This window comes from Microtus pennsylvanicus, chromosome 7 (assembly GCF_037038515.1).
Source record: "Microtus pennsylvanicus isolate mMicPen1 chromosome 7, mMicPen1.hap1, whole genome shotgun sequence".
In the NCBI taxonomy this organism is placed as follows: Eukaryota; Metazoa; Chordata; class Mammalia; order Rodentia; family Cricetidae; genus Microtus; species Microtus pennsylvanicus.
Window position 1 is genome coordinate 29,568,152 of NC_134585.1, and position 269,454 is coordinate 29,837,605.

The 269,454-nt window shown below is 43.5% G+C and overlaps 3 protein-coding genes across 3 annotated transcripts; 1 reads left to right on the forward strand and 2 right to left on the reverse strand.

Moving 5' to 3' along the window:
- Positions 1 to 42,537: 42,537 nt before the first annotated feature.
- Tmem182 (transmembrane protein 182) lies at positions 42,538 to 81,783 on the reverse strand. Its single transcript, XM_075980283.1, has 5 exons — positions 81,488 to 81,783; positions 81,185 to 81,284; positions 79,659 to 79,757; positions 56,272 to 56,409; positions 42,538 to 44,627 (listed from the first exon to the last, which is right to left on the reverse strand). The coding sequence occupies exons 1-5, from the start codon at positions 81,617 to 81,619 to the stop codon at positions 44,407 to 44,409; spliced, it is 690 nt and encodes a 229-aa protein (XP_075836398.1). The 5' UTR covers positions 81,620 to 81,783; the 3' UTR covers positions 42,538 to 44,406.
- Positions 81,784 to 93,890: 12,107 nt separating this feature from the next.
- On the forward strand, positions 93,891 to 113,393 carry Slc67a2 (solute carrier family 67 member 2). Its single transcript, XM_075980284.1, has 6 exons — positions 93,891 to 94,077; positions 98,236 to 98,323; positions 99,533 to 99,576; positions 103,144 to 103,273; positions 106,282 to 106,491; positions 110,401 to 113,393. The coding sequence occupies exons 1-6, from the start codon at positions 93,940 to 93,942 to the stop codon at positions 111,192 to 111,194; spliced, it is 1,404 nt and encodes a 467-aa protein (XP_075836399.1). The 5' UTR covers positions 93,891 to 93,939; the 3' UTR covers positions 111,195 to 113,393.
- Positions 113,394 to 119,268: 5,875 nt separating this feature from the next.
- On the reverse strand, positions 119,269 to 200,783 carry Slc9a2 (solute carrier family 9 member A2). The gene is made up of 12 exons (XM_075980286.1): positions 200,198 to 200,783; positions 167,441 to 167,904; positions 158,186 to 158,436; positions 142,388 to 142,605; positions 141,733 to 141,935; positions 131,241 to 131,330; positions 130,551 to 130,621; positions 125,852 to 126,013; positions 124,684 to 124,780; positions 122,655 to 122,786; positions 120,864 to 120,957; positions 119,269 to 119,986 (listed from the first exon to the last, which is right to left on the reverse strand). The coding sequence occupies exons 1-12, from the start codon at positions 200,490 to 200,492 to the stop codon at positions 119,613 to 119,615; spliced, it is 2,451 nt and encodes an 816-aa protein (XP_075836401.1). The 5' UTR covers positions 200,493 to 200,783; the 3' UTR covers positions 119,269 to 119,612.
- Positions 200,784 to 269,454: the final 68,671 nt, after the last annotated feature.

Genomic DNA, 269,454 nt, shown 5'->3' on the forward strand with positions numbered 1-269,454 from the left:
TAAGCTATAAAACACAAGCCTCCTGTCGTATGCATTGTCCAGATATGTGGTGTTAGGTGAATCAAAGATTTCTTGAAACAAAAAGCCCTGGAAAGAAAGAGGTTGGGAAAGGTCACAACATGCAGTCCCAGAAAGAGAGAGACTTCAGGAAAAGGGCTAGAGCCAAGGAGAAGAAACTGCAAATGCGTGGCAGCTGAGGTTTGGTAAAGACAGTGAGCGCCTAGAGCCAGTCCTCCATCAGAAGAAACCTGGCTGTGGCAGAAGTTCATCCACTTTGCCGGGTCATGAGCAAAGGCAGCCTGTGGAAGCAGATCGTGGCAGCTATGCAGTGATAGACAGCTGGTCCCAGAGCTGAGGTCAAGTGAGCTCCTTGTACTGAGTGCACTGTCGTAGTCCATGAAATCTGAGCACCGGCTTCTGGCCCTGTTCTCAACAAATAAGCAGCTGTGCTTTGAGCTCCTCTTCTAAAGGCTCATGTTGCAAACATCACTTCTCTCCTTGGTATCCGGGCATGCCCATATCCATTTGGAGCTCCCCTGTACCCAAGCAATGCCCCCCTTTGTTCACAAAAAAAGTTGGAAACATCCTCTGGCCTTAGATTAGTTCCCCAAAGTCTTATCATTGGCTTTGTGATTTAAAAAAAAAATAGGATCTTACTACATAATCTTGGCTGCCTTAATCCTCACTCTGTACACCATAGATCATAGAGAGCCACCTGCCTCTGCCTCCCAACTGAGTACTGAGATGAAAGGCATGCACTACCATGCCCAGTTGTGGCTTTTCAGTAAAAATTATTCTATGACAGTCTAAAATGTTAAATCAGGCTAGCTTTGAACTCAGAATCCTCCCATGTAAAATTCAAAATGCTGAGATTACAGATGTGATCAACCAAGCGTGGCCTTAGTTTTCTACAGAAGCTTTCAGGTGCTTGAGTGAGCCTCGAAAACTCCCTGGAGGTCAACCAGATTTGCTCTTGTCTACCAATGGAAGGAAGTGTTAATATCTCCAAAAATGCAAAGCAGGAGAAAATAAAACCAGGATCCCTCACAGAAATACCAGTATGAAGAATACATTTTTGGCTCAGCATCTGGGTACCATTGCCCAGCTACATTGGCACACCCATGAGCCATGCAGCATTTGAACACACATGCAGCATTAGAAGCAAGGCAGCTGAAAACACAAAGCAGTAGCCTCCTGGCCAAATCCTAAAATTCAATGAAAGGAAAGATCTAAGACCTCTGGCTGCTTTTCCAGAGGACCTGCTCCATTCCTAGTACCCATTTTGTATGGCTCACACTGCCTATAACTCTAGTTCCAGGAGATCAGACGCTTTCTTCTGGCCTTTAAAGATACAAGTACACTTCTATCAAACACACACGTGAGAGTATAAATAAAAAATAAAAGTAAGTTTTTTTTAAGAAAATCCCCACAAAATACATTCTTTTTTAATGTAAGAAAAGCACTTCAACTTTCCTCAAGTTAGGTCAAATGAATAATGGCAAGAGAAAAAAAATATTTTTATAATATATTAAATGAAGCTTACATGAGATGTTGCAAAAGTTTGTGATAATGCTTTATTGTCATTGTTAAGTTGTGTGAGCTGTGGGCCCAGCTGATGAGTTTGCCACAGACTGCTGTCTGCGAGAAAATACAACCTGTCCTGACAGGGGACACTGTTGAGGCAACCTGTACCCAGTACTGTAAAGCCTCTTTCAATTCTCTCTCCCTTCCTCCTTCCTTTCTCTCTCCCTCCCTCCCTTCCTTTCTCTCTCCGTGAGTGTGTGTATGTCTTCTCTCTGTGTCTCTGTTTCACTGTCTCTGTCCTCTCCTCTCTGACCCACACTCACACACACACAAACACTACCAGGTCTGTCCCTCTGGATAACTCCAGATCGTACAGATGGAGGAGAGCTTATAGCATATATGGGCCCAGTAGTCAACATGCCTCTTTTCCAAAGGTGTGCCGCTGGTCCTTCGACACGTTAATTAATTTACTCCCATTAGACATACTTCACAATGAACCAATCCACAGCTCCAGGAGGGCGCAAAGAACTCAGGAAGCACATTTTTGCCCACCACTGAGACGTTTTAAGAGTGTCAGCAGCTCACCAAGCCATCACATCTCTTGTTTCTTTATAGTCAGATTGCTCTGTGTCCTTCACCCTAAAACTCTAACTCACTCACACGATCGCCAATGTAGGCAACCAGGTGAGCTGTTACTATAAAAGGGGTAGGTAGGGCACATTCTCAAGCTGGTAGGATAAAAGGAGTGCAAGTTGGTTAACTGGCCACCTGATTCCAAACTCCAGAAGCCAGCTTCAAGCTAGAGATGCTGTTTGTTTGTTCGATGGCACAGAATATTCAAGCAAGTTCCTAACTCAACCACCAGCGGGTGCAGCCAAATACATGCATGCATTCATAAAATTATTAAAGATTTGTTTGCGTGGGACCTGATGTTTGCCATGAAAATTCCTACAATTAAAATTTGATTAAAAATTAGAAATATTTCCCCCCTTTCAAAGTCAGTTTCAAGAAACCCTTGATAGGATCGGCTCATTAATTCCTGGCCCCTTTCACTAATACCTCGTCTGAAGTCATGTGTTATAAATCAGTTTCAGTTGAGATATTAAAATCAGATTATAAGAGAAAAGCCTGGTAAATATTTGCCTCCAAATGAGTTTAAGGATAAATATATATTCAGTAATCCATCCATATTTAGCAGATATTAATAAGACAAAGCATAGCTTTAGGTTCACTTTATCATTTAATACAAAGGAGAAAAGAGGAGACGGGGCCTGATTAGCTTGTTTGTTCTTGGGCTTGGTAATACCTAATTAAAATTTGAACTTCAAAATTGATATCATCAGTCAAATGTCAGCAGAAGTATTTATTCTACAAATGAAGCTTTAGTTAATAGAACATTAATGTGAAGTATTTTACATGCTCTCCCAACAAGGAGAAGAAAGGGTGCAGGATCCAATGATAGCAATGGAAATTGACTCCTGGGCCTAGAGCGGCCTTCCAGGTGTGTGTCAGCAGCCTTCCAGTGAAGACAAGGGGGTCAGCCTTTCAGAGATCTGGGGTTAGAAAGCAGTTTTAACGCCATTATTTTATGTCAGCTTTGAGCGAAAGAGATTTGCTGGAGTCTCAGAAGGTGGCTGTCCCACGGTTATGTGATATAGGACCAAACTCACAGCCTGTTGCTGATAATGCACAGGAGCAGGATTGCTTTGGCCACCAGGATCCAGAGACACTAAATGCAAACTTCCACAGTTAGGGATAATTTAGATCGTGTTGGAAGGGGCGGGGGCAACAAGAATAACTGGAGACTTGGACATGCATAAGCCTCGGGAAGGACACTGGAATGAAAAAAGCTGAGAAATAAACAAATGAATCAGGAACCCACGTTAGAGATTCACTAGGGCTCTTCTTGAGGTCTTCTCTGGTGAGTCCGAGGGCTTCGACCTTTAATTCCCTGACTTGCAAGTCCCAGAAAAAAATTTCATGGAGCTATTTCCTCTGATTTCTAACTAGCGTGGGTCTCTATACAGCTGACAGCACTCAAAACCATTCAAGTGCCACCCACGTGACCTGGAGACAGGACTTGCTGTCATGATGCACAGGAAGGAGAAAGTTCCCTTGGAGACTAGCCAGTGAGCTGGGAGACCAGGCCCTCCTTTGATGTGTCACGGGTCATTAACTATCTCCAATAGAGGCATCGGCAGAGTCGAAGAAATGACTGAGTCGCAGGCTTCAGCAACACAGAACCTATCTGAACACTGCCCTGGCCTTAGTTAGGCATTTTCCCTCAAGATACAGACTTCCTTTATTCAACAGCTACACTACATACTCATCAAAGAAGTGTGCCACCGTCAGTGTTTGGTTAGGTGCACTGATATGAAGCAAATGATGCTGTTTCAGGAAGACGGTGCCAAGCTCAGGGATGGAACACAACATCCTATGACGAGGTATGGAAGCGCTCACACTTGACACTTCCACTATCACTGCCTCTCCACTGAGCTCTGAGGAAAAAAAAAATCCAGCCACACTTCTTCCCTATCCCAGTCCTTTTCAACTGTGATGTTTCTGTGTGGGATTCTACTGCTTTTTAACAGTTTTCCGAGTCCCACAGAACACAAGGGTAGAAAAAAAAAATATTTAGCAACATGTCCGCTAGATGAGAGCTGAGCCCTAGGACTAAGCAAATTCCTGCCCGCTCATGCTTAGGGAAGATGCCTGGCGTCTGCTGCCTGGTGCCTCTTCTGTGAGATGGAGATGGTAGAATTTACCTTCCGTACTTTGTAGGAAGGCTGCAGCGCACAAATTTCATCCAGAGGGATTATGGGGAACTGACACACTGTCTGTGAAATAGCCATCCGACTTTTCTCACAAGGCTCCTTAGAAAACGATGGCTCGCTCATGCCACAGTTTCCAAACTGCTTCCCCAGAAGGTCACTCCCTAGCATCTCTCTGCCACTGCCATAGTCACAAAATCCGGTTCTGACTAACAGAGAGAGTGAGGAAGTTTCACAGTTTGGATTCTACAAAAGCCTTTGCAGCTGTCACATATCTTTGGCCAACCTTTTCCCTTCTTGGCCTGACACACTAGCAAATGTGCAAAAAGCACAAGCCAGTAGCAGTTGGGGGGAAGAGGACTGTGTGATGCAGACAATGGAGGAGGAAGCTAAGGATCACTTGGATCTCCAATGGCTTAAAAAGCCTCCACGCCATCCCTGTTCTGTCTAGCCTCAGACCTCGCAATATTTGCAGAAAGCAGAACAGCTTCTTTAAGCTATGAGAGGCTTTTTTTCCTCAAACAATAATATAATGCAAAAGTCATAAAAATGCTATTATTTGACCTTTATACATGATAAGTTTCTCTTCATGCATATGTGTGTACCTTTGTATGCAGATGCCTTTGGAGGTCAGAAGAGAGAGTTCAGGTGCTAGTGAGCCACCTGATATGGGTGCTGGGGACCAAACTCTGGTTCTCTGAAAGAGCTGCAAATACTCTTACCCCTGAGCCAGCTCTTCAGCCCCCATTGTAAGTTTCTTGAGGGTAAAGGCCACGTGCCATTTCTCCAGGACTGCTACAGAAACATAATTCTACAGCCATGCCAGATGCATCAATTAATATGTGCAATTAATAGTGCAAAATGATAGCTGGAAGAAACAAGTCCATGTCTTATTTCTTAAGGATGAGACTTGAGAGAGGTGGAAATTTAACATGCCTTGCGCCCGTGAGATAAGCACTCTAGCATTGAGCTGTGTTCCCAACCCCAAATCCATGTCCACTTCTAATTGGAACAGCTGTTTCTGCTAAAGTCAGGTAGACCACAGCAGGTTATATTTACTGTCTACTGCTACATATCAAACTATGCATACTTCAGTGGCGGGAAATAATACATTTACTGTTCCTCATGTCCCATGAGTCAAAATTCAGGACAGTCTTCAGTAGAGACCTGGTTAAGCAGCGGCGGAGGTACTTCCTAGACAGACATCGCCAAACTTCTAGAATCACCCTCTCTGCTCTGGAGATACTGCCCGTGAGTCTCCGACCAGGCTTTCCTATAACAAAGCAACTGGCTTCCCTGCAGCAAGTGATAGGATTGAGGGATAAATAAAGAGTTGGTGGGGAGATTGCAAAGGTGGCTCGGAGTGGCTAAAGTGTCTGTTACGCAGTCATGAAATCTGAGTTCAAATCCCTGGTGCTCAAACAGGGATCTGGCCTGGTGACATTCATCTGTAATCCCAGCACTGAGGGTTATAGGCAGACAGACTTTTGAGTTTCTAGACCAGCTGGCAGAGTTGATTGGAAAGACGGAGACTCTAAATTAATTAATTAGTTAACTAATTAGATGGACAGTCATTGAGAAAGACAACTGACATTGACCTCTGCATCAACATCTATGTAAACATCCCCACACACTCACATGTAAACACAAACATACATGCATTACACACACACACACACACACACACACACAAGAAGGCTATTGATCCAAGACAGAAACCATTGTGGTTTGATCGTACAATCTCAGAAATAGCCTCCCACCATGTCAATGTCCTTCAGAAATGAGCCTGTAAGATCAGTACCCACAATCAAACTCAGAAGATACAGAAGGAGAAGGTAATGTATAAAGAACTCCCTGAAACTGGAATATGTAATCCACATATTTCCCATCATGGTGTTACTCCAGGGAGTACTACTGTCATCTTAGATAATACCAGGGTATAATATCAAACTCTAAGATGGAGAATTCTTCCTGGCTATTACAGCTCAGGTATGAAGTGTTTCTCCAAAAGTCTCAGACATGGCCAGCTAACTTGGCAAGGCAGCAGTGCTCATGCGTGGGGCTCTGGGAAGGGACTGGACTGAGAGCTCTAACTTCATCAATGGATTAAAGCATTCGTATAATTCACAGTTGACACCATTGTTAGGAAATCACAACAGAAGTTGTGAGGCAGGAGATCAGTGTGGGGGGGGGACATCTACCACACAAATTTTTCACAATCTTCCCCCAATAAGGGCTACAGCAATGACTCAGCAGTTAATAGTCGTTGTGCTCTTACAGAGGACTCTGGTTCAGTTCCCAGCTGTCACAGTTTACAATCAACTGTAACTCTAGTTCCCGGGGAACTGACGCCCTCTGCTGGCCTCCTCGGTGGTCTGCACACATGTAGTATAGATAAACTTAGGCAAGCAACAGATAGATATATGGATAAATTGTCTAGTCATTTTTTAAAACACCTAAGAAGTCCCCCTGGTCTTCTATAGAAGCGTGCAGATTTCCATCATTAAACCTCGATCTGAATCTGCTCTCACAGCTCCTAGGTCTTTTCTCTCCTCCACGAAGAACGCACGAGAGGTGATTAAAAAGCCCTGACACTGGAATATTTATTCCATATATTTACCACCATGTTGTTATTCAGGGAATTGTAATGTCATTCTTGGATAAATCCAAGGTACACCGTCAAAGGCTAAAGGACAGGATTATGAGAACTCTAACTTGGTCAGTGCATTGATACACTGATAAACTCAAAATTGACACTATTGTTTTAGAAGCTTTAAAAAGTACAGCCGGTTGGAGGAACTATTATTTCTTATCATTATTGGGGCATGCCTTTGAGGACCATGTCTTACCCTGGCCCTTTTCCTCTCCCGGTCTTTCTGCTTCTCGTCTGTCTATCATGAAGTAAGCAGCCACACACAGTCCCACATCCATGACATTCGGTAGAGTTCTGGGGACAAAAAATAAAAAATAAAAAAAATAAAACAGTGAACAAATACAAACTGTAGAATCTGTTCTTGCTACTGTGCTCAGACCTCTTTCGACTCTTCAGGCACAATTCATCCCCTTCGGAAGAAACACCCTTGAGCAGAGCATTGTGCCCACATCCTTGCAGCTTCCCTGTTGCTTCCTGCACCAGGCACCTCACTCTACACTTGAACTCCGGGGGAACCTAAAGGCACCTCCACACTAGACTTCCTCAGCTCCCCTTTCTGGAAATGGTTCCCAGGAGAGACAGCGTGTCTCCCTTTTGGCAGCTGCTATCAGCATTCATTTGCATCAGGCAGACGGAGGACCAGTGCCCCGCATCCTGCAGCCTCTGTCATTTCTTATCACATTAGTGTGACATCACATTAGTCTATTAGAGTGCCGTGACAAAAAGGTGTGAGAGCACACCGCACCTGTCACACTAGTGATTTGAAAGACTGGGTTTAACCAGCTTCAGGTGGCATTAGTGCCAGTAACTCATCCTTGCAGACTAAGTTCATTTATTTGTACTACATAAACGAAGGTGTCACCGACAGGCTATCATTAAAGACAACTTTCTCCTAACAGAGTTGTTGGGGTAAGAAATGTCTCGTATTAGAGACCCTGCTCGGGTGTTCCTCTGCTGGGAGAGCTCACGGCTCCCTCCTCACCAGCCACCTTCCCATCATCACTTTCTGCATGTCTCTATCGGCATGGGTGAAGATAGGCTGTCGCTACTTGCAAACAGGGATGTGAAGGTTTTCCTGTAATCTAGCCGCATCTGAACTTGATTCCTGGTCATGACTAGGGATCCCTTGACAGAGCGGTGGGGGGAGTCTCTTCTTCCCTCTCCATCACATCTTCTGCATTGCCCACTATGCTCTTGCCTTATGATTTAGAAGTCTCTATTCTAACAAATGAGCAGATCAGTCAGCATAAAAGGTGTCGGCAGGAGAAGGGACTGGACGCGTCACTCATCCTAAAGCACACAGGTGCTTATTTCAGTGAAGTATGAAGTATGAGCAAGTATGAAGAACGGAAGTTAAGAACTAGGAGTAGGCCTTTAAATCTAAAAATAGGAGTAACAATAGAAAGCTACAACTCTGGATTTTGAAGAGTTTGGTTTGTAATCAATATTATTGCTAGATCTCTCACCTATTGAAATCCGTGTTTATTTCTATACTGCATGCAAAAAATGGTGATATACTTAGAAGTACCAGGTCCTTGAAACCGACTGGCTAGTTAGCAAACAAGGCCATTGATAATGATGGTAACCAAGCTGGGTTGATGGTAGACACTCAAGACATAAGCGGGTAAAACAGAAACACAAGGTACAGTCACAATTGAGTATAGCCATGCAGAAGATCCAACACTTGCCATACTTGGCTTTCATTTTCCCATTCTGTGAGGTTGTAATGTTTAGAAGGAACGAGAAGTTTTTTCCCAGCTCTTAATTTCAGAAAACTAATATTCTAGATCAGTTTGGGGAAAAAAAAAGTGTCCTCCTAACCAAAGTCCGTCTACCCCTTTATTCACTCTAATCTTCCTTAGATGCATTGTATACAATTTTATATTTAGATTGTTGGGAAAATTCTTGTTTGGTGAATTTCTAGGTGTTATTGTCATAAACGTGGTAGTGGCATGAGTCTACATGTGATAAAATTCATTTTAATGTTCTCATGAAAGGTTGTTGGTAAGATGTTTCTTTGTTTGTAAGTAAGATGTTTGCTTATAAATGTAGTATATACCATAAGTAGAGTTTTCATAGTCGTATGGCTATATATTTATAAGAACTAAATGATCCAACGTCCACATATTGAGCCCCAATAACCAATGTGGGTTTCTGAGACACAATCTCTGGAAATTAACATCTTTTGACTTGGAGGAAGAAAGACACCCACCCACCCCAAAATGTCAGGGTGCTAAGTGAAAAGACAGTTGTCAGGTCAAGAAGCTAAGTCAGCGCTCACCAAGAATCATGTCTACCGGTACTTCAATCTTGGACGCCCAGGCTCTGGAGCTGGGTAAATGTTTCTCAAGCCCCCAGTCTGTGGCGTCCTGTTGTAGCAGCCAAAACTGACGCGGGCATATGCTACCCAATGCCGAGCGTATTTGTCGATCTCATTAATTTCTCCACAGATTCTCCTAGCAGTCCTCGCGTGTGATCCTGTGACTCTGCAGCAGTTTTGGGGATCCTTTCTTATGCATCCTATAGCTCTTATTTACTGTCCATCCCCCCACTCCGCTACGCAATTACAGCCAGCACAATACTGAATCATAACGGAGTCAGTAAAACTCTTGTCATTTTCTGGTCTCCGGGGAAAGCTTTTTACACTTGACTCCTAAATATAGTACTTGCCATGGGCTTTTTATAGATCTTCTTCAAGTTAAGGAAGCTTTTCTATTCCAAGTTTGTTGAGTTTTTCTAAAATTATAAGCGCATATTGATATGATTTTAAAATGCCTCCATCTACGCAGATGATTTTGTGATTTTTTCCCCTTCTATTCTATTAATATAATAAATTACATGGCTTGATTTCTCCAATCTTAAGTCAATTTTACATTCCTGGAAAACACCCAACCTGCTGTACTGGAGTCTCTCTTTGGTAATTTGTAAGGCTGGATTATGCATTGGGTATTTTGGTTAAATTTCAGTACTGTTTGTATGGCTGGAGAATGAATGACCTGTGCATCAGCTTCTTCATGGTGAGTTTAGTGTGCTGTCGTAGGTATCTGCAGGTAGCCCTGTTTCTCTCCTCTTTCCCTGTTATTTTGTTGCTGTTGTTTGATGGAGGGAGGATCTTTTGTATGCTAAGCAAGTGTTCCACCCTTGAAGTATACCCTAAACATTGATTATTTCACTGCCCAGCCAGCCCACTCTCAGACATCTGATCCGGAGTTTTATTTGGAGGAGGTTTACAATTACTCTTCACCTTCTCTTAAACATGACAGGTTAGTAAGATTTTATACATCTGCTTTAGTCAGTTTGATTCCTTGCCTTTTCCCCACAATTCGATCATTTCACAATGCAATCCAAATAAATTGAGGGAAACTTGTCTGTGGTAGCTTGGTAGCTACAGGCTAGCACTGTGGACTCTTTTGGTGTAGCTATTACTGCTACCTGTGCCCCCCACTTCTTCTCTAGTTCCATCCCAACAAGGGTGGATGTTAATTAAGGCCCCTTTCATAAGGAATATTCAACATTAGCTAAATTATATCAGTCAATTACTAACCTCTTTTAATTTCTTTCTTTAGGGTGGCAGGGTCTCCCTCTAGCTAGCCCTGGGTAATGGGCATTTGCTATAAACTGGGCTAGCCTGGAACTTGCCTCTTCTCCCCAAGTCCTGAGATAAAACACATGCACCACCACTCCCGGCCTATTTTTTAAATTTTTAAAATGTCTCCAGCTCTATGTTCTCTGCTTCTCCATCCAAAACTACTTGGGTGTAAACTGTTATCCAATTCTGAGTGTTCGGCTGAAATGTCTAGTTTGTAGTTTTTTTGGAAACCTGCTTCACAGGGGCTTAATGCTATAAATTTCTAAGTGTGGCTTTAGTTGCATCCCATATATAAATGTACTTATTTATTTTCTAATTTTGGAATCCTTTTTCTCTGATATATGAGTTATCCATAAGTACATTTTTTTCTAAACTTCCAGACATATGGGAACTTTGCATTATATTTTGGCATTGCCTTCTAGCTTAATTGTATCATAGTAAATATAATTTATATGTATAAATTATATATATAAATTAAATATATAAATTATATATATATGCATACACATATATCAAGACATCTGTCTTAAACTCTCCATGGCTTGCTGGGGAATTAATGTTCAAACATGTCCCACTCTTTGTACTTCCGTCTGCAGTAGAATTTAGTACAATTGCATTTTCTGCCCCGCTGATGTCATTTTGAAATCATGACGTCTGATTTATCCAATGAATTGCAAATGGAGAGAGTTCAGAACTCTTGCTGTCCACCCTTATCCCAGACAGAGGAAGCTCCATCAGTCTGTGTCATGGAATAATAAAGATGTACAGAAGAGATCTCAGTGACCCCTGGGCTCATGTCCCCAGAGTACACTTCAGTGTGCCTGAGGTGGGTGCTGGGAACCGAACTCAGAGCCACTGAAAGAGCAACAAGCACTCTTAACCACTGATTCCTCTCTTTAGTCTCTTGGATGATTTTTTTTTATCGGTGTAAAACTGTTATGTACAAAATAGCCCAAGATACCTAAGGTGAAACATTGTTGCTAACTAAGGTGAAACATTGTTGCTAACTAAGGTAAAACATTGTTGCTAACTAAGGTGAACCATTGTCGCTAACTAAGGAGAAACATTGTTGCTAACTAAAGTGAAACATTGTCTCTAACTAAGGTGAAACATTGTTGCTAGCTAAGTTGAAACATTGTCTCTAACTAAGGTGAAACATTGTCGCTAACTAAGGTGAAACATTATTGCACTCAACTTTTTCTTTTTAACTTTGGGTAGGAGAATGTTGATGAAAAATAAAAAAACTTCACAAAAAAAAAAAGAGCCCAATTTGTTTCTCTTCCATTTCTTCTTCCCTTTCTTGTCAAGTTCCAGTTCCAAATCCCAAACTTCATGGTAAAAGTGCTACTTCATAATCTTCCTTATCGTTTATCTTTCCATGCTGTTCTTTCCATCTGGAATTAATTATTTTTATTGCTTGTTGGCTCTAGTCTGTTCTCAAAACCACCACCTCGAAAGTCTAACATTTTATTTATTACAAGTTCCCTATCATGACAACCCCAACATGTAGAACCCCTAAATAGTCTCATGTGTTTCTTTGGCTTTCACGCTCAGGAGACACAATATACTGTGTGTCTCAACCAGATAGATTAAGCCTGTTTGTATTGTTTTTACAAAATTGCATGCAGAAATACATCAAGGTCCTCATGGAGCATGTTTGCTATTTGGCTTCCTGAAGTACCCAGAGAGGGACCTTGGGGTCTAATCTTATTCCAGCAACGAGTGTCACCTTCACAAGGGCCTTCTTTTCAATTCTAGCCCTATGGGGTCTTCACGCAGATCTCACGTTGCTCCTAGCACACTTCTTCATTTATCAGAACCTGTATGATAGTCTATTCTGCCCGAATGCCAAGTTTCTCAAGAACAACACCAAGGGTCTTCCTGTTCTCATCTGAAAAAAATAATGGCTGAGCCAATGGGTTCATGAAAATGCCTGAGACAGCAACTTAAAAGGAGCATTTATTTGCAGTCTCATCTCACTCCATTCCACATTACTTAGTCCTGTTTTAAGCCCAATGGTGAGGCAGAGCAGAATGGCCGAAAGAGTGGTGGACAATGCTTCTCACTCAGGTGGCCAGAAGCAGAGAGAAGGGGATGGAATCCAATAGGCCCTTCAAGGCCAACAATCCAGTGAAGCAGCCCTTCACTAAGCCCCTCATGAAGTTCCCGCTTCCTCCTCAAATACCGTAGAGTAGGAACTAATCCTTTAGTGCAGCTGTCTTTGTGGGGAACAGAGTCCAAACTATAGCTAAGGATGTCAACTTTTTGGATTCTTTTCTTCCCCTTATCATCACAAGTCACAATGCAACTTTTTCTCGTTGTTGTGACAAAATCCCCTCACAAAGGCAATTTAAAAGAGAAAGGGCTTATTTGGACACGTAGTTCCAGAGGGATCTGGTCCACCTTTGAGGGGAAGACATAGCAGCAGGCAGAGAAGTGTGGTATGGTAGCTGGAGAAGGAGACTGGAAGCTCACCTTACATCCAGAGTCAAGTAAATAGGATATGGGACCCAACTATGAAACCTCAAGTCCCTCCCACAGTGGCACATGCATACCCCACCCCTGGCATGTTTCACCTTCGAAAGTTCCGCAGCTTCCCAAATAGTGCCATTGGCTGTGACCAAGTGATCAAGCCCGTAAACCTACAGAGAACATTGCTCCTTCAGACCACAGCAGTATCTCATCACTGAAGGATGAGTAATAGATAGTATAGAAGGACAGAAGCTATGTGTGATCAACTAAGAGATGCCATATGTTTATTCTGTGATATGTTCTATGGTCATGTCATTTAGAGGAGCTTTGCAAGCTAGTTCTTTTACCCTGGGTTTTAAACATGAAAAACCCGAGATTTCCAGAGAATAAGGTCATGTCTGATATGATGTAGCAGAAGCAGAATTGTTGACAGAGGTTTCTGTCCCACCTGGTCTCACAGCCATTCAGTCCCAAAGAAACACACAGAGGTCTACATTAATCATATACTGGTTGGCCTACTAGCTCAGGCTTCTTATTAACTCTTAAATCCTACATTAGCCCATAATTCTTGTCCGTGTTAGCCATGTGCCTTGGTACCTTTTATCAGCAAGGCATTTTCACCTTGCTTCCTCTGTGTCTGGGTCATGACTGCAAATTAAGTCTTTCCTCTTCTCAGAATTCTCTTGTTCTCATTGCCCTAACTATACTTCCTGCCTGGTCGCCCTGCCTATCCTTTCTGCCTGACTACTGGTCAATCAGTGTTTTATTAAAGCAATACAACTGACAAATCTTTACAGAGTACAAGACCATTGCCCCACAGCACAGAATTAGTAGCACATGGTTACAAACATAGTTCTTTACTCTCTATGTTGACCTTCCATGGGCTTTGCTTCAATTAACATTCAGAAAGAGGAAAAACCTTGCAGTTGTGATGAGCAAATAAGAAAGTAACACTCCCATGTCTTAAAGTTCCCATTTTTGGAAACTATCTGCTACATATCTCTTTTGATGAGTCCTTTTGAGTTGCTGAACCTTTAACTAACTGATATTTGATGTGGGATGCCCCTCTGTGAATATGTTTTATTAACATTGATTAATAAAATTGCTTTGGCCTATGACAGGGCAGAATATAGCTAGGTAGGAAAGCCAAACTGAATAGAAGGAAAAAGAAGATGGAGTCAGGGAAGACCCCAGCAGTTGCCAGAGAAGCAAACTGTGAGGTAACAAGCCATGAGCCTCATGGTAAAATATAGAATAATAGAAAAGGGTGAGTTGATTTAAGTTGTAAGAGCTAGTTAATAATAAGCCTGCTCTAATCGGCCAAAGAGTTTGTAATTAATATAAGTTCTGTGTGATTACTCAGGGCTGGGCAGATAGGAAAGAACCTTTCAGTTTACAGGTATTCCATTTTATATAACATTATCTTTATATTTTTATGATAAAGGAAAAGGCAGAGTGACAAGCATAAAATGCAATCAAGTATAATCTATACTTGGGCTACCCAATGAGTGGTCCACCAACAATCTGGTCATGTGATCTGCTGATGGTAAGAAGGAGAGGAGAGAAAGGGAAACTCGGAAAAAGTCTCCAGAGACTTTTGTGGCACTTTGACGTGCCTGGCATCCAGGTCTGTGGCTCTTGATCCTCCACTTCAACATTAATAGACTTATCCATGTGTTTCTTTGAGCAACATATGACAGACTGGTGTGGGATGTTCCTCTCTATGCTGTGAATATGTTTTATTGGTTAATAAAGAAGTTGTGCTAGCCTATGGCAGGGCAGAATATAGCAAGGAGGGAAATCCAAGCAGGGATAGAGGAGGAAAGAAGGTGAAGTCAGGGAGACACCGTGTAGTTACTGAAGGAAAAAGATGCCAGAACCTTACCAGTAAGCCACAACCTCATGGTGATATACAGATTAATAGAAGTGGGTTGATTTAAGATGTAAGAGTTATCTAGGAATATGCCTGAGTTGTTAGCAAAACAGTGTTGTAACCAGTGTAGTTTCTGTTGATTATTTGAGTCCAGGCGGCTGGGAAGCAAAAGTGCAGTTTCCATCAACAGCAGACCTCACGCCAGTCAAGCACAACAGGAAAAGGGGAATAGAGAAAACATAGGACATTTTTAGCACCTGCCATTCACAGCAAATAATTTGGAATGCAATGATCACACAGTAAGAGAGGGGAGGTATTGATCTGCTTTGGGGCCCTCACTTTCCTTTCTCGCTAGACTCCTCTGGGCAATGGTTGGTTCTTTACAGAACCCTGGACAGTCTTTCTGCCACCTAGCTGGTGCATTATGCCCACATCTGCCTGTGAGCAGGATTCTGTTCATGGGGACTGACCTCCATGCATAAAAGTCCAAGTGAAAAAGAGCTAGTTAGAAACAAGCCTAAGCTGAGGCCGAGCTTTCATAATTAATAAGAAGTCTCTGTGTCATGATTTGGGCTGACAGACCAAGAAATCATGCTACACTCTTGTATGTCAGCTCTTCTAAACTCTGGGATTGGGACTCAACAGTTTGGGTCCCAATAAATATCTTGGTGGTTCTTTGCAGGTTTGCAAGTTCAAAAGCTACTGTTTGACAACATCTATGAAAACTTGTAAAAAAATGTGTTTGGGATTCTTTTTTAAATTGCACGTTGAACCTCTGACCTTCACAGGTGCTGCACAAGATTCCTCCACTGAGCTAGCCCCCACCATCCCACCTTCTGTGTCTTTACTTGGTGACAGGTATCCCTAGACTACAAAGGCTGGCCTTGAGTTTACTCTCTAACCAGAAGACCTTGAATTTGCCATCCTTCTGCGCCCACCTCCCAAGTACCTGGCATTGTAGACCTGTATTGCCAGGCTCTGCCGCAACATCTGGAGTGATGATAGGGTAAGCAGTGGTCCAGCTCCTCAGCAATATTCTCAGTGTTGATTGGACAGCATGGTAAAGGCGTGTCCTGTTGCTAAGACAGCATTCTTCTCATAGTGCCAGACTGACTGTAACCCAAAGATGTGTGTCGTCACACTAGTCGTGGCTTCTGCTCTCTCATTTTTCCTTTGTGTCTTTTGGCAGCCGTTCTTTCATTCCCTTTCAGTGAAATTCGATTCTTTTTCATGTAATAGACTCTGATAATGGTTTCCTTGCCCCAACTCCTGCCAGTTCCTCCCCCAACTTCCCCTCCCATCTAGATCCACAGCCTCTTTGTCTATTTTCTCAAACTATCTCTTTTTTTATGTTATTTTTGTTAATTCTTAATTAAACCCACACAGGGGACACCCAAGCCTATAGATCAAGGATCTTTTCAAATGGAACCACTTTACTACTGAACAATTAAGGATTGCTTCAATTCTCATCTCGTCCTGCCTGTTAGTTCTTACACTTCCAGGTTATTGCTTTCCGTGGAATTATTTTGTTTTTAGTAAAGCATTCTAAAATTAATTTCAGACTTCGGTCACTCAGCTGGAGAGTATAGCTCTCACCTGGGCCTCTTGAAACGATGAAGGTTTACCATGAGTACACTCTCCTGCAGACCCAAATGCAAGTTCAAATCACTAGGGGAACTTTAAGAAGTTGCCCATGCACGTAGCCCATCCTAAAGAAATTGATTTAGCCAGTGGGAAGAAGGTTTCCCAGTATTAGCTATTTCAGAATCCCTGGAGTGATATTCTAATGCGTGGCCAGGGACCACAAATGTTTTGAGGACAACTCCACTCTTCGCTGTGTCTGAGTTTGGCTCCTTGACCTCATAAGCCCCTGGGCAAGCAAGGGCTGCTTCAGAAGCCGTTGCCTTTCAAAGGCAATTTTAAAAGACAGCCACGGAGCTCACCACCTCGCAAACGATCAGAGAAAGAGAGAAAATAAAATTACATTCTGGAAGCCAAGTCAAAGGACAAATTGGAGTCTATTTAAAATACCCTCTCGAATGGCACCGGCTACAGACACGGGACTTTGGGTGACAGAGAAAATGGTTTGCAGCCTTCCTGGAGAGTTTGGATCGCTTCCTTCTTCCATGTCCCCAGCTGTAGTCAGAGCAAACTCCTGTCTCTAATCATCAGGGCCCAAAGAGAGCTGTCTAGTGCTCTCTGAGGTATGTGGCAGCGTGGGGGATTCAGAGCGCATGCTCAGAACCTGAACTATCAGGCTGGGTGCCTTCTCCGGAAACCTGAGCCAGCTCTGAGAAAGGCGCTAAGAAACGCAGGCTCCTGAGCCAGTATTGGAGGCACTGCACCCCAGCCTCCAGCTTCCTCCTGCAGTTGGCGTGTGCTGGAATCTCCGGTGTTTGAGCCTTACCTTCTAGTCCCTTAGTGAAAATCCCATTATCTCAAACAGCTGTGTGTCAGGAAAAGACATGGATTCTGTGCCACAACAAACGGCTGTGATGCCTGTTTTCCTGGGTTGCCTTAGGCAAAAACCATTTTATCTCCCTTTCTTCATTTATAATACAAAGTCTTTACTTTCTGCCGAAAGGGAAGGACGTCTACTTCAGGGTGGGGAAAGTTTGAAGACGGAGCAAATCTCCGCAGAACAGAGTGAAATTTATAATTACATAGCATATACACGTATTTAATACAGGAAATGTAAGCAACCAGAGCCCCCTAAAATAAAGTTGGGCAAAGGTGATATTCAAATATTAATTGAAATTGACCATTTTAAGATAAACGGATAAAGGGGACGAAAAAGAGGACGGTCACGTACCTACCGCGTAAACCTTGAAATTGATTGCGGAAGCATCAGAGCTCGCGCCGAAAGAGCTTCGCTGTTTAATTAGGATGGCTTGGGTCCAGGGTCTATATTTAGGATAAGCTGGAACGTACAGTGGAGAAACAAGAATCACCCAGCACAAGTCTAAATAAGGGAGAGGGGACCCAGTAGAAGAAACGACACGGCTTTCCTCAGCAAACCGGGAAATGTCTGAACTTTTGTATTTCATCAAAGACTAAAGTCTCTACCTCTTCCTCTGAGGAATGTGTCCTGACTAACATTCTCTGAGTATGAACTTTCCAATTTGCCTTCATCGGTGTTTCACACTGCTCCCCTCCATACCTGAGTTCTGCTGGAGTCTAGATGGATTTGGCACCCGACCCATAGCACATCAGAAGACTCTGAGTAAGATTCCAAATGTATAGAAACATATTTTATACCATTAATATTTTGGCTTCTTTTTGTAAGTGGTTGGCAGAAGATCCATGGCACCATGTCATTAATTTCTTAAATATTCCTGTTTTCTTCTCATCATTGATGTATCATCAAATAAATTAGTTCAGACCCAAAACGTGACAGAGAGAAACATATGATTGATTTTTTTTTGAACGATTTCATACAACTTATCCTGGCTTTCCACCCCATAATTTTATAGAGGCACATGTGGCGACCTGTGCCCAGAACCATGATTTTCAGGTCTTGAACAAGAATCTTTTCCTTTTTGCTCTTTTTTTTTTTTTTCGTCTTCTCAGTGACCTGGCTCTGAACTGAAACACGCTTGTCAGGAAGTTCACTAAACACAATTTAAACAATCTAAATAATATACTCTGAACTGTCAAGAAAACGAGGTACCAGCAATCGGGTCTTGTCAGGGAAGATGCTGCAACAGACAGTGACCATACAGTCGGGAAGACACTTGGAGGACTAGGGGCTTCCATTTTGAAATTCATTCAAATGACAACTACTTCCCTGAGCTGAAGGTCTAATCTTCAATTACAAGGAAGAAGATAAACCAAGTCCAATAGTTCTTAACCTAATTTTAACTAACATAAATGGAAGGTGCTGGACTTGGAGCTTATGGATTAATTCCTCGGTTTTTACCATAAGACAACCTTCTCTGCTGCACCCCACTGTTCTAACGTCAGGCCTCTCATTCCGTTTACAATCCAGGCTTCTAAAAGCCTCAAAGTCACATGTTCACAGATGGGAAGACCCAGTAGACTTGACTGAGTTCCTGCTGGTGTATTTACTCCAGCTGCCTAACCGCTGTATAATACGGACATTGACCAAACCATTCAGTCTTGGACACACTGCCTAGTGCTTATTGCATGTATTCCACAGTCAAATAAACTGAAGTACGGCTTGGCGACTTGGTGCCAGAGCCCCCGTGCAGATCTTCACTTCCTGTGCAAACAGGTTCCGGCACTGGCCCTCCATTGAGACCTTGTGGGGAAGGTGAAGCTGTGGTTCAGCTGCTGTCCAATAGTCACATAAGCAAAGGAGAGCTCTTCTTGGTGACTTGGAAGTACTTTAAAAGCCAAGCTCGTAGTTCATGGTTCTGTTTCATGGGCACAGCTTGTTGCTGTTATTGTGACTGTCTATCAAACTATCTGCTGTCGGAAAGCAAACTTGGTTGTTTTAGTTCAAACTGAAAATCCCAAGTCATAGACACATACACACACACACACACACACACATAAACAATAACAATAACCAGTTCTCTAGTATATTTTAGCTAATTAGTCAGGAGGGTGGGTAGTTAATTCCTTCCACAAAGAAATCGAACCAGTCTGTCGGGAGAACACCAGCTGCGGGTACGCTTCGTGCTGGTCTATATACCTAAAAGAGTAGAGGGGAGGGAGCCCTGGGGAAGAACTCTGTACCCACCGGCTGACTGGAAGCCCGTTCTTCTGCCTGTGCGGTAGCCCTGTGTTTGGCAGGAAAAAGCTGAGAGTTCCAAGTCAAAGAAAGGCAAGGTCATTGCTAACAGACTACAGAGAAGGAAATGTGCCCGGCACTGCCACCAGGTGGCCATTCCTGGAAGAAATTGCCCAAGTAAGCAGAAAACTCCTGGGGGGGAGGGGCGGCATGGGGGGGTTACTCAGATCTACTATCAGTTCACTGCTAAATGACTAGAGGAGACAATCAGCCAAACCTAGAATTTGAAAATTTCTGGAAAAATGTAGTCCATTGTCTTCAGCAAATTAATGGCAAGAAGGGGGACGCGCTAGGGAGCAGGGAGAAGGGAACATACTTCAAAAGACATTTAAGGTGTACGCCAGTAAAACACACCAACGGGGAGGTCTCATCTGTATCCTGACTCCAGCATGCAAACTGTCCAAATGGGAGTTTTCGGGGGGTCTGGGGAAATGGCTCAATCAGCAAAGTGTTTACTTCACAAACACAACCTGAGTCCAGGTCAGCAGAACCCATGTGAGAAAGCCGAGGTCTGGAACCCTGGTGCTGAGAAGGCAGGAGCAGGACAGTCCTGGAGGTCCCTGGCCAGATAGTCTGGCCTAGTTGGTGGCCTTCAGATTCCACAAGATACCTTATCTTCAAAAATCAAATGATGAAGGAAGACATCCAACATTGACCTTTGGTATGCACACATATATGCAGGTACACAATATGTACAGGTGTACAAATCAGAGGGCACGCGCACGCACACACATACACACATACACACACATACACACACATGCACACACCATATGAGCCAATCATTTGGGACAGCAAGTTGGGTCTGGATATATGAAAATAATAGCAGAATGTTAATTTAGTTGATAGTGGTGCTGGAGTTTACCTTTAAGGGAACACTTAGACTTTTAGGGGGATGCTATCCATTGATGGATAATCAAATACCAAATGTTTTAAAGTATTCCAGATGGAAAGAGCCCGGGAGACTCTCACTGTGAAAGCTGGAGGATGGGTCCATGTGGGTGGCATTTTCCTGTCCTGACTGTCTGCTCCCAAATAGTCACTCAGAGGCTTAATATAAATTATACGTGCTCAGCCAATAGACCAGGCTTGTAACTAATTCTTCCAACTTACCCCATTTCTATTGATCCACTTGATGGCGCGAGGCATGTGTTTTACCTGCATCCCATTTTGTGGGTCAGACTCATTCTCTGGCTGGCTGGTGACTCTTCTGACTCCGCCCTCCTTCTTCCCATCATTCTCAGCTTGGTTTTCCCACCTGACTTCTTGCCCGGCTACAGACCTATCACCTTTATATTAACCAATAAGAGTAAAGCATATTCACAATGTACAGAAGGACTATTCCACAGCAGGTACATGGAGGAGACCCATTATATTGTTCCTTAGACTTGTATGGTTGAAGATATCTCTAATATACATTATAAAATCTGATAACCTACAGGGGAAATTATTGGTGATTCCAAACTAAATATTATGACATATTACTATCTTTTCGCCCAGCGAGCGGACGTCTCCTGAGCGTCTCATATCACTACACACGCAGACATACATGTGCATCAGATTGGTGACCGCTATCCATGTTGCAGTTTGCAGCATTTATCGTTCCTCAAATCTTACAAAAGAATGGTGGCTTTTGGGAAATAAATCACAGCTCCATTTTAAAAGACTGATAATATTATTATTCCATTTTGCCTTCGTTGGCTAAGGGCTTCTTCTTGGGACAGTAAGAAAATCAACATGGAGGTAGCATTGATCTGCAGCATTCAGAACGAAGTTGGGAAAGTGGTCTCAGAGGCAAAACAGCTAGACTTTCATAGTTTTGTTTTGTAGGCATAAAAAGCAGTGGGATCCTTGATGGCTTGTTCCAATACGCATATCGTTGTGGTTTGCTTACATTTTCACCATCACCCCTGCCTCCCTACCCATTCTGCCAATAATCTATATCATCCCCCCAAATAATCCCCTTCTCACTTTTAGTCATTTGTACAGTTATAGATAGGAAAAAGAGGGCAAGGCCCTTCCCTAACCTACAGTGTAAGTTTTTACTCTTCTGCATCAGTTCTTTCAGCCTGTGTAACTGATCCACCTGGGAATAAGTGATCAGTAGATAATTGTGGATGGACCAAGTTAGGTTTGCAACCTGATATGATGCTGAGCTGGATCCGAAAGGTGACGGCATGGTCTGTACCATTATTTCAGAATGGCTGGCTCGAGAGAGCACTTACATAACTCTTTCCATTCCTCTCAGAGTAAAAGCTACGGGGCTTTATGTCCGTCAGCTGTGCTTTCAGTAAGGGCTGGGAGAAACCCTGTAGATGTTACACCGGTCTTCTCGGTGCGCACTAGTATACCCTGGTGGCTCCCCAGTACTAGCTAATCAGTTCTAGCACGCCACCTCTGGCTCCTAGGAACCAGGGGGAGGGGCATTGTCTGGACATTGCACGGATTGAAGTCATTTGTCCCATACATAAGCCTCCTCCCAACACTTGGCTCCAGCCATTGCTATTTTCCAAGGGACCTGAGAAAATATAAGGCAGCGTGACTTTGGGGTCTTAGAGAGGAAGAAAAGGCAGGACGTGTACAACAGAATCACAAATAATATATTTTAAGGCAAAGACGAGGCCTGTTTACCTTAGTCTGGCTACTACAAGTTAATGTGGGAAAGGGTAGGCCCTGCTCTCCAGTATTGCCCTGGGTTATCCACCAAAGCTATTCTCTGCCTGAGCCGTCAGGAGAGGCTACAGCAGAAGGCAGACAGTCACAAGGAAGGGAACACATTTGGCCCAAAGCTCTGGCCTAGGGTGACCATCCCATCCCCAGCTATGAGGGATTGGCAGGTAAATTGGGCTTCCTGCCTGGATGCAATTAGCTATCGGCAGCCTCCAGGACTCCATATGCAAAGATGGCCATAAGGTAACCTTAGTTCCTTTCGCAAAGACATTTCTTTTTTTTTTTTAAATCTCATGTGGGGATAGAAATATCTGAGACAAGGTGGCCTTAGCTGACCACTGGGTCACCATGGCAGCTCCTGGTCACAGACCACTATCCATTAATCACCCTGACAGGAGCAGTTACAAAGCAAACATTGTACACAGGGAGCACTGCACTTCCTTGCTGTAAGAGAACTGGCCAGGGGAAGGGTAATTGGAAGCATTTTGTGTGTTGGGGGGGGGGTTGTGGACTGTACTCCACTTCCCAGTTCCCTCCCCCTAGAAATACAAAGAAATATACATTTCAGACCTGGTGTGGGCCTGAAACCCTTAAACAAAAAACATTCAAGAGGAAACGGAGTCCACAAACATTCAAGCAATGAGCAATTATGAGAAAAAAAAACATTTAAAAACAAATGCAAACCTTAGCGTCTGCTTCTAAGGGGCTTGTAACCAACAAGGCAGATGCATTGTGTCCAAGGGCAAGAATAAGCAGGGCCTATCGGGCCATATTTGGGAAATGCTGGGTGTCTGATTGGTCCTTAGCGATGGGATGAGGGCTCAGGAGAATGAGACTTCATAAAAGTCTAAAGGGGAGGCTGAGATATGAGGCCTTTAAGGACCTTGGCTAACAAAGAACAAATTCCACGTAGCAAAGAGCGAACTCTATTGAGAGAGTCACTTGACATTTTAAGACAAGAAATTACAACAGAATTGTGAAAAATATGTGAATTTGGTAGACCAGAGCTATGCTGTGAGCAGGCTAAATCTTCACCCATCTGTGTATCAGGTTCTGCTCTGTGATCTGCTAACAAGAGAGAATGACTCGTGGTTTCAAGGCTTAAAGGGTGACCAGGGACTATTTTCTGCTGGTGGTGGGGTATCCTATGCACACTGGGCTTAAGATGAGGGACCCTGTGGGCATGTCTGCGAGCCTCATCTAGGAGAACTCAGAAGCACATATTCAGAACACTCATCTGAGTTATTGCTTATAACTTCTTGTGCAAGCATCTCTGCATCAAACTCTGCATTCTTTGCCCGACACCCTGTATCAAGAGTTGTAGCTCAGGGGCCATGTTCGAGCCCACGCTATGTCAGGAGAGTCCAAGGAGGAAGGACAAGGCTGTGCCAGGGCAACTCTCAATAGGTAACTCTTGTACAGAGGTTATGCCATGGACCACACAACTGTCATAAGTAAGATGCACACTGCCATTGCCATCACTGTACCTAGAATTGAATGACTTCGCCTAGCTGTGAACGAAGTCCACTGTCCAGGAAGCAGGAAACACGGGATGCATAGTAGCGAGATTACATTAGTACTATAAGGAGCGTCCCATCCATCAGGGAAGGCTACTTCAGACTTGAAGGAAGATTTGCTCTGAAGGCAGAGATACAGGCAACAATGTTTTCTAGCAGAGTCCCAAGTGTGTGTCAAAGCTTCACTCCCATGGTTTCCCTGCTCCTGCGAGGCCACGGATTGTAGTGGAGCCCGGAATAGGAATTAGGGGAAAACTTTTCAGGACACTCAGGGTGTCTGACGGAACTGCAAGGCCAGGTCAGAACTCTCTTTGATTATGGGATGTGGTGATGAAGGAGACGTTGAGGCAAGCCCAGCCTAGCCTCAGAGAAAAGCGTTAGGACCATCAGAGGGAATAAAGGAAACAGGGAGACCTGGAATATGATAGACAGTACCTTTACTTAAGTCCCAGGTCCCGTGTGGCAGAAATAGCACTGGTCGGGCGAGGCAAACCAGAGGCCAAGGAGACATGGGTCTGCAGCTGGTATTATCAACTACGTGGTACACATGACAGTCCTGGATGAAATAAAAACATTAAGATCCCGATGAAGGGGAAACAGTAATTCAAAGATATGCCTAAGTTCGGAACTCACTAACCGCACGGGCTTCTCCCATGAACATTACTGCATTTAACCTTCCCAATTATCCTGTCATGCAACTCAGTCTCGAAGCGCAGAATTATGCAAATTCTCCAGAGCAACATAGCCAGAGGGAAGGCAAAGCCAGAATCGGAGCCAATGCCTCTGGATTCCCCAATCTTACCACAACATCTCCGGATTTCTCTTAGCTGAGAAATAATCCGACAAAAATTCGAAAGAATCTTTTACATGGTCATTGCTGCCTTGAGATATAGATATCTATCTTTTTTTGTTGTCTGGGAGGGGCTAGAGAGGATGATGGAGTGATTGTGGCTGGAGTATATTGTGTACCTGTGTCAAAGTGTCTTAAATCATATAACTGTATAACTGAGGGACCCCTACAAGAAGTGTCTGATAATAATTGTTTAGCCAGTCCCTGGCTGATGTTTTCGAACAACAACAACAAAAAAAAAAAAATGGAAAGACATTTACCATTCAAATACAAGCCAGATGCAGTGTGCAAAAAGCATTGGGGCCCTGGAAGAAAGCTTTTGATCAGTTTACACTGTTTTGCTCTTCGGTTTTTGAGACAGGTTCTCGTGTAGCTTTGGGGTAACTGGAATTCACCATACAGCCCAGGCTGCCCTCATGTAATCCAGGCTGAGCTCAAACTCACAGTCGCTAGGATTCTAGGCCTCCGACATGACACCCAGCTGGGGGACGGGTTTTAAAATCTACATCTATTACTGCCACATGACCCTTGTGCAGTTTGGGTTCATACTCCTTTGTTTGGGGCCCAGCTCCCTAGAGCACCAGCCTTTCATCCCCATTTCAAAAGTTCCACAGTGCCACCTGCTGGATGAAGGCGCAGCTCTGGTCCAGGTCCCCACAGGAGCGCTCCTGTCGCTGCAAAGTGGGTGATATTCTCACCACCGTCTTTACACACTGGACAGGATATGCTGAGCTCTCACAGGATAAGCACCCAGACTCCGGGTCCTTAGGGCCTAGGATGGAGTTCTAGCCACATTGGGAGCAGGAAATCCTCAAAGGGAGGGCATCCTCAGAGAGTTAGGACTCTGCTCCAGCTCTGAGCAGTGAACTGTCTCTCCAGAACATCCCCACACCTTGTTTGTTTCTCCGTGGACCTCCAAAATTCTGGACTTACTAGCAAACTGAAACCGAGGAGTCCCCCCAGCATGACTGGGAAGGTGACGACTTCTGTACAAAGTGCCAACATGTTTGGTAAAAAACGGAGGCTTGTGGATTTCACCAGGCAGGGTATCCAGCAATTTGTGGCATGTATTTTTAATTGTGAGGATTGATGGGGAAACCACTGAAATAAAATGTGAAGACTAGTCAGTTTTGTAGCTCGTGCTGTGCAATCTTGTTTCCGAGAAAGAGTCAGAGCGTGGAGCTGTCCACGGAATGTCTCTAAAGCCCCATTCCTTTTTTATCCCCCCCCTTTATTGCTGTTGTTGTAACATTGTTTCTGTTTGTTGCTTGTTTTTGTTGTTATCATAGACTCTGATGTTGAGACAGCCTTATATTCAGGGCCTCTCCAAAACCTCTGACCTAAAAATCATTTACCAGACTCAGAAACCCCTTACTTCCCTGAGTTCCTGCCCTAATTATCCACATAAGGCTTTGGAGACCTAGAGAGACTTTACCAAGCCCGGATCTGTCCATGGGAGAGTCACATGGGAACAACTAGCCTCTAAGTTCTTCTCAGGATGTGCAGAAAAAGCTGAGGTTTTATTGCTTTTGGGGAAACAGACTCTAAAGGTCCTGTAAACACTGAGGCACACACTCTCCCGACGCCTTCCAAAGATACAAGTCTCTATTTCCTGCCACTTCTTCCTTACAGGTCCTTTCCTGTTGACCAGACCTCAATCATCCTTAGAAATGGGCTCTAAATCCTTAGAATTTTTCCTGAGTTTTCCAAAGGGAAGATTTCCTCATAGGTGCATCGCGCCCTCTTGTGGCAACTTTAAAAGTTGCAACCTGTGTTTACTGGGTTTGGTTTGGTTTGGTTTGGTTTGGTTTGGTTTGGTTTGGTTTGGTTTGGTTTGGTTTGGTCTGGGTTTGGTTCTTTTGAAGCTGTAGGTCAGAAGTTTCCTTCTAATGACTCAATAGCCAGCTGTCACTATGAATTGATGCCAATCTCAGCAGTGACTGCTTTTCCTCAAAACAAATCTTTGACTTGTTCCAGTTTACAACTCCCTAAGGATCTTTCTCTGGCCCCCGCCACCTCTCTCTCCCCCTGCTTTGTTGCAAGAAAAGCTTGCTTCACCGTTGCAGTTTCAATTCCGGCTTCAGAAGTCCCCTGCTGAAAGTGAGACTTCCACGGGCAGTCCAGGGCCACACACATCTCTCTAAACAGGGATGTGAGTCAGTGACGGCCTCTTCCTAGGACAGGGTCAGCTGGCTTACGACTAGAACTGTTCTGTGCGACATTTGACTTCCCACGGTGTTTCAGCATTCACCCCCGAGGTCCTGTGATCTCCCATGTGGGTTATGGTTGGGCGACTATTTTCTTTTTCTTTTCTTGCTTTCTTTCTTTCTTTTTTTTAAAAGTTTTGAGACAGAGTTTCTCTGTAGCTTTAGAGCCTGTCCTGGAACTAGCTCTTGTAGACCAGGCTGGCCTCAAACTCACAGAACAGAGATCTGCCTGGCTCTGCCTCCCGAGTGCTGGGATTAAAGGTGTGCGCCACCACCACCCGGCCGAAAAGAAGCATTTTGAACATTTATAACAGGTACTGAGGAGCAGTAAAAACTTTCTAGATTTTTAAAGCAGCTCAGTTTAATTATTCCATAATCCTTCTAATTGTGTCCCATACATAGACACAACCATTGCTTGTCACTTAAAGTGGGAAAAGATAAAGTCATAGAAGCCTTCAGAGTTAGTAGCATATGAAGATGCTAAAGGCGAAGAGGACAGTCTGATCCAGATGGACTGTCCAGTAGTAGCAATTGCTATGTCTTCTCGTCTTCCGTGCATTTAAGTCAACAACAGAAATCCCACGTATCTGCTTAAAAATCTTTTCCATCCTCCTCGGGATGCCGGTCAGACAGGGACGTGGCATCCGCTGCTTATGCCATGTGGCACCAACAAACTACAATGACAAAAAGAACCACGCGTGGTCAAGCACAAGGGAGAAATACAAATTATTGAAAAGTATTTGAGAATCTGTTTGTCACATCAAAGCACCAGCCTGACTCCACCAAAGACTCCATGCCCTGTGGGGCATCACAATCAAAGGCTACAGGCTACCTATGTAAACAGACACAGAATTTCCTTTACACTTACCTGGAAATACCAGCGGTTCCTTAACCAACCTCGGCCTCTCTCTCTCTCCCTCTGTTTTTCCATTTATGATGTAAATTCCAAATGCATTGCCCTCTGCTTTCTTTGGCCAGTGACTCGGTTTAGTGGCAAAGTGTTTGTGCCTGAACAGAGGTGACTGCCTAATGCTTTCGCGTTTTCTACACTTAGGTTACCCACGCCATCCTGTCAGTCTCCGTGGAGTGCCAAAACTGTCTTTCTAAAACACACCTCTTATTTGAGCCCCGCCTCACTGTCTGAATCTATTCTGCACTCGGGAAGGTTTAGCCCAATGAGCTACCCCCGCAAGGCCCACTAAATTGAACCAGTCCTGAACACAGACGCCATCAAACTCCAGTGAAGATGGGAAAAAGGACGGGATCCCATCTCCTGCAGGTCCGAGTATAAAGTGATACTGCCATTTTGCAAGACAATTTAAACAATTACTACAAAATTAAATGATGCGGGATGCCCTTCTGTATACGTGTTGCTTTTATTGGTTAATGGATAGAGCTGTTTTGGCCTATGGCTTAGCAGAATAAAGAAAACCTGACAGAGAGAGCAAGAGCAAGAACGAGACGGGGAGAGATGCCAAGTCAAATGAAATACCATGTAGCCACGTTACCAAAGGGGTAACATGCCACACTGGTGAGCCACAGCCTCGTGGCAATACACAGGGTAATAGAAATGGGTTAATTTATCAGTTAGAGCTAGCCAGTTAGAAGCCTGAGACATCAATCAGACACTTGTAAGTGATATGGAGCTCTGAATGATTATTCCATAGGCAGCTTGGGGAACAGGTGGGCGGAGAAAAACTGCTCCAAGGGGACCAGTGGGACAGAGAGTACTTCTAGCTACAATTAAACCTAGTCTCAGACTGTGATCCAGTAATCGCTATAGTTTATTGATTCCCAGGAACTGAACATGTATGTCGTCCAACACCTGACTATGATGTCTGTTAGAACGTGATTTGTGACTGCCAAATTTTAGTAATGGTCAAGGTGTCTTTCAATAGGACAATGGATAGAAAGAACTTTGGGTCATCCAGCAAACAGAATATTATTCATTGCTAATAAAAAAAAAAGTTACTCTCAGACCATGAAAAGAGTAAGAAAGAACATTTGCCTAGCATGTATGACCCCTTATTCTGACACCTACCACCACAAAACAGAACCATTTAGGCTAAATAAAACAAGAATCTTAAAAGGACATGTGCTGTACAGCATTCTGAAAGGAGAGAGGATGGTGGTGGTGGTAATGATGAGAATGATCTAGAACACTAAACCAGAGATCGCCCTGACATGAGGAGTGGAAGAATAACTGGGCAGAAGATAGGAGACTTGAGAGCAGCAAGACAATGCTGCATGGTGTTATCATGACGCGATCGTGAACGTATTCAAAATAAACTACGCAACCCACCGCGAAGCCTGGTGTCACTGTGCCTTTGGATAATGATAATTGATGATTGTGCCAAGCGTGGCCCTTGTGGGGGATGTGGGTCACGGGAGGGGTTATGTCTGTGCGGACAGAAAGAACAGGGGCGATTTCGACACCATCCACCTTCTGCTCTGTATTACCGTGAGCCTGCAACTGATGCACAGAACAGCGTCCGTCCCACACTCCAGACTGTCTTTCCATCGCAAGCCCCACCCAGCTGCGGATACTGCTCATCTACGCAGTCCACACTATTTGCAGGATTAAGTTAACATTTTCAACTGCTTGTATTATCCTGGCCTCTGGGGCTAAGTTTACAGCGATGTCACAATTCTTACTAGTATGTGAGGCATTTCCGTGAGGCTTTTTCCTCTCTGTTTTTCGCTGGCTTTTCTAGGAGTTGTTACAATTACCGAGCATTTCCCACGCCAACTTCCAATGCCGCTTTGTGTGTTTGCTGATTGCGCTCATTACCCCGAGTTTCCAAAGAAGGGGACAAGTAGAATGGTCCTCATCTGAGAAACGCTATTTGGGCATCAATAACACCTCGGGTGAAACAGGTGATGGGCAATTTTCATCTCTGCATTAAATTAGAAGTCGACCCCAGGAACGTCTTATTCCAGAGAAAACAACCACCGAGCAGCAAGCTGGAGTGATTCGCTAAGGATTCCTGGCTTTTGTAACAACCTGGTAATAAATTCCGAGTTCAAGCCACCTGCTTGCATATTGGACCATTTTCTTCCACAAGAGCCCTAGCTCCTTTTGCTGGCACGAATTGACAGCCACAGACAAGCCAGTAAACTAAACATCTAGGCTCCCGCATCCCAGTGGCTCTGCACTCTTTGCCTTGGTGAGTCTTTGAACCTTCCTAAACAATGGTTGTTTGTTTGGATTTGTTTATTTGTCCTTTCCTTTGTAGAGATTTATGTATTATTCTCCATGTGAGAGTGTTTTGCCCACGTGTGTGTAACTGCAGCACATGCAGGAAGCCAGGAGAGGACATGGGATCCATTAAACTGCAGTTACAGTCATGATCTTCCATGTGGAGGATGAGGATCAAATGCGGGTCCTCAGGAAAAGCACTATTTACCCTTAGCTGCAGAAGCATCTCTCCATCCACCCTAGGGTTTCTTGTCTTCATTTTACACCATTTGCTAGTTGAGACGGAGTCTTTCTCTGTTGTCCAGGCTGGTCTCCGTCTTCAGAGTTAAGTGATTCCCCTGTCTCATCCCTCATCCACCCAAAGAATTGGATCCAGCCTGCTTTTCTTTCTTCTCCTTTTCTTTCTTCATTTTCTTTTCTCCTTCCTTCTCTCTTCCTGGTTTTCTTCCTGCACTTTTCCTTTCTTTTCCTTTCCCTTTCCTTCCCTTCCCTTCCTTCCTTCCTTTCTCTTTCTTCTTTTTTGCCACTTATAGCGATCATAGTATCTCTAACTCAATCACCTCCCAAGATTCATCTGTGCCCACTCAAATGAGAAAGTGTAAGTGGGGTGGGCACGAGACTAGGGGTGCTAATAGTATTGCTACATCTCAGTTACATAGCACCTGTACTCCCACGCTCTAGTTCTAAACTAAAAAGCAGTCAAATCCACACATGGCAACTAAACATGTATTTCTTCCTTTCCGTAGACTACGGACATGAAACTCATTGGTGGGTCATTTTCCTCCTTTAGATGGTGTCAAGATAAAACAGGCTTGGGAAATAATCTGCTGAGTCATGTTATACCCAGACATACATGTAGACCTATTCTACATGTCTTGATAAAGCAGGAAATGGAAAATGCAAGTCTAATTAATAACTCAAAGCACTGGGTATTTGCTTAATGACTATGTCTGCCAATCAATTTATATGCCCACTAACCTAATAACAGGAGCTCCCTTCTCTGAATCTGGCCCTTTCACATAAATGGGAAAAGTTGTATGTCATCGGCTTGGCAGGTTCCCTAGTCATCTGTAGATCCATGTTGTCAAGGTTGGTAGATAATGTATTTTCGCTGGGAGCCCTCTGACGTGATTCCCTGAGATGTTTATGGTACCTCTACTGAAGCCCTTCCCTACATCCATTGCTCCAACCTCCCAAAGCATCAGAAGGCATCAAGCGGAAACAAGATATGATTGGCAATCACTTGACTAGTACTCTCAAAAACTGTCAAGGTCGCGAAAGCCAAGGGAAGATGGGTGGATTGCCGCAGATTAGAGGAGACTAAGGGGACCCTGCAACTTAGTTCACTGCGGGATTCTGAATCTGATCTTGTACAGGATGGGGGAGAAGAGACTGGGGAGAGCAAGATGAGGATGCCGTCACACAGCATTAAAGTTCATTCCGCTCCAAAGAGACTCTCTTACCTTGGCAAGGTGGACCCATGCAAAGTTGTCTGGACCCCTTGCCCCTCTCCCACCTTACCACAACTCCCTACCTAAAAACATTGAAAACACATGATGCTTGATCCGCTTCTCTATTCTCCCACACAACTGATATGGTAAGTGGCTAGAGCAGTATTGGTTATGGTAGGTAGTGAAGACAGATTAGTGAACGCTAACGTCGCTGTCTCAATATCTGGAGGTTCAAAAATAACACAGCTGTGCTTCCAACAAGAAGCATATCTGAGAGTGCTTTCTATCCGACGGTGAGGGAATGACTGGGAAACTGATGAGCCCCCCGCGAGCAGCCCTCTTCTCCCCCATCCGCCTTCCACCTTCCCCAACCCTCCATTCGCCTACAAGGGGGAGCGCCCCCTCGAAGTCCTCACATGCTCCCCACATTCTGTGTGAAAAACACTGCTCCGGCACCCACTCTTTGCTTTCCACATTGTTCCCATGAAGTGTGCTGTTAGGAGCGCAGAATAATAAAGATTGCTGTCATAATTAAACTCTGGGATGGGTTTCAAAGACTCGCAGACATTCGAGATGTGAAAGCCCAGCAGGTCATCCAAGCTTGTCTCCCTGCCAGTGCAGGAGGCTGTGTGCAATTTGTCGGATCTGTTATCAGTCTATAAAAAAATTCTAAACTATTCAAAAAATTACCACATTGTATAAATTATAATAAAAAGTTTACCTTCTTCCTGAGCCATTCTTGGAGGGGGGGTCACTGAATAGCTTTCTAAAAACAATTACTGTCCTATTTAGACTAGATTTTCCAAGGTGAAAATGTGGTTATTTTCCTTTCAATGTGACAGCCTGGGCTTATTGTTATGCAAGAGCTGCCTCCCTGCATCTGATGGTTTAAAGTTTAACACTGACCCCAGCTGTCCCTCAAATGATATCATAAACACGGCTTGCGATGCTTCCAGCTTCTTCTGGTGTTTCATAAAGGGATGGACTTGAACACAGTTGATATGGTACTGCCTTCGGCTTTGGCATCCTTGATGCAGAACCACTACCTCCTCTTCTTCCTTCTACTCATCTTTCTCCTCCTCCTCTTCCTTCTCCTCCTCCTCCTTCTCTACCACCTCCTCCTCCTCCCCTCCTCTTTCTTCTTTCATTTCTCTAATGAAGTGTCATCTTCCAAGGGCCTCCCCACAATGACAGGACACTTTGTCATCTCACCTTGTTCAGCTGGATGGGACCTTCCTTAAGCAGAATTGTCAAATCACGGGCATGTCCATGTCTACGCGTGATTTCAACAGAATAGGCCAAAGAAACCAAAATCAAGAGTCTTTTCAGGGTATAGACCTTGGGAGAACTCTGAGCAAGTCTTTGAGATTGACAGTTCTTTCTGACCTTGTGCCTCATTGCTGGCATAAGTTTGGTTTGTGGGCAATGTGGGAACAGAGCTGCAGGCACAGGCAAAAAAAAAAATGCATTGAAATGTGTGGCTGTTTCATCAGCCTAGATGTCCCTCTGTTGCCGTCACGAGGGACAGGACTATGATGACAGGAAATGTATCAAAGCACCTCAGCCATTTTCGTTACTGCGGCTTATGTATGCCTGTTTAGAGTGATGCACACTGAACCCAAGTCTGTGTACTCTACCCATGAGCCTCGCCTCATCCCTAGTACCTCTCAGCTCTGTCTAGAGCATCTTTTTGGCATACACAACTAACCTTTATAGCATACTTCGGAAAACATAGGACCAGTCCTATGGAAAAGCAGCATTGTGGCAAGGACTAGCCCCAGCTCTTCTTGGCTGAATGCATCATGTTTGAAATTGGTCACGCTGGAAACTTCTGTGGCCCAAAAGGTACCAAGAAGTACTGGGCACCCTTCATTGTTCTTTACACAGCTGCATGAAAACCGTGCATGGGTTGAACGAATCCTGTCTCTACATGGAAATTTTGTCAGCTGGATGAAGCCCAGCATATGCTTTACCCAAAGCCCCTGTGTTGTTAGCAAAGCTTACTTCCTAAGTTAGCTCACAAATCCAACATGGGCTCTGGTGCCATGGCCTTGACCACAGTCATACAGGAATGCTTACTACCCATATACAGAAAACTACCCCTGTGATTTCGCACACTTCTGAATGCTAAGGTGTGACTTCATTGAGTAAAATTGGCCCACAGCATGAAATGCTTGTCCCAAATTGATTGATTATTAAGTCTGGGGATTATGGTATTGAGAGTAATAGGTAAAGGTTTAGGTGAAACCAGCGACATGGATAAGGCATCTCCGGGACCATGACGAGGGATGAGAGAATGATTGAAGGCAAATCTGCCTCAAGACAGATAAGCCTTTAGTCAGAACAGAGCGAATCCCGAGTTTCTGGCTCACCTTGGTGATACACAGCAGCACTGCGAGCATCCGTGCTTACCTTCAGCATCTCTGCTCCTGAAGTTAACAGCCTCGGAGCTTCATCCCTCTCTGTTCTCGTCTGACTCTAGGGGCTGTCAAGAAGGGAGGTACCCTACATGCGGTTGTATGGGGACAAATGTCACGAATTAAAATTAGAGTCCCACAAAAAGACAAGAGAGAGGAAGTGACCAAGCTGCTGCTGCTGCCTGGAACCTGGAAGTGGGTCTCATAAAGACACCCACAGAACTCAGGACCGCCCCCTGGTGTTCACAGGCCTCTTCTGCGCTGTTGGTGGGTGGCTTGCTAACCCCTATGTTCTAAGCTCTGCCTGTCCAGGCACGCCCTGCATCTTTTTCTGCTTCTACCGTGGCTACTGTGGGTGTATCTTTCAGGATTCTGGAGTTATCTCTACCACCTTTGGATACGTCCCCAGTTTATACCGGTGCCAGGGAAGGAGATGAAGAAGGGGCGCTGCCAAGAGACGGAAAGAACTTGCCTGTGTAGCTCATCTTTATTCTCATTGTTCTTGGATCAGGAACCCTGGTGCAATTAGTGTACTGGCTATGCAGCCTTTGGGTGGGAGGAGGTGAAGGGCAAGGAGGGATGTGTGTTCCTCAGGAAATGTATCTACCAGCTCTGTGATGTTATCAGTACATTTCCCCAAGAAGGACATTTGAACCAAGTTCTGTGAGGAAATCAGAACTACTCCATCGGCCCTCCAGAAAGAGCGATGAGGACTGCCTGCTCAGAGCCCCAGCTGCTCCTCATCTCTGCATTCTCCTTGTGGGCGGGAGGGGATGGGGCTTGGGTGATTTGCTTGCCAGGGCCCTTAAAAGGACAGGTCAGCCAAGAGCAATGGCAAGGGCCTGTGTGGTTTGGGGGCCTTCGGGACGTCTCTGAGTTAGTACATGCCTCGCACAGATTTTTGTTGGGCCCAGGGGGGTTGTGCTAAGATGGGGGCAGACCACCAAAGTCTAATAATCTAGAAGCAAGCGTTATTCCAGAAACCAAATTCCAGGAAAAAATTTAAAAAAAAAATCTCCATGGGCACAAAAAGCTTACCAGCCCAAGACCAAGACAGCTAATAAAACCAATAAGGGGTTGGGGGAGCTTCCCAGATTCCATTCCTAGTGGAGGAGCTGCCGGTGGTGGAAGGCTGCTGAAGGAGTGACAGTCACTTTCTTTTAGGAATGTGACAAATGGGAGGCTGTCCAAGTCCCAAAGAATGACTCCTGTGCCCATGTGCATAAGAACAACACGGATTAGATTCAGTGTTTCAAAAACAAAGACTTTTGTAGCCCAGGCTGGCCTGGAAATCACTGAACCTCCGAAGAGCTGGGCTTACAGGCAAGGGCCCTCCTGTCTTTCTTAGGCATTCCGTGGCATCCCACCATAATGTGTGATAATGAAGGCGAGGTTCAAATCCATTCTCAACACTCGCTCCTACTTTCCAATCTCCCATCTGCTTCTTAAGCAGGGGCAATTGTGGTTTCTTTTCAAGAAATAATCTTCCAACATCAATGAGTCCATCGGCCTTTGGGAAGAAATGGGGGACAGGGAGAAATGCAAAGCTTGGCTTTGAGGAAGCACAGAAACTCAGCCTAAAGGGTTGGGAAGCTGGGGAAACTTTTGAAGTCATTTGAGAATGCCCTGTCTCCTCTTGGCAGGGCATTACATTCTATTTAGCATTTCTTCTCCTTCGCTGTGATTTGTAAATCCTTAAGCAAATGCAGAGGGAGGGAAAGCTAATTTCCCAATAATACATCAGAATGGCAGCCGACAGACAGACTTCCCCTGTGGTGTGAACAAGGTGCTCTTCCCAAAAGAAGTCCTGCATAAAGAAAGAAGGGGATCACAGAGACTGTGCCTTTAATTTCAGAGACCAGGACCCAGTGCGATGCTTCCTGTTGAGATACACAGGTAACTGGCACAGCCAGAGTAACCTGCACCGTGTTTTAAGTAACTGCCAAATAGCCCATGTCATGTCTGGTGACCGACTATGAGTGGCAAATAAAGGACAAACTTCAAAGTGAAGCCACATAACAGGGGGCGAGGGCTGCTGATGGATTGTAGAGTTACTTGTCATAATCCCTGTGTTTCCCCTTTATTCAAGTGGATCCCCCATTTTTAATAGCTGTGATCCCATTTGGAATTCTGTCTCACAAATCTATCCAAATACATATCTTGGGTGATTCCTCTTCTTTTGAGGTCTGTTTTTACAGGGCAGATATCATATGATTATAGTCACCCAGTCTTGAAGTTTAGTGGGTCCTCCTCTGTTTCCCAGACAATCTGAGTCAGGAGAAGCCATGGCATACACAGATGTTCCCACAATAATGGTGGGAATGAGGGACCGAGGATGTTCCGGGAAAAGATGTAGCTGAAAAGTAAGAACCAGATCTGCAGTTACAGAAACATGGTCATTTAAAGCGACACCTCACTGGAGCTTTGAGTAGCATTGCTTGGAAGACTGCGGGGCAGCTCAGTGCCTTGCTTGAGCATGGGCTGTCCCTGGGCGGTCCCAACGGAAAAGCCATTCTTCTCTTGATGCCATTGCTTCTAGCGAATATTGCTACAGGCAAGGCCTGCTTTCTAAGTAGCTGGGTTTCTATAATGTCTCACAGTAGATGTGGTTCAGGTGGCTTTAGATCCCCTCCTGTCTCATATTAATGATTCAGTTGGTCATTGGTCATGCCGCACAGATGGACTGAGATGGCTCACTACCCTGTACCACCCAGTGTTTCACATCACAATGCTGAACCGCCATGAGTCAGGGATTGAAAAGGAACTCACTTCTGTGCGACTTTGCTTTTCATTCATGCAACTAATCTAATGTAACCCCGAGAAGCCTTTATTTCACTTAGAAATGTCCAAAGCCGTCTCCTTTCGCAATTACAGAGAACACATAGAAAAAGCATGTCGCTGCAAACACCTAGAAACTTACCGCCTATCCTTCCCTCTCCCTACCCCCCCATGTGGCTTTGAGAAGTTACACACCTCCTTTTCTGTTTCCTCTCTCCAAGAAAAGTGCCAAAGTCATCAATGTCGCAGCCACCAACACACTGCTCACAATCTGATTGATGGTCGTTTTTAACCATGTTTTAGCTTTCATTCTGTGGAGATTTAGAAAGCATTTTTATGCCCACGCCTGTCTAACTCACGGTCTCCTCGGGCACAGCCCCTTGTTTCCTTTCTTTGTCGTGCACAGGGGCAGCAGCAATGTTACTGAAAACATGAGCTCTCCGAAGACAAGGCTAAACTCAGGGCAGCCAGAATGTACTCAGGAGTATGGCTTGGTCATGGTTGGAAAGCGTAAGCACTCTTTGAAATATATTTAGTGACACAAAATGTTAAAGCTAGAGTATTGAGTGAAAAGTAGAACTGGGACTGGAGATCTGGCTCAGCAGCTAAGATCACTGGCTGCTTTTCCAGAAGACCCAGGTGCTATTCCTAGCACCCAAAATGTGTCTCACAATCAACCGCAACTCCAGTCCCAGGGTATATAATGCCTTCATTTGGTTATCAGGCACACATGTGGTACACAGACAGATACATGAGAAAGATAGCCTTACATGAAAAAAAATACATAATGCATACAACATACATACGTAAAACACACAAACATGGCTGGAGAGATGACTCAGAGGTTAAGAGCCCTGGTTGCTCTTCCAGAGGTCCTGAGTTCAATTCCGAGTAACCACATGGTAGCTCACAGCCATCCAAAATGAGATCTGGTGCTCTCTTCTGACCTGCAGGCATATGTGCAGGCAGAACACTGTATATATAATAAAATAAATGAAGCTTTAAAAACCCTAAAATATTTTTTAAAAACACACATACACATAACACACATAACATAAAAGCATGCACAAAATACTTAACACACACATAAAATACATACACACACACACACACACACACACACACAAGTCTACAAAACTTACTCTGCAAAACCTCCTGGTTGCCTATTAGAACTGCTCCTGGCTCCTAGTGGCAGAGGACGGTGTCATTTGTCACTGCTTTCCTGTTCCTTTTCACTGAATATCTATGAATATGTATTACTTTTGTAAAGCAAAACAGCTTGGAGAATTAAAAGATTTGATTAACATTTTTCTCCTATGTCCTATTGTGTGGATTAGGCAGTCACCTTGGAAACTATATTTGAGAGAGCTTTAGATATTGAAATATGGGCATTAAAGTCGAATGTTTCATGATGAAAACAACACCGTAATAAAGCAATCGAGCAAACACATTCACGCAGGGTATCCAGCTACCTGTGGACTGGGAAGTGTTAGAAACTGTAACTGCTGGAGACTTGTCACTGTTAGAGACTGCAACACGACAGAGTACAGCCCCCAGTGGCCATATGGGCAGTCACAAAGAGAGCAGAAAAGCAGTCTTCCCCCTGTACTGCCTCCTAGGTATAGATGGGGTGAAGGCAAGACTTGGAGGTGTCTCCTGCATGTGTGAGGCCCTGGTTCACCCCAGCACGGCTGCAAATGAGTAAGACATGGATTAAGATATATCAGAAGTTCTGCGAATCCAACTTAAGTCCATATTTTAAATCCTTTTTCATATTTTTTTACCTTATCACCCCCTTTAAATAAGCTGTGTTTTCTCTTATGTCTCAAGTATTTTCCTAGATCACAAATGGGCCACTTGCATATCACAGAATTTCAGGCACAGGCTCTCCCTAGTACTCGCAGTGCTGGAGCAAGTCTTCCAATTGTTCTCTTGCTTTTCTTTTCATTTTTTCCTCTTCATTTTGAGAGCTTTCATTAGGAGCTCTCCAGGTGACCCAGGCTGACCTCGACCTCTCACCCCAGCCCCATGAGATTTACAGGTATGTCTTCAGATTATCCTCAGTAGGAAGCTGAGACCTCTCATAACACCAGTGGGATCCACTGTGATCTGTTTAGATGCAAGTGAAACTCCAAACTTCAGAAGTAAAGTCACAATTTCTTCTTAAACGCTTCTAGAGAAAATCAAGTCAAGGAGCATTTAACTTCCTAAGGAAGATGGAATGTTTTAGGCACTGCAGCATTTGAATACTGAGTCTTCTGTGACACTTTCTAATTACTTTTCTATAGCCCTTGTGTGAATCCTATATACTTGGGTGCTGGGGAACCTCGGCTGGACCAGGTTGGGCATGGTCTTGGGTACCAAAAAGGTATGTACTGGCTTGCTCTCTCTCTCTCTCTCTCTCTCTCTCTCTCTCTCTCTCTCTCTCTCTCTCTCTCCTTTATCTCTCTCTCTCTCTCCTTTAACTCTCTCTCTCTCCTTTAACTCTCTCTCTCTCTTTTATCTCTCTCTCTCCTTTTTCTCTCTCTCTCCTTTATCTCTCTCCCTCTCTCTCTCCCTCTCTCTCTCTCCCCTCTTGTCTTGATTCAGTTTCCGTTACCCATTTGTGCAGAGGACTGTGATCTGTGAGTCCCCCATAAAGAATCCCTTATTATACTCAACTCTGCATTAATGTGGGATTACTTTATTCACGTTCTCCCACATCTGCCGACCAATGTGGGTACTGCCTGCACCTACCCCGACTGGCTCATGGCTTCCCACTGTGCCTCCCATCTGCAGCGCTGCTGCAACCTCTCCAGCCACCAGGGATTTTTTCACACCGCAATCCCTGCAGTGTCACGTCTGCAGGCTGTGCGCAGGCCCTGCTCGTGGCTCATGACTCATGGCAAACTCTGGGTTTCTTGATATTCTGGCCACCAAAAAACTTTGTCTCTCTGTGTGTACGTTCTCCCACACTTGGGTTTATCCAAATCCACACATATTTATCCATATACATAAAGCCATACATACACACCCAAATATGAATAGGTTGCAGATATATGTATATGTGTGTATACACTCACATGCATACAAATTAACCCAACTTTATAGTTAACCCTTTCTAAGATGTTTACAAATACTTTTCCTTTAGAAAAACTTTCCTAGTCTTTTTGTAAAGTGAGACACTGTATCAATATTTTTTATTGTCCCTCTATAGGTCACACTAACATACACGGCAAGAAACACGATTCTTGGTATGTTATTCTTTTTAAGATGCTCAGTTTAAATACCTATGTGTTTAGGAAGTTTCAATGCCAAGACAACCTGAGGCATTGACGGAGTGTTTCAACATTTGCAGCCTCGGTTGAGAATTAATGGAATAAGAAATTCAAAGCGAGGGAGAAAAAAAGGAAGGGAAGGAAGGGGAGAGAGGGAGGAAGGGAGGAGCTGTCAGGTAAGGAGAGACTGTCACATGCTCACTGATTTAAGTCACAATAACTGCTGGATGCAGGGATGCAGAAGAGTAATATGGCCTCTAAGTGTCCGCTCTTCTCTTATCCTAGTGAGTCGCCCTCTGTCATGAGCAACATAATGCCGGGATCAATGCAGGCTGACGCATTCCACCTGCCTGCTCTCTGGAGCCAATTTGGTCTGCTTGTCACATGGGTGAAGCAGGAGACCAGTCATCTTCCCATTTAACCAGGAAGATGCAGCCACTCTAACCAGTGACTTATAAAGACACTTCCTAAATACATCATAGAACTATAGTTAAATTTTGCATAACTCAATTTTTCTATATAAAAACTAAATTATATAATTTACAGAAACAGATGGAAGTAGTAAATCTATTAGGTTCTATGCACAGGTGTAATGTTTTTCAAAATTCATCCCCCCCAAAGCCTTCTGAAAAATTCAAGATTAGAATTCGAGTCCCAGACACGGTTTCGTCACCTTCAGTCATGCCATCCAAAATGCAGGTGGTCAGACAATGAGTTCACAGAACCCAGCTGGCTTAGCAGAGCCACGGGAGAAAGAAACGGGAGGCCAGAGTGTTCCGCTGTGTTTTCAGAATTTCTCTAGTATTTGCCACCATGCATGCCCCAAAGGGAAAGTAATGCTGAAGAAGGAACCAGAGCTCCGGCTTCTGTCAACCAGTGCAGAAACTTCGAATCCCTTTCGGCAGTATCTAGGGATTGATCAGGATTTGAAACACTCTGGGCAAGACCTCTAGCACTAAGCTATATCCCAGCCCTCCTTTTCCTTGTTATCTAAAGCAGGATATTGCTATGGTGCCCAGACTGTTGGTGTAAGCAGGCCTTGAACACTGAGATCCACCTGCCTCTGCTCTGAGAAGCTGGGATGACAGAGGGTAACACTGCTCTTGTCTATGGATACCCTTGACTACAAGTTTTCCTCTCTATCCCCTTTCTCCTGCCAACTGGTTTAAAGGAGTCATTGCTTTAGTGTACCTGTGCATTATAATACGGAAGACACAAACCATTTCTCTGCCCTCCCTGATTTTGAACATGGAAGACAGCATCTTCCCAAGGTCTTTCAGGCATTGCCCTCCACATTTGATCATCTGTGAAGCGTCTCCACATATTTCATTCCTCCCAACAGTTAACAAGAATTCAGCTTTCTATCCAGTTCTGTTAGTGAGCCTCCCACTCCCACTGGGGCCCACCAAAAGCAAACTGGGGGGGTGACTTTGCTCTTTACTATGGCTCCCAACACTACTGGTGTTTTCTCACGATTTCCCTCACCTGCAGGCTCTGGTTCGGCTATCGATCAGCTATCTGAGTTTGCCTCTGGCTTTCTAAGTTCCTTTACAAATCAAGCTTGGTAACTTTCGTGATAATACAAACCAAAGAATGACTCGTTGGATATCATCATCACTTGAGTGATATAATAAGGTGGCATCTGGAGATGATGGCATCACTGTAACCCTGCAAAGCCAGCCCAGCTCACACACACTGACTGCACCCATCCCTATCATCACACCACTCTTTGCCTGTGTCTGAGTCTCTCCGCCTCCCCTCTTCTCTCGGTCTCTGTCTCTTTGTCTCTGTCTGCCCACTCCCTCCCCCACTCCCCCACACATACACACCTGTGCATTTTAATGGTAATTGGCAATGGCGTTATTTTCTCTGCTGGATTCTTTCACACGTGAATTGAACCTTCAAACTCAGCACGGTATTTACAGATTCGTGGGAAAAATGACCACGGAGAGCACACCAGATAGTGCGTGATTTTAGACAGCTTTACCGAAGCAGAACACCACCCTTCGGTTGCACAGGTGGCTTCAATTCACGTGTGATCTGCCACTGATGGACCTCAGCTCACTGAGAAGGTCCAACAAACAGGGCCATCATAGCTGTCAGAAACTGCAAGCCATTCCCACTGTCTTCCTGACTCTTTTCACCCAAGTCACTCAAGAGGCATCTGATTTGTTAAATGGAAAAGCCAGTACAAAAATCAACACTCTTAAGAAATTTTAACCTTTCCCTTGACTGCTTCCAAAATGAGCTAGTGTACCCCAAACAGAAACAGACACAGCATGGACAATCTGAATACAGTGCCCCCAGGAAGCAGGGAAGCTGTTACACTCGTTTCCATATCAAGCCAGCAAACACCACTCACCCGCATCCCGTCCACTTCTTACACAGTTGAAAACGGTACTCCGCATTGGGGCGAGTGTCACGATACAACTCAGAAGGACTTCTGCCGGGTGGATCTGTAGGAATTGTCAGACCCATCAGCTCTTTGGCCGATTGCCTTATGATAAACACACAGTAGCCACAGAAGTGAGTTAGGAAAGAAGGGCAACCATCTGAAGTTTATAAATATTCAAACTTTTACTAGAAACAGCTTGCATGTGAAATTTAAATGGCATACAGTCCGGAAAAAGGTTCCCTTCCAAAGTTCTACAAAAAAGAATTGTATGTTCGGATGACACAAACGAACCAGATACATCTAAGCATCGTCTGGAAAACGTAATCCCATGCCATGGCTTAATATCACGGGCAATATGCATAACAGAACTCAGAATTATTTTTCTGATAACCAAGCCAAAGAAAGCAAGGAAGTAAATGGAGCGATATCAAAAGGAAACAGAAGATGATGAAGGAAAGTAGGCACAGAAATGCACCGATGCCCTTGAAGTGACTTGCGAGACATGCTAGACCCCTGGAGCGTCTATGTCGGGCAAGTCTGGTCACTAACCGCCCTCATGGGTAAATAGATACCTCAGGCTCCCGCTACTCCTCCAGTTCTCCCTCTGTGTATAAAGCCGGCTGAGGAGAAGGTTGAGGAGGCACCACTACTGTACCTACAACAGGCCAGAAGAGCTAACCCCTCCTTCCTAGAGCACCTTCCCGGTGGTCATCCCCCTGCCTCAGTGTTGTGTTTCCTTCTTGCTACAATTGCAGAAGGCATCGCTGGGTCCCCAGCAAATTTCAGGTGCTGTGTATTTCTCTGTTCATCACTAACACCAAACCCCTCCTTGATGGAAACTTCCAGAATGCAAGTTCCAGCCGAAGGAAGCCACTCAGATGGGCTTGATTTCAATCAACAACCCTGGCAAATGAACCTCTTTGATATGCAAAATGTCTGTGCTAGTGTATAATAAAGAATCATATTTCCCCACAAAACCGTTTTCTTGCAGGAGGTTAGGGGAATCTGGGTCTGCGCGTGTTAATGCATACTCTGCAAAGGAGAAATGGAGGGACAATATGGGAACCAAATGATCAGAAGAACTGGATCCTGTAAAATGTCGGGGAAAGTTAATATGCCATGGTCTTCATAAAGTCAGGCTATTATAATCCTCACAAGGAAGTATCAGGAAGCTTTATGGCTGGGGAATATTAAGAGCACGTCCTCTCAATAAATTTAAATGTGCTGAACATCTTAGCAATTTAAGTTTTAAATGGGAATTTTAAAATATCAAATAGAATGATGTGCTCAGAGGAGGCGCGTGGCTTTTACAGATTTCAAACCATATTACAGTCCAGGGTTAGCCCCCTGTAACTTCCACACTTCCAATCTACACTGGATACACTCTGCCCCGGGGATCTGCTGCTTTCTAACAGTGTAAGCTTTCTATAGGCATGCATAATTAAAAAAGAAAACTCAGATGACGCAGGTGGTGATAAACTCGAATAAGTACATTTGGTACCACAGTTGTGGTCCATTTGAACTCAGGCTCCAATAGCAAGAACAACAGCTAGCTATTTTTAGATAATGAATCACTTGCTCACAGAAGTCAGTGGATGAGTATGTGTCTGCTCCTGGGCATGTAGGTGGAGAAGAAACGGAAGCAGTCATCTGACATTTGTGTTCCAGTCTTAATTATTCTCCTTATTAAAAAATAAAGCAGCAGACGTGAATGCCAAGGAGATGGTCAAGCTAAGCTTGGCTTGCTGTGGACGATTGCATTTGCACCCTGCCCTTACTCCACACTCTACAATGGGCCCACCCCCTACCTGTTCCCTAGGGAACTAATTCCTCACCAGCACAGACAGCTGTGGGTTCTGGAGAAGTCCAAAGACTTCCTCATGAAGGGAAATCACAAGTAAAATGATTCATCAAGAAATAAAAACTCTCTGTGTACATCAACTGATTTTATGCTGATTACCATCACCAGCACAGAAGGGGAAGAGGGAACGGGAGGTGCGGTGCTCTGAACACCGGACTGGCTCAACTTAGTGATGCAGCTGAATGTGCCGCCCGACGACGAGAAACAGTAACCCGGCTAGCAGAGAAAAGAGGATGCCGGCCGGGGCCAGGAAAAACGACCAGCCGTACAGAACCGAGGGCGTGAATTCCCAGCAGTCTTTCATTTTCATGGCTTTGTAACTTTCCATGTCAGCCACCGCCTGGACCCAGATGACATACAGCATCACCACCAGGGAGAACAGGACACCTGAGGAAGAGAGAAGACCATTCAACTTCCTGGAGGGACCACCCCCGCAAATTGCCCTAAAGTATTCACTTGTTTAAAGGTGAACGCCTCAACTCTGAGCTGAATCAGGCATCGTCTGTGCCACTCCTTATGAGCTGAAGCAGCAGCTCTCAATGGGTCCCAACCCCTTTGGGGGGCATCAGATGACCCTTTCACAGGGGTTGCCTAAGACCATTGGAAATCACAGACATTTACATTATGATTTATTGCAGTAGCAAAATTACAGTTATGAAGTAGCAATATATGGCTGCGGGTCAGCACAGCATGAGGAACTGTATAAAAGCACCACGGTGTCAGGAAGATTGAGAACCACTGAGCTAAAGAGACACACTGCAGATCTTCATATTTTAAAGTATTCTGTGGACCACCGTATTAGCATAAGAGACAACCGCCACGGTTGGTATGCATTTATTAAGTGCTTACTGTTTGCCAGGTACTATGCTGAGTCTGTGGACATTTGTATTTGACATTTAGATACTTTATAAAGTATATAAAGCTTGGAAGCAAGCACTGTAACCCATTATTACTTCTTTCGATGCATGCAGTGGGTCAGTGGGAATAGTACCAGGGCAGTAAGTGTACGGGCACAACTAATGGTGTTCAGCCCAGGCTTTTCAACTTCTTGCTACACCATGGAAACCCAGCTAACTCTATAGAGCTGCAACCAACATGGCCACAGAAACAAAAGCCATATGCGTACCATGCAAAGACAGTCACCACCGCTTGAATATGCAAAATGCACAAGGACAAATGTATGTGCAATTTTTTCAGTCTTTATGTTTATTTTATGCACATTGGTATTCTGACTGCATGTATAGCTTGAGAAGGCCAGAAGAGGGTGTTTAATCCCCTAGGACTGGAGTTACAAGTAAGTATGAGCTACCATGTGGGTTGTGAAAATCAGGAGAATAACCAGTGCTCTTAACCAGAGAGACATCTCTCCAGTATCCCCCCTGTTCCATTCATTACATACATTGATATATTATATATATTTGATTACATTGTATATCCACTAAAGACATCCTCCCTCTCTCTCTCTCTCTCTCTCTCTCTCTCTCTCTCTCTCTCTCTCACACACACACACACACACACACACACACACACAATGGACTCATTGTCTTGAAAGAACAAGGAAAGAATGTTGTTGACAAAATAGTCCAAGAAAGAGCCAGGCGGTGGTGGCCCATGCCTTTAATCTCAGATGAAGCTGTTACTATAACTAACAGGCAAAAGCACATCAATGGCTTCTGATGACATCAATAGCTTTTGATGACATCGCTGGTTTCTGATGCGCTAGCCAGTAACTTGCTCCACACAAACTGTACACCCTGAAGAATTTGGACCAATCCTAGAACTTGGGGGCATTGGCTGTTGTCCAAAAGGTCAAATCAAGCATGACAGTTACAGTTATGGTCATTGACTTAGTGGATGGAATGAACAATTAGCATTGCCTGAAGTCACTGAAACAGAAAGTGCTTAGTTTGGCTCACAGTTTCAGAGGTTTTCCCCTGTGGCATCTGTGACTTTGGGGCCTTGAACAAGGAAAAACATCACAGTGGAAGCACTTGGCTGAGGACACTGTTTATTTGAGAAGGGCGATGAAGCACAGAGAGAGGAAAAGGCCAGGGTCCCGATGTCTCTTCAACAGCATGTCACTACGACCTAGCTTTCTTCCACGAGGCCCTGTCTCCCAAAGGTCTACCACTGACAGGAGAGCAGTAGGCTGGTGGCTAACCCTTACACCACTTTATTTGGAGAAAACTCCAGATACAAATGATAATAAGTATAAGATGTTCGTAATTTGACTGCTACATATCTGAAAGCTAACTGCACTTCTACTACTAAGGGCAGAAGTAACAGCATACTGATAGAAGAGAGAAGCTTTTAAGAGCCCAGCTATACAACACACTTAGTACATTCATTGTTGGCTTACAACACTGAGGGTGATGTACCACCACCAGGCCACCATGGACAGGAAGAATCTTTAGGATTAGACACAAAAGAAAGGTTTGTAACTATGTCTAAATGCACTGGTATCCAAGCTTAGACCTTCTCATAATGACCATCCCAGTCACAGATCAATGAGAAATCAACCAATGTTTCCTCTAATAAGAGGGGATCATCACACTACGATCTATATTGTAAGAGCATACACTGGCCCACAGGTGGGGCAACTGTCAGTGAGTAATGACTGCATCAGAGAAACTGCAGAGACGTAGTTGGTGAGCAAACTCTTGACCAGGCTTTACCTGAGATGCTGACAAGAGTATGGCTGTACCATGTGCTATGCAGTGACTCTGCCTTCAAATACATTTCTACAGCAAATGTGTGCACAGTATTCTCTGTTAGTATAAGGGTTTGGGCATTTGCATAATAGCCTTTGCCTACTGAAAACAGTACAAATCTCCATGTTATTTGTTGATATGGTTTTGATCTTCCTTCTATCATGTTTTCAGATATTCTTATTAGAAAATGAAATTGCTTTTGTGAAAAAAACCAGTCACCCTATATATATCTTTCAAAGGCCGTTACTAGATTGTGAATGTTAAAAAGTGCATTGTGAGAAGTAATGTAGATGATTATTAACAAGAAATAACTTATACTTAAACAATGCTGTTATTTGAAGAGAAAATGCATCATGAAAACATTAAAAAAATTACTCATTTATTTCATTTCTTAATCTGTTCATTAATTGATGATACAGACCACTTAATTTATATGAAATCAGTTTACGCTTCTATCATACCTACGGGGCAAAATATTCCATACTCTGTACCCATTGAATTACAAATGGTAAGTGGGGATGGGAGATGAGGGCGAACCATGGGTGAAGGTATTCACACCATACCACGATGAGTTAACTGCTAATCAAGTAAGAGTTAGTCACAGGACCCTACAAGGTCTGTGCTCAAGAAGGGAGTCAGGTATATATAACTAAACTAATCAAACAAACAGATCATCGATTCTAATTGGAGCTATATGAAAAGAACAGAAAGCAAGGATGGTTCCTGTCATGTTGGAGTGAAATTGAAAGCAGAGTGAATTCACAGTCGTTAACAGGTAGATGACAGAACTGAGAAGTGCAGGTGAAACAATGTTCCCATAGCCTCATACCTTCCGCAGAATGCTCACTAGAGAGGAGCAGAGGGTAAACATTGCTAAGGAAACCTGCCTAATGCCATGCTGTTCAAAATGCTCAAAGTTTTAACATCATCAGGGCTAGCTACGTCAAGGTGACGGAGGAGGGGTCACTGAATGGACTTGGTGCTGCATCCAAATGCAGAGCCTGTTCCATCCGTGAAAGGGCAACAAATGCAACGCCATTCCAAAAACCCACAGGCCTGTGCTCTTCAAAAAAATTCCGAGGCTCTGAAAGTCAAAGAGCTAGCTCTGGTTTGATGGAGACTCGTGTGACATGAGTAAATGGGTCAGATCCCTTGTTATGAAAGAAATGAATGGGACAGCTACGAAAATGATAATGGGGGGAAGTGGGTGAAAGAACTCGCAATTGCTGTGTAACGTTGAAGATGTCAACCAAAGAAATATGAAATGCCTTGAAGGGGAAAATGGGGCAAACCTGTGGCCATGTTGCTGGGAGAAATGTGCATGGAGAAGGGGAAGCAACGTGTGGATCCATCAGAGAAGATGTCCACCCCTTTGGTAGCGCACTGTGGCTCTGTAGGAGCAATCACTCAGTGACCTGGTAGATGCTGAGAGGAATGTCTCCACAGGACAACACTACTTACATGAACCCTCTATCTGTTTACAGTCTAGGGTTTATTTATAGAACGTGAATGCCAACAGGCTCAAGTAGCAGAGGAGCCACATTTCAAACCCACTTACCATGCTGGCTTTAGTGGAATAGAAACCAGAGCTGATATCTAGCCAGTCATTTGGGTTTTTTTTAATAAAATGATTATTAAATTATTAAATTAAATGTGGTTGTATATTGCAAAAGCCCAAATTTGTTTACAATTAATTTTTATGATACCTGTTTTCTAAGTTTCAAAATCAATTAATAGCTCCCAATAGGAAAAAAAAAATCAAAGGTTGGTCTCAAAGGCCATTAGTATTTATGGTCCTGCTGAACAATGGGTACGGAACTGAGCGACCTGAAAGATTCACTGAATCCCTCATAGACAGTGTGAACAAGTGTCATTTAAACCTACACATTTTAAATGGATCCTCTCACAAGGTTATTGGTGTCTCGCTGTGGCTTCATGTAGACTTTGGAAGGCGAGTGGAACCCATCTAGAAGGATCTCACAGTCCCCTCATGTCAGCATGTTAAGTTTAACATTAGCATACTAAATATTATCATCTTAAGATGCCACAATATTGATAAGCCTGTTGTCATATGATGTAACACGTGATGTCTCAGGTACCTGGAAAATGTCAGTGCCTGAGGCATCTATGCATTTCCACAACAGGGACTCGTGCAAGCTGACCCATCTCACAGTTAGTTCTACTGCCAAGTCCAACGCATCTATTTTATACTCTGTATGTTAGAAAAAAAGGAAAGGGGAAATCTGCCAATTATCCATTTGCGAAACAGTAATACTTCTCATTATATTCTAATGCACTTTCAAAGTAATTTCATGAATATTGCATTCATTAAAACCAAGACTGTCTTTCTGGGCAAACAAGCTAAATGTCCTTTAAAATATGTTAGATTGTGTTTTGTAATGATTGGTTGTTCTTTACACTAATAGACGACTGTTTTCTTTTAGACTCAAATGATGCTCTTTTTATGCATCCTGTATCAGACGTTTAAAACAACTAATGCATTTTGTCCAGCACTCCTGAGTTTCCTCCATTCGTTTTCTTAGACTTCTCCACTGCTGCTTCTGCAGTCTGTTGAGTCCATCCTAACGGCTCTTGCAGTTACAAACAATATACCATTCTGTCTAACTGACGTTCGCCACTGCACACCCCAGCCTACCACTTTCCAAATACCTTAGCTGCCTCTTCCCTTTCCTTCTCTGGAGTCAGGACTTTATCTGGTTAGCTGATTCTACATACTACATACAGGGTTTCCCAAACACTTATCATAATTTTTAGCATTAAGCTAATTCATGTGTTCAAAACAATGAATGCCGTTGAGAAACAGGAATTCACAGGGATTAACTCAGCTGCTGGTTTCTTGGTAGCTGCAGCCTTTTTTCCCTGCAGGCTTCTTCTGCTTCTTGACATCCACAGGCTTCTTTTTCTTCTGACTTTCTGCAGGCTTCTTGTCTGCAGTCCCTTTTTCTGATTTGGCTGCCAGTGCTGCTGCTGCCACCGCTGCCTCCAGTTTCTTCACCCAGAGTTTGCGATTCCTGGCCTGGTGGAGAATGGTGTTCCTGCGCAGTCTTTGCATAAGGGTTTAGCTTCAAGATGATTCTCAGGTTCTTCAGTGGATTCTTCTTCAAGACTCTATGCTGAACCTTCTTGCGTGGTACTTGGAGGGCTCTTTGGATCTCTGGCCTTTTCAAGATTCTGCTAAGGTCTGTGTGCATCATCTTGTGTAGGGGAAGGTTATGGTTACTCTTTTGCCAAGTGCCATACAACTCATTTAACTTCCGGAAAGCACGTTCCGTCCAAATGCAGATAATCTACGGACAATGACAGTCTCACCTGAAAAGCCGAGTTTCATTCAACCCTAAGGGGGATTTTAATTCACAATCGCTGAGTTTCAGGATACGTTTGAAAGGCACGAGTCTAGATTCTGGCCAGCCTGGCTCTCATCACCATCACTGGCTGGAAAGCTTTCCCCCTCCGAGTAACCCTGAGCATGCGTCTCACTTCTCCCTCTGTTACTTCACTGGTAAAGTGGAGATCATATGAGATCACAGATAAGAGAGAGGTCATGGGGAATGAGATGAGGCCCCGAACCCAGCACTGTGCTGGGAACATGCTGTTCTTAAGAAGCATTAGCTATCATCACCATTAACATCATCATCGTCGTCTTCATCACCATCAGCAGCAGCATCAGGTTTGTCATGAGTTTCCGCTAATGGCTAGCAGATGTCGTATCTCGTGCTCTAGTATCAGAAAGTATCATGTGACCCTACTGTTTCAGAACAGATCTGGAAGCCAAAGAATCCACTCCTGGTTCCTTCCAGCTCTGAGTCAGTCTTTACCTCTAGTGTCTTTTCAGAACTGTCCAGCAGATGGCACCAGTCTCCCCAAAGCCTCCCTTTGGATTTTCGAAAACATAAACCAGTGCAGACTAGGATTCAACCGTCTGAAGGATGTTTTCCCCGCTCACATTTCCAGCTTGTTGAACCTCCCGCCCTCCCCAACAGCCCTCTCAGCGGAGGAAGGGAAATTCGCTGCAGTGCAGGCTCCTAGCACAGGTTGATATGGGTGTCCCAGCAAGTCTACACGAAAATGTGTTTCTCCCTACCTCACCCCATCTCCCGGGAGAACTTCACAAGAGGAAAAAGTACAAGAAGTTCAAAAGTTAGTGAGGAAACAAACACGATATTGCTCGACCATTAACTGATGTTGTTTCTCAGCAAAGGGACTGTTGAGGGGAAACCTGGAACGATACAGGGTATCTGCGGAGAAATGAGATCTCTGACTGTCCAGAATAGGGAGATGCAAGGGATACCCACGGCCTGGAAAGAAGAAGAAGGCATATGGAAACAAGCCTGATTCTAGACACGACACACTAGTTAAAGACCAGCAAAAGCCTTGCTATTTCACACATCTGCAGCCCCCTGAGACAAGTGATTCACTGTAGAACGCAATGCTATGCGGCTTGAAACAAGTGGGGGTGCCTGAGCTGCAGTTCTCAGAACAGTGCCACGTTTCTGAAGCTATGGGAGGCATTATTTCAACTTGAAGTTCAAGGTTTTCCATCAAGAATCCTCCCAACTTCATATTGCACTGGCCTCTTAAGGGCTAGATGTGCCAGGACAGAAACTAAGCCATGACCTCAGCTGTCCCCAACATGGACAGAGGAGAGCTCTGTGGTAGGCGGAGGTGCAGCTCCCTGAAGTACCACCTGTATTTCGCCTCTTCTCACCAAAGCATCTGGAGTCTACTTGTAACATTTAAAAATATTTTTGAAATAAAAATCTTTGCAGATTTCCACTTATAGGATTGGGCAAGCTAACACACAGCTTTTGTGCAAAAGGTCAGACCCAGGATAGCAGACAGGGCAATTTGAAAAAAGCTTCCCTGCATGGCAATAGTATCATCCTCAAAAAGCACAGCTCGGCCCGGGCCCACATAACGGAACTGAAGGCACCATAAACACATCTCTCCGTGGAGCGCAAAGGTGGCAAGGTCTTCATGGTCTCCTCGGAGCTCTGCTCTAGGAACATCCAAACTGTTGCTCTGCGGATGACCAACTAGAGGGTCACTTCTGCTCCAGGGCTGCACAGCAGATACACATGGTTTCTCCCAAGCGCACTTTCCACACCTGCCCCCAGCACAGCAGCATTTGGAGGGAAAAAGGAGCCGGGCTGTAGAAACACTCCACTCCCCCATGGAAAGTGCAGCTTCTAGCTGGTAGGAAAGACAGTCTGAAAGTGACTTTAGCAAAGCCACCATAGCCATGTCTTTGTTCCCAACTGTTCTGCTCACACAGAGTCCCCTGTGCTTGTCAGACATATGCGCTTCTCAGAGCCAGGAACTTTCATAAGACGGGCACTTGGGCAGCAGGTGCAGCTGGAGACTATGACCCTGGCCTGCCTGTCAGCCGTTCCTCCTTAATCCCTTCCTGCTCTGGGTCTCTGTCACCTCTGTCACCTCCTGCTCTGATGGGGGCCTCTCCACACACTTCTCTCCTGTTCTTTATATGGAAGAGTATGGCCGGAACAAGGTGTGCACAGCATACCCTGTGTGAATCTTATGTTCAGTCTCAGCCAGAGGGGAAAAGAAAACACACCGGCTCTGTGTGAAAACACACCGGCTTCTGCTGGCTGTTTCTCCGCGCACCCAGGAGAACGTCCCCGGGGTGAGGTTGCTGTGAATGCTCCTGTCACATGCAGAGATAAATCTGATCTCAGAGAGAGTTTGGGAAGCTCTCGCAATAACCTTGATCTGCTGGAGGAAAAAAGGCCGGAACCCTGCTGTCTTTCAAGCCAGCCTTGCTGACACTACATTTCTAGCATGATTCACATCCCAACACTTTCTCATGGCAATTCTTCCAGAGCAGGGGGGGGCCACAGCAAGCCGTTGAAGACTGGGATTCTGGCTATTTGTCCCACATGGTGGAAGATTTACATACTTCATGCCAGTTCACTCTGCACATGCCCCTGATGAGCAATACTAGCCCAGGAAATAGCTGTTCTGGAGCAAAAGAGCACTCTGAGGTCAGAATGGGGCAGAATAGGCAATTAGTACACAAAGTAAGCTCTGCCTCCATCTGCGTGCAGAAGCTAGATTCTCATAGCAGGCGCATCTCTTGCTTCCATCCGTTCAAATCGCCCGATCATCCTTTGATTAACAAGATGGTGACAACCCAAGAGGCCAGCAGGAGTTTAAGCAGAACTTAGCTTCTTGCTACTCTACCAACTTTGTCTGCTTCTACCACAAGCATGAAAACTCAGCCAGTCAGCCAAGGCGCTACTCAGGACAAGGGAGGTTACTGTACAATGGCAAGAGAGCCCGCTTATTCTGACTAGTTGGTGAAACAGTTTGTAGTTTTAACTTTAAATGTATTTGTTTTTATTTTGTATGGGTGATATTTTTCTTGCATGTACGTCTGTGTTACAGATGATTGTGAACAGCCATATGGGTGCTGGGAATCCAACCCAGGTCATCGGGAACAGCAGCTAGTGCTGTTAACCAGCTGAGCGACATCTTCAGTTCCCGTCTTCTAGTTATGATGGCTTACACCTCCTGCCTTTGCTATAGGCTGTCCAGGTCTTGTCTTTCCATGTCTTGCTCATGCATAGCAATAGCTGCTCTGGTTACAGTATGCTAGTGCTGGGGTTAGGACTACTCCTCTCTGTAATGTTCTCCATGTAACTAAATGTTTAGATCTCCGTGCATGCTCATTCTAATTTCTCCTGTTTCCCTCCATGTTGATATGCAGAGAGAGGAAGACACTCATCTTCTCTTCATCAGAGACCTTCATCAGTTTTCGAAGGGTTTCTCAAGTATGTGTATCACTGAGGCATAGACTCGGGGCTACAGCAACCTGGCCGATACTACAGAGTTTGTTCAGAGCTGCACCTCCTCAGGAAACATATCTCCTGGCCTGCCCAGGGGAGGATCTGCCCAGGGTGAGGCTCCACCTGCTCTCTGAGCCCAGCCCTGACTTGGCAGAATGTAGAGCATACCATGGACCAACCCTTTGCTCCCACTGACAGCTGCAACTTCAGTGTCCCTCTGCCAAGCACAGATGCCCCACAGGGGCTTCTGCTGATGACAAAGACCCTTTGTATGTGCACACACGGCAGAACTGCCGATTGGAATTCGTCTGTGCCCTTCCCTAAGATTTATCTGCCCAAATAAATAAAGTGTTCGATCCTGTTTGTGGCATTGGAAAACTGGCCACTGTGCACGAGGACCAAGCTGCAACTGTTCCTAAGTGCCTGGCAGAGGACAACCGTGGAGCAGAGCAAGCAGGAGAGACTCAAGGAGGCAATGGTCAGACCAGCCCTAGAAAGAACGGGAATCTGGAAGCCTCAGTCTGTAGACTGATACTTCTTCAGTATTGAAACTTATGAAATCTAACCAAATAAAGTATTAGAAGCGAGACTCAGTGGGGTTCTGGAAATTACAGCATATCTGTGCACGCAACATAGTACAAGGAAAGCTTCCCTGGCTGATGAATCTGGGGAAAGAAAAGCAGTCCGTGGCTCTCTGGAAGATGGGGTGTGGCTGCGAAAGGAAAATATTGTAAGATGGTAATGACAGACAGGGTAAGGCTTTAATGCTCCTCTGTCATAGTGTTCAAGGCTAATCCTTGAGTTGTTGACACCATGATTGCTTATAGACCTCATTTGGTGTAGAAATGTCTAGTGGAGAGTTAACGTTAGTTGTCTCTGAACACGTGACTTTGCCTGTCCCAAATGATACGATGAACTGTGACGCTCTGTTTCATGCAATGTTACTTCCTGTTCCTGCAAAATCATGCATACAGGATTTATAATTGTGCCATCAAGGAAGTTAAGAGTCTACGGATCTATTGCCGTAAACACCTACTTCAGTAGCTTCCAGGAGAGGCATGGTACCAGCTTGAAGGAAGATGGTATTTCCTCCAAAAAGCATGTGATGTCCTTTACATAAAACACCCCAAAAAGCAAATACGTAGAAACAGGTAGGAGGTTAGTAATTTCCTGTAGAGGGGAGAAAGAGGGACGATGGGTTTCCTTTGCAATATGATTGAAATATTCTGAAATCACATGGTTCTGATATTTGTACAAGTCCATGATTGTACTAAAAATTCCACTGAATTGCACAATCAAAACTGGTACAATGAGTGGTGTGTGGGTTATACCTTAGTAAAGATGGGGAAAGACTAAATGGGCATGAACTCTAGCAGATGCATCCATCTCAAGGAAGGCATCAGAACAGAACCAGTTAAACAGGCTGCTCCTCGGAGTGATGCTGCTTTAGGAGAGGAGCCATATGTGATCATTATCTTGATTAGGAAGCGCTAAGCACTGTGTTATATAAAAAGGGTATTGCTAACTGGTCACTGGTTGAAACTGGAAAGACAGCACCGTGTGCTGCCATGCAATGGTCCTAAAGACAGCAAAGTGCCCACCAGTACTTTTCCTGTAACCCTCACTATGCTCTCACCTAGAAACACTCCATTCTCAGGATGCCACAGGAGAGCACAGCATGGTGAGTTTGATAAGTCACACTCAAGTCTGTCTGTCCCATTGTATCTGTGGTGGCTGTTTTGTTTATTTTGAGTTTTGGTTTTTGTTAGCTTGACATAAGCTAGTTACCTGAGCAAAGAAAACCAGAATTGATAAGATTCCCCCATAAGATTGGCCTATATGTCAGTCTGTGAGGCATTTTCTTAACTACTGCTTGGTAGGGAGGAGGGCCCTGCCCAGCGTGAATGGTGATAACTCTTCTGGTGGTCCTGGGTGTCACAAGCAAACAGGCTGAGCAAACAGGAAGGCAGGCTATCAGCAGCTCTCGTCCATGGTCTTCACTAGTTCCTGCCTTGACTTCCTGCCCTGACCTCCTTCAGTGATGGATCTCCATGTGAAAGTGTAAGTGAAATAATTTTCTTTCCTTCCCAAGTTGCTTCTAGTCATGGTGTTTCATCCCAGCAACGAGAAACTTAACTAAGACACCACCTACCCTCTAGAAATTTGCCATTGTCATATCACCTTCCATTTGTATGTTATGGGATGGGTATAGAAGATACGTTACAGACGAAAAACTGTAGACTATATCCCTTGCAGCAGGGCAAGTCATTAGCTTTGGTGCTTACATTTGTCTACCAGGGGTTCAATAGGCAAAGGCTGCCAGCTCATGGAAATGGGAAGGCTAAAGAAAGTGGCCAGCACATAGTGAAGAATTATGGTATCTGAACATCACTGTATTACCATTCATAAAAGTCTGAACTCTGGACCTATGTCTAAAACTGACGGTGGGAATACAGGGCACATGGCTAGAACTCAGGCTTTGGGTGCTGCACCTACCTGCGGCAATGTAGGAGCCTCCTCCAGCTTTATAGAGAAAGTGGCTGGCAAAGGGGGCCGCACAGATGATGAGAAAACTCGCAGTCAAGGCGGCCACTACCCCCAGAAGCAGCAGGACGGCCCAGAAGCCGCGGTAAACTGGAAACCAAAAACAAAGGAAAACAAAGTTAGCCCTCAGTGGAGCAGGCTGTCCCACAGGGGAGTTTGATCTTCACTAGTCTAATATCAAACCGGTGTGGCTGTGCAGAGTCTCACACAGGGGACCAGGGTGACCTTGACCAGGAATCCTCAGCAGGAAACCAGGCTCTGCTGTGCCCCTCTTGACACGCGTCAGTAATGCTTCTTGTTCAGCATTTGTACGACGCAAATTCTAAATGTGCCACGGGAACTCATTTCTCTGGCCTCGTTTTCCATTTAGGAAGTAGGAATACTTAAGGCTCTGCCCGGTGTGATCACAGATCAGCGATACACACCAGCCATCCAAGGGCCACACAAAAGGGCCGTACACAACCCTGTGACGCATAAACACTGCCTCGCCTCACTAAGGTGGTATTTGTACAATGATGAGCCTCTGGTAACCCTAACCAAAAACACAAAACAAACCAAAACCTGACTTCTATTTAGACTGCGGCTCTCATGGAAACTATTCTTATGATAATAAAAGTTACACCATTAAGAAAAATTGTATCAGAAAAAAAGAAACTTCATATCAGACATGTATGGAATGTGGTTCTTAATAAATATTTGTATGACAGGGAGAAAGTGTCCATGTGAAGCTGTGTAGGAGTCTTTTCCTCAAGGACAGGCAGGGCGGAGGTACCACGTGCAGCCAGTGATTAATAGCCCGTGGGTCTGGTGATTTACAGTAATCAAATGAAAAGGCATCCTAATGATCATTTCTGAGCTGGCTAATTACCAATCTATTAAACAAATCCATCATTTCCCTAAGGCAAAAATGCTAAAGCGAGTTCTCTTCAGTGCAAATGGGGGTGATCTCAGGGAGACATATTAGTCAAATTACGATTTTCTTAAGGAAAACATAGAATCTTTATTGGGAAATAAAATGCATGTTTCTCAACCCTGCCTGCAAGGAATAAGGATGTCAATCAAGTGGAATCTGAAGAAACAAAGGGCAGGATAACAGAAAGCTGAAAAGAGAGGCCATCACAGTTTGGTTGGAGAAAAGGCTGCTGTTGGTTGGGAGTGGCTAAGCTCTGATTGCAGAGGTGAAAATGTTAGCTTTCCTCTGCCTTTTCAATGCTGACCCCTTAGCCATAGCTTTCAGGCCCGCTGTGATATATATCTTGTAAGTGGAGTCAGGATGGCAAAATGTTCAGTAGTCAAGAAACACAATTCTCCCCTTCATTCTAGAAGATCTGCATTAAAACCCATCAGTCCTGATTGAACCTAATCATGCTCTCTCTAATGTTCCTATTCGTATCTATATATTCCCTTTTGTGTGGCATCTTTAGCTTTCATTGGGAGAGCACTCTGCTGTGATTCAGAGAGCAAAAGAGTCACCATCTCATTAGAGACTGTCTAGTTTGTTAACAAGGCTGTAGGCTACTCATAATGGCTCCCTGCTGTTCATAACACATACCAGAAAGAGCATCAGCCACTGCACCCTCAAATCTCAACAAACCCCAAGTTACACACACCTTGTAGAACTAGAGACAGATTCCAAACTGTCATAAGTAGAAATCATAAGAAAATATTTATTAAGAATTTGTTAGGAAGGAATCATAAAAATTAACCCAAACAACAGGGCAGTGAAGATCACTAAACATGGACAATTGATTCTGCATAGTAGTATGTGTTCATGTGGGAGTATGTACATGTGTGTGTGTGTGCATGAGTATCTGGGTGTGTATGCTTGTGAGTGTGCATGAACTTATGGGTGTATCTGTGCAGATATGTAAGTTACCACAGCCAGGAATATAACAGTACAATTAGCATAAATTCTGAATTCCTATGTAAGGAGAAAAACAAAATTCCAGGTACTTATTTTCCACTACGAATACAATAAAAAAGGCACTAACACCTCATTAACGTAAATGATGGTTGGCAAAATCAGCCCCAAGCTTTAATTGTGAGTTGTTTTAGAGTAAATTCCATTCCAAGCATTCACACCCATCAGAAACCCCCAAGAATGGCCCCGAGGTTGCTGATAACCAGAAACCACCTGATTTAGCAATTGCATGCTGAAGGCTGCCTACAACAAAGCAAGACCCAATCCTTTCATTCACAAGTTCATGAAACCTGGGGAAGCAGACTCATGTAACACAGTGATAAGTGCTTCCACGGAGGCAGGCTTTACTGTGTACCACAGTGTCGTTTCAAAACTGGGCAACAGCAAGAGAAAACACACCGGGTTTGGCCTTAATGTTTGCCTTGCCGTTTCAGGAAGTATCATTTGGGGGCCAGGGCTCATTCTAAGTGGAGGAGGGGAGAATTCCAAAGGAGTTGTAGGAGGGATCATCTCACACAGATGCCGTTCTGGTAGAATAAAAAAATGAGGGACCAGGAAGGGTGGTAAAACGTTTATGACATTCCAAAGACTTGGGCCTATATCTTTCCAGGGCTAGAGAGTCCCTAAAAATCATTCATCAATTATCAAAGAAATTGGTACTGAAATACAAGCATCTTTGAACTAATAGGAAAAAAATGACAGAACAAGTTATTGTAGCACTACAAGCGGGGGGGGGGGGTTCATGAGGGGCGGCCCTACAGCTGAACCATGGGAGTAACAATGAATTAGACAGTGATATTACTGTGGTACTGGTAACGAGAAACCAGCAAGAAAAATGAACGTCCTCGTTATCTTTTACACATACACACACAGTTAATCCTGTCAAGTTACAAGTATCTTCTTGACATTTTATAATTTAGATAATGAAACTTCTTTCATCCAGAGGAAAGAGGGAGAAGTCAATCCAAATGACCACAATCTCAGCTCTGTAGTGTTTCATTGCACACACCTATTCAGTTAGAAATATTTTATCTGTAGCTCACAGATATCCGGTACACACTCTTCAAACCTTGCCTTATTATCTCAGAGAGACACAGGGCTAGTCCAGTGAAACCTGTTCCCCACAACTTCTGGAGCTTAAATGCTGCCACCAAAGTCAAAACAAATCCCATAGCTCCACCTCCCTCCAGCACAAACAAGTACTCAACATGTGTTGCCGCAGCCTGAGGCAAGATGCTTGTCCTGTAGGCTAGTAATCCTGTCCTTGAACAGCTTGTCTTGGCAGGGACAAACGGGACTAAAAATACAGGAGCGTCTGCCCCAAGGCGGGAGGACAGTCTGTACAACGTGTCCACATCTGTGGACTGACCCAGCTTAAGCCGCCACTCTTCACTATCAATGGACTATCCTAGGACCAAAGATGCAGCGAGAAACCTGGTGAAATTATTTACTGCCCTACCGTGAAGCTAGCCAAAGTGCCAAAGAGTGAGCACCCTGGCAGGAGGGGCAGGGCTTCCCCTTCATTCTGGCTCAGGGAAGATTGTGTTTCTTCCAGAAGGGTAGAGAGTATTCAGGTGTGAATGCATTCATTCCTATTATCCCACCAATGCCTCCTAAGGAGACTGAGGGTGGAAATGGAGCCTTCTCTGATGCTGGGACAGAGGGATTTGCAGTGCTGGAGACAGTAACAGCAGTAGCTACAATCATGGGAATGTCTGGTCCCCAACTTACAATGGTCCCACTTGAAATTTTCCTAATTTAACCAGGTGCTAAATCCTCTGCCATTAATATATACCAGAATCTGAACTGATCCTTCCCTAGGCTAGTGCTATGGATTATCTCTAGTGATTGTATGAAGCCTGAGCCAGCTACAGTTCCCTATCTGGTCTGTTGTCACAGAGAGAAATCAACCAGTAACTACATCTGGCCACATTTCTGAACTATGATGGTGAGCAGGCTAGTATATTTCAATAACTTTCAACATATGTTGGCCTCATTAGTACAGCTCCTTGTAAGTCAAGGAGCATCTGGGATACTACAGTACAGCTTGGTAGCAGCAGCATCCAGAAATCTGTCATCCAGGGCAGGGAAGAATGAGACAGTGTGTACAAAGTCCTGTGATGTCCAATCCAAGAGACCACGTGAGTGCCCTGGACTTACCCTTCCACTCAAAGGAGGGGCAGTGCTTTCATCAGGCTTCAAGGACTTTGCAAAGCTCTCTCTAGTCAACAGTCTTCCTCCTTGTGATGGACTGCACGTCTCTGTCTTTCCTGTCCCTTACCCATGTGCTGAAGAAGGTCTAAGGTCTAAGCCCAGATCCAGGGAGAGATCATTGGAAGATAAGGGGCCTTCGGAAAGGAAATGGGTTTGGATGCAATCATAAGGTTGAGGTCTTCTAATGGAGTCAGTGGCTTTATAGAATGAGGAAAATATAGCTGGTCCCTCTCTGTCAAGCAAGGACAGTATAAGAAGACAGCCAACCATAAGAGCTCTCTCTGGAACCCAGCCACACCTCATCCTGACTCGCTCCCTCCACAACAGCAGCAACAAACAATCCCCTGCTTCTTCAGCCACCAGGGCTATCGTGTTTGTTATGGCGGCTGACTGAAGGCACTACCTACCCCCTAGAATCTGACCACCACCCTTCTCTCTTTGAAGAGACACAGCAAGTTATGCCCTGGCCTGTTCATAAAACCAATGAGTAGGCCAAGAAGGGAAGTAGACAGATTCAACAGAAGGAATGCCCGTTCTCAGTCACAAACCTCATGACCCATGACTCAACTTCCTGGCCTCTCCTTGTCTGCTTCCTTCCTTAATGTGTGACAATAGTGTTTCCTATTTTCTGGCGCTGTAACCTGAAGCAGAACACCTGACCGAGGGCTCACTAATGTTCTTGACATATGCCAGTCTCTAGAATGAATACTCTGCCCTCCAGTATCTCTGTGAGGACACTCTCTCCCACCGCTAGACAGTGAACTCCTTCCAGAACCAACACTGGACCCTCTCATCTTTCTAGCTCAAGTGGAAGCTTTGGCTTGACATGAAATAGATGCTCAATAAAATATGAATGAGTAAGTGATCATTAGCTCTTCAGCTCGTCTTCATTGCAGTCTCAAGATTAATGGGATATGCAGTGCTCATGGAATAGAGTGAAGTTAATTAGTTCAAAGGGAAATAAATCTACTGTCTAGACCTCTTTGTCACGGTGACTGAATTTGCACTGGGATGAAACAGAGTCATGTAGAGGAATAGCTGAGGGGTCAAGAGAACAGATGCTAACACCTGGGTCTTAAAGCCATGGCTTCCGTCTCCACATTTCCTTGTCTCCACACACAGCAGTGCGTCACTATAAATGGAGGGCATAGAGCTTTCTAGGACCTCCTGCCATGATTCCTGCCCCACTCTGAATGCCTAAGGCAGGCCAAGTTTCCCACTTATCTGACTGATCTCCTTTTCATTCAACAAACAAAACATATCTGACTGACATTTAAGAAGACCCTGTGGCCTTAACAGCAATCCATGAAGGAAATGTTTATAAAACTACTTTACTCCACATTTTTTTTAAACACAAAATGGTAATCTCCTTGCCCCGAACTGTTGAGCAGATCCTACCAGCAGAGGATCAGTATGGAGGACTCTATTCTAAGAGTCCTGGGATCTTGGCATCCTGATTTTCCTCCTCCAGATGACTTGATTCTGCAAATCTCTAACATCCTGAAAATCACATCTTTTTAGGCTATGTCGAAGCCCTCCATTAAGGAACGCTATTATAAATAAATAATTTTCTTCTTGGTATCTGACTCAAAGGTGTTTCTACCATACACCCAAAGAGAAAATACTTTAAGAATTACACGGTGTTAAAATGCTTTGCTGTTTTCTTCTATGTGTGTCAGAAGATACACAACAAAAGGGGTAACCAGCCGCTCAATGGAATCCCATTTTTTCAGTCACCAAATTTAAATTCTATCGTATGTCAGCTGCTGTGGCAGGTAATCAATTACTGGCATTGCATTGTATCGTTGAAAATGCAGAAAATGTAGAGAAATGCTTAACAAGATGGCAGTCGGTGATCAGCTGTGCCAAGGTTAGGGGTGACAGGTTGTTGGTACATCACACAGATTATAGAAAGGGGGCCCCATCTTAGCACATTGCTCAAGGCTTCTTGGGGAAAGTGGGTTTGAGGGGAGGAGAGGGCAGAAACGGCCAGGAAGAAAGGCAGTCCTGAGACAGCAGAAACAAGGGAGATGGGAATAGAGGGGAGAATACAGCAGTGCCTGCCAGTGGCTTTGGTATAAAAGTGCGGGACACTGGCAAGTTTGAAGCTAGGGAAAGGTTTCAGTGGGAGGGGGGGAGGATGACAAGAGATACTTAATGATGCTCCTGATATCGTATATTAATTCTTATAAGTAACAGTTCTTTCTCAAGTTTTATGATTTTCCTTCCAGAAAAGATTTTTTAAAAAATAAAAATCATGAATTGACTCTCTAAATCCTATCTACAGAGCCCCTTAATGCATTGTTGTCAAAACCATCAAGGAAACAGTTTGGTTTTACATCAGAAAAATAAATAAGAAAAAGGCAAAACCTCACATCCTCTTTGCCTTTTAAAGAACTTTATTCCCTTGGAGGTTAAGAATTTTGAGATAGATAGGCACTAAAACCTGACGGTACTTCACAGAAATGAGATTGTCTCATGGAGAAAGTGACATGAGCCAAAGGCAATCCCAAGGAGCCGAAGCTGAAGAGGAAGGACCACAGATTCCCAGAAGTAAAAGCACAAGCAGGCGAGGCATTGGCTGCTGAGGTGGCCTTCTGCCAGCACCTGTGGCATGCGTCCACCAAATGATATCCCTGAAAGAGGCGGGTCACTGCAGAAACAGGAGTGGGTGGGTTTGGCTGTGAGCCATGTGTGCAAGGAGCAGATCTTAGGAAAGGTGACAGAAGACAAGTGGCCCCTAGAACAAACATGACAGTTGGGACATCTGGAACATCCGCGTCTACTCTGTGGCCAACTTTCTTACAGTGTGTACACACGGTGAACGGGTCTGGGGTGTGTCATCCTAATATATAGGGTTCTGGTAAGTTGTTCATTTTTAAAAATAAGGGACTAAGAGAGAGCAGCACCTGCCACTGTGGGGGACTATGTGATATTTCCCTGTCTGTTAAATGTGTGCAGCTCCCAAGGAGCAAAGCCATTTACTAGAATTTTCATTGCTCTGAGCTCTTACTACAAGAAGAAATCATAGATCTGGGCATGTACTTGGATAGAGTGTATTCATATACAGCAGCCCTGTATTTAGGTCCCATCAACATTTGTAATTCGGTGTCTACTATGCAGGCTCAGCCAACTTTTGTTCCCAGCTATGGGATGCTTCTCCAACCACTGGAATTGTCTAAAAACCATTTACTTCTCCTCCCCTGGAATTCACTTTGATCCCCCATTCTCTCGTCCTTTGCAGAGAAAGCATATGGAAATTTCTAAATCTTGCCGGGCTTGTGGAGAATTGCCCATTTTGCTCGCTCCCTTTTATCCATGTGCTCAATATTGATATCTTTTCTTCCACTTAATCTTTGGTCAGCCCTATCGGGAACCCACTAAGGCCAGCTGGCCTGGGTCTGAAAAAGCATGGGATAAAACCGGACTTGCTGAACATAGCGGACAATGAGGACTACTGAGAACACAAGAACAATGGCAATGGGTTTTTGATCCTACTGCACGTACTGGCTTTGGGGGAGCGTAGGCAGTTTGGATGCTCACCTTACTAGACCTGGATGGAGGGGGTGGTCCTTGGACTTCCCACAGGTCAGGGAACCCTGATTGCTCTTCGAGCTGAGAGGGAGGGGGACTTGATAGGGGAGGGAGAGAGGGGGAGGGAAATGGGAGGCGGTGGTGGGAGGAGGCAGAAATCTTTAATAAATAAATAAATTTAAAAAAAAAATCTTTGGTCAGCCCATATCAGCAAACCTTCAAGGGGCCAAAGAAACGCTTCGCTGTGACCCCTGCAGTGAACGTGCAGATTCACACTTGCCCTACTGAGTAAGAGGCATGCTCCTGGACTTCAAAGTCAGCATTTACGAACCTCAGTCAGAAGAACCTGCCAGGGCTCTATCTGCCCCCTTTGCGGTGTGGAGCCCAAGGGATGCAATGGAAATACGCAGTGGTAGCTTTGCCTCCCTCTCCTCTTTCTCACTGGCTGTCCTGACGCTACTTGTCATGCGCTCTTCAGAAGTCAGCCTCCCTGGTCTCCTGTTTCTTCTCATAAAGAGGTTGAAGCAGCACCCTCAGCGGTCACCCCCAGCTGTTCTCTATTGAGTCCCAGCAAGTTCACTGTCAACACACCCTTATGTAAAGATCTGTGTGCACAGAATCCCCAAATCTCTACTGGAAAGAAGCAGCTGTCTCCAACTGCCCATCGGTACTGAGGAAACCACTGCAAAGATCCAGCCCAGGGCTCCCCCAGCTTCTCCCTGCACTTTTGCAGGGGAGCTGGCCTAACGCGCTCAGCTGCTGCAAAAGGACACAGTCTTGGAAGGCTTCCTTCCCTAGCTGCTGGACAACAGGAGCTGTTAGAGCAAACACCCTCTGATGGTGGAACAACTGTTGCTGCTCTGGAAACAAATTAACAAGCTGACTTCCAAAAATATCCCGCAGGCCATGAACAGCACTAAAGCAAAAGACTGGATGCAGACATAGCCTTTGCCATGGACGAACTTGAAAGGCAAGGACTTGAAAAATACTTGAAACCCCACTCTAGATAAGGCAAGGCCATTATTAAACACATGTTTTTATATCTCAGCTTCATTTTCCTCTCAGCGCCCCCAAACTAACTGTGAAGACAGAGAGACACTGACTCACTACCCCAAAACTAAGAGGGAAAACTTGAGACCTTCTTGAATCTTCTAAATGAATTAGCATGTTTTGTTTGAAAGTCTACATCAGTATGAGGAACAAACCAATAGTCTTCCTTACAATGCTATAGAAAACTGAAGTTTCCTATTTTTTGAGCCACACCCACAATGAAGTTTCTAAAGATACCTCAGACTGTGGAGAGTTAGAATACCACAGATGGGTAGCCAAATCTTCCATGGACTTTCCATAGTAGCCATATATTGCCTGCCTCTGTATCTAATCTAACACTCTCTCTACTATTATGTAAAAACCATTTTTAATATATACATTTAGCAGATCATTAGTTTTCACCAATCCAAAAGTTAACAATGTCGCTATTATCTGCAACCTGAATTCTTCTATAACCTTATTATCCAATGTCCTGTTGATCTATTTGATAAGTGCCTTGATTTATTACTTTCTTTAGTTCTATAAATGTGCATGCAATCCCCTTCTAGGGTATAGCACAGTGTCCAGAACAAGCTGAATCTATGTTCTTCAGCCACTTTCATTCATTCTTGGAACAAAGTTACCTATTACCTAATCTTTTGGGAAGTAGAACTTGTTTGTGTTGGTATTGACTATGAAGCAAGTAACGGGAATGGAAGAAGTTAATAATTCAGCAACATCATTGGATGGAAAAAATTAATCCTTATTTCTTTGGTTTCCAAATGGCTGTTTCAAGTGCTACCTTGAGGCAATCAAGCCTCTTATGCAACACACAGAGGCACAGCAGGTGGGCTGGCATGAGCATTGCATGGAATGTTAGCTCCATGCTTTTTCCTTGTTCCCACTGCTCTATAGAATTATAATTGGAGCTGGGCGGTGGTGGCACACGCCTTTAATACCAGCACTCAGGAGGCAGAGGCAGTCGGATCTCTGTGAGTTCGAGGCCAGCCTGGTCTACAAGAGCTAGTTCCAGGATAGGCATCAAAGCTACAGAGAAACCCTGTCTCGAAAAACCAAAAAAAAAAAAAGAATTATAATTGGAAAGGAAACAGGGGTCTTTAATCCCACCCAGCACTTGGGAGGCAGAGGCAGACAGATCTTTGGGACTTTGAGGCCAGCTTGGTCTACAGAGTGAGTTCCAGGACAGATGGGGCTCCACAAAGAAACCCTGTCTTGAAAAACAAATTATAAAAAAAAAAAGCAAGAAAGTTTTAAAAATAAAAACTAAAAACTTGTTGTGGTGACTTTTTATACATTACCAGTGCTAACAGGCTTCTATAAGCAGATCAAATAAAGAAGAGCTTTCGGCATTTTTGCTAATTTCACAGGGTCAAGTTCCTAATGTTGGCCCTGGAATCCCAGCAGTACTCATGTTTATTATGTTTTGTGAAACTACAATAAGGACTTAGAGGCTCGAAGGCCATTCCTTATAAAAAGCACTAACTCATTGGAGCCAAGTGACCCACAGTGGGCAGCAATGCTTTTCTGTCTCCACTTTGTGTCTGTCTCTTTTGCCCCCTTAGACTCCGAGGCAGAGTCCTGTGCACCTAGGTATATAGGCATGTTAGCCACCTAAGGAGCGTGCATTAAGGATGCTAATCCTCTACCTTCAAGGCCAATACGAATAAGTTATTTCCAAAACTTGGTGGTTCATTATAATCAACAGTTTCAATTGCCAGTTTTTCTGATGTCCTGATCCAGATCATGGGGCAGTATGCAGAGCCTCCAGTGATTGCCCTGAACCTGGAGACCAGGCATCTCCATCCTGCCTGGCTGGCTGGTTCTTTTCTTTGAGTAATTCTGTCCTACAGTCACTTAAATTGATAGGTAAATATCCTGTAACAAATCAAAACTCCTCACCAGGTAGCTGTGACTTGTCTTACTGAAGCAAGCCACCCTCTGCCCCACCCTGGCATCACAATCAGGCAGACTGTTGTCTAACCAAGATGACCGGTTCTGCCAGCCCCTGACCCTCCCAACATCATCCTAGGACTTGGTTAGTCCTTCAGAAAGATGGGATTCATCATGACTCTTCTGCTTTTCTCCTACACTGAGAAACTACCTTTCTGTCTTCATCATCTTCTCCATTGGCCTTTGGGGACTCGGTGGCTGTTGATGGCTCATTAGAACCGCCAGAACTGGGTCTCTGGGCTAAGAGTCCAGTTAGAATAGTGGGCCTGACTAAGAGAAATACAAGTGGTAAGACATTTCACTAAACAGTCTTTGCTGTTGCCCACAAGATGCTAAGCTCCACGGTGCCCACTGTCAGTTCCCTGGGCTGGTCCCTGCTCCTCACTCTGATTTCATCAATGGAACATCTTGGGGTTGTCCCTGCACTAACCTATCCCTCTGTCCTCATTTTACAAAGAGCTTCCTCTTATTTTGAAGCTTTAAAGCTACCTCCATAGAGTGATTGCTAAATAGGCATTTCCTGCCTTCAACCCCAGACTCCAATCCCAAAGCTGACATAACACTCAAATGCTTGCAAAGCCTGCCCAGCCTTCCTCATCTCCAGCACTTGTATCTCCACCTTCCTAGTTGCTAAGGACAAAAAAGAGTTATCATTCAGTGTCCTTTCTGTCACACCCCACATCTAATCCATCAGTAAATCCTGCCAGCTGTCTCCGCACAATATAACCAACTAGAGAGACCTTCTGGCTCCAGGAAGATGAGTAAACACACTTGTTTCATTCTTTCTGCCAAGCACAACTAAACAGCCTGGATATCACACATAAAATGAGTGTTAGAGAGACACACAAAGTTAGACAGCAGAAAACAAGCAAGCTAGGGACCTTTGGATTCAAGGAGCAGCACATTGATGGGTCGCCAGGGCTTTCTCGTTGTCCTGTGTGTCCAAGAATTGGAATTAAGAAGGAGCACAGATAGGTGAAAACTGAAAAGACTAGACAATCAATTGTGCATCTCATCCAAAGCAGGCCTTTGACTCTGGCCAAATGCAAGAGGAAAAACAGAGAAGCTCAAGAAGCACTTCCACCAAACAGCATGGGAGAGAGGTTATCTTAGCTCATCCACTCAGTGTCCGAGAAGTCTGGGCATTTATGCCCTCCAAATGGCAGTGAGACCACCCTGCATAATAACAGTGGAGAGCATGTGGGGTGCCAGGACTTCTCACCATCAGAAGCAGAGATGAAGCAGAACCTTTCCTCCCAGGATGGAGTTAGAGGAGGCTCCTGGAGAGACAGAGCATTCACCATTCTGCTCCCACTTTTCCCAAGCCCTACCCTTGTGTGTGAAGGCTATGGATGGCATTGTAATGTGGCCTAATCCAGCCAGGACAGCATCAAGGGAAGCAAATGTGAGCCCAGACCCTCACTATCTGTCATTGGAAAAAGGCACATACACATACAGCTCTCATAGGTTATGGAGGGAGACGCTTAGAGCCAACTCCATGAGTAGTATCAAGAAAACCTGACTTAAGTTACAATTTTAAACAGGTCCATGATTATATAATAGCCCAATCACTAATTGATTCAGTTCCGACTTAAACATCTTCAGTAAAGCCACGATCAGGGAAATTGCAACATTAATGAAAAGCAGAGTCCTCAGACACCAAAGCCACAGTGCAGAGGCTTGTTATCTGATGACGGCTTTGAAGCTGTTGTTATGGAAACACTTCAGGAACAAATTTGAAAATCCCCGAAACAAATAAAAACTGGAAGGTACAATGAGCATTTTTAAATGAAAACTGAGTTATCTCAAATAACTGAAACAAGAACAATTAACAAATGTGTTAAATATCAGGAGGAAGAGAGGAAAGGAAACACACTTTGAATGCAGAAACAGAAATCCTCCTATCTGCACAAGACTGGAGATAGACTTACAAAGATGATCAGAGACTAAAAGAGCTGTAGAATTATGACAAAAAATGAAGGATGCATGTCTTCTGTGTCTCGAAGGTCAAATGAAACAAGACCAGGGTGAAAAAAATCCAAAGAATTGATTGCTGAATGTTTCGAAGTCACCAGAAGATGTAAATGTATAGATCAAAGTAGCCAGGCTAAGCCCAAGCAGCATAAAGCCAAAGAGATTCACAGAGAAACTGTAACAGCAGCAGCAAATGCATCAAACTTCTGGCGCTTGGCAGAAGGCAAAGAAAAGCATACCCAAACGGTTAAGGAGGATAGCTCCTTACACAGCCAGAAAAATGGCAGCACCGAATTTATCACAGGTAAGAGGGCCTGGAGCACTGGGCATGTACTTCAAACCCTGAAAGGTAAGAGCTGGGAACTTCAGACTTAACACCCAGAATGAGGAGAGCATTAGGCAATGAGAGAGACACCACAACACTATCAGATAACTAAAAATAGTAAAATCTGTCACCAGCAGAATTACTTAAAAACACAAAGGGAATCTTCGAAATAAAAATAAAACAACAGTGCTCTACCCAAAAAAAAAAGACCAATCATAAAAATATGAACAAGTACAATACCTATTATTTCTCCTCTTGAGTTTTGTAAGTCATGTTTGATGATAAATAATTTTTAAATTTATTTAACTTATTGCCTGTAACTCTTAGTATATGTGAAACTTGAGAGACAACTGTCATTGCCATCTATGACAACGTATTTCTTTTAGATATTGAGTAGTGACCATTAAGGTATACAAACAGGTCAATTGAAAGCCATCATGGGCCAAAACAAAGCTTAGTAGTTAGGAGTGCTTGCTGTTCCTCCTGAAAATCCAAGTTTAGTTCCCAGCCCCTTTGTTGAGTCGGTCACAACCACCTGTAAATTTAGCTCCATGGGATCCTACTTCCTTTTCTTGTCTCTTCAAGGGTGCAAACACATGTATATGTGGCATATTTACAATGCATACACATAAATAAAAAGAAAGTTTAATACTACTATAAATAAGTCTACAGTAAATGTCTGTGTTGGGGTTCTGGGATATAGGACTTTGGTACAGAGCACAAGGAGTTTACAGAACTGTAAAACAACTATGTCACACCGTAATGATGGTGTGCGTTATAGTACATTTGCTCAACCTCACAGAATACATAAACGTAAAAGGTAAACCTTAGTGAAAATTATAGGTTTTAATTACTAATGACGTAAATATTGTAAAAGGAGATACTGTGTGAATGAAAAAAGAGAAATTCTGTACTTTCGACTCATTTTTCTACAATTATGAAACCACTCTACAGCATTCCTAACAAAGAGAGCTGAAACAATTGTTTACACTCTGTCAAATAATCAGCCCACATAGCACCCAGACATCAGCTCAAAATATATTATGACTTAATTGCAAGTTTGAAAATATTCTACTATTAAAAGAAAACATGAAGTTCTTCAAGACCTAAAGACTAGGGAACAGCCCTTAAACATTGACACAAGAAGCATGGTCTTTGCAATTAAATCAATAAGATAAGCTTCATCAAAATCTATCACTTTTATAGATGTTCCTATAAATCCCATTAAAACAATGGAAAATATTTATAAAGGTCTATATAATAATTCATATTTAAGACAATAGAAATAGTTCCAACATCCAATGGCAAAAGGCAAATAATCCAGCTGGAAATGGGGAAAAACACAGAGACAGCTTACTACTGAGGACTTGTGGGCAGTGCATTCCAGAATATGGAACACTGTGCACATGACAGTTAGGGACAGAAAGGATCCTGTGGCTATTAGAATGTTCAAAGTCAAAACTAGTGACAAAGTGTTGGTGGGCATGTAGATATTCCGTTTCACCCCATATTGCTTCTGAGCTTGTGAAATGGTACAGCTGTACAGGCAAAGAGTTTGGTAGCTTCTGAGACACCTGAACACTCACCAGCTGTGGTGTGCACCTGAGATCATGGCACTGGAGAGGCTGGGACAAAATAATATTGAGTTTGAGGCCAGCCTGGACAGTATTCTGAATCTCTATAGTCAAAACAAAATTATATATATAAACTTTCACTTACTGTGTGGTCATTGTACTACTAGGTTAAAAGTGTTCATATGTGCAAAATAATACACATTCTTTTTAATCACCCAAACTCTAACTATCTCAAATGCCTTGAAGTTGGGTATTGAATAAACAAAGTACTTAGCAACCAAAAGTAGTGAACTATTGATGCATGCAATAACTGGAGGAATGTCAAGGGCATGAGCATTAAATAAATGAAGCAAGTGTAAGGTTATATACTATATCACTCCCTTTAATAATACTGAACTGATAAAACATAGTGATATAGCACATTAGCATTAGGGAAAGCTAAGGGCTGGGATGGCGAAAGATAGAAGACTGAAGGAGTTCCAGGTGAAGAAACTCATAAAGATTCCCTGATCCTGCCTGGGGATTGTGTGTGGTGATCACACCATGCACATCTACTTGTGTGATAAATATTGATAGGGACACACCAAGTCTACCTATCTATGTCAGTTTCCTGGCCTGGACTTGCACTATTCCAGCAGAAGATGCTGACGAAGAAGAAAGTCAAGTTGAAAGAAAGAGGCAGCCTCTGTGTTATCCTCACGATCACCTGTGGGAGCGTAGACTCTGTAAAATGTACACCGATATGCTTATCATAGAAAAAGACACAATGCTTAGAATTTGATCTAAAATAGTACTGTGCCCGCTTGAGTAAGAGAGGCCTCCACAGGCTCATGTTGGAATACTTGGTCCGCAGTGGGTGGAACTGTTTGGGAAGGATTAAGAGGTGTGGCCTTTGGAAGGAGGTGTGCCACTAGGGGTGGGCTTTGAGGTTTTCAAAAGACTCAGGGTCGGTCTGAGTTAAGTCTCTCTGCCTCCAATCTGCATACAAGACATTTATTAGCTTTCAGTTGTTCCTGCTGCTACACTTTTGCTCTGTCGTCATGGACTCTAACCCTGTGAAACCATAAGCCCCAAATTAAACACTTGCCTTTATAAGTAGCCTTGCTCATGGTATTTTTATCACAGCAATAGAAAAGTAACTAGGACAAGTACAGTGGATTCTTCCTAGAGAGGGAACAAATCCAATGAGTATTGAGCCTGGGCAATAGCAGCCTACATATACTATTTCTTTGTAAATATCTGAAGATATCCTATAATAAAATAGTTGCATACACCTGCAATCCCAACACTGCACAGATGGAAGGAGGGAGATGAGGAGATCAAGGTCATTCTCAGCTTCATAGGGAGTTTGAGGCCCACCTGAGCTACATGAAACTCTAAAAATAACATAATTAAATTCTAAAATATAACCAAGACCCATCATCATAGACTGATATTTTAAGCTTTTCAGACACACATAGGTTTTTGATGTTGTTCATGATGATGTTTTATTTGGCTTCGTTTTCTTCTTATGAGATGCTCATTTAACAGACGTATTTAATGTTTGTTAAATAATCAACATAGGACTCTACAAGAATTAGGCATATGTTCACATCTTAATATTCTGTCCCTAGTGTTATAAAATATAGAAAACTTCCTAACTAGAGCCCTGACTTCAGCTACGTCTTTCAACTCTTTATAGAACTGCAAAGTCCTTGTAAGTCAGATCTATGCTTTCACTCCTTCTTCTGAAGCAAGCATCCTCTCTATGCCTACTCTCCCACTCCACCCAGCATTGGTCTCTCTATGATGCCCTCACTCACTCCCATCCAGCTGGCTCTATCTTGTTCTCTGTGCATCAGGCACACTGTTCCCTGGGCCTTGTTTCTCTTTTCTGAAATGCATTTTTCTGGCTACAGGCCATTCATGGGCTTTCTTCCCATCTCTGCACAGAGATAACTTTCTCAGAAGCTTTCTCCTGACTACACCTCCCCACACTAGAATGATAAATATTTCTTTTGTTCTTGTTGCTTTGCTCCAAAACCACCAGAACCTACACAAAAAATGTCTGGCACATAATAACATGTGCTCAACAAACATTTGTTGAATGAATTTCAACCAATATTACCAGATAAAGAAAGCCAAATTTTAGCCAGGACACACGGCATGCTGTTAAAAGATGAAGCTACTAGCAGAATGGCGATCGTGATGACAAGAAAAATTTACTCTATCTGAAAACTCTACCAAATGCCTGATGTGAACACACACATGTGAGACATAGGACAGGAAACATTCCACTAGGGAGAAGCCACGATGAGTGCCTCTGGCCTGGTGGTGTCCTATTCCGGGAATTCCGAACAGGGGCAGCGTCACAGGAAGAACTGACATTTATTGAATAATGATATGGCCAACTGTTTTGCTAAGTACTTAAGCTAGCATCTCTATTCACTTTACTCACAGCTGCATGAAGTGGTTTCTATTTTTATGGCTGTTTGACAAACCAGTTTGTAAAAGAAACTGCTGTAGCTCTTAGTTCAAGCATGGGGCCAGAGACTGGGCATTGGTTAGAAGCTGGGCTTGTAACTCCCACGGAAGCTGGCCACATGCCAGTTCCTATGTGACACTCTCTCTGTACAGCCTGTATCTAGTCCCCAAAGGAGGCAATTAGGCCATGAGACATTTCAGCTGCCCAACAGAACCTATTCCAGCCGAGCCCTCCCTTTCCTATTGCTTAGAAACTGTCCACCCCAATCACCTCCACAACCGTTTACGTCCATCAGAGCTCTGTTCTGGATAATTCTACTTTGGTTTTTTGTTTCTAATTTAGCTTTGCCTTATAGATACATGTATGAGGGCAAAAATTTCAGGCTTATCCTGAAGCATTCAGAATAGTGCAAGGTATACTATAGACACTTATTAATTTAAAAAAAATGTTCCAGTTAATACTTTGATACTGGCTTCAAAGAAAAGGCTTCAAACTGGGAGCCAAAGCAATGATATTTAAAGACAAGAGGCCTAGGCAAGCTCCCTGTTCCCCTTGGGGCTGCATATTGTGATGAAGGAAGACAAAAGGGGAGTAGCCATTACCATGTGGTGGTGGGCTGGGGACTGCGTGCAACCAGGCAGCATGCAGATAGGATGCGCAAAGGATTCAACCTTGGATCAAAATATTTAGGAAAGAAGCAATAATTTTAAGGAAATATGAATAAGAACAAAATTACAAATGTCCAGTGTAGACACAAAACAGTCAAGTCATTCTTTCCAGACAACACAGCGTAGCGACTACTGATAAAGCTGTCATATCCATCAGAACTAGAAGTCACTAGGAAATCATTTAAAGAATATGGAATGATGTACTCATTTCTTTGGGGAAAAAAGACATGATTTTGTATAAAGGACATGAGTAGCCATGAATGTTGATGTTCACGGGATTGGTCCTGGAACCAATGTTCCTACTTTATTGAGGAACAAGTATGATTCCAAAAAGCTTATGTCTTGGGCTGGAAGTATTGGGAACGGATGCGTAAAAGTCCCCAGTGATCTTGTCAGGGGACGTTTTGTGTGTGTTTGCCAATCCCATCTCCATTGCCCAGGATACTTGTCAATATCTAGAGACAATTTGTAATAGTCACAAGTGAGGGGGTCCCTACTGGAATCTAGTAGGTGGAAGTCAGGCTTCCCATTATAGACCATTGAGCAAGGTGCCGGATAGTCCCCAGAGCAAAGAATCAGCCAGGCCACAATGCAAAGATGCCAAGATTGAAAAACCCAACTGTGACGCTCATCTTGAGAAGGGGATTCCACTTGTGAGTGCTGCAGCCATTGCTGCAGATACATATAGAGCCTGGAGCCTGTCCTCCCAAAAGAAAGCCACGCTACACTGCTGAATCCAGTCTTATCTCCCAAAAGCAACCTCCCAGTCCAAGGAACTCATAAATAAGCCACAGATAATACAAAATAGCTTCCTCTCAGAGAATAATTTTTAACTACAACTTTGATGCTGGGTCATGGATGTGCAGAACTGATGCTATCTTCAAGGATGGGTAGTGGAGAAGCTCAGTGTGGCGTTGTGGGGGTGGTACTCACACCAGAACCACTAGGAGCCTATGTTTGGGGCAGGGCGCGGGGCTTACACCGAAAGACCACTGTTAATCAGGTACTGCAGAAACCCTTGAAATATATGATGAATCTGTGATCATGGCTGTGTGGGGCCAGATGCTTTTATGCATAGTAGAAAATCAAGTTGACATTAACATATTTCCAAATACAATGTCTTGGCCTTATGGGAGAAACCTGACTAGATACACTTTCTATTCTATGCAGTACAGATCTTTTTCTAGTTAGCTAAGTCTGAAGTGTTTAAAATACTTAAGTTTAGGAAATTATCCATAATTGACATCTATGAACATGCAGAAAATTAATAAATAAACACTCCAGAAAGTGGACCTACAAGTGGAGGATGGGAGAGACATCCTGATGAGAGAGTTAGATCCCAAGGATTTGCCACTGTGTCTCCTAAATTACCTTATTCATATCTCGAATTCATTCCTGTGCTAGATCAAAGAGCCAAATGCCAGGATATTTATTTCTCAATAGCATTCTGTTTCGTGCTGCACAGTGAAATGAGTTTGTGTGTGTGTGTGGTTGCTTTTGTAACCTGTGCTTGTGGTGGCTATTCCAAGTCGCAGTGTTAGCTAACTGCAGCGCTCTCAACTTTCCCACTGCACATTCCCTACCAATCCCTGGGAGCCTCTGCATTCCCAGCACTCTGTGGCCCCACCCTTTTATGAGGGGCAAGGCTTCTTAAACTGTCCCTTGGGAGAAGAAAAAGGAAGGGCAAGCACGGAGTGGGACTTGGCTCTCAGGTGGATTAGGAGGTGATAAAATGTACAGGAACTGGAAAGGAGTTCCCCAGAGGGGGTGAGAAGGTCAATACCAGAAAAAGAGCCTCAAGTTCAGTCCCAGAATGGGCAACGAGCCAGCATGCACTGTAGAGCATAGGTCTGGGCATCCAGGGTGGAAGCAGCAGGGCAGGCAGGTTGAGGGAAAGAAGGGCTCAGAAACAGCAGTCTTGATGGGCATCTACAGCAGAACCCTTGGTGGAAAGGGGCTGCTATGGTCACTAGAGCAACTGCATTGTTAGCTCCTGATCCAGTTCCTTCCGGGGCCTCTTGCCCCCCTTTCATTCTGCTTTCTTCATTAAGGATCATGCCCCTTTGCTCGCCCCACTTGCTGGCCCCTCGAACGAGGCACTGCACTGACTGCAAATGTGTCTGCAATTCTGATTCCCCTCATTTTGTCTTGTTTGTCCTTTTTGCTTCTTGCCCTATGTACAACTTACACATCCTGCCTGTGATTATTTTCTGAAAGATTGCTCATAATATCAGAACTCTCTCCAGGCCTTTCTCACCACTAACTGCTGTGCTAATCAATACATTTTAGGAACGGACTCGTTATTTCGAGCTACTTACTTTCAAATGGTTCCACCACCAACTCAAATACATCTTATCTCAAACTGAGGACACCTCTTCCACTTCTAAACATGCCCCCTTTTCTCTGTCCTCATGTTCTGTCCCTATCACAGTTCCTTAATTGAAGTCATTTGGTGCTCAGTACTAGTGGGCAGGCACCTGGCCACACAACCTAACAGCAGAAACAAAGAAAATCTGTTTCCATATTTTGATCCACCACTCAAAGACCTGGAACTATAATCTGAAGAATTACTAAAATGATGATAAACTTTACATACATATAACTGTTTTTTCATCTACAGGCAGCAGCAAATGCTTACATTTTTGAGAAATCGCTAGGTAAAAATGGGCTGGAGAGATGGCTCAGCAGTTGAGAGCACTGACTGTTATTGCAGAGATCCTGTCTTCACTTGATAAGCCATGCTTTGTTGACTCTCACGGGAGGCCTTACCCCCCTCTGAAAGGAGACAGAGGACTGGATGGGAGGGGGTAGAAGGGAAATGGGGGGAGGGAACAGGAGGAGAAGAGGGAGGGGAAACTGTGGTTGATATGTAAAATAATAAATAAATAGAAACCACAGGGTATACAGATAGACAGACACAGAGAGAGAGAATAAAAACAGAGGAGAAGGAGGGAAGACAGGAAAGAAGGAAGGGACTAAAGGAGGGAGGGACAGAGAGAGATGGGACGGAAGGAGAGGAGGGAGAGATGGGAAGGAAGGAGGGAGGAAAGGAAGCCCGTGTGTAGCCCAGTGGCAGTGTGTGAGCTTAGAATGTATACAGCTCCAGCAACAATGAAAAAGAAGAAAACCAAGTCTGTTATTCAGTTTTAATTTTTTTCAGCTGAAAAGAAAGTGGTTTATTACTGAAAGTATTTGATCAATTCATCTATGATTGTACACACTAGGAATATGCTCTACCGCCGAGCCGAGCCTCCAACTTCTAAATGTGAGTTTGATATAGAGTAATAATTCTCCACAAAATTATAAGCATTTCCCAGCTATGAAGCATTGATTTCTAGAGACATCAATATGAACAAAAATGAAAATAGAAAATAAAGTAGACTAATCTGCTCTGTGCTAGTGTGGAGCTAGAAGAAGCAGAGGGAAGTGATGACACCAAGCAGAATAACAAACTCTTAGCTATGGGGAGGGGTGCCGGAGACTGCGGGGACACCAATGTAGGGAAATAACAATACAATCAGAACTGAATCATCACCAGATGATACAAATAAGTGAACCAGGATGACTGTAAGCATGAAACAGCCAGAAAACCTAAACCTTGGCAGATCTCCAACAGGCTAATTAAATGGACTTCGAAATTCACGAGCCTGTTTCGAACACTGAGAATTAAGCCAACCTCACCAAACGTGGGCAATTGTTCTGTTACATAAATTTGAGAATGAATGATTCTCAGACTATGTCTTTGAGAGCTAAAAAGTATTTAAAGGAAACACTGAATTAGAGCTAAATGTATACCCAGGTTCAGGTCAGAGGAAGAAGAAGCAAGCACACATTCTTACTGCTGCTCGTTTGATTCTCTTTTTGTCCCTCTGAGATGGGGACTGGCTGTGTCATCCAGACTAGTCTCGGGTTCCTCTGCCTCCCGAGTACAGAGGAGTGCTACCAAACGCAGTCTCATGGCTCATCACCCTAAGCAGCGAAACAGAAGTCAGAGACGTGGGGCTTGGTGTTGGTTCCGCCAACGGCCCGCTGTGCGAGCATGCGCCGCACACACAAGGCAACACTGACCAAGCGTCCTTCCAAAAGCTCGGGTGAGTGGAAACTCATATTAACAATTTTCCAGGCCATGATGTTTCAAATTTTATAAACAATATCTCCTCCAATTTACTGAAAATGACTGTAATACCTGTTAATTCTGAAGCTACATAGAGCTGCCTACAAAATAGCTATGGGGTCTGGGGAAGACAAGTCTCATCAACTAGAAAACACAAACACCAAAGTCAGGTTGGCTGCTGTTCAGGAAATCTAGGCCATTCTCTTGTTCATCATTACGAGAAGAAATGAAACGTATATCTTATTTCTGTTCTAGAACATATCGTTGTTCAACTTAGCCATTCTTACTCAGTGTTCAATAAATTTGCTTAAAGTGGATACAGAGTTACATATGGATGCCAAGCAAGAGTTTAGTGATTTTTTTAAAAGTTGGATATAATTTTGTCACTGGATCCAAATTACTGGCACAATAATTACACGTGATGCTACATAATAATTCTAAGCATAATTGCAGTGGGATTTCCATGACATGCATTTACTCTCCATCTCCAGCCTAATTATTTTGTACATATGACGATACTTTATACTTCTATTCTCCAGTATCTCCTTAAGGTTCATAAGTTTTGAATAGATGGTGTCTGTAATGCCTCTCTCACTAAAGGATCTTAACCTGTTAATGATAATGATGATACTCATAATAATGTAATGACCCTAAGTTATTTTAAGTTATATTAAGGAGATATATATATCTCCTTCCTCAAGTTGTGAGCTGTAAATACTCAGAAAAGCAATATGCCCCTACCAACCATGCCCACACATCTTATTCTTATCAGTCAATAAATGATACAGCATAGCAAGTATTTAAATAGCAGTTGAATATTTATTGGGTATTATAAAAAATATAGACATGGCCTAAAGTATAAAGACTGAAGTGACCAGGTTATAAGCAAATTATATACCACACTATATGTGAGATTTCAATACCTTAGGAATTAGATTTCTATGGGAGTTTCTGGAACCAATCCACCAAGCATACAGGAAGAGATAGATATGTAATTGGTTCTGCTCTATAGAACTGTGGTTAATATTATTTAATACAAAACATTACACAAATTAGGATTCCTTTTCAGAACAGTACATTTGACACTTCCAAGTACTGATAGTTGGTACCCATCCTTCATTTGATTATCAAAAACAATGTTTTTAATATGATTTCCAGTTAATTCTGTTGATGGTCAAACATTCCCAACAGAATTAAGTCACTTTCTATGAACAAGGTAGTATAATCACATTTCATGTGTAACAATTACAGAAGAAAATTTAAGTAGGATGCATACTACAATACCTATCTAGGAAGCAGCTCTTCCTGGTAAACATCACTGTCTTCCAGTTCAAAACCACATTTTAAATGATTAGCCTGAATCTTGAGTGAACCACAATAGCTCCAATTTTAAATCAAAGCTGTATTCTAATTAAATGTACAAATGGTGTGTTAAAATATTAGTGCTTTATATTTAGCAAGTTAATATCAGATGACGCATTATAATCACAGATGTCATATTATTTTTAATTGTTTGTAAAACTTTTGCAGCCAGGGCTCAGGGATACTTACTAATAGCAGAATCGTAGGAGGTAGAGTTGTGCTCACCCCTCATGAAGGGGTACGGAGACAGGTACGCGTGTGTGCAGTTCTTGGATGGCGGCTGATTGGCTAGGGAGAAAGGCACAGGAATGTTGTCCATTACTGAAGATTCAGAGATGACTCATGCCTAATGGAACAGGAACCCAGGAACCAGGGACACAGAAGCAAAACAAAACTGCTACCCACCGACAAGCCCAGAGAGCTGCCAGAGACGCACACTCTGCTGGAAAACATGGGGAACTTGGAAGGAGGGTTTTCAAAAACAACTAGAATTCAATGGGAGGAACACAAGTTCCCACGAGACCTAGACTACAGGCAAAGTGCTGTCCCTGTTTTCACAGATTCTTCCTACCAACACGATGCCCGGCACACAGGAGATATGCAAACACGGTTGTCTCAGGAATGTAGCAAAGTTAGGTTTGACCTTGACGAGTTCAGACGAACACTCTCCTCTACACCCCCAATGTTAGGGAAACGATACAAATGAGGGAACATTAAAATTAAGAATTCAAACAAAATATCCGCATTTGAGAGAACCACTTTTAAAGCCTATGAAAGCGTCAATTGTTCCATGTGTATTTAGATTTCAAAGTCTGAGTCTGTATCCTAACAGGGGTCAAGATGACAGACTATCTAAGAAAGGGATGAAGTCACGGGAGACCTAAACAATCTGGTGACAAGTTGCAGGACACAAAAAGAGCAAGGGGTGGGGGGGTGACAGGAGGATTGGAAAATAAGACAATAATCTCAACCCTCCCTAGGCTTTAGGCTGACGTTAGGCTGACTAGTTCTTTCATTTAGAAGATAATAAAGAGGCTGCTAGTTATAGCCAATGAATTGTTTCTCAAAGATAAATTCAGCAGAAGAAGCACAGCTCAAGGAAAGCACCATACTCTTCAAGTTCCTGGACTTCAAAGGGGAACTTTACATTTCCCTAGAAGAACACAGACATAAAAGGAAAGCATTTCTTGATATTGCCTACAAACTTGGGTGAAGCCCAACTAAGGCGGCTTTCATCTGCTACCACTGGTAATTAAGTTTCATTATAAAAAAATAGATTAAAAAAACTTGTAAGCTATGAATATAAAATAATACCTCTATTTCTGGGCTTTTGTATTTGAAATTTCAGTTTATAGCCAAATGAGTTTCCAAAACACTGATTTGAAACATACCAATAATAGACACTTGAAAAGAAACTACCATGGACAAAAATCTGCTTTTTTTTTAAATTAGAGGCAGTATATGTTAAATATGGGCAGAGAAACAGCAGGCACTCCTGTTTTATTATTATTCAGACTCTTCCTTTTATGAAGGAAGAGAAGTTATTGCTAGAGACATTTCTCCTGTAAAGGATTCTGTTCGTGACCCTTTTGGTGACATCATACTGAGACTGCACATTTAGGAATCCAATCCACTTGAATGGGACAGGTACTAAATAAGAAGTTGCTTGCTTATGTCTCAGATAAAAGGGGTAGAACAAGGCTGGCTGCACTTACTGTACCAGAACTTCCAGATGTTGGAGTTGTTCTCTTCTACGATGCCACTGAACCAGCACCTCCAGAAGAATCCTTCGTGGTGAAAAGTGATGTTCTCTATCTGCACAGAAAACAAGTGTCCTGCAGTCAACCCCAAGAGTAAAATCAAGTCTGCTATGCCTTAATACCTGAGATCTCCAATAATGATGACCACTAGATCCCTACAGAGCTCCCTGTGAAGAAATAGATACCCCACCCCCGACTTCTCTTCAAGACGGTGCCCAAGGCTGCCCTTAATGGAGAAATTTTGAAGAAGAAACGCACATTCTGTTCACCTGAACACCTGCCCACTTCAGTCGCGAGAAGCCAATAATCCGATCCAAAAGCGACCAAAAACAGCAAAACCCCCAAGGCTCCGAAGAGGGCCCCAAAGAAAATGGCAACATTTAGTCTCATTTTCCAATTGACTAGTTTCCTTTCAAATAGAAGAACAAATTGTAAACAGTCAACTTCTCAATAACAACAGCAAAGAAAGAATGCCACTCTTGAGCCGGGGAGACCTCAGGAGCAGGTCCTCGCTCGAGCTGTGGAGGCTTCTCATTTCCACCCCGTCCCTTTGCTCTCCCTGGAGGGGCTCCAACCCAGCAGCTGAGAATGGCTGGCTATTTTAAGATACTGATTGAGAAGCTTTCTTCTCCCGTGGGGATCAAAAAATAGCTGACCTTCCCCTGACTATAAAGAGACTAACCAGGCAGGAGCAGGCTGGGATTATCATCCTCGCTGTTGGGTAATCCATACAAGAGAGAACAAGGAGCCACAAGGAAGCCATTGGGTTCTGGCCTTCTCTTGAGTGTCTGAACAGGTCCCTCCTAGTCTAAAATGGGCACCATAACCTCGAGAAATGTGAGAGGCCCCTGAAAATGTTGATCACCACTCCCAGGAGCCACAAAGAGCTCTCAAAAACAATGGGATTTGTAATTAACGTCTTAATTACTTGTGGACATCCAGGGAAGAGGAAACCTAGGCTTGGTTTAGGTTCATAACTCATCCGTTCAAATGCCATCAAAAAAATCATTTATAGGCATGGCAGCAGAACTGAAAGAATAACAATTAATGATAATAAGCATCCTTTCATTATTTCTTTCACCCTTAAACCATAGTCTCTACACCTACAGTCTTGTTTTTTCTAAGCCAGTGACTTGTTCCTTTAAGCATCCTTAGATCATTACTGCTTCAAATATCTGCTTTGATTCTTTTCTACACTTTACACGCATCCAGTTGAAGTGTGACCAAGTAAACATAAACACAGACACTGCAGTTGCTGCCTGATCTGTCAGTATGCTCCCTTAGCCAGGTGGGGTCACGTGACCACAGGGATCCTTGCATGACAGGAAGGAAACTCTCTCTCTTTGCTGAAGGATTATGTATGCTGTCCCAATGGCTGAGAGCTCATATGTACAAGTGCCCCCCCCCCAGTGTGTCCACAGACACTGTCTCCTTGCATTCAGTCACTCACCACCTCCGGCTCTTACAGTCTTCCTCAATGATCCCCAAGCTTTGGGAGGAGGGGTTTGTGATACAGATATTCCCTTTAGGGTCGAACCCTGCTGTCACTCTCAGCGCTGAAACTGGTTGTGGGTCTCTGTGTTAGCGGCCATTTACTGCAAGGAGAAGCTTCCCTGATGCGGTTTGAGAGCTATATGCTCATCTATTCATATAGAAATAAGAATCGAGAGGGTAGTTCCTTGCATTTTGTAACAGCAGTATGCTCACTCTAGAGCCCATGAGCTCCCTAGCCACGGGTTCTTGGCCAGGTTTGTAACAACAGCTGGCATGGCTTCCTGCTGGCCTATGGGCCCAAGCAGAACGCAGCTATTGTTACTCCTTACTGTGAACCCTGCAAACGACAGCAATAACTAGCCTGGCAAGATATGTCAATGGGTACAGTAGTGGCACAGTTAAGGCATCTTGTGCAATATCCTCCCCCTCTCCACTGTGGTAGAATAGGCCCTGGAGTCTAAAACTGAAGTTACTATTTGATGGAAATCAGTTTGCAGAGAAAGACAGTTTGTCCCCTGGGCTTCATTTAAAGAAAGGAGTATGCATGAGAAAGCCATCAGAATACAAGGGGAAGAGGGAAGTGCCCTGGAAAGGTCCTGGAAGGACTGTATGCCTCGTGCTCCAATGTTTCTCTGGGTTCCTGTGTTCACATTCTCTGCTTCCCCTTCTCTGGCGTGCTTTTTACTTTTTAATAGACGGTGTGTATGTCTAACCATGTGTCCACAGTGAAGTCCTTCACCTGGAGTCAGGTGTCCTCTGAACTCAGTGTGAGCATCATTTCCCTTTTTCTTTCTTAATCTTTCTCAAACACCAGCTTAAGGCTTCAGACTGCTTTGGGCTTTCTTGCAATTTCTCCATGCCTATCTTAAAAGCGTTTTTCTCTACACCCTATCCCCGCTCCAGAAGATGCCGAAAACTTCAGCTTGCTTGTTTTAGTGTTTTCCTCTGAAATTTTAATTAAATTGTCCTTGACTATTTCTCTGATTAAATTTTAAAATTCTTTTATTAATGGGACTAAGTACTTGCAAGGAGACCTTGGTTTCTCCTGTTCAACCACGACCACATCATATGCATTTTATGTACTCTTCACTGATTGTTATGATAAAACAACAACAAATAAACTCTTCAGGGGCAAACCCCTGGCTCTGGTTTTGTCTTGCTGCATCTCGAACACCAGGCATGAATCTGGAAGGGATCGCTCAGCAATTCCTTAACTGTCAATCTTGCTGATTTTGACTAGCCTTGACTTGAGCACTGCCATCTGCTGGTCATCAGCGAATATCGCATCCTATTGCTTGCTGGGATCAGTGGAGATTTTTACATTCGAACACAACTCCAGCAAGGGTTCTAGACATCCACTTCAGTAATTCATACTATTCTCCGTCGAATTGAGGGTTATTCCAATAGCTCACCCATTCCTGGCACTGGATTTTTTTATTTGTTAGCCTGTTGTGTGTGGTAAGGGAACTGTTGCCCTTTTATAGGGTAATTTTATTTAAACTCTTTCTATATTTATGTATATTTTAGGAAGCTTCTAAAGTCATAATGTCTTTTTTGAAAGATCTTTGGTGTTAGTTGTCCCTCTCTCTATCCCATCCTCTACCCTGCTCTCCCATCCCCTACCCAGTTTAACACCTCCAGCTCCATTATTCCCCTTTAACTATTTATATGCTATGCACTAGCTCCCCTTCCCTGCATACATACTTGCTCCCTCCCCACTGCCTCTTATTAATTTCCTTTCCCTCCCTCTCTCTTTCTTCCTTCCTTTCTTTTTAAAATATTGCACCACTTCCCCCATTCCTCTTCTTCCCTCCAACACATTCTATGTTTCCCTATCACAGTCCCTCTCAAATTCCTGGCTGCCACTTCTTGAATAACTGCTGAATCTATTCAGTGTTGATTGCACATCCATGTACATGATTTTAGTGATGAGCACTTCATGTTAGATAACCGACTATGGGGTTCTCATCTTGGGGAGACCCTTTCTCCTGCTCTCAGCATCCCTTACTTGCCTGTAGTTCTTTGTCCAGGGCTGAGAACTCCCCATTCCATGTTAGCATATCTGTTATGATTGTCGTTATTCAGGAAGCCATATTTTTGAAGTATGATGAGGTGTCATAGGGCTTTCTTGTCAGTTCTAGGATACACAATCTCACATCAGATTCCCTGGTCCTCTGGCTCCTAAATCTTTCCACACCCTTTCTTCAGTGACCCCTCAGCAGGAGCTGGGCTATAGATAGACTATTGGGTCAGTTGTTATCTGTATTTTAGTCAGATGTGGCTTTCTTTAATGATCTTTGTTGCAAAAAGAAGCTTCTTTGGCGAGGGTTGGGAGCTTCACTTATCTGAACTTAAGGGTCAGTATTTAGAACGCACACAGGAATTATGCTGGTCTAGTAAAGAGGTGGCAGTAAGTCCTCAAGATCCCGAACCGCACTGGTCCTAGGTAGTTGACTGGGTTCAGCCTCCAGTGCTTCATCAAATCATCATGGAAGTAGTCATGCTACACAGTCACTGCAGCAGCTTCTGTACCCACAAAGCTTGGCTGCAATCCTGTCAGGCTTTCTCAAGATTTCCAGGTGGTGGATTGCCCTGTGACACACTTCTCTGATAAAGCTACGAGAAGCTGCCTATCTTCATTGTGCCTGTTTCCTCCTTTTGTTGCAGGAATGAAAATGGAACTTCCAAGCTCTTAATGTGCTAGAGCAGAGTCCAGAAGCCCTCTGGTTTTTTGTTTAATTTTGTTGTTATTGTTGTTGTTTAAATGAACGGAAGCAGAGGACATGTATTCTTTTTGATCTGGCTTCTTTACTCAGTATAACTATGTTGACACATCCATGCTGTTATAGGAATTCAGAGTTAATGATTTTTATTGTTAACAACACTCAGTTTTACAGGTCTACAACCTTTGTTCATCTATTCACTTGCTGATGGATAGTTCGGTTGCTTCCAATATAGACCTAATACAGATAAGGATTGTATGGACATGTGTTTACATGAAGCCTTGTTTATGTGCGCACTCTTGTGTGCACACCTTGATAAAGTAAACACATTAAGGTATAGTAGTATGTCATGAGGTAAGTGTAGGGAACCCTGATGTCAGTTCAAGATAGCCTACAAGCATGTTCTCAGCACAAAGATTTATTTGCTCCACAAAAGGCAGAGATAAGGGACAAAGATGGGAGACAGAGGAAGAGGGAGAAGAGGACGGGAACAAGGGAGAGGAGAGAAAAAGGGCAATGGAGAGGGATAAACGATTGTTTGTCATAGGGGGACTAGACAAAGCCTCTGGATAGAGAGGAGACAGGTGTGGCTCATAGGAAAATGGTGGTTTATAAAGGTAAAAAAGGAAACTCTTTTAAGATAAGGAGTTTAATTTTAGCTGGGCATGTTAATTAGGTGAGTCAAAGGGGGCTTCTGATTCTTGGATTTTGCATTTGATAGCTAGATCTTGATAGTCAGTCTTGGAAGGAGGAATTGGCCAAATAAGGGAGTAGCTTGGTGGCTAGCTTTAGGAGTGTAATCTAATGGTTTTCAGCAAGGCAATGGGAATGAGGAGAAGGGCAAAACCTGCCAGAGCCACGTGCTCAAGTGGCCAGTGTCCCTTCAGAGCCACATGCTCTAGTGGGCTAGTGTAACTTGAACTTCTTAAGAAATTTCAAATTTCTTCCCAAGCTGGTTTTGCCACTCTGCATACCCACCAATAGTGGCAGATCCTGCCAAATCTAGATAAAATCTTTGCAACTTTAATAAAATCAAGTGTGGATGTGGTATGCCCTAAACAATAATGGCTACTGTAGGTGTTGGAGGGACTGCTCGTCCTTTAAGAGCCTGAACTAGTTTTTGAGAGAGACCAAGTTTGTTTTCCAGTACCCTTGTCAGGAGGTTCCCAACTGCCTGAAATTCCGGCTCCAGGGAATCTGACCCCCTTCGTATGGGATCCACAGGTACTTAAACTCATGTGTTCATACACACAGAGGCAAATGATTAAAAAAAAAACTTCAAAAATTGAAGAATGGCTATTATAATGTTCAATCTTCTGTCATCATAATTCTACATACGTTATTTATTTTGGTCTTTTAAATTATTTCTTTCCAACATTTTGCAGGGCTCAGTGTGCAGGTGCCTGTAGTCTCTTTAATTTGATCATATAATTACTAAAAACTTGGTTAGAAATCCTGGTCTGGTAGTGTCTGCCTTCCTAATACCTGAGAAGTAAAAACAGGAGGATGATGAGTTAGTGGCCAGTCTGGGCTACAGGAGATCCTGCCTCAAAAAAAAAAAAAATAAAACAAAATCAATTAAAACTAGCCTGCTATAACTTCGTAGGTGGCAGCAGAAAACATGAGACCACAGGGTCAGAGATAAAAGAGGCTTCTTCACAGCGCAGCCAGAAGAATGAACGCGTCTGTTTGTACTGCATCCCTCCACATGGCTTGTCAGTGATGCAGCAGCCTCCGGTGGGTGCTATGCATGCCGTGGATGGCTCACAACTGAGCAGCTTACTGTCGTGGGGATCCAGGATCCTCTTCTAAACAGGAAGTCAGCTTTCTTCCTGGCAGGGGGAGGGACATCGCCTCATCTTTCACAGCTATCAGGTGTATAGTTGTGTTAGTCAGGGCTTCTATTGCTGTGACAAAACACCATGACTGAAAAAAAAAGGTTTGTAGGAAAAGGTTTATCAGGCTCACACTTCAGCCTTGCTGTTCATCACCGAAGGAAGCCAGGACAGGATCTCAAACAAGGCAGGATCCTGGAGGCAGGAGCTGATTCAGAAAGCCATGGAGGGGTCCTGCATAGTGGCTTGCTTCCCATGGGGCTTGCTCAGTCTGCTTTTTTTAAAAATAAAACCCAGGTCCTCCAGCCCAGGCATGGCACCACCCATAAAGGGCTGGGCCCTCCCCTATTGATCACTAATTGATAAAATGCCTTACAGCCGGATCTCAAGGAGGCATTTCCCCAGTGAGGCTCCTCCTCTCTGATGACTCCAGCTGTGTCAAGCTGACACACAAACCACCCAGTATAATAATCATCACATGAGCAGCTATGAACATCAAAACTGCCAATTTTGGAGGAGCAGCAGCAAAATTGAACATTTGCTATCTCTGATGCACTCCCATGAAGTGCCTGTTTTTGTCACTTTCTCTCGACCCAGTTGTCACTGTGGTTTTGAGCTCCGATTGCACCCACGCCTAAAGCTGCATGCAGTGCTCTGCAACTTTACCTCACTTTCTTTGTTAGTTTTAGGGCAATGCTTTTGCAGATTTCCTTGAACTTGCTACATAGACGACTATATTTTATTTCTATTTCTTCTTTCAGATTAAAACATTTATAATTTATATTCTATTTCTTCTTTCAGATTAAAACATTTATAATTTGTTTGTTTGGCATTCATTTATTCATTCATTGTCTTTCTCTTGCATATTTCACTCATCAGGAGCAGTGACAAACTCACTGGGAAGCCACCAATGGGATGCCTGTGGAAATTGCTTGGATCTACTTTCTGGGCATAATTGGAGGCTGGAGCTAACTGGGAAAATAGCTGGCATGTCAGTAAACTGTGTGGCCTGCATGGTGCTACTGAAAGCCACTGGAGACGAAGAATCACTAAAGGCTCTGCTCTCAAGGCTGCCTCACTTGGGTGAAGCAAGAGAGCTAGATGCACACCCTGGCTCAGACACTTGCTCACAGCGCCACCTGTTGGCCAAGCTCACCACCACACCATTGTACAAAGGTGAAAGGGCTGGGTACCAGCTGCAGCACCACAGGAGGGGAAAGAGGAATCTCACTGGAGCCAAGGACAACTGATAACCGCCACTGGCCATCTTTGGTCTACAAAGCTGCCAAGTGCATTATCTAGTTATGTCTTTTATTTCATGTTCTGCGCTCGTAATACAGGATTCAAATTCTTTTTAAGTATGTTTTATAGCACATGCTAAAATCTTATTTGGTCAGTTTGAATTGTCTTTCACCTCATCACCAAACTAAAGTCAAACTCCAAATACATATGTATAAAATTATGTTTTGAGGAAGACATAAGGAGAAGGTCGTTATCATCTGTAAATAAGCACGTGTGTATAATAAACAAAATGGGAAAGTTAGCAATGACTACTTCTGTAAGTAAATGTGAGGGCATATCTATCGCTCCTTTCATAGCTTGTTCTTCAGTTGACCTCAGACAAAGTTCCATATGCTTGTATGGAACTCAGTTCATTGAGTGATGCAGGCCTTTGTTCAGGAAAGGCATGATTCTCCAACACTTCTGCTTTCATTAGGTTTGTATGTCTGTGTGCATGTTCCTGGGCGTGTGTTTCACACACGTGCACATAAACATGTGAAGACCAGATGATAACCTAGGATGCTATTCCTCAGAGGCCATCCTTTCCTGTGACATAGACTCTCAGTGGCCTGGAACTCACTAAGGAGTGAGCCCAGGGAACCATCCGTCTTTGCTTCATCACCAAGAAGTTACAAACTCAGAAAGTCTGTGTTTGTGTGTGTGTGTGTGTGTGTGTGTGTGTGTGTGTGTGTGTGTGAGAGAGAGAGAGAGAGAGAGAGAGAGAGAGAGAGAGAGAGAATTCCTTGGGTTTTCAAGGCAAGTGCTTTCCCTTCCCAGCCTCCCCAAGGCCCATTCTCCAGATGTAGTCCTTTTTCCTGGTTGTATGTGAACTCAATTTCTTCTTTGTGATTAGAACCTATTACACCAGCTCGTAGAATAATCTTATCCACAATGTCAATGTCCAGATTGTGGTCTTATCCTCTAATTCAGTTCAACCTTTGCTCTGCCACCCTGGGATCTGAGATATCCAAACCAGCAGAGCTCACCACTGTTAGGGTGGAGAGTGACGGTCTGTCAATAGATTGCTTGCTATAAAGCTCGAAGGACTCACTGCACCCTTTCATGTTCAAACTCATGGATTGTGGCTATGTAGCAGACAGACTACAAATGATCTCTAATCCAAAGCACATTCTATATGCCCCACACAAGATACACTCCATTTTTTAAAGAAGGTTTTCTCCATCTGCCTCTGTTACAGAGCCTTTCATAAATGACTATTATACACAGTAAGGACAGTCTCTTCTGGATGATGGTGAGGGAACCAAAGACAATTTGATGAAAGGGTTTATTTCATCTTACATTTTCATGTTATAACCCACCATTTAGGGAAGTCAAGGCAAGAATGTGAGGCACAAACCTAGAGGCAGGAACCATACAGGAATGCTACTTGCTTTCAACTTGCTTTCTTTTACGGCCCAGGACCAGATCACCTACCCAGGGATGGCACCATCTATAGTGGAATGGGTGTTCTGGTATTCATAAAGAATCAATAATTCCCCCACAGACTGCCAATGTGATCTGGGCAACCTCCAACTGAGACTCTTTCAAATGTGTCAAGTTGACAGCTGACCCTAACTAGGACAGATTAACCTGGGTCATCCAGTGTGCCCTAAATGTGAACAAACACCACCTTAAAAGAGGGAGACAGTGGAAGATAGGGCACACACAAAAGATTAGACAATGAAAGTATAGGGTACTTCATGCAACCTTAAGTCAAGAAACTGAGTAACCCGCCAGAAGCTAGAGAAGGAATCCAAGCAATCCAGAAGAATATGGATCTACTAAAGAAAGCGCGTGTTTGCCAGGACACCTCAGAGAACTGTCCTGTGCATCGCACCCCAGGGGTTAATAAAAGAACTAAGCAGCACTGTAAAGAGTACTATTTGTTACTGAATTATGCAGCCCAGATAATATGAGTGGCTTGAATTACTGCACAGGCTTCCTCCAGGGCAGTGCTTCTCAACCGTGCTTAGGCTGCAACCCCTTAGTACATGTTGTGGTGACCACCCCCGGCCAGGAAATTATTTTGCTGCTACTTCATAACTGTAATTTTGCTACTGTTATGAATTGTAGTGTGAATCTCTGATATGCCGGATAGCTCATATGTGGCCCCCGAAGAGGTTGAGACCCACAGGTTGAGAACTGCTGCCCTATATGATGTCCTATAGACGGAAATATCCTCTCCACCCCATATATGATGTCCTATAGACGGAAATATCCTCTCCACCCCATATATGATGTCCTATAAACGGAAATATCCTCTCCACCCCATATATGATGTCCTATAAACGGAAATATCCTCTCCACCCCATATATGATGTCCTATAGACGGAAATATCCTCTCCACCCCATATATGATGTCCTATAGACGGAAATATCCTCTCCACCCCATATATGATGTCCTATAGACGGAAATATCCTCTCCACCCCATATATGATGTCCTATAGACGGAAATATCCTCTCCACCCCATATATGATGTCCTATAGACGGAAATATCCTCTCCACCACATATATGATGTCCTATAGACGGAAATATCCTCTCCACCACATATATGATGTCCTATAGACGGAAATATCCTCTCCACCACATATATGATGTCCTATAGACGGAAATATCCTCTCCACCACATATATGATGTCCTATAGACGGAAATATCCTCTCCACCACATATATGATGTCCTATAGACGGAAATATCCTCTCCACCACATATATGATGTCCTATAGACGGAAATATCCTCTCCACCACATATATGATGTCCTATAGACGGAAATATCCTCTCCACCCCATATATGATGTCCTATAGACGGAAATATCCTCTCCACCCCATATATGATGTCCTATAGACGGAAATATCCTCTCCACCACATATATGATGTCCTATAGACGGAAATATCCTCTCCACCCCATATATGATGTCCTATAGACGGAAATATCCTCTCCACCCCATATATGATGTCCTATAGACGGAAATATCCTCTCCACCACATATATGATGTCCTATAAACGGAAATATCCTCTCCACCCCATGCTTTCAGTCATGTTTGCCACAGCAAGAGAAAGAAGACTAGAGGCTTTGTATTGTTTTTACATAATGAAATTAAGCCAGAAGTCAACTACATTACGCAGTCTGTGACTTCAAGAAGACTTCTGCATCTGAGAAAATGGAACTGGGGATCTACCATGGTGGGTGGAGCCCAACAGCACCCGGAGTCCTTAGGAACGAGCGCCAACTCAAAGCCGGTGCCAAGTAATTTCCATGGAAGCAGAGCATTCTTGTTGACACACTTCCCTGCTGGTGCTGTAGTTTGCCTCCTGCACGTCCCTGGAAGGCCCCCTGTGAGACTGTGGGACCTTAGCACCCTCCTTGCTCACTTTTGCTCTATCACACTCTGCTCTGATGACCTGAGCGACAGGGTCAACAGAACTTGGACTAGAGTGTCAGGAGAACGGGAACTGAAAGAGCCGCACCAAGAGGACCAGATGAAAGGAGCCAGTTGACCAGAAAAAAAGATTGGAAAGTCTTCCCACCTTGGTTACATACAGCAAACAGCTTGAATGAGTAAAGCCCACGCCATAAAAATGTGGGTGAGGTACACACCGTGTCAACTATCGTGAGTCCACAAACCTCATGGCCCGGTGCTTCTGAGCATAGGCTTTTCTCCACATCTCTAGGCCACTCCTTTTTCCTTCCTCAATAAATGTTCTCTGTTTCTGTTTGTAATTACGTGTTCCTGTGCAAACCTTTGTCCTGGGACACAAGAACCTGGACACTTATGCCAGTGCCCTCTGAACCCAGATCCCTGCCTTTGATCACTAAAACATCCCAAACTATGAGCCTAAGGAATCGGTTCCCATTCATAGTTCTCCCAGGCACTCTGCAGTGATGGTGGAGAGGTAACTGACAAAGTCACACTAATAAGGGGCCGTGAGTTTTAAGTGAGAAGGTTTATGGTCTGGAGTCATGTGACTGCTACAAGACCCTGGCTGGTCTCTCCAACCAGAAGACTCTGTTTTGATTTGAGGTAGTTGAGTGATTCCAGGTATGATTTTTTTCAATCGTGGGGAATCAGTCGGACTTGGAACTACTAATTCTAGGTTTCTTCACTGACAAAACTTAGACATTTTCATCCCCACAGATCCCATAGCCAGTCAGCCACAGCCAAGGATTCCTGTAGGCCAAGTTTTACCTGATATTCACACACACACACATACACACACACACACACACACACACACACACACACACACACACGAAGTGGGGCTACTCATGTTCAGTTGAAATCACTGGGAGGCCTGCTCTTTCCTGAGGGAAAATGGAGAAGCAATGGATCACAGGGAGAAGGGAGGGGAGGTAGGGGACTGGAAGGAGTGGAAGGAAAAGGGGGTGCATTTGGGATGTATCATATGAGAGGAGAATGAAAGAATGAATAAATGAATAAATAAATAAGAGGTACTAAGAATGGTTAACGGTTTACTGCCTGTCACGGTACACTATTTAATACCACACAATCACTTGGTTCCTTTCATTGCTCTCAGAATGAAACCACAAAGGTCTGCTGAGGCCTCTTAGGTTCTAGGTGTGACTGAAGCCCCGACTACTTCAAATGTGTGTTCGGATATTTAAGTCACACCCACCTTGCTGCAACTCTTCTCAGCTTGGACAAATTAGCTTCTTCCAAAGAGCCTCTCTCTGGCATTCCAGACTCTACCTTGTGGGTCTGCACACCAAGACCCACCCTTCCATATGTCACGTGTCCTATAACTTCGTGCGTTTCTCTATTGCACGTTTATTATTCGTAATTCGAGCTTTTCCTGTGCCTATTGTTAATCCGTGAGGCTGTAAGCCCTACTCAGAACACTTTTTTTTGTCCCGTTTTCCTTGCAGAGTGACAAAGTGTTGTCTAATCCTGTATAGACGTCTCACGGATCTAGAAGTCGGTCTACATTACCACCAATGGTTTTTCAAGTGCACAGCAAAGCTTCCACAGCCACCTTAACTTGCTCCAAATTTGTTAAGCCAAATAGAAAGTAAGGCCCTGGGTCTTACTTCAAGCCAAAGAGGGCTACCACGGAGGAAAACTTACTACTAGCAAAAAGACACATCCCCTCCTGCCTTACACCACCAAGGATCAAGGAAAGACGGTATCATTCATTTTTCACAAACGTTTGTGAACGTTGTCCAATGAAGCTACCTGCAGTACCAAGCGCAGCAGCACAGGAGCAGCCAGCCAGCGCCACAGCTTCCTTATCTTCCTTATGCGCAGGCGCACACCGAGCGCTTCCGCCCTGGGCGTGGCCAGCCCTGAGCGTGCCCACCGCGGGGGCGTGGCCTGCAATCGGCAGGGTCGTCCACACCCCCTGCGCGCGTGAGGATGGCGCTAGGACTCCACGGTGGGCACGGGGCCTCGGGGCAGGGGCTGGCCTTGGAGACCTCAGCTACGGCAACAGCAGCTTCCGGTGCAGTGGGCTCCCGCCGCTTCCTGCTCTGTCTCTACCTGGTGGGGTTTTTGGTGAGTGCACGCACGCTCTGGGGCTGTGGAAAAGCCCTGAGTCTGTGCCAGACAAGAGATACTGGAAGGGCTGCTCTTACCTCGAGTTCCTGGTGATTTATACATCCCGGGCCAGGAACCTGAAGTGTGCTGTCAGGTGCCTCTTCTTGCCCTGACCTCAAGTGTGACTCCTTGACCCAGCCGCTTTGGAGGGTGACTGCAGGTGTTATTTGCTGAGACCTGTACAGGGCAGAGTACAGAAGCTGCTGGAGGCAGATAGGACATTAGGGGACACAGGCCTTTCCTCCACAGCAGGGGTCGGGAAGTCCCTGCTGAGGAACCCCTCTAGATAGGCAGCCTTGAAGTTTAAAATTGGAAGTTGCCTTGAATTACATACAACTGCCTTTTGGCAAAACGGCACGTAGTTTTATTTTGTTATAATTTATGTGCATGCGTATATTGGTTTGGCTCACAAGTGGTCCTTTCCCTTGTAGAATGATGTCTTAGGATTTCTATTGCTACGACAGATCACCTTGACCAAAAAGCGAGTTGGGGAGGAAAGGGTTTATTTGGCTTACACTTGAATCTTGCTGCTCATCACTGAGGGAAGTCAGGACAGGAACTCAAACAGGGCAGGATCGTGGAGGCAGGAGCTGATGCAAAGACTGTGGAGGGATGCTGCTTACTGGCTTGCTCAGCCTGCTTTCTTATAGAACCCAGGACCAGTAGCGCAGGGATGGGTCACTCACCGTGGATGAGGCCCTCCCCCATTGGTCACTAAATGAGAAAATGCCCTATAGCTAGATCTCAAGGAGGCATTTCCTGAGCTGAGGCTTCTTCCTCTCTGATGACTCTTGCTTGCGTCCACGTTGACACGGAAAAAGCAGCCAGTACAAATGAGAAGCTTAAGAAGAACTCATGCTCCAACCATCCATCCTCCTATTAATTTAATTAATATTAATGAAGTTTCTGCTATGTGGTATGTACCCTGGAGCTCTGATGTCATAGGCAGCTTCTGCTTCTAGAGAATTAATAGTCTTAGTGGTAAGGTTAAGTTGGTAGTCTTGGGCCATTTTCAGTGCAGGGACCCTTATTCACGCTCATTCCTCTTTCAAGTCTAGATTTGGTTGCTTGGTTCAGTGGACCTGGTTATAAGTCAGTGGATGGCAACAGCCGGAAGAAGCACCAGGTAGTATTTCCTCATCAGGCAAAAGAACCAATTGGTTGAAAGGTCAATGGTAGAAGGCTTTGTGGCTAGTATCTGATCAGCACTGAACCTGATAGACAGGAACTTTTCTGTGGCCCGATGGAGCCTCCTATTTCTCCCCCGACTGATGGGTCTCTAGAATTAGGAGTTAGGATGTAGAACCGTGTAGGTGAGAAACAGAGGCACAGTCTCAGTTCAGCTTGAAAAGAATCCAGCAGTTGTCAGAGGTTGTTCAATTAATATTTGCCAGAAGGAAAGCAGAATGCACCAAATGTCTGTATTCACAGAGCCAGGAGACACTGAGGACCATGCCTTAGAGAGGGCTCTGTCTACAGTGAGCTTTCAGGCTCTGAGACACAATTTCCCACTTAGGTTCCATGCCTTTAACTTAAGAGCCCAAGCTGTCCCATCAGCACCACCACCCCCACGCCCTGTGTGTGTGTGTGTGTGTGTGTGTGTCATATGTGGAATTCAAAGGTAGTGAATGTGGCTTGTTCCAAAAAAGGTTGTTGACTGCCATCCACTTGGGGTGATGTGTATCCCGAACCCACTGAGATGCCATCCACTTGGGGTGATGCGTATACCCAACCCACTGAGGTGCCATCCACTTGGGGTGATGTGTATCCCCAACTTACTGAGGTGCTACTGCAAAGGGCACCTAGGTTAATTGTGTCAGATGAAAAGGACTCAGGCCATCACTTGGGACATCCAGATTTTACCTGGAGGGTATCAGCAACTACCAGGAGCCAGCATTCTGAATAGTTTGAGGATTACAGAGAAATAAAGCAGTTCATACATCATTCATTACGTGCAGCCTTCCAACCCAGACTTGGATAGTCACAGCCTCTCCTCTGCTTGCCATATGCTGTGCACATGGTAAATCTAGTCTGATGTAAAATTTTGGGAAATGCAATAATATATTAAAGCGCATATCCTGAGAGAAATACATATGATTTCCAAATACTTTTTAAAAAGATTAAGGATTTTTTTTTGTCAGTGAAAACTGTTGTAAAGAGTTTGATCGTGTGCAACTTTATATATCTTTGAAGGAGCTAATGCTGACTTATTAAGTAACATCTAAGAGGTATTACACACAGCTTACTTGTGATTTTCATAGATTTAGCAGCCCCCATAGGCTTGGCGAACGGGTTTCTGATTGGAAGAGGAAGAGCACAAGGTTAAAGAAGTCATTTGCCAAATGTTCTAGTTTTTGCGCTTGACATTTTGAGGTTTTAATTTATTTCACGGGGAACAGTAAGGTCCTTCATTTGGCTCATTTTGGTTAGCAAGCTAAGATGATGCTGTGTTGAGGGAGAATGTTTCAAGATATCTGATTATACTTATAACGGTATGTCACTGTGATTGCTTTAATAAACAGCCAAATGGCCAATAGCTAGGCAGGAGGTATAAGCCAAACTTCTGGGAGAAAGAGGGAAAGGGGGAGAGATGAATCTCGGCCCAGGAGAGAGACTCAAGAGGTCATGGAGAGGAAACAGGAGGTGCAGGATGGAAGAGAGGTAAACAGCCATGTGGAAGAATGCAGATGAATACAGATGGGTTCATTTAAGTTCTAAGAGCTGGTTGAGACAAGCCTAAGCTAAAGGCCAAACTTATTCATAATGAATAAGAAGTTTCCATGTCATCATTTGGGGCTGGCGGTGAAAAAGAAAGTCGGTCTGCAGTGCTGAGATCTGTAACTTTGTTTCCTGTTCTCCAGACACTTGGTCAATTTCTGTTCCCTCTTCCCGGCCTGTAGCACGTGACAGTTCATTTTCATTGAGATAGCCCACCAGCAGAGAAACACTGGGTTTCATTCCCTGTAAAAGGCCCCGGAAGCCTGACCATATTCCTCGGTTTCCATTGGGAAATGCTGATGCGCAGGGAGAAGCGGCCCCATCAAGCTGGCTTCCTTAAGAATGGTTGCGATGTGTAGGAGGTAATGGAGCTCTGTAGAACGTGTGGGTCAGGAAGGAACCGCTCATTATAGTAAAGGAGAAGACATTTTAGATGAAAACTTCCTGAGATGAAGGAGTCTGCAGCCAGCGTTCCTGGTAAAAAATGATGTTATTTTAAATTCGCAAGGTACTAAAATAATATCGCCAGCTCTTGCTGATGAGCCTATATTTTCATAATTACCTTAGTCTGTATCAGTATTTTACCAGCATTCTGTCTTCCTCATGCTTTCCTGGGCTTGCCAGGTATTATTGATATGTGTCAGATTTTAAAACCTAGCGTGGTAGAGCATGCTTATATTATCAGTGCTCAGGAGACTGAAGAAAGAGGCCATCCTGGGCTATATAGTGAGAAAGACTGTCTGGGGAATTGTGGATGGAATATAAAATGATTTTTGAAAACAGACTGTCTCAAAAAGTACAGGCTTTAAAGAAAAGTCCCATTAATTTCTTTTGGTAACCGGAGGGATTTGTTTTTATTTATTTATTTTCTTTTTTGAGACAGGGTTTCTCTGTGTAGCTTTGGTGCTTTTCCAGGAACTAGCTCTGTAGACCAGGCTGGCCCCAAACTCACAGAGATCCACCTGCCTCTGTCTCCCAAGTGCTGGGATTAAAGGTGTGTGCCACCACCACTTTACTGAAGCACAAAACACTTTACCAGTGAACACAAACAGCCCCTCCATCCATATCCTCCACAGAACACAGTGGTTTCTCCGTTCTTTCTTGCTTTGTTTTAGGGGAGGGACTTCCATTGCCCATTCTCCTCAGGCCAATCACAAAGAAGCAGCAATGTTAATGAAAACTGATCCTAACTGTGTGTCCAGACAGCATGGGTTTTAGACTTACCTGGATTCTATCATACACCTGGTTGCTGTGGCCCTACTGTTGTGGTTCTTCTTTTCTGAGAAGTTTAGATGTGGGTTTGATGTTTGGAATTGACTTACAGTTTTAGAATCACCAGTTTAAGCGCGGCTAAGCTTCAGTACTAACTGGAGTCCTTTGGGTTTTGGCTTCTCACAGGATTTGTTCGGTGTCAGTATGGTTGTCCCATTGTTGAGTCTTCATGTCAAGTCCCTTGGAGTAAGTCCTATAGTTGCTGGAGTGGTGGGTAAGTGTCTAATACCGTTGATTTGCAAAGGACACACTTTCAGATCCTCTGAAATAACTCAGCCCTTGACCAGTTATCACCCAAAAGGAAACAGGAAATGAACTGACTTTGCAGAAGATCTCTGAGTACCACCGTGGAGTAAATGGGATTGATCTTTTCCCAGAAAGGCTTTGAGACTTGAGTTTTTGCCACATCCCGTCCTGATGGAAGCTCTGCTTCCTGGGCCTCTGGGAGTTTGGGCTGTGTATGTTGAAGGTGAGGCATGGCTTCCTGTCAACTAGCATAGTTCTGGAACTTAATATGATACCACAGGGGCAATGTATGGAAGTCATACCTGATGCAAAGGTTTTCAGTGACCTCCTTGGGAAACTAGTTCCAAACTTCCCATACCACTAGCACATCTCAGAAGCCCATGAAGTTTCTGCCCATGCAGCATGCGATTGCATCCCAAGTTTATTCATTTGTGAAAGAGGCAGGAGTATCCAGGGCTTAGAATTGTGCATGCTAAATACTGAAAAACCCATAATACTCACAGCCCTTGAATCCTTCACAAGTTGGAGAAGAAATCAGGCAGTTTTCTACATCACCTTGTTATAGTTTGATCCCTCTCTGTCTGTTTTTTCCCTCAAGATGCGTACATTGAATTATGCTGACCATCTGGTAGCGTATAGACCTTTAGGAGAAGCCGAATGGGTCCGTTACATAATAAAGGAAGGGAAATAACTTTGTAAAACTTTGTAAGTTTGTTATATAACTAAAGCTTCTCTTTAAATTTTGCTCATTTTTAACTCTTCTGTGTTGTTGCTGTTTCCATGTATTATTTGCGGCATTTCCATTTACGAATATAATGGACTCACTTATGTTCTAATCTTGAAAATGCTTGATGCATACACACACACACACACACACACACACACACACACACACACACACACGAATGATGAATGAGCTGGTGTTAAAAGTTCAGCGCTCAATCCTGTTTTTCCAGGATTTCGGTTTTCACTAAGACCAGCACTAGGTTCAGGGTCCCTAAGACTGGCCCTTGCTTATTCTCGTTTTTATTTTGAAGGCTTTTAAAAATTTTGCAGAGAGGTGTAGAGCAATTTAGCTCCCCTCCCCCTTAGTTTCCTGCTGATTCCTCCCTGATTGTTGCCACAGTCGTCCAGCCACACCCAGCTGCCTTCCCTAACCTTGCTGATTGTCTTGCAGGCTCCTCTTATGGCATTTTGCAGTTCTTCTCCAGCACCTTTGTGGTAAGTTAACTTCTTTAGTACGTTATCCTCCATCCAGAACCTCCGTGGTACATCATCATCCATCCAGTACCTCTGTAATATGTTATCTTCCATCCAGTACCTCTGTGGTATGTTATCTTCCATCCAGTACCTCTGTGGTATGTTATCCTCCATCCAGTACTTCCGTGGTATGTTATCCTCCATCCAGTACTTCCGTGGTATGTTATCTTCCATCCAGTACTTCCGTGGTATGTTATCTTCCATCCAGTACCTCTGTGGTACATCATCATCCATCCAGTACCTCTGTGGTACATCATCATCCATCCAGTACCTCTGTGGTACATCATCATCCATCCAGTACCTCCGTGGTACATCATCATCCATCCAGTACCTCTGTGGTACATCATCATCCATCCAGTACCTCTGTGGTACATCATCATCCATCCAGTACCTCTGTGGTACATCATCATCCATCCAGTACCTCTGTGGTACATCATCATCCATCCAGTACCTCTGTGGTACGTTATCCTCCATCCAGTACCTCTGTGGTACGTTATCCTCCATCCAGTACCTCTGTGGTACGTTATCCTCCATCCAGTACCTCCGTGGTATGTTATCCTCCATCTAGTACCTCCGTGATACATCATCATCCATCCAGTACCTCCGTGGTACGTTATCCTCCATCTAGTATCTCTGTAGTACATTATCCTCCATCAAGTTCTGCTCTATCTGGCAGTCCATCTCCAGCACATAGTCACATACCACTGGGGATCATCCACATGGTGATTATAAACTGGGAGGCTTGAGGGTTACTGAGTACTGGATGTACAGATGGTTAGAAGATAGGAGGAAGACTAGAATCCTGTCCTCTGCCCTTCTTTGTCCTATGGGAAGTTGTGTGCTTCAAAGACTCAAATGGCGTCTTCTGCAAGGCACCCTGAGCCAGTAGTACACCTTGGGGGGAAGGAGTATTACATTTATAATATGCCATCCCTGTGATCCAGGGATGAATTTTGTACTGGAGAAAAGAATGTAAACAGAATTTACCACCTACATTATTCATTTTACATAATCGACATCAGTCAAACCCACCTGCATTTCTAGCATTCTGTATGGAAGTGTGTACACTGAGCTAAGTTCCTCCTCATATATGAGAGCACTCGGCAGAAACCACTCTAATGTATTGGTTAGATCCAAAAAATGGAGTAGGGGGATTTGGTTTTCTCCCTCTTCCTGGCCATTCGGTAGTGTGCAATCCAAAGACTGTCATTGAGCATCCCTGACTGTCTCCCTAAACCAGCCCACTGGGCATGCTGGAGACCCAGGGTCCATCAGTTGGGAGTTCATAGTCATCTGCTTATTCTCACAGATTGACACCTATGGCTGATTGAAGCAGCAGGCTAGCATCTTACATTTAGTAGACTTGTGTTTTCCTTGTTGCTTCCTTGTTAAGGGCTAAGTAAATTTAAAAGAAATTGAATAGGATTCTATAATAAATTGTTAAATAGGTAAATAATTACTCCCTGGTTTATCTTTCATTTAAGTTTTAAGACCCTAAACTTGTAGGTACTGAAGAGAGGGTTCAGCAGTTGGGAGCACTTTCAGAGGACCCAGGCCTCAGCTCTTAGCATTACATGACAGACAGCTCAAAATTGTCTGGCCAGGGAATACAGTCTCTCTCTCTCTGTCTTTTTGTTTTCCTTTTGAGACAGGTAGTCTCTGTGTAACTGTTTGTGTCCTGGAAGTCCCTAGGTAGACCAGGTTGGTCTTGAACCTGCAGAGATTTGTCGGCCTCTCAAGTGCTGGGAGTAACAGCATGTGCCTCTGTGCCCAGCCCAATCCAATGCCTTTTGTCCTCCTCAGACACTGCGCCCACATGTGATACAGGCATCTATACAGGGAAAACACTCAGGCACATAAAACAAAAATAAGTGCATCTTTTAAAATGTTCAGTTTACATAACACTCAAGTTTATTCTCACTTGACTTTGTAACATTCCAGTTCCTAGCTCCCTTTTATAATTGAAGGAAGTTAAGACTCACAGGCTTTAAGTAATTTGACTCTATCATCTAATCTCAGATTCCAGAATGAAATTATGTTATTTTTTTCCCTAAAAGTCACCGGCCCTTACTTTGCTGGTGGGAGAAGGTGAATAGCAGGGCTGTGACATAGTGATGTAGTGCCTCTTAGTGTGCCAGGTGCCTTCTCGGCTCTCCTCTGCACAATCCTCTGCACAGTCAGAGAGATGCCTAGAGCCGCCCGTCAGGCACCATGTGTGTCTCACTCTCATGTGAGGAAAAGATGTAGGGAATTTTAACCAATCCTCTGCTGCTTCATTTGGAAATTCAATCCCAAAGTCTTCCTGTGTCTGGATCTCAGATCTCAGGGCAGAGATGGTGGTGCAGGCTAGTCCTCCAATGCTCCCCTCCTCCCTCCTGCTGGCCTCTGGCTTCCTAGGATGAAGATCAGGTATAGGGAGTGATAAGTGATCAGGTCTGAACCCAGACAGCTTGGCCCAGAACCCAGGGTGTAGAACTATCTGGTTATACCACTAACCCATGACACAAGGTGGTCCATGCTCGGAAGAATGTGGAGCCATCTCTGAAACCCTTTGAAGTAAAGACTGGGGAAAAGGGATTGATAGCATTTGTAGGGTGTTTGTATTGGGGCAGGATTTACCATTGGAACGTTTTACAGAGCACTGTGAAGATTTAGTAACTGTTTCTATCTTTAAATTCACATGTGGAGTTCCTAAGGTGAACAGGTGTGTTTGGCTTTTGGCAAGAAGAGAGGTGGGCTGAGGTTCCGTGGTTAACTGGAGATGGTGGGGGTGTGGCTCTTCACTAAATCTCAAGGGAAGCAGGACACAGTGCCAGTCCCCTTCCAGCAAGGGTGAAGGAAGTACTCTCTAACTCTCCTGTGGCTTACAGAGCTACTCAGGTCCCACACCTTGGTGATGTACTAACCTGGAGGAGGAGAAGGGAGAGCTGACAGGCTGACTCCACCCCAGGCAGGGATTTGGCACACTCTGACTGGTACTTCATCCTGCTGCAAGGCTGGCTATATTTTTAGCTGTGGTGTGGCTGTGAGGGAAGGGAGGAAGTATACGAACAATTAGAGAGCTGGCCTGGACCCCTGCCCACCTTGCCCTCCACCCTGGGCAGGACCACCCTCTCTGGGCCCTCTTCCTCCCACTCTGGCCTGTGCTTGCATAGATTTGGGACCATGAAGGTTGTTTTTTTTTTTCCCTATTTACTTTCTTTTTCAGTATTTTTTTAAACCACCTAGTATCTGGGGAGCGTAGCTGCATAAAACAATAAAAATGAAGACAAAAATGAGGCTTTGGAATTTAGCCTGGCATCTCGCCTTCCAGTGAATCTCTCAGCTACTAGATCATCAGGCATCTTGTTGGATGTGGCATTTTTGTGTCTCTCACCTTGTGGGATGGGCTAGAGAAAGTAGCATGTGTGGTACATGCCATGGCAGGACTGTATCCCTATCCCACTCCCTGGCATGTCCATGGCCCATATTGTACTGGTGTCTGTATGGTGGTGGTTGCTATTGGAGACCTTTGCTTGTTCCTGTCAGGGCTGCTGGAGTGATGTGGTTGGAAGACGGTCCTCCTTGCTGGCGTGCATTCTGCTCAGTGCCCTGGGTTATCTCCTACTTGGAGTGTCCACCAACGTGTTCCTGTTTACTCTGGCTAGAGTCCCTGTGGGTGAGTTCTTTCCCACCCCCTGGAAGTAAATTTCTCTATAGAAACCTGAGCCTGTTTAATAATGGCTCTTCGGTCAGAGCTTAGCTTCAGAGGCTGTAGTTGTAACAACAGTAACCATTTGAGCAGTGGCTGCTGTTTATTGAGCATTTACTATTGGCAGACCGTCTGGTAGCTTACCCAAAGCTCCCACCATAGCTCAGGTCAGAGCCTATCAGAGACTCGTTAGTGTGCATGACTCTGCCGCACCTGACCTGTCTCTTCCCCATCGCCCTCCCTCTCCACGTCTGTTCAGACAATTAAGAGCATGTGAGATGTCTTTTGGCCCGCGCTGTGATTCGCTCTGAGACAGCTCAGTGGTGCAGCCCTCTGGAAAGCAGACTGCTGCCTGAAGGAGAGTGTGCATTTCTACATGCGGAGGACCTGCAGCTGACCCCCTCCCTCCAGACTGCTCTTGACTCTTGCTGACACCGTGGAATTGCTGTCATCTTTCCCCGAGATGTTTTACCCACTCTTGGAAACCGCACTGTTAGGTGTGCGGTGTGTGGGAACCACTATGGAAACTGTATCCCTCCTTGCCTTTCTTAGCGTCCAGAGTCCTGCATCTCACCAGTTTTCTTTCCCTAGCTAGTGTAGCATGGACAGACGTCGTGACCCTAATCACCAGGCCCTCGTCAAGTCAGCTACTTGTTCCACACTAACCCCGGATAGCAGAGCGCTCCACCACTAGCAAAATCTTTGTGCCATTTCTCTGACCTGCACTCAGAACACGAAAGCTGTGGAGGCACCTCCCACATTTAAATCAGCGGTTTTGCTGTCGGCTTTACATTTACAAGTTCTTTAAGTGTGGTCCACGATCCTCACACACCCAGCACTCCATTAAAGATTATAGTTAGCGTCTGTTCACACGCATCTTTGTGTGCATTTATTATGTCATTGTTTGTGCGCAGTGGATCTCAGGACTGCACCTCACCGTACTCCACCGTTCTCTCTCACCTCCTCTTCCTAGTTCTCTACAAACTTTGTAGGAAGGCGAGTGAGAACCTAAATCTGTTTGCAAAGCAGGTAGAGATTTAAGAGGAGGGTGGGATTATTTTCCCTTAGTATGAGTGGCCCAGTCCAAACAGCCATGTTTCTAATGCATGGACATCATGGTCTTTGCAAACAGGAGTAGAACTAGATTCCTTCATGCCCCCACCTGACCCTTCCCAGTGTCTGGGGATCAGGAATGAGATGGAGTGCTGGGAACGTTGCCAGGCTTCTGGTTTTGCGGTGGGTTGTAGACTCGGATCCTGTTATCCCGATGTTGTGCCTGCATTAGACATCTGTTCTTCCGTTCCCAGCCTCTAAAGAGCTCTGCCCTCACCCAGTAGTCCTTCCGTCACAAGCTGAACCCAGCGTGGCTATGATTTCAAAGAATTGCATGAAGTCCCTTAAAGAGGTCCTGAAATTTTCCCCCCAGCCCAGCCCTTCTTCATACTTCAGAGAACAAGGCTAGAAAGATGCTAAGCAATTCTAAAAGGGATCTGTACGTTTGTTTCCAGAAGAGCTGTCCAGTGTGTCCAGTGCACATATTCTCATTCTGAGCCAGAAACTAGGAGTACACTTGGCAGCACCATGCTGGGCCAAGCAAGATCCCATAAAGAGGCCGGAGGAGGCCACTGTGTTGAGTCACAGCTTGGAATGATGGGCAGCGATCTGCAGGGAGCTTATATTAGCTTGTATTACATGCCGACCAAAGTGGCAGGTGACCCATTCCCAGGGTCTGTCAGTCTGGTCGTAAGTATTCCTCACATGTACATCAGATAATCCTCTGCAGCATACAGGCATGCTGAAGCCATTGGGTAGCCAGCAGACAAATTCACAAGTCAGAGACTAGTAGGAAGCAGTTGGCCTTGGTTAGATGAAGCCACCATCGCATGCACTGGTGTCTTACGAGCATCTGGCAGTTGGTGTTGATTAGATGGAAATGCGTCATGTGCACATGTATCCTCTCCGCTATCCCTGCCCATATTCCTCATTACCTCCTAATACATTCTCTATAGTCTACCCCAAGAAAAACCCATGTTCCACGAGGGTGGATTTAGCGATTTGTGTTTGTTTTGTTGTTGCTGTTTTGCTCCATTTGGTTAGCTCGTTGCTTTATCCACAGGTTGAGATTAGTAGTGGCATAGGGTAGGTGTGCAGTAATAGTTTGCAGCGAGGGAGGGAGAAGGCATGCTCACCAGGTAACTATGAGGAAGCCACCCCATTGTGTGGTTAAGGGTTTCATTATAGGTAAAAGAGAGAAAATATCCAGAGAAGGCAGGGAGAGACGTAGGCTGGAGGTTCCAGGAGAATGGGGGAGAAGAGCGGAGATAGTAAGATAGCAAGAGATAGTGAGTAGAGGAGAATAAAGGACAGCAAGAGATAGAGAAGAAGAGACAATACAGTCAGAAGAGTGGGGCACTGGGGAAAACCTTGCCATTCGCAGGAAAACGAGGGAAGTAGGTGCTGGCATGAACTTTGGTGTGTCTAGTAGGTGCTTACGGTACTGAGGAAACCTGGAGGCCAGCATGGGCTTGGAATATGAACCACAGGAAGCCATTTGTCCCTTCTGCCAGAAGTAAGGAAATGACTCCTTTGGCAGATGGGAACTTCTTCACAAGTCACTTTTATTTAACTGCCAGAATTCTTCCCGTAGCTCACGTTGAGCTCATGTATGGATATTTGGAATGCCGAGACCTAACAGCCACCAGGAATTTCAAATGGATAACAAGGAATGGTTGGGGTGTCATTACCAGATATAGCCAAGCTGAAGTCGAAGGCACTCAGTGCTAGAGACAAGGTGACCAACCATTATTGACTCTGGCTTTGGATTCCATTTATAATGGCATGAGTTCTACCTGCCGTAGTGGTCCAGAGAAAAAGCTAGCAAGGATTCCATTTGGGGCAGGGAGGAAGGGTAGTGCAGAGGGGTCCGCCCCTCCAGAGTGCAGACAGTTACAGAGCACATTTCTTCTCCCTTGCAGGTATTTTTAAACACACCCTCTCCATCTCCAGGGCACTGCTTTCTGACCTGGTCACAGAGAAGGAACGACCCCTGGTCCTGGGACAGTTCAACACAGCCTCAGGCGTGGGCTTCATCCTGGGCCCTGTTGTTGGCGGGTATCTGACGGAGCTGGACGGTGGGTTCTACGTGACGGCTCTCATCTGCTGCTCAGTCTTCCTCCTCAATGCTGGTGAGTTAAGCACATGCACCCAGTCTACCTACTTCTAGCTTCTTGTGATTTTTATTAATACAGAACAGGCCCATGTATGGCTAGGGGAATGGCTCAGGGATGAAGAACACTTCCTGCCCTCCCAGAGGACCAGAGTAGGATTCCCAGCAGCTGTATTGGTGGCTCACAGCTCTCTGTAACTTGAGCTCCAAGGAATGTGGTATCCCTCTTCTGACCCCGTGGGCCTCACTGTGCAAGTGCAACTCATACAGACACATACATTCACACACCCATTAATAAAATAATATTACTAATAATAGACTAGGCAGAGTCATTGTTCAAGAACGAATGTTAACTTGAAGGTGCTCTCTGCTGCTCCCAGTGACCCACCAGCACTGTGCGGGCTTCCCTTCCTTCTGCATCTCCACTCTCACTGTGTTTGTAGCTGTGATCATCCAATTAGAGGAGGAGGGAGCATCCTACTGTGGCTTTGACTTGAACGTCCGTTTGTTGATGATGTTGGGTGCCATTTTGCTGACCATTTGATGGAGAAGCATATAGTCTTTTGCTAAATCTTGTTTTATTTTGTTTTGTCTTTGTGCTGTTGAGTTGTATAGCTAGTATATTAACTTTAAAAAATACTTTATGAAAGTTTAATCACTATCATGTGAAATACTTGGGATACTAATATAAAACATAAGTAGGCCATAAGCAGCAGTGCAAAATGGCAAATTTTGATGATTTTCCCAATCTACTATATGGGAAACACTTACTCTTCAGATGAATTAGTTTTATAATTTAATTGTTTAAGAATCTCATACATTATATTTCGAGGAAATTCATCACTCCCAAGATACACTCCCCTATTCCATACTCAACCAGCTTGTGTCTTCATTGTAGTGCTGCCTGTATGTTCTTAAGTGTGTCAGTGCACTGGAGGGTGTTAGACCTACCAGGGGCCGCACCCCTAGGTTAAACTATCTCTCTCCTGGCCCGCAGCAGTCACCAGTAGCTGCTCACCTGAAGTGGGACTTTGTGCCCACCTCCCTCCTCCACACTGGGGTTTTGTCCGACTTAATATTAACTTTTTTATCACCAGATACTGGAGTTGGAAATAACAGCTATTCTTTACATTGCCCTTTGCCTTCAGAGACTGTTTCTCCTGCAGTGCGGAAGGGCTTTGGTTTGCTCTAGGTCTCCTGTCCCTTTGTGCATTGGTTGCCTGTCCTCATGGTAGCATACCCAGAAACGCCAATGCCAAGTCCAGTTCTCAGAAGCCACCTGCCCCCCGTTCCTTCCTCTTTAATCCATTTCGAACTCACTTTTGTGTGTGACATATGACAGGGACCAATTCCATTATCTTGCATGATGTGTATTATCTTAGTTATAAGTTATATAAAAACATCTCTATTTTTAATAGAGCTGTTAAATTTTTCAATAAAATATGGAAGTTTAAAACAGCAGCTATGCATTTTCCTGCCACAACCTCCTTAATGCCCCCATCTCGGCATCATGGTTTTATTTATCCTTCACAGTGATGGCAATGCCATGGTGCCTCTGCCACCTGCACCGCCACGCAGCCTTCCTGGCCTACCTCCCAAGTGCAGGCGGGTCCCACAGGAAGGCTTTGCACCGAGTTCGTCCTCTGCCAGGCACATATTATTTTCATGTTCTCTCCCAGCTCTCTTCTTCTGGTCCTTATCTTCTCAGTCATTCACCTCACTTGTCTTGGCCTGTTCATTATGAACAAAACCAGACAAGGGTCCTTCATAGCACTTCCAAAATTCCGTTACTGTTTCCGTTTCGTGCTTTTTTGAAATATTGTTTAAAAGTACATTTTAATTAAAATATAATTAGATCTCTTCCCCCTTCGCTTTCCTCCTCCCAGCCCTTCCATGTCCCCTCTGCTCACTGTCAAAATGATGGCAGCTTCTTTTTGATTGCTATTGACTGGCGTGCATGACTGCGTGTTTACGTGTGGTGAATTCTTGCACGAGGACACAGCTGACCTGGTGAAGGTGGTGGCTGTTTTGTTTGGAGAACAACGTACTATATCTTTGGAGCCCAGTAAAAGTGCTGCTTGGAATTCAGCCTCATGAACATGTAGACCGATGTGGGTCTATTAGGAATGTGGAGTTGCACACATTCCCAGCCACAGTGACTGACGTACTAGAGATCTCTTTCTTGCCACTTTAAACATCTGGGACTAGGCATGCTGAGGCAATGCAGGGTATACCAAAGACATGGGGAAACAACCAGGCTAGGCAGAGAGTCCTGGTGCCTTCACCTGGGCAGCCTCTGGTTTTCCCATTCTGGGACTGCCCTCAGACCTTCTGCTCTAACTGGTGCTTTTCCAGCTAGGAAAGCAGGCTGTGGTACCTACCAGACTCACACTCATTTCCTGCCTTGCTGTTTATTCATGCAGATGTTAGAATGTCTCTTCTGCTTTCTCACCTACTGTGCGCTAGCAGAACTCATGGCCTTGCTACAGGAACCAGGGAGACTTTGCACAGAAGCAGTTTGACCCAAGTATCATCATCATCATGATTTTGAGACAAGGTCTCTTGTAGCCCAGGTTAACCTCCAACTTGTTATGTAGCTGAAGATGACTCTGATCCTCCTGCCCCTGTCCTCTGGATGCTTGGATTCCAGGTGTGTGTCACCATCTCCACTTCATGTTGGGATAGAACCAGGGCCTTGTGCACACTAGACAAGCATTCTATTAACTAAGCTGCACCCTCAGCCCCTTATCTTATTCTTTTAATTCTACTCTTATTCTGAGACTCTCAACAATACTTTTTTTGTGTTTTTATGAGGATTCCTTGATAAAATGGTCCTTTTAAAGGTAAGAGTGGACTAAAAAAAAAAAAAAAAAAAAACCACCAGGTCTATGATTAATTGCGGTTCCTTTTTTGTCGTGAAAGTGTTCCTGACTGAAATCGTTACACAGTATTGGACAAAGCCATGTACTCATGCGGCTGTTGAAAACAACGTGAAACACCCATTGGGTCAGACTGAACTCAGAGTACAGAAAGACCATTAAAAGATATGCTTGGAAAAATGTCTTAGAATAGGGAACATGAGCTCAACTCTAAGGAATTTTCTGAGCATGGATGGCTAAGACTTCCTTAAAAGACTCAAGGCAGGAGCATGCCAGTCAAGGGATCAGTGGTTGGCTTGTCTGAATGGCGATCTTATCTGCTGCCTAAGGCTGGGTGGGTGTCATGGTCCCTGTGCATGGCACTCTGTGGTTTTGCAGGTGTGATCTGTGAAAACACCTGGTAGCCCCAGGTGGAGAAGAAGCCAGCTGGTATTTTCTGATAGTCACTGCTTTCCAGCTCTCTCCTGGCCGTTGGCCACAGCCCATCATGGCTGTTCTAGCATCCTATCCCTCTCTCAGCTTGGCCCTTACATTGTAATCCAAGTTGCCTGTTGACTTGTCTGAATCTCCATTTATGGGTTTTATGAAGGCGGGGTTTTCACAGAGCTTTGGCTGGTCTATTTGTGCATTCCTGATGTCAGTAGCACACTGTAAAAGCACTCTGTAAACTGTGTGTGCTCATACGATGGGACAGATGAGTGGACTGGGAGTTGGATAATTAGAAAGTTTGTTGAGAAAAGCATTTATATCTATACTAATGAATGTAAGAACATCGCTACGAAGTGATGGGACAGGAGAAGCCAGCACCCGAGCTGGGAAGACGGACTGTTCTGTGTGTAGTTTCAGTAGATTTTATAAAGCTCAAGAGTCCATTGCGGGGGTTCTGGTGCCACAGCAGAACTGTGGTAATGGTGGGGAAGCTGGAATCAAGAACCACGTAAATGTAGTATAAAGTACAGGTGAGTGATCTCATATATTACTCCTTTATGGAACCACCATCAGAATTCAGCACACTGGCCGCGTTAACAGGTCTCTTGCCATGTTATTAGGTCTCGTTTGGGTGTTGCCTTGGAGAGAAACAACCCTCAAGAGCGCAGAGGATGCTTGGAGCTCGGATGAGAAGCACGCTACAGTGTCCAGAGAGTCAGCAGGTACAAGGCAGGGAGCAGCCACCCCCACCAAGGCCAGGAGGAGTGAGAAGAAAGTGCAGAAGCCCTGGCTTGAAGTCATGTCGGCCTTGAAGGACATGAAGAGCCTCCTATTTTCTGCACTGTGGGACATATTTCTCGTGCGCTTGCTGATGGGGGTGGCTGTCATGCTGTACTACAGTAATTTCGTCTTGGCCCTAGACGAGCGTTTCGGGGTGCGACCGAAGAGCACCGGGTACCTCATCAGCTACACCAGTGCCCTGGGCACCCTGGCTGGCTTCGCCGTGGGGCCCATTCTCCGACTGTACAAGCACAACTCGCACACGGTCCTGCTGCACTCCAGTGCCCTCACCTGCTCGCTGCTGCTGCTCTACTCCGTGGCCGGCACCATGCATGTGGTGGTCCTTTCCTCCACGCTTCTGTCCTTCTCCACCTCCATCGGGAGGACCTGCATCACTGACCTCCAGCTGAGTGCCGGCGGGGCCCAGGCCAGCGGCACCGTCATAGGTGTGGGCCAGTCCGTGACCGCAGTGGCTCGTGTCGTTGCTCCTCTCCTCTCAGGGGTTGCCCAGGAGTTCAGCCCCTGCGGCCCCCCAAGCCTGGGTGCTGCTTTAGCCCTGGTGGCGGTTTTAATCATGTCACGAAACAAACCTCATTCCAGTGGGCATGGGAATGAGAAACTAAAACCGGAGTAGGTCGGATTGGGAGCACGTAGAGAAGCTGAGTTAGAAGCGGGCAAATCAGGGACAAAGACTGGTTGGTCAGAAGGGCGCTTCAGGGAGGGCGCCTCGTCTCAATGCAGTCGTGGCTGCGGCCAGCCCTCACCTGCACAGGGATACCAGCAGGACCGCCACAAGTCAGCCACAGACAGGAAAGTTTAGGTTGAGCACAGCTCGGCCCAGCATCCCATCAGTATTCAAAGCTTACCTGAATGGCTTCTCTTCCCACCTGGGCCAGTAGAGTAAACATTTGCTTCCTGGAAAGGCAGCAGCTGCAAAGAGGTGAAAATAGTGGTGGGAGGGGCAACTGGCTTGCTGGAGGATGGAAGAAGCAATGTCCCAGTGAAATAGAGCTGCCAAGTTCATCTCATGTTGGTCAGTTTGGTGCAATGCAGATTTTCTGTTAAACCCAGAAGCCAAAAGTTGCTTCCCTATCAAAATCCCAGAGACTGGAGGAGCCGCTTTATTTAAATCAAGCTGTTGCTTTCTCCACTGGTAAAATCTCAGATGCTGAACTCACCCCAAGACACATAGATACACAGGCCTTTCAAGGCCAGATGTGGGGTTTTAAACACTGGTGGTCATTTCTCATGGGTGCGAGGGGCAGCTGAGGGCTGACAGACTTAACTCGTTTTGATTAAAGTAAAAGCTAGGGACTGCGCTGTTTTTATAGCTAACTGAACACGCCCCCACACACACACTTATGCTTGCACTGTGGTAAACCACCTTTTCCACCCCTCATGAACCAGTCTGCGTTAGAGAGTAGCAGCTCTCCGAGTGGCATTCTCTGCTCTTTGGGACGAAATTTCTTTGGACTTTGAGAAGATCTCTGATCTGGAAGCTTGGGCTCTGAGGAATTGGGTCCTTGTGGTGTTAACATGCTAGCCGGTAGTGAAGGAAAAACAAGAGTGGTGTTGGCATAAATGTTCTACACAGAGAAAGAGTCAAGGCCATCCCAAACCAGGGAAAGACAGGCTCTCCTGGGGCTTTTGAAAGGCATTGATTTGCTTTATTTCATTTGACTCTGGTGCCTGGGAAGAGCTAGGTTGATTAATGGGAGTGTGGATGTGTCCTTCCCCGTAACTTTAAGCCACCACTGTCCCAGCACCCAAGAGACGCCCAGAAGCGTCTCTGCTTCACAGACTCACATGGGCCAGCCGGTTGACCACTGGGGTTCCATTGATAGTTTAGGAGCATTACTTAGGGGCCCGCCTTCTCACAAACACCCCAAATTCACATTCCTTTTAATCCTCCTGATTATCCCACTAGTATATTTTGCCCATTTTTACCCTCACATAGCACGTAATAGTGAGTGGCATTTTAATGCACTAATGTTTTATAACTCTAATGTTTACTATTTATAAATCAAAAGAAGGTGTTTCCGTAGTTTTAGAAGTTGTAGGTAGGATAAACTCAAATATTTATGACAGTTGAAAGTACTTTTCAGCTTTTCCTCTTTGGCTGCAGAAAAAAAAAAGTTCTGTTTAAAGTTGTTTCCACTGTGAGTTTAACACAGGAGCTAAAAACTCTTAAGAGACCAAAGCATGGTATGAATGGCCATGCTCTCGTGCAGCAACTGAGTGTCTTGCAGACTGGGCTCAGAAGGACAGTAGTGAATGGTTATTATGAGGTAATGAAGTAAGGTTTCAGAAGTGTTCTCCAAAGACTGTTTGCACTCTCAGAGACAGTGGGTTTTTTGTTTTGTTTTGTTTGTTTTACAAATGCTTATGGTAGCCATGTTTGTTTTTTAAAACCATAGCACTTTATTATTTAAGTTGAATCTGTAAAATCAACGAGGCTTTAAAATTAATAAGAGACATGGAGAGCCTGAAATCCAGAATCAGCCCAGTATCTGGAGAAACGCTGGTATCCTCTAACAGTGACTTTAGTGATTTGTTGATCTGATGGTTGTTTGTCTGATTGTTTGTTTGCTCTCCTTCGGTCAATGTGTTCTCACATTTCATCTTGTCTGCTGTCCCGTCCAGAGTGTGGTCCATGGACCACCATGCCCTGCGATATGTCCAGGATCCAGCCCCAGTACATTCCTGCCAGGGACCACTCTGAGGAGCTGGCTAGCTGATTTGTTTACACAGAAAGCCTTGGTGGCCACTGATCTGGTGAATGGCATTTATGTTTCATGGAATAAAATCTCAGGGAAATTAAATGTTATTGGTTAACCTTTGTGTTGTGTTCTTTAAAGTCTCTTGCATGGCGTTCACAATCCTTTCTAAGATTGAGCCACACAAATCTGTTTCTGTATAAGTGAAAAATACCTTCATATAGTTTAACTTGGAGCTGTGTGGAAATTTGCTTTAGAGATATGGAGTGTTTATGAAGGGAGCTACCCCTGCCCCGCATGCCAGCCACAGGTGAATGCCGTGCAACAGGGCTCCCATGAAGCCCCATGTTTCAGAAGGTATGACTTTCCCACAAAGCAGAAGGTGCCCAGCTCAGTCAGAGGGATGAGAAAAAGATGGGGACCAGGGAGACATTTTTTGAAGGCTCAGCCCTAAACTGATTGGCCTGAACTGACCTGTGCATTGTACTTTCTGGAGCCCACCAAGGGGGGGGGGACAAGATAATGCAGGTTCTCTCCCTGGCTTCATGCCTTGACCCCCCAAGGTCCAGACACTTAACACTCTTAGGATGGAGAATCACTGGGGAGAATCTGAAGAGGGCTGGGGAGCTCCCTTGCCATGCTCGGTAGAAGAGTTTTGTGGCTGATATGGACCACTGCTCCCAAACACATGATCTTAGTAAGATCACCTGGCTGGAGTAGGAGGTACGTAGATGCAGAGACAAAAGCAGTGTAGACATGATACAGCGATCCACATGAGCCAGGAGGGACAAATGGCTGTGTGGATATCAGGAGGCCAAGAGGAGAAGAAATCTGTGCTAGCCAAATTGATGTCAACTTGCCATAAGCCAAAGTCAACTGAGAAAAAGGAATTGCCTCCGTAAGATCAATTGGTAGGCAAACCTGCGGAGCGTTCTTTAATTAGTGGCTAGTGTGGGAGAGTTCAGCCCATGCGAGTGGTGCCATCTGTGGACTGGTGGTCCTAGGTGCTATAAGAAAGTAGGCCCAGCAAGCCATAAGGTCCAAGCTAGGGGGCACAAACCAGTAACAAGTGTTCCTCCATGGCCCCTGTGTTAGCTGCATCAGCTGCTTCCTCCAGGTTCCTGCACTGTTTGAGTTCCTGTCCGGACTTCCTTCAAGGATGAACAGTGATGTGGAAGTGTAAAGCAGCTCCTTTCCTCCCCGACTAGCTTTCCCGCTAGGGTGTGTCCTCACAGCAATGGAGACAGAGCAAAAGCACACAGAAAAATGGTAGGAGATAAAAATTCTAGATTGCGATGATGGAAACCTGGTGTTTTTAATCAGTCGATTTAAACTATTCTATCTTAAATAAAAATCCTTCTGCGCGTACACTGAAGGAAAATGAATGCAATTAAAATGGAAGGTGACAGTTGTGGACGCGGGCAGAGCTAACCTTTTCTTCAGGCTTGTCTCGGACTCATTACTGAATGCCCTGTGCACCCTCCAGTAACGTTCATTCTAAGACACCCCCCCCCCCAAAGGACATCCCTGGGATGAATGGCAGTGTCAAACCTCACATAGCCTGGTTTCTCCTAAACAGACACTCATTTACCTCCTCCCTCCCCCACCCCCAACTGTTATACTGTTTCCAATTTAGGCAGTAGAGCAAACGTAGCATGATCATCTTGATCCTGTTTCCCAGTTTCACCAAAGGGTTTATTCTTTCCTCCCAAGCTGAGAGCATTCCCCTTTGGGCTTGCAGCAAGCACTTTAGAGCTTCCCTTTGGCAGCTCAGCGCTGCGTCCTGAGTGCAGTGGGGCCTAGAAGAACACAAGCAGTGCAGTGCATTATCAGCACCGGTGATGTCATAACCAAGATGGCTGCTAAGTCCCTAACATCCAGGTAGGTGCACAGGGACAAAGGGCAGAGCAGCCTAGGACAAGCTATCCGTCACTCTACTCACAATGGCGCGCATGGCAAACTCACATTGATAATTTCTAGGGTTTTCATGTAATGTTTTCTGGATCTTGGCCACAAATAACTGGAACTACTTAAAGAGAGGCTTCAGTTACATAAGGAAGGGAATTCCATTCTGGATTGTTGTTTGGTGAAGTAGCTTATTGAACTAAATCTGTCCCAAACTTGCTTGTTGAAGTAAAAATGGTGTGAAATGCCCAGGATAAACCCGGTGTTGCCTAGGTCCTGTTGTGATTCTGCCGCCATCATGACCATTTATTCCTAAAGCCAGTTTGTTCCTTGAGGCAGATGTCCTGGTCTCTGCTTCAGAGCCAACATAGACAGTGCCAGTCAGTGACATCACTGGCAAGCGTGACTTCTTGAGTCACCGTGAAAGTACCTTCACTGGACCCTCTATTTGGAATGAAGTCTTGGATGTGGCACAAGTCCCTAGAGCACATATGTAAAGTGTTAAAATGAGGGACAGGACTGGTTCTGTGCATGCAGAGCTTACATATAAACAAAGTTTCAGCTGAAAATAGGAAAGGACCCGTCGAAGCTGCACTAATGTGTGTTTATCTGCTCGGCAGCTAACACGACTGTCCACATGAATGTCTCTTTTACCGACCTCTGCAGTGGCTGGCCCCTCTCCAGGCAAGTCAGTTTAGCGTGGAGTAGATGACACATATACTATCATGTTTTATTATATACATGTATAAAATCCTCAGCAAATGAAACGATGATAAAACAACAAGCAGAGAAAATAAACAAAAGCCCAGGGCACGAGTTTGGTCATAAGCGTTCCTTTTCAGCAAGGTGGGAACCGTGTGCCACCCACCTCTCCTATCGCTACGCCTGTAGTTTCTGCATCCCCGGCTCCAACCCACTTGCTGTGGAAGATGCAAAGAAAGAACAATTGACTTGTTTATTCTTTCATCTCCCCTTCAGCACTCCAGGGCACTTTTCTGAAGGAGTGTGTGCATGTTAAGTATTCTGGGTCATCTCAAGATGAGTAAGTCTACGGAGGATGTGCTTGGATTCTGTGCAAACATTGCAATATCTTATCTAAGTGACCGAAGCCTCTGCAGATTTTCATGTCCTCCAGGGGTCCCAGAATCCATGCTTTCATGGTGTTCAGGGCTCAGCAGATAGTGTCAGCAGTCACTTCATCTGGACAAAGCCATATTTTTAATCATCCTTCAGAAATAAAGCCCCATGTGCCCTTTGAAGTGGCACGAATATTCCTGTTCTTATCATTGCTGATAAAATGGCAGTTTTAACCCAACAAATGCAAAATGTGCGAAGACAACCTCTTGACCACACTTTTTATATAAATAAACACCCCCACTGCACATAAAAGAATGAATGAAATTCCATCTTAGACATTTGGAGGTATATCCACAGAACACACACTTTCTAAAGTAAAGTGTTGGATTCGGGTGCCAAGTTTTCTTCACTTGCTGGCTATCTGAAAGCTTCAAGCACTGGATTTCATGCCTAGGCAGTGCAAACATAATGTGTTACAATGATCAGGAGAACTCTCAAAATTCTCCAGGTCCTAGGAACTTAGATTGGGTCAGGTGATGTTTGGACAAAGACAGTCATTTACTAAGGATGGAGGTGCTTTCTACACTTTAGAAATTTAAATTGTTATTCCACTTGAAGAGCTACATTTATTGTTTTTTTTGTTTTGTTTTTTGTTTATTTGTTTTGAAACAGAGTTTCTCTGTATTACTGCCCTAGCTGTCCTGGAATTTTCTCCGTAGACCAGGCTAGCCTCAAACTTACAGAGATCCGCTAGTCTTTGCCTCCCAAGTGCTGAGATTAAGGTGTGCACCAACCGCCACCCAACAAATTTCATTTCTTCACTACCCTTTTTTTATGGTGCCTGGAATCAAGTAATTATCAAAATAAGAAAGTACAGAGAAAGGCTAACATCAAATTTATTTTATTGACTTTGTCATCAAACAAATTTTAAAAATTTAAACTGATAATAATTAAGATAAATTACTTAGGTATTCCTTTTCTGAAATGTATACAATGTCGCTCAGATATTTAATGTGATGTTTTCTTTAGTGAAAGCTGATTTGGGTCTGATTATTTAGCCTGAAATGTCATAACATGCTATTTCATGTTTCTTCTTTCAGAATCAGAAAGGTATTATTCTTTGTATTATTCATTCATCTAGAAAACCAGTAAAAGTGTTTGAAGGTGATTTTCAACGTCTGCCTTCCTCGCCAGAAGTCATTATTATCACTATGCACAGTGACTATGCATTTTTGAAAATAAACATTGTAACATTTTTGAGTTCTATTTCTATAGTAAAACCTAGGAAAACTTAAATTTCTTCTCAGAAGGAATACATGGTTTATAAAATATAGTCATTTAAAATAGAGATCTTTTTTTTGGCACAGAGTTCTAAGCATGTGGCTTTCCAGTTGTGTTTTACACAGCTTTCTATGGATCTGTCTGGGGTAGCTGGGGACGGATATGCTCTAACTGTGCTTTCTTCCCCTGTCACGTGATGGCCTAACCGTATCTCAAGACAGGAACTCCAGAAAAGCCACATTGATGAGGGCAGAGAGCCTGTCTGTCACACTTAGCATGTTCTTCCCCTCTGTCCTTGTTAATTTTTGTTGTCAACTTGAAATGGCGTAGAGTCACCTGGGAAGAAGGAATCTCAATGGAAGAATTGCCCTGCCTGCAGCCCACCATGTCTGAGAAGATAGTCATTACTGACGATTGCTGTGGGAGGACCTAGCCCACTGTGACCCTCACCATCTCTAAGGTGGGCCTCGCCCTGTATAAGGAGCTAAGCTAAGCAGACACCTGAAAGCCAGCCTGGAACCTTCCTCCCTAGTCTCTGCTTCAGCTCTTGCCCAGACTTCCCTGAGTGATGGACTGCGACCCAGAAGTATAAGATGAAAATAACCCCTTTTCCTCTTCTGCCTTGCTTTTTGGTCAGAGTGTTTTGCCACAGCCACAATAAAGCAGAGGAGGACTCCTTCCACGCTGCTTTGTGACCCTGGCTGTGGCCAAAGGGACTCCAGTAAAAACTATAGTAGTGGCTTCATTCAAAATGGAAACCTGGGGAAGTGTGAAAGGATAATTATCCAGAAAACAAATGACAAGTCAATAAATCTACAGCTTAAAAAAAACATTGATTTAAATATGAATCTTTAATGATTGCGTCCCACTGTTTCTCTCTCCTAGAAAATACTCCAGAGAATAGAATCTCGTGTAGAAAGACAAATCTGCGTCACTACGTCATCGGAAGGTGAAGAGGTAACCAATCACAGACTAGTGCAAAGAGTGGGATTTCTCTCCAAAGTGCTTCCTCCTCCAAAGTCAAAGCCTAAAGACTCCCCATTTCCTTCGACATTGGAAGACAAGGTTTGTGTAAGTGTTCGCCCTTCCCAGCTTGGAGCTCTGGATGCCCTACAGGACAGTTTCACTACAGCAGGTGGTCAGGGATGCTTATGAATGGAGCCACCTCCCCTTTTCTCCCAGTATCACACAATCTAACACCCACGGTCAGTAGTTGCTTCCCCGACTCCCCACTGGCCACGGGATGTCCCGACAGGCAGGAACACCCGAAGCTGCCACCAAGTCTATAAACACTCTGAAATTGATTTTGCTCACGCAAATCTTTCTTTCTGTACCTAGAAGAAGAAGGGGGGGGTGGAGACTATATGTTACTCCAAAGCCGTGGTAAACACAGGAGCAGTGTAAGCGCTGTCTGAACCTCATCGTTTCTGAGTCGTGCAGGGACTTGCAGCCTACACTCTGGAAGCTACGCCATTTCATCTGCCTACCATTCCAACCAGTGTGCCGCCGTTGCTGCACACCGAGGTCTCTGCTACGGGTACTGCTATCCTTCACTGAGCGGTCGGTCCATCAGCTTAGGACGGGAAAGGTGGGTGCTGGAGCGTAGGCCCCACCTCTAGCAGCTGACCTTCACCCCCCCCTTGGAAAGATGGTCTCACCACTTTTAGCGCCATCCCCTTAAAAAAAACGGTCACTACAGATAAACACATTTTTTTCATAAATAAAAACTGAGGCATATTTGTAATATATTAAAATTTTCACCAACAAAGGTGTGTTAAAATCTTCAAGTTCTGTCATTCAAGTTCAATAAAGGCACACATATTTTTTTTTCCTTCAGGTCTGCAAAGAATACATTTCCTAGTCATAAGTCACAAAGTCATTTAGTGGGACTTCCTTCCTTTGACGTTCCTCTTCTTGGGATAGATAAGTGCTCTTCAGTGGCTTGACTCTGCCACCCAAAAGGATGTTTCTAGAGAGAGGGCTTTACGTGGATTCCACAGTCGATCAGATTTGAGTAACAAGCCACAGCCCTGCTAGCTCAATTCATCCCAAGTCTGCTTTGGCTTTTCCCATCATGGCTTCTCACTGCCGAAGCGGCCTTTCCTGTTCCCGGGTTCTGAAGCCCTTCGCACCAGCCTCGGTGGGGGCTTGGGTGGAACATCTTCAGTCAGACTGTCTTCCCTGCCCCGGCCGTACTGTTGGTCTTTGGAGAGCAGTGGCTCTCTCAGTACCCCCGGTGTCTGGGTGCCCCCCTCTTTACTGCGGGGTGCTGGAGGGGTGCTGGCCTGCACTCGTGCAGAGCCCACGTCCACCTCGTTCTTCCACTCCATTTTGTAGGCCTGGGAGGCTTTCTTTGAGAACTGATCTGGCAAAAAGCGCCTGGAGCGAGGTTGTAAATTGAGCACGGTGGTCCCGGGATCTGTGTCCGAGTCGCTGCTGTTGCCGTCTGCCACAGAACAGAAGAGCAGTATGGGTAAACAGAGCTTAACAGAGATTGCAAGTGTCAGTGCGAAACCCCAGTGAGTCCTTTCCCCTCCTGGGGGCCCTGGGGAAAGGGAAGCCAGAAGTCTCACTCTAACTTCAGCTGAATGGCCTTGTAAACCGAAGAAGTGTGAATAGACCCTCAAGCGAGGTCTGGGTGCTAGAGATCATGGGAGGACCAAGGATGAGACCCATCCCTGTCTCCTAGCTGGCATCTCATCAGAGCTGCATGTTTCTCTGCACACTCAGTGGCGACAAGACCAACAGTCACTAAAAATCACTACCTTGGCTTCCATTTCCAATGCTTCCTGTTTCTCACTCCTCCCTATATTGCCAGAAGCAGCCTTTAGCCTGTCTCTGGCTTGATGAGTTCAATAAACAGAAAGGGAAGTTGCAAAGGGGTTTAAACTGTTGTTAGATTCCGTATTTTAATAAAACGAACCCTAATGTCATCCTGGGCTTTACAGAAAAGAGCCTAAAGATTACCATCAAACAAAGAAATAACATCTATAGTCTACGCTATGAAAATTCATTAGCATTACTGTACAAAGTGTAAATGTTTATACATCTTCGGATTTACAACCTTTTATTTGCAGTTTCATATGTGCACAGTAAAAGGATTTGCTTTTGCTATCCTTCAGGGGTCATTGTGAAAAACAAGTGATTGGAATATGAATAGAGATCCATTAAATAAGGTCACGATGCTAAGAAAAGGGAGCCCGAAGCTACTTGAGGTTCACAAGTGACTGAGCTCATCCTCAATGAAGAAAACCTGAACGTTTTATCTTATTAGCATTAGCAAACAGACAGCACAGCATTTCTGCTTCAGACAGAGTCATTACCTTCATTTGGGATCTTCTTCTTCTTCTTCTGGAGTGTCTCTGGAAGCTTTGTATTTTTAGGTAAGGATAAATACCGGGAGGTTGAAGCGGAAGCCTGTGAAAGAAATAGAAAACAGCATTCAGATGACAGAAATGTCACCTACTGTGTATTAGAAGCTAAACTTGGTGACAAAACTTGATTTTTAAAATAGGATTTTAGTCCTTCGTTCCAAAGTTACTTTTTTAGATACCATAACCATCATGCTTCAACAACGAAATGCCTTCCAAACCAACGGCCCATCAATAGAAAGGAAAGAAAATAGATGGGGCCATTAGGGAGGTGAAGGCCACTGGCTCTTAAAGAACACTGACATCCTCGTCTATAGAAGTTATTCATAAGAAAGATGTGGAATATCTGGGGGAGGGGAAATATTAACATGTGGTAATTGAAGTTTCATTTATTTCAATCAATCTTAAAATGAAGGAATAGCAAAATGTTGCAAAATCAAGTTACTAAGATTCTGAACATCTGTCTTTGGTTTCTAGAATTATTTTTTAACGGTAACTGCTGCATATCACACATAGAAAAACCTTCCCCTGTTCATATACTTCTGATGCTTCAACACAGAATTTTACTGAAAATAGGCACCTGTCATGATATATCGTCAATGACTGTGTCATTGTCCATGGTTTCTCTTATCTGCTGAGAAGTCCCTGCCCAGCTGGACTTTGGGGCAAACTGCACCGTGAATGCTCACCTCCCCTGGCACTCCCAGCTTCTTGTATCACCGAGGAAGGTGATACTTGCCTGACATCAGCAGTTTGGACCCTGGTACCTATTCTTGGATGGCTCAAATGTAATCATTGGCCGCATGATGGTCAAAGGCCAAGGGAGTGTGCAGCAGTGTGCTCGGGAGCTTGTTGCCTGGAGACAGCACAGCTCGCCTAGGCTACACACACACAATGTTCACACCTCAAAGCCACTCAGCAACATGTCCTCAGAATGGATCTCAGTGGTCTACACAAGTCACTGTATCATTATCCATACAAAATGGGTCCAGCCATTCTGATTAAAATTATGTTTTGATTATGCCTGCCAGCTTCCTTCTTTGGCTTTTAAAACATCTATTTTCTTTTCTCCAAAGCACTTACTGCATTTATGTATAAAAATATACATGAATATGTATATAACTACATATCTAACTATATATATGTATATATGTACACATATATATATATTCGATTGCTGGTGATTTACCTCTTTTCTAGAATAAGAATCTAAGAATCTTAGGCATAGGAATCTGTTTATTTTATTCTCCAATGAATTCCATGTGTCTAAGACTGGCAAGGATATAAAATAAATAGAGTGATATAGGCCTATGGACAGTGCACATCAGAGGCAGAGTCAGGAGGATCAGGAGTTCATAAAAATTTTTGGCTATATAGTGAGCTCAAGGTCAGCCTGGGTTACATAAGATTTTGAGTAAATGAGACAAAACCAAAAGAAATAATATAAAAGGAACAGACTATTATTTGCATTTTTTCTTTCTTTGAATGTACGTTTCACTCTATTGCCTAGGCTGGCCTCCAACAGCTCTCCTGCTTTAGCCTTTTAAGTAGTTGGAGCTAGAGGAGATCAGCTCTACGCATGGTAAAAACGACTTTATTATTCATCCCAGCCTAGGGTATCTGGGAATTGGCCCTCAGCAGCCATTCGACCGGCAGAGCCAACGTTCCTTCCTGTCAGCTGGTCAGTGGAACAGCTGAGGACTCTGTCCTTGGAATCTTTGTGCTTCTGAAGGCAACACTTGCCCTGCGCTCGTGGTTTAAGCTGTTGTCCTTCCTGAGGCTCTCCCGGAGGCTGTGCCGTCTGCGGATCAGGATCTCCTTGGCCTGCCTCTCACTGGTATCTGCTGTCAGGTTGTGTCTGTTGTACGATAAGGTCTGAAATGACAACGCACACAGGACATTGTTACCAAGCAATCCACCATTTCTCCCCAACTTCAAGCTTCACTCTTCTTTGGGCTTACATCACTGCAGTCAGCTTCTCTGTGGGACAAAAGCAAAATGAAAATCCAGAGTCCCAGTGCACTCAGAGTTTGAAAGAATTTATCCTCCCGGAAATCAGTATGCTTTCTTCATTGAAAAGTGTGAACTTTGTGAATCAGAAAAGTAATTTACTTCATGAATACCTTGTCTGCTTTCTATGCATCCAGCCATGATTAATAGGAAAAGAAGAATCATTTTCAAATACAATCTGTACTGAGTAGAGACAGATTGATGTTATGAGTCACACTGACACTTGGGGGCACTACATCCTCAGACTAATATCAGGGCTGTCATGAGACGTTCTGTCACCGCCAGCAACTATCACCTCTAAATGAAGGCTACCCAGCTCATACCACATGCAACAGAATTAGTACTTAAGTTCACTTCCTCATAGAATTGGCATGGATGTCTTGGAAACATTCCATGTCCCGACATATCCTAGGTCCTGCAGGCCAATGGAAAGGTGACATGGTGTCGATTCCACTTCTGTCTCAAGAAGTTTCCTATCTAGTTGGCCATCTGCATCTCATAAAACCATAAAAAACAAATGCTCAATTAGCTGCACTGCATACACCCCGTGTGTTATCTGATCTAGAATAGGACAGGGATAGTACGATGGTTCTTGATGAGAACTTAATTATGGGAAGCTCTGGGCCAGCTAACAGGAAGCAGGGGCTGGCTCTAAGTATAGAGAAACGGTCCACACTACATAGGTCATGGCCTGAGGACAGAACCCATGGTTCCGTGAAAGTCGAGAGTGAGTGGATGGATTGAATGTGGGATAGTGTTGGATGAAGTGGGGCTCGGTAGTAGGGGGTCCCAAACTATGGGGAAACAACTGTTGTTTCGTTTCGTTTTAAAGAGGAGGCTGCTGCCCTTGAAAGAGCTTTGGAGAAATGGGCAAATTAGCATGGATAAAAATAGTGGCAGCCTGAAGGAATGCCCGCTAAGTCTACAGGTCTACAGGTGTAAACTCTGAAGAAATGAGGATGATCTCTGCCAAGCTGAGTGTGCCTCAGTTTCTTCATCTGTGAAATGGAGACAACAATAGCGCCTAGCACATGAGGGATTAAAGGAGTCAAGAAAAACTGTGCTAAATGACACTTGGAAAAATGGTAAGACCCTGGGATCATTAGCATGTCATTAACATATGGTTTGACTATCATTAGAATAGGTTATTAACAATGGGAAAACAGAAAAAGAAAGGACTCTGAATATATGAAGAAGGAAATTGTAGCACTTTATGAAAACAGAGTTGTTATATTTACAGTCTAAGCTATAAAACTTTTTGAAAAATTCTGTATTTTGTTATCTATATGTTTGTGTCTGTGTGGGCATATGTGCACGTGTGCAGATGCCCCAGAGACACTGGATTCCTCTTGAGCTGGAGTTACAGGTGTTTGGGGGCTGGCAATCGAGGTCAGGTCCTTCTGGAAGAGCAGAAGAGCTGCCGAGCTACAGCCTCAGCCCTAGAAAGTACGTTCAGATCTAAAAACAATCAGATCAGAACTGGCCCGCACATCAGTCCTTATCTCTTAAACTTAAGCACCCGAGCCCCCTTTGATTCCTCAGCTGAGGTGTCTGGGAGAACTTAGCAAGTCTCCAGGATGGGACGCCCGGGAGAGGGTCTGAGAGAACAAGACAGGACACCCCATGTGGTGCTCACAGGGAGTGGGGGGCGGTGCTGTGATGGAGCAGGTGTGCTACAAAGATATCCGTTTACAGTACCCAGCTGGAAATCATATTGTCAGCCAAAATCAAGTATGTACTCTGGTGCATAACTTTTTCCTACCCGCTGGCGGATTTGATAGAGGTTCCTTGATAGAATCTCCCTGATTTCGTCCATCTCGCCTGGTGTGAGCTTCCTTATTTTCTCCTCACGGCAATCGCTGTAGAAGTTTAAGAGGGAAAGGTATTTTACCTTTAGAAGTGTTTCAGAATCATTGAATTTCTTCTTTGGTGTTAGAACATTGTGACTTTGGAGTAAGATTATAGTTTTAAAAAGGAGTGATTAGGAATTGCTCAATATTGTCAACTATTCTAAATATATTTTAAAATACTCAGTTTTAGAATAATTAAGTTTCTGAAACTTATTTCCACAGTAAAATTCATTACTGGTAAGTTTAGCTGTGCATGAGTTTCCACAGAGTTGACTATTACATCAAGTTCCCACAACCCCAGTGCTTGTGGTATAGCCTGGACTGACTTAAATCTCACCATCCTGAGACCTTGGCTCCAGTATCCTGTGACTGCAGGTGTGTGTTACCACAGCCAGCATCTCGTGTGATTCGTTTTAAGAAGAAGGACTCATGGTGTTATCAATTCGTTAGTGCTAGCCAAAAGTAATGCAGAAGCAGTCATTCCAATAGAAATTTAGTTAGCTATATTTTATTGAGCCTTGTCACCATGGATTATGAATTGAGTTCTTGTGGAGTGACACCCGGACCTCTATAGTCTTTCATACTCCTGACGTGTTTCCAGGGTGCAGCCAGAGTCCATGTCTGTTCCCCCCAAGCCTAAGTCCACTACTGTGATTAGCCAATAAGGAAACAGTTGTATGCTGTGTATACACACCGTAGCCAACCTAACATGTGTGGAAAACATTCCATGTGACCCGGCTGAGAGAACTGTAACTCAATTTCAACCAGTACTGAACTTCCAAGGCTGATATGACAAAGGCAGGGGGATGCTCAACATGACTGTAATTTTAGACTTGGCATTCTCAGTATGGCACAGCATACGGCATAATGTGACGTAAAACATGACATATGAACACCCAGAGCTGTCTTCCAACCAGAGTCTCAATCTGCTCTGGGATCTTAAGCCACCACCCGAGGACTTACGTCAGCAATACTATTATTCCCGTCCTAATAATACTGCTGCTATCACAGGTTTCAAAACCCGCACCAATGCCTACTTATTGACAAGGTATCAGCGTCACTCTGCAAAGCGATACTCACTTAAGAGATGCAAACGAGGGGACAGTGCTTATCATGCCCGTCTCCGCCATCTCGATGGCGTGTTTTATCTCAAGCTTTTTGTATAAAGACACGATGCTAGACTTGGGTTGGTTTTCCCGAATCAGGAGCTTCCGAAGGTATTTGTCATCAAATTTCTTAAACCTAGAAATAAGTAAAGTCAGAATTTGAATCAATGAATATCTCATTGAATAAGAAAACTAGTCCTGATTAAAAACATGGAGAATTGAACTGGTCATATCATATGTATATTTTTATATATGCTTTTATCTTTTCATATATGTATATATATATATATACACACACACACACATGTATATACAGTGTAACTAACAAGCATCCAAATGCCGTAAGCCATGTATTCAAACTGAACCAATCTTCCTAGCCCTCCGCCGACCTCCACCAGGTCAAACTCTTCAGCACCCTGTGTAATAGTTCTCTTCCGTATTTCATGTCACAGGCCGACATGTCCCAGCAAACGTCCTTCTGTTGAGGTCCTGATTGCTAGCGCATCCAGGACTGAGACCGTATGTGGAGACATGCTCTTCACGGATATGATCAAGTTGAGATGAAGTCATGAGAGTGGGCTCTGTTTAGTGTGACTGGCACACTGGTTAAGAAGGGTGCATTTAGTTGCAGACACGTGAAGAGACACGCGCGTCACAGAAAGCCCCTCCCTCTGCAAGCACACAACAGTAGCACCACCTTCCCTTCGAGCCCTCAAGGTGAATAAATGGAAGTTGGGAAGCCTGGATCCAGTGTGTCCATCCCATCGTAGCCACACACTGTCATATCTATGAAGTGGTAGGAACCAAGATGAACAGCTGTAAATAAGGTAGTTATTTTACCCCCACAAGCTCTGACAGGATCGACTGACTACCATCGAGCCCACAGCAGCATTAACAAGTCCAAGCCCCACCCAGATTAGCCCGGCCCAGTCCAGCCCAGCCCACTTGGAGCTTCTTGACTCACACAACTTAATAATAAATGACTGCTATTTTGATCCACTGGCTTTGAGGATGGCTTGTTATGTAACACCGCATGCCAGTATACAGGTAACAACAACATTCAATAAATAATCCTTGAGAAAGATGTATGTACCATTGATTCGCCATCGACCCAGAGAGGTTGATTGGCACACCTGTGTCATGAATGAACCCAATGTGAACCAGCTTTCTTGGCACTGGCCCTTTGTTCTAAATACCGGAGGGTTCTGAATAATTAAAAGGCTACCCTGAATACACTGTGTTAGTGACCCGCTACTATCCGAAGGCTGGGTCTACTCCTGATGTTTATTTTGAATTTTCTGTTTTAGGCTCACGAAGTCAGGATTCTCAACAATAATACAAAGTCTCCAGCACTTCTCATATGACTATTATTGTTTTAGATTTCTTCCCGGAGATAAAACAAACGGGAGAGTGAACACGGATGGGAGAGGCAGCTGTTCTCTCCTGCATGGGGCGTGCGTGTTTTCTTATTGCTTTCTTCCCCTCTCCCACGCCTCTGCCAAGCTCCACACAGGTGTTCTCTTTCGCATCATTAGAGTCCCGGTTGCGGGGCCTGAGCAAGGTCTCTACTGTGTCACCTTTCATTCTCTTCTCAAGTGATCAAGAGCCTCGAGAATTCTCCGCCAGGGCCAACGAGATTCGGTAACACTGGGGCTCTGGAGGACAGGGGAAAGACACCCAACATGCTCAAACCATGCCTTCTTCTTTTTGTACGTTTGTTTTAGAAGTGGCCATGGTGCTGTACCCACCGAAGAAATTTCACACAGAACTGTGTGGAATTGATTTTAAAATGGTTCACGTCAAAGCCCAGTCTCTCATCCCCGCTTTTCCGGTGATTGTACAGTAGACGTGACAATCAAGAAAATGCTTTGCCGTTGGTGTGGTGATCGAACATGGAAACCTAAAATGCTTATGGATTAGTTAAGGCTATTCGTTCCTGATTCAAAAAGACAAAAAAAAAAAATGGCAGCAGTTGCTTCCAAATATAAGCCAAATGTTGGCGCTGTTCTTGTTCGTGTCCACAGTCCAGCTACGGCTTCCTTGGGAAGTCTGCCTGCAAGACATCCACGGACCTCAGAGACGTGAGTTGCCTGAGACACAGCACAAGCACTCCCTCCGACCTTCACCTGAATTCCACTTCCAACTCACGTGATATCACAGCCTCACCCCTCCCCCTTCTTGGGCTGGTGAGGATTTCTCATCAGCTGGACACAAACTAGAGCTATCTAGGAAGAAGAACCCTCCACAGAGAATATGCCTTCATAAGATCGGCATTTTCTTGATTAATGATTGGCCTGGTAGAGACCCGTCACGGATGGGTTGTGCCACCCACGTGCAGGGGTTCCTGGCGGTGTAAAAAAAAAAAAAAGGAGGCAGAACTATCCGTGAAGAAGGAGGCAGAAAGCAATGTATCTCCATGGTCTCTGTTCCTGCCTGGAGTTCCTGCCTTGACATCCCCCTCATAGTCCACTGCAAGCTAAACGATGAAATAAACTCTTGCCTCCACACATTGCTTTGGGTCCCGGTCTTTAGGTCTTTATCACAGCAATAGAAAGCCAAATAGGACAGCATCTCTTTTTCCTAATAGTGCCTAGGGGTTGCTGACCTAATGTGCGCTTACACATGTGTGCACGCTCCCTACTTGGATGCAGCAGGGCCGGGGGAGGGGGGATGACATGAAACCTCAACTTGGCTTTTAAAAAGAAACACGCTAGTCTGCATCATGCCTCTCTCTAAACGCATTGAGAGGGTACCAATTGGGTCAGAAGGGAGAAGATGAAACGATGGGGAAAGAGGAGAAGAAAGTCTGTTTGGCGCATAGGAGGGCCCATCTACATGAGGAATGTCTTTGCGTGTACAGTAGGGTTGGAGAGAGAACAAGGCAGGCACAGTGGCCTGGCTTTAATCCCACAGCCAGAAAAAAAAAGAATGTTTCTCGAGAGAAATAGCCATTTGTTCCGAGTTTTACACTGCAGGTTTAGTCGGCTTTATTACCTTGTGCTCCCAGGTGGTTAACTGGGTGTCCTGCCTGTATAAAACTATCTTTCCTTGATTTATGAAAAAAGGCTAAGCTCAAGGGAGCTTCTAACATCTACAAACATGAACAGTGCTGGAAGCTTTGTAATTACTTGGGCACTAATGTCTTTGTAACTGATTGAATTAAGGATAAGGATCTCACCTCCTCCCTTTCTCCTCTCTCTCTCTCTCTCTCTCTCTCTCTCTCTCTCTCTCTCTCTCTCACACACACACACACACACACACACACACACACCTGCTTACTACATGACTGCTTTGCTGTCTCTATTATATGAGTATACAACTTTGTGACATGCACATCTTATGTTTCCCAGCACCATGCTACGTGCATGAGCAAACAGAACCATTCAAAATCTTTCCACTTTACATGCAGTGATCATCAGGTAGCCAAGGTGATATCAAGGAGTGGGTAGTGGAGTAAAATGTCTGTGAGTACGTTAGGGAAGCAAGAGGACACATCTTCATATGGTCTAGAATGTGCCCCTCTGACCTCCCCTTTCTGCCTACACTCTGCTTCCGTCAGCTGTCTGACCTAGCCAGTGATAGACGCACAAATGTTCACAGGTGCCCCCATGAGAGAAGAGAGATTCTATAATGTTCTATAAGAAAAGAGCCCAACACGTGGCTGTTTCTGACAACCATCATGGATGGCACCAAAGTGGCCAGGGAAGGGGGTACCCACCATGGGCTCCTATTAGCTGGTGAAGGGTGGATCCTAGGACCCATGGGTCGAACATAGCTGTCAGAACCCTTCACTTCTTGATCTCGTCACCCTGTCTGCTTTGTTGTTCCCAGCTCAGGGAACATGAAGACAGGCAATAAATTAAATCTCATCACTATACCTGGCCTTTATTTAAAAAAAGTAAACTTGTGTGTGTGTGTGTGTGTGTGTGTGTGTGTGTGTGTACATGAGTACTTTCCATAAACACAATCTTTCAAGTACATGAACCCCTCAGTGTAAGCTCATTGGTTTTCTTCAGGTTTACTGTTATTCCCTGGAGCTGTGAATCTCTACCTCTCTTATGCCCCTTACCCTTGTATGGCAGAATAGACAATAATGGAATCCTTAACTTTTAACTCATTGAATGGGATTCTTGGTTCTTTTGCAGTGAGGAACAACCACAAAGGTTGGCTGCAGCCTGGGGATCTGCATGGAAGAGCTGTTTGACTGCATTTGAGTACCCTGGTTAGAGGTGACAGAAGATGTCTTGTCCTTTAGTGGACTTTCTTCCATCTTGCAGCCTAAAACGGGTGACGCTGAAGGGGCGATTTTGCCCCAAGGGCCAACATGGAGGAGACTCTTGGTGAGTTACTTTACCCTTGGAAAGGTCGAGTTGAGCTCTCGTCGGCTTAGCCTGAGTCTCCTACTTCTGGCTATTTATATCTCTGCCATGGCTGAGACATTGTTGTTGTAGTTGACACAGTCTCTAAGTAGCTTAGGTTGTTGCCCTGGAACTCATGTAGCCTCCATTGTTCTGAGATCATAAGACTGAATCACTACACCTCTCTATAGCTAAGTGTCGCCTTAAAGGACACACAGTAGCACAGCATAGGATTCACAGTCTGGAAGATCTGGGATACTTTGTTTCTAAGAGTGACCCAGAACTGCTCTGATGGGGAGTCCCAAGGCCTCTTACTTGTCTCTCCAGAAGTTGTGACCCCAGTGTCCACAAACATCTTCAATTCCAGTCTTCACATGATCAAAAAACTGCAACAGAAGAAAAGACAGGCTAATTCACTCTCCTTTTCTGGAAGTTGGTCATTTTCACCCTTCTGCCATCATACCTAACTCCAATGACACTCTGTTTTGTTGAAAGCCATAAGCTGACATAAGCTGACGTTTTTTGGTTTGGGTTTTGTAGTTTGAGACAGGGTTTCTCCGTATAGCCCCGGCTGTCCTAGAACTCACTCTGTAGACTAGGCTGGCCCTGAACTCACAGAGATCCGCCTCCCTCTGCCTCTGGAGTGCTGGGATTAAAGGCATGCAGCACCATCACCCAGCTTTAAACCAATGATTTATCTTCAATTGTTTGTGTGTTAGGCACTGTTTTCATTACTTTGATCATCCTAAGTATGATCACAACTTTCAAAATTATAAGAAATAGGTAGCAGAAACATCTTTAGGTTGAAGGTTTTATTTTCCCTTAGCTGGTTCAGGTCTTTGGCAGACTTGGACTGGGTATCGTGGGGTTATGACAAGTGCACCTCCCATCACAGACCATCCAGATGCCTCCCCTGTCCCCTACCAGAAATGCACAGCAGGGCAGTACTGTTTCTGTGATCACTACACACATTCATTGTTAACTTCTTCATCACTCAGCACCTACCCGGCAGTGGATCTCTTCGCTGACAGCTTGCTGCTTCTTATTGGCTCTCTTAACATCAAGAAACTCCACCAGGGGTCTGATAGTTATCCCCTGCACAAAAAAATGGACCCCAATACATAAGTCTTCTTGTAAGAAAAAAAGTTCAACTGCAGTTGATAGTCTTCTAAGAATCGCCAACCACCAACAAAAGCTAGCTCATTGTCAAAAGTTAGATAGTAAACACAAAACTTGGTTATTCCTTTTCCTTTCCCCAGATGTCTTACTTTAGGAAGATCATTTTCAACATAAAACAGATTTGGAAAATAAATAGAATAAACTGAAAAGTAAGGAACAGTGAAGTTCCGTGGAATCAGTGGGAATACTTACTGTATTACCCAGAGAAAAGCTCTCCAGTGAGTCCTTCATTTGCTCTTTCTACTGAGACGGTTCTCACTGAACTGTTTTTGCATGCCTGTCAGGGAACTTGAACATCAGAACACAGAGATGCCAAAGGACCTTGGCTCTAGGACTTTGGGTCTAAAAGAAGGTCATCTCTATCACAACACAGTTACCTAGTAGGCGGAAGAGGAGTGACAGACGGACACAGGGAGAGAGGGCAGGGAGAAGGCCTAGGAAGCACCCAGCAGGGATCTGGAAAGGTGTGGGCATCATCTGGCAGAGACTTCAGAACAGTCAAGGAGCAGCAGCCAGAAATAGTGCAAGGGCAATCTAGGCATACCTAGGAGTTAATTTTGAAAATGGAGGAAATCACAAGCTGTTGATTAAACTGGGGGTGGGGGATAAAGGAAACCCCATATTCTGAACATGGATCTCTGCAAATTTTCATAGTCAATATCTCAGTCAACAATGAAACATTAAGAGCATCCTCCTTAGAGGCACAGAGGGCAGAAGGCACTAGGTTCTGCTGTTGGGCAAAGCTTTGCTTATTGTTCTCCAACCAGAGTCAACAGACAAAAGGCAAGGTGTGCTGGCATCAAAATGGCAAGAATTTGTTGTTAATGGATAGTTTGTATTTTTGTTCTAAACCCTGAGACGATCTCTCCCATATAAAAGAGCAAGAAAGGGACTTATAATAATAATATAATAATAATCCATATTAAAATCATATAGTATTTTAAAGAGCATAAACAATAATCACATAATAAAAATACTTATTATATTATGTAATACCTCATATTATGACTACATGATGTGTTTGAGTAACTAGTATACACTGCTATATAATATGACATATATACTAGGGGAAACTATGTACATATAAATTCATATATTAGATGTATTCCATGTGTATATATTCATGTATATATAAAGCCTTATGATACTTGCATAAAACCCATATGAAGAGAATTGTAAAACTTAACTGAAATATATTAGAAAGATTAGAAATTTTAAAATGCCATACTGATTTCCAGAGTGGTTGTACAAGTTTGTATTCCCACCAGCAATGGAGAAGGGTTCCGCTTACTACTCCATATCCTCTCCAGCATAAGTTGTCGTCAGGGATTTTGATCTTGGCCATTCTTACAGGTGTAAGATGGGATCTCGGAGTTGCTTTGATTTGCATTTCCCTGATGGCTAAGGATGTTGAACATTTCTATAAGTGTCTTTTGGCCATTTGAGATTCTTCTGTTGAGAATTCTCTGTCTAATTCTGTACCCCATTTTATAATTGGATTATTTGGAATTCTGATGTCTAACTACTTGAGTCTTTATATATTATAAAGGTCAGTCCTCTGTCTGATGTGGGCTTGGTGAATGGCTGGGGCAGACTTTGGGGCCACTGGCAGTGGCACCAGGATTTATCCCTACTGCTTGTACTGGCTTTGGGAAACCTATTCTCTTTGGATGATACCCTGCTCAGTCTAGATATAGTAGGGAGGGCCTCAAACCTTCCTGAAAGCAATGTGCCTTACCCTCTCTGGGGAGTGGGTGTGGGGGTAGGTGGAGGGAATGGGAGGAAGGGAAGGAATGGAAACTGGGATTGGAATATACAAAAAAAAGTTTCTTTTTTAAAAAAAATAAAATAAAATAAACTTAAAAGTGCATTTAAAATTTAAATAAGATACATAGATTACAATGACATTTTCTTAACTAATGTCTATACACAATATTTTAATATATTGGTTAGGATGTGAAACAGAACTTGAGCAATCTTTGATTAACCTATAACAGCAAAAGCACCCAGATTTTTTTCAAAAAGGAAAATAAAAGGGAATTTGCAGACACAACACAATCTACCAGCTCCGGCCCCAAAGAGGCAGGAAAAGTGTGTGCAGGAGGAGTGCCGGAGCTTTGACTTGGGGTCTATAGCACACATGGGAAAGCTTGTTGTTTTCTCAACAAACGGAGGGGTCGTGTTGAGGTGTATTGTCTGCCATTTGATTTCCGTTTCATCTTGCCATCTCTATGCACAAACATTTCTCTAGCACCACTTTCTTTCCTTCTTTCTCTCTTTTTTTTTTTGCTCTCTTAAGTGAAACTTGATTTTAACCAAATCTGATATGAACCATCTCTTGTGTTCTATTTGTATTTCTGTCTGCCACTTGGAAATAACACAGGCGCTAATAACAGTTTCCCAGTCAACACGTTCTGGAATTTTTAATGTATGCAAACAAAAATGAGTGCAGTTGTGATGTTCAGAGACGATCACTCCACTGAGTTCCCTGCCCCATAGAACTGCAGCTCAAAATAAAAACAAGAAAATCAGTGTAATTCTTAACATCAAAACATTAACATATTCTGGAGACAATAATTGCTAATACATGTGTCTCTTCCCCTTTCATTTCATCAGTAAATAAAAGGGAGTATCCAGAATTTGAGACCACAATGTATGAAAGCAAGGATGGACGTGGGCCTGCCCAGTCATGACATTGCTTCCTACCAGACTGACAGACTGGAAGTCAACTATCAAAATGACTAAACTGCACTGACCAGCTCTAAGAAGCAAGTGTGGATATGCCTAGAATAACTCTAGTTTATAAATGTATAACATATCTAAGTTCACAATTAATAAAAAAAATGATGCATCTAATTTAAATCACATTCCCTTTAGTACATCCTCATCCCTGGAACTGTTTGGTTGTCTTAGCACACTAAGTGGGAGCCATTTGTTAGGCACTGCTTGGTTTCTGTCCCTCTCTCCCTCAATCATATATTCTGAGGTAGAGCATGTAACGTGTACATACCATCAGGATAATTTATTACCCATCCAAAGCCCTTGGTTTGCAAGGACAGAGGAAGGATACTTCTGATGGGACACCAACTTTATCCCTTTGGAAACTTTCTAATTTGGGTTACCTAGGAAGCAAACTGATAGAACTTCCAAGAAACTTGTTACTATGCAGAGGGGGAGGGGAGGAATTAAAAATAAAAATCCTGAGTTTACCAACAGCATGCCAAAATAAATAGCTGCAAAGGGCAAGCAAATGCTCGCCTGCCATTCAAGTTTGACGCAACAAACAGGCACAGTGATGTCCTGACTCAGATTCATCTAAGAGCAAGGACATGGAGAGTCACTGGGCAGTGAGATTCCCATCTTATTTTATCTCTGCCTCGCTCCACCGCTCCACCTCTGCTTCTGCCAATGAGAGAAGAAAGAGAAAAGGCTAATCTGTTGATTGGTTAAAATAAACATCCATTCACAGGGAATAATGAATGCGTTCTTCCAAGTTGGATTAATACTGACATAATGGGGAGGTGGGTGCCTTATATTTCCTTGCTGATTTGGCAAGGATTTCCCTAGAACACTCGGAAGAAAGTTTCCATTTATTAAAAGCTATCATTGCCTGGCTGAGGAGACGGCTCAGTGGGTAGGAGTGTTCTAGCTACACCAACATAAAGACCAGAATTCAGATACCGTAGAAACAGTCAGGCGTGACCACATATGTCCATAAGCACAGTGCTCAGTGGGGAGCTGAGACAGGAGGATTGCTGGGCTTGCTGGCCACCAGCTTATGCAAAAACAAGAAAAAGTCTTGGTTCAGTAAGGGACCCTGTCACAAGGGAATAAGACAGTGTGGGATGATAGAGGGTGGTACCAGAAGTCCTCCTCTGGCCTCTGTAAGCATACCTAAAGATATACATACATGCGCACACGATACACAATATTTCACACACACACTTCACTCCCATGTATGGACAAATACACACAAACATACACCACAAAATGACACTCCTAAAATACACACATACACTCAAGCCTATCACCACAATGGCCATGTTATCTTATATTCAGCCATTCTCACATTAATACATAGATTGCCAAGATCATAAAACCAAGTTGTGGAAAAAAAATCACTTGAGATTGACACAAACAGAATGAAAGTTCTACAGTGTTCCTGGCCCTTGGCTGCCCTGGTTTCCAGCACTTACCACCTACACAGTGGTCACATGACTCTGGTAGAGCTCTGTCTTCTAATAAACAATAGCTTTCTCCGTTGTGGGCCACAAAAATCCATCCATATTATACTATCTACAAGCAAAAGTGTGGCTGAAGCTCTCATCTTAGAAAACCTGAAATATAAACCACCCATGTCAAGTGGCCTTGGCGTGTTACGCCTTCTCGAGAAGATCTCCTATCTCCAGTGCTCTCTTTCGGGTCAGTTAGTCAAAGGGTCACCCTCACCTCATCGGAGAGACCCTGTGAGGATGGCCACTCCTCGCTCATGATGCTGTTGCTTTTTCCCGAGGTTAAGGAATCCTCTCCTTGAACACCCTCATCACATGGCTTCTGCCTCTCACCTCTTTGCGTCACCATCGCCAAACATCCCATTCACTCTCCCAGGTTTATCCTGTTTCCTCAACAATTTATCAGTTCCCCAATAAGCCTGGGTTTCTAGGCTCATCATTCTGCCTATGTTTACATTTCTTTCCTCATGTATGAATAACCCTTCCCATCTCATTCTTTAAAAGTTATCTATCTAGGTTTACTCCACAGTTGGGACTCTCCCATCCATCTGGCCTTCATCAACTTCTGGATAGCTATAGAGAAATTATTTTCCACCCTACAGACTTAATAATCCCCTAGTTGTTCACCACTAAATTAACCCTGATTGCTCAGGCAAAAACACCGGGCAACACACATCCTAAAGAGTTCACCATGTAATTTTCACTCTTTAAAAAAAATGGATTATTTTACTCATTTTATTTAGGACTAGATTAAATATTTCTGTTACAGCAATTAAACATAGTGATTTATTTAACAAAAGAAAGCACATTCTAGGCTCCCCACAATGCTTGTACAATAGGGAGCACCATCAATTCAGTTTGGCAGGCAACATGAGCAAATATTTATTACTCAGGGCACCATGGGTCCCTGAGCATCCCCATGTTCTTGCTTGTATAAAGAGTCTTTTACCGGGGGCATTCCTGAGGGTGCCAGCAGTGAGAAATCTTGAAAAACAGAATAACATCACCCTCCAGAGACAGTGATAAATTCCTAATCTCTGCTGTCCTCCTGTAAAGCAGGCCATTACACATACATATGTCCTTCATGGGCCCTTTGTGTCACGTCCATGGATCCAAGGGCTAAGGAAAAATGACACACAGCCACACAATGTTCTAATTATTGCTTCTACAATGAATAATAAAGTCTCCTGCCTCCATGCCGCGAGACTGGTGTCTCTCTACCCACCTGCTTGCTTCACAGTCTGCAGAAGGATGTAAGTTACATCATCAACCTGCAATAGCGGCAGAGATGGGCTGCTGTTTTTACATTTAGTTTCTTCTCTTCCAGCTGTTGAGCAGATTTATAGAAATTCTTGGAATCTTCTGCATTTAGTTATTTAGGGATAACTAAATAATGATTACAGTACCCTATCTTTTTGTTCAAATGGAACTATACTGAAGGACATCACTTCTATTATCGTTTAGCCTAATATTTTACATGAAATCATGAGGTCAAAACTCAATGCCAGATATTGTACTGTGTGTGTACGTGTGTGTCTCTCTCTCTCTCTCTCTGTGTGTGTGTGTGTGTGTGTTGGGGGCTGCAGACCCCTGACCCCTTGACTTTCTTTGCCTGCCTCAGACCTTTGCCTGCTGGAGTGAACTGAGCAAAACAACTTGTTTACCTGTGCCTGCAGCTGCTCTGAGCATGAGACCTTGATGGCAGGAGAGTGGTTTCTGGTGAACCTGTGATTGAAAGATCCTGAGAGCTGGGGTGTGGCCAGAGCCCTATATAAGCTGCCCCTGAGCATAATAAAGTTGTCATTCTTGTATCAAGGGTGACCTGTGCCCCTGTGTCTCTGTGTGTGTATAATTTTAAATCTCCAGCCAAGTTTCCAGCTCATGAACCATCCCATAGTGCAATAGTGCAGGCCCTACTATATGTATGTGTGTGTGTGTGTGTGTGTGTGTGTGTGTGTGTGTGTGTATACATCCCTACAACACTTGAGAGAGAAGTCACTTACATGAAACAAGGTCAAGATTGACACTATTCAAGCCTGGGTTTTTCGTTCTATACCCCACAGTTGTTAATTTGTAATATAATTTTAAACCACGAGCAACAGGTCATGTTGTGCATAAGTAACATTACTAGCTTTATTGAAAGGAAATGAACTCAGATGTCTAGAAATCAAGATTGTTCATTCATTTGCTCTTCCATAAGTAATGCTACACCCAGTGGCATGATAATGTACTGCTCAAATTAGCAACATGATTTAGGCAATGTTTAAATTATTGTGACAACTTTATGATAAATAACAAATCATGTCACATGTAACCTATTTTTGAAGGCAGTCATAACTTGGTAGATCGGACTGAAGAATTTATCCTTCAAGAAATTATGTAATAAGGAGAGGGAATTCAATCTTTAAATTCAATAACGGGGGTTCCTGGGGAGATGGCTCAATGGGTAAGGGCACGGGCAGCTCTTACAGAAGACCCAGGTTTCATTCCCAGCATTCACATGGCACCTCATCACTGCATGTAACTCAAGTTCCAGGGGATTCACTGCCCTCTTCTGGCCTGTGAGAGTACCATGAATGCATATGTGTGGTACACACACACACACACACACACACACACACACACACACGCTTATACATAACTAAATTATTTTTAAAATTGAGTAACAGTTCCAGCAACAGCAAAGCTGTCATTTGGAGAATAGGTGCCTTATTTGAAAGGCACAATTCCATGCATGGACTTGTAACTAGGTACTCTATGGTGGCGCGTGTCTTTCGTTCCAGCACTCAGGAGACAGAGGCAGGCAGATCTCTGTGAGTATGAGGCCAAGTTGGTTTACAAAGTGAGTTCTAGGACAGCCAGAGCTGTTACATTTCTCAAAAACAAAAACCAAAAGATTTCTCTCTAGGTTTATTTCACTGATCTATTCTGATTAAAACCAATCTTTCTTTTTGAAGGATGTGGGTGTAAACTTGCATGCACATGCATGGGCATGTGTGTGTTTATAGTGTCTGGAGAAACAGTGATGAGCGCTGTATGGGAGGAAGAGAAGTGGGTCATAGTCAAGTGGCGTGCACACACTGGAACAGAAAGGGAACGCGAATAGGAAGTGGAGAACTACGGTCACTCCTTTCCTATGGCCATCAGAATGAACTTGACCAAGGGATCCTTTAGTTTATAATGGGAAAGCCTAGCCTTGGTGCACTAGATGGCCTAAATACTGAGCCCTAAAATGCATCTTCAATAGAGGGTTAGTTAACTCAACGTGTTCACCATACTCAAAGCAGCCAATGCAAGGCTCCTACTGTCTGTCTGTTGCCTGAGTCCCTTCTTCGCCATTAGGACCTGAACACACACCTTCACCCTCACGCACAAGCACCCACATCACTCTCCTTGCTTCTACTTCTGTCCCCCACAGTTCACTCTCACCAAAGATCCAGTGATGTCGTTTCAAAGCCATTCTCCTGCTCCAGAGCTTCTCAATCCCTTTCCATTAAAAGCAGAATCTACCTGAGCTTTCTGAACTCAGCAGTGTGTGCCTTCATCTCCCTGCTCCAGGGTGGTCATCTGGAACATCACTCCCGTTCTGAATACTTTCTGTTTTAGGATTGAGTGTCAGCTCTCCCTTCTACCTTGAATGTTATTTGACCAGATGCCAGCTGGTTTCACATCCTTCATACCTTAGATTCACCATTAGTTCCACAAAGGACTTCGCGAATCTTACATTTCTGTGGCCAAAATTATCTATCCAAGGTGCCTTAAGTTATGCTTGTTTGCTGTAGCGTCATTGATAATAGCCTAAGGCATAGAATATGAAAGCCCAGGGCAGTGCTGTTCAACGCAGCATGTTGCCCAAGGCTGTTCATGACTTATAGATGATTAGCTGCAAGTGAGCAAAGAGATAAATTTAGATTCCCACTTCCAAACTGTTGCAAGCCAAAAGAGCAAGTTTGTCTGTGATATTAAATATCAAATATTCAGCCGGGCAGTGGTGGCGCACGCCTTTGATCCCAGCACTCGGGAGGCAGAGGCAGGCGGATCTCTGTGAGTTCGAGACCAGCCTGGTCTACAAGAGCTAGTTCCAGGACAGGCTCCAAAACCACAGAGAAACCCTGTCTTGAAAAAAACTAAATAAATAAATAAATATCAAATATTCATACATATTTTACGTGTCCTTAATCCTATCACTCAGGAGGCAGAGGCAGACAGAGCTTTTGAATATGAGGTCTGCCTTGTGTACAAACTGAGTTCTCATCCAGCCAATGTTACGCAGTGAGACCTTGTCTCGACAAATAGAACAAAACAAAGTGAGTGGAAAAGCATGTAATGTAGGTAATTGATAATTTACTTTTATTTCTTGATTGAGTCTGAACCCAAAATAAGTCAAAATTATTACTCATAACTCTGTATTCATGTCTTAATATGAATCATCTATATATGCATTCTATGACTAATGGTATTTATTTTAATACTTTTTTCATATATAGCATTCTAGCTATAGATATGCATTTTTATGTTTGATAAGACTAGTGACTAAAAACTATTAAAATTGGATGGAGTGTCATTTCCTATCTTCAATTAATGTCTTTCTATGAAATAGCACCAGTTGTATTCAATAATTGCATCAAGCACATGATGCCTGGGGCAGAGAACTGACTTTGTACTATAGGCACTTGAAAACTTGTACTGGGGACTGTGGTCCTCTCCCAGTGACTTAGTTCCTCATCCCACTAGGATGATACAATTCTATTTTTGTGTCTGGTACTCTGAGATGACAGTATCTGTTCTGGGAGGAGTGGCCTCTTGGTTCTGTGCACTGTGCAGCTAAGAGGGCCTCAGGGGACAGCCAGGTAATCAGCTGGTCTTGGAAGAAGATGAAAATCCCTCCCCTTCCTGGTCTATATTCACATGCATTCTGCCCTAGGCCACGGTGGGAGGTGAAAATCCAAGATAGAATTGCTTTGTGTCACATTTTATCCCAAATGTGTGAGGAACAACTTGAATGGCTTGTTGCAAATGTTCCATAGATTCTGAAGAGAAAAGATGAAGTTAAGGGAACATTCATCCCCTCAATACACAGAGGATGTGTGGTGTCCCCCAAGTTTAAGGAGGGGATTCAAGTAGCCCACCCTCCACTCTGGCCAAGAACATTCTGTATCCAGGAAAAAAGTTCTCCCTCTGCACATGTGCTGGAATGTCCTCCATCTTGGTTAAAGCCTCCACCCCTGCAGGCCTTTGCTCAAATGTCATAGTCCCCAATTTTCCCTTCTATGAGCATCAATTGAGAGTTGTCACCTACCCACTGCCTATGACACCCTCTTCACTCCTCATCCCTGTCTTATTTATTATATAGCATCTTCCCCCTTTAAGTATATCCCATATTTTACTACCGAGTTTCTCTCCTAGCGTATACCACACTCCCCACATCACTGGCAGAAATGGGAGAACCGCAGAAGCAGGAATCTATTCTTATATTTTGCAAAGGTAAGAATTTTAAATTCAGATAGCGGTGCAGGTCACAGAGCACAAGACAAACAAATATTTGTTGAACAACTATGCACAAACTATAATCTCCCAGGAGGTGGCGTATTGACTAACTGGCAAAGTGGGACCAACCCTTCTTACTGCTTCCCCACAGCGTGCTGGATTCACCATTCCCCTGCTCCAGACAAAGTGCTGTCAAAAGCCAGCTCCTGTCAAAGAGCTGTTGGAAGGTCATGGCTCAGAACCAGCACTTAGCAAGTACATTTACCAGGTCCAGGAGCAAGGCAAATGACAAGGATTAGGGCTGGGGCATGCACCTTGTCAGTTTCCAGCAGTAAACACCAATCCCTGAGCTGAGTTTCCTTAAATAACTGTTTCCTCTCTGGGGGCCAAGTGACCAAATTGGACTCTTGTAATGTCTGACGCAATCCAACACGTGAATCCAGACAGGAAGTATCATGTTCCTTGTTTGAATGACTCCCAGAGCTTCAACACACCTATGCCACTTTGCCTCCGCCACTACAGCTGGGTGACCAGAAAGTGCTTGTCTCCTGAGGCAGGAGGGAGAGACTCTTCTAGAAGAAATAGCTGGCCACACTCACCAGGATGAAGACCGTGAAGAATATAACAACAATGGCGGCCGTGATGAAGAGCTTCTTCCGGGGAAACACGGTAGCAGGGAGGAGGAACACCAGCGCGAAGCAGATGGCACCTCGCAGCCCTCCGTAGGCAATGATGAACTGGTCCTTGAAGGTCAGAGGAATGGTCCGGAACCAGTTAATCACTTGAGTCAGCACAAAGACACCTATGGACAAAGAGAGGCCCAGAGAAAGCAGACTGTGTGAGTATGGACAGGGACAGACAGGGACAGACCAGGGAATCTGAGTCTCCGAGTCTCTATGATTCTTCAAAGTGTGCATCCCATCCTGCAAGTCCTGGGGACTCCTGGGTTCTTGGACTCTCATCATTTCAGGATAACATGCTTCTACCCATCAGAATTAGAGATATAAAGAGAGACTCATTTTATCTACAGTAAGAGCCTTGAGAGAATATATAAGCACAAGGTAAAGGGGGAAAGAGAAAATGAATTGGGGATGGGAAAAGAACAACAAGAAGAAGAAGTCAGTGGGAAAAGAACAGGAGTGGGGAGTAGATGAGGAAGAAGAAGAAATGAAAACCAAGAGGCAGCCAGAGCAGAAAGAAGTCCCCCTGGGTCATTGCCACCAACTATTCATTGAGCCAAGGACTGCTCCTTACCCAGTGCCCTCCAGATCAGACAGAAGGCCAGCGTGAAGCAGACGAAAGCCCAGTTCCACTCATGGTTCTTCCCGACAGTGGACACGCCCATGAAGATGAAGATCAAGGTCTCGCTCACGCTGCTCAGCATCTTCATGAAGTACTTGATTGTCGTGTAGGACTTCTGAGACACGTTCTCCTCCACGTACTTATTCATTGTCATAGCACATGCTGTGATTCTAGAAGGGAGATGTAGCTTAGATGTAAACACAGCCTCAACCACAGTCAGAATACCAGGGTCAGCCCCTAAGCGTAAAACAATCCCTCTGCTGGCTGCTTGCCCAGAGCCCGAAATAATCCATTGACCTTCTTCTGCTCATCTCCTGACATCCAAATTCTCTGAACAACCATCACCATCGTGGTCACCATCACCATCAGCCCTCCTTTGAGGACCCAAACTTTAAAAGTTCAAAATAATTTGAAACCCACTCATCCTATAAAAGCAACTCTCCCACTTGTATAGACTCTATTCCTACATTACATTAGAAACCTTGAACTACAGCACAAACCCCTCTGCTCTCTCAGGTTGCACTGGGCGCCTTCCCTGCCGTTCTTCCTCACTGCTGCAGCCCCTTCTCCATATAATAAATGTCATTTCAACTAGTCTGTGGTGTCTGTTTCTATGAAATTCAAAATAGGCTCCAGGAATTCCTAAGTAAAAGAAGTTTCTGTTTCTTTTCTCTAGCATCTCGCTCACAATTTGAGGGCCACTGTGCTCGTTGCTCCCTCTCTTGCGGTAGCTACTCTGACACGGCATCTTTGCATGCCTCAGGCAAAGGTCAGATCATCAGACAGATGCTGGCAAGGTGGGCACTTGCTTTCCCCCTCCACTTACATCCTCCTCTCTCTCCACTGGGCACACAGCTCATGTCCCCGTCTGCCTGTCACATGCAAAGCGTTTCATGCTCTTGACTACTGCCTGCTTCATGGGCACACAAGTTCCTATCAGTCCAGGATATCACCCCCAATCCACTCGAATGCCACCCATCGATGGAAATATAATGAGGTGCAGGTGACAAGCATATACCAAGTCCTCTATGAAGACTACGGTGCCCACACAATGCCAAAGACTTCATTGGGAGAATGAGCTGAAGGCAAAAACAGAACGGGGGACTCTGGTGAGCTACCTCAGCTCCCACTGAGTGATAGCCAAGGGATAACGCAACTTCCAGTCATGGTGGATCTGATCCGAGTCCAGAGCCACACCAACATGCATGATCCACGGCCTTCCTTAACCCAAGAGTATGACATGGGACAGTTGAATAAGGCAAAGCTCAGATGCTCTGAGATCAGAGCCAGCAGGTAGTCACAAGCCTGTGCCCTTGCAACAAAGAGATACATTCCTCACATAAACGGTTTTATGTTGTTTTTTTTTATTAAAACAAAACAGACGCTCCACCTATGCAAGGAGTCTGCATTTAGACACAATGTCACCACCACCGCTAGAACAAGGAAGTGTTTCTTTTAGATTTATATGGGTGAAGAACATATAATTCATGCGGTTTCCAAAAGAAAGGGTAAGCCTTTTAAATGAGCCAATAAAAATGAGCAGCCAGAAACATGGCAAAGCCTGTGCATAGCTGAGAGCTTATACAATACGGGCTCGTGTTTGGAGAGCCTTTCCTAGGAGCCAGGGACTGAGCAAACACTATGTAGGGGCTGGGTCAGCTAATCCTCATAACCCGTTTATGAGGCAGGTTCTATTATCGCCTCCACGTTCGTACATGGGAGAACAAAGGAGGACTCAGCATCTCACAGCCAGTAAACGATGCTGCCCAAGTGCTTAACCAGGGACGCTGATGCAAGCCAGTGCTGTTTAGACCTGACCCGCACTCCTGAGAGTTTCTTAGTGAGCCCAGTGGTCTTGTGCGAGAGAAAGATTCCACTACTCGTCAAGCACTGACTCCTCGCCTCTCAAGAATAAGGCTATCTGTATGTGTGCACTGGTTTCCTGGGTCTACTGTAAGAAATTAGGGCTTCACAGTTCATTTGATCATCTCACTTTCCATATGTCAAAATCAAAAATAATTTGAACTCAGCTAAAAAAAATAAATCATGATGTTGATTGAGCTGTGCTCCTTCTGGAAGCTTCCAAGGAGAATCTGTCCCTTTTTTTTTTTCTGCTCTACCTTCTAGAGGCTGCTTAAAATCTTTGGCTGGTGGCCACATCACTCTGCGTCTACCATTCCTGACTGTGATAATGATAACTCCCTTTCATAAGGGTTCTGTGATTCCCCTACACCCTTTGGATTGTTATTATTGCAATCTCCCCGTCTCAAGAACCTACTTAAATATCATTTGCAATCTCCTGTTTATCACACTATGTAAATTATTAGCAAGTTCTATGAATCAGGATGTAGAGGTCTTTGGGTACCTATATCGCAGAGATCCAGATATTTTCATACTTTGGCTTCATGTGGCGGGAGTAGCTGGGGATGGAATCGCAGGCTTTTGCGGTCTCACCCATGAGCTTCCTAGGTAGCACACCCTTCAGTTGTCATTCCCACACTGACAGCCTCTTAAGTCGTTTAGGTCAGCTTTGAATTTTCTGGGCATGGGCCAGCCTGGGATTTGCAATCCTCCTGCCTCAGCCTCTGGGTTGCTGGATTTATAGGTCTTCACTGACCAGGCTCAGTTTACTTAAATTTTTAAAGTCAGAGTTTCAGAAATTGAGATTCCCTCATACAAAATAATGAGGCAAAGGTGACATCCTTTTACAGGGGAGATTCAGCAACGAGAAGAGCCGAGCTTCTCTTCAAGGTCAAAAGTAGAAAATTTGGATATAATTGACAATGACCATATTAGTTCTTAAAACATTCTAATCCTATGGGCAGGATGTTTTAAGATCAAGATGTTTAAATATATAGAGAAATGTGGAGAATAATGAATAGCAAGTGCTCATTATTCAACCTCCCTCAGTGACATTTGTTTTTAAAGGGAAGCACCATCCATTATCAGATTGAAGCGCTGTGCTTCTTCAGCCCATACTCCATTCCTTCTCTTCTTGGCTTCTAAAGTTTACAGTGATCATTTGAAAAACATATTTGCAAGACTAGAATAGTGCTGTGTAAATATGTTACCCACCCCTCCCCAACCATGATCTCCTTATTACTTAAGCACATGTAGAAGGCAAACATTAATATTTAGTTCATGATGGGAAGTAATTTAACAAACACCAGTCATTCAGATATGATTGAAAATTGTAGTCTTGGTATATGAATAGCAAGTGGGTTATTTTCTGTTATGCAACATCACTCACATGACCAGGAGAGATGTCCATGCTGGCCAGACCCTGATGGTAATGGAGTGGTTTACCTCCCAGCATCACTTCAAGAGGAGAAACACACTGAGGGACTACTATAATCTTGGTACCCGGAAGCACCTTGCTTGGGTAGCACCTGTTCATCCACAGCGTTGATGCATAGAAGGCATTGGACCAAAGTTTCCAAATATTGCCATTGTGGTCTACCATGAAAACTCAATATCCATGGTCACTCAGTCAGTGGCTGGAGGGTGCTTCCCTACCACATCGACTTTGCTGTTCTGGTGTGACTGCAGATCAAACCCTGTCACAAGCAGAAACCTCACAAGGCCTCAAAGCCACAGATGAGATACTCTCTTAGGGAGGCAAAAAGAAACAGTGTCATGTGAGCAGAAAAAAATAGAATCTCCTGGGACCCTCCTGGCTGGTTACATGACAGAGAGGACAGAGATGCGAAATTATGAGCCATGGTCTATGAAGATGAAAGCAAGGAAGGCAGAGAGCCAGCCTCCGAAAGCTCCTGGTCTAAGGGAAGAAATGGTCATGAAGAGATTGTTGCTATACAACACTGTGGGAGCTAGACACAGGACCAGAAACGGTATACTGGCAGTGTCTTCTAGATCTGAGGCCATGACACTCATGAACTCATAGGAGATATAATCTCCTGCACAAGAACTGCTCAAGAGCAAGCCAATCAATAATCCAGCATGGAGTGGGAGGAGCTCATGACAAATAATGGCTTCTGGGGAACAGGGAGTCCATTTCCTTTGGAGATTTAGTCCCTGGTAGGTTGCTGTTGCCCCAGTGGGTAGCCCTACATCCATGTGTTTGGTCTAGGATGGTCTCTAAGTTATTATTTTTATTTTTAAAGAAAAAGAAGAGGACATGAAATTGGGAGAAGAAGATGATGTTGGGGGCTTCAAAAGAAGTCGGAAGAGACTTGTGAGGGTAGGTATGATTAGACCATACTGCATACATATATGAAAGTCTTCAAGGATAAATAATACTAAATCAAAAGAAAGGCTGTATAAAAAGTATGCGGAAGTAAATTGTTAGTTATTCCACAGAAAAAGGTGCAATTGTACAAATGTTTCATCAGTAAGAGGCCATTGAGAATGAAAAATAGAAAAAAAAGCAGAGCTTCCCTTCAGCACCTGCAATGGTGCAGTGTGAAGAGCCTCCGACGACGATAAAATGTGATGCTTGAGTCCCTTACATAATGACAGTATCTAAGCGCTCCACCTTGTACATTCTGAAATGTATATGGGTTATTTATAGTGTATAATACCATATAACCATTGTGGAATGACCATCATCCTCTGTATCACGCGGAGTTGTGCCAAGAAAAAGCCTGCACCCCCTCAGCATGGATGCACCTGCCTTTTACAAACATTGCCAACACACAATTGGTAGAATTTACAGAAGAAGAGCTCACAGACAGATGAGTGCAACTTAAGAAAAGCAGGTGAGTCTGCTGCCGCGCCGGTCCCCACCGGTCCCCACCACTTGGACCAAGCAATACCACTCTTGGGAATATACCCAAGAGAGGCCCTATCATACAACAAAAGTATATGCTCAACTATGTTCATAGCAGCATTGTTTGTAATAGCCAGAACCTGGAAACAACCTAGATGCCCTTCAATGGAAGAATGGATGAAGAAAGTATGGAATATATACATATTAGAGTATTACTCAGCAGTAAAAAACAAGGACTTCTTGAATTTTGCATACAAATGGATAGAAATAGAAAACACTATCCTGAGTGAGGTAAGCCAGACCCAAAAAGAGGAACATGGGATGTACTCACTCATATTTGGTTTCTAGCCATAAATAAAGGACATTGAGCTTATAATTCATGATCCTAGAGAAGCTAAATAAGAAGGTGAATCCAAAGACAAACATATAGGCATCCTCCTGAATATTAACCTTCATCAGGCGATGAAAGGAGACAGAGACAGAGACCCACATTGGAGCACCGGACAGAAATCTCAAGGTCCAAATCAGGAGCAGAAGGAGAGGGAGCACGAGCAAGGAACTCAGGACCGCGAGGGGTACACCCACACACTGAGACAATGAGGATGTTCTATCGGGAATTCACCAAGGCCAGCTGGCCTGGGTCTGAAAAAGCATGGGATAAAACCGGACTTGCTGAACATAGCGGACAATGAGGACTACTGAGAACTCAAGAACAATCACAGTGGGTTTTTGATCCTACTGCACGTACTGGCTTTGGGGGAGCGTAGGCAGTTTGGATGTTCACCTTACTAGACCTGGATGGAGGTGGGTGGTCCTTGGACTTCCCACAGGTCAGGGAACCCTGATTGCTCTTCGAGCTGATGAGGGAGAGGGACTTGATCGGGGGAGGGGGAGGGAAATGGGAGGCGGTGGTGGGGAGGAGGCAGAAATCCTTAATAAATAAATAAATTAAAAAAAAAGAAAAGCAGGTGAAACTACAAGAATATTCTGGTAGCCCGAGGAGAGTGAAACGATAGCATTAAAAGATCACTAAAGGCGGTAAGGGTCAGAAAATGATCGGTATACACAGCAATCAAGAGCTTCTGCTGGATTCTGTAGGCAGGGTGGGAGGTTGAGGTTGATCTATTTGGCTGTAACGTTATCCAGTCCCCATCATCTCGGTCCCTATCTCTATTTCCCTTAAGTCCACTAGGAACAAGAAAAGTATCCATTGATGTGTATGTCGATTATATCTTTAATGCATCTTGACTCTGATCCTATTTGAATATACTCTTGATAGGAATAGTACTTTGATATGAAAAAAAAATCATACTCTAGGAGAAAAAAAAACCTTTGGAAGGGCGTCACACATGCAGAGGACAGATTTGGAAGGGCACGAGCCAAACCAATACAGATAATTTGTTTCCTTCGATAGCTTGTCATTTCACTTTCAAAGCCCGCTCCCACACCTGGCCTATGTAACAAACCAAAACACGCACATGTTTTGACAGGTGTTAGGTTTCGCTGCGTGAGACCACATAGAGGTCAGACATACTGCTTTGTGATCATCTTGCCTCACTTTAACATAAATGTATGGTGATTATCGCCAATTTAGAGATGGAAAAGTAAAATCACTGTAATTAGTGGGTTTTGCATTCAGCAGCAATTGAGGTTTTCTTCATCCCCATATTGCTTAAAATATAGCATAGGCAAAGATCAGGCTACCTAATACTCCCTCAACAAAGTCTTCAAGGATAAGACAGAGTTTTTCCTTAAATGATCTGTCATTTGACTATCTGTGAACAGAAAATTCTTCCAATGATTCCCGTCTTCTGTAAGAGGCCTTGACTCCAGTATAGTATCCCATGAAGCTGACTTTCTGTAGACTGCATTTCCTTTTATTAGAATGTATACCTTAAGAGAGTATAGGCCCATATTATTCTCAGCATAGCGTGGTTCTGTACCTGAGTTGCTGCCACGTTCAGATTCTTTGACTAGATGACTGCAATCTTTAAAACCAAAGGGACCCAGCATTAGAATTGAAAGCAGGAGATGGAGTCAGATTTCTGGGTGTAAAGACATGTAAGTGCACACATATATACATATTATAAAAAATATATATTTTTTATTGTTTTGTACAGACATGCTTTCTGTGTATATTTATAGAGGACATACTTACGTATACGTTTATAAATATAAATACCTTTAAAATACAGTGATCAATTTTTTAAATTCAATTCTGACATTAGCATTAGGAGGCTGTCTTAGTTAGGGATTTTATTGCTAAGGGACACCATGATCACAGGAACTTTTATAAGGAAAACATTTATTTGGGGTGGGCCCCTTACAGTTTCAGAGGTTCAGTCCATCATCGTCATGATGTGGAACATGGGAGTGTGAAGGCAGACATGGTGCTAGAATTGTAGCTGAGACTCCTCCATACTACAGGCAACAGGAAGTCAACTGAGACACTGGGTGATATCCCGAGCATAAGAAACCTCAAAGCCCACCCTTACAGTGACACACTTCCTCCCACAAAGCCACACTCCTAATAGTGCCACTCCCTAATGGGGGCAAAATACATTCAAACCACCACAGAGGGTCTCCCTAGAATTGGAGCTGCGTTATAGTATACTGGCTGATAGGTCATTGCACAATTTACTTGCTCTCACGACAAATCTGTATATGCTACTAAAATGTGCAAATACAATTACAGGGACAACACAAACAAATTCTATACTTTCAACGAAAACTTTGCTAAAATGAAGGCGTACTCAGTCAGAGTCCAGTCTTGCAATGATGAAGCCCCATTCAGTAGCTCTCTCTGCATTGATTAAATCCAGGTCTTATGGTGACGCTGGGCACAGGGCATGTTCTCAGAAAAAAGAGCTCACTCGTGTGAAGTAAATTAATTATTCCAGAGCATGGATTTACTATAGAGTCATTTGTCTCTTCCAGGAAACCCAATGACCAAAAGAAAGTGGGTTTGACATATTATCAAATGCAAATGAAAACTACTTTCAGAGGAAGTCACCAGCATACAAATGGAATGACCTCTGTCAAATGCGAAGAATGAAATAAATGGTCTTAACTACTGTATATGGTGGGTTAACTCCTACCAGAACCTTGTCTGCCTCCATATCCTTCCCGCTTCAATTTTTACTTTACCTTTTATAATTTTCTAAGTTCCACCAGTGTTTGCATACCCCCCATTGGCACCTGGTGCAGATGTGGATTCACGCAGTGGGATCACACAAAGGGTCATAAGTCATTACCTCCAGTGTGATGAGCGACAAGGAATCGCAGGCCCATTGAGTCTGAAGAGCGCTGAGTAAGACTACAAAGAGCCTGAAGGATGTAGTTTGCTCTTAACAAAGAAATTAAAGTAGATTCTGCCACATGGGCATGGTGGAGAGAGACCCCATGCATCGCTGGGCATGGAACCTGACCCCATAACACCCTTGTACAGATGTACAAACCATGCTCAAGTTTGCTTGTGGGTCCTGGGAACGTGAGTTCGAATGGTGGCTTTATGAAGTTCCTTATGGTGTACGGCATGTGTATTAGAACATTCTGTCTGTGAACCACGGAATCTGTGGAAATCCTTGGAAAGATGCAAATCCCTTGCTTCATCTGAGAAAATCCAGGTGTCTACACAAAAGGGTCGTTCTGAGTAATTTCTAAACACACCAACGTTGTAAGGGAGTAAGTGGGACATAGCCTGAGGGATCACAAAGGAGAAATGCATGGGACTCGCGATGAATCATCTTACTTAAAGCTTTATTAGAGGGGAACCAGGGGCTAACACAGGATCTGAGGGCTACTGTGTTCTGATTGTGTTTTTCAGCCCCCCCACCCCCTCCGTCTCCAACCAGGCACCTTCCTGCCGCTGCCAGCCACACATCCTCTCCTGAGAAGGATTCCTTAGCCCTGGAGGCAGCTGGCCAAGTCAGGGCTGTGACCTCTGGCTTTTCTCCCACAGAACCGTTAGTTAGATTGTCGGTTGCATGCAAAACAGTGGCGTAAAAGAGATCTGAACATCTGCTGCTGTACTCATTATAACCCACTGACACAGGTGGATCAAGCCCCAGGTGAGTCCCAGACACCTGCCTGGCAAATGGGAGAGTCGGCTTTCCTCTTCTCCCCAGAATTCAGGTCCATGGAGACCCCACAATATCTCAACCTGCAGGCTTTCATTAATCTTCCCCAATCCTCTCAAAATCCTCTTTTTTTTTACCAAGAAGATCTAACTGAAAAGCATCATCATTTCTATCCTTTTTTTTTCTAAAAAAAAAAAAAAAAGAGGTGATTTCCCCTATGGATGAACACCATGATAAACACCGAGTCATGGATTGGGTTGTTGTCTCAGTCTTGGCAGACTGGCAAATCAGTGCTTCCCACCCGTACCAGGCTTTGCTTTTCATGAAACAGGGATGGTCCATAGAGCTTGATCCAATCACTCTTCCAAACTGGTGGGCCAGCCACCATCCTTCCTCTGAAACGTTTCCTGATATGAACTGGTTGGATAGATCTCCCTCGCTCTCCAGCAGCTGGGCTGCAGATACATAAAACCCAATAGCTATGTAAACCTTTCTTTGTGCCCGACCACGGCACAAAGGAAGGCCGCACTGACAAAGAGGTTTTGATGGACATGGGGAGTCCTTGCTGTCATGTCCCCAGTGATCTCTACCTGTCCTTGTCGGGAGTCTATTTATTCAGAGAACCCAGCGATCCTCCTTCGTGGGTTTGTTTCTGCTCCTCTTATTCGCACAGCTTTGTTCTCCTCTTTGAACTGAACACCTGGCTACAAGGGCACCAGATGACTCAACTTATCTCAAATAGCTAGGGATTAAGAGTGAGGTCACGTGGGAAGGCAGGCTCGGCCACTTGGCCAGACCTTTCGGGAGCACTGAAAACTCATAGCTTTCATGGAGGCAAAGGGAAAGTGGAGGAATAGAGAAAGAGGGGATAGAGGAGCACTTCAGCATACAAAGGAGCTTCACATGGCTGTTCCTCACCGTGGAACACAGCCCGTGCTCAGAGTCCCCCAGGCCATGACCTCCCTGTGCAGAGAATAAATGAAACGCAAACCGAGGCCTTGAAAATCAAGGTGAGGTAATCGCCTTCAGGTGCCCAATAGGTCACTAGAAGAGCAGTGTTAGATGTTAGACTCTGTGTTAGATGGGTGTCTATCAGCAGAAACATGGGATACACAATTTAGAAGGAAGAGATGTTGATTTGGGCCCAGGGATTTGTCCGTGTTCACCAGGCCTTCTTGCTTGGGCCTTTGGGAAAGTATGTCAGTGTGTGTCTAAGCAGCTGCCTTGTGGTGGCTGGGAAATGCCAGGAGGCATGTGTCCCAGTGTCCCCTTTAGGAGCTCCCCAACCGCCTCTCAGAATTTCCATCCATTCAGCCACGCCTACATAGGATGGTAATAAAGCCTTTAGTCTATAGGTTTTAGGGAGTCATTTGAGATTTTAACCCTAACACTCTTGCAACTCTAAGTCAGCAGTTCTCAACCTGTTGGTCGTGACCCCTTGGGGGTTAAACGACTCTTTCACAGGGGTTGCCTAAGACCATTGGAAATATCAGATATTTACATGATAATTCATAACAGTAGTAAACTACAGTTATAAAGTAGCAGCTTTATTCATTATTCATGACTATATGGTTGAGGGTTCACCACAACATGAGGACTATATTAAAGAGTAATGGCATTGGGAAGGTTGAGAATCACTGCTCTGTGTTGTTTAGGGTCTGACAACTAAATCATAAAATCCTTTGCATTTTTCTATGGTTTGAATTGTTTACTTGAAGTCAAGCAATCAATACAAGATAAAGATAAATATCATTCTAGGAAGTTCTAGTGAAAAAGTAGAACCTTCATCTGGTGATGGATAGAGATAGAGACAGAGACCCACACTGGAGCACTGGACTGAGCTCCCAAGGTCCCAATGAGGAGCAGAAGGAGGGAGAACATGAGCAAAGAAGTCGGGACCACGAAGGGTGCACCCACCCACTGAGACAGTGGAGCTGATCTACTGGGAGCTCACCAAGGCCAGCTGGACTGTGACTGAAAAAGCATGGGTTAAAACTGGACTCTCTGAACATGGCGAACAATGAGGGCTGATGAGAAGCCAAGGACAATGGCACGGGGTTTTGATCCTATGCAATGTGCTGGCTTTGTGGGAGCCTAGCCAGTTTGGATGTTCACCTTCCTAGATATGAACATAGGGGGGAGGACCTAGGATTTACCACAGGGCAGGGAACCCTGACTGCTCTTTGGACTGGAGAGGGAGGGGGAGAGGAGTGGGAGGAGGGGGAGAAGGGTGGGAGGAGGGGAGGGAAATGGGAGGCTGGGAGGAGGTGGAAACTTGTTTTTTTTCTTCCTTTTCTCAATAAAAAAATAAATAAATAAAATTAAAAAAAAAGAAAAAGTAGATGTAAGCTCCTAGATGCTACAAAGCACAAAGAAGACTGAGGAGAGAGTAGCCGCAGCCCACAGATGTTATCCTTTGCTAGAAAAGCCCAGAAAAGCTAGAAAAGACCTAATTCATCATTTAAACCAGCATTACTAGCTTACATGACCCAAAACTTCCCCAGTATCAATCTTCCCACTTTAGATCTGATGTAAACCAACAAATTACCAACACAGTTCTGACAATCATTTCCTCCTAAAATTAAAGGAGCTAAAACCCACATGACCAGGGCTTTTAGGGACCTTGATCTACTCAGTTTCACCACTTTACTGAATAAATTGTATTTATTTTTTGTCACAGCAACATTTCTCTCATTCCCCAGAACCCTTCTGAGCGACTAATGAAGGGATCCAGACCCAGTACAGTATAGCAAACAAAGATAAGCTTTCCCATTCCTCTCAAAGCGTAGAACAGATGACGTCAACCCTACAAAGGAAAATAAGAAGAAAGGACAAGTCCTCACTGCAGGAGTGACCAGCTCAGTCACAGGCTGGATCCACACCTAGACCAGACCTGAACTCATCATTCTAAAAACACCTACATTCTAGAAATTCCATCTCCTTTCTTTTTCATGTTTCTTCTCTCCTCCCCATTTTTCTTAACATGGACTGGACTGGAAAAGCTTCTAGAGAGCCAAAATACAGCTGTAACTACCTGTCTGAGTGTCAATGTACACATTCATTAAGCAAAGTTAAAAACTACCACTTCCTACGTTTTTGCAATAAGGCAGGTACAATAATTGAAACAATAAATATAAAATATTTAGGAACTAGTCTTCAGAGAAGCAACTCTATGGAATTATTAACCTATTTAAAATGAAATTAAAAACACTGATTATCAACTCCTCCAAGAAATGAAGCATTTCTGAAATCCCTGAAAGCCGGGGGGGGGGGGGGAGGCACTCTTTACCAGAGGGCTATAAGCTACAAAAGAGGTCAAACACTCCTCTGCAGGGCAATGCACATATCAGACCCAAGAGGTTTGTGTGAGGTACAAGGTGAAGCCCAGAACTTGGTATCCAAAGGGAGATCACAAACTTTCATGAAAGGAAATTATTTTTAATGGATTTAATTTTAGGAGAGCATCAAAGAATCAATCCAAGTCCTTGAGAAGAAAGGGTGAATCCCCCATTATCAGCGGGAAATCCTCAGGAGTATGTACTAAGCACAAAGTTCCAAATACTTACATGAAGTCAAGAGTTTTCTAGTTCCTAAAAGACCCATTAGTCACCTCTGCATCCCATTCAATGCTGCTTTGATACAAAGAAAAGTGTCCAGAGCTATTGATATACAACATTTTGTGTGTAGATGGTGGTATGAAAACCTTCCTGAACTTTAGGCTTAGTGCCACAAAAAAAAATGAACTCTGAACCACCTAGACATAGAAAGATGTGTCTTACACACACACACACACACACACACACACACCTAAGTCCCACTTGGAAATACAGGAGAAAGCAGGCAGAAATGATGCTTCCACATTCAATGCGGTGTTAAAGCATTTGGCAACATCAGAAAGGGAAATTCAAATCTAAATCTAAGAATGTCCAGTGAAGGGCAGAAGCCCACCATCACAGAGTAATTAATGTGGTTGCCAGTGAGGGTCCTGTCTAACTATAGCCTCATGACAGCAAACAGCAGAAGCAACAAGCTTTCTGAAGACCCAAGAACACTTGCCTGGATGACCTCACTCAAACCAAGACAGAAATTCGACTTTCCACCCTAAAAATCTGGTTTTCTTTTTAGCCTAAAGCCACGTCTTTTGCTCCTTAGAAGGAAATTTCTTCCCAGTCAGACTCTCCTGTTAACTTCCATGAGCACATTCCAGGATAGGCTGTCAGAATTCAGCTAAAGGCAAAGCTCCTGAACCAAGTCAGAGGACTACAAGGGCAATAGGAGGAGAGAGAAGGACGGAAGAAGATTAGAGAGCGCACCAGGAAGGATGGAAGGCAGGAGTGGGCTGTTTCATAACTATTACCCAGATCACTGGGATGGAGTGTAGACTCTGAGGTCACCTGACTGCCCTTCTGCCTATTTGCACCCCTGGGATGACATCCTCTCCTCCCCAGCAAACAATGAAGAGGAGTTAGCACGTTCAGTATCCCCAGAATCTTTACTTCTGTTAAATTTAAGATTGCTTTGTTTTGTTTTTAATAATAAAAAAGAGCCTAAGTAATGGGAAGGGTGAGAATCATTTAGAATCTCAATGCAATTCAAGTTCAGAAGAATTTCTTAGTTCCATGAGAAGAGTGTTGATGCAAACCTCCCATGACATGGATTTGCTGTATGCCTTGGCCAGGGTGGTGTAGGAGGTTCTGTCTATGTGTTGCTTTCATTGGTTAAATAAAGATACTGCCTTGGCTTTTTGATAGGGCAGCCCTCAGGTAGGTGGGGGAGACAGAACAGAATTCTGGGAGGAAGAAAACAGAGACAGGCAGATGCCATGCTTCTCCTGTCCAAGACAGACACTGGTTAGACTCACGCGGGTAAGCCAGAGTCAAGTGGCGATACACATTAATGGAAATGGGTTAACCAAGATGTAAGAGTTAGCCAATAAGAGGCTAGAGCTAATGAGCCAGGTAGTAATTTAATTAATGCAATTTCCGTGTGGTTATTTCGGGTATAAGCTAGCCGGGTGGCGGGATGTAGCCTGCTCCTCTCCGTACAACACCAGGGTCCCGAGGTCAGTATAGTAGCTACAGCCTGGGAGTTCACACACTGAGTGCCCACAAAGGTACCTGTGAGTGTACCCTAGAGAAGCATCACACCCACTAGTGGTTTGAGCAGTGCACTGACCACCCCACATTAAAACACAGAGCTCCACTTGTGAGAGAATTGGTGCATTGATGCAAATATGCCCATTTATCTACTGTCAAAGCACAGTGGCTGTGCAAGAATTCTGATCTCTTAGAATCTCTTACTTAGTTTCGCCCTTATTGGTCCTTATATTATTTTGGTACAATGTAGACGGGGTAGTTTGAATGAGATGTCCTCTGTAAGTTCAGGGCATTTGAATATTTGGTCTCCAGTTGGTGGAGAATTGTGGAGAATTAGGCGCAACATACTTCAAGCATCCTCGTCTTTGCTCCCACATCCATTTCTTTCCTCGTGTGACTTTTCAACCACCCAGTGCCTTCAGGGATCCCCACTCTGGAACATTGTACAAAATGACTAATTTCCTATGGCTCCTTTCAGTGTTCTAGACAAGTGACAGGCACATAGCCCACGGTCAGATTATGAAATCCAGGGTTCCTACGGACCTGTGTCTAGAACAACCCTGCTGAGAAATTAGACACCCGGTCCCGTCCGTATGCTGTTGGCGGCCCTTGTAATTAGCTGATCACACATTTTCAATGGTGCTGCTCAAAGAACAGTGGGGACATTGGAAGTCACACAGTGATATGAATAGCAACCAGGAAGGTTTCATTACTGGGTCAACTGGATTAATGCGTTGCTTTATTTAGGTTCTCTTTGAAACGGAAAAACCACCTAACCTTTAACTCGTGGCTTTTATGACGAGTTCGACTTCTCTTTACCTCCCCTTGCACCACAGACTCCATCTGCGTCTGAAATGAAAGTGTTGCTAAGAGGCATGCAGCCAGACACTCTTTAATCAAAGCACCACCTACATCAGGTCAGGGGAGAAAGCTGTAGAAAGAATGTGGCCTACATTACAGAGCAAACCCTAAAAACATTCTCCACACCCTAACACGGGCTGACTACAGCTTACAGGGTGTCATTGAATGTCAAGGCAAAAGCAAAGTAGGCGTCTGCTATTTATTCCTAAGGTCTTTTTCATAGACTATAGAGAGAATTCAATCATCATATATTGCCCTTGTTTGGGGTAAAACCCTCCGTTGACTAGTTTTCTTCAAGATAACATCTTGAAGGCCAGAGTGATCCAAATATTAGCAATCTGCAGCTCACATATACAAGCTTTTCAAAACCTCCTCCCAGGTGAGTGAATAAAACAGTAACTGTATCTTTAATAAATAAATTAGTATTATTTATTTCGAGATCATTTGAACCCAGTATCAAAATATTTAACTTCCATTTTAAAATAATCCACATTAAATTGCAGGATCTTATCCATAGCATGCTGTATTAAATGAGTTTAAACTGTTGCCAGCAAGCCTACTGTGAGTTAGGGCATTCAAATGGGCCCACAGCAACGGCTCTAGAACCCCATGGACAGTTTCAGCGATGCAACTGGCAGAAATATTTTGCAGCCTCCCACACAGAGCACAGTGAATGGGGATCAGCCTCCTAAAATGCTGATATCTGATCCAGAGCAACAATCAAGTTCATTGTTGCATTTCATAGGACACGCAAGGGTTAATTTTAGCACCTGTTCCGTGTCAGCTCCAGATTGTATTAGTGTTAAATCTGGATAGTATGAACTTTCATTTCGATGTAACAAAAGGTTTGTGGAGAATCCAATTCTAGTTGTTCTCAGGATAAGAAAACCTAGCCTTTTACATAACACTATCAACTATAATAGCCCCGAATGCACAGGTACAAGGAATTGCAAGACCCAAGGATTGTGAGTGGTGAGACACTTACGCCATGATGCCTGAGAGGTGGAACATTTCAGCGGTGATGTAGGACAAGTAGCTGTACAGGAAGACAAACAGTGGCTCAATGACCCGGATGTTGTGTGTGAAACGGGTGGTGAAGGCAGCTATAAATCCCAGGAGGATGCCGATGAGCACCCCGCCAATTCCCACGACGAAGAAGTTCGCGATGCCCGCAAACACGTCGATGGGGTGGATGGTTTTCATTTGGCAGAATGACTTGAACAGGTTGTATAGGACCTAGGGGAACAAGAAAACACACCACCGTTGGCCTCTCAGGAGCAGGAGACATGTCAGTGGAGAAGTGCTGGTCACACACAAGTGTGAGCATCATTGTTTAAATTCCCAGTACCCTTGCAAATTCAGAGTTGGCATGGAGGCCTGTTTGTAACCCCAGGCAGGGGATAGAGACAGGGGGACTCTCAGAAACCAGCTGGCCATCAAACTGGGGTGAGCTTTGAGATCTTGCCTGAGTAAACAAAGCAGAGAACAAGGGAGGAAGACTCCCAGTGTTAATCTTGGGCCTCCACACCCACATACGTTCACATGCACAGATATGCACCACGTACGTTCACATGCACAGATATGCACCACATACATGCGCACAAGCATACACATGAGAAAGAATAGAAATATGCCTCCCAGTTTGCCCTGTGATCACCCTGGGCACAGTCAAAATTTTCAAAGAAGGAGCTGTTCAGTGTCACAGGAAACTACTGACTGCGTGATTAATTTGCCATATAGAAGACAACTGTGGCTTTAAATAAACAAAATCTTTGGCAAAAATTGTCTTGGTGTCTTGTCAGATAAACTATTTTGAGAAGTAAAGAAGGGCATATTGCAAAGCTACCGCCCAAATTATCCCTAAAGCATTAATTTTTCCAGCTACCACCTGGAAGGATATTTTAAACTACTTGCTTGCCTATTTTGTTCCCATTGCCATTACTCAGAAGTCTTGCGTCATACAGAAACTTATCAGCCTGCCTGATAAGTTCTACCATAGAGCCATTACATGACATGGGCACACCCTCTGGGGCAGTTACCCCACTGAAGGAGTCCTCCTCCCAGGAGAGCCATCTTCACTTATATCCCACCTTGTTCTCCCTACGTATGTAGTGTTCCTGGTGACATGTAAAAGCACATAATACCAAGGATGTTTCTTCACATGAAGAGGCCACATATACTTGGTGTGTCTGTATGGTGTATGTGTGCTGTAACTTCACACACACACACACACACACACACACACACACACACACACATTCTTTATGCCTGAAAATGAATGACTTCACTCCTGTTTAGTTTTCAGCAGTCTTGATTTAACTAAAACTTCGACTCACTTCATGTCCACTGGACAATGCTTTTAACCATGTGTGGAAGCCCCAGTGTCACATGGGAGAGGAAGTGAAGCCTCATGGCTTTTCCCCACAGATGGAGAGTCAAGCTCAACTCAAACAAGTCTCCTGAATTGTTTTCACTGTGAACTTTACCACTGTGGGGGCATTCAGAATTTATGAAAGCCGACTTGTGAAGGCATTGGACCCAAGGACTGGAGTGTGCCTTCATCTGGCTTCTAAGAAAGCCAGGGTCAAGCAAAATTTTCTAAAGTCGAGTGACACAAAATGTCAGAAGTGATGTTAGAATACAGGTTTTCTGACCTGGATAAGGTCTTCAAGGTTTCACATGGGCACATGAGTCAGCCACCTCCTGATAAGCAGCCCATGCCCCAGCAAATGCCATACCACTCCCTCCACCTTGCTTACATGTGCTTTCCAGACACATTTTCCTCCTTTCTCCTGGACTACAAGCCCCTTGGGGTCAATGGGTACTTTATTATGATTTCTGTCCTCTGTGCTGCCTAGTAGACGCTCCAGTTCCTACTTTCAGCCATGAGTTTGCTACAGGATCCGGTACAGTAGCCGTTCTGTGTCACACTGTTGCCTGGCCGTGCTTAAGAGGTGACATACGGATCTTGCCTCCAAACTGCCCAAGACAAAGGTGGCAGCCGCCATTGTCTCAGAAGCGGCTTTCCCCAGAGTGTTCAATGATAGGCCAGTTCAGGTTTTGCCTTCCCTCCAACTCCACTTAGATCCTATAGTTAAGTCCTCAACCCTGCCAGCTCTGCTCCGCTTGTTTCCAGCCTGCACCAGTGAGCCCGTTCTCTCCGTCTATCTACCCGACTTTTTCAGATTTTCCATTTTCTATTCCCTTTTTGGTCGCCTGACTCTGAGAAGACATGATAGTCTCAATATAGGTGGATCTTGCCCTCCATCCCATCCTTCATTTCTTCTTCTTCTTCTTCTTCTTCTTCTTCTTCTTCTTCTTCTTCTTCTTCTTCTTCTTCTTCTTCTTCTTCTGCTTCTGCTTCTGCTTCTGCTTCTGCTTCTGCTTCTGCTTCTTCTTCCTCTTCATCTTCTCTCTCTCTCTCTCTCTCTCTCTCTCTCTCTCTCTCTCTCTCCTTTCTTTCCTTTCTCCCTCCCTCCCTCTCCCTTCCTTCATGATTTACTGATTTTCACAATACCCTTAAAAGTCAGGGTAAGAATTTCCCAAATATTCTATAAAACACACCACATGTCCCCATTCCTGCCTATGCTTTTCCTTCCTGTCATTTTCCTTGATGGATGCAAGTTCCTAGCCCTGGGAACTGTCTTCCAAGGTAGCGTTCCTGGAGCTGCCATTCTTCTGAAGGGCCCTTATGAATTCCTACAGCCTGTGGGTATTGTCCTTTCCTTTGACCTGCAATATACAAATGGACCCCTTTGCCATTTGCACTGGCTGCCTTCCCAGTGAGTATGATGTTTCCACTAATAGGGCAAGAAACTTCTTCCCAAATGGAGCCAGAAGGAGTCTGCTGCACCTCCATCGCCCCTCCACCTATCACACTGACGGGACCACAGTGGGAACTTGAATGTTCTTGTACATGAAATAATTGTTATCAGTGGAGCACAGCCACGGCCCTTTCTAAGTTGTTTTCCCCAGCTACTCAACACATCCAATCTATTAGAGTAATGTTCTGCTTCAAATACTGTTCTAAATACTGAAAGAGAGAAGCTGAATCACAGGTGCTTTACTCTTGGGCAATTGACAAAAGTCCAGTTTGAGCAGTTCGCTGCCAAAGATTTGGAGTTTTAATTTATACACATACACGCACATGCATGCATGCAAATGGATATGTTGTGTACATGTAGATAATGAAGTATGTGTATGCAGAAGTATCTCAGGTGTTGGCCAGAAGTTGATGTGTATTTTTAAGAAATTAAAATTTCAGTGACACCTTTTAATAAATTAATAATAGGCCAATGTGAAGGCTGAATGCTCTCAAGTCTGCCATATGACCTAAGGTCTATTTGTAATGAATATTTACATATATGCATATGTGAAAATTATGAGTTAAATGATTAAGTTTGGATTTAAAACGTGTTCTGATTCAGTGTACATGTATAAAGGAAATTATGCAAATACAGTTGTTCATCCCAGAAAAAGAGCATGCAGACCACTTTGTTATGAAACTCAAAGCATAATTATTTTATATCATGAATTTCAGATAATTCTTGGACTTGCAAGTCTAGATTGAATACACAATGTTCTGTGCTTACCTTCCTTACGTGAAATTCCACCCACAGCCCATGATAACTTGCCACCAAGTTACATCATTAGCATCTGTCTTCAAAGACGGTTGTTCTTTACCAACCTTATCTATAGGTAGCTAAGTAGGAAACACTCAAGGAAGCTCCTTGAATCTTTTGGAAACTGTGTTTAACACTCAATGGCTGCAGTAGGCTCTAGGCATGACGTTAGCCATGACATTGTGAGAAGAAGTCAATTTGTTACAGACCACTGTGGACACACTGGGACGTCTCTGATATTTAGGATCTTGGACAGTCTTTGGATTGGAAATATTTTCATAAAAATATCAAAAAGGATTAATACTAAAAATCAATTTTAATTTTTTCAACTGTGTGCCATTCCTCCCCTTGATTCTAATTTACCTTAGCCTTTGACGATAGCCTGGGGAGTTTGGTCTGTAACGTCTGGATTAGATGTTGTACATGCTTTGGGGTAGTTTTGAGCTAGGATTTCTTCCCCTTAGCCTTTCTAGTTGAGTTCATCTTGACATAGGAAGGGGTGAGTTGATGTCACATGGCCTTGCTCTGATTTACTGCTATCCCTCAATCCTCAGCTCCTGGTTGTTGTATGAGGTCGCTTGTTTGTTCCCTGACCACCTGGCAGCTCAGCTCCCAAATAACCACACACAAACTGTATTAATTAAATCACCACTTGGCCCATTAGCTCTAGCTTCTTATTGGCTCACTCTTACATCTTAATTCATGTATCACCACGTGGCTATGGCTTGCCAGGTAAAGTTCTGTCTGGGCTGTCTCTGGTAGGGCTACATGGTGTCTCCCTGACTCCACCTCTTTTCTTCCAGCATCCACTTTAGTTTTTCCCTCTTAGCTCTATTTTTTTTGCCCTATCACAGGCCAAGACAGTTTCTTTATTAACCAATGGTATTCATAGCATACAGAGGGGAATCTCACATTACCTGGTGATGCATCATGATTGCTGTTTTCATATCTTTTCCTATTCCACGAGTTCTAAAAACCTTTCCTAGTGAGAACCTTCTAGAAATTCATTGAATGGTCTCTGCTAAAATGTCCTTTGAAGGACTTTGGGTAGAAGACAAATCATAGTCTACACCATTACTCTAGTTAGTCCTAATATGAATTCAGTTTGGTGTGTGTTGTTTTGGTTTGTGTGTGTGTGTGTGGGGGGGGGTTCGAGACCAGGTTTTTCTGTAGCTTTGGAGCCTGTCCTGGAACTAACTCTTGTAGACCAGGTTGGCCCTGAACTCATAGAGATCCACCTGCCTCTACTTCCAGAGTACTGAAATTAAAGGAGTGTACCACCACTGCACGCTCAGTGTGGTATTTAGCCAATTCTGTGAGAGAGAAACCTTAGGGAGTTTATTCTTTGCCATCAGGTAAGCAAGTGTTGGGTAGGGAAAAAATTCTAATGTTCCATGAGTGTATGTTTTGAGGGAGCTTGCAAGCCAAGTCACAGTCTTCCACCAAAAACCATTAGGTTGTTCTGACTTACTGGTTATGGCTATGGGCAAGAGCTTCTTTCACTTTTTTTTTTAAATTTATAGGCTTTTTTTTTTCATTTTACATACATTCTCCCTCCCCCCTTCTCCTGTCCCTCTACCTATCCCTACGCTATCCCCCATCCACTCCTCAGAGGTAGTAAGGCCTCCTTTGAGGAGTAACAAAGTCTGGCATACCAAGGTAAGGCAGGACCCAGTCCCTCCCCTTATATCAAGGTATCCCACCATAGGGAATGGGCTCCAAAAAGCCAGTTCATGCACCCAGGTTAAGTCCTGGTCCCACTGCCAGGGTTCCCCCCAAAGAGATTAAGCCATATAACTGTCACCCACATTCAGAAAGCCTAGTTTGGTCCCATGCAGGTTTCCCAGATGTCAGTCCAGAGTCAGTGAACTCCCATTAGCTCAGCTCAGCTGACTCTGTGGTTTTCCCAATCATGATCTTGATCCCCCACTTGCTCATATAATCTCTCCTCCCTCTCTTCAACTGAACTCCAGGTTTCCAGTCCAGTGCTTGGCTGTGAATCACTGCATCGGCTTCCATCAATTACGGGATGGAGGTTCAATGATGGCAATTAGTGTAGTCACTAATCTGATTACAGGAGAAGGCCAGTTCACACACCCTCTCCACTATTGCTAGGAGTCTTAACTGAGGTCATCCTTGTGGATTCCTGGGGCTTTCCTTAGCACCAGGTTTTTTCCTAATACCATAACTCTTTTACTGCTCTCCATTTCCATCCCTCCCCCAACCTAGCCATCTTAAGCCCTCATGTTCCCATCCCCCACCCCCTCCTTTTATCCCCTTCCAGTTTACCCAAGAGATCTCAACTATTTCCCTTTCCTGGGACCCTCCATTTGTGTCTCTCTTAGGGTCCTCCTTTTTATATAGCCTCACTGGGGTTGTGGATCACAACCTGGGTTATCCTTTGCCTTATGTATAATATCCACTTATGGGTGAGTACATACTGTATTTGTCTTTCTGAGTCTGGGTTACTTCACTCAGGATGAGTTTTTTTCTTCTAGTTGCATTCACTTGCCTACAAATTTCAAGATGACATTGCTTTTTACCACTGAGTAATATCCTATTGCATAAATGTACCACATTTTCTTTATCCATTCTCTTCAGTTGAGGTGAATCTAGGTTCTGGATATTATAAATAATGTTTCTATGAGCATAGTTGAGCAAATGTCCTTGTGATATGATTGTGTTTCCTTTGGGTATGTGCCTAAAAGTAGTATTGCTGGGTCATTGATTACCAGTTTTCTGAAAGCAATATAGAACAAGCCATCAGGAAAATGCAAATCAAAATGACTCTGAGATACCCATCTTACATCTGTCAGAATGGCTAAGATCAAAAACACCAATGACAGCTTATGCTGGAGAGGATGTGGAGTAAAGGGAACACTCCTCTACTGCTGGTGGGAGTGCAAACTTACACAGCTGCTTTGGAAATTAGTATGGCAGCTTCTTCCACCTTTACACATAGCCATGTGCTTTCTGTGTCCCTTCTTTGCCTTCCCTGGGGTGGCCATCCATCTTCATCCACAGCACAGCTCCTGGCTGTGCATCCTTAGAGCAAGTGCAGGATGTGCCTCTGTATCCCCCACTGCGTTTACACACTTTGAATACTGAGTTAGCCAGATCTCTTTCTGAAATCTAACTGGATAAGGAACTTTCTGAGCAGTAGGAAGGTCATATAAACGGCACATCATTCTGAAACCAGCCTAACTTTGCTGACATCGTTAGAAGGAATCCAGCAAGTGTTCTTATTTCATTACAGGTTCACTCCAAAAATTCCACATTCATAGGCCCACAGTCTCCTCTAGCAAGGGTAAAATTTACATGTAAATGTAAGTCCCAATGGAATACCTGAAGCCTGAGGAAATAGAATGAGTGATAAATGTCTTTACTGTTACGCAGTTTCCTAGTTAAAATTTAATATTGAAAGTTAATGGCAAATCACTGTTACTAAATAATAGAATGTATGAAGTAAGTTTTGCTACTAAGTTAACTTGTCTTAAAAGTATCCTAGAAGCTATTCTAAACTGATATAACTTATTAGCAATCAAATTATTTTCTCCATAATAATAACCAACTGGAGTTAATGAACATCTTTCCAGATTACAAAAAATATTTTTTGTTTAGTTCAGGAATCTGTTTTACAATAAAATATAACTAATGGAAACCCACGCTTGTTTCCATGTTCACTGTCAAATGAGCCATGAATAACATTTGAAGGGTAAGAGCTAATGGGGAGAGTGCAGAAAGGGAGGTGAGGCCAGCACCCTTTAATCTGTTCCCCTCCATCTCACCTACAAAGCAGCAATACCTTTTCCACAGGTTGTCTAAGGATCTAGTCATGAGAGAAGCATTTGGTCAGAGCTAATGGCTGCCGTTCCTGCCGCTCGCCAAGTCTCACTGGTGCCAATTAACTGGCTCCAATTCAGGGTAACTTGACTGTAACTCTGAAGGGAGAGCAGTCTAAAGGTCTGTGGATTAGGGGGAGGATCTTCCTTGTCCACGCCATCATCCTCGTCCAAGTTGAGAAGGCAAGGTGGATATAACCGCTACTAAAGTTGAGGTCACAGGAGCTTCTGGCTCCGTATGTGGCATTTAAGAGAGAAGTAGAATAATTCTTTCTATTAAATAGTTCTTTATACAAATAAAAATATTGCTTATGGGAACAAGATGGGGAGCAGGGGTGTGCTGGGTCAGTGGGAGTAGAAAGTGTGCAGGTGAGGAAAGATTTCTCTATAAACATCAATAACAGTCACACTGTCCCCAGACAGAATGTTACCCAGTAGACGTCACTTCACAAGTATGGTATATGAACAGAGAGTAAATATGTATTTCATACATTATAAATATTAATGGCATTGCTTCATCCAGAGAGAAGGTTCCCTAGTAAACATCACTCACAAGTGTTGTAGATTAGCATATATTTTACATGTACTATATATTATATGTATATGTTATGCACATTATATACACTAATGGCATCACTTCTCACAGGGATCTGAGACCCATTGAATTATTATTAAAAACTATTATGTTTAAAATAATCACAGAGGTAACCCATCAGAGATACAATGGCCACATTCATGTTTATGCTCCCTAATCTTGTGTTTGTGCTTTGTATTTTATGATAGTGCCATCTGTACACTCTTTGTGGGGCCCAGTGCAAAATGAAAGCAAGGAGCTAATTACAACATAATAAATAAAATGTAAGTAACTAATTAAAATGTGTATTAAGAATTTCAAAGTCACAACATAAGATCATTCATCCAAATGAAGGGCTCTGATATTATGAAATATGTATTCAAATTTTCTGAACCCTCCCCAGACATACGGTTGCTAAAATCCTTAGACTCTCTTCAGTGACAGTGACAAGTGTCTTTGCAAGCTGACAACTGGTTGGTGAGTGGCAGATTCAGCAAGATGGGACCTGGTCACTGGAAAGAGCAAGGCAAAGTTCAACACTTGAGACTTTGCTTCTCATCTTCCACCCACATGTTTGGAGCATGATGACAAAGATGGAAAGTGAAATTAATAACCTACGGCCAATGACATAGTCAATCATGCCTGTGTCAAAACGCAAAGGGACAGATTCAGAAGGCTTCTGGATAGCTGGGCATGCGAGGTTTGATATGAAGCTAGTTTCATGCCCTTTTGCCCGACACACCCTCCCTCTGTATCTTTTCCAGTATCGATATAGTAAACCAATGTATATGAGCTTTGTGAGCTACTCCAGCAAGAAGGAGGTGTGGGAACTCCCATTATACAGTCCATTTGTCAAAAATCACAAATGTCAAGCAAACTGAGGGTTGCAATTATTATCTGAAGATGGGCAAGAGACAGTCTGGGGACTGTGCTCTCAGCCTGTATGCCTGATGCTTTCTCTAGATAGAGAGTATCTGAAATGATTTGACTTAGAGGGGAGTCAGCTGATATCCACTATAGAATCTACTACTCCGTGGCCATGTGGGGAAACACTTCCCTACATTTGACATGGTATCATGTTGTTAAATGCATAGCAAAAGACATTTGGTTGGTTATTCACTCTACAGTGAATAACTTGGGAAGCTTTAAAGATGTCAGTGAAGCTTGGTCCCCAGCGATGTTTTAGGTCCTCCTTTACTCACCACTGTGACAGCATCGTTGAGCAGAGACTCGCCGAAGACCAGGATGTAGAGCTGCTCATTGACGTGAATGTTCTCAAAGACAGCAAGCACGGCCACGGGATCCACGGCTGAGATCAAGCTGCCAAACAGCAGGTTCTGGAGCAGCGTGATGTCGCTGAGGCCGAATGCCTCAATCTGGCAGATGCCAAACAAAGACACCCCAATGCCGATGGAATTCCACAGCGTGCCTACCACAGCGTACCAGAAAATGGTGCCGAAGTTCTCAAAGAAGGGGCGAGTGGGCATGAAGTAGCCAGCATCCAGAACGATGGGTGGCAGGAGATACAGGAAAAACACATCCGTCTTCATGGCTGGGGGAGACTTTTCGTCAACACCAAAGATGATCCCACCGAGTAGAAGTCCGACCATTATGAGAAGGCAGCTCTCTGGCACGATCGTGGGCAATTTGTGGTAGAGATGGAAACCTGGTAGGAAGAAGCACAGAGTCTGGGTTATCCAGGAGTTGTGGAGAAGGGATATTAGTCTCCATAGAAAAAGTAAGACAAACTTCAAATACTCCCAGTTCACTGTAATTGGCTTCTAGACTGCAAAACAGCCCAGTTTAAACAGGTTACCTTTACTTATTTACGTATGTGCAGGAAATGCTATTAAGACACAAGCTGAATTTTAAGCCAGAAATCAAAGGCTAGAGATACCCATTGTTTACATGGCACAGTGTAGGGGTTTCTATACCTTTATTGCATTTTTCTTAAAAACTGGGACTATGGAAATGGAATGATAACACAATTTCACGTATGTGTTAGAGACGGTCCTGTATGTGCTGGTACACCTGGGAATGTCCACACACACGTCTGCTTGTGTTTCTGCGATCAGCAGTCCCCTCTCTTTTGTCTACCATGGGCTTCTGTTCAGGTGTTCTCTAGGTTAGAAACACACCAGGATCCTCAATGGAGAACGAGGTTGCTGTTTGCTTTCCTTCCTTCCTTTCCTAGGAGGTTCCTCTGCACACCAGGGCAAACCCTGACATGTTGTTCCTTAGGAGGGAACTGTCCACACCAGTTTTTGTGGTTGTTGCTATTGTTGTTATTGTAGTTTTGTGTGAAGAACAGAATATTTACCCAGCAATGGCTTCATCTGGCCAGGACATCCTAGACAGCCATAAGCCTCCCCAGCTCTGTGATGGCAAGCAGAGGCCAACACCCCTGGTGAATTTTCTTGAGTCCTCGTGTTTTTATATAGCAAGCACTTTCTTAAAGGACCCACCCTTTCCCAGCTCCAGACAATGCAATGGTATGCTGAAAACAATTTAATTCTGCTCAGAACATCTTCAGACGTTCATCTCATTTCATCCTACCAAATCTCTAGTATGGAGTCAACTTTGATGCCTTAAAAAAACCAAAGTGATCATCAAGACTCAAAGCCTTCCATAGTCACACCACACTGGTTGGGTCACGAGTCATCTTTGAGATTACTACTTTTTTCTCAGCTGTTGATAAAAAAATAGTAATTTCTTTATCTCTAATCTTTTCATTTTAATCCTGAATATGTTTAATTTTTGAGATGTGGGATCCTTAAGAGACAACCAGAGCAACTTATTAGGATGTGTTAAGTAACTGGTTTATAAAGGATATATACACCTGTGCTCCCCCGTCTGGAAGAGTTCCCAAACAAGAGACAAAAACGGGTGTATCTGTGAATTTCTCCAGTCCAGTACAAGGTAGGCTCAAGTCTCAACCAAGAGCCAGGTAAGTACAGAGGAGGTAGGTTTGGCTAAGGAAAGCACCCAAAAAGAGACAGGATGGTGCAGACATCAAAGACTAAACTTCTAGTCAGGGACAGAAGCCTCCCAAGAAAGGAAGGAGGAGGTTAGCTACCTCCTCCTCTGTGCAGGAGCCCAGGGTGCTTTTAACAAACAGAGAACCTGAGCAAAAGTTGGGGTAGGGAAGAGAACAAGAGCCTGTAATGGCAAGACAACAGTACATCATCCTGAGACCATTCATATATTTTAGAATCAACCCAGAATATAAAAAAAAGCTGTGCCTTGAATGAGCCTCCTCCCAATTTCAATACAACAGAGTGAAGAGGTGGGGACTCGGAGGGTGATTGTGACAGTGAAATTTAAACTGGGGACAGGACAGCCTCGACAATGATGCTGTACTGAAGTCAGCCTGGCAGCAACAGGAAATGTCAGAAGATTATGATGAAGGCAATACTGGCATAAAGATGATAGGGAAAACACCATAGTAAGGAAAACGGGTTCAGATTCTGTAGCATCCTCCTGATGATCAAGTGTGTGTGGCTCCGCCTCTGCAGCGCAAGCAGGAAGGTGGAGACCCTGCCCTTTGGCACCCCTTCCATCAGGCTCAATAGCTCTTTTCTCAATGTTCTACACCTCCTTTCTCTCCACACGCCCAGCCAGTGAGAGCCTACCTGCATCTATACAAGATGGGGCCCTTGATAGTGAGACCTGTCCAAATAGAAACACTGCTTGGTCTTTGAGACCCTCAAAACTCAACCTGAGGCTGAAGGATGGCAGACACTTCCTCCTTCAGTGTTCCAGGAAATGGATCCTGCTCCTGGGATCAACTTCCTCTTTCTTGCCCTGTGAGACCCACCAGTTCTGAGGCCAACTCTCTCTGTGAGCGTTTTCTGGGGAAAGGCCTCTTATGGTGTCTGAAAGATTCCACCCTTCTTTCCTTGTCCTTCTGCCATGTTTGAGTACAGCAGAGAGACTGTCAACTACAGGTCAAGGGTGGCACCGTGGTCTTAGACTCACAGCATTCAAAACGATGAGAAAATCGATGTCTTCCCTTTTAAGTTACTCAGTCGTATTCAACAGTACCCAGTACTATTGAAGTATCAGGGATGGTCTAAGAGAGAAAAGTGTCAAAATGATGAGACAAGGGGGAGTAGGAGAGTGACAGAATATGTTCCCAGAGACTCACAGCCACAGCTGTTTAATAAGTGAGACTCTATTACCAACAGGACTAAAACCACAGCCCGAAATACTCCGTGCTCTGAAGCAATAGCATTTGGAGGAATATAAAATACCAATTTCTACACAATAAAGTGAGCATCTGTATGCAGGGTATTCAATCATCTATTGTTTTTCGCTTTATTACTACGACTCTGTAGGCTGCAGTAATAAGTAGAATTAATGTATCCAATGGGTACAGCTGTCTGCCCATGACCTCTAGCTGATCTGCTGACCTCATTGTCAAACAGAATAAAAACTTCTCCGAAAACCCCTCTCTGTATCTCCCTGCGTGCTGCCTCCTTTTGCAGCCAGCATTTCCTGTAGGATAAGAACAGGCCAGTAATAGCCTCCTGCGGCACCTAGGATCCGAGCACAATCCATGCCTTTCTGGAACAGAGCCCTAAGCCGAAGGTTCCTTGCCCTGGGCCTCCAAAGTTGACACACTGGAAGACTGTCCCAGCCTGGAATGCTGCTCTCCCACTCTCTGTACGTGACAATGACTGGATGACTGGCTGTCGCCAGACTCCTCTTACTCAACTGAGACAGTGAAATATATACCTCCCAGGTAAACGTCTTCAATGACAACCGGATTGTTGACTACACAACGCGGCACTGTTCGCGACACATCACGGGTGCCCCATATTTTCACTGCCTCCTCTGGTTCAGAGGAAAAAAGCAAGACAAAAGCTCTTGTAATGATATGCAGACAAACATAGGGAACCCTCGAGGCAGAGTAGAACTGGAGGAGGCCTGTTTTCGGAGACGCCCACTCCTGTTCTTGATGTTTCATTTTCCTTCACTAACTCACCCTCTGGGACCTAGGGCTCTCTCTCACACGCCGCCGGAGTGCAGTCTCTCTCGTTCCAGAAAGCGTACTCTAAGGCCTATGAGTGGAGGATGGGCAACTGGGCATATGAGCTGAAGCAAAAGAGAAGAGACAGAGAGGGTATCCGTGTATGCCAGATGGCAATGCTTGCTAAGTTCATGCATTGTGCCAGGTTCTGACCAAGACCTTAGCCAATAGGAAGTGGTGATGGGGACGCAAATAGGAGACAGCAAAATAAATGCAAATGAAAGGAGCAACCAGCACCAGCACTAAGACAAGGGACCAAGGAGGAGGGACAAGGAATATGGGGGAAACTCAGTCAAAGATGAATCAGGAATGAAGAGTATCCAACATGAATACTGTGAGTCAATAGAGAATTTATATTAAAAAAAAAAACTTTTCTTCTTCGTTTCTAAACGCTTAGGTCTATCAAAATGGATCTGAGTGGCCGTTTCCTGAAATAGGACAGTGGCTACTGAATCTGCCCAGTTGTTCCATGGTCAAGAAGGGATTAAGTGAAGGGCAGTCACAGGAATCCTCAGCACAGTGCCCTCCAGGGAACATAAGCAGAGGCATCAAGGGCACTGGGTGACACTCAGCTGGCAGGCAAGGCTTGGCATTCCCATGTCTATGCTTCCGTGAGTACCTGGAATCAACTGATCAGCAAAATGGATAGCTTAAAAAAAAACAAAAACAAAAAGACCGCTTCTTAAATATTATTATTGACAGAAACATACATTGGTTTCTCCCTGAGTATTCTGTGAAGGGTGGAAATTGACTTTAATAGATTGGACTGTCTGTGCCTGAATCATCAGTCTATCTAATATCATCAAGGAAAGTATCAGCCATTGGCAAGAAAAACCAAGCCAAACTGATGATCATTTCTATGAGGCCAACACGAGCTACTGCAGAGACAAAGCCGAGTAGGTCTGAGATTGGCGGGGACTTAGAGCATGGTGCCAGACAGCAAATACTTTTAGCTTGCACACCATATTTTAGTTTGTCTTTACAGTGAAAAGGAAGCGATGGATTGTTGGTAACAGCGAAGTGAACGAACGCTCGTGGCCGTATTCCAAGGAAGCTTCATTCACACATAGTGAAACTAGAACTCCATACACTTCCACACACTCCTATGGTTTTAATCATTGGAAAATATGAAAACCATCCTCAGACCACAGGCAGCACAAAGCCAAATCGGCTGCCGTATTTGGAGTCCAGGCTGCTGTGTGCTCACTTCCCCAGCTGTAGCCTGTTTCTATTTCCTGGTACCTCCTGTTGATTGTTTGAGGGGTACTGCACTTCTTTTCTTTACTGTTTATTGCCAGCATATAAAAATCTGCAATGATAGTGCTTTAAATCTTTATTGTTTTATGTTTATTGTAACAAATCTCAGTGGGCTAGCAGGAGAAGACTCACATAAAAATATAACATAAAATGCTCCTCCCCAGGAGTGACATGAATTTCCTTTCTCTCTACACACAAGTGTGGAAATAAGCTTAGTTTAAAAGCGTAATGTCTACATAAAAGTAAAATCACTGAGAGCAATTTACTGTGTTTTCTCACTGTAGTAACAATAACCTGTTTACCCTGGGATGACAGGAAAGACAGAAAATAAATAAACAAACAAACAACTTCCAGATCCAGATCATAGAATCCACCACCAAAGAGTAACAATTTAAAAGTCAGAATCAGAGAAAAGCATAAAAACAAAAAGAAAATGAAAGCCAACCAGGCAAACCATACAGTTGCTACCAGCTCAAGGCAGATGGGGACACACACACACTACAGTTGTGATCAGATCAAGGCAGGTAGGAGATTAGCAGAAGGGAAGAGTCAAGACCTCAGAGGAAACACATTAGCATGAACTAAAGACCTATGCAAATTCTAATTTCCCTTTATTTTGTTTTACATTTTCAAGGGGTTTGAAAAAAATATATAAATAGCGTCTATTGCATCAATAAATACTTGCCAAGCTAAGGTTAAGCACTGGACAATCACACATGGCCACCAAGGAGGCATTGTGCAATGATTGTGGCTGCCTGGCCCCGCACAGGGGTCTGGGACAGGTTAGCTTCAAAATTAGTGATGTTCTAAGTAAGTCATGCCTTCCTGGCGGGCAGAAATAAAAGAACATAGAATAGATAGTATGAAAGTTTGTTTTTGGTATCAAGAGGAATAAAGAAGGCCATCTAAACCTAAAATATGTTTATTTTTAAAGCATCTCCATTTATATATCAACTAAATACATACTTCCAGATGCAGAACTGCAGTAAGCAATTAGGCAGACAGAACAAACACAATAGCAGCTTGATTTTTTTAAATCAGATATCCAACAAATTCTTATCACAATATAATTCAAGTAAAGACTGAGTAAAATATATTTCTGAGAGTAAATTATATTAACTACTAACTCAAATAATTAAGGCATTAAAAATAATATACAAAATATATAGAACTGAGTTAATAAAGCAGAATTAACAGATATATTAAAAAATTACTACAAGGAGTATACACTTGTTATAACATTTAGTCATAAGCAAAGGCTGTAAAATGAATTTAGCAACCACCCCATCAAATATAATATAACTCTATGTACAAAGGCTTTCTTCTGATTGAATGCTCCACCTCTGGGTTTACAAAACACTCCTCATAATAAAATGATTGCAAACTTTGAAAATATAAATGAAACATTGTTGATATCATTCTAGAGTAAAACTTGGATGGCAATTAAGACTTTCAGATGACTGGACCACATAGAAGAAAGTGAACACTAATGAATTCCTTTTCCAGGATGGACTTTAGAAAGGGATAAAGACCAGAGTTGGACTCTTAATCACATTTTGATTAAGCCTCTTTTGTAGATAAGGACTGGACAGGTTATATCACAAATGTTTTTTTATAATCAGGGAATATACCTGTGGTCCAACAGATAAGATGTGGCCTTAATCATTCATGGTAGAAGAAAGAGCATAATAAATGTCATCAGAGAGGAAAGAAAACAAGCACCAGAGGAGCAGGAGGAGAAAGCATCCCAGCTGAGGACCCTCAAGACAATTTCATGAATATAGATGATGTTAAGATTGATCGGTAAGGATTCTCCCACTCCTATGGTAATGAAGCAAAAAGGAAGGTTCAAGAAAAGACTAGGTCCGGAAGAATGTGTGTTGTGACTAGCTTGGGGGGAAGCAGGGCTGCAACCAAACATCAAGGGTCCATGCTGCACAGAACCTAAGAAATAACTCTTGGTCCACCTCTGTACCATGACAAGCCGAAGCCAGCGAAGAAATTTTGCCATCCCCTTGCCTTCGTGCAGGCAGAAACAGAAAGAAGTCCCTTCCAAGAAACCAGAGGTTACAAATGAGAAGTAAGAAAATGAGAACTTCCCAAGAGGTGAAACAAATGGAAACGATTAACCTTCCATGTAAAGAAAAAGAAGTTGTCTATAAAAACATGAGACTAAAATGTTTTAGCAGAATCCAGGCTCCATGCAAGACCTGTGCATAATCCCATGGAAGATGGGCTCAACACAAGGAGGAGTTAAAGAGAATGGCCACTCAGCAATAAAAAGAGCACTCTCAGATAATAAAGATCTCTCTCTTCAGATACTGTGCTCATATGATTAAAAAGTCAAGGAATTTTGCACTAAGGACATTTATTACGACATTGTGTGTGGTGGGGAAAAATGGGAGGAAGTCGAATCATTACGCCATTAAATTATTTTTGTTTCATCTAATCTATAGCTCTTGAGACCCTTTCATACATTAGTTATTATAGCTGACACTAGGGGAAAGTGGTGACCCAATGGTAAGAAACAGAAGTTAAATGGATACGCAGAAACAGTTAATTATGAGCACACAGAGGAAAGCAGAGAAGGATGAAGGAGTTCTTCTGATGAATATTTAATGTCTGTGTGGTCGGGAAATACAAAATTCCCAGTGGAGTGAAGGAGGCAAAACATAGTACACGTGCTTTTCTAAATATGAATAAAAAGCCCGAAAACAGAGATCTTGAGCTGAGAGCCTTCTGGTCAACCAGGCCAGTCTGGCAGGAGCTCAGAGATTGAAGAACACAGTAGAAAGAAAAGAACAGGAAAATGTCATAACATGGTAACTCTGGGGCCAGGAGAAGATTTTGGATCTGTTCTGAGAGTAATGAGGAGCCCTATAAGGTTCATGAGCAGAGGCAAGCATGACTGGACTCATGATTTGTAAGGGGTCATTTTGGCTGCTATCAACATGTTTTTGAGCAATTGGAAAGTGGTCCTCATTAAGGGGGTAGTATGAGAGGGGGTCAGATGAGTGTGTTTGGATACTGCTGCTCCAACCTAGTATGATACTGGCCTGGAGAGTCCTGATATGAGTATTGGTCAATAGTGAAGCCACAGTTTTAGTTCAACAAACTGAATACTGAGTTTGTTATTGTTGAAATGGAGAACAACAAGAAGAGATACAGTGAATACCCATCAGGAAGTTCTTGAACAATATCACTCTGCTTTAGCATATTGATAACATGTTTACCAAAAGAAATGGCAGCTGATATTTATAGAATACTATGGAGGAGCCTACAGCTATGATGTCAGACTAGCTTTGAATCTGCAATACACACTACCATCTCATTTTATTGTGCCTTGAATGATTCATAAGAATAAAACTATAAATCTAGATAATGGGGCATAAAGGCGTAAGAATGTCTCATAAAGAACAAGGCAGATACCAGTGAGGACAGACAGCATAGCTTGACTCTTGTTACATAATCATGAAGATAACAAGACATAACTAAAAGACACAGAGCAGTTTCTTTTATAGTTCAACTGTGAAAAGAAAATGTCTCTAGGTAGAGAGGTGGAGTGAAGTGGTACACACCTGTAATCACAGCACTTGGGAGGAGGAGGCAGGAGGATCGAGATTCCCATGTCAAACTCAACTATATAGAAAGTTCAAGGCAAACCTAGGCTACATGGGATTGATCTCAAAGTAGCAAACAACAAGACTCACAGGTAACCATCACTTTAGAGATGGAAGATTGTCACCAGTGAAGAAGGTAAAGAATATTAAAGTAGGAGATGTCTCCACCTTTGAACCAGCACAAAACACACACACACACACATAGATCAGTAGAATAGAACAGAAGACCCAGATGTAAACACACACACACACACTACAGCCACCTCATTTTTGACAAGGATGCTGACAGAATACAATGAAGAAAAATAGCATCCTGAACAAATGGTGCTGGCAAAACTAAACATCTGTACATTGATGAATGAAAATAGACCCTCATCTCTTCTCCTTTATGAACATGAACATAAAATGGATCAAAGACCTTAATGTAAGCCCTGGTCTTCTGTGACTGCTATGGAGAGGGGAGGAGAACACTTCAACACGTGGGTATGCAGGTGTTTTCTGAATGGGACTTGAGTAGCTCAAGAAATAGCTAACAGTAGACAGAATTTCATGCAGGGAAGCAATACAGCAGAGAGACAGACTCTAGCAGAGGATGCGGAACTACGGTATATAAAGAACTCAAAATAGAAACCAGCAAATAAACAAACAAAACCACCATTGATAAACAGGCTAATGAAAGGAATAGATTGTTCTCAAATGATCAAAATAAGTCCAATGGAAACTGCATTGGGATTCTACCTTACTCCAGTTCAAACGGCAGTCATCCTAAAAACAAATAATATGTGTATTTAGGCTTTATGAGGATGAGGTCTAAAGGGAACCCTTACATACTACTGGGGCAATGTAAACTAGCCCAGGCCCTCTGAAACTCAGCAAGGGGCCCCTCAAAGCACTAAACATAAACCCGTATGACCCAGCCAGGCCACTCCTGCATGTGTGCCTGAAGGACCCCAAGTCAGCACACCACAGGGGTATTCACACATAGGTGTTTCATGGAACAGGAGTCACAGTAACTGATGGGACCCAGGCAAGATGGACTCTTTGCAAGGCTCTTTCAAGATGAAGCAGGCATTGTTAGGTCTTTCCTAGACATTGGCTCCTTCAGTTTAAGTCTGCACAAATTAGAAGGAGGAAAAACAATTAAAAAACCCTCAAACAAACTTGATTGGAAAGAAACTATAAATCCAGAAAATAGTGCACGAAGGCACAAAAATATCTCATAAAGAACAAGACCATTGACAAAAGGGTAAAAGGAGAAAATATAATTTATTCACATATTAGGACCTTTTTATCCATAAAGAAGAACAAAATTATATTGTTTATGAGAAAATAGATATAATTGGAGATAATAATAGATGAACGAAAGGCCAATCTCAGAGAAATAAATGATGCAGGTTTCTTCTCTTTTGTGAGCTCTGGTCTCTATAGATACATGAAGTCAAATACTGTATATATCACAGAAAATAGAAATGAAATTGCTTCAGAAGTGTCTAACATATGTCTAGCAGCACACATGACCCTTGTAAACTTATTTGAAACATTATCAGATTTGGTTTTTGCAAACAAGTTGTGTGTTCTTAAGAATTAACATTACAGATGACAACATAGTCCCAAGAAGCAGAAAGGTTGGACACCCCTTTCAAGGGAACAGAGGGGTTTAATAGGTAAGGAGGAGGGGGAGGGGAAGACAGTGAAGTACCTAGGGAGTATGCCCAACGTAAATTATGTACTTGCATGAAAACAGTCTCACGTGACTCTAATAAAATTAAAATAAGTACAAACAAAAGCAAGATTTAAAAAAATTTTCCTAAAATGCTAAAGCTTAAATTCGTTTTACTGAAAGTCTGAAGGAAATAAAAGATAAGAAAATTCACGTTAAAAATGATGAGCAGATTTCTATCCCTGATGAGATGGCCTGCATTTCTCTGTTCTCATTTGTCACAACCCAAAAATCTCAGACATTCACCGTGAAGCAAACAGGTGGAGATAAGGGAAGACAAGAAGAACAGTGGCACCAATTTCCAGGTCTGAAGAACGACGGAGCACTGAGCTTTGTTTTGGGGCTTTTGTTTTCGAAATTATTTCATTGGTATTGATGCTTTGCCTACCTGAAAGTCGGAACACCAAATGTATGCTGTGCTCACAGAGCCCAAAAGTAGGCTTTGGATTCAGAGTTGCCAAGGTATAAGCAGTCATGCAGGAGATGCAAACCAAACCCTGGTTCTCCATAGAGCAGTCAGAGCTCTGGACCACTGAGCCAACTCTCCAGCTTCTTGTTTGTTTGTGGGTGGGTTTTTTTGGGGGGGGTATTGTTTTTCCTTCTAATATCTTCATACTTGAACTAAAGAAGCCAGAGGCAGGAAATTCCAGTGGATAGAGAGAGACCTAGCAGTGGTCTGCTTTATCTGGACAAGAGACTTAGAAAGAATTCACCTAGCAAGAGAGAGAAGTTTCAAATAATAGCAGCTCAACTCTAGCCAAAGAGCACAGAGCAAACTATGGTCTCATCCCAGGAGGTTTGAGCAGGCCTTCTAGAGGTCTTTCTCGCAAGATGGATGGAAACACCCTACCTGGAGGTTGGTGGGGCACCCGAAAGGAGGGATGTGGGATTCTCCTTTTCTCCTGCATGCCAATGAGCCCTCCCCAATCAGTGAAGTCAATTTAAAGAACATGAACTACATTAACATATTCCACTCCCAGTCCTTGCCCAAGAAAGGGAAGAAAGGTCCAAACCCCCTGTGCTGTGAAAGACAGAAGAGCTATCACTACAGACCCTGTCATCAAATTATTTCATTAGTATTAAGATGGCAAGTTTATATGGTATATTCTTCATGGAGAAAATAATTTACTTTTATTTTTATCCTTCCTTCCCATTGTTATAAAATAATGGTATAAAAGCAAAATGAAATATTGATTGAACTGCATAAACACTGTTAAACAATCAAGCAGAAAATAGGAGGATTTGCTTAAATGGATATTTGCTGATCAGCATGGGTACTGTGTGCTACACTCCAAAAATATAATATTGACTGAACTGTTGGTACAGAGTGTGAACTGAGTCTCCTCGAGGCTCTTTGGAGTCCATTTCGAAATGTGTGATGTGTGGGCTATTAAAGAAGGAAAAGAAAAAACCACAAGAATTGTTGGCAATTCAAAAGAAAACATAATTTATAAAAATCCTCAGAGCAGAATGGGAAGTAACAGGGAAATGTTTGACTATATTATAATATGCTCCCATATCTCCACCTCCCACAGCACGTGTGTTTATTCTATCCCCTCTTCTTTCAATTTATTCAAAACAGGCAATGAAAAAAGAACACAAGAATAATTAGAATATGAAAGTGGTTAAATGCATTGATCTTTATCCCTAGCTAGAGGAAGCTGCCTCTTTTTAGTGAGGGTAGGGAATGTCTCCATTTAGGCAGCTAATTATTGCCAGAGGGTTGGGATGTAGCTTCGTTTTAGAACTCTTGCTTAGCATGCACCCCCAGCCTTTGTGTGTATTTATCTTTTTAATTGCATGCTGGAAAAAGCACTAATTTTCATCAGTGTTAATTTGGCTGTCAAATAAATTCGCACTCACCTTGAGTGCAGGAACATCCCCCACGCCCTTAAATACAAGCAGGTACAAAGTCACAGAACTGACGAAGTCCCTTTGTTTGGGGTTTCTGTTTGTTTGTTTTGCACTTCATGGGGCTGTGAAAGACGACACGCTCAATGGAAACCAGACTTTGAATATTGATCATTTCTGAGCTACATGACCCAATTTTCTCTCATGATCCACCGGTATTTAGCTCCCATTCAGGAGGAACAAGACAATTGCTGTGTTCTTAAATTCTGCTGTTCCACAGATCAGGTTTAGTAATTGTGTTTTCAATTTATAATATTTTCAGCTTAACACTAGCTTATTGGGATCTGATACATTAGAAATGAACATCTGCAACAGAAACAAAATATCACATCACATGGCAAATCTTCAATTAGTTTATAACCACTCAAGTCAGCCTGGGAGCCCACAGTACTTAGTCTATGGAGTAGTCCCAAAATTGAGCTCGTCTTTGAAAATGGAGAGATTTCTTACTGAAATTTTCTTTTGTGTCTGTCTTGAAAAATCAGCAGGATTGGGCCCTTCCTCTGTCGCTCACCCCAGGCTAATTTCGGCTAAGTAGTGGTACTCCTTAGCTGGGTTAGGATTCAGCTGGTTCGACACCATCAAGTCTCATAAGGGACGATTTGCATCTAAAGTTTGAGTAAAGCCAAGCATCCGAAGCTACTTGTGGCTATGATGGGAGACTGGATCCAGGCAAATCCTCCCATTTTTCTCTCTGTTCTTTTTAGAATCCTAACTTTGCCTTTCAACCACAGCAATGGAAATGAACCTTAGACTCTGAGATTCCATGACTTATCAGACAGACTTCTACCTCCTTGAGCATTTAAATGAAGGTTATGCTACTCAGAGCCTTGAGGGACCTTTGTCCAGACTCTACCAATGGATAAGCTTGCTGCAGGTTCAGGGTACAACAGGTACAACAAAGAGTTGCTGAAGTTCACTTCCATGAGAGGAGGGGACTTATGAGGTGAACGGACCATTTGGCAGCCTCCGCTCTATGCAAGGCAGCTGAATCCTAATCTGATCACAGAACCAGGGCTGGAAACAGGGTTTGACTCACGCCCCTGTCTAATTATCTGCTGCATTCAATCCTTTCTTCAGTCAAATCATGATTTACAGTCTAGGCAATTAGAAACAATTAGATCAAATCTTAGCAGGGTATTTTAGTTTATGTGAAGTTGGGTTCATGCAGCCAAGCACTGGGCTGAACTCTTGGAGTTCACTTGAAGCCAGGGAGGAGGGATCATATGAACAAGGTGTGTCAATAGCATGATGGGAAAACCCACAGAGACAGCTGACAAGAGCTAGAGGGAGCTCACAGACAAGGCACTGACTGCTGGGGAACCTGCATGGGACCAAACTAGACCCTCTGAATGTGTGTGACTTGATCTCTTGGGGTAGGGGATTGACAGTAACACCAGGATCTATCCCAGGTGCATAAACTAGCTTTTTGGAACCCATTCCGATGGTGGGATTCCTTGCTCAGTCTTGATCTAGGGGGCAGGCTTGGTCCTGCCTCTAGTTGGTATGCCATACCTTTAGACTCCTCAAGGAAGGCCTTACCCCTTCTGAGGAGTGGATGGGAGATGAGAAGGGGGAGGTGTGGGCAGAAGAAGGTGAGAGAGGGGGAACTGGAGTTGGTATGTAAAATAAAAAGTAAATTTTTAAATAAAAAATTAATGAATAAAGAAAAAAAGATGAGTTGGGTCCGAGGAATTAAGCGTCTGGAAAATGGGACAAAATTTTTTTCAGTAGATTTTTCCAATATCACTAACTAGAAATGTCATATTTAGTATTTTAATCAGAAACATGGTAATTGTCTTCACAGACTCAAAAACTGTTGACTATGGAACATATAAAGATAAGCATGTGTACGTATACATACATACATACACAAAGGGAGGGAGGGGACGAAAGAGGGAGGGATGGACGGGGGGGGGGCTTCATACATTCAACACTGATAGAGGGTTTTCTCTCTGACCAAGAATGTGTCCCTAGGGTCAGAGACAGAGGTAGCTAAAGACATCGCTTTCAGCAATTTGATATAGACAGCAATTGAAAGCATTTGCCCTCTGATAACAGAGAACTCCTTTGTCCTCCCCCACCCACAGGGGACTTTTGGAAGCCTTGCACCTTGAGAAGTAGCAGGCAAGTCTGGGAAGAACCTCCTAAGCCTGAACACATCGGCTCATAGGGGAGTCGGCTCTGGGAGGGGACTCCCAGGTGTAATGCTCTTGTGTGCTAAGGGTGTTGAGCCTACACAATGCGCACTGTAAAAGGGACAGTTTCATTGTTGTTGTCCCTCTCCTATGACATAATGGCATGGTATAGCCCTCCAATATGTACCTAAATATATTTCAAGGAAGTAGTAACCACAGACGTCCCCAGGTGTTATCAGTGCTGACTCCCTCAGAGGTATAAAAACCCACAGTTTTTTCCAGAAATTAGAACAGTCAGGCATGCACAAAGGCAGGAATGACAGTTCATCTTTATTATGACTCCATAGTTAACTGGGTTATATTTATTTGACTGGATATAAACACAGCTAGGAGACATACTCTGGGCATGTCTGTTTGTGCTTGAGAAGTGCCGAGCTAGTCTTACTCAGGAGGCAAACTTCCATCCTGAATGGGCATGGCCCTATCTAATGGGCTGGGATCCTAGAATGATTAAAAAAGGGAGGGGGGAGAAAGCGAGTTCAGTCCCAGCATTCATCTGTCTCTGCTTCCGGTGGACATTATATGACTAGCCAGCTCACCACCATGTGTTCCCTATCCCTGCCATCCCCACAAACCATGGCTGACAATACGCCCAGTGCCATGGAATAATGGGAGTATATGATTTGTTTTCATTTTGGGGAGGCTTACTATTAAGAGATTTCTTGAGTGGCAGGCAATGTGTATAGACCCTGGGGTTTTGAACAGAGCTGTGACTTAACCGATCGTCGAGACTTTAAGAGGTCAGCTGGACACAGTTTGAATTGTGAGATAAGCGTGAGACCTTAGGGACCAGGTGTGGGTGTCTTATGGTTTGAAGTGATGCGCTTGTGTGTGAAGCTGAGAAAGGGTGGACTTTGGACCTTTAATCTTCATTGCCAGGTGGGCTAGATTTAGAATCACCTAGGAGACACTCCTCTGAGCGTGCCAGTGAGGGCATTTAGAGAAAGGTGTCAGTCCAGAGGGAAACCCCACCCTGAATGTGAATGACACCATCAAATGGGCGGGGGACGTAAAAATGGGAAAGATGGAAAGGAGTCAGCTAGCTGAGTGGCAGTGGTCATACCCCAGTCTTTCTGACAGTGGATTGAAGGTGACCAGCCGCCTCTAGCTCCCTCTCTGCCTCTGCTACCATTATAGACGATGCCCCCCTGCCCTCCCACCCCTGCCGCCAAACAAAGAGTCCAAAGAAGACTTTCCCCTGTTAATTTACATTTGTTGGAATTTTGTCACAATCTTTAAGAAAATAACTAAAAGAGCAACTAAAAACAAAACAAAACAAAAAAACTTTGTACAGGTACTGTACGATTTTGTATCTTGATCTTGTACAAAGTAAACTAATTTCTTACTTTCAACCTAATAAAGAAAGTTGAACTTACACCTGAACGACAGAGGAAGTGTAACACAGAAGCCTCCAAACAAAGGAACACTTGACTTCTCCGTCAATCACAAGACTCACTTTTGACTTAAGGTGATTAATAGTTCTGAACTTTATATGAAATGCAAAGCAATTATGTACCTGGACAGGGTGGCTACTTCCTGCTGATGGACATCATCTCAAATTGCTTTAATCTGCTCATGATCCAGGGGTGGAGAGGGCTACAAGGGCCATTCTCTGCTCTGGAGGATGGCCAGAGGTTTCCACCGGCACACTCAGATTCTCAGCGTTCAGCAGAAGAACCCTGTTTCTGCTGGCATCCCAGCAACTGTGCACGGTTCTCTTGGAGCACAGCGGAGGGAAAATGAAATACACGAAAGACACCTTTAAGAAAGTCTGGGAATTAGAACTGGCTGCATTCTGCCACACTGTAATTCTGCTCCAGGAAATAACAGCAGTGACCCTGGACCCTTTGCAAAAGTTTCTGTACCTATCCCTCTCTGGGTGTGAAATGCGTATCTCTTTAAGTAGAGAGGAGTCACCCACAGATACCAGGGGAATTTCTCATCTAGCCAGGTGGGAAATGAAATCCCTGCTGTTAAACACAAAGCGCTGCCCTTGGACGTGTTCAATATTCTGCCTTAGAAAAGTCTCAGTCTCGCGTTTTCATGGTCTCATGTTTCATGTTGAGGTCACTCAACTTGCGGGGAACCTGTTGAGACATTTTTATAACCTCTAGAGCTCTCCTTGTGTGTTAGACACCCTGCAGTGTATTTTGCCTCCCTGTTCCCCACTCCACACATGTTAGAAATACCATTTAGCAAAGTCACTAAAGAAGGGACAGTTCGATATGAAGAGATTCTTCCGAGGTGACGCTTCATTGTGTAAGCGTTAGTTAGGTGGAATTAGAGTTCAGATGTCCGTAAGTTCCAGCTACTCTTTCTGAGGCATGGTGTTGGACTGGCAGGGATAAGGGCTTGGGTGTGCTTTAACCTGCATTTCAATCCTTCCGTGCAAGCCAACAGTCCAAAGTAATTTTCGCTCTATTGCCCCAGGGTAGAGGCTAAATCCTAGGCTGTGTCTTCGTTTCAGCCCGTGTGTTAGTGAATGATTGACGCCGATTTGGTTTTCGCTGTTTGTGTCCTACTGTCCTTAAAAGTTATACGAGTTTTTCCGAGGAGGTCTCCCCACCCTTGCCACCACCTTGGGTGGGAACTTTATTTTACGGTTGAATTTTATCCCTTCAGGAGGCTGGCTGTTAAACAGAGTGACGAGTTACTTAAAATAAGCAGATGGAAGTATAGGAGAAGAATCCACAATTGCCAGTAATTGCAGTCTAATTTTACTTTTCAATTAAGTGGTTGCAAAATCTCTAAAGCAGCCACCACTGATTTACAGGACAGAGGAAATATTTGTACTCTAGGGAGTCCTGCGGAGCCTGCGGAGTAGAATCTGGTGGTCTGAATGAGAATTGCCCCCAAAGACCCACTCATATGGGAATTCTTGGTCTTTAGTTGGTAGAACTGTTTGGGATTGACTAGGAGGTGTGGTAGTCTTACGGGAGAAGGTGTGTACCTGAGGGAAGACTTTAGGGTTTAAAAAGCTTGTGTCATTCCGTTAGCTCTCTCTATCTCTGTCTCTGTCTCTCTGTCTCTGTCTCTCTCTCTCTGCTTCTTTGTCTTTATCTGTTTTTGTGTTTCTGTCTCTCTCTCTCTCTGTCTCTGTCTGTCTGTCTCTCTCTCTCTCTGCCCAGTGGGGGAAATAAAGTCCTTAATGGCCAAATCTCTAGCAAGATGATCAGCAATCATGGATAGCCTTTGAGCAGTGGTTCTCAACCCTTTATCTCTCCCCCCCCCAAATTTTTACATTATATTACAATTCATCACAGTAGCAACATTACAGTTATGAAGTAGCAATAAAGAAAATTTTATGGGTGGGGGTCACCACAATATGAGAGAACTGTGTTAAAGGGTCACAGCGTTAGGAAAGTTGAGAACCCCTGCCTTAGACTTTGTACATGAATGAGTATCAACAGGAACACAACACAAGATAAAAGATTCTCCTGAGGAACAAAGCACATTGCAGTTGTGAAATAACTGAAAAAAATGAAGGAAGTTCTGGTTTTAACTGTACACATTGTAGCGAGACCAAAACAAGAGGCCTGTGTCGTAGGGCTTGTGTGCTGAGCCTCCGTGGAGGCTGTGGATGGCAGCTCACTCACACATAAACGACCAGCCAAAGGGTGCCATAGGCTGAGAAAAACGGTCAGCCTTGACAGTATAGTACAGACACCTGCGGCCAGAGCTGTTTCACACAGACAGGAAGTTTCCTGATTTCTTCGAAAGCTGAGAGTCCCCGGAACTGCCATGGGCATTGTCTTTCCAGACTGTTTGAAACAGAGTTAGGAAAAACGGAGGCTGTTTCGCTACGGAAGTAGCCCAAGGTTGACACTAACAATGCATTCTTGCCCTCTGTGAAGACCAGGGGTGAAAATCAGAAAGCTGAATTCACTACTGCCCGTCGGCCATCTTGGAAATCAAGGCAGAGAGATCAGGAGTTCTATGACATCCCAGGATACAAGACCCTGTCTCAGAAAATCGTAAAAGCTAAACCTTTCCACCCATCTCTGAGGCCTTAGAGGCAGCTACTGGTTGTGACATGGGGGTAAGTCCTAGTGTGTAGCCACTGGTAAGTTTTACTTCCTAGGGGGAGATCCCTCCGCTAAAGCTTATCTGTGCAGCCCCGATTGTCTGCAGTGAGGCACACACCCTGGGAAGAAGGAGTTCAGCAGGCGTGTGGAAAGGATAAGAGAGGACAGTTGGAGATGTGTGTATATATATTTATATAAATAATAAATGTGTTATCATATTACAAATATAATAAATCTATACAATATATTCTATATACTTCATTATAATGCATACTTTAATATTATTTTATATGGTATATATTACATCTTACATAATAATAGGTAATGTGTTAATAGATAATATATATTTATGTATTATGTTAATATGTTCTATGTTATGAATTATATGTATGTGTGTTATATGGTGTACTTCACTGACTCTGCATAACTGACTGACTTATCCATGAATACACATGACCACCCTGGGCTGCCAGGGAAGTGTCGCAGAGACAGCTTGCTGCCACAGGGAAAGGCACACCTTGCCTGCAAGGGGCCCACATGCAGGGCCTGGTTTGGCCTCCACCTATTATGCCTGGCGGCTGAGCCTTCAGTTTCTAAGGAGGAACCAGTGATAACAATGGGTGTGCGTTGCCCTTCTTTTCCATGGCAAACTAAGCCAAAGCCGACGGATGATTTTCTTTATTTTCACTTCGGCAGCGTTGGGAGCTGAAATATGTATGTCTTGGACGGAAGCCTATTTATAACACCAACAGCAGGAGGCCAGGACATCTAAATAACCGAACAACTTGCCGCGGAGCAAATGGACCAAACAGACTTTTCCAGGGTGCTATTATGCTTTGGGAAGGGAGGTGGCTATCTGTTCTCACTGGGGCTAGCCACATTGCTGAGGTCTTTAAGGCAGCAAGTTCGGAGCATGGTAACCTTGTTACCTACCTTCGGGAGGGCTGAACGAAGAAGCTGTCATTATCAGTATCTCAGGTTGCTGGCAAAATAACAAAGGTGAGTGAGGGCAGCCACGTGACCTCAGATTCACGGCTAGTTAATGGCAGGGCTGGGATTCTGGGAACTAGAGCTTAGGTGACCACTCAAGTATGTTCAAGAATAGAATACACATTATAAGCAAGTGGAAAGGCTGAGATATTTGAGAGTGAAAGAGCAAATAAATAATATATGTGCCAGGAGAACACAGCTAAACCACAGGTGTCATACGGGGTGTTTTGTTTCCTTAATGACTGGACAACCTAAGTGCGGAGAAACAAAAAGCTTTTCTAATTATCTTTCACCTACTTAACAGTTATTTATCAAATCCTAACTATGTATCAGATACAGTTCCAGACAATGGGTCAAATAAACATAGTTCCTTAGACCACATCTTAAGGCATGTCACTTGTGTGTGGTTAGGTCCCCAAATGAGCAGGATGATCTGCCATTAAGTTTGAATGTATGCAACAACCAAAGAAGAATACTTAGAATTTTTTCTTGTCAATATCAATTAGAATTGATATTTAGTAGCCCATGTTTCTCTCGCCTATGACTCCTTAACATATTAAATATGTCCAATATCCTCCCTCTCATCCATGGGGCATATTCTAAGATCCTCAATAGATGTCTGGAACCAGAACTAGTATGAATGCCTGTATGTGTATTATATTTTGCACGGACATTCATACCGATGAGAAATTTGAGCTTGTAAGTTAGACACGGTATGAGTTTAGCAACAATTGCTACTGATAAATAAAATAGCTCCAGCAACTTAGCAGAATAGTTAGGTTGGTGCAATTATTCTCTCTTGAATGCTCTTTTATTAAGACTTATTTTTATTCTTAATTATATGTGGGGTGTGTGTGTGTGTGTGTGTGTGTGTGTGTGTGTGTGTGTGTGTTTGGATATGTGCTTGTGAGTGCCGGTACCTCAGGGAACTGGAGTTACAGGTGGTTGTAAGCCTCCTGACTTGGATGCTGAGAACAGAACCTGGGCCTATGTAAGAATAGTAAGTGTTCTTAACCACTGAACCATCTCTTCAACACTGATTATTACTCTAGGAAGAAATAAGACAATTGAAATTAATGAAATGATTCATTCCTGACCATGAGTGAGCACAGCCAAATGTGATCGTGGGATATAAATCACAGATCAGGGAGGATCACTGTATCTCAAAGCATAAACATTCTGCATCATTCCCACACGAGCACAACAACGAAACAAGGCTCCACCAAGACTCCGAAATTCTAGATCACGTTCCAGTTTTGATGCTGCTACTGGATTCTGTCTCCTTGTTCTTTCCATCCCACCCAACTTAGAGTGGTTGCTAGGAAACCGTATGACTAGTGGCTTTAGGCCGCAAGCTGCTTCTGTGAATTATTTCAGTGGCTTCTCACAATGACCCTCTGAAGGACACAGATGGAATGACCGCTATAGCCTGATTTTACCATGGTGATCGAGCCTGGACAAAAGACGAAAGAAGGGTCAAGCAGGAGACTCAAGGACACTTCTTTGTGTCCGAGGAAAGATTGAGTAGATCGGGTCCACTAGGGCACTCAGGAGACCACAGGTGGGCATGTGACACAGCTGACCTTCACAGTTTCTGGGCATTGGTTTTAGAATCCCCCTCAGGTAACAAAGTCTCTTACATACATCGGTGTCATATTTACATGGCACCTAGGCGCATGCTTCCTGCACACTCACACATGAACAATGCAAATGCCATTTAAATAGCTAGACTATAGTGTGATAACAAGAAAAAAATCCACTCCTTATCCAAGTGTTTGGTATAGACATCCAGTACATCACCAATGTTTCTGATTCATTATTGGTCGAATGCACAGAAGCAGGCCCCACCGACAAGAGGCCTACCTGTAATTCAATATGCTTTTTGCTTCCAGGAAGTGATGGGGTAACACCACACAGAGATGAAGAACTCTCTGTGGCCCCAGGTCAACCACTTGCCAGTTGGTCTGTCTGGCGCAAAGTAGTTAAGCTCCCTTGACCTCACGTTTTCTTCTGTGTTTTGAAATATGGGATGACATTCTTGTATGACTATGAGACTTAAGCAACATGGTGAGCATTTAAGGAAGCATGTAGCCAAGTAGCTGGAGGGACGATGCTGTGTCCTTCTTAGCTATTATTACCTTATGAAGGAAACTGTGAGAGTCTAACCCAGGGCTCCCCTGCGACGGGGCGAGAGGAGACAATGCTGGTCTCATTACAGCGCTCAGGTTTCCAGCCTGGGATCCTGGGAAACACGTTCAGGAGCTGGGAGGAGCAGTGACTGAGACACAGAAGTATGGAGGTAGGGCTATTTCACTGTCCCGTGGTCACCTGAGGAACTTGACATGCATAAGTAACGTTTAGCAGGGCTTGATGCTACATAGCTATAATCGCGACACTTTGGAGGCAGAGTTAGAAGAATTGGGATTTCTTTTGTCTCTATAGAAAATTCAAGGACAACCTGAGCTACGTGACACTCAAAAGGCAAAAGCAGCAGCCAAAGAAAACCTTCACACACCTCTAAAGGGCTTTTCTGCAAAGATCAAACCCAGGTCCTTATTAATGCTGGACATACATAAATAATCCCATAAATACAGAATAAGTATCTACCAACAAGCTGCACACCCCTAAGCCTTCAGGATAAGATTCTAAATGCAACTGTGTGTTTCATTACTTTTCTCTCTTTCCCATGAAAGCTTTTATACGTCAAAACGAAGAAATCATGTGGTATTTGTAGGTCAAGCATGAATCACTCACACAGAGAGCCTGACGAGAATGACCGTGTCTGTCTGCGGAATGGGTGGAAAGGTGGGAGAAGATAAAGACGTCTCCAAACAAGGAATGAACTTTATACAACCAGACCAGAAAGCCCATGAAGGGTGACGAACAATGTATGGAATTATTGCAGAAAGCACCTCGGTTATGATTCATTACTTTAAAAAGGCATAATTGCAAGCAAGTAGCCTACAATTGAACAGGCGTCCTTCACGATGACAACCCACCCATGTCCGCACAACACTTTCAGATAATAGACACACGCTCCTCCTACCCACCCATGTCCGCACAACACTTTCAGATAATAAACACACACTTCTCTTGGCTTCCGGTTTTTAATTTTGGTTTGTTTGTTTTCTTTGTTAAAAGGGAAACAGGGGCTGTCTCCCACTCTTTTCCAGCCTTTTGGGACCCTACTCCCGATACTGCATCGCCTTGCCCAGCCAAAATACATGGGGAGGTGCTTAGTCTTACTGCAACTTGATATGCCATGTTCTGTTGATACCCATGGGAGACCTGCCTTTTCCTAAGCAGAAAGGGAGGAGGAGGGGATTGGAGCGTGGGAACAGAGGCGGGTAGGGAAGGTGCTGGAAGAGAGGAGGAAGGAGAAACATAAATTTATATATACAAAATGGTGAAAGCTTTGTTGCACAGCCTTTTCTCGCATTGTCCATATAGACATACGAAGCACAAGGAACTGACATACGGCCCCACTTCGGCTAGTCCTGACTTCAAATAATCAATTGGGAAGCCCAAGGAGGTGAAGACTCAACAGAGGTCTCAGGTTATGATGGAATATAGAACTGGATCACCCTATCTCTGAGGTATTTCAGGGCTTATTTTTCTCCCATACTTCTTCAGTTCCTGCCTGAGCTAGGACTCTTCTGCACAAGCAAGAAAATAAGGATGATAAAGCAATGTCAGCATTACTATGTTTTCACAGCCCAATATTTTTTAAATGACGAAAGTACAGTTGTTTTTTTTTCTTCTTCTTGCAAGTAAGAAGCCATCACAATCTAGCTGTAAAGTTTAAGCAATGCATGAAAATCTTTCTGTGGAGGAAAATGACTCGGGCTGAAGACACTTGCAGCCCTGAGATGCAAATCTAATAGCCTGTGTTTAATACCTGGAACTCACTTAAAGGTGGACGAAGAAAAGAGACTCGCAAAGTCGGTCTCTGAACCCCAGATGTGTACCATGCACCTTGACACAACACATACAGAATACACACACACACACACACACACACAAATTAATGAATCGTTTCATTGCATTTTAAATGCATTTCTTTTAAAAGCCTCATACAAACTATCACCATAGTATTAAACAATACAGAGGTAAATATAGCCTCCTCTAAGTACAAATTATAACACTAATGCCTAGTGTCCTACATCAACATAGAAGACAATGTCTAGGAGACCAGAAATAAGGAAAGAAACTAAAGCAACAGGCTTCAGTGGGTGTTTGGGCCACAGTGAGCCAAGGGAACTCCAGACAGAGCTGGCTGCATGTCCTTTGTGCTGGGACCTGACTCTGTAACACCTTCATGAGAAGAGGCAGTAAGACTTTAGACTGGTGAAGGAAGGGCCCCTGCATAAATTCCCAACTCTAAAGAACTGCTTTGCCCTAAATAAATAAATAAATAAATAAATAAATAAATAAATAAATAGGAGGAGGGGGAAAGATGCCTCTAGCCAGAAAAAAAGGGAAGGAACCTGGACAATTCTATATGGCTCCAGGCCAGGAAGAAGCTCACCTGGAATAGAAACAGAATTCCAGGTCCTCATCACAAAATGCTCAATACATACAGAAAAGCCAAGTTGTGAAAATACTAAAACTCATTTCTTAAACAAACCACTAAGAACCATCTTATAAGAACAAGTTTATAAGTTCCACAGACTCAGCCAGATCAGTGTCCCTTAGTGAAACTAAGCTCACAGGACAAAAAAAAAAGCAGTCTACGCAAGATATTAATAGCCAAAAGGAAAAGAGTTAATGTAACAATTTACAACCCAAAGATAAAAAAAATATGAATGCTGGTGGGAACTATGAAATGACTATAGAAAGAATGAAAATTAAGTAATTGCTAAAATAAATATAATTAAGTTAAACAGTATGAATATAAGGCAGACAGACTTGAAATGGGCACAAAGAGGTTGAAATAGAATGCAATTAGGACTGAAAGTCTAATGAGCTGGCTGACTACAAATTAGAAGCGTGTTGTGTACGATAAATAGGAAAAAAAGGTTTGAGGAAAGCAAAAATAAGTAACAGAGAAAGGAAAAGAGAAATCAATTAAGAAAAAGCCATTTAACAAATACTAAGGAAGAAAAATTACATAAATGTTTCTAGACACATTGAAACAGGAGCCAAATATCAGAAATAACCAGAGACAAAAATCATCATCATCAATAACAACAACAACCAAAAAAAAAAAAACTGAAATGCAACCGGGGTTGGGTGCAGGGGAGTCAAACTAATTCCAAAGGGCTGTGGGGAGTTCACAAAATAGCCATTAGGAAAAAAGAGGGCAGGAAGCAATGACATCATATAGTCTCATTAGAATAACTCCACGCCCTATATTCAGTTTAATTTTCATTACAGAGTATAATCAATTTAAAGACATTTTCAAAGGACTGGGATAGGACTCCGTGGCAGAGCACATGTCTAGAAGGTATGAAGCCCTGAGTAAAACTCCTACCACCAAGAATAAAAAAATTGAACAAGGATAAAGACCAAGGCGGTCCCTGAAGAATCCACTGAAGAAGGCACGTGGAGAGAAGGGGAACCATCTAGAAGGAAGAGCTAGAAGTAACCGTAAAGAAAAAAATGATGAGCAGGTTTACAAATCTAAACAAACAGTATATAGAGTAAACCTTTATGAAGCAATGTAAACTTTGAAATAAGTTTTTAAAACATAGAAAGCTGAAGCATATTCAGGAACATGCTAATAACAACAATGAAAACAGCGAATGCTGTGTTTGACAGAGGGGAAGTGAAAGGGAAGGTAGAGGAGGGGAGGGAAGAGACAGGAATCAGATAAGTAAGAAAATGGCTGCAAAGTCAAAATATTGGAAGAAAAGAAAATAAAGACATCAAGTAAAAGCATAGAATAAAATGAACCCCAGCAAATCAATACAATTAATGTGATAATGTCTTTTTTTTTAAGCTGCAGAGATTTCAAATTTTAAAGACAGGAAATCCAGTTATATGTACTTTAATGAGACACATCTAAATAGAAGTGCCGTAGCTACTGTTCTACTAAGATGTAGGGAAAGATGTATCTGAGAAATACTGCAGTGCTCACACCTACGAGAGAAAAGGGATGTGCAAACCCACTTCTATTTTGAGTAACAACAATGATACAAAAACATCAAATTGGAGCCACAAGGAAAGCTGTAAAGGGAGGACCAAGATGTAACAATATCGAATCAATATACACCTAAGAACACGAGCTCCAAATAGATAAAATAAAAGTCGACAAAATGTGGCAGGTTTTTATACAGGCCAGAAACGGATAAGCCAGCCCAAACCCAGTAGTAGTACTGAAGGGTCTAATGCCATGATTAGCAACTTGATCTGTGACTGTCTGACAGTATACATACGTGCCTGTGAGTGTGGACAACACGTGACACTAAATACTTTTACCTTTTACTGTCTTTTCACATAGAAAACCCTGATATTAAAACAGCCCCACATTAGTCCACATGGAACATAACAATTAAGACTATAATTAAATCATCAGCATACTTTTCTGAACAAAATGCAATCAATACTGTGTAAATCAAAATAGATAAATATATAAAACACAGCCCCTGGGCTGGAGAGTTAGCGCAGCAGCTAGGAGCTCCTGTTGCTCTCTAAGAGGACCTGGATTTGATCCCTAGCATCCACATCGTGAGTCACAACCACCTATGCCAGCAGACCCAGTGGCCTCTTCTGACCTCCACACGCAGCAAGCACTCAGGCGGTACATATACACACAGGCAGACAAAACACTGACACATTAAATAAAACTAATAAATCTAAGAAAAACAAAATAAATCCTAAAATAAAAGTCTCAATATGTTTATCAATATGATTTTTCCTTCAATTTTTTTTGGGGGGGTGGAGACAGGGTTTCTCTGCGTAGGCTGGAACTCACTGTGTAGACCAGGTTGACCTTGAACTCACAGAGATCAGCCTGCCTCTGCCTCCCAAGTGCTGGGATTAAAGGTAAGTGCCACCACCACCTGGCTCAATATGATTTTTTGTAATACAGGAAAATGAGTGAGAGTTAAAATCTGACTATTAAACAAGGTAACAAACCTGAAATAGCATAGAAAGGCTCTTTCTCTTAGAATGCATATTGCCAAACAGCCTTTGGAGTCATGACTGCATAGTTAGAAATTCGCATTAAATAACTCTACTTTATAAGGTATTTCTTTGACTCTGGACGCTGGGCATGCTGTGATACGATCCATCAACTGAACTGGGCTTTAACGTTCTGTAGCTACTTCTCCCTTTTGAAAACCCATAATTTCTGACTTAGTAATAATAGTGATATCATGTAATTTATCTGGGCACATTATTTCATTTGCATCACTTTCCAGAATCTTTTGTCTTTACTATTTATTGCATTATTTTTATTAACAATCACTATTAATTTATACAAACTTGAAGTACTGTGGATTGGTCCTTTTTGACTTAGTTTTAAAGGCACAACATGTAATGAGTGCACTCGTAGAGAGAATGATGAAGACGAAACGGACTCTTTAAAAAGTTCCGGTAGCTGAGTAAAGATTAGAAGTTATCTTACCCATTTTATTGAGTCATTTTAGCACAAATACTTGTGAATTTGGGAGCTCAGATGGTCACAAAAGGCATGTACTTGATACGTATTTAGGACAACAGTAATTGTGTTTCCCATTCTTAGTGGTTTTGTTGCGTTAGAGTTACCCTTGTGAGGTGAAAACTGGTATACTGTTGAAAGATAAACTCTCCAGTTGGCGATCCAACCTTTCAGTTTAATAACTAAATAAATACGCCAAATAGAATGGGAGCAAGAAAGCCACAAAACTATGAGCAAAAGCTGTAAAATTCAAAACCAACAAGTAAGAATGGGTTTTTTTTTTCTTAGGGCAAGAGAAAAAATAATTAACTTTGGTCAAGATGAAGAAAGGCATGAATAAAAATATTAGAAATAAAAAGAGCACAAGAATGCAGACGGAGTACGATCTCTGAAAAAAAAATTTCTTTCAGGAAATGTAAAATGTCAAGTGACATAAAAATAAAAATGACCAAAACTGACTCAAAGAGACAGAGATAAACCAAATTGCATATTAAATTAACTGAATCATCATCTGTAGCAGAACCATCAAATTCACTTAATTTTACAGCTGAGTTGTTACAGACCAGAAAGAAAACGTGTGTGTGAGTGTGTGTGTGTGTGTGTGTGTGTGTGTGTGGTGTGTGTGTGTGTGTGTACGCATGGTTATGCTTCTTGGGGCTTCACAAGAACTAAGTGCCCCACTAATGGTAAATAAAGTTATCCTTGTTAAAGTTGAGCAAGAATAAGATTTTTCAATTGGCAAAAACAAACAAACAAGCAAAAAACTATAGTTATTTTTAAAAAAAAAAAACAGTGCGGCTATGCCATCCTGATACCATTCTTGATGGTGCCTGCATTAGTCTTCAGAAAGAAATGAAAAGGTTGCCGCATTCCCTTTTCAGACCTAAACCATATGGGCAACCTTGGCCATAGATGGTGCTTCCATGACAGAGGAGGCTGAACCCTTCTTCTGGCTTTGTTAGGTCAGAGCACCTGCCAGCAGACACACGGTATGCACAACCTGAGATGCAAAGACCACAAACTTCACCCCCAGATGGTGCGTAAGCTTCAGACAAACCAGACTAAGAATAAGGCAAGTGCAGGGAGACCTATCTTTTCAGAGATAAAAATCTCTGTAACTCAGAAAGCTACACAACTTTTGAATCTCCTTTTTTTAAACTCATGGTAGCCTGGAACCCAGAAGAGACACCTTCATTGGCCAAATGTTTTGCCTTTCCCTCAAAATAGTAATAATAATAACAACAATAGTAGTGATAATAATAATAACTCTTTTCCCCAAGTAATAGGGTGAAGAGAAGTAGAAAACACTGTCCCTAAGCCCAAGTTGTTAGGGCCAAGAAAATAAGAAAGGCAAAGATAACAAGGGATCAGGTAGGAAAAGCAAGGAGACCTGCAACCCCTGCAAGACCCCTCGGCTGTAAAGGGGCACACAGGGAATCCCAGAAAAAAAAAAAGATGTAAGGATGAGACCCGGTGCTCTGTCCCGAAACCACAAGCTTAAGTAGATCATACAGCCATGTTCACTCAAGTTAGAGCAAGCACAGCCCCCAATGGCCTAGCTCATGAGGAGAGAGAGCTAATCAGACAGCTGGAAAGCACACCAAGAAACTGTGTTTGGCTTCTTCCTCATATCGCCAGCCTAGAGCTCTAGCCCTGCCTACAAGATTCAGCAGGCACAGTGTGGGGGTTTTACTGCACAGAGAAAAAAAAAATCAATGTATTTCCAGAATGATAGGCACAGCGACGCTGATAAGAATGTGCACACTCGAGGACCTAGAGAAAAGGCAAGGAAGCACTTCATCCCTGGTTGGGCTAAACCCACTGTGCTCTTTCATTCCTTCTGTTAAGCTGTTTCGCATATACGCGGCATCATTGGATTTAGCATGAAGCTTGGTGGAAATTTTAGAACTATATCCTTAGCCAAACAGTGAGGAAGTTGATGTTTTCCCCCTAATAAGCAAACAAAGCAATGAGAAGATAAGTTGAATTACACTTTTTACAAAAAAAAAAAAAAAGCCAAAACCAACGAGAGTACTTTCTGACTTCTGAGAGTACTTGGAAATCCCGATGAGAGAGTGCAACCTGTTTATCTTTGTTTAGATTGATCACTGGTAATGGTTCTCCCTGTTCTCTGTAGCAGGTAAGTTCTGGCACACCAGGGACTTGCACTGAAATGCTTCAAACAGAAACCCCAGTTTCTGTTGGGAGCTGTGAACCCCCAGATCCTGAATTTCTTGTAAACAATGTCTTATGCTTGCAGCTGCTCTGAGCATGAGACCCTCAGGAGTTCCTGATGGAAGGAGAGTGGTTTCTGGTGGGTTTGGCTGGGGGTGTGGCTAGCAGTTAAGGATCCCTATATAAGCTGCCCCTGGACACAATAAAAAGGGCATTCCTGTTTCAAGGATGACCCGTGTCTCTGTCTGTGTGTCTTTGTGTATTTAAATCTCCAGGCCCTTGCCTGGCTCGCGAATGGTCCTGTAGTGCAGGCGCCACAATACAGGAGTAGTACCGTACTGTCATGTAGAACAGGCGGGAAGTACAAGTTTCTTATGAGTTGGCATTTGTGTTGCCTCGTACCCTCATATCCCTGTGTGCGCTGGAGTCAACATCTTTCTCAATATGAGCAACTCAGGCCATGTAAGTTATGCTCCCTCTCCCCACCACAACATGTGCGCAGACAGATGTTTTTCAAACACAAAAGCTAAAGCAGAGCCTCTTCTATTTTAAATAAACTTTATTATTTTAAAAAGAACTGCTAATAAATTAAACCATCTCATACTAACATTAACCAAACCCAAACGTAATTAATTTATATGCAGTTAGAATTGACATTTGAAACTGCGAAGCTGCGAAAAAGCCACTGTCTTTCTAGCTCTAGTTATGCAGGCATATTTTGGTTTGGAGGATAGATAAATTATGAAGTGTATTCAATACATAAGGTGTAAACATTTAAACTCCACAGTTTCTGCTTTAGAACTCCTTTTCCCAGCCTGTGAAAGTATTCTGCAGTACCAGAGCAGTCTTAAAGTCAAAGAGAGTTAAAAGTCTAGGGGAGGGATTCTGGAGAAAGACTTGGGAGTAATGGGGAGGGAGACTTGAGTTCATCTGGGTATTTGTGCATCCCTCCAGAAGCAGCCAAAGAGACAAGAGAGGGCTGGGTTATAAAATAGGAAGAACGTAGAGAATGAATCTAATCAACAGCTTTTATAACTCAAAAACCCACTTCCTGTCCTGAGTCCGATTTCCTTCGCTTTACTCCAGGGTCAGCACCTGGCTACTCGGACGTCTCTCTGGGGAGGAGACAAGAATACCTGTGTTGTCACCCACCCACTGTGTGGATGACCCCAGTGGCCAGCGAAGAACAGAGTTCAGGACAGGCAAATGGATGGGGAGAAGACAAGGGCGATATATAACGAGGGTGGTCAAAGCCAGCTCTGTGAAGGCAGGAATAGTGGCACCTGAAACAGAAGGGGAATTCCATCCGCTGAGCAAGAACATGCTTAACAGACGCATAAAGGTACCTTCGAACTTTGACTCACACAAGCGCAGATACTTTTTAACCAAATACCACACAGTTAAGATGATGATGTCCATTAAGATGAGTAGAATAGCACAGCTGGGGAGGAGAAAGCACCTACAGGCCACCCAAGAGAACACGCGTTCTGGGGTTATGACAGAAGGCCAGAAGCAGGGCGGCAGCAGAAGACAATGGAAAAGCAACTGAAGGGCCAGGAACAGCCCAGCTGCTGCCGCTTCTCTCAGGATGCCACTCACGGTCACCACCTGTATGCCCGCCTCACTGTCCCAGGAAGAATGGACCAACACCCGAGCAAGCCTCCAGGGAGGATCTGAAAATGAGACATCAGGCCCTCCTGGCTGGAACATGGTCTCTCCACCCATCAGCAAGGCTCCCTTATGGCTCCGCTCCCTTCCTCTCCAAAGCAGGGCCATCATATCTACCCAGGATGAAGGCTGCGAAAATGAGGGATAATGAACTTAAGTGCCCACTAGCGGCTGTTATTAGTGTAATTAATCTGATTAAAATAATCAGGAGTGAAGAACAGAAGAGGGTGTCAGAGGAGAAAAGCAGTAATGGAAGAGGGCACGAACGCACCCCTCCAGAGGCTCTGACTCAGGCGGAGGGAGGGGCCCGGAGGCAATCCACCTGCCTTCATGGGGTTACGTCCGACTTTGTGGTTCATAGTGTGAACTTTCCGGCTTTGGTTTCCGCCTCTCTCGGGTGAGAGTGTTCACACCCTGTACAGGGCAGGGATGCTGTGAGGGATATGTGAAGAGACCACATCTCTGGCTCTTATTAGAGGCCAGGAGCTTATGTGACTGTTTGCTTGGTAGGTGAGTCCACGTTCCTTCGACCATAGCTCAGACAGAGTTAAAACACTCAGGCAGCGAATCATGCTGGAGCCAGCAATTCCAGACTGCAACGTCATTACCTCTACTACAGGACACCTTTGCTTACCACCACAATAAGCTACTAAGGGATTTAATCTAATCTGGGAAGTCGATTCCAGGCTTAGCTTGAAAATCCCATACGGTAATCAACCATCCCCACCACCTGCTTGGACCATCCCTTCTCCCTTGACACTTTCTCTCTGGGTTGCTGTTTCTGGTGAACAGCTCCCACTGACCAGACTCTGGTCATCCTTGAAAAGACAGTCTGTATAGGTCTGGCCAGGATGTGATCCCTGCATCTGTTCATGGCCATACTGGATTTGCTATACCTCTTTGCCCATGGAGCATTTCCTGTGTTGTAACCACTGGGGCTTCTTCTCACTTATTAATGAGTTCCCTAAACTGACTGGGACCTATGAAACGCTGCATCCCGCAAGACAAATGCCTAAAACATAGGAAACACTATGCTCTTTAAACCTTATAATTTTTGAACAGGGCAGCAATGGCTAACACACTTGAACACAGAGTAAAACTGTGAGCGAGCATTGTGATGGATGAAGTGGGCAGGGGAACAGGGATGAGTAAACAGGCGATGAGGTTTTTCACTTTCAACTTAAGAACTGGGGATGGTGGGGCAAGTGGGTTAATGATTTGTGAATATCTGATCTCACTGACTTCAGTTACCTCGAAAGGAAAGGCTTTCTAGACAGTGACAGGTACAGAGAGAAGGTATTGCAGCTGTATGCACTCAGGTGCCCACCATCTCATCAGGGACATGGGGAGGGTTTGTGTCTGGTCCAGGCGCCCTCTCCCATCCAACATTTTGCCCAGTGCTAGCTCCCTCCTCTTCTCTTCTTGCAGACGATATCCGATTCACCCTGTCCACTGACTCCCTCAGCACACAGACATCCCTCACTTTGGCACTGAGCTGTCAAACATGAAGTTCCAAGCAGAAGTCAGCAGTGAGTCCCTATGCTATGGGCCTGTCTTCCCCAGGCTTTCCAAGGCCAGTGTTAAATTAAGAACAGGAGACCTTTCAACCTGCAGAAAGAACCTAATCTCTCTGTTCAAGGCTGCCTCGGTGCAGGAGGTGGCCACTATCTGAAACCAACTACTTGCCTACTTGGCTGGTTACCCACCAGGAGCCCCAGCACGATCGTCCCCGCCCCCACCCACGGGTACAGCTCGCTTACCAATCTTGGCCAAGGAAGCCAGTAGGATCCACAGAGTGATCTCAAAAGGGATTTGCACGTGGGGGTAATCCAGGGTGAACACAGGCAACCGACTTTCCTCGAACGGTGTCGTTCCCGGGGCCACCACGTTGGCTGGGCTTGGCGGGTTGGAGCTGGCACCCCTGGCCCCGGGTGCGTCCAACAGGGTCTCAGCCAGCGCTCCCGCCGGCACTGCCACCTGCAGAAAGAGTAGCAGCAGCAGCAGCAGCCGAGACGGTGGCGCCCGCACGCTGCGCACTGTGCCCGTGGGTCCCATGGGGTCGGCGACTCGGGGCGCAGCAGAGACGCTGGTATAGGGATCTGGGTGCCCTTAGCGCATCGCGCGGGGACAGCGCCACTAACTCAACGGGACAGCGAGAGAGTACCACGCCACTGCTGCCACCGGGCCGGGTCCCTGTAGCCAGCCAGCTCGTTCTTGGCTGTGAACTGCGAGCGGCCGGGAGTGGAACGCGCAGCGACAGGAGGCCACCGCGCGGTCCCTCGGCCGCGCTCAGCCACCCTCCGCCGCCGGTCGCCCTCCCATGCCCGGCAGCTGTAGGCCCTGCCCGGGGCGGCCCGCGGGCGGGCGGGGACGGGGGCGGGGCGGGCGCGGCGCCCGGGTGGCGGGGCGGGAGGACGCGGGGACCCGGTGCGACAAGCACCTGCCGCAGCCCGCGGGCGACGCTGGGACCACGGTCGCGCAGCTCTCTAGCCGACTCCACGGGCCAAGACCCGATACCACCGGGAGCCCAGGAGCTGTGGGTGCAATGGGTGCGCGGTGCGCACGGTGGCCCGAGCTGTCCCCGCCCCGGAGGCAGCGTCGGCCGTCCATCAGGGCTGGGACCGACGCGACCCACGCGTCGCGCCCTGCCCCCTCCTCCGGTAGGCTCCTGCAAGGAGACACCCCGGGGCGCTGGCACGCGAGGAGGCGCCGCAGGCTCAGGCAGGGAAGCGACGTTGGGAGCGGCGGAACTGGGGAGCCTTTGCCACTGTCAGGCGTTGCAGAGACCGACTCACATAGCCGAGCCACTCGGGTCCTCAGAAAGATGAGAAGAGCTGTGATTCGCACCCCTCGGAAGAAAAGCACATTGAGAACACAGCTTGTTCTCTGCGCATCAAAACTCCCAGATCGGAACTCAGCGTTCCCACGCTCCCCCGGAACCCTTGTCTTTCCTCTTTTCCACTCATTGTAACAGTATGGACTCCACTTTTCTTCCCTCCCCCAGCTTTGGTGGCTGGGGGGGGGGGGGGGAGGAAACAATCTCTGTTTTTAGGCTTCGAGGTGAATCTGTCCGTGGGCATCAGAAACATAACTATTTCGTGGAAAACCAGTGATTTGCCTAGCTTAAATGGACTTGTTCGGATAATTACAGGACGGACTGCGGTTTGGAAAGCCCAGGGAAGAGCGGGATTCTCCCAGAGCCAACTGGCCCTTCTCCGGATCCCAAACTTCTGCAGGGGCCTTGCCAGGTGCCCTGCCTGAGATCCCACGGTGAGAAACTGAAAGGAACCGAAAGCAAACCAGCTGCCTCCCAATTAACACACACGATTTCCCCTAAATTTGTGAAATAAAATCCTTATCTTTTCTTTATGGCTCCTGCTCCCACACACCCTTCAGTCTGACACAGACAGCATGTTTGTTTCAAAGCTCTAACAGGATCTGTGAGACTTCAGTCCACAGAGGCTATCTGGAAAGACTGACCACCTGAGCAGCAAGCAGCAAGCAGGAAACCTTTGAGCCTTAGAAAGGCTGGGGCCGGTCCAGGCCGGCCTGGAAAGACCGCAGGGTTGACACAGACGCCTTCTGTTAATGTGTTCTCAAGTATCGGTTTTTCAGACGCAAAGTTCAACTCCTTGTGAAGATGTATCTGTTTTCTTTTGAAGATTCACTGAAACATCCAGAGCTCAACCCCTTTTCCTCATTGCTGGGAGTTTGTATAGCAATGTTGTCCCCCACCTTTCAAAGAAAGGACTTGCAAAGTGGTATGCTTCCCTTCCTGAATTGTGTGCTTCTCGGGAGAAAGTGCTTTCGCTTGAACTTTTGGTTATCACACATCCCAAAGCTGGGAGGGAAGGCGAAACTGTATCTATTTTCCTGGTGAAGAATTGCCTGCAGATTGTACTAGACACTAGCTTTTCACTAAAGATCTAGAAGGAATCCACATCCAGGCCTGACCTTGCCAAAGGTGGTTCCACATCACCCTCCACCCCAATACGAGTTAACCAGCAATTATAGGTTATTTACCAGATAAAACAATAAAGGATATTTTAGGGATTGTTAAAAAAAAATAAAAAGTCTCAGTAGAATGAAGTTCTCTGGAGAGTAAGTCAAACAGTTCTGCAGTGTGGTGATGTCACAGGAGGACAAGCACACAGTCAGACAGTTATCTCTAGGTGTAGTCATGTCACAGGATGGCAGACACACAGTCAGACATTTATCTCTAGGTAGTGTGATGTCACAGGAGGGCAAGCACACAGTCAGACATTTATCTCTAGGTGTAGTCATGTCACAGAATGGCAAACACACAGTCAGACATTTATCTCTAGGTAGTGTGATGTCGCAGGGGGGTAAACACACAGTCAGACAGTTATCTCTAGGTGTAGTCATGTCACAGGATGGCAGACACACAGTCAGACATTTATCTCTAGGTAGTGTGATGTCGCAGGAGGGCAAGCACACAGTCAGACAGTTATCTCTAGGTAGTGTGATGTCACAGGAGGGCAAGCATACAGTCAGACAGTTATCTCTAGGTAGTGTGATGTCGCAGGGGGGTAAACACACAGTCAGACATTTATCTCTAGGTGTAGTCATGTCACAGGATGGCAAACACACAGTCAGACATTTATCTCTAGGTAGTGTGATGTCACAGGAGGGCAAACACACAGTCAGACATTTATCTCTAGGTAGTGTGATGTCACAGGAGGGCAAGCATACAGTCAGACAGTTATCTCTAGGTGTGGTGATATCACAGGAGGGGAAGCACACAGTCAGACAATTATTCTTAGATAATTTAGTCTAGAATGACTAAATGGGGGGGCAGATGCTGGAATCTCCATAACTCTATCAATCTTTGTACTGCCAAGACTATTCAGTTTTTCTAAAATTTGGAAAAGTCACTTTTTTTATTCAGTCTTGCGAGTGAAAGAGGAGAGTTAAAGACCAACCTTCCTGGGCTGGGGAAATGGCTCAACCGATAAAGCCCTGGCAGTAGCCACATGCAGACCTGAGTTTGAATCCCAGAACCCATGAGGATTCAGGTATAGCACCGCACATCCATGAGCTCAGGACTCCTCTGGAGAAAGTAGAGCTAAAGATAGGAGACTCCCAGGTGATCCCAGGCCTAAGAGCCTGGCATACATACCAGTGAACAAGAACAGGTCCTTTTCAAACAAAGGACATATAAGGACCAAGCAACATTTGAGATTGTCCTATGAACGTCAAGCATGCACGATGTGTGTTGTGCCCCACCACACACACATTTTACCTGAAGAAAATAAGAATTACATGGACCCTGTTACATTTACAACCTAAATCTGTCTCAAGGTTCTGTAGACTAAAGACACTCAGTGGAGTGGTAATTGATACGAGGCTGTGGACCCTAAGGAGGCACATCCTACGAGTGGGAAGTTGGGTCATTGAGGGCAGGACCTTGAAGGGCATTTTGGGAGCCTGGCACATCTTTCCATGTGGCCACCATGAGGTATGCTGTTTTCTCTGTCATATATGCCACTCACTGCCTTGCCACAGACCACAAAGCAAGGGCATCAAATAACCAGGAACCGAACCCTCTCCATTGAAAGCTAGAACAATTCTTTTATCCTTCAGCCCTTTCCTTACAATGGCGTTTACTACTGTGAGGAAAGTGAAACGCAGCCCCTATGTTATCCTTGGTTTGGCCATTTCTTCAAAGGGTCCTACGGATGAGCTCAGCCTCTGAGACCCCTACTTTCTGTTGTACCCTGAATGAATGGCTGAAAGCAACAGCCAGATACTGTCTCTAGTAATTTGAAACCTGTTAGTGGCTTCTCAGTACCTTGTTTAAAAAGATCCAGATCCTACAATGATTTACCCAGTTTGACCTCTTGTCTGTCTGACTCCTTCCCTCACACCCACCCCACAACCCTTCTCTAACCCTTATGCCCTATGAACTCTGGCCAGTGATCTTGCTCCCTCTTACCACAGGGCCTTTACTCAGCCTGCTCCTGGTACAAAGGAGTTCTCATCACTGCCCTACACTCTATTGACTTTTTTGGTTTTTTTTTTTTTTTTTTTGGAGGACTCAGTTCAGAGGTAAGTAACTCCAGGAAGACTCACCTCACACCTGCCTCAACCCCCTTCCATAGCCCTTGGAACTGCTCAGCCACCAATCATTGAACTTTTCCCACACTACACAGCTCTGTCAGTGCGCTGACAGGTGGTTGGTCTGTTTGAGTCACTGAAGAACAATGGAAATGCCGTGCTGGATCAATGCAAGAATGGTTTGGCAGGAAGTCATCCAGCCTCAGTCCTTCCTCATGGCGGGCTCAGGTGCAGGATAGACACAAGGCCTCTCTGGCTCACCATGACACATTTCTACCTAGTGCTTTCTGGTTCATGCTCGGAGCTTGACGGGTCTGTCATTCCCTATTGCAGAATATTAGTTGAAGATGTGTTACATTTGTTTATGCTGTAAAACATTTGCTTAATGATGCAAAGATGTGTTGCAATCTTTTTTTATTTTTTTAAATATTTATTTATATATTATGTACACAACATTTCTTCCATGTATGCTTGCATGCCAGGAGAGGGCACCAGACCTCATTACAGATGGTTGTGAGCCACCATGTGGCTGCTGGGAATTGAACTCAGGACCTCTGGAAGAGCAGTCAATGCTCTTAACCTGAGACATCTCTCCAGCCCCGCAATCTTTTTTGTTTAGCAAGTCTATGAATCTGTGTTATTTAAAATGCCTGATTGGTCCAATAAAGAGCTGAACGCCCGATAGCTGGGCAGGAGAGAGGACAGGCAGGGCTGGCAGGTAAAGAAAATATACAGAGGGAGAAAAGGTTCTAAAAGTGAGAAAAGAAGGGACCAGCCACCCAGCTACACAGTAAGCCTTGGAGTAAGAAGTGAAGAAAAGAACATAGAATAGAGACAAAAGCCCAGAGGCAAAAGGTAGATGGGATAATTTAAGCTGAGGAAAGCTAACTAGAAATAAGCCAAGTTAAGGCTGGGCATTTATAAGTAAGAGTCAGTGAGTATATTTATTGGGGAGCTGGGGGGGGCAAAGAGTGAAAACAGGTAAAAGAGCAAAACAACAACACTACCCTACTGAGATCCAACTGTACCAACAGAACTCTAGATATTTCCAGAAAGTCTAATTACAGATTTGAGACACCCCCCCACCCCCTTAGCAGCACCAAAGGGTTTATGATTCTTCCCAGTGAAGCTCTGCCTCCCTTAGCTCTTCCAGCATAGAGCTCCATTAGAACATCCATGCAGTTAGCAGAGGCCCATTGGCACGAATCACTCCTGGATTGAAGCCAGGGACCATCTTAAGATGAAGAATCGAAAAGCATTTAGTATCATTTCTAGGTGAAAAAAAAAAAAAGCAGCTAGGAAATGAACCCAAAATAGCATGAGAGAACACGCCGTGTAAAAATAAGAATGTTGCGATCGGAGCCAACACTGAACATTAAAAAAAAAAAAAAAAACTAATCTTAGATCCCAGCCTGTTTCAGCAACGGCTGGGGGTTGCCTAGGTTAACAGCTACACAGAGCTGGGGATTAGGGAAGTGCTGTGGAAGGTGGGTGTCCCCGGATCTTCCATGTGAAGAAACAGCCCCAGGACTCCATACCCTAAAAATGGTACAAATCATTCTTGGCAATGATTCCAGAAGGTTGAGTTTGTTATCTCTATGACTCACAAGAAGAGGAAGTGAATTGCGTGTCTATGGCAATGGCTCCCTGGTGCCACAGCAGGGCGCCAGCGCTCTCCCCAGAGGCCCAGTGCAGGCAGTTCTAGTACACCAAAGCCAGAGCACGATCAAGGGCCAGGAACCCGAGAAGACTCTGTCACTAGACAACGCTGGCTCGGGGTCTGCCGTCCACAACATCAAGGACTAGAAAGTTTGGGGTTCGGGCTTTCCCACCCCTGTATGTGAGGATATTTGCTATATGTAATGCAATATGCTATGCAGCCTATATGTAACATGTGCTATGTTATAAGCACGCGTGTGCCTTCACTATGTTCCCTAACATTAAGTCAGGTTTCCACTCGTGTTCTCTTGTTAGAGTGCAAAACCTTACGAATTTTGTAGTTTCGTGTGACGGATTTGGAAATAGGGGTTGTTCAACCTGTCCTTTCCTCTCTGCACAAGGCCTGATAATCTTGTGCTGTTAAGATGTTGCACTAGTCACGTTTGGGAAATGGTCCCACCTTAAAGCAAGCTCCCTTCTCTGAAATGTGCCTGATCTGACTATTAACCTTTAGTTGTATGATAGTTCCATTGAACATCTTTGTCTACAAACATTGTTGCCCATACAATGGCTGGTGATGATTTTATGGTCACAGTTAACACTTATTGAATTCTAAGCCAGTGAACACGTGTGTGTGTGTGTGTGTGTGTGTGTGTGTGTGTCTGGCCTGGAACACTTGCTCTTCCTCCTTCATACTCACGACTGCTGGAATAGTAGACATGTGGGACCACGCTCAGCCTTAAGATTGTTTTAAATAGACTTAGTCTTAACGATGGTGGCACACACCTATAAACCCAGCACTCAGGAAGCTGAGGCACAAGGATGGCAAGTTCAAGGCTAACTTTATACATATGATAAGACCCTGCCTCAACAAATAAATACACGCATAAAACCATAAATAAATAGACAGAGAGTGACTCAGGAGGAACTCAGGGCCTTGTCTGAAGCTCTCACACTGTGTGAACTTTTAATTGATGGGAATAACTGTATTCTCCAAGGTATTTATTTGTTTTTCTTTTTAAAAGGCTTTCTTAAAATTTGAAGGCTTGAACACAGCACATCTTTGTAAAATGGACAAACATGTCCACCATGCCTCATCTTGTCCCAGGTACCATGATGCTCTCTGTGAGAGGATGAATGCTTCCAGCTCCTTAACTCTTTCTGCACCATCTAAACTCTGAGATGTAACAGTCAAAAGGCAAAACATCAACCAGTGGGACCTTCAGAGTGCACCCCGAGATCACACTAAGTCACACCACTTATCAACTCACGAGTATCAAGCCTCTCTCTTTTTGTCTGGCTTCTGCAATTAAAATCCTCTCTGTGTCTTTGGACAATTGAGGGAGCTTCAAGGGTTCATGATGAGCTTGTTTCTAAAACAGGAGCAAAAAGTAAAGGCCATCTTTAGAGATGTTTACTCTGCCATGTGTCTAGAATTTAACCAACCGATATCAAATCAAAAGCACAACTAAATCTATTGCTATAGTTTGTGGTCCTCAGAAGCTCATGATCTGGAGATTCCACATGCAAGTTAGCAGTTAAGAGGGGTGAGACGTTGGGTAGGTGATTAGATCAGGAGAGCTCCCCTGTCACTAATAGGCAGTTCATTTATAGAAAGAGGACTCAGTGGTTTGTCTCATGAGTGGGCTTTGTGAAAGGTGCGTTCTGCCAGGCACACATGTTCTGTCTCACCATTGTTGCCCTCTGCCATGCTTTGAAGCAACAAGAATAATCTGTTCTTTGTCAATTCTAGTCTGTGGCATTGTGTTATAGCAACAAAAAGAAAAAATAACAAACAAACAACAACAAAACATTTACAACCACAATCCTCATCATAGGTAATAGAGACTATAAAATTTTAAACACATCAGTCTTTGAAGCCAGGCCTGGTATTGTAGACTGTGATTGCAGTTATGTATTGGGGGAGGCTGCTTGTTTGTTTCTCAGCTGCACAGACTCCTGAAATAATCACACAGAAATTTGTATTAATTGCAATACTGTTTGGCCAATAGCTTAAGTGTATTTCCTGCTAACTCTTATATCTTAAATTAACCCATTTCTATTAATCCATGTATCGCCAGGGGGCTGTGGCTTACCAGCAGTTTCCAGTGGGTTCCGGGGAGGCATCTATCTCCTGTGGGCGGCTACATGACTTCCCCCTGACTCCACCTACTCTCTTTATATATCTCTTTTAGTCTGCCTTTACTCTGTTAAGCCATTGGCAGAAAGCAGCTTCTTTATTAACCAATGGCAACAAAACCTATTCACAGCATACATCACCTCAGATTACAAATTGAAGGTCATCGTAGGCAACTTAGTGAGATTATGTCTGGAAACTAGACGTTAAAAGGAAATGTTGAAGTTGCCTCTCAACGTAGAGTGTTTACTTAGCACAAAAAAGGCTATAGGTTCAATCCTCAGGAATACACACACACACAAACACACACACACACACACACACACACACACACACACACACACACACACACACCAGTCTTCATTTCAACATTTCTGTCTCTTTCTGCTTGCTCTTTAACTTAAACTTGAAATGTGAGTCTTTGAGTTAACTCTCAAAAAATGTTTTTGTGAAGATTGAACTGAGTTAGGACCTCCTTGAACAGCTCAGTGATGGAGGAAGGTCATTGGCTAATAAAGGAACTGCCTTGGTCCATTTCATTGGTTAGAAGATAGGTGGCAGGAATAGACAGAACAAAACGCTGGGAGGAAGAGGAAGTGAGCTCAGACTCCACAGCTCTCCTCTCGGGAGCAGATGCCTCAGAGAGACACCATGCTCCCAGCTCCCGGGAAGATGCACGCGATGAAGCTCCGACCCAGGATGGACAAAGGCTAGAATCTTCCCGGTAAGCGCACCTAGCTGTGCTACATAGAATATTAGAAATGGCCTAGTCCAGGTGCGAGAGTTAGCCTAGAAGAGGCTAGATAGAAATGAGCCAAGCAGTGATTAAATGAATACAGTTTGTGTGTTGTTATTTCGGGCATAAGCTAGCCGAGCAGGCGGCTGGAGTGTTGGGGACGCAGCCCCGCCGCTCCTTATTACTACAAATGGCGCCCACGTGGACAACTGCTTCCACATAAAGCCTGAGACAGATTGGGAAGTAATTCTAGAACAAAATGACAGCTTTGTGCATGGTTTCTTGGTAGCAGCACTCTCTCAGGTCTACTCTGCTTGCCAGAGGTAAGCAAGCGCCTCATCTAAGAGAGGCTTCCTGACTCAGCTTTAGCTGCAAAGCCTGCAGCTCATTAAGAGGTCCTGCCACGAAACACTTAAACGGTGTTGACGAAAAGCTGAACACATGCTTTTCGGTTTTCAGCCGTAGCAGGAAAAAAGCTGCGCCGTTTAAAAATGCGGGCTTTCTGGGCTGTCCTGCCAGGGCAAACTCTGACTCTTTTACGCAGGCGGTTCATGCGGTTTGCAAGCATAGGCTGCTGAAGCTCGCTTGCTGGCAGGGACCTTGAAACGCCATGAGGCTGGAAAGCTAAGGAATGGGTTACATCTAGCCGGCAAAGCCACACCTTTAGTCCTACTGAGATTGCTTGGTAAATTAAAGACTAATGTGGTCAAAAAACAGAGAGATATACAGTAAAGAGAGATTCAAAGACAATGAAAATTTCTAAATGGTTTACAGTGTGTTGAAAATATATGCAGACTAAAAGTTCAAGTTCTTAAAGTAAAAACAAAAATAAGGAAGAAAGAGAGTAGTTGGGTGTGGTAGCACACGCCTTTAATCCAGTGCCTAAAAGGCAGAGACAAACAGATCTCTGTGAGTTCAAGGTGTAGTAGCAAACACCTTTAATCCCAATGCCTGGGAGGCAGAGACAGGCTGATCTCTGAGAGTTCAAAGACAGCCTGGTCTACAGGGTTATTCCAGGTCAAAGATATGCGCTCAAAAAGCAAAAAGTTAACCTAGGAATGTCACAGCTTAGATTCTTAAGCGCCTAGTGATTTAAAGGCGCAAATCAAAAGTGCTCCTGGATAGTAAAAAATTGCAGATTCACAATAGGACAGATTCAGACCACTAAATGAGTCACACTGTTGGATGAATGTACGTAGGCTTGAGAGAGAGAAGAAAAAAAATATAGAGAACAAAGTTAATGGTTTAAAAAAAAAAGTAAAGTCTTTAAAGAGACAGAGTACAGATAGTTAAAAGCCACGTAAAAATAGAAAATTCACAGAGAGTCTGGATTATGTACATTGTGTTTTCTTTAAAATTTTTGACTGTAAAGGAGCTAAGTACAGACAGACATTTCATTATATGGACTGCCAAATGGAACCAGAACGGATATGATAAGGGTATTATGATTTCAGAATTTGGGTCTAGGGATATGATGCTTTGGAGAGGGTCTTCTTTTGTTTTCACAGAGGACCAGACCCTGTGGATTGCATCTATCCCTATTTGGTATGATGGACCACGCCCTCCTGAAGGGTTGTTGTGAACATCTTCAGAAAATTGCTTTGCTCAACTGCCAACTGAGATAAACCTGGCACACAGTTTACACCCTAAAATCATTAACGACGCCCCCATTCAGCAGGAAGCAGTTTGGAGAGAAAAAACTGCGCCCATGTTCCCAAATATGGTTTATAAAACGTTCTTTAACATTTAAAGGGGGATATGATATAGATATGAATAATTTGCATTAGTATAGATTTTGCTTTATTGATAGAGATTTAAGGTCAATTTTGTTATATGTATAAGTGTTTCTGATTTTGATTAAGGTATTGTGATTGTGTAGTTCATTTAAATATGTACTGTATAATTAAGAAATATAGGTTGTTAATGGATAATCATCGATAATAGTAAAGCTTGTAGTCATGTTAGTTAGATTTTCTAGATATATAGAGATATATTTTAGATAGACATTCTTCATGTCTTTCAAAGATTACAGAATAGGACATTTAATGTTTTAATAACTTAGGACTTTTTATGACAATGAGACACTCTGCTCCTGGCAGCACCAATCTACTTCAAGATGAAGATGGGCATCGAAGAGGCTCGTTATGGAGTTTGATAGCCATTTGGGCAAGAAACTGCTCTTGCCTGGACTATTGCATAAACTGGACACAGAAAACCCACAGAGAGAGGACTACTGAACTTGCCTAAGGTGAGATGATCTTTCGGGGTTCCTGATTCATGAAAGAGTCTGCGAGACATTCTGCAGGACACAACAGATAGTGACTGAACTGACTTTGAATTTTCCTGCTTTATGGAAATGTCTGCTGGATACCATGGGCCTGAAGGCTGAAGATGGATGCCCCAACGGTACAGAGGAACTTTGGGTGACTGTCCAGGCAGCGAGATGTCTCTGTCATTTCTAGAGTTTTAAAAGTTGCTTTTTTCTTGTTTGCTTAGGTAGTATTGTATCTTTCTGGAGTCTTTGATGGAGTTAAAAATAGTTAGTTATAGTTTTCCTTAGTTATGATAAAGATTATTGTAACTTTTACTTGATAACTCTTTTGTTATATGTAATTTTGCTATGTTAAAGTTAAAGCCTTTTTTTTTATGTTTAAACCGAAAAAGTGGAAATGATGGAGGAAGGTCATTGGCTAATAAAGGAACTGCCTTGGCCCATTTCATTGGTTAGAAGATAGGTGGCAGGAATAGACAGAACAAAACGCTGGGAGGAAGAGGAAGTGAGCTCAGACTCCACAGCTCTCCTCTCGGGAGCAGATGCCTCAGAGAGACACCATGCTCCCAGCTCCCGGGAAGATGCACGCGATGAAGCTCCGACCCAGGATGGACAAAGGCTAGAATCTTCCCGGTAAGCGCACCTAGCTGTGCTACATAGAATATTAGAAATGGGCTAGTCCAGGTGCAAGAGTTAGCCTAGAAGAGGCTAGATAGAAATGAGCCAAGCAGTGATTAAATGAATACAGTTTGTGTGTTGTTATTTCGGGCATAAGCTAGCCGAGCAGGCGGCTGGGGTGTTGGGGACGCAGCCCCACCGCTCCTTATTACTACAGCTCAGGAGAGAGGATCTCTTATGTGTTTCTGGGGGATCTCATTGGGAAAAAAGGACCACCAGATAAAACCTGCAGCTTGCCATGTCCTACAGCCCATGACCTCACACGCTTCATATAATCGACCTTCAAACTTAAAGAACAACAGCATTGATGTATACCTTTCTACATTGTGCTTTGTTTGCCATTCACCTGTTTTTCACATGCCCATTCTTCCTATAATTTAGTCATATAACTCCAAAGATAATACCTTTAGAACTTACTGTGTGGTAAGTATCCATTCCTGTATGAGCTATAAGGATATATCAGGTAACTCTTGCTCTTGAGAACAACAACAACAACAACAACAAAAACCATAATAGAATTCTAGTAAGAGTTACCACATACTGAGTGCACAGCCTGCAGCAGGCTAATTTGTAAGTATTGTAACTACTATCCCATCAAATACTTATACCTTAAAACTTTAGAAATTAGTATACCTACTTAATATATGAGGGAACTCAAAATGATAAAAAAAAAAAAGCTGTATGAGGTCACACGGGTAGTCGAAATTTTGAGTCTATTATGTGAACCCAGAATTATTCTTTAATATTATGTTTCTCTCAAATGATAATGATGATGAAAATGGCAAATGACCTTGACTATGATGGCGGTGGTTGGTGGTGATGAGGTTGAAGACAGAGATGAAGATGACATGAATTTTGAGCTTGCTATTAGTAATTTAGATGAAGGGAAGATTTGTGTGGGCTCATGTTTTCTGAGGCTACAGTCTACTTTTTTGTGGAGTATGGCATGGCGGGAGTATATCAAAACAAATATAATCACCAGATGGAGGCTGAGAAGCATAGAAGGAAGAATGGCCCAAGCCCCATATGTTCATCAAAGATATACCTGCTATGTGCTCCCTACAATACCCCCTACACATACTCAACTCCACATCAGGAAAGGTTCCACTATCCCTAAGATCACCAGACTAGCAGCCAGCCTTTAGAATATGGCAGGACATTGAAGATCCAACTATAACACCAATGGTCTTATGTGATAAGCATTATTTCCAGAAGCTTAGGAAATAAGAAAAACGAGACTCAGAAAAGCTAAGTTACTCAACCTCTGACAAGCAGCTGGTCCCACTCTACCCTTCTAGGTGGTGCAACTAAGCCATGGCAGGACTTAGAATGTGAATGTGGTAGAAGATACACACACACACACACATACACACACACACACACACACACACACACACACAGCCCTGTTTAGAAGTCTAAAGTCTCTTCTGACACTCATGGTAATCTCTTAACTGAAATCCTCTACAAAATCAAAATAAAAAAGCAGATTGCATACTTCCAGAATATGGTGGCATTGAGTATACGTTACCATTCCCAAAAGGAGGAAACAGGGCCTTGTGGGAAAATTCTGTACCAAAGCAAGTCTGAAAATAAATAGGCCAATTCTAAAATCCCACAACTTCTTGTCTGGTGTTAAAGGGTTGATTAGGTGGCTCTTCCCTTCCACCTCTGCTGACTTCTCTCTCTTGGCCTGATTCCACATCCTTTTTGCTGTTTTCCTGGACAGGTGTCTCATGGCTCTAGCATCTTCAACATCTTGGGCTCTACAATGCAATCCAGGCTTCACCGTCACAGTTTTAGACAATGGCCTCTCAGGACCTCCTGGCAGTGACTCCCCTGCCTCACTTCTGGCTTCAGTGGATTTCCTTAACAGTGGAGGAAGATTCCACAACTCCTTTAGTCCTTTGGAGGAAGATTCCACAGCTGCTTTAGTCCTTTAAAGGTAGAACCAAGTGGTGGAAACTGCCAAGTTCTTCTGCTTGCTGGGGCAGGAAACCGGCCCCCCCTTGAATGGCATTTGCATAAACTTTCTCTTGTTTTTCCAGACCTAGTAAACCCCTCAGGCCTTTTTCTTTGTTTGACAGGTTGCAGGATTATCTGGAGGGAGTCTTGCCCTGAGGTTACTATTCTTTTTATTCTGTTTTATATCAGGCCTTTCTTTAAACTTTTTATCTCCTTGAGCACAAAACTTGACTCCAACACCACCTTTCTGGGCACTGCTTTTCTCTTAAGGCTGCACATTCTGTCCTTCATTTTTCCCTGTTTGCTCTCTTTCATGGAAGAACGCATAAAGGTTATCATTTATAACCACACAGCACACTCAATATGTGCATTGAAAAGAGAGAGCAAAAGAATACCCTCGAGAGAGAGAGCAAGAACATGACAATGACTTAGAAGACCAAGTCCCACACGAACCAAGACGTTGAGTCTACAGATTACTCACACCACAGAGTGGGAGGATGATCACAGAAGGGAGACATGAAAGGCAGGGACACTGTTACAGGATGAAGCACAGAGATGGGATGGAACTTCCGGGGGCAGCACTGTAGGGAGCAGAGATGGAAGCAGCTCCCAAGGACAATCGGCATCGTGAGAAGACTTGGAACTTGCTTGTATGTTGTGCGTGAGAGAGAGAGAGAGAGAGAGAGATCCCCAAGTACGATGTCAAAGTTCTTGTTTGGTTTTTTTGTTTTTGTTTTTTGTTTAGAGAAATCAAATACACAGACTTGCATTTAAAGAAATAAAAATTAGAAGAATGGGTGACACTGGAACTGTGAAGAGAAACTGTCCTGTTAAATTTTATTTTGTTGTGGCGAGAGCACTTGAAATACGAATATCCTCTTAGTCCTTTGATGGTGCCATTTTTCTAACTTTAGGGACTGTTGTACAACAAGTGTCTAAGCATGTTCCTTCTGTGTAATTGTGACCACACCTCACTCATGTGTCTAAAAGTTGAACCGCATTAGACGCCCCATTCAGATGGATCAAGCCCCGGCTCTTCTGTGCCTGGCTTATTTCATTCCCTGTGTCTTCAACGTTTATCCTTGTAGTTGCATATTGCACTGTTTCTTTTCTCAAGCCTAAAAGGCTAAATAGTATTTCATTATATCTTTATATGTATATAGAGAAATATATGTGTGCGTATCTGTGTTTTAAAATATACCCACCCTTCAATGGCCATGTGGGTTGTTTTATCATCATCCCGGTGATTGTGAATAGCACTGCATGTAAGAACAGTAGTAATTCAAGGCACAGAAGTGAAGAGTGTATATTGCTCCTGCAGAGAACCTGAACTCAGTTTCCCACAGTCGCATGGGACAGCTCCTAGCCACCTGTCCTTCCAGCTCCAGGGGTTTGAAGCTCTCTTTGGGCCTCTTTGGGCACCTGCACTATGACAGACTTCTGTAGTCGTCATTCAAAAATAGAAATAAATTTTTTAAAAAGTAAAAATGAAAGATGTTAATTTAAATTAAAAAAATTAAAAGATTTAAAAAATAAAAATATTTTCAGACTATGATTTCCATATCAAGGCAATAGTATAGTTTTATTTCTAATTGCTTTAAAAATATGTCATATGGTTTTCTATGGCGATTACACCGTTTTACATTTCTATTGTTTACAAAGATCACCGTTTCTCCATGTCTTTGTCAACACTTCTTTTCTTTTTGTGTTTGGCTTGGCTCTAAATGCTAATCCTAGTGAGTATAAGCTGATATCTCTTTGTGTTTTGGATTTGCACTCCTCTGGTTAACAGTGATCTTGAACACCTTCCCAGACCTAAGTGTCTTGGGAGAAATATTTACTCAAGACTTTAGGAGTCATTGCAGGTGAAGGAGGCTGGATGCCAGTGGGGAGGGGAAGACTGGATGCCAAAAGGTAAGAAAGAAATCAGGAGAGCGAGGCTCTCCCTGAGACCCAGTAGAAGGAGCTGCAAAGCTCAAGTGAAGACTGGAATACTATGCTGGAGGAATCCACACTCTCCTGTTGGGACAGACAGAAAGAAAACTACGAATCTAGAAGCAAAGAAGTGTTTAGTCTTCCGTGTAGAGGACAGTTCTTGGCTTCAGTTGCTTTTTCTTTTGAAAAAGGAAGGAGCCGTAGCATAGGAAAAAAGGTTAGAGTATATTTGAGGAAAAACAATGAAAACTGAGAGAAAAAGAAAACCCAGCTGCAGTGGTGAGGGCCCAGGAGAGCAGGGGATCTTGCATTTCTGTGTCCCAAGTCTTCACCGCTGGACTGCTGTCACAATCTGAGTCACAGGCAGGCCTGGACATTCTGCTTGAACCAAGGGAACCCCAGGAATTCTGGAAGACAAGGAAGAAGGATCTGAGAACAAGGTGCTTGGGTTGATCCAAACCAACACTCTACTCCAGAACTGAACCATTTGGGGTCTGGCTACTTTGATGCTTTTTCAACTGTCTTCAACTCTGCAGCAGATGGGAGAGAGTTTTGACTACTCAGTGTCTATTACTCATCTTTTGTTTGCTCTCAGGTACTTCAGTGGAAACACTGAATAGATGGTTTCTTTGTATTCCCTATATCCAATTACTTGGGAACACCACACACACACACACACACACACACACACACACACACACACACACACACACACAGAGTGATCTGTCCCTGTACTTTTTTTCACAAATCTTCCAAAATACATGTAAAGATCAACATTTTATGTTATTGTATCTAACTAGAAACCCACCTTTAAATGGACCATTGTCTCATTCATGACCTTTTGGGTCAAGGCTCCAGCCCAAGGCAGTAGTTTCCAACTTCCCAGAGTATGAACTCATCCCAGGAGAAAACACTCAGGTGCCTTGAAGAACAGGAGATGACATCAGATTCTCAAATTATGAGGAAGAGACTGGGAACAGTGAGTCACGGGTGATAGAAATGGATAAGAAGTAGATCTGGTACTCAGAGAAGAATGCGGGTCTGCTTAGGAGGGACTTACATAATCCTATAAAAAAGTTTATAGAAGCGGGCTTTTGTTTTCTTGTTGCAGCCTAAGAGAAGAACTGGTTCTACAGCTTTGTTTGATGTCAATGATGGAAGAAACAGGCCTTAAGAACCGGTTCTTACATGGCCAGGACCACACTGTACTACAGACACACTTTGCTAAGAGGAAGCGAGCTCGGTCCTTGAGCTGGAAATACAGTGTTTTCAAGCAAAAATATTCCGTCTATCTTGGCTGTCTTCACAGACAACGACTATGATTAAGTCAGGCAGTGAGCCACATCAGTCGTTTAAAGAGATTTCAATGTAGCCACACAATTTATTCTTGTGGATGGAGACCAACAACCCAACAACCATTGTGAAGGTAAGCAGACACCTGTTTCCATCCCTGTCAAGGTTCCTTGTCGTCCTAGACATCTAAATCTCTCTCTGCTCTCTGGGACCATAGCAACGACCTCAGTGATAGAGAGAATCTAAGAATAAGCTGAGTCTTCAGATCAGCTGAGAACAGAGTAAAACTGTCCAATCAGATTGAGTGTAGGTTACAATGAAAAGTAAGTACGCCTTCTGGTTTGGGTGAGGGAAGGTCATGGCAATGCAAATATTTATGTCAACATCAAAGACAAGTAGGCAAGGCTGGATATATTATATATATATATATATATATATATATATATATATATATATATATAAATTGGGTAGAATTATTTAACTCATTCATGGCTTCAAAGTGAACTGTGTGTGTGTGAGAGAGAGACAGAGATAGAGAGACAGAGACAGAGAGAAAACAAGCCATAAAGAGAGAAGGAAGAAGCAGGAGGACAAGAGACAAACACGAAACTTCTGAAAGCCAATGACAGTTTCCACGACTAATCAAGGGATCATCTGAATTTCCTTTCCCTCTTTTGCAAAAATGCAAATGGGAAGGGTTAGGCGCCTACCTCAGTATCTCCGTGGTACTATGCATATGGAGCCCTGTGTTCAGGTTCCCTAATGTATTTTAAACAAACAGACAAATAAATACAGAGAGAGAGAGACCTGCCAAAGAAATAAGTACATGGATTAAAAGGTGAATGTTAGGAACTTCCACCAAATCAGAGAGTCGTAGGGATGGGAGTCACACAGGAGCACACTAAATATGGGCTCTCCACCAGAGACAGCAAAGGGGAGAGAGAGAGCTGAGTTACAAGTGATTTAAGAAAGAAAGAAAAAAAGAATTTAAATAGCCATTCCATTAGGGTTACTTTATTCACGTGTCAACAGACAGGTGACTTCATTGCTTAAAGAATCGCAAGGGGCACTGTCCAGGATGAGAAAACAGGGAGGCCCATGCTTATATTGCTGTCTGGTTTCCCTGCTTCTTCACTGGCCGCTGTAGAGATTCATATCTAGGCTGACCTTTGTTGCTGGGCTTTTTCTCTGCAACTGAGCTGGGTCTCCACCCAGGCTTAGTCCTGCAACCTGCTTACCAAGGCTGCTTTCCCTAAGGGCCAGCAGGGGTGTGGGTGTCTCAGACCAAAGGGCAGCAGGTGCCCATGTCAGTAAAAGCTCTGCCTGACTGGCTGCCCAGCCGAGAATGCAGGCCTGGCCTGAGAGCAGGAGCAGTGTGTGTGTGTGTGTGTGTGTGTGTGTGTGTGTGTGTGTGTATGTCTGTTTCTATGTTCCTATATCTGTTTCTCCTTCTCTCTCTCTCTCTCTAGTCTGTCTGTCTCCCTATAGCTGTTTCTTTCTCTCTTCCTCACTCCTTCCTTGCCTCCCTTCCCCCACCCTGTGGTGTGTGTGTGTGTGTGTATGCATGCGCGTGCGTGCGCCCGTGCATGAGAGAGACAGACAGACACACACACAGATGTTTCTTGCCTAGATTTGATATCAACTTGTGTGAGTTGGTTGGAATTCATGGAAAATGGCCAATAACCTTTCACATCTCTGTTTTCAGAAAATCATTGAGAATGGACCGAGGTATTCTTATATTCTTTGGCTTCAGGGGGGAAAACATTGTTTGAGTGTTTCTGATTTCGTTTGCTACTTCCTCCTATATCTCATTTACTCTGATTAAAGTTTAACACAGGGGTCCCTTCCTACCAGAATCCACAGTGCTCAATTTATGTTTGTACATACCCTCTGCACATCATCCTGTACAGCATAAGTTTTGCCTTGATTATTTATATCACTAAATACAATGACAGGGTCATGCAAATAGCTACATTGTGTTATTTAGGGTCAGAAGCTCCATATTCAGCATGAAGCAATTATTTCAAAGGAATCTTTTCAAACTACAGATGATCAAATGTCTAGATGTTGAAGCAGAGGGGTCACTGCATTTCCTAATGGCAACTCAGCACTGGAGTTCCTGGACGCCTCGCCATATTTGTGCATATCCATAATTATGCTTTTTCCATATACTGTTCTTATTCAGATCTCACATTCAGATGAGAACCCTCTCATATAGTGCCAGATAAGGACTGGGAGATATTTCAGGTATATTAATGGGTTAAAATCATCAAAACGCCAGTGCTATTCCAGAGAAAGAGACAAGAATATGCTGGGAGCCAGGTGGTGGATTCTTTCCTTGTATTTGACATAGATCTTGGAGAAAGTCTGTGGTTTGGTACCTCATCCCCTTTCCCTGAAAATGTAGATACTGGATACTGGAATGGGAATGGTAAGGAGTATATATATATATATATATATATATATATATATATATATGTGTGTGTGTGTGTGTGTGTGTGTGTGTCTCAATATGTATGGTTTACGCAAGTGTACGTCAACCCTCTCTGAGAAAGGAAAGCCCCACCCTCTTTTCCCAAACTTATTTCCTTTTCCAGTCACATGTGTGGAGTTTGCTTTGTGTGACGGGAGTGGCTGAAGTCCCGATTCTTCAGCTTCTGTTCATCAGGACAGACATAGGTGACTGCCTTTCCCTCTTTGGTTCTACTGTGAGGAGTCTGGAGATGGCCACAGTCCCCTGAGAGTGCCACCAAAAAAAAAAAAAAAGGCTTCGGAGCCCTTTCTATTTCAGTGGTTTGTTTGGCTCCATCTCAAGCCCGGATCACCTGGCTCTCACCCCTCCCCCACGGCAGTGATGGGATGTTACCACTAAACAAAAGCATCTGGGAAAACAGTGTCCCCAGCGCGGTGTGACGTCTTCCAGGCGGCCCTTTGATAGCTCCGGTGGTGTGTTCCTAATAAAGTGTTGTTGGAAGCCCTTTCTGCTGACTCTTAACTTCAAGGACTTCACAGAATTCCTGGCACACTGAGCTGTTAACTCCTGAGCTTAGCAACTGTGCAGAAACTCTCTGGTCGCTAGATGTGCATCTGAGTAGACACGGGTTTACACTAAAACTTAAACCTAAAGTAATTTAAAACCCAAACGGATCCTAAATCTGCTCTGGTAGAACTGAAATTAAATTCGGTATGAGTGTGTGTATGTGTGTGTGTTGTGTATATGGTGTATATGTAGTATAATGTGTGTTGTGTGTGTATATATTGTATGTATATGTTGTTTCTGTGTGGGGGGCATGAATATGAATGTGCAGGTATGCCCACCCATGCGTGAATATGAAGAGATCAGAACAGAACACCTCTTTGCCTTCAGCCTTATGGCCATGAGCCAGGATCTCTCTGATAATAGGAAACTTGTCCTCTTTAGTACACTGGCAGCCAGTGAACTCTTGGAGGGGGGAAGGGTCTCTCTTAGCTTTTCAGTGCTGGGTTCGCAAGCATCTGCAGCCATGCCTGGCTTTTGACATAGGTGCTGGAATTCAAACTCAGGTCCTCATGCATTGTAAGTGTGAAGTCCTAAGTCTGCATCCCCCAAAGCATGCATCTGTAATCCCAGCATGCATGCCAGGCTAGCTGGACCACAGGCTTCTCGGGATTCTCCCGAGCCTGCTGCCCATCTCTTCATAGAAGCAGTGTGCTTACTGACTCGTGACCCTCAGGAGAGGTCCATGGATTTAAATGATAGTGTGCTTAAACATTGACCTCAGACATCTTAATACTGCATTGGAATTTTCGTTATCTTCAAATAAATAAATTTTTATCATCAATTAGCTTGACACATGTAATATTGGTGATAGCTAAGAAAATATGCTTTGCTCTTTCACACGGTCTATTTGTGATGTCTGTCAAAGAATGGGTGGAGCTTACAAGTTAATTATCTTAAATCCTTACAGCGGGGCTGGGGAGATGGCTCAGCAGTTAAGAGCATTGCCTGCTCTTCCAAAGGTCCTGAGTTCAATTTCCAGCAACCACATGGTGGCTCACAACCATTTGTAATGAGGTCTGGTGGCCTCTTTGGCCTGTAGGGATACAGGCAGGCAGAGTTCTATGTACATAATAATTAAATAAAAATTAAAAAAAATCCTTACAGCATTTTCGCTATAAAGCAAAGGAACCATTAATATAAATTCAAAAATAAATACATTCAAAAGTTAAATAGCCCATTCTTGAATCCTCATTTTTCTGTCTTCAAATCCTCATGCGGATTACTCTGGTATTCACGTCTACTGATCCTCTTTCTTCCCTATCTGGCTTGGATTTCACAGCCCACGTCTAATCCACTCTTTTCTACAAGAAATCACTTTTCTTGCTTTACTCTATATGCCTGCTGAGACCACAAAGGCCAAATCAGATCTCTGTTCACTCTGTGATTGTCCTATGTGAATGATTATAGATTCAGAAAGCACAGTTAGGCAGTCTTGGTCTTTTAACATCACAGTGATGAGTCTCAAGTGACTCTGAATTCTGTTTTGACTCAAGACTTATGTATTAGCTGGGATTCTCTAGAGTAACAGAAGTTAGGGAGAGACTGGGGGCTGGGTATTTGTTAGAATGACTTACAGGCTGCAGTCCAGATAATCCAACAATGGCTGATTGTGAACAGAAAGTCCAAGAAGCCAGTAGTAGTTCAGTCCATGAGGCTGGCCATCTCTGTTGGTCTTCTGTATACACTGGAATCCTAAAGAAGTAGGTAGGCTCTTAAGCCAGTGAAAGAATGGACTGGTAGCGAGATGAGAGTAAGCAGGCAGAGAGCAAAAGCTTCCTTCTTCCACGTGCTCATGTAGGTGTCCAGATTAGAGCCGGGTCTTCTTAGCTCAAATGATCTGGATCAAAGGTGCGTCTTCATACTTCAAGACCCGGATTAAAGGCATGCCTTCCTACCTCAGAGAGTCAAATTAGAAGCAGGTATTCCTATTTCAAATCAGGCAAAGATCCCTCACGGGTTTGCCCTCTAGTTTTGAGCTTTAGTTCATTTCAGATGTAGTCAAGTTGATAACCAGAATAGCCATCACATCTTATTTCCCAAGTCATTTCCTCTTCCATGTTCTTTGAAAAAATATCTCCCACTTTCATCTTTCTGCTCAGATCCTTAGCCTTTCTTTCCTTAGTCCCCCTCCTTCTGAAACGGAGAAGCAAGGACACAGAAACTTTGTCAAGACCTCATCATTGTACATGCCGTCACCTACTGCCAGCTGGTGTCTGTGACCTTTTCCTGTCGTTAAGTTGCTCCTAGCCAAGCCCAGTTCCTCTGCCAGCCCATTCATTGGATACCACCCTTCTCATCCAATAGAAAAGTATGGTCACAATTTTTGTGTTCCTTCTCTATGCCATTATTTCTTCCTGTTTGATTGGGTCATTTCCATCACTATGTAAGTATGTGGTTATGTCACCAGCTCCCTAAAGTTTTATCTTTCTTTGACTCATCACTTCCAACCAGCTCCTGTCTCATTTTCTTTCTCCTATATAGTGCCTTGCTGGTTCCACTAAACTACTGGTTCCTCATTTGTTCTCTTAAGATCTTTTCACCAAGAGTTTACATCTACTGCTCCATGAACCTCACACCTCTCAAAGACCTCAACCTTGCCTGCTTTTAAGTCAAAGCCTGACTATTAAGAAGGCCTAATAATCATTCCTTCTTTTGTGTATGGAGTATTCCTTTTACTTGGTATCTAAAACACAACTTCTCTGAGGTCCTTTCTGTTTGCTGTGTGTTCCTTTTCACTCTTTTATTGGTTCTTCATCAGCCGCTTGACTCCCAAGTGCTGGCATATTACATGAGCTGCCTTTGAATCTCTTTCCCCTCATCCCACAGATGCTTCATACAGACAAGGTTGCTAGGCAATTGTCAAAACTGAATATTCTCCTTCACTAATGTATAATTGTGGCATGGAAAAAAAATCTAAGCTGAAGATGGTTTTGATTGCTAGTCTAATCTTTGACAATGGGATACAAGCCAAAGAAGACATGTACTCTTGGAATTCTTTCTGCTGGTCATTTTCTCTACACCAGCCCAAGCCTCTGTGGTGGTTTGAATGGGAATGCCCATCCCGTAAGCTCATATATTTTTGGCTTAGTCCCTAGCTGATGAACTATTTAGAGAAGATTAGAAAGTGTGGGCTTGTTGAAGCAGCTGTGGCCTTGTTGAAAAAAGTGTGTCACTGTGGGTAGGCTTTAAAGTTTCAAAAACCCATCTCAGGCCCAGTATCTCTCTATTTCTGCCTGCTGCCTGTGGGTCATGGATGCAAAGCTCTCAGTTACTCCTCTAGAGCCATGCCTGTTCACTTCCTGTTATGATGTTTGTGGACTAATCTTCTAAAACTATAAGCAAGCTCTCAATTAAATATTTTTTGTTGTTTTAATAAGCTTTGCCTTGGTCACGGTGTCTCTTCACAGCAGTAGAATAGTAATGAAGACAACAGTTAGTAGTAACAGGAGCGGGGGACCGCTGTGACAGGACCGACCTCACTACTCTTTGGTAGAATGTGGACTTTGGGACCTTGGATTAGGAAATAATTTGAACACTTAATTGGCCATTCGAGTAGGAGCTTGGAAGACAGTAGTGCTGAGGGTAATATAGACTATGTACGTCCAGCTCAAGTGCTTTCGGTAGGACCCAGCCCGGACAAGCTCCACAGAGGCCTGAGTCTCAGTAGTTTACCCTAAGGCAATACCTGGTTGCAAGAAAGAGCACAAGCTGGGACAACCCAGCACCACCCAGGAACAGACCATCCAAAGGATATTCCTAACCTTCTAACCATTGTAGATAGGATCACCTGCCAGCACACACCCATCGCGTTTCACCAGGAGATCCATAGACAATGTCAGCCAATCAGGGGTCCTCAAATTTAGAAATCCCTTGCCAAACCTCTGCTATTATAAAACCCCACTCCAACTGAACTTGGGGCTCTCTGATAACGCCAATATATTGGACACATGGAGAGTCTATGAACTTGAATAAGAATATAGGCTCTTGCCGGGTGGTGGTGGCGCATGCCTTTAATCCCAGCACTTGGGAGGCAGAGGCAGGTGGATCTCTGTGAGTTCGAGGCCAGCCTGGTCTACAAAGGGAGTTCCAGGACCAGGCTCCAAAGCTACAGAGAAACCCTGTCTCGAAAAACCAAAAAAAAAAAAAAAAAAAGAAAAAAGAAAAAAAAAGAAAAGAATATAGGCTCTTTGCTTTTACATACAGGACTGACTACTTGGTCTCCTAGTTAGTTTTGGGGGGACTCCATGATCATAACACTTTCCAAAGGAAAAGAATATTATGATATATTGATGAAGAATGTGGCTGTTTTTTGCCCTTGTCCTAAGAATTTGCTGGAGGATAAATTGAAGAGTCACGAATCACTATCGTTGGCAGAGGAGATTTTAGGATAGCCCAGCATTCATTTACTCTTTTACCTCACACCTAACTGACATTTTCTCCTAAGTCTTCCCTTTTACAATGAGTCTGGTAAAATGCACCTCACTGCACTGACATTTCCTGTTCAGTTGTCTATGTCCACTTCTTTACTGTAGAAACACCGTCTCTCTTGGTCACCATTGTAACTCTATACCTTGGCATAACATCTACCATGTAGCCAACATGTAGATTTGGTTATTTCTGTTGTACTGATGAGTTCAACCCCGAGGCTTCATTCACACAAGCCAAGGCCTTTATCATGTAGTTATACTCCAAACCCCTATAAATAGAAACTAAATAAATTAATTCATTCATAAATCACTGAAGCTTTTTATAGACAAAATGGGAATCTGAAAAACTGGCTGGTGAGAGAGAGGGAAAATATATAGTCACTGTATCTGTTTCTCTCATACACTTTTGAAAATGCATTTATGAACATTACTTTTGCACACACCAAACAGATTCCATCAGTTACCTCCCTTTACTCATTCTTCACCTCCCCTTGCCGTTGATTGGTCAAGTTACTGTGCAAAAGTTCCTCACTGTGGGAGGTCATGCCTGGTAATTCTGGTTTTGACCATGAAGTCAGAATGCGCCTTTGTCCGTCTCTAGAACTTGACTGACTGCATATTTCTGACGGCTTCCTTGTGCCTCGTCCATACCATGGGAAGAACACTCCTGGGTTCACCAAATGGATCAGCTGCCCTGGCCTGTACCTTTTATCCCATGGCAATCAGTGGAGCTATTCAAAAGCAGCAAGTGAGCCCCGGCAGAAGGGTCTGAGCAAGGGATGGCTACACGGCAGCATACCACTCCGTCCTAACTGATGAGTTTTAAATTAATGTAAAAGACATATATGGGTAATGAGAATCCCAGGGACACAGCCACCTAACTCCATGTTGGAGTTTAGTTCAGCCTACCCCAGCTGACCCCAAGTAACATGAACACTTGGTTGTCAGATTGCCTTCATAAACTAGAAGTCACTGATGGTAGGTTTCACTATTGACAGGCATATCATATGGACCCTCGACTTAATTGTGTAGTGTCCATGGTTGTAGGCAAAAGGAAGACATTTACTTTTGCAAGCAGTTCTGACCGAGCACATGAGGAGTTAACTGAGGTTCAGAACATTAACTGTTCATACTTCAAAACAAGCTGCTACTGCTGTGACCCCAACCCAAGACCTCTTCATGGACCTCTCTCAAAGGCCACAGTGTACAGGAGGGGCCTAAGTGTCACAAGGTAAGCTATACCGACCTCCTCGTTTTGTCAAAGGGGGAGTGGGAACATTTGGGCTTTGCAGTTCCTGTTAGAGAAATTTGAACCATGCCTCCTTGCCCATGGCACTCAGTAGAGCCGCTCAGGAGAAACAAGTGGCCCTGGGAAGAAGGATCTGAGCACAGGATGGATGCGCCACAGCACACAACTCCTTCCTAACTCATGGGTTTCCAATTACTCTAAGACAGACATGAAATTTTTGTTTGCTTGTTTTGTCCATTAGACAGGCAGAGATTAAAATATATATAGTGAATATTGTCAGTAAGGGTACCGGAAAGTAAGTCTCTATTCTATGATTTTACCTATCAGTGGTATGATTTATTTGAGAGACTTCTGATAAATTCTGCTAAGCTTATGCTGGACTTGGAGAGGCCGAGGGAGGAGGAGGATAAATTCCAGGTCAGCTGAGGCTACATATTGAGACTGTCTCTCAACACAGTACCCACTACCCTGAAAACACTCTTTGAGCCCATAACTTACCTTCCAGCATATTCTACCTATAATGTTGCAATGATTCCTTTCCAACAGTTTCTCAGAGATGATCTAAAGAGCACTGTCTACACAAAAGAGGACAAAACCCAAGTATTTCCTGAAAGAGATCTTGTCAGATAAACTCTGGTCATGATTTATGACATGCTAAGAATTTCATGTGTGGCTTTTTGTTTTGTGAATTCTATGAACTTTTTGACCACCAAACCAGGGTAATTCTTGAAGTCTAATACATTGAAAATCAACATTATTGTCAAAGACGCAAAGCTTGGGAAAAAAATCAGGTTTCAAAATGTTATCTTGAAGAATATTTATTGAGAGCTGGGCATGTAGCTAGACTATGTGCTAATTACACATGGGAGTGTGAAATGGGCACCTGGCTCTGATCTCTAGCCCCATATAGGGAGAATGTTGAATTGAACGTGATAAAAGAGAAAATTTAGTCCCTATCTTGACTATGTGTTCGAGTAGTTAATTATCTCATACTTAATACTTGAAAACTAATCAACCTAAACACGTTATTTTTCATGTCAACATTTAACCAGATAGGAATGATTAATCTAGACAGGAAACGGAAATCAAATATCTCCAGTGAGGCATATGATTTCTGAAAAATTTGAAATCTGAGGTGAACCAAACAGCGGTGAGAAACAAGGGGGAGGGAGGTGCTGTAGCTTGAGAACGTTCTGGAAGCAGAAACAAGGGGCAGGGGGCTGCAGCTTTAGAACGTGCTGGGAGCACTAAGTAGCTGAACATGGCAGAGCTGTGTGAACTTCATTGTCACATAGTTACTAGTGTGCACATGTGCAAGCATGTTCATGTGTGTCTGTGTGTTCGTACGCGCCTGTGCACACATTTGCGAGTGTCCTTGGCCTGTGCCTGCGTGAGTGCAGGTCAGAGCTTGTCTTCCAGATATCTTCTCTACCCTCACCCCCCTTTTCTTTTTGAGGTACACTTTCTCATTGATCTTGGAGCTCTTTAGCTGGCTGGGCTAGCTACCCATCAAGCCCCTCGTATCTGTTTGTCTTCATATCAATTCTGGGATGGGGGGATGTGAACTCAGGTCCTCGGGCTTGCATAGAAAGCTCTTTACCCCCTGAGCCATGCACCAGCCCCTAGAAATCTCATTTTAATATATTTGACATTGAACATATAACAAGTGAGCAAGCCAAACCACCATTATTTCCCAACTACTGTGATCAGCAAGACCAGTCAGCACAGTCAACGGACACAGCAGCTCTAGGGTTAGACTCTCTCCTCAAACACATCCATTTTTGAGTGTGCTTCAAGTGTGTTGTTTATGCTTTTGTTTTTTTAGACTGTAAATACTGAAAATGCCAACCCGTGCCCTGGTCCACAGCTGCCCTTTCACGCTGTCCCTCGCTTGGCTCAGGCCTGGAACCCTGGGCAGTTTGGGCAGCGGGCCTTCCACGCCGCGCTTTCCTCCGGGTTGCAAGCCCCGCCAATGCAAACACGGGCGCCCAGTTACCTGAATCCCAGACAGGAACTGTCCCTTGTTGAGCTGAGATTCAATTTTAGCTGGTCGCTCGTCGGGAAGAGCAAGCGAAGGGAAATCCCTAAAAAATGTATGCTTTTATTTTACCCACAAAGTATCCAGCCTTAACTCCAGAAGTCTGTTACCATCTGTGAGACTCATTGGTCTTGTACTCGCCTGTGCAACGCTTAAACAGCTTATTTACATCTTGGTTTAAAGTCACAGGTGAGGCTCGCGAGAAGGCAAGGGCATGCAGGTTCCGCAGCTGCCAGTACTCATAGCCTCTCCTCTGCCTCTGCTTTCTTGATTTCCTTCCTCCTGGGGCTTCTGCTTTATTTTTGTTATCTTCTTTGGTTCTGTATCATTTTTAGCACTCTTTAAAAGTTTCAGGGAGAAGGTGTGTAAGAAAAATAAACAGACAAAGCCTGCAGTCTTACAAAAATAGCTTGGTAATTTTATCTGGAAGCGAGTGTTTTGAATTCCATCTACAACAGTTTGCAGCTCGAGGTCCGAGTCTTGCTGCTCTGAGGATCACAGCACAGGCTGCTGGTGTTCCCAAAGCCCCACCAAGGACAGGGAAGGGAGGGCCAGTGTGTTTTCATTCCTCACTCAGGGGAAAGCAGGTTTGAATTCAGGGCTCCCCTTAGGAATTTGAGCTTCCTAAGGCTCCCCTTTGTAGGTACTCTATTACCAACTCTCAAGTCACCCTCATTTTGTTTAGATAGCATTAGTATTAAGATGGCATCTCTATTGAAAGGAGTATCTCATCTCCTGGTTTTCTTTTCCCTTCTCTTTTAAGATTTATCATTATGCAGATAAGCAATTTTGTATTTCCTTGTGCATGGGTAAACAGGATCACAGCCCATGTGGGATGTTTTGTGTGTAGTGCAGCCTGGAAATCAAGTTAATTGTGCAGAAAGTTAAGCAGTTCAGTTGGTGCAAAGGTTGAAGGCAGAATGCTGAGTTTGAAGCATCTCAAGGCTCTCCATTCCTCAGTCATCTCTAGAATCAGGGTTTATGATGTGATGACCCCTCTTTTTACTCCCCTCATAGAATCAAGCCTTCTTACACTCATTTCTAAAATAATTATAATATTCAATCAAAGGCAGGTGCCTTCATTTCTAGCCATGTGATTATGTGGGGGAACAAAGAGAGTTGAAGATATGGGAACCCCATTAATGACTCCATCCATCAGTCTACAACTAGTAAATACCAATAATATCAATTTTACTATAATAATAATAATAATAAATAGCTTAGAATTCTAAAATATAACAGTGCCCCTTTTTGTTCACACATAGAGTATATGACTAAGGAGATGGCTCAGTTGCTAAAGGGCTTGATATGAAATTATGAATCCCTGAACTCAAACCCTCCAAGACCCCTGCAAAACTCTGGATGCATACCTGTAATCCCAGTGCTAGAGTGGTAGAGACAATTAGGATCCCTAGTGTGTAAGCTCTAGGTTCTATGAGAGACTGCCTGCAAAAGTGGAGACCCATAGAGAACACCTCATGTCAAGCTCCAGCCCCAAACACACGCACACATGCGTGCATGCACGTGCGCTGACAAACACACACATACACAAACATTCACACACACGGACTTACACACACCACACATAAGAGCACACCTGAAAATGCAGGCATGCAAAATAACTGATCAAGATATAGAGTGTGCTAACTATCGTAACTCAAATCAACATGCAAAATAACATGTTGAATTATCAAGCGAGTAAGATCATTTAAAGTCCTGAACTAATGCTTGGGCCCTGAGTATGATCACAGGAAGAAAAGAACTCAGACAGGGAAACATGCTGAGCTGCACTGTCACACAGAGAGACCGGCGGTGCTGTTTCTTCTCCTTTCCAAATGCTGACCTACCTTTTAACCAGCTTTCCTACTGAGCTCTAGGTTGGCCGGAGCTCATATTTCCATGTGAATATCACTGCCATTAAATCAGTCTGCACATTGCACTTTCTGGTTTCATCAACAGGGGTCACTGTGGCACTACTACTCCTAACAGTCTACCCAGCCAGCCAAGCAATGGAACCATGTATTCAGTCAACAACCATCTAGTGCGTCTCATGAAACACCACTACCAGGCAGTAGGGATGAGGGCGTATGTGGAGGAGGTAGTCGGAAGGATACTGAGAAGAGGAGGGAAAGGAAAAGAAGAGAGGGTTAAACATCCTAAAATGAATGTACAGGTGAGAGCATTGGCAAAAGTATCAATGTCATATTCAGACTGTGTACGCTAAATGCGGAAGAAGACATTAGCAGAGTCTATGGGAATCTCAAACAAACCTCAGAGCTGGACATGCTGGCATCTGTCATCCCTGAACTCGGGAGATTAAGGTGAATCATGGGGTAGAGGCCCACAGCCTCCAAAACTAAGAAAACGATATCTGACTGACTTGGGTCACTTGAATCCTCTCCATATCTCTAAATGTTTCACAGGGATTTTTCCAAAGAACCACGTAGAAGAATAATAACTCATCACAAATCTCATTTTTGAGAAAGGAACTACCATGTTGTTGATAATCTTTAGGAATTGATTACCTGCAGCCATCAATGGTCAAACCCTACCTGTTCTCTTCCCCAGAGCAGTAACTGTTTTCCAGCCATGTTTGGGGATGTGTTGAAAATGCCAATCGCAACCAACGCAACCCAACACCGAGGAGCGAGTGCATAGCAGTTGGCAGCACACCCTTTGATTTTCCCACAGAGTCAAATCTGCAGCCTTGATCAAGACCCATGACTCTATAATATCTTCAGCCATGATCATCGCTTGGATTTCAGCACCGAAAATGGAATTTCATGGATGGTTTTGGAAAGTACGTGTCAAGGAAATGCTTGACAAATGGAAGTATCATTTGGTTTCAAAACAAATTACATGGGCTGAATATAGAGCACATTGGTGATTCCCTTTAAGGAAATGGAGCAGTTCCAGGCTAATGCTGCCAACAGTTTATCCATGGGTCATGAGAATGAGAATGAGATTAATGTCAATAGAGCTGAAACTACATTTTCAGCGGCTGACTTCTTTTGCCTGATTAACTAAGCAAATGGAACGAAAGGGAGTTTGATTAACCTTGGGTTCCACTGAGATAAATGACCTCCCTTTCAGAGGTTTGGCCCAGAACAGAAACTGTCTCTGCCTCCCCACCCGGGTTTACAATTGATAACCAGCGCTGATTGTGACAGGGAAGTCACTACCCAGCACAGTCATGTCTCATTACGAGTGTGGGTGAACGACCTGAGCGTACAACTTCCTTCTTAAGTGAAAGGGCACCTCTTTCCACGGATGGGAGCTTACCGCTTCAGGAATCCTACCCATAGGATGAAGGCTAATGTTGCTTAGAAGATGCTTTTATTTGTTTAGTGTGCAAGAGCCTGTGATGATGGTTGCCTTTTTTAAAAAGGTTTTTAAAAAAGTGTGTGTGTGTGTGTGTGTGTGTGTGTGTGTGTGTGTGTGTGTGTGTGTGTAAGAATGCAGTATCCACAGGGGTCAGAAGAGGACATTGGATCCCAGAGCTGAAGTTAGAGCAGTGGTGAGCAGTCAGAGGCAGGGGCTGGGAACTAAACACCAGTCCTCTGGACTAGCAACAGGTACTTAGAGAAACCAACCAAGCCATCGCTCCAGCCCACTTGCGCGCTTCGGTATGGCTGAAATGGTTTCCATTATATAGACTAATTATATAAAAGGTAGTTTGACAAAAAGGAAATTAAAATGTGGTCTATGGAGAAGGGTTAGTGGGTAAAGGCTTACCATGCAGGATGCAGAACTGCATTCTGATTCACAGCACCCACCCGTGTTTATAGCTGGGCGTGGTGACACACATCAGCTACTCCAGTACCAGAGTGTAGATTCAGGCTATCTCCAGGAAGCACAGGCCAGTCTGGCTAGCTGGATCAGTAAGATCCAGGTTCACAGGCTCATTAAGAGATCCTGTCTCAAAAAAATAAGGTGGAGCAAGCAAATAATAAATAATACTAAAAATAAATAGTAAGGAGCTCCTGGCCATTCTGGTCTACATAGAGAGTTTCAGACCAGCTGAGGCAACATAGTGAGATTCTGATGTTTAAAGGAAAAAAGTCTAGAGAATGACTATGGAAGACACCCTGAAGAGACATTTAGCTTACACATATGCACACATGCCTGCATGCACATAGGCACACACAGGAACATAGGAACATGCACATACACAGATACCACACACACACACACACACACACACACACAAGAAAATAAAAAAGTGTAAGCAAGAAGCAACAGGTTCATCCTTGTTCATAGTAAATGATACAGATTTTTAAAAAACCTTTATTTTCTTCCAGTAAATTTTTTGTTTGTTTTGAGGTAACGTTCCTCTGTAGCTTTGGTCCCTGTCCTGGAACTAGCTCTTGAAGTCCAGGCTGGCCTTGAACTCCCAGAGATCCGCCTGCCTCTGCCTCCCAAGTGCTGGAATTAAAGGCGTGTGCCACCACTACCCGGCTAGTAAATTATTTTAAAGCTCAAATGACTACTGTGATGACCATGTAAGCAAAACTTCTCCCTACAGTTGAAGCTAAGGACCACAAGAATTGGCAGAACATGATTGAGAAATCAATTTAACAGTAGGTACGGCTGCTTTAAGGAATTCAAGCCATGAACAAGAGCAACCAGTATTGGGCTGTTAGTATGAAGTGCTTGTAATACCTTCTTCAACAGAATGAGAGAGAAACAATATTAAAAATTACAAAACTAAGCCAAGTGTGGTGGCTCATGCCTAAGCAGAAGGATTGCCATGAGTTCAAGGCTCGACCTGGCTGTAGAGTAGTTCTAAGCCAACCTAGGTTACAGAGGAGAACCTTGTCTCAGGCAAAATAAAACAGAATTATTTGGGATTTTAGAAGAAATCCATGAAAAATTATAATGTCCTTATAATTCAAATTAGAAAGCAGGGGAAAGAATACACACTTATTTAACCATCAACAAGATCATTCAGAATATAATTAAATCTACATTAAATAATTACACATAGTATAAATATACTTACCCATGTTAATAAGATTACATTTTTTTCATGGTAAAACCATTGTTTTAATCATTTGAAATTCTTCTCTGAAACAGCATAAAGAAATTAAAGTTCAGGGATAAAGATGAGTTACTTAAGGCCTGGTAAAGAGGAGGAAGGGCCAACAGTCTACAAACTGTTACATCACAGAGATGATGTTTACAGTCATTTAGCAAGCCAGTATCTTTCAGCTGTGACATTGAAAGCAGGCTTCCAGGTGTACACTTTTAATGTTGAGTAATGATACTGTGTTTATGGGAGCAAAACACGAACCAGAAAAGATGTAAATTGCAGATTAGTGTATGTGCTATGCAGAGAATTAACACAGAAGGACAACACCCCTAAGCATTTGTTATCAGATTTAATGACTGTGGCAAGTTTATGACGTAGAAGTTTCATGCCTGATGGAGTGACAGGTTGTGAGAGCATATCATAAAGCCAGGTGTCTTAGTTAGGGTTTCTGTTACTATGCAGAGGCAACAGGACCACAGCAACTCTTATAAAGGAAAACATTTAATTGAGGTGGCAGATTACAGTTCCGAGGTTTAGCTTGTTATCATCATGGTAGGGACATGGTAGTGTGCCGGCAGACAGGGTGCTGGAGGAGCTGCTACATGGCGAGATGCAGGAAACAGGAAGTAGACTGAGTGTTGCACTGAAGCTTGAACAAAGGAAACCTCAAAGCTCACCTCCTCAGTGGTGCACTTCCTCCAGCAAGGCCACACCTACTTCAACAAATCCTCTAGCTGAGACCAATGCACAATGACAGATGAGTATTGGGAAATGGCATGACAAGCAGGTATGACTTATTTTATGCGTGATTAGCCCTGGGTCATAGACAGCTTCAGTTATCAACTTGACACAACCTAGTATCACCTGACAAGGGATTAGAGTCTCAACTGAGGGATTTTCCAGATCACACTGACCTGTTGGAATTCATAGGGATGGGGTGGGGTGGAGCTATCTTGATGCAGAAGGGCCAGGCCCACCGTGAGAGGTGCCATCCTTGTCCTTCCTTGGACAAGTGGACATGGACTGTGTAAGAGACTAAATGAGTGAAAAATGGGGACCCAGGAAGAGACAGAGCCACAAACACTGTCCCTCCGTGGTTTCTGCCTCGGGTTCCTGCTTTGAATTCCTTTCCTGACTTTCCTTCGTCATAGATTGTGGCTTGGAAGTCTAAGCTGAAATAAACTGTTTCTTCCCCTAAATTACTTTTGGCCATGGCATGTGTCATAGCAACAGTAGGAATGAATCATACCTTATTGTTAAGAAAATATGGAGTATATCTCCACGATAGCCTTTGATCTTTCTGTTTGGCCAACCGATTCAATTGAAAGCCCTCCAAAGGAAAGCGGGCAGTCTGACAGTGTGCAGGAAAATCATAACCATAGATTTCATATTTCTTCTGACAGTGTGCAGGAAATCATAACCATAGATTTCATATTTCTTTGAATTGCACTTGCATGTTGCCTCTGGAGAGTCATCTGATGAGAGTTCCTGTTCAATTTTCACGTCACCTGCTTGGAATCAAAATGGTTGTCCCCCTTTAGTTCGAATTCAGTTAAAATGCCAGTTCCGGCCAGTCTTTGTTTTGGTTTATATCTATATACTGATCTTTGCACATTTCCCATTTTTTTTTCTTTTAGGAAGAAATCTCCTTGGGATAGCAGGAGAGTCCCTCTCACACCTAAAAGTCCTTTCGACCACTTTGGTGACTGAAAACCCTTTTCTCAAAATAAAGGTTGTTCAGATGCTAGTGCTCGAAGAAATTCTGAGGACACAAGGGCTTATTCTGACGATCCCTAGAAACATGTTCTGATAGATAAGTGGGCAAAGGTGTCTAGGGAGGGACATACAGAGGAGTAAGTAAGGCTGGATCATAGACAACATCAGCTCTTCTATGGTTTCCTTAGACCCCTCTGCTATTGACCCCAAACCCCAATAGGAGGGGAAAAGTCATCTGAAGCTGATGACTGCACACTCTGAGAAGCAAAGAATGAGGACTAAAGAAATCTCTTGTTTAACACCTGGCCCTCTAGCTGGAGCTCAGCAGGCTGATTTGTCCTTAAAGCCTTTCTTCCCAGATGACACCATACATTACACAGAGAAGAAGTCCAAGCAAGGCCTACTATTTTTGCTACTCTGTACCTCCTCCCACTCTGAGCTAATTAAGGGTCACTTCGGGATTTCCAGAGTTTTCTTTGGTGGCTTCAGAGGGGAAAGATAGGAGGTGGCTTTGAACAAACAGGAACCTCACCCATAAAGCCAATCTCCTATTTCAACCTCAGTTCTTGTGCCAGCTAAAGCACCACGTGGAACAGGAGTGGATGGCGGTGCCAGGGAATTTGCCCTCAGGGAAAGACAAAACCCCAAGAGCAAAGGCTGACAAAAGTTAATCTCAGAAACACTAGTTACATCGGCTTTTGGAGGCAAATATGCCCTGAGTCCTAATTCCATATCACGGATGATAACGAGACCAAACACTAGGCCCTGGAGCCTTCAGGTAGAAGGGTGCAGCGTGTTCTTAGATTTAGAGTCGGGTGTTCTTCAAGTTGTAGACAAGGGTCCCTTGTCACTTGAAAACTATCTGATGGCTCCCAACGGCTGCTCTGGCTCTCTCTGAGGCCACTGTCAGCACAAACCCAGCTATAAACTCTTCGTGGTCTTTAGACATCTATCACCAGTGATTCTATTCAAATTCCCACGTTGCCAGGCCCAGGCTTGAATGCTTTGTCTAGGAGAATATGAAATAGGCAAATAGAAAGTCAGATAGACAGGAACCTTAGCAGGAGATAGGTTCTGCTTAACTGTACTTTCACAAGGGGGAAAATCATGTATAGAGAAGTTTCCCATGCCTTTAACAGTCAGTGGTCCTGGCTAAACTTACACATGCTTAAAGCCTATGTTGTTTTCAGCTCTACTTTAAAAAGCACATAGTTCTGGCTTGGTGGGAGCCTAGCCAGTTTGGATGTTCACCTTCCTTGATATGGACGGATGGGGGAGGACCTAGGACTTACCACTGGGCAGGGAACCATGACTGCTCTTTGGACTGGAGAGGGAGGGGGAGAGGAGTGGGGGGAGGGGGAGAAGGGTGGGAGGAGGGGGAGAAGGGTGGGAGGAGGGGGAGAAGAGTGGGAGGAGGGGGAGGGAAATGGGAGGCTCGGAGGAGGTGGAAATTTTTTTTTATTCTCCTTTTATCAAAAAAAAGCACATAGTTCTCATATAGTTTATGAGCCATTTTTAAGATTTTGTTTTGTTTCTGATTTTCAAAACAGGGCATCTCTGTATAGCCTTGGCTGTCCTGGAACTCACTCTGTAGATCAGGCTGGAATCCAAACCACAGAGATTCACCTGCCTCTGCTTCCCAAGTGCTGGGATTCAAGGCATGTACCACCACCACCTGGCTTTAAGAATCATTTATATTTGGGTGCTCTTGTATTAGGGGCATAGATGTTCAGGATTGAGACTGAATCTTGATGAATTGTTCCTAGTATGAGCATACAGTGCCCTTCTCCATCTCTTTTGACTGATTTTAGTTTGAAATCAACTTGAGAGAAAAATGAGAAGGGGAGGATAGGGGGAACTTGGGGAAACAGGATGATTAGGATAAAGGAAGGTTGGATAGGGGAGCAGGGAAGCACAAATCTTAGTTAAGGGAGCCATCTTAGGGTTGGCAAGAGACTTGAACCTAGAGTGGCTCCCAGGAGCCCAAGGCAATGTCCCCAGTTAGTTCCTTGGGCAGCCAAGGATAGGGAACCTGAAATGACCCTATCCTGTAGCAATACTGACAAATATCTTGCATATCACCATAGAACCTTCATCTGGTGATGGATGGAGATAGAGACAGAGACCCACAATGGAGCACCAGACTGAGCTCCCAAGGTCCCAATGAGGAGCAGAAGGAGGAAGAACATGAGCAAGGAAGTCAGGACCACGAGGGGTGCACCCACCCACTGAGACAGTGAGGCTGATCTATTGGGAGCTCACCAAGACCAGCTGGACTGTGACTGAAAAAGCATGGGATAAAACCAGACTCTCTGAACATGGCAGACAATGAGGGATGATGAGAAGCCAAGGACAATGGCACGGGGTTTTGATCCTACTTCATGTTCTGGCTTTGTGGGAGCCTAGCCAGTTTGGATGTTCACCTTCCTAGACTTGGACGGAGTGGGGAGGACCTTGGACTTTCCACAGGGCAAGGAACCCTGACTGCTCTTTGGACTGGAGAGGGAGGGGGAGAGGAGTGGGGGAAGGGGGGAGAAGGGTGGGAGGAGGGGGAGGGAAATGGGAGGCTGGGAGGAGGCGGAAACTTTTTATTCGTTTTCTCAATAAAAAATTAAAAAAAAAGAAATCAACTTTGTTAGATATTAGGCTAGCTACACCTGCTTGTTTCTTAGATCCATTTGTTTGGAAAACCTTTCCCTACCCTTGACTCTGAGGTAGTGTCTGACTTTGAGGTTGAGGTGTGTTTCTTGTATACAGTAGAAGACTGGATCCTCTCTTTGTATCCATTCTCTTAGCCCGTGTCTTTTATAGGTGAATTTAATCTATTAATATTAAGCAATATTAATGACAAGTGGTTGTTAATTCCAGCTATTTTTCAGTAGTAGTGTTTGTGTGTTTCCCTTCTTTGGGCTATGCTGGTGGGGGGTTATCAGATGCCTGTGTTTTTGTGGGTGCAGTTAGCCTCCTTGGGTTGGGGTTTTCCTTATAGCAATTTCTGTAAGGCTGGGTTTATGGATACATATTGTTTAAATCTGTTTTTGTCATGGAATGTCTTGTTTTTTCCATCGATGGTGATGAAAGCTTTGCTGGGTATAATAGTCTTGGCTTGCATCCATGGTCTCTTAGTGTCTGCAGCACATCTACCCAGGCCTTCTGGCTTTTAATGGTTTCCATTGAGAAGTTAGGTATAATTCTGATAGATTTACCTTTATATGTTACTTGACCTTTTTCCTTCGCAGCTCTTAATATTCTTTCTTTATTCTGTATATTTTGTGTTTTGATTATTATATGATGAGGAGATTTTTTTTTGATCCAGTCTATTGGTGCTCTGTAAGCTTCTTGTACCTTCATAGGAATATCCTTCTTTAGGTTGGGATTTTGTTGAATATATTTTCTGTGCCTTTGAGCTGGAGTTCTTCTTCTAACCCCATTATTCTTAGGTTTGGTCTTTTCAGTTGCCAATATCATATCACATTAACGTATGTAAGCAAAGTTAACACATGTAAGCATCATAACTCAGCCTCACCTGTATTAAATGTTCCCAGAACACTTACATGAGCTAGAAAATATCATCCAGTACAAAGCCCCCCTTTACAGTGCTGAAAATCTCATGTAATATACTGAATACCTGTATCTATTACACACGGGCAGCACAGTGCATTGTGGAGGGAAAGCATTCCAGTCTCCCGTAGTTTCACACCTACATGTCAAATATTGCTATCCTTGGAAAAGACTCCAACTACACTTTTCAAGTGGTTTCATTCTACTTTATGTGAATCAATTTGTACTAGCTTCTGTAAAGGGATAAGCTAGTTAGTGGGCATGGTAGCACAGGCATGTGTGTGTCCTAGACTTGGGAGACAAAAATCACAGGGATATCAGTTTGAGGCCAGCCTGGGCTCCATAGCAAGACTCTGACTCACAAAAGGAAAACAAAGAGTTACCTTCCTAAGTAGATGAACATCAACAACTTGGGGAAAATAGCAGCTTCTTGTAACAATTTCAAACTGACTTTTAGAGATTAATAAATATGTCAAAATCTTCCTAATTAAAACATACCCTAGACTGTTTGATCTGTCAAATGTCAGTAAAACTCAACATTTATTAAAAATTCCCACTGCTACCATTAACCTACTAAGATAATCTACTTAAAAATCATGGGTCTGGAGCTGGAGAGATAGCTCAGCAGTCTGGAGTACTTTATGCTCTTCCAGAGGACAGGGGGTTGGGGTGGGGTGTTATTCCCAACATCCATATTGTGGTTCACAATCATCTGTAAGTCTGATTCCAGGAGCTTGTGGGAGGGAGGACCGTTTGTTGGTTCCCAGCCACCCTGCTAGCTTAGACCCAAAATAATCACATAGAAACTGTATTAATTAAGTCACTGCTTGGCCCTTTAGTTTTAGTTTCATATATGCTAACTCTTATGTTAATTTAACCCATCTTTATTAATCTGCATATTGCCACATGACAGTGGCTTACGGGGTAAAGTTCCCAGTATCTGTCTCTGGTGGCTCCATGGCTTCTCTCTGACTCTGCCCTTCTTTCTCCCAGCATTCAGCCTAGCTTTACCCATGTAGTTCTGTTTTTCCCTGCCATAGGCTCAAAGCAGTTCTTTATTCATTAACCAATAAAAGCAACACATAGACAGAAGGACCTCCCACACCAGGGGATCTGCTACCCTCTTCGGGTTTCCATAGAAATCATGCATGAGTCTTGTGCACATGCATACATGGATAGAAACCATCCTACACATAAAATAAAATAACCTTTAAAAACCACGAGTCTATTTCAGTTGCTTAAATGCCTACCTTGAATTAGGATTATGGGGTGATCTCTTGTCTCTGTTGAGAATGCCAAATCATTTGTATACATGAAGGAACAAACCTGGGTAGACTTCTTGTCTACCCAAAGATAACACCAATCTTTGTTCTCTCAAATATTTGTGTATTTGGTTTGAAAATTTCCAGCTACTGAAAGGTGTTCATTCATTAAAGAAATGATGATGATGTCCTGTGTATTTGGACTGACTTTTCAACGCAGTTTTATTCAGAGGATGCTATCAGGCAGTCTTGAACTCACAAGTGATTTCTCTAAGAATAATTTCATGGGAAACAGCTGAACCAGAGGATTAATTTCCTTTGTGTTTCTTTGACTCCTTTTGGAGTGAAGGAGTTTTTGAATGTTAAAGAACTTTGGGACATTTAGTGTAGGATGGCAGCTAAGAAATATGCTTAGGGGAGCATGGGAGAACAGAAGAGGCAACCCAACAAAGGAGTGGATGGAATGAGGGAGAAGGAATAGAAGAACATTGGGAATTAAGAAAGAGGTGATAGCAGGTTGGCAGAGGGATTTTCTATGAGTGTAGTTTTATTTTTGTAGGGATGAAAACTATTCTCAAATTAATTGTGATGGTGTTTGATCATCTCTGTCAAGTACACTAAAAAATCACTAAACTGAGTGTTATAAATGAATGTTATAAATTGCAGGAAATAAAAGAAAGCACATCTCAATTTAAAAAAAAGAAAGAGGTGATAGAAGAGCTGAAATACACAGAGAAATAAAAGCCAACTCAGAACAAAGTACCAGTCTGGTCTGGGCTTTCCATGGGGGAAGGCAACCCTAATCCACAACCACAGGGTCACCCAGTCAGCCTTAGTGACAGTATACCACCAGACCTCACACCAGGAAAAAGCTACAGATGCCTTCAATGCAGACCAGTATCAGAGAACATCAACAACAACAACAAAAAATCTGCTTTGTTGTTTCTTGTTTCTCAAAATGCTAGAGCCAGATGCTTTCTTTGCTCCTTCATGTATCTAAATGATTTGGCATTCTCAAAAGAGACAAGAGATCACCTCACAATCCCAATTCAAGGTAGGCATTTAAGCAATTAAAATAGACTTGTGAGTTTTAAATGTTATTTTATGTGTAGGATCGTTTCTATCCATGTATGAATGTCCCAGATGGGGATGCTTTGGAGATTGTCAAACAAGGAGCAATCACAGGTCAGCCAGCCCAGGAGCACCCTACCACAGTTTCTGTGGAGACAGCTAAACGAGCCAAACCCAGAGAAAGGAGAGGCAGATGGAGACCTGCTGAGATGTCTTGGCAGTGGGAACTGTGGAGGGGGTGGTGATGAGTAACCTCCTGCTCTGTGGAGTGGAGGGAGCTACATTGCCTGTGGCCTGCCATGGAAGCTACAGATTCTAAGGCCATGACCAGTGGCTGTCTCTGCATCCTCAGATCCTCCCTCTGCTGTATGCTTCCTAGCTGGGCTGAGTCTCAAATTGCCAAGACCGTTGGGCAGAATGCCCATCTCCTTTAGGCCTCCTCTTGCAGTGCAAAGCTGGCAGTTCTATTTGCTTCATCTGCTCTCCAATACATTTAACAGATACCTCTTAATGTAGACATTTGTTTCTCTTGGGCAATCAGGCTGTGTGCTTTTGAAGTGCGTAGCTACCTGCCCAGCTCAAGATGACAAAGCTTACAAGGCCATCAGTGGTCCTGCATGCACAGAGAAGCAAGCCTTCTATAGTAACTGTAGTACCCATTGTAACAACATAGCCTTGACTTTCTCAATGCTCAATCTCTGATAACACTGCCCAGAAGAACGGCTATAGACTTTAGCTGGAACCTGACTCCTCCACCTTGCTTTAGAGGCTCCAATGCCAGTGAAATCAGTGAAAGAAACTTTCTCTAGTTCATGGCTTTTTTAAAAAAAGCAGTTTCCTATTCTTTTTACTGTATTTTTAGCATTGTTTCTACTTCATTTTATTAAAAAAAACCTTGTTTTCATTTTCTTCTTTTATTACCATTTTTCTTTATTTTATGAGCAAGTTCTTTTTATCTTCCTGACTCTCGCACTGAACAAAACTTATCAAAATTAATCATAGATCTTAATGTAAGACGTAAAACTTTGAAACCACTAGAGGAAAGTAGAGACTCTTGAAAGCACAGGCATAGGCAATAACTTTCTGGAGTCCAATAACTCAGGGAACTCTATCAATAGCTGACAGATGGGATTACATGAAATTAAAAAGCTTCTGCACAGAAACGGAAGCTATTTCCAGAGTGAGGAGGCACTTTTGATAATGGGAGAATGACTTTGCTAGATAGTTATCCAACAGGAGATACATTCAGAATATATACAGAAATCAAACGGTAAACAGAGTGAAGAAATAATCTAATTCATAAATCGACACATGGAATGAGTAGACAGTTCTCAAAGATGAAGTATAAACACCCAATAAATTCACAGAAGAAGCATTTGACCTGGTTTCATTTCTGTTGTGATAAAATACCATGACCAAAAGCAGCTTTGGGGAGAGAGGATTAATTTGACTTATTACTCCAGATGACAGCTCACTGTTTACAGGGACTAGAGAAGGGAACCATTGCATTCACAGTCTAGAGTAAAAATAGAACAAACATGTGGATTCTTGTTTTCTTACTTTAATGCTCATGTAATTTTCTCTACTCTTATTACTGATAATGTTTTCTTGAATGATGATTCTCTTCTCAGGGCTTCTTCTGAGTACTTGAGCCCAACTTTCACAGCTATTCTGCTAATGTGGAAATTTAGTCAATGAAGGCACTGGGGCCAACCAGAGATCTATCTGGGTCTAACTCATTGGTACATACAAGCAAGATCCTTCGCTAACAGCTGAACAAGTTTCCCATGATGCACTAAACAATCATTACTCCTTCTGATCCTTGCTGTCATCTTCTGCAACACCTCCCTGTGGCCAGAAGTGAATAATAGCAAGGCCCGCATAAGAGACAGGCCAGGTATTAAGTGTCTTGTATTCTGAATGGCAAGGCAGTTGAAAGCAAGAGTCTACTGGGGGCAAAGACTTACACCATCGATGTCTATGAAAAGTAGAGTTTGGGTGATGGTCAGCAACAGGGCAGAACAAGATGTGTATATGAGTTTGTATATTAGCAGTATAATATACACAGGAACATGACCCCAGCCAACCAAGCCTGGAGCCCTAACCAAACTACCCAAGAACTCAAATGGCCTGTTTTCCTGTATTCCATTCTCAGTCTGATGCATCAGAAGTATTGGTTGAGTGAGAAATCTTCAGGTATTTGAGTGTTTGGTCCTCAGTTGGTGGTACTGCTCGTGGAGGTGGTACAGCCTTCCTGGAGGAGTACATCACTAGGGGCGGGGCTGGAGGAGTACATCACTAGTGGGGCTGGAAGAAGTACATCACAAGGGGTGGGCTCTGGAACATTTTTTCCTGAACAGATCTATGAAATTAGTGAGATACAGCTCACAAAACATAGTTAAATGCACCTTTACAAAACAGTACGCTGTACAGCACATTGTGATACAGGCTTGGAGAGTTCATAACTTCACCTTACACACAGTTCGTTCCCAGTGCTTTATATTTTCATAGGATCATGTGATCTTTCATATTTCTACTCAGACTGCCTGTCGTGGTGCCTCTCCACTATAATGCAACCTCCCTCTGCACCTATAATCCCTATAATAAACTATAATAAACTCTCCCTTCTCTAAACTGCTTTTGAGCATGGTGCCCTTGAGCAGGGAGCAACCTCCCTCGTCTCTAGTTTATTTATTTGTTAAATAATTGAAAAGGCTGAAGAGCAGGGGTCAGCAACCAGACCAGAGCCCTGACAGAGACCAGGCCTGAGTTTCACTTCACTAGAGTGGGACAGAGCTGAGCAAGCAGGTCTCACAAAAACCACAATTTACGGGTGACCATCAGCAAGCACCCCCACAAGCCCTTCTGCTGGATCAGTAGGTGCCCCAAAACCTATCTGCTAGCTCAACAGACGCCCCCAGACTTCTGCAGGGTAAAGATAGCTTTCCCCACCCTGCTGCTGGACTGTCCCTAACCACTAGGACTTTTCACCAATCAGCACCCACATTAACCTTTCCCCCACCAATCAAGCCCAGATTAATCCCTCCTCTCTGGAATTCCCCTAACTCTGCTTTAAAGGAGCTTGTGACCATTTTGGGGGGTTGTTGTAATATGGAGAGGCAGGCTGTGTCCCGCCACCTGGCTAGCTTTACCCAAAATAATTACACGGACACTGTATTCTTTTAAACACCACTTGGCCCATTATATCTAACCTTTTCTCGGCTAACTCTCGCACCTGGACTAGCCCATTTCTAATAATCTGTTTAGCCCACGATCTGGCTTACCAGGAATGATCTTAACCTGCATCTGCCTGGAGTGGGAGAATCATGGCGACTCCCTGACTCGGCTTCTTTCTTCCAGCATTCTGTTCTGTTTACTCCTCCCACCTATGTTTTAACCTATCAGGGCCAAGCAGTTTCTTTATTGTTTAACCAATGAAATCAACAGATTGATATATGACACTCCCACATCAGGGGTCACTCTTTTGCCACCCCAATGTTAGAATCAATAAAACACTCTTGTTGTTGCATATCTGGCTATCTGGTTGTCTTTGGGGGCTTTTCATCGGACCCTAACAATAGCCATTAAACTCACCACCTCCTGAACTACCTGGGATTTGTCACATAGGTAGGGAAGCAATACAGACTGGGGACTGGAGAGAAGACTGAACACTCTGAAGAGTGTCTACTGCTCCAGCAGAGGGCACAGGCTCAGTTCCCAGCGTCCACTCAGTGGGTCACTACCACTTGTGATTCCAGCTCTGAGAGGACAGATGCCCTCTGGCTTCATAAAATGCATGTAAGCACACAGACATATACATAAACAAGCAATAACTATTAAAAATGTTTCAAAATAAGGTTTATTGTTGTTATGATGATAGTAGTTATATTTTTGAATAAATTATCAATGCTATGTTAAAGAAAAACATACTTTTCTGCATTTTGTTACCAAAACCTTTCAAATTTGAAAAATTTTAAATTTCATTCTTCTAACACCATTGTCTTTGTAGTCAGAGGAAAACCATAGAGGGTCTGACTTGGTTCCCAGAAAATTATGGGAGTATAGTAGGTCATTGATAGAGTGACATAGGAACAATTAAAGCAAGAATTCTGTAGATTTTTTTTTAATTCACAAATTCCTGTTGGGGAAAGCTTGCACTTGAGTGATAACATTCAACTTTCTTCAGCTCTTATTCAAGTGGTTCAATAGGCCACAGTGAGCACACACTATGTGAGAAAAAGCAGAAAGAGAGAGAGAGAGAGAGAGAGAGAGAGAGAGAGAGAGAGAGAGAGAGAGAGAGAGAGAGAATTACTTGCTACCAAAAAGAAAAAAAGATGGAAGAAGAAGTTTGGAAAGGTTGAAAACACCATGTAGACTTTGTGTGATGTCTGAGTTTGGTTCACTTGGAGAAGTCTTTCAAAATAGCCAACTTCAGCCTAAGTACACTGTGAACTCCTGAAATCAGCATGATAGGAAATTAACCTTGCAGGGATTTCCAAAAGAGTTTGTCCTTGAATGTTTCTCACTGAAGCTTACTGTTTCACTAGAGCAAAAAATTAGAAAACTCTTCAGTTAATGGCTTCCTGCTGCCTGAATTCCTACCCTTAGCTGCTACTTGTCAAAGCTAAGCACACTCCCCAAAATGTTCTACCTTCCCGCTGCCCTGGACAACTGGCCATAAGGGACCATGGCAATGGGAGCATGGCCTTCTGGATGACGACTGGCCAGTCAGTAAGAGGTAGGCAGGAGGCGAGTAATTTTGGCATTTATCCTGCCAATTACTTTACTGATAGACTCGAGTAACTGTACAGAGGAATACAGGTGCCAGTCCAAGGTTCTGGCTGAACAGAGGCCCCTCCTGCACACCTGTGGTGAAGCTAGCTTGGACTTGTATTCACTGCAGTGTTACACTGGCCATATGCAGTTTTATAACAATTACTATTAATTACTTTAAATTTGCTAAGGGAGGCAGGTCAGTATCATTGAATTCAGGCAGGCAGAGAAAGGGAACTCAGGCCAGCAACAAGCACCCATGAGTAATAAGCCCTTGAAAAAAAGGAAGGCACAGAACGAGCAAGATGTGTACTGAGTTTATATTTAGTTTTATGAATTATGAAGTTTTGTTTTTACAAAAATAGTCTTTAAATACATTAGACATGCTAGACAGGAAGTGTTATGTAACAAAAACATCACTGAATGTCCTATTGCTATATAGAGGAGGAAATGATTCACTTTGACTACATAAAACAGAAGCCAAATTAATGAGAGAGAGAGAGAGAGAGAGAGAGAGAGAGAGAGAGAGAGAGAGAGAGAGAGAGGAAGTTCTACTGCAGTTTGAGACAGACACTGAGATTAAGCAAGTGTAATTGAGGGCAAGATTATGACCTCATCTATGGCTGCCTGGTTTATGTGAATAAATATGTGTTTGTAATATGTGTGTGTGTGTGTGTGTGTGTGTGTGTGTGCATATAACAAATATTTTATAGGGATTTGAAGACAGTATCATGCAATAACAAATCAAAGAAGGAATCAGACAGTAAAAAGTATAGTGTAGTGTAGGTAAAACTAAAACCTACACAAGTTAGATTTGTTTCAGGAACGCAAGAATAGTTGAATATTATAAATCTAGTTAATAATTTTGATGTTTACCCCATTAACAAAGAATAAAACAGATGAGATTATTTTATCTACATATTAATCAACCATTCCATACAGACAGGGTCACAATAAAAGTTCTTTTTTTTTTTTTTTTTTTTTTTTTTTAAACACACTCTCCATGTGTACTACAGCAGCCTTAAGGGCTTGGGACAGGGTACAAGACCCAGGACAGAGAATGGAATCATTTGTCAGAGTTAAACAGGGTCAGAGAGAACCCTTTAGTGACTTTTTACAAAGACTAACTAAGGCTGTACAAATAGGGATATCTGACCCAGAAGCAAGACGTATAATGATTGAATCTTGGCTTATGAAAATGCAAATGTGGAATGCAAAAAGATTTTGGGGCCTTTAGAGCTCATATCAGCGCCCTTGGAAGAATGGGTCTCACATACACTGAATGTTGACACATTTGATTATGGCACTCAAGCATGGGTAGAAGAAGCAATTTCCAATGGTAAAAGGAGACACCAGAATACCAAATGTTTTAATTGTGGCAAAATGGGTCACAAACTAGATGAGCATCATTTTAAAATTAATGTATTTAAAATAAAGTACAGAGGAAAGTATGTATATAATATATCAGGCTTTGTTTTTTTTTTTTAATTTATTTATTTATTAAAGATTTCTGTCTATTCCCCGCCACCGCCTCCCATTTCCCTCCCCCTCCCCCAATTAAGTCTCCCCCCCCAGCCCGAAAAGCAATCAGGGTTCCCTGGCCTGTGGGAAGTCCAAGGAACCCCCACCTCCATCCAGGTCTAGTAAGTTGAGCATCCAAACTGCCTAGGCTCCCACAAAGCCAGTGCGTGCAGTAGGATCAGAAACCCATTGCCATTGTTCTTGAGTTCTCAGTAGTCCTCATTGTCCGCTATGTTCAGAGAGTCCGGTTTTATCCCAGGCTTTTCCAGACCCAGGCCAGCTGGCCTTGGTGAGTTCCCAATAGAACATCCCCATTGTCTCAATGTGTGGGTGCACCCCTCGCGGTCCTGAGTTCCATGCTCGTGCTCTCTCTCTTTCTGCTCCTGATTTGGACCTTGAGATTTCAGTCCTGTGCTCCAATTTAGGTCTCTGTCTCTGTCTCCTTTCATCGCTTGCTGAAGGTTAATATTCAGGAGGATGCCTATATGTTTTTCTTTGGGTTCTCCTTATTTAGCTTCTCTAGGATCACTAATTATAAGCTCAATGTCCTTGGTTTATGGCTAGAAACCAAATATGAGTGAGTACATCCCTTGTTCCTCTTTTTGGGTCTGGCTTACCTCACTCAGGATAGTGTTTTCTATTTCCATCCATTTGTATGCAAAATTCATGAAGTCCTTGTTTTTTATTGCTGAGTAGTACTCTAATATGTATAAATTCCATACTTTCTTCATCCATTCTTCCATTGAAGGGCATCTAGGTTGTTTCCAGGTTCTGGCTATCACAAACAATGCTGCTATGAACATTGTAGAGCATATACTTTTGTTGTATGATAAGGCCTCTCTTGGGTATATTCCCAAGAGTGGTATTGCTGGGTCCAGGGGTAAGTTAATCCCGAATTTCCTGAGAAACCGCCATACTGCCTTCCAAAGTGGTTGCACAAGTTTGCATTCCCACCAGCAATGGATGAGTGTACCCCTTTCTCCACAACCTCTCCAACAAAGGCTATCATTGGTATTTTTGATTTTAGCCATTCTGACAGGTGTAAGATGGTATCTTAAAGTTGTCTTGATTTGCATTTCCCTGATCGCTAAGGAAGTTGAGCATGACCTTAAGTGTCTTTTGGCCATTTGAAGTTCTTCTGTTGAGAATTCTCTGTTCAGCTCAATGCCCCATTTTATAATTGGGTTGATTAGCCTTTTACGGTCTAGTTTCCTGAGTTCTTTATATATTTTGGAGATCAGACCTTTGTCAGTTGAGGGGTTGGTGAAGATCTTCTCCCAGTTGGTGGGTTGCCTTTGTGTCTTAGTGACAGTGTCCTTTGCTTTACAGAAGCTTCTCAATCTCAGGAGGTCCCATTTATTCAATGAGGTCCTTAATGTCTGTGCTGCTGGGGTTATACGTAAGAAGTGGTCTCCTGTGCCCATGTGTTGTAGAGTACTTCCCACTTTCTCTTCTATCAGGTTTACTGTGTTCAAACTGATATTGAGGTCTTTAATCCATTTGGACTTGAGTTTTGTGCATGGTGATAGATATGGATCTATTTTCATTCTTCTACAGGTTGACATCCAGTTTTGCCAGCACAATTTGTTGAAGATGCTCTCTTTTTTCCATTGTATACTTTTAGCTTCTTTATCGAAAATCAGGTGTTCATAGGTTTGTGGGTTAATGTCAGGGTCTTCTATTCGATTCCATTGGTCGACTTCTCTGTTTTTATGCCAATACCATGCTGTTTTCAATACTGTAGCTCTGTAGTAGAGTTTGAAGTCAGGGATGGTAATGCCTCCAGACGATCCTTTGTTGTATAAGATAGTTTTGGCTATCCTGGGTTTTTTGTTTTTCCATATAAAGTTGATTATTGTCTTCTCCAGATCTGTGAAGAATTTTGATGGGATTTTGATGGGGATTGCATTGAATCTATAGATTGCTTTTGGTAGAATTGCCATTTTTACTATGTTGATCCTCCCAATCCAGGAGCAAGGAAGATCTTTCCATTTTCTGGTGTCCTCTTCAATTTCTTTCTTCAAAGACTTAAAGTTCTTGTCAAATAGATCTTTCACATCCTTGGTCAGAGTTACCCCAAGATATTTTATGCTATTTGTGACTATCGTTAAAGGTGATGCTTCTCTAATTTCCCTCTCTGTTTCCTTATCCTTAGTGTATAGGAAGGCCATTGATTTTTTGGAGTTGATCTTGTATCCTGCCACATTACTAAAGGTGTTTTTCAGCTGTAGGAGTTCTTTGGTAGAGTTTTTGGGGTCGCTTATGTATACTATCATATCATCTGCAAATAACGAGAGCTTAACTTCTTCTTTTCCGATACGAATCCCCTTGATCCCTTTATGTTGTCTTATTGCTATTGCTAGAACTTCAAGCACTATATTGAAGAGGTATGGAGAGAGTGGACAGCCTTGTCGTGTTCCTGATTTTAGTGGGACGGCTTTGAGTTTTTCTCCATTTAATTTAATGTTAGCTGACGGCTTGCTGTAAATAGCTTTTATTATATTTAGGTATGATCCTTGTATCCCTAATCTCTCCAGGACTTTTATCATAAAGGGGTGTTGAATTTTGTCAAATGCTTTTTCAGCATCTAATGAAATGATCATATGGTTTTTTTCTTTCAGTTTATTTATATGGTGGATTACATTGATAGATTTGCGTATGTTGAACCAGCCCTGCATCTCTGGATGAAGCCTACTTGATCATAATGGATAATTTTTCTAATGTGATCTTGGATTCGGTTTGCCAGTATTTTATTGAGAATTTTTGCATCGATATTCATGAGTGAGATCGGCCTGTAATTTTCTTTCTTGGTTGGGTCTTTGTGTGGTTTTGGTATCAGGGTAACTGTAGCTTCATAAAAGGAATTTGGCAATGACTCTTCTGTTTCTATATTGTGAAATACATTAAGGAGTATAGGTATTAGCTCTTCTTGGAAGTTCTGGTAGAATTCTGCATTGAAACCATCTGGTCCTGGGCTTTTTTTGGAAGGTAGATTTTTGATAACGGTTTCTAGCTCTTCGCGACAAACAGGTCTATTTAGATCGTTCACCTGGTCTTGGTTTAGCTTTGGTATGTGGTACTTATCTAAAAAAATGTCCATTTCTTTTGTATTTTCTAGTTTTGTGGCATACAGGCTTTTGTAGTAAGATCTAATGAGTCTCTGAATTTCCTCTGTGTCTGTGGTTATGTCCCCCTTTTCATTTCTGATCTTATTTATTTGCGTGTTCTCTCTCTGTCGTTTAATTAGTTTGGATAGGGGTTTGTCGATCTTGTTGATTTTCTCCAAGAACCAACTTTTTGTTTCATTGATTCTTTGGACTGTTTTCTGCGTTTCTATTTTGTTGATTTCCGCCCTCAGTTTGATTATTTCCAGTCTTCTACTCCTCCTGGGCGCATCTGCTTCTTTTTTTTCTAAAGCTTTCAGGTGTGCTGTTAAGTCTCCGATGTATGCTTTCTCTGTTTTCTTTAAGTGGGCACTTAGTGCTATGAACTTTCCTCTGAGCACTGCTTTCATGGTGTCCCATAGGTTTGAGTATGTTGTCCCTTTATTTTCATTAAATTCAAGGAAGACTTTAATTTCTTTCTTGATTTCTTCCTTGACCCAGGTGTGGTTCAGTAGTTGACTGTTCAGTTTCCATGAGTTTGTCGGCTTTCTGGAGGTAGGATTGTTGTTGAATTCTAACTTATTCCGTGGTGATCTGATAAGACACAGGTGGACACTGATATTTTTTTGTATCTGTGGAGGTTTCCTTTGTTTCCGAGTATGTGGTCAATTTTCGAGAAGGTTCCATGGGCTGCAGAGAAGAAGGTATATTCTTTCCTATTTGGGTGGAATGTTCTATAGATGTCTGTTAAGTCCATTTGCTTCATTACCTCCAGTAGTTCTCTTACTTCTCTATTAGGTTTCTGTCTGATTGACCTGTCCATTGCTGAGAGAGGTGTATTGAAGTCTCCTACTACTAGTGTGTGTGGTTTGATGTCTGCCTTGAGTTTTAGTAATATTTCTTTTACATACGTGGGTGCTTTTATATTAGGGGCGTAAATATTCAGGATTGAGACTTCATCCTGACAAATTGTTCCTGTTATGAGTATAAAGTGTCCATCTCGATCTCTTCGGATTGATTTTAGTTTGAAGTCAGTTTTGTTAGAAATTAATATGGCCACACCTGCTTTTTTCTTAGGACCATTTGCTTGAAAGATCTTTTCCCAGCCCTTTACTCTGAGTAGATGCCTGTCTTTGTGGTTGAGATGTGTTTCTTGCAAACAGCAGAATGTTGGATCCTGTTTTCGTATCCAATCTCTTAGCCTGTGCCTTTTTATAGGTGAATTGAGACCATTAATATTAAGTGATATTAATGACCAGTGGTTGTTTACGCCAGCTATTCTTATTGTTTTTGGAAGTAGAATTTGTGTGTCTCCCTTCTTTGAGTTGTGCTAGTGAATGGTCGCTAGATGCCTGAGTTATTGTAAGCAGTGTTGGCAATGTTGGATTCCTTGGGTTGCGATTTTCCTTCTATTACTTTCTGTAGGGCTGGATTCGTGGCTACGTATTGTTTAAATTTGTTTTTATCCTGGAATGTCTTGATTTCTCCATTTATAGTGAACGAAAGCTTGGCTGGGTATAGTAGTCTGGGCTTGCATCCATGGTCTCTTAGCTTCTGCAGTACTTCTATCCAGGACCTTCTGGCTTTCATTGTTTCCATAGAGAAATCAGGTGTAAGTCTGATCGGTTTACCTTTATAAGTTACTTGGCCTTTTTCCTTTGCAGCTCTTAGTATTCTTTCTTTAACCTGTATGTTTTGTGTTTTGATTATTATATGGCGAGGGGATGTTTTCCTTTGATCCAGTCTGTTTGGTGTTCTATATGCTTCTTGAATATTCAAAGGAATATCTTTCTTTATGTTGGGAAAGTTTTCTTCCATAATTTTGTTCAAAATATTTTCTGGGCCTTTGAGCTGTGACTCTTCTCCTTCTTCTATTCCTATTATTCTTAGATTTGGTCTTTTTATTGTGTCCCATATTTCCTGAATGTTTTGTGATGAGAATTTGTTGGCTTTGCAGTTTTCTTTGATCAGAGCGTTTATTTTCTCTATGTTGTCCTCAGAATCTGAGATTCTCTCTTCTGTTTCTTGTATTCTATTGATTATGCTTGTTTCTGCAGGCTCTGCTCGTTGACCTAGATTTTCCATATCCAGCTGGTCCTCAGTTTGTGTTTTCTTCCTTGCTTCCATTTCAGTTTTCAATTCTTGAACTGTTTCCATTACCTGTTTGATCGTTCTTTCTTGGTTTCCCAGGGTATTATGTACGTATTTACTCATTTCTTCAAATTTTTGGTTATACTTCTCATCCATTTCTATAAGGGCATTTTTCACATGTTGTTTAAGGGACTCTACAGCTTTCATAAAGTCAATTTTTTCCACTTCTTCTGTGTTATGGTGTTGGAGACCTTCTGTTGTAAGATCGTTGGGTTCTGGTGTTTTCATGTTGTTTTTCAGATTATTGGGTGAATTCTTTCCTTGGCGCCTGCCCATCTCCTCCTATCGATGCTATCTAAGGGGTCTTTTAAAACTGGTTCAGGTTCCCCTGCTGGCCAGGGGCTCCTCTTACAAAATGCCCTTGCTCTGTTTCCTGGTTCCTTCCGGGGGCCAAGATCCCTCTCACCCCTCAGAAAGGTCTTCAGGAATAGGACCCGGCTCCTCCTTTGCCAGGGACCTCCCCAACCGAAGGCCTACCTCTTTGGTTTAATTGTAGTGGGGCGATCTGTTCTTGGTGTTGCGCGCGGTCCCTGCAGCCTGCTTCTGCTGCTGGGACGGTTCCCGCCGCCAGCAGCCTGTGTCACAATAAAAGTTCTTAAACTAGAAATGGACTAGTTTAAGCTGATAGCAGGGGTTTATAAAATGATCCACAGCTAATTTCATTTCTATTTATGATTGCTATCAAATTTCTTCTCCCTTTTACATCTTATCACAGCAAAAAGGAGAAAAATAACAGGAAAGATAAATAGAAAGTAAAACAGAAGGTTGGAGTAGTATGTTAATATGTACTATATGTACTGTGTTCATTTTTCATCTTTCTCTTGTAATATATCCAGAAGGTACCTGTTACTTAGTCCTCATAAATTTGACATATAATCACACCATACTCACAAGCCTACCTGAGCTTACACTCAATTATTTTAAGGTCTTGTTAATATGTATGAAAAAAGTAGTTGAGAAATTCAAAGCTGAGGAACTTAACAAATCAGTGAAGTGTTTTTCAGTCCAAAGATTTAGCATATTGAAATAAAGATGAAGGTGAAGGTTGATTCTTCCACTTCTCACCAACACAAGGCAAGGAAAGAAGCTTGGTATAGAACTTTGGGCACTTGGAGATGGTTTGCTTTGTATGTGGGTGTATAACCGTCATCTAGTTAGGAGGAGGCAACACGAAAACTTCCAGGTTTGAATGGGACTCCATAGAAAAGGATTCTACAATGGCTTCAGAAAATGTTGCTAGCACTCTTGCTGCCTGAGCCATCAGAGGCATTTTGATTCAGTATTGGATATAAGTGAAAGGAATAATACATGGAATTATTAAGAAAGTTGTGGAGAAGATACACAAATCATACCTAGAGTTCTCAGACAAGGTCGTGACAACTATAGGAGAAAGTGCTGTTTTAACAACCTGCTGTGTGCAGCTCTGATTTTGTGCCATCTGATGGCTAAACATCAAGCAGGCATGAACCCGCCTTGAACCATAAGTTTGGTGACTCAAGAACCAACAACTGAGCCCTTCAAATGGATGTGCCTGGGAAGAGATGTGAGCCATGGGAAAGAGACAGAATAAATTGTACACGTAGGCTCTGAGCTCCTTCCGAGTGCTGTTTCACCAGCACTTTTCATTGGTTTTTTTTTTTTTTGTTGATCTCAACGAAGTATTTCACTGTTCATTGTTGATATTCTAATATTGTCTTCACCCTTTCTAAGTAGAATGTTTATTTAGGGATTCTTTATTACAAATATACTGTTCTGCTTGCATGTATACTTGCAGGCCTGAAGAGGGCACCAGATCTCAGTACAGATGGTTGTGAGCCCCCATGTGGTTGCTGGGAATTGAACTCAGGACCTCTGGAAGAGCAATCAGTGCTCTTAACCTCTGAGCCATCTCTCCAGCCTATTTAGGGATTCTTAATGATCAATAATGAATGCCTCACTATTTCCTGAGAGAATGACAAGAACTACAGGAAGAAAGAACTTGCTTCAGACACGGGAAAGCCCTCTTAAAAGAGTTTTCTAGGGCAACTCTTGTTTCTGTTGAACAATGAGGGCTGATGAGAAGCCAAGGACAATGGCACTGGGTTTTGATCCTACTTCATGTTCTGGCTTTGTGGGAGCCTAGCCAGTTTGGATGTTCACCTTCCTAGACCAGGATGGAGGGGGGAGGACTTTGGACTTTCCACAGGGTAGGGAACCCGGACTGCTCTTCAGACTGGAGAGGGAGGGGGATAGGAGTGGGGGGAGGGGGAGAGGAGTGGGAGAAGGGGAAGAGGAGTGGGAGGCTGGGAGGAGGCGGAAATTTTTTTTCAATAAAAAAAAATAAAAATAAAAGATAAAAAAAAGAGTGTCAATCTTTTCTCTTACACTGTGTCAGATCAAGACTTCAATATTCCTTGCTGTTTTCTGGTTAGTGAACCCTATCAGTATGTTGGGCTTGTTAGTCTTTTGGTCCACTTGATACAAACTAGGATTGTCTGTGTCAAGAGAACCTCAATAGAGAAAATATGTCTACAAAAGTGGCCTGTATGCAAGTCTATGAGACATTTTCTTAATTGACAATTGATGTGGAAGGGGTTCAACCCATTTTGGGTGGTCCTCACCCCAGTTCTCTGGGTATATGGTCTTAGGAGGTATAAGAAAGGCAGAGAAAAGCAAGTCTGGAGAACAACAGTAAGGAGCATTCCTGAGACTTGGTTCCTTCCCTGAATTCCTTTTAGGATGGAATATCAAGTGTAAAAAAAAAGTAAACCTTTTTATGTTCAAGTTTTCATAGTCTTGGTGTTTTATCACATTAATAGAAAGAAAACTAGAATGCATATTATCAGTGTGGCCTAATGTATCTTATGGAATGGCAGAATAACCAATGTTCTTGAGCAAATATATAGAAAGTAAATGTTTTGGCCAGCCTAAAACAGAATAGGAGAAGTATGGTACTGTCCCTTCCAAGTAAAACAAAACTGACTTCAGTGTTCTCCTCTTACTGGAACAGATAAAGGAAATATTTTCTAGTTCCATAGCTACTACTAAACACCAGAGTTTATGTTTAAATATTTGAGTTAATTTATCAGCTCTGTAAAAATTTGTTCATGTTGCCCAAGGTATAATCTCTAATATGGAAGTTTGTGTGCAGAAAGTTAACTTGATAGCTTATCAAGAGCAACAATTCTGTGGAAAACAATTTTAGCCATTCAGAGAAGTTAAACTGTAACAGGCTGCCACAGAGACATAGCCACCCCCACAAAAAGTTATGAAGCAGAAGAATTCATAAATGTTTTGAACTGTGGTCGGAGATACTGTCTTTTTGGTCTTTGCCTGGATGTGTTTCTAGATCCATTCTAACACCATGAAGAAAGAGAGAGGATATTGAGAAAACCCTTCTCTTCACCTGAGGGCAATATATAGAGAAGGACCTATCTGCTAACAGGCAACACCCCTGGAAGGTGGGAGGATGGCTGCCAAGAAACTGAAGGATGTGTGGTTCTCTACAGAATCCAAGACAGCCTGACCTTCTTACTACAGCTGGGTAATAAATGGATCACATCTAGGAACCGCTCCTTTAGAATTCGAATGTAGACTGACAGAAGCAAGGTCACCTCAATCTGCAGCTGATCTGGGGACTCTAAGGCACACCTCTCATCTTCTACATCGTTTGCTCCTCCTTCCAGTTCTTACTCCTCTTTCCTGGTGAGATACCTTAGTCTCTCATCCTTGGTGCCTTTGAGTTAATACTAAACTAGACGTTTTAAGCCTGCAGTTTGCAACTGTTTACTTCCCAATCACACACATGCACACGTACATGCACACACATGCACACATGTACTGCAACACACACACATACAGAGAGAGAGAGAGAGAGAGAGAGAGAGAGAGAGAGAGAGAGAGAGAGAGAGACCAGGAAAGTATTACTTGAAGCCCCTTGAGGACAAATGTATTATTCTCTGATTCGTGTGTTAAACTACAGGTTGAACATCCCCTAACTCAAAATTCAAAGTTTGAAATGCTTCAAATCTGACTATTATTGAGCACAAAGATAATACTAAAAAAATTTGGGGGCTCTTAAAAGCATTTTTGCTTCCTGACTTTCATAATGGGAGAAAGATCAACTGGTAATGCCTATCCAAATATTAGAAATCAGAACATGTTTAAGTGCCAGAAGCTTCTGGCTCCAAGAATTTGGCTCTTGGTTGCCCTCCAGAACTGAGTGCTAAGACCTTGTTCTGTAGATACTACCACATACTTTTGCCATCGAACATGGAGCCATCAAGCTGGTACTGACTTGGAAGTTTCATCCTTACTTCCTGGCTCTCACAGTGTTGTAAACGACTGGGGGGTTGGGGGAGTCATATCTAGCTGTGAACTCTGTGAGCTACAGTAAGTTCTGGTCTGGCAAGACATGTGCACTGGAGCAATAATACTCGGGAAGCTCCCTCAGCTCATGTCCTCTTGAAATACCAATCGAAATTTAAGCTATTCATCAGCCCTCTTTCCCATGCCGTTAGTAATTCATTAAATGGCAACAAAATTAAAAGTTATGAAAGCAGAAACCTGAATTATGTGCTAATTCAGTATCGTATTTTCCTTCATGGGAAATGGCTTTTCATCAGAGATGGACATTTAACGTGGTTCTAATGCGACCAGTCTGCAGCACTCATTCCTAAGGACTGGCTAGCTCATTACTCTTAGAAGAAACAGTGATTTTCCGACCATGGAAGAAGAATTGACTCTGGCTTTTCTCCATGCGCAGTGTTCACTTTGTGTTCAAGCATCTTTTCTTGCTTAAGATAGCTCTTCTAGGTTTCTTTTTTCTTTCTTTTTTTTTTTTGGTTTTTCGAGACAGGGTTTCTCCGTAGCTTTTGGTTCCTGTCCTGGAACTAGCTCTTGTAGACCAGGCTGGCCTCGAACTCACAGAGATCTGCCTGCCTCTGCCTCCCGAGTGCTGGGATTAAAGGCATGCGCCACCACCACCCGGCTTCTAGGTTTCTTTCTTATCCTACCATTTTTTTTCTTAAGACAGTTATTATTATGTAGATCAGTCTGTCCTTAAATTTATAGTCCCCCAAACTCAACATTCTAAGTGTAGGGGTTACTGATACACAGTGCTGGGCATGGCTCATGTATCAGTTTTGAATGGTAGTTTGACATAGAACGGTCTATGCACAGCTTTCTCTTAGTACATTCATTTATCATTCAACTCCACTTTAACTCTGTGTTTTCTACAGAGAAATTGTTTGTTGATTCTAGTGAAATACCCAAATATAAAATGAATTGCCTTTCTCTTGCTGCCTTTGAAAGTCCCTCTTTGTTTTAATCAACTTGGCTGTGATGTCTCCAAATTCAGATTTTTGTAGATGTATCATGACCTTATTTGGTATAGTCGAAGATTAATGTCTTTCACTGAAGTGTGGAAATTCTAAGTAAACATTTGGTCAATCTTTGTTTTTTATTTTTGTTTATATGGTTATTAGTTTGCTTCCTTGCAAACTTCCTTGCTTCAGTTTTCTGTAGGTTCTTTATTTTACTTCATTTATTATTTTACTTAATCGGATTGTGTAGAATCTAGTAATTTATCTTCAAATTGGATGATTCTTTCTTCCAAGAACTCAAATTGCTGTTGAGGTTGACCTGGTGAATTTTTCATTTCAATTAGTACATTTTCAATTCCAGAATTTCTGTTTCACTTAGTTCTTTAGAAACAATATATTACCCTTTTTGAATATAGTTATGTGTATTAAGTATAAGCATATTAAATATATTTAAAGTCTTACCTAAGAAACCAACCATGAGAGCCCCTTCAGAGGTAGATTGCTGTAGCTCTCCCCAGGTAGGATCTATATTTTCTTATTCTTTTTATACATAATAATTTGATGAAAGCCAGTCATCCTAGGTAATATGGTGGTTATAAAAGTCATACTAATGCTTCCAAGGAATTTTTGTTGGTGTCATCTTGGTTTTTGCTTTTCTGGAATTATTTAGTAGTATCTCTATTTGCTATCATGTGTAGACACTGACACCTCACACAGACATATGTCAGTCAAAATGCTAATGCACATAAAATAAAAATAAATCATTTTTAAAAGGGAATTATCTCCATGAACAGAATTCTTCCAGGGAAATCAGGTCAAGCAATGGAATCCTCCAGGAAAGAAGCTTCGGGGAATTGGGAGTAGATCATATTAAATATTACAAAACCCATTCCAATCAACTCAGTAACTTTTCTCTGCTATGTTGTCTGTAGTCTTCATGTAAGCCTATTTCTCTAAGGTCTGAAGCTGATTTTGATGCCTCTGTGGGTGTTTTCGTTGTTCAACTGCAAAGCTGGTGGTTCTGGCTCTGCCACACTTTGGCCAATAATTCTGGACAGGGCTTGACACCTCTTCCTTCACATCCTTCTGGTAGCCACACCATTCATGGATTTGCTTGGGTTGATAGTTATGATGTTTTTAAAAATATTGCATTTTGTAGCAAAAGAAGTTAGCAGCATAGACTATAGCCAACAAGGCTTTCGACTTTACCATTTACTTTACGTCTAGAATAAAGATTACTCAACATCTGTTGCACAACCACCTTGGAGACACAGACTTGCTGACTTAGCTCATACGTAGTGTGTAGGCTTAAGCAGTCACCAACTTGTGACCCTGCTTATTGTCACCTAAATAAACAAATGAAGAGCCAAGGACAGGCACGTCATTGGCTCTTGTTTTTGCTACACTCAATGCAAATATTTTTCACCTGCCGTTATTTTCCTTACAAACACTTTTTATTCTGTTGTGATGACACTGACTACCCTTACCTGTCATTCATTTTCTTTCCATTTAAGAACAAACTAGGATCAGTAATGTTATAGGCAGAGAAAATGAACAAGAATTATATAGATGTTGAGTACCTCAGAGAGTGGCAGTGTGCAGCTTCATTCTCCACAATTTAGGGCATCTCAGCATCCCTTGAATGTTGTCATATTTGAAACAATTGTTAGGGAGGAGCTGTTGTTCCAGAAACAGCTCATTCATTATCTCTGCTGGTAAGCATCGTATCCATCCTGTGCTAACATACCAGGCCATACTTCCTTGGGCTACTCTTACCCCAAGAAGCTATTTGAAGCAGCCATTCCTGCTTCTTCTTAGGTTTTGTTAAGAAATGCTTTAGACTTGGTGATGACTTTCTCAGGGTTAGACCACCAGCTGAGGCTTTCTCTATCCACTTATCTCTTCCCTATTTCCTTTCATAGTTATAAATCCTGCAGTTTGGTCTGAATCCTTTCCCTGCTATCCCCACTACACCCCACCTATTCTCAAAGATGCTTGTCTTTACAGATTTCATGTATGTATGAGTCTATCTGCTAATATCCTCTTGAAGGCTCTGGATAGCACAGGAGAATTCTTGTGTATTACATCCCCAAATCATCAAAGCCCTGTTCTGACGATGACTACACAGGTGCATGGCCCAGCCTCTAGAAAAGAGTTGTGTCTGGATGTGAATGTCTCAGCTAGGAACATGTCAGGCAGGACTATCCATGGAGTGAACATACCAGCAGAGAGTCTGGGGTTTGACTTTTCCCAAATAAACAAGTATCTGCTTCAGAAATGACCTGGTTCATGGAGTGACTAGGAAGACCAGCAAAGTATCAAGATCTGTGTTCTCTCCTTTTACATGTGGTTGAATTACAGTGTACTTGAAAGAATGTAAATTGATATGGTGTCATATGTAAATGAGTATTTCTAGAGAAAAACTCTAAGTGTACAAAAATAAGGCGGCGCTTTAGATACTGATCTCCATGCAGAAGAGTGTGGAGCAAGGAGATGGGACTAAAACGGATGTATTACTTGATGCCAGGATTGTTTCAGTTCTCCAGAGTTTTGATCCATGTATGTTTCTTTGACTGTGGTCATAGTAAAAAAAAAAAAAAGAAAGAAAGAAAGAGAGAGAGAGAGAGAGAGAGAGAGAGAGAGAGAGAGAGAGAGAGAGAGAAAGGATTAGAGACTGTAAACCAAAAAATTTTAAAGAGGCTAAAATAAACACAGAGGTAGGTTTTTAAAATGTTTTTATTATAATTAGGAAGTACAAGCTTCTTTAGAAATTGAACACATACTATCAAGGGAAGGAGACTTGGGGTTTCAGGCAAACAATGGGTGAAGTGAGGTTCTGAACAGCTGTCGGTTGCCCTCATTCATTGCGTGACTCATTCTGAGCATTTAGTTTGCTGCTGCTGGGTCTTTCCATACATTAAGCTATGTGTGATTGTCAGTCAGGGTGACACCTGACTGAGAAGTGTCAAGGTATCAGGGTGACATCGCCAGTGAGTTGTCAACAATTGTCAGTAAAGATGCACAGCTGGGGACTTAAAAGCTGCTACAACCTATTGTGTAGTTAGTCTATTCTTTCTGATAGCATTCTTCATGTGGAAGTTGAAGTTTGGGTGACCAGAGTCTACGAAGCAAGCTGAGCCCCTGCTACCTAAGATCTCTGTTACTCACAGAGATGTTTTGCTCCTCTTTGGCCAAACTGGAATCACCCTACTTTTATATTCGTAAGCCTCCAACAAAGCAAGCATTGTCATGTTACAAATAACAGGATTGCAGCAGGGTGTGTTGGCCCTGAAATGAGATGGGCCATGAGCTAATAGCTAGTGAAACTGTCATTTGCCTGTAGACATTAATTTATAATCTTCCCAGTATGCCCATGCATATTGAATGTTTTTTCAGTTAGAAATGTTTGCTTTTCGACAGTCACAGAAGGGACTCAAATTGATGATAGAAAGTTTATATACCGGTTGAAGCCAATCAAGGCAGGGCTTGGAGCTCAAGGTTTGCTTGCTGTGCCAAGTGCTGGAGACCCAGCCGTTCTGGGTCAGTACTACAATCCTTGCCTTTGCAATGGCCACACAGCTGCTGGAAGGTCCCAAGCCTGGATGAACTTTTCCCCAGTATATTTTACATTACATACTGTGGAAGGACCTTGCTCACTACTAGGACAGGGTCAATGTCTTCTTTATAGACTGTTGAGCAGGCCTTAAAGCCTTCTATAAGCTTGCTAGAATAATATCTGGCTTTCTTCTTCCCCCAAGAACTCCAGATCAACACAAGCCTTACCACATTCCTTTGAGTGGCCCATACACACCCTTCTGTCTGTCTTAGTCATTCTTAACCACTTCCTTATTTCTTTTGCATTTTACAAACCCAGTTTACACATTGGTCTATGTCATTTAGACTTGCCAAATTCTTCTTATGTCACAAGGGTCATGCCCTACCATGGAGTTCAGCAAAGCCACTAAAGCCCCTACCACCCCAGTTTCGTATTGAATTGATCTTCCTTTAAAACCTCCTAAGTCAATGTGGGCTGTGTCATTCCTGGACAGGTTGTCCTAGGGTATATAGGAAAGCAAGCTATATGGAGCAAGCCAGTAAACATTTCTTCTGGCCTCTCCTTTAGTTCCTGCCTTAAGTTCCTGCATTGACTTTTCTTCATTATGGACAATAAGATGTAAGCTATAATAAACCCTTTCTTCTTCTTTGGCCTTGGTGTTCTATCATTGCAATAGTAAAGTAACTAAGACAAGAAGGTAATGTAGAGACTAGCAACCCTAAGTCCTCTCTCCATCGTAATTCCTCCCTTAAACAAGTAAGTGCTTCATGGATGTACCCCCATTCCTAAGTGGATAGCTCCAAACACATATATGTAAGAACAGGAGCACTAAATGGTCTCAAAAGATTGCACAAGCACACACACACACACACACACACACAGAGAGAGAGAGAGAGAGAGAGAGAGAGAGAGAGAGAGAGAGAGATTGCAGGAAAGGATAAGGGATGGTAGGCACTGGAGGGGAGAGAAAGAGAAATGAAAATCACATAAATGCGGTGTACTCATATTTAAAGTTCTCAGGGGGTGGAGAGAGCAAGTTCTTTCTGAGAAGACAATGGAGCCTTAGCTGAATGGATTGCCACCCACAGAAGCAGCTACACAGCTGACACCACAGGCTGAATATGATGGTTATGATGATACCTCAGACACGTTACCTTCACAGGTTATAGTACATGCTTCCGTTCATCGGCTCTTGTGGGGAGCATCCCCATACTTCTGAAGAGGACCCTACTCACCAAGGAAGAACGAGACCCTGTGTCAAGTGATGAAGATGGCGATTTTAGGATTCTCCTCAGTGGACGCTTCATACTTAGGCAGCTCAGCTGTGGCTGTGCACTCAGCTACCCACAATGAGGCTCAGCCACCACCACCACCACTAGGAATCATGCCATCTCATACCTCACAGGGAAAGGCAACCCTATTGTTGTCTTCCCCAACATTACACAGAACAGCCGCCGTGGCATTCATAGCGCCCACTTCAAAGGTCCTTCAGCCACTCCTCCCCAGCTCCTCTCGGTACTATTTATCCCTGCCCAGGCATTGTTTGTGTTGTGTGGCACTCTCCTTGGGGAGGCACAGCCTAAACATCTAGTCACGGCAGATAAAAAACCCACAGCACATCAAAGTCACAATACATCTAAGTCCAACTTGGTGAATGAATGAGCTTATTGGGGTTACTTACAAAAGCAGAAATGACTCAAAGATAGATGCACCGCTGCAAACTTTAACCTAACATAGTTAATGACCAGAAGCTGGAGCTCCTACATACCTTATATTCCTTATTTATTCTTATGGCTTAATAGCGTTGGAGAATGAGGGACCTTGTGAATCTGGTAAGGTTCAGGTCTGCTTGAGACTTGTGAGTTGTTTGCTTCTGAGTCTTATGAGACACTCTTTAGAACTTCCTGAATCTTAGCTCCCCTCCAGGATAGAATGCTTCAGTTGGCCCCCAACTCAGAGGGAATTGCTACACAGCAAATGGTTAGAGGAATTTGTCAACTATCTCACAGTCTGTATATTACAAGATTGTAATCTGGTACCATGCCAATTTCTTCTTCAAACCATTATTATAATACGTCAAAATAAGCAGATGACATAACGAAAAGGGAAAGTGTTAGGAGCAGTGAGCCCCCGGATCCTGAATTTCTTGTAAACAACTTGTTTTCCCCTGATCTGAGTGCCTACAGCTGCTCTGAGCACGAGACCTTAAGGAGTTCCTGATGGCAGGGGAGTGGTTTCTGGTGGGTTTGGCTGGGGCTTGGCTATCCCTGTATAAACTGCCCCTGAACACAATAAACAGGTGAATTCTTGGACATTCTGGCATCAAATATGACCTGTGTACCTGTGTCTCTGTGTGTGTGTGTCTTTGTGTGTTTCAGTCTCCAGCTACTTGCCCAAAGCTCGTGAACTGTATGGTAGCACGTGGAGCGCAGACAGGCGTTGCGTGTGCTGCAGGAAAGCTTTGTAAGTTGACTTTTAAGGTAGTCTTTCAAACACTGATTGTAGCTTTACTAGTAAAAATGACAACTCACGTCGGTGGGGGGGGGGGGGGGTGGAAACTGAGTTGTATTCCATTATTCATTGACAAAGTTAACAGTGACTGAATGGAAGGCGCTCGTGAGAACCAGCTGTGTTGGTACAAGACGAAGAGGCTTTAAGGTCGAGTCTATTGAAAACATAAGACAAAATAGATTTGAATGAGAGGCGAGTTTGAACTACAGGCAGTGTTCTGTATGTGGTCAGAGAGACCAGATTGCCAGTATGGAAGCTGTACCCATTGGTTTAGGCAGATGTACAAATTTGGTTCACATCACACTAAAAAGATTTTCACCAACTCAGTTTTCTAGATTAATTCTAAATTTCTTCAACTACAGTTGTTTTAGGATTTCACTAGTTTTGAAAAAAAAACATGTTTTCTTTCACTAATGACAACTCTATAAAATGTACAAAACTAACAGAATTACAAATAATTTTGCCTAAAGATAAGAAATGCTTTATTTCAGATAAAGAGACAACTCATTTCTTTGCTCCCCATCTAAAGACTTCTTCATCTACTTCTAAATTCATATCCAATATCCCAAGCGCCTATATACAAGATACTTTGAATTTCCATTCAAATTGTTTGAACCATAATGATAATTCCTTGATTAATTGATGGGTTAACAGTGCTTTTACAAGTGTTCATTGATAGTTGAGGTTCATGTTTTCTTTTCCCGTTTCATAGAGTATAGACATGTTTCTACTTTTATGCTTTCTTACCTTCCAAGAAACTCTAGATACTCTGATTCCACAGCCCACACATGACCAAGATTCTTTTCTTGGTCAAACATGAACTTTCCTCTAGACCAATCTGTACACATCCATGCAATCTGTGCTTTAGAAAAGAGCCTTGCTCAGTGAGTTTAGCCAGAATCCACAGCTCTGATATCTGATTAACTTTCACGTCTCATTTGGTGACCTGATCTTTCTTCAGTAAGAATCCTGTTAAGTCAGTTTAGCCCGAATCCCCTGGAGTCCCAAGGCTTCTCTTTGGTTACCTTTTCCCCACTTTACCTGCTTTATAAATTTCTACTTGTCCTTGTTATATTGACATTGCCACCCAATTTCTCCTCATAGTATCCCCACTGTGGCCTCTATATCTGTCATAATTGTCCTTAATAGTCTTTGTCATGCTTCAGTAAAGGCCATTGAATACTTTTTTCTTAAACGCACTGGCTAATTTAAAGTCAACTTATCACAAGCTGGCGTTGTCTTGGAAGAGGGAACCTTGGAGAAGATGCCCCCACCAGACTGACTTGTGGAAAAGCTTGTGGTACGTTTCCTTGACTGATGATTGATGTTAGAAGGCCTAGGTAACTGTGGGTGGTGCCAACCCTAGACTTGTGGCCATAGCTTCTATAAGAAAGCAGGCTGAGCAAATTATGGAGAGCAAGCTGGTAGGCAGCACCCATCCATGGCCTCCAGGTTCTTGCCCTGTTTGATTTCTTGTGCTTACTTCCTGTGGCGATGGTCTGTAATGTGGAAGCGTAAACAAAATAAAGCCTTTCCTCTCCAAGTTGCTTTTTGACCATGGCGTCTCGTCACAGCAGTGGAAACCCTACCTAAGACTGCACACCTCTCGAGCTATGTCTTGCCTGTGTGATACCACAGAGCAGGTCAAGTCAGGCATCTTTTATTCCCACTCTTCGTCTCAGTGACTCTTGCATTTCCGCCATTCTTTCATAGACACACAAAGGACTCACTCTAGGCTTTAGCATTTACTAAACTCTAGACCTCACTGGAATCTCAGATCTCATTCAGGAGGTCAGTGGAGGAGATGCCGACACCCCAATTTAGTGATGTGAAACTGAGTTGAGCAATTGATGGGATCTGTCATTATCACAAGGAGACTGATGAAGTCAGGACTTGGACTCACGTCTTCTGCTTCTGGTGTCTTTTCTGTAGCTGTGTTGGGGCAGGAAGGGACTATAGTGTCTAGAGCATCATCCTGTAGGTAGGATGGTACCTGCTGCTCATACCTGTTATCTGCTGCAGGGTACACTGCCTTCTCTATGATCCTGGAGAGAATTCAGAAGCCTGCAGAACTCGCCCTGTGGTGCTAAACCAGAACACCAGGCTGTACTCTAAGACTTGTCAACAACTTCTCCATTATAAAACCATCTTCCCATCCTGCGAGTTTCCTGGGCCTGCTACCCTAACGTTGTGACACTATCACAATAGGACCCATTCTCCCTCGACTCCTCCCCTAAGTCATCCTGAAACTAACCACTGCTAGGCAGCCCTCAATATCTTATTGTCTGTTCCTTCTCCCTGGGAGAATTTAATTACCTGTGGTCACCATAGATACAGTTTCTTCTTAAGTTTTCAATTTCCTTTGGGAAACAGTGTTGAGATGTGTTTGCCTGAGCCCTGCCTGAAATGCCACATGCCATGGAGAGAAACTGCAGTAATACAAGCTGCATTGTCTACACTCAGACTTAAACTTTAGCTCCAGGAACATGGGTGGGGTATGGTAAGTACTGTTTATCAAACCTCAGGCTCTCAGCCCTGACTCTGTGACTCCTCGTACCGTGGGTGTACCTTGGGATCAGCTTCTTTCTGCCCGTTTCTTCTAAGAATATTCTCTTTTTGGAGGACAGAATGTTTCTCCCCACGTCCCTCTCTTTCTGAAGGGTGGTTTCATCTGTGGCTTAAGGACTCTGGCGGCATGTTCCCTCCCCTCTCTGGGCATGCAACCCCTTTAGCGATGACACAGTTAGATACTGCTGACTCCTGAACGCCATCCAGGAGAAACACAAACTCAAAACAAGGGCTGCTTCAGCCTGAAACAGAACACCGGTGAAACCCGGAGTTGGTCTCGCCTGTTCCCGGTTTACTTGGAAAAACTCCTACAAGGAAGCAAAAATAAATGAAACTCTGCAGGCCTTTCCTTCCTTCGAGCTGCCGGAGAGGATGCTAGTAGGATCTACAGCCTCTATTTTAAATGTTTCTAATTGCTTCTGTGTCTAGTTGCCAGAAGCTCAAGAGGATGAAAACACAGAAACCGAAAACCTTATATTAAAAAAAAAAAGAATATTCTTCCTTCTATTTCCTTTGCTGGAGATGAGCTTTCTGTGAGCTTCAGTAAGCAGCAGGTCAGTGGTCGGCAGACTGATGGGAAAGAATTGTGATAGAATCTGTGTCTTGAAGCTCACTGTAGGGACTGTCTCTGTCCTGTCCTTTCTCAAAGGAATCCTAGCTTGGAGAAGGCAGGAAGTGGAAATTTTTAGCCCTAACGTGTTCCAGGATGTAAGCACTCGTGGCTTTGAAATGCATCAGAGTGCTGGGAAGAAAGTGAATTTATTAGCCCATTGATTCTCAGGTGCAAGGGACTCACAGGAGAGAGCTGCACTTAGTGGGCTTCTCATGGATTTCTTTTGGCCAATGCCCCTCTGAAAAGAAGCGGCTGTGACTGAGAGCCTGAAGAGGAGCTTTCTGTTGGTGCTGCTTGGTTTTCTTGGAGGATTAGAAATAAGATCATTGACAGAGTTTTTACAGGAAAAAAAAAAAACCTAAAACATGCAAGAAACTAGCTATTTTATTAGTGGCTAAAATATATTTTCAAAACCCTTTAGCAACACCAACATAATTGCTGGCTTCTACAGTTTTAAATTTTACTTGGCCTGATTTGGGGGCATCATAGATTATATTAGAAATTCTTTTGTTTGTGGCTTGCTAAAACATTTATTTTTCCCTCAACATTTATAAGATAGATGGTAATATTTTGGTGTTCACTGACCCTCCAGCACAACAGGCTGAAACTGGGATTGATAAACTCATTTGAAGATAGATAAAGATTAAAGTTATGTTCCAGCACAACTGTCCCGAATTTGGCTACAAATAAGCAAGTGGAAATTGTGATTTGACCGAACACTGTGACTCTGCTCCCAGGCTGTCTGGCTTTGGCTTGTGACCAGAGGGCTCTGAACGAGACATGCCAAGCAGTATGGTGACACGGGTTTTATATGTTCTCCATGTTCTCATACACCCCTCTCTAATGCCACCTAAATACTCACCCTTCCACCAGCAAGAGGACATCTTAGCAAATGTCAAGTGTCATTTATACCATTTTGGGTGATTATATCAATGAATGTCTTGTATTACAAGTCCGTGTACTTTAGCCTAAATAATAATCAACAAATTTATATATTTATTATTACAAAGACAGATAATAATCTGAAAATTGACCGGATTATCCTGTTTAATCCTCAAGACCACTTTATAAGACTACCTTTTAATCAGTTGACAAATTCCAGCTGAGGAATTCAATTAACTTACTAATGTATGACTTCGGAGTCTGAGTTCTGAATTTATTATACTCATTCAATGCCTAATTGTCAGTGTGGCAAGCTTCTGAGTTGGTAAAGAACATTCGAGGGGCTTCCTTGCTGAAGACTCAAGTTCTGTCTACACACCTATGGTCAGCAAGCATCCCTCAAGAAGGAATGACAATTCCATCGCAGGATTAGCTGGTATCTCCAGCTCTACCTCTTAAAACACATAAGTTTTGCCCAAGAAGGAAAGTGCAGAAGCAGACAGCCTCAGTTAGAGGAAGGGAACAAGGATGGGAAGATGATAACATGTCTGAAATCTCTTCCCGCACTGTGCTGGCGCAGAGTCTGTTCCACGGCCAATGCTTCTCTGGTTGTAAACAAAGACAGCACAGCGAACTATGACTTCATGTTAGATTAGAAGAGGAAAGTTAAGATTCCAAGCATAGAGAAATATCTTTCAAGTAAAAACTGTTGACTAATAAAGAAATGAAAGGAGATGACTTCACTCCCCCATGGAATCCACTGATCCCCAGTGTTCTTCATGCTAACAATATAGCTTTCAGAGAGTTACAAACAAACAAAACAAATACTCATAGGAGGAAATTAGGATTTGGGGTGTACATCTGCTTTGTTGTTGCTATTGTGTTTGTTTGTTTGTTTTGTTTCTTTATTTTCTGTTTACTTTTTTCTTTTTTTTTAGGTTGAAAATGAAAATAAAATGTTCTCTGGTGGGAAACGTTGGCAGCTTGTGGTTGAGAAGCCAAGCCTTAGATAGGAATTCTCGTTTCATTTCTCTCCCTCCCAGTGAAGAGAAGCAAAGGCCAAGGGATCGTCCACACCCAGGAGGAAACTCCCTCTGCTGTACAGCTTGGTACCTGCTGGAGAAACTCCCTAAGTGAAACCCACAACCCAGAACATTCCCAGACACTTGCTAACCCTCAACGTGTTGCAAGCACGAGCTGCCACCAAGGAGAACATGGAAAATAATGTTCCACCACTGAGGGGAACCCTACTGGATGTCCAAAGAGCTCGTTCTACAGAGAGCTTCCCAGACTGATAGAGCCACCGGTCTCAGCAGCATCACAGGGCCCTCGACCAGTTACCACTTGGTGAGCAGCTTTGGAGCCACCTCCAGTCTCTAATATCCAAAGCCAACCAAGGTGTAGAAATGCAGATGTCCTCAGAAGGATAACACCTAGTAAAATAATGTCTGCTCGTGTGTCTGTTGGCCTACAGGATTCAGTGGCCAGACGACTGGGGTGACTCCAGCCACCCCAAGCATCTTCTACTATGGATGTTCACCAGCATTCGAAGAACCGAGTCAGCCCCCTTAAATGGGTAGTAAAGGAGTAAAGGAAGAGACAGAGAACTTAGCACACCAGCAGGACTGTTTGTTTGCGTTTCTGTTTCTGTTTCTCCCTTACCTTTGCTCTTCATGGCAGAGGGGGCCTCCCTGATCCCAACTTCCACTTTCCCCAATTTTAATCACCCATGACCACCTGCCACCCAAACTACTAAATGGAAATTTCCAGGAATGAGTGATTCTCATGTTTTAAATAACTGTTGATAACACATTATCACCCTTGTTCTAGTTACTATTAGAGCTAATGTCTCCCTGAGCCTACCGTCTATACTATGCCTACTTTATTAT

Excerpts from the sequence above, each read along its gene's own strand:
- Tmem182 (XM_075980283.1), bottom strand. The coding sequence starts at position 81,619 with ATGAGACTAAATGTTGCCATTTTCTTTGGGGCCCTCTTCGGAGCCTTG. Across the intron at positions 79,758-81,184 it reads CATCTGGAAGTTCTGGTACA|CCAATCAGCCGCCATCCAAG; the intron begins GTAAGTGCAGCC and ends CTTTCTCCCTAG. Across the intron at positions 56,410-79,658 it reads CTCCTACGATTCTGCTATTA|TTTACCGCGGCTTCTGGGCC; the intron begins GTAAGTATCCCT and ends TTTGGTTTCCAG.
- Slc67a2 (XM_075980284.1), top strand. The coding sequence starts at position 93,940 with ATGGCGCTAGGACTCCACGGTGGGCACGGGGCCTCGGGGCAGGGGCTG. Across the intron at positions 99,577-103,143 it reads TCTTCTCCAGCACCTTTGTG|GGCTGCTGGAGTGATGTGGT; the intron begins GTAAGTTAACTT and ends TGTTCCTGTCAG. Across the intron at positions 103,274-106,281 it reads TCTGGCTAGAGTCCCTGTGG|GTATTTTTAAACACACCCTC; the intron begins GTGAGTTCTTTC and ends TCTCCCTTGCAG.
- Slc9a2 (XM_075980286.1), bottom strand. The coding sequence starts at position 200,492 with ATGGGACCCACGGGCACAGTGCGCAGCGTGCGGGCGCCACCGTCTCGG. Across the intron at positions 158,437-167,440 it reads TCAACGATGCTGTCACAGTG|GTCCTATACAACCTGTTCAA; the intron begins GTGAGTAAAGGA and ends TTGTTCCCCTAG. Across the intron at positions 122,787-124,683 it reads TCTATCAAATCCGCCAGCGG|ACCTTATCGTACAACAGACA; the intron begins GTAGGAAAAAGT and ends TTGTCATTTCAG.